Source organism: Triturus cristatus, chromosome 3_1, assembly GCF_964204655.1.
Source record: "Triturus cristatus chromosome 3_1, aTriCri1.1, whole genome shotgun sequence".
In the NCBI taxonomy this organism is placed as follows: Eukaryota; Metazoa; Chordata; class Amphibia; order Caudata; family Salamandridae; genus Triturus; species Triturus cristatus.
In genome coordinates this window covers 786,382-1,074,739 of record NC_140583.1, presented here as the reverse complement: position 1 = coordinate 1,074,739, position 288,358 = coordinate 786,382, and the positions used below count along the sequence as shown (strand labels likewise).

The following is a 288,358-nucleotide window of genomic DNA, read 5'->3' as shown; positions in this document are numbered from 1 at the left end:
TGAGGCAGACTCTGAGGCTGTTGGGACTCATGGCCTCCTGCCTAATACTTGTGACACATGCCCAAGGGCATATGCCTTCGCAGCAATTGAACTTGAAGTTTAAATGAGCCCAGAATCAGGGGAACCTCTCTGACATGGTCTAGATATCAGAGAGAACTGCAAAGGACCTGCAGAGGTGGATTATGCACGTCGATTGGGTCAGCAGCAGACCCCTTTCCCTTTACCAGAGGATCTGACAGTAGTGACAGATGTATAACTCCTGGGCAGAGGTGGCCATCTAGGAGAGGTAGATATCAGAGGACTATGGTCTACATCTGTAGTGTAGTTTCCACCAATTAGTAGGAACTACACTTTTGGGTGCGACATAATTGTAGGGTGGTGCCAGACTCATTTCATGTAGGGTATGTTGTCCCTTGGACCAGCTAGCTCGCATTGCCACTGGTTGCCCCCAAACCTAAACAGGGAGTGGACAGTTCTGAAAACCACTGAACATGACAACTTTGTTCCCCCAGGAACCGTGGTGACAGACTTTAAACCTTTGCTCAGTCACTCGTTCCTTCCTTTGCTCAGAGAAGTAAACAGAAAATACACGCAGGGGGGTTTTCTTGCATAGAAAATGTGGGCTGTGATGATTAATAGACAGAAGCAGCCCACAACTTCAGACTATGGATCGACGACTGTGTCAACACCCTTGCTTCAATCAGGAGCCATCTGGTTCAACGACGACATCCAGAACTCCAAGCATACCTGCAGAAAACTCGAGAAGCAATGGCGCAAGGACCAGACACCAGACAACCACGCAGCCCTCATGAACGCCAGACGCAGACACCACCAGCTCATCAGATCCGCCAAAAGAACCTCCTTTAAGGAACGCATAGACAACAACGCACACAACAGCAAAGAGCTCTTCAACATCGTGAAAGAACTCGCCACCCCCAGCTCCAGCTCCAACGAGTCAAATGCAATAGCATTGAAACCCTTTCATGAAGCTTTTGAATTTGACTCGTGTCGACTTGTGAGGGACATCTAGTAACGACGAATGGTACTGCAGCTTGATGTAACAATAATTTTAATGCTTTTACATTTGACTCGTGAGGGACATGTAGTAACGACTAGTTGAACTGCAGCTCTTTGTAGAATTATTTTGATATTGGATACTATAATATTCACTGCCCACTGCTAATCTTGTTCCATAATGCTTTGCACGGCCTTTGGTTGGGATTGTATTTTTGCCAATAACTGTGCTTGGGGTGGTCCTCAGAGGATGGGACCACCGCCAAATCGTTCAAGAAGATGTGCTTTTTGTTTTCAAGGCATCTGCTTGGTTCTCTCCCTAGGTTAGGGAGGATCCCAAAATCATCACCTCTCTCACTGCTTGCTAATTTATTATTTTCACTTTTGTGAAATGACTATATGCAATTTAGCATATAAGGACAGAAATGCTTATTTTATCATAACTTGCAGTGTGCAAGATGCTGTTTGCAATTATTGCTCAGTGCAGAGAAACACACTGTGCTACTAGCTACGCACTAAGCAGTTTGAGGAGTAGCTGATCGTAGATCAAAGTGTACTCTGTGTAGTGCTACTACGCAAACTACGCCCAGGCTTATTCCACACACCTTCTGGAAGGTACTGACCAAACCAGAGCCTATGCTTCTAAAAAAGCCTACAATTCCAGTCTTATTAGACATATTAAAAATATGATGGTCCAGCTCCCCAAAATGTTGTGGGAAGTTTGTACGGAGAAGCGCCTGTATCCCTGAAGAGGAACTCGCCACCTAAAGATCAAGCATCATCTTTTTGAAACAATAAGGGTTTCAGTTTGCTCAGAGTGTTAAAGCGCACGCTGGACAGATTATTAGAAGGCCACAGCGTATCCTCCCAAACTAAACGAGCAGGCAGAAACGTGACTTGTGTGCAACATGTTACAATGGAAGAGACGGTTGCCACTTATGCAGCCCCTGGTTTCATTCCTCAGCAGCCTTGATCATTTAGCATCAGGCAACGTCCATTCGAGTGAAATCTGAAAGCCGGACTGATCATGGCTGCAATAGACTCTTTTAAGTAGCAAGACAGGTTTGCTACCGGTGCATTGTATGCCTCGTGCAACGAAACGTCGTTGCCCACCAGGAACCAACTAAAAGTATTCTCACAGTCTAAACCGCTCAGAAAAACTTTATTCCTACACTGGAATGTTAAAGTAAGCTTACATTGTTCATGAATGAACCCTTTGCCTAACACTTCATATCTGCCCACTTGAAGTGTAATGTATCCATGGATTATCAATCCGAGGGTGCTATCCTTGCAATGGTACATGGTTATCTGTCTAGCTTTTCAATGTGTAACATAGTGTACTTAGCATCTTTCCATGCAATAGCTATCTGTTGATCTGAAAGATGGTAGTTAGAAAACAGATTCGTGGTGTTAATGCATCGCCAAGGCACTTGGCCTGAACTCAGTGTTTGCAGTGTTCACATTAACAATAGAACCAATCTAAATTGGGGCTGCCCCTGTTGTAATGCGGGTAAATCTTGCTGAAGTACGTCTATTGTTGACGAGAAAATGTTACCCAGAGAATAAATCCTAGATGATAAAGTAGTCATACCCTTATCCACTACTGCAAGAGCCTGTTCTAAATTGTCCTTGTGAATCTCACGCAGTCTTTCAGCAGTTTCATGTTGAGATATTTTCTATATCTCATTATAGACAGCATACAGAAAGTGCTTTTGATGTGGTTTCCAAGGAGCTAAAAAGAAGTCTTGTAATTCCAAGTCATCCTATAAAAGGGAAAAGTACTGTTGTACCTGGGACAATGTCGAGGATTTTAGCCAATCAAGGCACAACTTCCCAACACTGTAAGTTGTTACCGCCCTCGAGTGTTCTCTTTGTACATATTGCATGTCAGGCCGATGTGCTGTGAATCCCTTGATATGAACTAGGAATCTATCCTGACACTTGTCATTGTCTAATGACCATATTAACCATTTCTTCCAATTGGGATCTGAAGAATTATGCCTGCTCTTACCCAGCATGGAGTCTATAGTTGTTTCACCATATTGTGTTACATGTTTCCAGTTGTCAAATCGTGTAAGAGCTGGAACCCGTGGCGTGTTCAAATCTTTACTCTTTGCTAAGCCAAGACATGTTATCAGTTGCACAGTTTTGTTCAGGGAAATCATCTGTTGTGTTATTTAACATGCCCTAAATAAAGCCTCAGTTCCCTGAACCTGCAAATCTATTTTCCCCAGATAGATTTTGCATCTATTGTGTCCCCCCAAAAGTCGAAACCCTCTGTAGAGAGCTGGGAAAGGAAAGAAGCAGAGTATATCAGCTTCATATCTGTTGACATATTATTCTTTGCAGGTGATGGTGTAAGCCTGTAATAAAATGAGGCTAGGTCATATGTGGCATAACCAGAAATATATAGTCAAACTTCTGTGCAAATGCCATTAAACTACCCTTTGGTGGTGTAGGGCAATATTTCCATTGTGTAAAGTTAAACACTTTACGTGGGGTACTAGCCTTGTGTAAAGAATTATCACCATAATGTTGACAACAGAACATCTCATCAAAGTTGGCTGTACCATCATAAAACTCATCAGAAGAAAACACAGTTGAATGTTCTAGATCTTCTAACATTTCCTGTACAGTATCAATGCCCCAATCGTCAGAAATGGTACTAAGAGTGATAATGTCATTCAATGAAATTTTAAACATATGATGGTTCTGTAAAAGTCCAGTGGGACCATACACACTAAATGATATCTTATCCCATACAATACCATTCTGAACTGGAACAGCTGAAATGTATACCAGGAATAAGTCTCTTTGCTCACGGTGCGATGATGTGTGTGGTGTCAAGACCAAGTTCACAGTCTGACCTGCAGTGTGCTCCTGGACAAAATGTCTGTTTAAGAGAAAGAAGAACACAGTCACAAAACCAGCCCGAACAAGGAAAAGTGATGCAATTGTAATCCAAAGTTATAGCCATGGAGTAACAAAAAATGTTCCTTTCAGCCTACAATAGAAAACATACATCTTCAATTCGAGCATCAAGGGCAGTGGAGGCAGTGGAGGTGCTGGAGCTTCCGATGCATTCCTAGAGAAGTCATCAAAATCGATGAGGTATCCACACGCTGTTCGGTCTATCCTTATCAGCTCAGCAGGTTGTGTTCAACTTGATGCAGACTCGGACTGTTGTGTATTGACATGGACCTTATTTATTTCTGGCTTCAAAATAGAAATCTGCCCCACTCTGCTTGCACTATCGAGATCTGGGACCCACATCTTAGTCCCAAACAGGATTTCATAGATAGTACAACCACCCAGGGATTTTCTTGGCATGTTATTCAATGCCCTCTGGACCCTATATAGGTGAAGGACCCAACTGCAATCAGAGCCTAGTACCCGTGCCGTTAAAGCCCCGTTTTTCCTCTCTGTGACCCAGTTTCCCTCGAGATGGTATGGAAATGAGAACTGCAGGGTCACACCCAAATTTTCAATGGCCTCTTTGTAAGCTGGAGAATTAAACACCGGGCCTCGGTCCGAATGTAATGTGCAAACTGCGTATGTCACGAAAAAGACTTGCAGATCCTTTATAACAGCTCGGGTGCCAGCCGACCGCTGTGGCCATACCCACAGGAATCGAGAGCTGGAATCCAATTCCACCAAAATATACTTGTAAGCCCCATCAGATGACAAGGAGCTTCAGTGGTCCAGATATACACAAGCCAGAGGCTTGTTTGAAATCAAAAGAGGTGTCTGGGGTGGACGTGCTATGGTGGATCCTTTAATCTGCTGACAGAGGCACATATCAGGACAAAGTCGTTGGTCTGTTTGTGAAGACCTGCCACGAATAGCGTTGCTGAAATGGTGAAATTTGTGCCTCCACCCCAGGGTATGTGGAAGCCAGCCATGTGCAGTCAGTAGTAATCCTAGTCTGTGATCATTGTTTGGTATTACTCTGTCCCCCACTCCTGGAATCTGAGCGTACAGTATGTTTTATGCATCTAGCTTGTACGAGTACTTGAGTGAAAAGCCGCTTAGCAGGTGTACATCATTGCGGGCAGCGTTGACAGCCACTGTAATATCTCTAGCCATCCTCATACTTGAACGAGTTATTGCAGAAACGGCAGCAGTGTGAACTGTCACTTTTGCAGGTTTGTCAGCCAATGAATTTCCTGCAACATGCATGCCAACGTGTTGATGACTCAATGTATGAATGAAATAAGCCTGTGGCAAGCATTCTTTCAGCTTCACCACCTGATCCCAAAGCTTCTCGTGATTCACTGTGCTTCCTTTCGAGTCCCTAAATTCATTCTGACTCCTATAATGAAGATATTCATTATAAAACTGCACACAATAATACGAATCACACACAATGACTGTGGGAAATCCAGGATCTGTATTCTGTAGAACCAGTATTAGATCCTTAAGTTCTGTCAACTGTGCGATGCAGTCACTGAACGACTGCTTGTATGTTTTTTCAGGATGGAAGGTCCCATTATGCCTACAGACTTTTACAACTGCGCATGTCCCTACATCTTGTTTGGCAGAACCATCAGTGTAAATGATATAGCCATAGCGATCTTGAGACATTATTTCATTAGGTAGAGGACATTCTGGCTCATGCTGGAGAAATGCTTGTGTTTGTAATGTAGAATCAAATCTGTAATGCCCACCTGTTACAGTGAGTGAATTTGCTCATTGTATCCATCTTGGATGCAGAGCTTTTCCGTTTGGTACACTAGCTCTCGTTACTGCCTCTGGGGTTGGTACCGGGGTCACAATAATAATTTATTTCCCTTGTGCTAGGGCACATTCTCTTACTACAGCAGCCAATATTTTTACAGTATGTGCAAAACGCATCTCAGCATATGTATAGAGATGCAATTTATATGCAATCGGTACTCTGCCATCTTCATTGAACATGACATATGTGTCACCTGATTACCCTGATGTGAGAAGGTGGCCTGATATATGCTGTCCACTAGTTCTATTGGGCACCTTGTATCAGTCCAAACAACCCCTTATGGTGATAGGTTAAAGACAACCTTTATTGAAAGCTATCCTAGTGGTAGCTATGGAGAGCAGCCGTCAGGCTAAATCTTGAAGGAATGTAAAGCAGCTTGTTTTACCAGTCTATAATCTCTTGAATGATCAAATGAAAGGACACCTACACCAGGTATATATTCACAATATTTGTATTTAGGATAAAACACACCCCTCTAGTCTCTTTATGAGACTGGAGTTCGAAGTACTTAATTTACAAGTTAGCAATCAACAGTAATCGCACAAATACACGTTTGAGCCCTAGTGGCGTACCAAACCATATACCAAAAAAGTGGTATAAGAACCACTACTGAACTAGACACAAGGCCTAGAGCCTGTAGAATCGCTGGTATCCCAAGGAACCACCCAAGGTAGTGACACAGGGGACCCACGTGGGCCGTGTGCAGTGTGTAAACACAACTGCGGGTTCCCGGTAGCTTCTATGGGCAATGTCGCATTTGGAAATGTAAAGATTAGGGACACTTCTAATCGAGTCAGCAAAAAACAGAGTTAGTATATGTAGATTATCCCAACATGAAAGACCAATTTATAGAACATGAAAATGTGTTGAATCTCACAAAACAATCACAAATTTACATCATAAAAATTCAAACATTTCCTTATCGATGTTAATTCCCGGTTCTACCGCCCTCAGATTGATAATCCATTTGCTTTCCATTTGGCGTAATCTGTTGATTCTGTTTCCCCCTCTTTTATTGGCAGGTACTGATTCCAAACCATGAAAGCCTAGCTTCATCATTTCTGTCTGATTGTGCATTGTATCGAAATGTGATGCCAGAGGATACTGAATGTTGTTATTGCGTATCGCCCTGATATGTTCTTGTACTCTTTCCTTTAGTGTTCTTATAGTACTGCCTATATAGATCTTGTTGCAGATACATTTGATACAGTAAATCACATACTTTGTATTATAGTTTATGAATTCATTCACTGTATATGTTCTCCCTGTGTTGTATTTGAAGGTTTTAGTTTTGTTTATTGCAAAGCAGCAAACACAACAGGAGCCACATTTATAGAAACCTTTCGGTTTGGTAGATAGCCAGGTATTATTTGTATTTACTGGAATGAAGCTAGGATATAGTGTTTGTCTTAGAGTTCTTCCTCTTTCAAACGTAATATTTGGTTTACGTCCAATTACTTCTAATATGTCTTTATCATCCGTAAGCAACTGCCAATGTTTGTTTAGTATTTTGAAAAGATCCGTACTAACTGTCGAGTATGGTGTAATGAATCTAATTTTTCTACTAATATGTGTTTTGTTTTTTTTATTTGAATTTCCTTTTAAAAGATCTTTTCTATCAATTTTATTGATTTTGTTGCGTACCCTTTTAATGTCTGTATTGCTGTAACCTCTACTCATAAATCTCTTTTCTACAGCATTTAATTCTTCAGACAGTTTCTTTGTGTCACTGCAAATTCTTTTGATTCTTATCATTTCCCCCATTGGAATAGATTTAATTTGTGAGGGAGGATGTGCACTTGCCGCATGAAGTGTTGCATTACATGCCGTCTTTTTTCTAAAAGGTACTGACTGTAATTTGTCCTTATCCACTACTATTGTAATGTCTAAGAAATTATTCCAAGAGGTACTCTGTTTTTTTGTGAAAGTTAAATTAAATGGGTTATCATTGATGTAACAAAAGAACTCTTCCAATGCTTCCCTCGTTCCAGCCCAGAACATTAGGATGTCATCAATATAACGTCCTAGATAGAGTACATTTTCCATAAGGGTACTGGGGCCCTTTCTCCAAAGGTGCGTGAGTTCAAAAAGACCCATATAGAGGTTGGCATATGAAGGCGAAAATGTTGCCCCCATTGCCACACCTCTGGTTTGACGGTACCAATTACCATTGTGTACAAAGATATTGTTGTTTAGAACCATCTCAATAAGTTCTAAAAGCATTGTGGTATGTTCATACAATTGAATTGGTCGAGTCTCTAGAAAGTGTTGTGCAGCTTTAAGTCCCAGATCACCTGGTATGCTCTTATAAAGGGACATACATCGAGAGTTACCAAGTAGTGACCCTCTATCCATTCTACATCTGAGATGATATTTAACACCTCTGTGGTGCCTTTGATAAAAGAAGGTAAATTGATCACCAATGGTTGTAAAAAGGTTTCAATGTATGCAGAAATCCTTTCAGTAGGAGATCCGATACCCGAAATAATCGGTCTCCCAGGAGGGAATTTACACTCTTTGTGTATTTTTGGTAAACAATATATACAAGGGATGGTCGGGATGTCATTATATAGATATTTAAATTCCAAATCTGAGATTAAACATCTATCCCTCCAGAATTTTAATTCATTATATATTGTTAGCTTTGTTACATCTAATGGAAACTGATCCAGGTAGTTGTATCAGCTAGTTGTCTATCTATCTCAGCCATATAATCCACTTTGTCCATCACAACTACATTACCTCCCATGTCAGCCTCACGGATGACAAGGGAGTCATCATTTTTTAGACCTGTCAGTGCCTTTCTTTCTTCTATGGAAATGTTTTGTCTCCAGCGGAAATTGTTTTTAATGCAATTTTTGTCCTCTACTTCATATAAATCACGATAGACATTACGTTGAAATTTGTCAATGAGATTGAAACCTGTGATCTGAGGAGTAAATCTTGACTTTGGTCTAAGACCACTATCAATACTCATGGATGTCTCTAAATTAAGATCCGCCGCTGTAGTTTGTACTGTGGAAACATCCTCTAGATCCTCCAATGATAACAATGAATGAACATCTTTTATATCTCTAATTGAGAAAATAGTTTCCATATTCTTATCCCATTCACCACAGGGTTTGACCTTTTGTTTGTCACTAAAGAATTTTAACAATTTTATCTTTCCGACAAATTTGAAACAGTTTATATGCAAAGACATAAAATTAGGAGTGACACTAGGACAGAAACTTAATCCCTTGCTTAGCACATTTATTTCACATTTGTTCAAAACACGACTTGATAGATTGACAACATTGATATTATCTGGTGGTAAACATCATTTATACAAGTCAATTCTTCTGATTGCGTGCAATTGATCTGGTCATTACACCTATTTTTTCCTTTTCGCCTGGATCTAAATTTTCCCCTCCTTGTCTTCTTGAATCCATATCTCTCTTGAATGCCTGTTTGTTCCCTTTTCTGAATCGTTGTAATTCTAATATATCTGAAGTGCTGGTCATGTCTGTTGTATGGGAAATACGTTCTAGAATTTCTGTATTATTGCCAGCCCTGATTTTATCATATTTTTTGGCAAATGTATATACTCTGCCACTTTGATAGTCTCTCTCATCTCTCCTGATTTTCTGGGACTTCTTGTCTTTTAAGTAGAATTGGTGCTTGCGTAGCTCTTCCTTCAAAATCACCCAATTGCGTTCTGCCACAGCTGGCAAATTTAAATCCAATATTTCCTTCTCTAGACTTGCTATTTCTTCTAGTATTTTACTGCGTTTTAGTTCTGCATCCCTAATCAGGATGTCCATCATTCCTATTGATGAATTCAATAGTAATTTTTCCCATTCCTTGAGGTGACCTTTATCCAAATCCTCAAAGGATGGGAAAATTAAGATCCGTAATCCCCCAGGGACTTGGCCTTTTTCTATGTACTTGCGAAGGACTGTTGCGTCCCAAAATCGTGAGAGTTCTTGTCGTTTCAGTCTTTCCAATCTGATGAATTTTAATCTCATACCTTCCTTGTTTGATGGTCTAATGTTACTTGGTGTACGTGTCGTGTCTGAGTTGAACAAATCCTCTATTAGAGCATCTCGATTATCGTCAAAATTTGCCATGTTCACAGTAATTTTTGAAAACATACGTTATCAACAATAGTCAAATCAAATCAAATCAAATAATCCTTTATTCGGTTACCAAATAAAAAATAACCATAAAAGTAAATATTAAGAAACAATTTAAAAGGTTTTACATTTCATAGAGTTAAAAAAACAGCAATTATAAAAGGAATTAAACATTTTCAGTATTTCAAGATAATAGATTATTTGAAAAAAGCATTTAAAAATCCAACAGTTTGAGCTTTAAAAACAGCTGGTTATGAAGGCCATCAAGTTTGTCATACAGAGATTCAGCCCAGATTAGATCTATGTCTTACGGTATACTTTAAAAATCTGGTCAAGGCTATCGCAATATACTCTTCTTCTAGTAGTTGTAAAAACAGGAAGGCAGGGCGACAAGTACGAAAACCCAGTGATTTTAGAATTGGAATGATCCAGCGTTTTCGGGGCTCATTATAAAATTTACAAAAGAGGACAGTATGCAAGGTTGTCTGGTTGGACTGGTCATCACAAGGACAAACAGGTGGTTCTTTTGACCAGTCATTTAGCTCTGGAAAGGAATCCAACCGATGAAATATGTTGAGCCTAAACCTTGTCAATAATAATCTGTCATAAGTAGTTAAACAGAAGGTTAGGTAGGGTTGAATTTTCCAAGTTGTTTGTACTCTCATGGATTGTTGCACAGATCTCATGTCCGCCACCTTAGACAAACGCAATTCCTCTAAATGAGTAAAACACACCTTTTTAAAGTCTTTCCTTGAAATTTCCGCAATAAGAGTCGGTGAGTAATAATATTTCTCTAAGCCAAGATCGGTAAAAAAACGCTTGATATACTCTAACCAGCCGATTTTGCGGGAGTTATCAAGGGTAAGGCAGTCTCGTATAAGCCTCTGACACAAACCAGCTTTTTCTGAAACCCATATGCGATACCACAATAAAAGGGGTTGGATTTTTAGAATGTCCGTTAAATATGGCAAGCCAAGTTCTATGTGGCACGAATAGGTTGATGTACTTTGGGGGACGGCAAGGAGAAATCTTTAAAAACTATTCTCTACAATTTGTAGTTTGTCTACTAGGTCGTACCCCCATACCCCAGCCCCGTATGTTGCTACACTAATACATTTTGCACAATATATTTTAATATATTCCTCTGGTGGCCTTTTTCCCAGTCTACGTGCAAAGTTTGCTAGTGCCGTTGTGGCCCTAATGAAGAGCAGTTTTGTAGCTTCAATAGCCGGTTTCCAGGATAATTTATAGTGGATTAAAATGCCAAGATACAGGTAGGTGTTTGTACTCTCCAACTTTGTGTCCTCGATCGCTATGGGCATGGTCTTCTTCAACTTACGGCTAACAGTCATAACAAAAGTCTTTTTGGAGATTAATTTTCAGATCCAAATTTGCCATAAAAGCGTTATATCTCAGAATAGCACGTTGAAGTTCTAGGGGGGTTCTAGCTAGGATAACTGCGTCGTCGGCATACAGGAGGGTGGGAATAGGGCGATTATTTATAGATGGTAAGTCCTTGGCACCCTCCAACATCTCCTTTTCCAGAGCGTTGGTATACAGTGTAAAAAGATAAGGTGCAAGGACGTAGCCCTGCCTAACCCCTCTCTGTACCCTAAATGGCGCAGTTAGTTCCTCCCTATTGCCAAACCTTACCCTAGCAGTGGCGTCTGTGTAGAGTTCACGCAGGAAGTTTACTATTTGGACATCTACCCCCATCTCCATTAGAATTTGCCATAATTGTGAATGGTTGACGCAGTCAAATGCTGCAGAGAGGTCCACATACGCCATGTAGAGGGCCCCTCCCTTAGCATTTACATACTTCCTGTTAGACCTGTCAGCCCTTTGGCAGTTCCCTCCTCATTTTATTATTTTTATCCCTTGTCCCCTTCTCATTTTTTCTGTCTACCAAACTTTTTGGGGTGCTGATGTAGAGGTTCTGGGCGCCTTTTCCTCCTCACATGAGGAAAAGGCGCAAGGTGCTCCTCTGAGGAAAATAGGTGAGGAAGGTGAGATAAACAAAATGGTGGCCCCAACTGTCACTTCAGCACCTGGGCCATGACTGCCATGAGAGGTTCCGGAACCTTCTGGGCCCTTCTGGCAAGTCAGGCCCAAGGTGATAAATAGAGGTGGCAGGAGGGCAGCCATTTTAGGATAGGGTGGACTGCGTGGCAAACAGGAGGAAGGCGCCTGTGTGAGGAGGTGGTTGTGCTGGAAAAGGAACGGTCAGGTTTAAGGGCCTGCATAGATTTCCACTCCTGGTGACATCACCCCTAACCGTGCGACCGGGCCCTGAACGCAGTCGGAGATCTGGTGATCAGCGTTATCTGGAGATCCAGTGGCCAGACTCCTTGAAAGAGGTCCAGGAGCAGTCTGTGACCGACTCCCTATCCTCATCCTCCGCTAGAGGGGCGATGTCCATCCCCAGGAAATGAGAGAGTTCTGAACTCTAATCTAGCTGCACAGAAGAATTCCTGGCACCCTTAATTTGCCCCCCCCCCTTTTTCTTCCTCTCCACGAGACCCTACCTGTAACGTTCACCGCCGTCACCCCGAGATCGGAGGGCTCCTGTTGTCCTCTGGAGGTGGCTCGCTGCTGAAGGGAGTTTGTGAGAGGCTTCCTGTGAGGAGCGGGTGAGGAGTTTCGCCTGAGAGAAGAGAGGTACGCGACAGGCTTGGAGGCCGGCATCCTCAGATCACGTGTGAAGGGCCGTAGCGCCGCCCCTCTCTGCTGCCGGTAGCTAAGGAAGGCCGCGCCCCGTTTGACACGCTGTTTCTGGAGGCAGCAGGCGCCTCCCACAACTGAGTCCGGATCGACCCGGGGCCCGGCCGGATGGCCAAGCCCCCCAGGAAGTGAGGCCCATAGCTGTGGAAAGCGTCAAGGAAAAGCCAGCGACAACGGAGGACACCCGCCGAAGAGTAAGCGTTGTTAGATGCACTTCGGTGGGGGTGCCTAGTGTGACGCCCTCTGACTCTATGTCAGGATTTCCCCATCGGGTGCCATGAGTTCAGTCACCCTGGAACAGGACCCTTCAGTGCCGGATTCAGCGCTACTACTGAGGGGACAACCAGCGCGATCACAGTAAGCGGGGCACTAGAAGGTGGGGGGTGGAAAGAGAGTCCCCGGAGGGCACCTGGGAGTACGCCGCAGCGGGCAGGTGTTGTCCTGATATCCATTAGGTTCAGGTACTGGGGAACACAGGCTCTTGGCAAATAGTACGGGGAAAGGGACTTGAGTTAACACGAGACTGACCATTGGGGAATACAGTCCTCCCACACGGTGTAAAGGAGAAGCCACCTCCCATCCAGTGACAGCTTGAGTTTGAATACCATGTTAATGTGAATGTTATGAGTTGTTGGTTAGGAAATAAGCAGAGTTCTGTAGACCGTCTAGAATGAACCAATGAGTTGCCAGCCACAGTGAATGTCCAAGGTAGTGCCTAATAGGCAGAGATTGGATAGGATTGGCAGTATAAGAGTCAGGTGGTATAGTTGGGAGGGGAACCATCGGATCGAATGTTTAGAGGGGACTAAATGCTCTTTTGAAATGTGATTTGAAGCTCAAAGGGTGTTTTTGAGACTACCTTATGAAATGTATTGTTGGATTAATTCTGTCATTTTAAAAGTAAGTGTAATGCATATTTCTGTCATGTGGAACTGAGAATTTCCGTAAAAGAAGTAAATTGGAAGGATTCGAGTAAACGTTAAAATATATTCAGTGTGGTGTCCTTTTTGAGTGGTGTCGCGCTGGATTGCGGACTGAGGAGGATGCAAGCACGAAACGCCATGTTGAGAGGAACGCCTGTTAATGGAAGTCATGCTACCCCTAGGACATAGGTCCAACAAATTGGTGCTCAGCGGTGGGATTGCTTATTCAGTGCTTGCATCTGCTTAGTGGCAGTTTAGCGTGCATCACCACCTACACTGGATTGTTTTGACTGGAGTTTTCTCCAGATTGTTTTCTAATTGGAGGATTTTTGAAATTGTCCTGTGTATATTCCCTTTCTTGAGTAAAGTTCTTGTTAACTGTGTTGGGGTCCCATCTGGCAGGATGGAATTCGAATTGGGTAGGCTGGGGGAGTATACAGTGGCCCAATTGAAGGAGTTCTGCCAGGAACGGGGGGTATTCTTTAAGCAGGGGGCGAAGAAGACAGAGCTCCAGGCAAGCTTAAGAGCCTGGGTTATGGCCCACCCTAGCGGGAAACGGGAGGAAGAACCAGCACTAGATCTCCTAGAAGAACCGGAAGTCCTTCTTCCCCCTGGGAGCGGTAATATGGACGTTGGGTCCAGGGCCCCATCAAGAGTGGGAAGTAGCGCCTCAGGGGGGAGCCTGTCCTCTGCTGACCTAGTTGATCGGAGGGAAGAGAGACAGCTTAGAATGGATCTGGCCCGGTTGGAAAAGGAGAGGGAGGAGAGGAGGTTCCTCCATGAGCTTCACTTAAAAGAGTTAGAGCTCAAAGCCCTTCAACTTGGAACCCCCAGCAGTCCTAATGGTGGCAGCATACCGAGAGAAGTCCCGAGAGAGTCCAGGCCCTACCTGCCCAAAGATGTGGTTGCTAGCTATGGTATAGGGGATGATATTGTAAAATGGCTGGCTGCCTATGAGGTCTCTCTAAGAGCCCATGGGGTCCCCGAAGCCCAGTGGGGGGGTGGCCTGTATAGGTATATGCCTCCGGTGGGGAGGGATGCCTTGTTAGCGCTAGAACAGCCAGACCAGACCCGGTACCCCGTTATGAAGATAGCCCTAGTGAGGAAATTTGGGCTGACCCCTGAAAAATTCAGGCAGAGGTTCCGGGGCAGTCAGAAGTTGTCCACTCAGAATTGGGTGGACTTCTTGGACTATGCCAGGAAGGCCTTAGAGGGCTGGGTGCAGGGTAGTGAAGTCAAGGACTATGAGGGACTGTACAATTTAATCTTAAAGGAGCATCTCCTCGAGAAAAGTTTTCCAGAGCTGCGTCAGCACCTAGTAGACAGCAAGCTCACTAATCCCAGGAAGCTTGCAGAGGAGGCAGATATCTGGGCCAGTACCCGGGTATCCTCAAAAGGGACTGGAGGGAATTTCCAAGGGGCTGGTCAGGGCGCCCCCCAGAAGAAAGAGGGGGGAGACAAAAAGAGGGAGTTCTCTAAAGGCCCCCAAAAGAGTTCACCAGGGAAGGGAGTAGGATTCCCTCCTAAAGTTGGCCCCACAAACCCCCTTATCCTGACCGTGGTCAGCAGCCTAGGGTTGTCCGATGTTATGAGTGTGGTGAGGTTGGGCACTATAAGGGGGATGCCAAGTGTCCCAAGAGACCACACCCTCCCATTGGAGGAAAGACCCCTGGGGTGGCGAGTGTAGTGCTCGGGGAGGAGTTGCCCCTAGATAAGGGAGGTGAGTGGGCAGGGCTAACCCTAGTGTCCTTAGGGGATTGTGAGATGGTTCCTAAGACCCAGATGCCCTCGAATACTACTAAGTACAGGCAATGGGTCACCATCAATGCCCAGAGGGTGGAGGCTCTGAGGGACACAGGAGCCAGCATGACTATGGTGAGGAGTCAGCTGGTGTCCCCAGAGCAGGTGGTTCCCAATGTAGTCCACCCGGTTGTGATGGCTGACAACCGAGAGGGTCACTATCCGGTGGCCCAGGTTCCTTTTGAGTGGGGAGGGGTTGCGGGTCCTCTACGAGTTGCGATCAGCCCTGCCATGCCGGTCGACTGCCTGTTGGGAAACGACCTTGAACACTCGGCGTGGAAGGAGGTTGAGTTCAGGGCCCACATGGAGATGTTGGGGACCCCTGAGTGGACGTGTGCCCACACTCGGTCCGTGACCACCCGAAGAGGGGATTCACAGAGGTTGGAGCCTGGGACAAAGGCCCAACCAGCTGCCGGAAAGGGTAGACGGGGATGGGGAAAGCCTGCCCCGGCATCTGACCCTCCAAAGGTGGATGGGGCAACTAAGGTGGTCCCGGAGTCTACGGAGGGGGATGTAACGTCCCTGGAGGGCTTGCCTACCCCTGCAGACTGGCAGGTGGAGGGAGGACCTACTAGGGAAGAGTTTTGTCGGGCCCAGAAGGAGTGCCCTACCCTTGAGGGTTTACTGCGGCAGGCCGAAGCCCAGGCAGCGGGTAACGATTCGGGGAACTTCCACATATACTGGGAAGATGGACTCCTGTATAGCGAACCCAAGGCTCCGGTGCATGGTTCGTCCCGGGCCTTGGTAGTTCCCCAGCGTTACCGAGCCTTCCTATTAGGACTGGCTCACGAAATACCCTTTGTAGGACACCTGGCACAAGACAAGACCTTTGCTCGACTTGTCCCTCATTTCTACTGGCCTCAGATGAGGATTGCGTCTGATACTTTTTGTAGGACGTGTGTAACCTGCCAAGCTAGTGGGAAAACAGGGGTGAAGCTGAAAGCTCCCCTGGAACCACTGCCTGTCGTTGGTACCCCCTTTGAAAGGGTGGGCATCGACATTGTCGGGCCATTGGATCCACCAACGTCGGCCGGTCACAGGTTTATCCTGGTTCTGGTGGATCATGCCACACGGTACCCAGAGGCTATCCCTCTGAGGACCATTACTGCACCTGCGGTGGCACGGGCCCTTATGGGAATTTTTACCCGGATGGGATTCCCCAAGGAAGTGGTGTCGGACAGAGGTACCAACTTCATGTCGGCCTACATGCGGGCCATGTGGAAAGAGTGTGGAGTTACCTACCGGTTCTCCACTCCTTATCACCCCCAGACTAATGGTCTGGTGGAAAGGTTTAACAAAACCTTAAAGGGCATGATCCGGAGTCTGCCCGAGAGCCTGCGGAGGAAATGGGACGTCCTCCTACCTTGTTTGCTGTTTTCGTACAGGGAGGTACCACAGAAGGGAGTGGGCTTCAGCCCCTTCGAGTTGTTGTACGGGCACCCTGTGCGTGGACCCCTCAGCCTGGTGAAGGATGGATGGGAAAAGACTCCCAGAAAACTTCCCCCGGATGTGGTGAGCTACATGCTGGCCTTTCGTAGCCAAATGGCTAGGTTGTGGAAGCAAGCTTCTGAAAACCTAGAAGCCAGCCAAACGGTCATGAAGGAATGGTATGACCGAAACGCTCACCCGGTGGAGCTGGAGCCTGGCCAGAAGGTGTGGGTGATGGAACCTGGAGAGCTTAGCGCCCTCCAGGATCGCTGGTCAGGTCCCTTTGAGGTGGTTGAGAAAAAGGGCAAGGTTACCTACGTGGTAGATCTTAAGACCCCCAGGCAGCCCCATCGGGTGCTCCATGTCAACCGCCTCAAGCCTCACCAAGAGAGACCCGAGGTCACGTTAATGATGGTGACTGATGGGTCAGAGGAAGAGGAAAGTGAACCTCTTCCCGATCTGTTTGCGTCCCAAGAGAAGGATGGATCGGTGGAGGGAGTGATCCTTTCACCGTCACTAACTCCTGAACAACGGAAGGACTGTCGCCAGGTACTGGAGCAGTTTGTTTCCTTGTTCTCCCTTATTCCGGGAAGGACTCATCTGTGTACCCATGATGTGGACACAGGGGACAGCCCACCTGTGAAGTCCAAGTCCTACCGACTGTCGGATAAGGTGAAGGCTAGCATCCATGAGAAAGTTACCAAGATGCTGGAGCTAGGAGTAATTGAGCCTTCAGGAAGTCCCTGGTCCAGTCCGGTGGTTCTGGTACCCAAAGCTGCCCCACCGGGCACTACCCCAGAACTCCGGTTCTGTGTGGATTACAGGGGACTGAATTCAGTGACAAAGACAGATGCTCATCCTATCCCGAGAGCGGATGAGCTCATTGACCGGTTGGGAGCTGCCCAATATCTCAGTACCTTTGACCTTACATCCGGGTACTGGCAGATCTCCTTGACGGATGGAGCGAAGGAAAGGTCAACCTTCTCCACACCCGAGGGTCAATACCAGTTCTGTGTGATGCCCTTTGGGCTCAAGAACGCCCCTGCTACGTTCCAGCGATTGGTGAACCAGGTCCTCTCTGGAATGGAAGCCTTTTCAGTTGCGTGCCTGGATGACATTGCTGTCTTCAGCCGCAGCTGGGACGACCATCTGAGTCACCTTCAGGCCGTTCTTCAGGCTTTGCGGCAGGCAGGTCTGACGATCAAAGCCAGTAAGTGCCAGATCGGGCAGGGGTCGGTAGTGTACCTCGGTCACTTGGTGGGTCGGGGTAAGGTGCAACCCCTCCAGGCCAAGATCGAAACCATCATGGCCTGGGAGCCCCCCAAGACACAGACGGAGGTCCGGGCCTTCTTGGGCCTCACTGGTTACTACCGACGCTTTGTCAAGGGATACGGTACCATTGTGGCCCCCTTGACTGAGCTCACTTCCAAAAAGCACCTTCGACGGGTGATCTGGACCGAGGGATGTCAACAAGCTTTTGACGCCTTGAAAAAGGCCATGTGTGCGGCACCTGTTCTCAGGGCCCCTGACTTCGCTAAGGAGTTCATCGTCCAGACAGATGTGTCGGAGCATGGTATTGGGGCAGTGCTGTCGCAACTCAATGATGAGGGTCTAGACCAACCGGTGGTTTTCCTATCTAGGAGACTACTCCCCCGGGAACAGAGGTGGAGTGCAATTGAGAGGGAAGCTTTTGCGGTGGTGTGGGCTCTGAAGAAGCTGCGGCCATACTTGTTTGGCTCGCACTTCCTGGTTCAGACCGACCACCGGCCCCTCAGGTGGCTGATGCAAATGAGGGGCGAAAATCCCAAGCTGTTGAGGTGGTCCATTTCCCTACAGGGGATGGACTTTAGGGTGGAACATCGCCCAGGAGTGGACCACGCCAATGCTGACGGTCCCTCCAGGTATTTCCGCCTTAGTGAAGAGGACTCCCAAGGGGTTGGGTAGCTCTCCCCACTTTCAGCTGGGGGGGACGCGTGTTAGACCTGTCAGCCCTTTGGCAGTTCCCTCCTCATTTTATTATTTTTATCCCTTGTCCCCTTCTCATTTTTTCTGTCTACCAAACTTTTTGGGGTGCTGATGTAGAGGTTCTGGGCGCCTTTTCCTCCTCACATGAGGAAAAGGCGCAAGGTGCTCCTCTGAGGAAAATAGGTGAGGAAGGTGAGATGCACAAAATGGTGGCTCCAACTGTCACTTCAGCACCTGGGCCATGACTGCCATGAGAGGTTCCGGAACCTTCTGGGCCCTTCTGGCAAGTCAGGCCCAAGGTGATAAATAGAGGTGGCAGGAGGGCAGCCATTTTAGGATAGGGTGGACTGCGTGGCAAACAGGAGGAAGGCGCCTGTGTGAGGAGGTGGTTGTGCTGGAAAAGGAACGGACAGGTTTAAGGGCCTGCATAGATTTCCACTCCTGGTGACATCACCCCTAACCGTGCGACCGGGCCTGAACGCAGTCGGAGATCTGGTGATCAGCGTTATTTGGAGATCCAGTGGCCAGACTCCTTGAAAGAGGTCCAGGAGCAGTCTGTGACCGACTCCCTATCCTCATCCTCCGCTAGAGGGGCGATGTCCATCCCCAGGAAATGAGAGAGTTCTTGACTCTAATCTAGCTGCACAGAAGAATTCCTGGCACCCTTAATTTGCCCCCCCCCCCTTTTTCTTCCTCTCCACGAGACCCTACCTGTAACGATCACCGCCGCCACCCCGAGATCGGAGGGCTCCTGTTGTCCTCTGGAGGTGGCTCGCTGCTGAAGGGAGTTTGTGAGAGGCTTCCTGTGAGGAGCGGGTGAGGAGTTTCGCCTGAGAGAAGAGAGGGATGCGACAGGCTTGGAGGCCGGCATCCTCAGATCACGTGTGAAAGGCAGTAGCGCCGCCCCTCTCTGCTGCCGGTAGCTAAGGAAGGCCGCGCTTCGTTTGACACGCTGTTTCTGGAGGCAGCGGGCGCCTCCCACAACTGAGTCCGGATCGACCCGGGGCCCGGCCGGATGGCCAAGCCCCCCAGGAAGTGAGGCCCATAGCTGTGGAAAGCGTCAAGGAAAAGCCAGCGACAACGGAGGACACCCGCCGAAGAGTAAGCGTTGTTAGATGCACTTCGGTGGGGGTGCCTAGTGTGACGCCCTCTGACTCTATGTCAGGATTTCCCCATCGGGTGCCATGAGTTCAGTCACCCTGGAACAGGACCCTTCAGTGCCGGATTCAGCGCTACTACTGAGGGGACAACCAGCGCGATCACAGTAAGCGGGGCACTAGAAGGTGGGGGGTGGAAAGAGAGTCCCCGGAGGGCACCTGGGAGTACGCCGCAGCGGGCAGGTGTTGTCCTGATATCCATTAGGTTCCGTTACTGGGGAACACAGGCTCTTGGCAAATAGTACGGGGAAAGGGACTTGAGTTAACACAAGACTGACCATTGGGGAATACAGTCCTCCCACACGGTGTAAAGGAGAAGCCACCTCCCATCCAGTGACAGCTTGAGTTCGAATACCATGTTAATGTGAATGTTATGAGTTGTTGGTTAGGAAATAAGCAGAGTTCTGTAGACCGTCTAGAATGAACCAATGAGTTGCCAGCCACAGTGAATGTCCAAGGTAGCGCCTAATAGGCAGAGATTGGATAGGATTGGCAGTATAAGAGTCAGGTGGTATAGTTGGGAGGGGAACCATCGGATCGAATGTTTAGAGGGGACTAAATGCTCTTTTGAAATGTGATTTGAAGCTCAAAGGGTGTTTTTGAGACTACCTTATGAAATGTATTGTTGGATTAATTCTGTCATTTTAAAAGTAAGTGTAATGCATATTTCTGTCATGTGGAACTGAGAATTTTCGTAAAAGAAGTCAATTGGAAGGATTCGAGTAAACGTTAAAATATATTCAGTGTGGTGTCCTTTTTGAGTGGTGTCTCGCTGGATTGCGGACTGAGGAGGATGCAAGCACGAAACGCCATGTTGAGAGGAACGCCTGTTAATGGAAGTCATGCTACCCCTAGGACATAGGTCCAACAAATTGGTGCTCAGCGGTGGGATTGCTTATTCAGTGCTTGCATCCGCTTAGTGGCAGTTTAGCGTGCATCACCACCTACACTGGATTGTTTTGACTGGAGTTTTCTCCAGATTGTTTTCTAATTGGAGGATTTTTGAAATTGTCCTGTGTATATTCCCTTTCTTGAGTAAAGTTCTTGTTAACTGTGTTGGGGTCCCATCTGGCAGGGTGGAATTCGAATTGGGTAGGCTCGGGGAGTATACAGTGGCCCAATTGAAGGAGTTCTGCCAGGAACGGGGGGTATTCTTTAAGCAGGGGGCGAAGAAGACAGAGCTCCAGGCAAGCTTAAGAGCCTGGGTTATGGCCCACCCTAGCGGGAAACGGGAGGAAGAACCAGGACTAGATCTCCTAGAAGAACCGGAAGTCCTTCTTCCCCCTGGGAGCGGTAATATGGACGTTGGGTCCAGGGCCCCATCAAGAGTGGGAAGTAGCGCCTCAGGGGGGAGCCTGTCCTCTGCTGACCTAGTTGATCGGAGGGAAGAGAGACAGCTTAGAATGGATCTGGCCCGGTTGGAAAAGGAGAGGGAGGAGAGGAGGTTCCTCCATGAGCTTCACTTAAAAGAGTTAGAGCTCAAAGCCCTTCAACTTGGAACCCCCAGCAGTCCTAATGGTGGCAGCATACCGAGAGAAGTCCCGAGAGAGTCCAGGCCCTACCTGCCCAAAGATGTGGTTGCTAGCTATGGTATAGGGGATGATATTGTAAAATGGCTGGCTGCCTATGAGGTCTCTCTAAGAGCCCATGGGGTCCCCGAAGCCCAGTGGGGGGGTGGCCTGTATGTGTATATGCCTCCGGTGGGGAGGGATGCCTTGTTAGCGCTAGAACAGCCAGACCAGACCCGGTACCCCGTTATGAAGATAGCCCTAGTGAGGAAATTTGGGCTGACCCCTGAAAAATTCAGGCAGAGGTTCCGGGGCAGTCAGAAGTTGTCCACTCAGAATTGGGTGGACTTCTTGGACTATGCCAGGAAGGCCTTAGAGGGCTGGGTGCAGGGTAGTGAAGTCAAGGACTATGAGGGACTGTACAATTTAATCTTAAAGGAGCATCTCCTCGAGAAAAGTTTTCCAGAGCTGCGTCAGCACCTAGTAGACAGCAAGCTCACTAATCCCAGGAAGCTTGCAGAGGAGGCAGATATCTGGGCCAGTACCCGGGTATCCTCAAAAGGGACTGGAGGGAATTTCCAAGGGGCTGGTCAGGGCGCCCCCCAGAAGAAAGAGGGGGGAGACAAAAAGAGGGAGTTCTCTAAAGGCCCCCAAAAGAGTTCACCAGGGAAGGGAGTAGGATTCCCTCCTAAGGTTGGCCCCCACAAACCCCCTTATCCTGACCGTGGTCAGCAGCCTAGGGTTGTCCGATGTTATGAGTGTGGTGAGGTTGGGCACTATAAGGGGGATGCCAAGTGTCCCAAGAGACCACACCCTCCCATTGGAGGAAAGACAACTGGGGTGGCGAGTGTAGTGCTCGGGGAGGAGTTGCCCCTAGAAAAGGGAGGTGAGTGGGCAGGGCTAACCCTAGTGTCCTTAGGGGATTGTGAGATGGTTCCTAAGACCCAGATGCCCTCGAATACTACTAAGTACAGGCAATGGGTCACCATCAATGCCCAGAGGGTGGAGGCTCTGAGGGACACAGGAGCCAGCATGACTATGGTGAGGAGTCAGCTGGTGTCCCCAGAGCAGGTGGTTCCCAATGTAGTCCACCCGGTTGTGATGGCTGACAACCGAGAGGGTCACTATCCGGTGGCCCATGTTCCCTTTGAGTGGGGAGGGGTTGCGGGTCCTCTACGAGTTGCGATCAGCCCTGCCATGCCGGTCGACTGCCTGTTGGGAAACGACCTTGAACACTCGGCGTGGAAGGAGGTTGAGTTCAGGGCCCACATGGAGATGTTGGGGACCCCTGAGTGGACGTGTGCCCACACTCGGTCCGTGACCACCCGAAGAGGGGATTCACAGAGGTTGGAGTCTGGGACAAAGGCCCTACCAGCTGCCGGAAAGGGTAGACGGGGATGGGGAAAGCCTGCCCCGGCATCTGACCCTCCAAAGGTGGATGGGGCAACTAAGGTGGTCCCGGAGTCTACGGAGGGGGATGTAACGTCCCTGGAGGACTTGCCTACCCCTGCAGACTGGCAGGTGGAGGGAGGACCTACTAGGGAAGAGTTTTGTCGGGCCCAGAAGGAGTGCCCTACCCTTGAGGGTTTAAGGCGGCAGGCCGAAGCCCAGGCAGCGGGTAACGATTCGGGGAACTTCCACATATACTGGGAAGATGGACTCCCGTATAGCGAACCCAAGGCTCCGGTGCATGGTTCATCCCGGGCCTTGGTAGTTCCCCAGCGTTACCGAGCCTTCCTATTAGGACTGGCTCACGAAATACCCTTTGTAGGACACCTGGCACAAGACAAGACCTTTGCTCGACTTGTCCCTCATTTCTACTGGCCTCAGATGAGGATTGCGTCCGATACTTTTTGTAGGACGTGTGTAACCTGCCAAGCTAGTGGGAAAACAGGGGTGAAGCTGAAAGCTCCCCTGGAACCACTGCCTGTCGTTGGTACCCCCTTTGAAAGGGTGGGCATCGACATTGTCGGGCCATTGGATCCACCAACGTCGGCCGGTCACAGGTTTATCCTGGTTCTGGTGGATCATGCCACACGGTACCCAGAGGCTATCCCTCTGAGGACCATTACTGCACCTGCGGTGGCACGGGCCCTTATGGGAATTTTTACCCGGATGGGATTCCCCAAGGAAGTGGTGTCGGACAGAGGTACCAACTTCATGTCGGCCTACATGCGGGCCATGTGGAAAGAGTGTGGAGTTACCTACTGGTTATCCACTCCTTATCACCCCCAGACTAATGGTCTGGTGGAAAGGTTTAACAAAACCTTAAAGGGCATGATCCGGAGTCTGCCCGAGAGCCTGCGGAGGAAATGGGACGTCCTCCTACCTTGTTTGCTGTTTTCGTACAGGGAGGTACCACAGAAGGGAGTGGGCTTCAGCCCCTTCGAGTTGTTGTACGGGCACCCTGTGCGTGGACCCCTCAGCCTGGTGAAGGATGGATGGGAAAAGACTCCCAGAAAACTTCCCCCGGATGTGGTGAGCTACATGCTGGCCTTTCGTAGCCAAATGGCTAGGTTGTGGAAGCAAGCTTCTGAAAACCTAGAAGCCAGCCAAACGGTCATGAAGGAATGGTATGACCGAAACGCTCACCCGGTGGAGCTGGAGCCTGGCCAGAAGGTGTGGGTGATGGAACCTGGAGAGCTTAGCGCCCTCCAGGATCGCTGGTCAGGTCCCTTTGAGGTGGTTGAGAAAAAGGGCAAGGTTACCTACGTGGTAGATCTTAAGACCCCCAGGCAGCCCCATCGGGTGCTCCATGTCAACCGCCTCAAGCCTCACCAAGAGAGACCCGAGGTCACGTTAATGATGGTGACTGATGGGTCAGAGGAAGAGGAAAGTGAACCTCTTCCCGATCTGTTTGCGTCCCAAGAGAAGGATGGATCGGTGGAGGGAGTGATCCTTTCACCGTCACTAACTCCTGAACAACGGAAGGACTGTCGCCAGGTACTGGAGCAGTTTGCTTCCTTGTTCTCCCTTATTCCGGGAAGGACTCATCTGTGTACCCATGATGTGGACACAGGGGACAGCCCACCTGTGAAGTCCAAGTCCTACCGACTGTCGGATAAGGTGAAGGCTAGCATCCATGAGGAAGTTACCAAGATGCTAGAGCTAGGAGTAATTGAGCCTTCAGGAAGTCCCTGGTCCAGTCCGGTGGTTCTGGTACCCAAAGCTGCCCCACCGGGCACTACCCCAGAACTCCGGTTCTGTGTGGATTACAGGGGACTGAATTCAGTGACAAAGACAGATGCTCATCCTATCCCGAGAGCGGATGAGCTTATTGACCGGTTGGGAGCTGCCCAATATCTCAGTACCTTTGACCTTACATCCGGGTACTGGCAGATCTCCTTGACGGATGGAGCGAAGGAAAGGTCAGCCTTCTCCACACCCGAGGGTCACTACCAGTTCTGTGTGATGCCCTTTGGGCTCAAGAACGCCCCTGCTACGTTCCAGCGATTGGTGAACCAGGTCCTCTCTGGAATGGAAGCCTTTTCAGTTGCGTACCTGGATGACATTGCTGTCTTCAGCCGCAGCTGGGACGACCATCTGAGTCACCTTCAGGCCGTTCTTCAGGCTTTGCGGCAGGCAGGTCTGACGATCAAAGCCAGTAAGTGCCAGATCGGGCAGGGGTCGGTAGTGTACCTCGGTCACTTGGTGGGTCGGGGTAAGGTGCAACCCCTCCAGGCCAAGATCGAAACCATCATGGCCTGGGAGCCCCCCAAGACACAGACGGAGGTCCGGGCCTTCTTGGGCCTCACTGGTTACTACCGACGCTTTGTCAAGGGATACGGTACCATCGTGGCCCCCTTGACTGAGCTCACTTCCAAAAAGCACCCTCGATGGGTGATATGGACCGAGGGATGTCAACAAGCTTTTGACGCCTTGAAAAAGGCCATGTGTGCGGCACCTGTTCTCAGGGCCCCTGACTTCGCTAAGGAGTTCATCGTCCAGACAGATGCGTCGGAGCACGGTATTGGGGCAATGCTGTCGCAACTCAATGATGAGGGTCTAGACCAACCGGTGGTTTTCCTATCTAGGAGACTACTCCCCCGGGAACAGAGGTGGAGTGCAATTGAGAAGGAAGCTTTTGCGGTGGTGTGGGCTCTGAAGAAGCTGCGGCCATACTTGTTTGGCTCGCACTTCCTGGTTCAGACCGACCACCGGCCCCTCAGGTGGCTGATGCAAATGAGGGGCGAAAATCCCAAGCTGTTGAGGTGGTCCATTTCCCTACAGGGGATGGACTTTAGGGTGGAACATCGCCCAGGAGTGGACCACGCCAATGCTGACGGTCCCTCCAGGTATTTCCGCCTTAGTGAAGAGGACTCCCAAGGGGTTGGGTAGCTCTCCCCACTTTCAGCTGGGGGGGACGCGTGTTAGACCTGTCAGCCCTTTGGCAGTTCCCTCCTCATTTTATTATTTTTATCCCTTGTCCCCTTCTCATTTTTTCTGTCTACCAAACTTTTTGGGGTGCTGATGTAGAGGTTCTGGGCGCCTTTTCCTCCTCACATGAGGAAAAGGCGCAAGGTGCTCCTCTGAGGAAAATAGGTGAGGAAGGTGAGATGCACAAAATGGTGGCTCCAACTGTCACTTCAGCACCTGGGCCATGACTGCCATGAGAGGTTCCGGAACCTTCTGGGCCCTTGTGGCAAGTCAGGCCCAAGGTGATAAATAGAGGTGGCAGGAGGGCAGCCATTTTAGGATAGGGTGGACTGCGTGGCAAACAGGAGGAAGGCGCCTGTGTGAGGAGGTGGTTGTGCTGGAAAAGGAACAGACAGGTTTAAGGGCCTGCATAGATTTCCACTCCTGGTGACATCACCCCTAACCGTGCGACCGGGCCTGAACGCAGTCGGAGATCTGGTGATCAGCATTATCTGGAGATCCAGTGGCCAGACTCCTTGAAAGAGGTCCAGGAGCAGTCTGTGACCGACTCCCTATCCTCATCCTCCGCTAGAGGGGCGATGTCCATCCCCAGGAAATGAGAGAGTTCTGGACTCTAATCTAGCTGCACAGAAGAATTCCTGGCACCCTTAATTTGCCCCCCCCCCCTTTTTCTTCCTCTCCACGAGACCCTACCTGTAACGATCACCACCGCCACCCCGAGATCGGAGGGCTCCTGTTGTCCTCTGGAGGTGGCACGCTGCTGAAGGGAGTTTGTGAGAGGCTTCCTGTGAGGAGCGGGTGAGGAGTTTCGCCTGAGAGAAGAGAGGGACGCGACAGGCTTGGAGGCCGGCATCCTCAGATCACGTGTGAAGGGCCGTAGCGCCGCCCCTCTCTGCTGCCGGTAGCTAAGGAAGGCCGCGCCCCGTTTGACACGCTGTTTCTGGAGGCAGCGGGCGCCTCCCACAACTGAGTCCGGATCGACCCGGGGCCCGGCCGGATGGCCAAGCCCCCCAGGAAGTGAGGCCCATAGCTGTGGAAAGCGTCAAGGAAAAGCCAGCGACAACGGAGGACACCCGCCGAAGAGTAAGCGTTGTTAGATGCACTTCGGTGGGGGTGCCTAGTGTGACGCCCTCTGACTCTATGTCAGGATTTCCCCATCGGGTGCCATGAGTTCAGTCACCCTGGAACAGGACCCTTCAGTGCCGGATTCAGCGCTACTACTGAGGGGACAACCAGCGCGATCACAGTAAGCGGGGCACTAGAAGGTGGGGGGTGGAAAGAGAGTCCCCGGAGGGCACCTGGGAGTACGCCGCAGCGGGCAGGTGTTGTCCTGATATCCATTAGGTTCAGTTACTGGGGAACACAGGCTCTTGGCAAATAGTACGGGGAAAGGGACTTGAGTTAACACGAGACTGACCATTGGGGAATACAGTCCTCCCACACGGTGTAAAGGAGAAGCCACCTCCCATCCAGTGACAGCTTGAGTTCGAATACCATGTTAATGTGAATGTTATGAGTTGTTGGTTAGGAAATAAGCAGAGTTCTGTAGACCGTCTAGAATGAACCAATGAGTTGCCAGCCACAGTGAATGTCCAAGGTAGCGCCTAATAGGCAGAGATTGGATAGGATTGGCAGTATAAGAGTCAGGTGGTATAGTTGGGAGGGGAACCATCGGATCGAATGTTTAGAGGGGACTAAATGCTCTTTTGAAATGTGATTTGAAGCTCAAAGGGTGTTTTTGAGACTACCTTATGAAATGTATTGTTGGATTAATTCTGTCATTTTAAAAGTAAGTGTAATGCATATTTCTGTCATGTGGAACTGAGAATTTCCGTAAAAGAAGTAAATTGGAAGGATTCGAGTAAACGTTAAAATATATTCAGTGTGGTGTCCTTTTTGAGTGGTGTCACGCTGGATTGCGGACTGAGGAGGATGCAAGCACGAAACGCCATGTTGAGAGGAACGCCTGTTAATGGAAGTCATGCTACCCCTAGGACATAGGTCCAACACTTCCCTATTAGTAGTGTCAGGTTGAGGACTTGCTCTATCGTCCCCAAACCTTCACGGAAACCGAATTGGAGATCAGACATTATATTGTTATCGGTTTGCCAATTTTGGAGGCGGGTGAGGATAACACGGCCTGCAACCTTCCCCAGAGAGTCCAGTAATGATATTGGACGATAACAGGTTGGGGATTGGCGATCTCCCTTTTTGAATATAGGGACCAGAATAGAACTCGACCAAGATTCTGCCAACCCAACGGCGCATGACGCCCTCAAAACCTTTGTCAATATTGGTAGCCACAGATCAAGATTATATTTAAAGAAATCGACCGGGACCCCATCCGGACCCGGCGCTTTCCCATTTTTGCTTGCTAAGATGGCCCGCTCAACCTCCTCCTGAGGAAAACCAAGGGCTATCGGATAGGGTGTTTCTACCTCCTCTAAAATTAGGGGTAGGGGAGAACTAGGACCTTCTCGGACAGCCAATGTTGGCGCAAATATCTGGCCATAATGCTCAAGGCACTTACTCTCATCTATTGCCACTGCCAATTTAGGGGAGTCTATGGGATCTGAGAGAAAGGGGGATCTTATTAGTGCCCAAAAGGTAGTACTATCTTTTGTGGCACAGCTTTTACGTAGTCCCTCCCATAGTTCTTGTTTTAGGTCCTCCTTCCTTACTTTAATGGCTAAGGTGTATTCCTTCCTCAGTGAGATGATTTCATCCTTGTTTCTTGGTTTCTTCCGGAGGGCTAGTTTTAGGTTAGAATATGCTTGAGTGCAGGATTTGTTAAACCAGCCCTTTTGTTTTGACGCAGGATTTTTTAATTTTAAGGAGATGGATTCTTTTATGGTCCTTACAATGGTTGTAAAATGTATCATTACTTCTTTGTTTGAGGCAGTATCCTCTAAGCATTTTTCAATTGCGGCCAATGATTTCTTTACAACCCTTGTAGTTATCTCTAATGGATCGACTTTCTGCCATTTTAGTGTGCCCCCATCTGACCCGCCCAGCCGAACCGCTGCTTTTGCCAAATATCCCACAGGTTTAGACAATTTTGATTTTCCAAGCAGTGTCACCGTAATACTAGTCGGATAATGGTCGCTGGTTGCATTATCATGTGTTCTAAAATTGATCAGTCGGGACCCTACGTTAGTCGAAACAAGTATAAAATCTATAATCGATCCGCAACCTCTCCCGTTAAAAGTAGCTGTAAGGGGAACCGGAGGAGTTGTTAACTCATTGGCCAGTCCCATTTCAAGACTGAAAATTTTTTCATTTAGAAGGTCCCCTGTTAATGAGTGCGGAAAGTGAGTTAGGAGAAACTCGTTCTCATCGCTAAGGCCACAAAGGTTTTTCTCCCCTTTTTTACAGAGATTAATGTTAAAATCGCCACCCCATATAATTACTAGTTCCCTGGTCCGCTCATTTCTTTTTAACTCTGAGAGGATAGAAAATATCACCTTTAATGTCGTTAATAATTCGAGTTGAGGGAGATTATTATAGAAATTAACTAGGACAAACTTATCCGGGCTGGTCACAGTAAGGCAGATTATCTGGAAGTTTGGATCCATCTTAACAGGTACTATTTGGTCGATGGCCATCAAATTTGATACAAAAATAGTGAGGCCTCCTTTTGGTCTGCCTGAAGTTGAAAAAAGAGCCGGAGTGAAATAGGTCTTAAAACCCTCCATATGTATAGGAGCAGTAGACCATGTTTCTTGTAGGCAGAGAATTTCAAAGTTTCCGGCAAATGAACACCAAATTTCATTCAGTATCTTACTTGCCAGACCCGCTACATTCCAGTATAGTATTTTGGCGCTAGAATTACTGTAAATACTGCTCTGTATTACCCGCGTTGTTCACAGGGACAAGGGAGCTATTACCTTCATCTAAGATAGATGAAGCGCAAACATGGACTGTATTTGAAGAAATAGAACCCTGGATAGATAAGTTTAATGAATGAGACTCATTGATACAGGCGAGTTGTTGACCGTGGTGACTATTATCAGTTTTGAGATGGCCATGTGGAGGGATGAGTGTTCCTTGTTCGGGGACTGTTACAGAATTGACCTGGGTCTTCCTTTCCAAAGTAAGTCAATCTAGATCGTCAAGGCCTGAGAGGGGGGCAAATCTGTTATAGGTGGGTATGTTGTTATGGTAATTCCCGCGAAACCAGCTTTGAGATACGTTGTTCAGGCCAACTTGTGTTAGGGGTTTATTCTGGTGGGGATAGAAAAAATCAAGCGGAAGTATATTTATCATACCTGTCTCAAAAAAGTGATTACCTGCCTCGTAGAGAATTCGCCTCATGAGCCAGGGGGATCTAAAGGTGAGAACAAGACAGTCTCCCTGAGGGAATTTACCTCGAGTACCCACCCTTTCAACCCTTCTAGGCATTTTAAATTCGCTGAACAATGAGTCAGTCATACCTGTTTTCCAACCTAGCCAATGAAGAGATTTATTCCTGAGAGATTCCCAGCCCTCCTTTTCAAATTGTGATTTTTTTGGAACATTGGCCAGGACAATAATGTAAGGAGTGGCCGCCGGTGGAAGGTCTAGGTGTTCATCATAAGGTGAGGGGTCGTTATTTGTATCTATAATGAGCTGACCTGAGTATAGAGAATGCTGGGAAGGGTCAGTATCATGGATATGTTGGGACTGTCTAATATCCTCTTGGGTTATAGCTAGACTCTTTTTTTATTAGTTATATTTGGTCTTGCATCCCTTTGGGCTTTTGATGAGTTAAGAGGGGAGATTTTATGCTGAACAGTCTGTTGTATTACCTTGTTATGAGGATGCTTATCAGGTATGAGTAATGGTTGGTTTTCTAATGTGGGCAAAGCAATTAATACCTCTGGGTGCAAGTGGGTATGAACTGTGGCATCGTTTCCCAATGGATTTAATCCAAACACACGTTTTTCAACTAAGGTTAGTCTTGAGACTATTTGATCTAACCTAACCCTCATGAATCGATCTAATCGTTCAACTGTAGTTATTAAATTTGTTAGGTCTTCAGTTTTGAAAGAGACATTCTTAGTTGTTACTGATTTTGGTTTCAGTGGAGTTTTACCGGGACCCCGCTTTTTTTTAGTTTGGTGACTGGACTTAAGTCTCAGGGGTGTACTTCCGGTTACACTAAGAGCCTCTTTTTTGCTGGGGGACGTATTCCTCACTAATGCCTTTGTTGTCCTAGGGTTCAAGGTCTTCTGTTGTTCCGGAATTAGGAGATCCTGAGATATGTCGTGGATAGTAATGCCTACGCTGTTAATTGATCTGGTAGTTTTGTCAGTTTGTACTGTACTAGCCCCTGGAGCTGACTCACTCGCTACGGAGGGATTTTTTTGCTTTTTTTGTGGAGGTTGTAATACTGAATCTAACTCACTAACAGTAATTTCATCTGATATGTCAAGGATACAGCCATTGGAAGAGGTAGGTGGAGCACCATTGCTTATCGTAGCCGTAGGACCCAGCGGATCCTGATCAATGTTTAGCCTTAAAGAGCTGAATTCTAATGATTCTTGAACTGATGTAATTTCTTTGTCTAAAGCTCCCATTGCACCCGTCAAAAAGCCTAGTATCGTTTGCTGGGACTCTGATATATATTTTTTCCCTGTTGCGCTATTTGGACTGTGATTTTTTCTTTTCACCATAGTTACAAGTTTACGAAGTACTAGGGAACACTGTACAAGTACTTACTAACAATTTAGTTGAGCTATGGACAGTCTTGTAACCCGTTCGATGTTTGTGGTCACCATCAGTCATTTTAGTTGCTATATCGAAAAGAAAATACCTTGTAACAGAAAAAGGAGAGATTAAGCCCGGCCCGGTCTCAGTCGGTCACTGACGGGCAAGGACGGGCCCGCCCTTGGCCGGGCTTCGCCCGGGCACGGCCTGCGCGCGTCCCGCTTCGCGCTGGGGTCTTCCCGCTTTTATGGACCCAGATACAGGTGAGAGCCCGGTTCACGCGAGAGCGCACTGCCTTCTGGGGGTTGTAGTGCCCCGGCAGTCCGCGGTCTCCTCGCTCACCAGGATGCTGAAGGACAGGGTGATTCCCCTTCTGCAGGATACTTGTGGCCCAGCAGGCGTGATTTGGAGTCTTGGCAAAAGCAAAGGCAAAGGCTGTGGCGATTTCAAGCGCGTCCCGCTTCGCGCTGGGGTCTTCCCGCTTTTATGGACCCGGATACAGGTGAGAGCCCGGTTCACACGAGAGCGCACTGCCTTCTGGGGGTTGTAGTGCCCCGGCAGTCCGCGGTCTCCTCGCTCACCAGGATGCTGAAGGACAGGGTGATTCCCCTTCTGCAGGATACTTGTGGCCCAGCAGGCGTGATTTGGAGTCTTGGCAAAAGCAAAGGCAAAGGCTGTGGCGATTTCAAGGGCGTCCCGCTTCGCGCTGGGGTCTTCCCGCTTTTATGGACCCGGATACAGGTGAGAGCCCGGTTCACGCGAGACCGCACTGCCATCTGGGGGTTGTAGTGCCCCGGCAGTCCGCGGTCTCCTCGCTCACCAGGATGCTGAAGGACAGGGTGATTCCCCTTCTGCAGGATACTTGTGGCCCAGCAGGCGTGATTTGGAGTCTTGGCAAAAGCAAAGGCAAAGGCTGTGGCGATTTCAAGCGCGTCAACAATAGTCAAATTATATAAGTCAAAAATAGTCTCTATTGGATGAGTGCCACGTCAGCAAATAGATACTATATACAAAAACACAGTGGATATGCTATATTGACCTGCACATCATCCTAAGTTCAAAAACATAATTCAGCACAAATGATATGAAAAATATATAGGGTGTATACAGTATTTGATACTGATCCACCACAAGTATCCCAAATATTGAGATCACAATTAAATCTCAATAGTCAATACCAAAACCAAAGACACTGTAGCACACCACACCAGATTGTTGATCTAGTATCATCAAGTTCATTTGATTCACGTTGAATTGTTATTGATTGACTTTTATTCCAAATTCATATAAAAACAGCCATTTCCAATTCACAGCCAGCCGACGCGCGTTTCGCCCAACGGGCTTCCTCAAGGCTGTAAAAATCATATAAAACAATCAACACTTCGTACTTCAAATATAATAAATATCAATAGAGAATCATTAATTATTTAACAATTTTTTCTGTACATGTGCGTATAAGACAAATTGTTACAGAAGATTGTGGAAGAAAACATCCGTGTCCGTAATCACAATCACAGAATATAACAACAATGTACAGTATACAAAGGACTCAAAGAAGGAATAAACAAGATATCATTATCTCATTGTACAGAGATTAGACCTTCACCAGAAAAAATTAAATAAACCAATCACGTGAACCCAAATTGTACAAACTGTTTGAATATTTATAAATCACCCGTGAATAGTGAATGAAAGTTGAGTTGTCCGCTATGTAAATCACCCTTTTCGTTAGTCCTGCCATGGAAGTGTGTGTAGAAAATATACACTGTAAATGTGAGACAAAATGCATCTCACCTCCAGCACGAGATAATTCTACATCTATTGTCTCTCATCAAATATCCAAATCCTGGTTAATTAATCGTGATAATTCTGCAAAAAGATCCAAGGAGTATTTAGATGAGAATTACCCATAAAGCCCTCCATATGGGAAAGTTTAAATCACAGGCACAAGTCTAGAAAATTCAAAAACGATCGGTACCTTGTCAATTCTGGATATTTAGTTCCATCTGTTGTCCAGTTTATGATATGCATGTGAGATTGAGAAGAATTATTTTGTCATAATTGAAGTGTGGACATAATTCTTAGGACCATGATACGTCCAAACTGTTGAGAGAAACAAATATATCTCTATTTCTCAGAACCATTGTATGACCTCCTCGAAATTGATGATTAAATGCCAATAGGTAGTGAGGCACAAAATTGCCATTGCACGCTAGTATCACCTTTCTTATAAAATTGAGGCAAAACTGTCCTGACCATTTTATTTAAAACATGCAACACTTACAGAGAGAAACAAATATAGTTCTATTTTCAAAATCATTGCGTGACCGCCTCGAAATTAATGACTATGTGTCAGTAAATAGTAAAGAACATTGCCACTAAATGCTAGTATCATCCTACTGATAACATGGTAGCAAAATTGTCCTGACCCTTATATTCATTAAATAGTTTCCCAATGCTAGGGCATCTAGCACTAGCTCGACTCATCCTCTTGGGACATTGAGTAAACGAGTACAGCGTATTACATCTCAAAGTTTTGTTTGGTGTACATAAGAGATCCGTGTCTGATACTAAAGCCTAGTTATAGTACCCGTGCTAAATATAGGAATCACACTTGATCAAATAGTTAGGCAATGATTCTCCTACCCGTTGTACAAAGTAACGACCGTATAGCGTCCGGGTTTGCAAAAGTTGGCGTTCTCACCTCGCGCCATTTTCAAGATTAAAAACACTCCCAGAGTTCATGAAAATAAAAAAGAGACTTAGGAAGTAGTTTAGAAACAATGGGGCAGATCTATATCGGAGATGCGCCACTTTTACGCCGCCGTTGCGTCACTTTTGTGACGCAGCGGCGGTGTAAACCCTGCGCCACGTTGCGCCATATTTACATCGTGACGCATCTATGGAGATGCGTCACGGTGTAAAGCCCTGCGCCACGTAAAACCTGCGTCAGGTTTCACGTGGGCGTGTCGACAGAGGGGGGGGGCGTTCCGTCGCAGGAACGCCCCTGAAAAGTGACTCAGTCAAATCTATAAGATTTGACTGAGTCACTTTCCCAACGCTGATGCGCCAAAACCCTGCGCCTGCTTGAAGCAGGCGTAAGGCTTGACGCACCATGTTAGGGATAGGGTAGGTTGGAGCAGTGCTGGAGTTGCGTCACGCTTGCGACGCAACTGAAGCACTGCGCCAACCTTACGCCATCGGATGCGTCACGCATCTGTTTATTCCTGCGCCATGATGCGCCGCATTGTAAATGCGGCGCATCATGTGTGGCGCAAGGGTAAACTTGCGTGACGCATCATTCCTGGCGCATCCTTGCTGATTTGCAGGGATGCGCCAGGCAACATAAATCTGCCCCAATGTTCGTGTTTGGCGGCCATCTTATCAGGTGCAATAGCGTCAGTCCCATTGCGTGTACACATAGTATACATTAGAAATACGAGCTCCTACGACTATTACATATAATATAAAACAAACCTAATTAGAGGGCTCAGGTTCCATACAATCTGGAACATAAAAAGATCGCAAAGATGTAACGATGGAACCAAATCCACGTGTCTGAAAATACGAAAAAATGTTGTTACTGAATAATAATGTTCATATTACACAACCATATTATGGGGTGTAATAGTTGAAATTCAATTTATATTTTAAACATATGTACTTGTCCCATGGACTGAAAAGATCATTAATTAAAATGCCAATATAACGTGTTTGGGTAACATTTGCTCAATATATTTGTTGAGCAAAAAGGCGATGTAAGTGCAAAATGCAATCGTATTTGCTTATTTAACGAAAATGCGCAAATCTCGTGGTCATATTTTGGTATATACAGATACATGCTCCAATTGCCTAGTACTGAATAAAAGGTTTTTCTTATATATCATACGAGAATAGTGTTCTAAATGGAATCCAAACGTCCATATGCTGGTTAATATTACCAAAATAGCTATTCATATGATTGGATGTGCCTCATATTAAGCACCTTAGTTATTATATACTCCAATTTTACATTACTTGGAGATTTTAATCTCCATCCAGAATCACAGACCACCCCTGGAGCCAAAAACGTTTTAGAAATCATAGATACCTTGAGCCTGGATCAATTAATAAAGGGCCCGACACACTGTGCTGGCCACACCCTATATAAAATGTGCTCAAACTTCATCAAACTAAAAGTCGATCCCCCAGTCATGCTAACCTGGTTGGACCACAAATGTATTCCCTTTTCAATAGGACGTCATAGCTCAGATATCCCTGAGGTTCCCTCACAAAATGCCCACCAAACCGTGTGAAGGAATAATAAAATATTAGCCAATCCGAACCTTCATACCGAAGCAGCGGTAGGTAGGCCCACCCTGACAGGAGATCCTTCACTAGACACCCACCACTTCAACTCTTGGATGGCCTCACTTAGCAACATTTTTGTTCCGCCTGCCCCGCTGAGCAGGAAGACTACCAATAAAGTCCCCGCCCCTGGTTCACCCCAAATTTGAGAGAACTACAAGAGCTCTGTAGAAGGTTTGAACACAGATGGAGAGGTAGTTATAAACTAGAAGAGCTTACACTTTTTAAATCTGCTCTCAATACTTACCATCAAGAAATTAAAACACTAAAGAAATCCTTCATCACTAATCTAACTAGGCAAGCAGACTCTGATCAAAAAACTATTTTTTATATTGTGAAATCCTTTACACACCTTAAAATACTTGAACACAAGATTCCACAATCACAGATTCTATCTGATCAATTTGCGGACAATTTTAACAGAAAATCCAAAGCCCAAAAAAGGATTTCAAGTCAAGTCCCTCTCCGGACACTGAGGCACATGACTTTGATGAATGGCCGGCCGTCAAATTCTTTAAGGAGATTAGTCTAGAAAAGTTACAACAAGGTATCCACGCCTACAGGCCAGGCTCCCCTTTAATCCGTGCCCTCCCAAGGTACTACCTGCAATTATTGATATCATTAATCGAACCATCAATAAGATCATAAAACTCATCACTCAAGAGAGCAGAAGTACCATCTACCTGGAAAACTGCAGCAGTCAAGCTCCTTAAAAAACACAACCAGCTGACCCTAAGATCCTCTCGAACCTGGATCCCATCTCCCTTCTACCCTGCCTCAGTAAAATTACCGAAAAATGTGTTAACACCTAATTGACTTCCTTCTTCTTGGAAGAGGCTACTATTCTGCATTCAAGCCAATCTGGTTTTAGGCCCATGCACTCCACAGAATCAGCATTACTACAGACCACTGGAACGCTTAAATTTGCCTTAGACCAAGGGAGAAACGCAGTGTTGATTCTGTCAGATCTATCGGCCACATTTGACACGGTCTCCCATGACATCAAATCATATGGCATTTCCCACATGGCCCTTGCTTGGCTGAAATCTTTTCTATCCAATAGAAAACAAACAGTCACCCTCGGCCATTATCAATCATCAGAGAAACCCTTGATCTCTGGGGAGTGGCAGGGCTCTGCTTTAAGCCCAACATTGTTTAACATCTACATGGTCCCCCTGATAAATCTGATATCATCGTTCAATATTGAAACCCTCTCCTACGCTGATGATGCTCAGTTAATCCTAGCATTAGACAAAGATTCCACCAATGCAGAAGAGAATTTCCAACTCTGATTTACAGCCGTCTTTCACTTGATGCAATCCAACCATCTGAAATTCAACACTCAAAAAACTGATATCATGCTGCTTGGTAAATCTGTCTTTCCATCAAGAAGCTCTCTCTGTGGCCGGCTCATGCTTCCATCTGATAAAGTCCCTCAACATGTTTTTTGATCTACTGCATTGGTGTGGGATTAAAGGCAGTTGCAGTGGCTCTGATCATGCCTAGACTAGACTATTGTAACAGCTTATACACAGGGGCCAACAAGCCTGTCCTGAAGAAACTCCAGATGGTTCAACATACAGCAGCCTGCCTTGTCCTAAAACTACCTTGAGGCTCCTCAGCAGCCTTAAAATCTTTACACTGGCTACCCATACATAAAATAATTCTCTTCAAGATTCAGGTTGTCATCTAAAGAGCTTTTGGGTCATCAGGACCCAAGTACCTCAGGTCCAGAGTCAAACCATATGTGGCGCAGTGCCTCCTAAGATTCCCATCTGCAAATATCCTTACGCCACCTAGCTTCATCTCGTTTCTAAATGGGGCAAATCAGTGGCAGTCCTAGGGACCAAAGCCTGGAATTCTATAACCACACATCTACGATTCTCTCAGACATAATCTATCTTCAGAAAATCCTTGAAAACTTTGATCTTTGGAGCTTCAGACACATTAGTTCTCTCACTCATCTGATCTCACAGAATATCCTGCTGCTCTGCTCCTCTCTTCATTCCGTCATAGCGCCATTATGTTTCCTAGAGTGACAGCTGCGCTCTATGTCTTTGTCATAGCATATCATATAACCCTGCTCTCGGCCGAATATGGTACGCTCCTGAGAATCTGCTGGTGGAACATTGGGCCTGGCCTTGCTACCTACTTAAATTCCGAAGGTGAACCTTGAAATCCAACTGTGTGATTTTATGTGCATATTTATTTTTTCTCACAGTGACTTCAATCGTGCATAATAGCACACAAAAGTAATTCGTTTTGAGAACTTGAAAAATTCATAGCTTAAAAAGTACTTACTGTTGAACAAAGTTTTTTGGTCTGAAAAATTACATGAAAATCTGTGTTATTTTCATAAATTGGTCTTGGGTGTATTCTTGAATGTGTGTCTCATTTATTGCCTCTGTGAGTACAACAAATGATTATCACTACCCTCTTATAAGCGTAACTACACACTCACACTACCACAAATAGAGCGTTAGTATTCTCTACTTTTGCCTCGGTAAACCAATCTGGGTCTCACTGGACTTTCTGCACAGTGTACTTCATTTTAGTGCACTATATAGAGAGCCAGTGTCCTACAACCTGTGTCTCTGGACATGGCTGTAACAGCAGGGCATTTCGCTGGGGGCTCAGTGGTTCAACACCAGGCAAGTTCATTGAACATTAGGATGGATGACGGATGTACTCAGTCGTCAATGCCTAGCGGATCACAAATGGGGTCTCCATCCAGAGCTGGCACAAGTTCTCTTTCAGCAGTGGGGAAAGCCTTGGTTTGATCTCTTCACCTCTGTCAAGAACGCAGTGTCAGCAGTTTTCCTCGTTGTAGTTTCCAAGGCGGCTCTCGCTCGGAGACGCTTTATGTCTTGAGTGGAGCTCAGGCCTCCTGTACGCCGTTCCGCCCATACCACTCCTGCACAGAGTTCTCATGACGGGCAGGACCGTTCCGGGTCCGAGTCACCCTTGCGGCTCTAGACTGGGAGCCGAGAGTCTCGTATCCTGAACGTCTGAGCATTATGATCGATCCTCTAATCAGGCTGCCTCTTCAGGAGGATCTTCTGTTGTATCAGCAGGGGACGGTCTTCCACCCGAACCTTTCCACTCTCCGCCTTCTTGCATGGAGATTGAGCGGTGGCAGTTGACAGCTTTCCTCCTGAAGTCTCTAATGTCATTCTAGCAGCCAGGCATTCCTCAACCCTGATTGCAGCACTACACCTTGGGTGTGATCCGAGTAAAACAAGGCTCCTAGCCCGCCATTTGCAGGCTGGAAGAGCAGTTTACACTTCTAGCCTGACTTTGCCATTCAAAGTAACAGCAAAGAAGCCTTCTCCCTGGTGTAGGTGTAAGTCACCCCAGTGACCGGCCTATTGATGCTAAGGTAGGGTGCCACATCAAGTCATTCTACACGTTCTGATAGTAACAACATTAAACTGTTGTTTTACTGTGGAAAAGCGTGGTTGCCCAAACACGCTGACCCCACAGATGTGCGAACTCTGGAATGGAGTGACCACCGTGGGTCAAGCCCCACTTGATTCTCAGGTTGTAACATAAAGTTGCCTCTTTGTTGCCTTTAGTCCCCTGTACCCTTACTGGTTGTACATGGGGCCCTGTCCCCGAGACAGATTTCTGCGCTCCTGGGGAGACGTGCTAGCGACTCCCAGGAAAGGATACAAAGGGGGCCTGCACTGGAAAAAAGTGTCACTTCCCTCCTGCAGGAAGCCAGATGGGCTTTGGCCCAAAAGTGATCTTCAAAGGAGAAGCCACATTTGAAGAACAAATGGGTAAGACTTAGGAGAGGAACTGCTACATTGTTCAGGCAGATGTGTGAACTAGGGATGGGAGGGGGAAACCAGTTGGAAAACAGTTTTTTCAGGGGAGTGTCGCCCCCTTGGTAGCCACACCTGTGGGTTGGGCCAAGGAGCCCCACATGCAGAGAGAGTGGTGGTGCCATATTGGAAGTGGGCAGAATAGAGAATTATAGGATGCCCAGAAGCCAAGCTTTGCAGGAAGGGGTCTTCAAGCCAGGGGAAACCTGAGGGTATTTTCTGGACAAAAGTAGGATGCTTCTCTAGTACTCGATTAAGGTAGCGTAGGCGTGAGTTATCTCTGCAGGAAGTGATGATATGATGGATTTCTGCAGGAAGTGAGGGAATAATGGATAACTGCAGGAAGAGATGTTATGACTGGTCTCTGCAGGAAGTGAGGGTATGGCGGATATCTGCAGGAAGTGATGGTATGATGGATCTCTGAGGGAGGTGATGGTATGACTGATCTGGTTAGGAAGTGATGATATTATGAATCTCTGCAGGAAGTGAGGGTATGATGGATCTCTGTGGGAAGAGATGGTATGACAGATTTCTGCACGAAGTGATGGTATGACAGATCTCGGTAGGAAGTGAGGGTATGGCGGATGTTTGCGGGAAGTGAGGGAATAATGGATCCCTGCGGGAAGTGAGGGTATAACAGATCTCTGCAGGAAGTGATGGTATGATGGATCCCTGTGGGAAGTGATGGTATAATGGATCTCAGCAGGAAGTGATGGTATGACGGATCTCGGTAGGAAGTGAGGGTATGACAGATCTCTGCAGGAAGTGAGGGTATGACAGATCTCTGCACGAAGTGAGGGTATGATGGATCTCTGCAGGAAGTGATGGTATGACAGATCTCGGCAGGAAGTGAGGGTATGGCGGATGTTTGCGGGAAGTGAGGGAATAATGGATCCCTGCGGGAAGTGAGGGTATAACAGATCTCTGCAGGAAGTGATGGTATGATGGATCCCTGTGGGAAGTGATGGTATAATGGATCTCAGCAGGAAGTGATGGTATGACAGATCTCGGTAGGAAGTGAGGGTATGGCGGATGTTTGCGGGAAGTGAGGGAATAATGGATCCCTGCGGGAAGTGAGGGTATAACAGATCTCTGCAGGAAGTGATGGTATGATGGATCCCTGTGGGAAGTGATGGTATAATGGATCTCAGCAGGAAGTGATGGTATGACGGATCTCGGTAGGAAGTGAGGGTATGACAGATCTCTGCAGGAAGTGAGGGTATGACAGATCTCTGCACGAAGTGAGGGTATGATGGATCTCTGCAGGAAGTGATGGTATGACAGATCTCGGCAGGAAGTGAGGGTATGGCGGATGTTTGCGGGAAGTGAGGGAATAATGGATCCCTGCGGGAAGTGAGGGTATAACAGATCTCTGCAGGAAGTGATGGTATGATGGATCCCTGTGGGAAGTGATGGTATAATGGATCTCAGCAGGAAGTGATGGTATGACGGATCTCGGTAGGAAGTGAGGGTATGACAGATCTCTGCAGGAAGTGAGGGTATGACAGATCTCTGCACGAAGTGAGGGTATGATGGATCTCTGCATGAAGTGATAGTATTATGAATCTCTGCAGGAAGTGATGGTATAACGGATCTCTGCATGAAGTGATGGTACGATGGATCTCTGCGGGAAATGATGGTATTATGAATCTCTTCAGGAAGTGATGGTATGACGGATCTCTGCAGGAACTGATAGTATGACGGCTTCTTGCAGGAAGTGATGTTATGACCGGTCTCTGCAGGAAGCGAGGGTATCTAAGATCTTTGCAGAAAGTGTGGGTATGACTGGTATCTGCATGAAGTAAGAGTTAGGCGGATCTCTGCAGGAAGTGAAGGCGTGAGGGATCTCTGTGGAAAGAGATGATATAACAGATTTCTGCAGGAAGTGATGGTATGACGGATCTCTGCACAAAATGATGGTATGAAGGATCTCTGCAGGAAGTGATGGTATGAGGGATCTCTGCAGGAAGTGATGGTCAATCAATCAATCAATCAAAGACATTTCTAGAGCGCACTACATACCCGTAGGGTCTCAAGGCGCTGGGGGTAGGGGGGGTGCCGCTACTGCTCGAACAGCCAGGTCTTCAGCTTCTTCCTGAAGGAGAGGTGGTCTTGGGTCAGGCGCAGGTCGGTCGGGAGGGAGTTCCAGGTCTTGGCGGCCAGGTAGGAGAAGGACCTTCCTCCTGTAGTCGCTCTTCGGATGCGGGGGACCGCTGCGAGGGCGTGGTTGGCTGAACGGAGGTGGCGTTTGGGAGCGTAGAAGTTGATTCGGCTGTTGAGGTAGCTCGGGCCTTGGTCGTGTAGGGCTTTGTGTGCGTGGGTGAGGAGGCGGAAGGTGATTCTTTTGTTGACGGGGAGCCAGTGTAGGTCTCTCAGATGTCCGGAGATGTGGCTGGTTCGTGGGATGTCGAGGATGAGTCTGGCTGAGGCGTTCTGGATCCGCTGGAGTCTCTTCTGGAGCTTGGCGGTGGTACCGGCGTAGAGGGCGTTGCCGTAGTCCAGTCGGCTAGTGACGAGGGCCTGGGTGACGGTCTTCCTGGTCTCGGTGGGGATCCACCAGAAGATCTTCCGTAGCATGCGTAGGATGTTGAAGCACGCCGAGGAGACGTTGTTGACTTGTCTGGTCATGGAGAGGGAGGAGTCCAGGATGAAGCCCAGGTTGCGTGCATGGTCTGTCGGTTTGGGTGCGGTGCCCAGGGCGGGAGGCCACCAGGAGTCATCCCAGGCGGAGGGTGAAGAGCCCAGGATGAGGACCTCCGTCTTGTCTGAGTTCAGTTTCAGGCGGCTGGTCGTCATCCACTCGGCTACCTCTTTCATCCCTTCGTGCAGGTTGGCTCTTGCGGCGGCGGGGTCGTTGGTCAGGGAGAGGATCAGCTGGGTGTCGTCGGTGTAGGAGATTATGCTGAGGTTGTGTTGGCGTGTGATGGCCGCGAGGGGGCTCATGTAGACGTTGAAGAGGGTGGGGCTCAGCGAGGATCCTTGGGGGACGCCGCAGATGACTTCGGTGGCCTCTGACTTGTACGGTGGTAGGCGGACTCTCTGTGTTCTTCCGTCGAGGAAGGAGATGATCCATTCCAGAGCCTTGTCCTGGATTCCGACGTTGCTGAGGCGCTGTACTAGGGTGCGGTGGCAGACAGTGTCGAATGCCGCGGAGAGGTCTAGGAGGATGAGGGCCGCTGTTTCTCCGTTGTCCATCAGGGCTCGGATGTCATCGGTGGCGGCGATGAGGGCGGTCTCGGTGCTGTGGTTGGCTCGGAAGCCAGACTGTGAGGGGTCGAGGGATCCATTCGTCTCGAGGAAGGCGGCCAGCTGCTTGTTGACGGTCTTCTCGATGACTTTGGCTGGAAACGGGAGGAGCGAGATGGGGCGGTAGTTCTTGAGTTCGGTGGGGTCCGCTGTGGGTTTCTTGAGTAGAGCGCTGAGTTCGGCGTGCTTCCAGCTCTCGGGGAAGGTGGCGGTGTCGAAGGATGTGTTGATGATGTCTCGCAGGTGGGGTGCGATGACAGCGTCGGCCTTGTTGAAGACGTGGTGAGGGCAGGGGTCGGTCGGTGATCCGGAGTGGATGGAGTTCATCGTGCGGATGGTGTCTTCGGTGCTGATCGGGGTCCAGGCGTGGAGGGTGGTGGTGGGGGGTGGTTGTTCGGTCGTGGTGTGCGTTGGTTGGTTGTTGAAGCTGTTGTGTATGTCCGCGATCTTGTTGTGGAAGTATGAGGCGAGGGAGTTGCAGAGGTCTTGCGATGGGGTGATGTCGTTGTTTCCTGCGCTGGGGTTGGATAGCTCTTTCACGATGTTGAAGAGTTCCTTGCAGTTGTGTGCGTTGTTGTCCAGCCGGTCCTTGAATGCAGTTTTCTTGGCGGCGCGGATCAGCTGGTGGTGCTTCCGGGTGGCAAGCTTGAAGGAGGTCCTGTTGTCCGGTGTAGGTTCCCTTCTCCAGACTTTCTCGAGGGCTCGGCAGTTCTTCTTGGAGCTCTTGAGTTCGTCGGTGAACCATGGGGCTTTCTTGCTGCCGGGTCTGCTGGGCGGGGTCCTCAGCGGGGCGAGCTCGTCCGCGCAGTTGCTGATCCACTTCGTGAGGTTGTCGGCGGCCTGGCTGGGGTTCGCTGAGCTGGCAGGAGGGTGCTGGCTCAGGGAGGTGGCGAGCTGGTCGGCTGTGATCTTGTTCCAGCTTCTGCGGGCAGCCTGTTGCTGGTGGTGGTGGGTCGTCGTTCTTTTGAAGGTGAAGTGGACGCAGCTGTGGTCCGTCCATTGAAGCTCTGTGGCGTGGCTGAAGTCGATGTCTGTGCAGGAAGAGAAGACTGCGTCGAGTGTGTGTCCGGCGAGGTGGGTGGGGGTGGACACCAGCTGCTTGAGTCCAAGATTGGTGAGGTTGTCGAGCAGGGTGCTGGTGTTGCGGTCGTTGTTGTTCTCCAGGTGGAAGTTGAGGTCCCCCAGGAGGATGTAGTCAGCGGAGGGGAGGGCATGCGGGCTGACGAAGTCGGCGATGTCCTCGCTGAATTGGGTGCGTGGTCCCGGAGGTCGGTAGATCAGGGTGCCTCTGAGGGTGGTCTTCGGGTCGGTGTGGATCTGGAAATGCAGGTGTTCGGCAGTGGTCAGGGTGTTGTCGGTGCTGGTCGTGAGACGGATGGTGTTCCTGTGGATGATGGCGATGCCTCCTCCCATCTGGTTGGCGGTGCGATCCCTCCGGGTGATCTTGTAGCCCTCTGGGATGGCGATGGCGATGTCGGGAGCTGAAGAGGCGTTCATCCAAGTCTCCGTGAGGAAGGCAACGTCCGGGGCTGTGGCGTCTAGGAGGTTCCAGAGTTCGATGGCGTGTCTGTGGACGGTATGACAGATCTCTGCAGGAAGTGAGGGTATGGCAGATGTTTGCAGGAAGTGAGGGAATGATGGATCCCTGCAGGAAGTGAGGGTATGACAGATCTCTGCAGGAAGTGATGGTATGAAGGATCTCTGCAGGAAGTGATGGTATGACAGATCTCTGCAGGAAGTGATGGTATGAAGGATCTCTGCAGGAAGTGATGGTATGACGGATCTCTGCAAGAAGTGTTGGTATGATGGATCTCTGCAGGAAGTGATGGTATGACAGGTCTCTTCAGGAAGTGAGGGTATGGCAGATGTTTGCAGGAAGTGAGGTAATGATGGATCCCAGCGGGAAGTGAGGGTATGACAGATCTCTGCAGGAAGTGATGGTATGAAGGATCTCTGCAGGAAGTGATGGTATGAAGGATTCTTGCGGGAAGTGATGTTATGACTGGTCTCTGCAGGAAATGAAGGTGTGATGGATCTCTGTGGGAAGTAAGGGTGTGAGGGATCTCTGTGGGAAGAGATAGCATGACAGATTTCTGCAGGAAGTGAGGGTGTGATGGATCTCTGTAGGAAGTGAAGGTGTGATGGATCTCTGCAAGAAGTGAGGGTATATCGGATCTCTATAGAATGATAGTATGACGGATCCGGGCCGGTACATCACACAAGGGTTTTCAGCAGGACAAAGAAAGTGTGCGGGAAAACTGTATACTGTGCAGAGAGCTGGACAGATAGATGCATATACACAGGGCCTCTTTTATGGCATTTTGGGGTAGGGCAGCGCAGCGAGGCATCTTGCTGCGCTGTCCTAACCCAAAGTGAAAGATCAGGAATTAAGCGTATTTAAGCAATACGCGCCGTTTCGGCAGCCTAGCGCCAACGAACTCACCATGGGGCAAGGGTGCCTCCGCTGCAGGCAGGATTGTTTTTGCGCAGGGAAGACGCCCCACAATGTGTAATGCACCTCTGAAGGTACACTCATTTAAAAGAGAGGTCGAGAGGCCTGACTGACTGTGATTAACTGACTGACTGACTGAGATGCCTTTGTGACTCCTTTGTCCAGGATACAGGATGGTGGTGGTACCTCTCTCCCATAAAATTCTTGCATTGTTGGGCGAGATAGAGGTCATAAAATTCAGGGGGGGGGGGGAGTGCTGAAGCCACGAGGTGCCTGAGGACATTACATGGGTGTTGAGTGAATCACAGGTCAGGTGAACATGTAACTGAAACATTAACAATCCCATTAGAGTATCTAGCAGGACTCTTGTTTACATTGTTGTCTCACTGTATGAACTACTGTTGTCTAATCGTGTTCCTCTCTTTCCATCTCTCTAGGCTCCTCTGGTAACTCCATCTTCCTGTCTTTAACGAGTTGACCTTAGCTACTCTCCGGTAACATCTGCACAATGCATTCTTGTGGCGTAAATGCAGTTTAGCTTGAGTTGTTTTGCTAATGTTGAGCCCTGTACAGTTCCCTCATAGGTATTACGATGATCACAAGAGAGACATCTCCAGAGTGCAGATCAGAAGCTTTCCTGTGGATCTCAGACTCTAGAGAAGTGCAGTGGCAGCTCACAGGCACAGGGCTTCAAGGAGCCTTAGGGACTCCTGGCTAATTCAATGGGCAGCATCGCCCACCCACTCCCTGCTGCATCCGGTGCCGTTTTGTGCCCACGCCTCAGAAAGCGATGGGAATACCAGAGCAAGCGAATTCCAGTCGGCAACAATTTATTGATCAGCAGATTCTTTGCCTATTTCTATGCAGCTGCGCAGTGGACTTGAGCCTAAGAGGCTCTGTCAGCCCTGATGAAGGCCTCACTTAACTCTCTCCGGTCTACTGAGGTCGAAACAAACAGCTTACAAATAAAGCTGAAAAAACAAAAGCTCAGGCCGTTCCAGGAGCACCTTACTTAGGACAATGAGCAAATGGAATCAAATGTGAGTAAAGGTTTCACCACCCTCAGAAATGGATCGAGTTTTATGACAGATCCCAGGAGGAGGAGTCCTCTTTTCACATGGACATCTTTAAAAAAATAACATATTTAATGTTTTTTATAATATTTTCTCTGTGCAACTTATGTAGATGTCGAAGAGGAAATGCTTATCTGCTGGATTGTAAAAGTAATTGCACTAAATGATGTAAAGGGTTTTGATCACTTAAAGGGAGTGACGTGTTAATTTACACATATGCAAGTTAAAAATACTTGTAGATGACCGAAGAGCACAATTTTGAGAATAACAACCTGTGATGTAAATGTTTAAGATCACTATTAATATTAATGTTATTAGTTTTAAAAATAGAATAGAACTGACATTAGAAAGTGTTTTTACATTAGAACTGGTTGAAAAGATAAAACAATGTGTGGCAGATTGAGGAATTGCTGTCTACACGTCATTGTTACTAATTGAAAAAACTAGCAGGGAGGGTCAGGGGGACTAATAGGTCCAGCATATGTGCCTCAGTCGTAAACTAAAGACAAAATGTATGCTGTTCCTAGGGGGCCAGAGGGGGGAAGGGAGGAGTCAAGCCACGTCAGTAATGACAGTTGTTAGTAGGTGCTAGAGAGAGCAGGGAAGTTAGTGCTCGTCCAGGGATAGCTCCAATAAGGAACAAGGGCCTTCGCACACCCAGAGGGGTGTCATGCTTCATCATAGGGCAGCTCCTCGTTGGGCTGGTACTGCAATGTCCAATGGGCCCCGCAGCGGGGCTCTTTGCTGGAGGTCTTCTCGGTTTTGTCGTTGTGTAGCTAGATGGTATTGTGTGAGGGCGAACCTGTGTAAAGTGAGTAAAGGTGGGACTATGTGAGTGTGATTTTAAAATGGCTCCTGGGTTCTCCAAAGTTAATTTATTCAAGGAGTTCCTGGGCTATGGGTAAAAACAGATTGAAAGAGCCGTGAACTGAGAGGGGGAAATTAAACCCGGGTCAGTTCTGGTGAGTTGTGCAAAAGGTCAAGATGTTTCTTACCTATTAAAATGTCCAACAGGATCTCGGCAATTTGTTAGGACCTATAATCCTCATCTACTCTAAAAGGGAACAACAAGTTGTGTGAGCCAGAGGTCAAAGTCATGTCCCTTTATGTCAGGAGTCCCTAGTTGTCCTAGTGTGTGTGAAAAAAACAAATCGTAAGTGAGGTACAAAAATATCTTCCGGAAATGGGTGCACCAGAAGAGTATGGTAGTAATATGCCAACAGGAACAAGCCGGTGGACTCGCTCAAGTAACGCGAGAGACCGATTTGTATCCACGAGGTACCCAGTGCAGGACCTAACCTTAGCCAGCTGTCCCTTGGTTACTAGTTCACATAACCCCACAGCGCCGGTAGGGGTTGAGATGCAGGGTGGCTTCCTCTTTTTTGATTTTCCAAAGAACCACTGCCTACTCTTAAAATATGAAACTTAAACGTTTAATATTTTTTGTAAACACATCCTATTTTCCTTTAACGAAAATAGGCTGTGTTTAACCTCTTCAGTGCCCATGACGAGATAGTCTCGTCATGGAGCACGGTTGCGCTGTGCCCATGACGAGACTATCTCGTCATGAACCCCACCCACTAAGGAAACGCCCGACACAGGAGGGGGAAAGGGCGTGGCACAGAAGGGGTTAAAAAACCAATTGCTTTATTTAAAATCAATCGCAGACATGGTGTTGTGCTGACCCCAGCACGCCACCATCCCTGTGATGGCAGCAAATGGTAATGGGTCACGGATTGCGGCCTACCTCATTAATATTCATGAGATAGTTATGTTTGTGATCCACTACAAATTATTAAATGGCGCTCAATGAGTTTCATACATTAGAAATTGCGATTTGCAAAAATCACAATTAGGAAACCGCTGTTCTATTCCACATACGCCTTGCCCAACCTTCTCTCGCTCTCTGTGTGCAGTCACCGCGTTCATGCTAAGACTGACTATGTCAATGCTCACTGGAGGAGAATAGCCAAAGTAACTGGATATAACCACTCAGCGCCCATGAGCCCATCATGCACTGATTCACGTTATCAATGATCCTTTCAGACGAGATGATGTGTCCGAAGCACAAATGCAGCTTCACTGCTCCTGTGCTGAGCCTGAGTGCGGTTTGAATAGATCTTCCTGGTATGTACTTGGCACGTATATCACATAAACTGCGTTCACTTTACGTCGAACATAAAAAGCTTTCCTACATGGATGGTGATTATTATTATAAGAGAAGCTGCCTGCACGGACCTCTGAGGATCTTTTAAAGAAATCACTGTTCTAGAGAAGATGATGTTTTCATACTTTACAAATAAAGTAATAACCAAGAATAGCATTACTAATGCTTTCTCATCTATGACATTTACCAAAGTCTTGCACCCTGTAACTGTACATACATTGACGCCCTACCAGGTGCTGGCAGGCTCAGTGCTGTCATCGAAGACTTGTGGGCACCTTTGGATCCAGTTGCCTTAATCCCTATTAATACTCTATGGCTGAACTGGAGTAGGGGCGGGCGATAAACTCCGCTCCACCGGCAGAGTTCGCAGGTTTTTGGCAACTCCGAGTTATGGACATATTAATCTCACTGCCTTAGGTGTGCAATGAAGGGAGAGTCGCCATCACATCTCACACTGAGTTCACTGCATTAGGTGTGTAATGAAGGGAGAGTCGCCATCACACCTCACACTGAGCTCACTGCCATAGGTGTGTAATGAAGGGAGAGTCACCATCACATCTCACACTGAGCTCACTGCCTTAGGTGTGTAATGAAGGGAGAGTCACCATCACACCTCACACTGAGCTCGCTGCCATAGGCATGTAATTGGGGGGGGGGGAGTTGCCATCACATCTCACACTGAGCTCACTGCCATAGTTGTGTAATCGGGGAAGAGTTACCGTCATATCTCACACTGAGCTCAGGGCAATAGGTGTGTACACGGGGGAGAGTTACAATCACATCTCACACTGAGGTCAGTGCCATAGGTGTGTTATCATGGGAGAGTTACCATCACATCTCACACTGATCTCAGGGCAATAGTTGTGTAATCATGGGAGAGTTACCATCACATCTCACGCTGAGCTCACTGCCTTAGGTATGAAATGAAAGGAGAGATGCCATCACTTCTCATACTAAGGTCAGTGCAATAGTTGTATAATTAGGGGAGAGTTACCATCACATCTCACACTAAGCTCACTGCCATAGGTTTGTAATCAGGGATGAGTTACCATCACATCTTACACTAGGCTCACTGGCATAGGTGTGTAATCAAGGGAGAGTTACCATCGCATCTCACACTGAGCTCACTGCCTTAGGTATGAAATGAAAGGAGAGATGCCATCACATCTCATACTGAGGTCAGTGCAATAGTTGTATAATTAAGGGAGAGTTACCATCACATCTGACACTAGGCTCACTGGCATAGGTGTGTAATCAAGGGAGAGTTACCATCGCATCTCCCACTGAGCTCAGGGCAATAGGTGTGTAATCAGGGGAGAGTTACCATCACATCTCACACTGAGCTCACTGCCTTAGGTATGAAATGAAAGGAGAGATGCCATTGCATCTCACACTGAGGTCAGTGCAATAGTTGTATAATTAGGGGAGAGTTACCATCACATCTCACACTAGGTTCACTGGCATAGGTGTGCAATCAGGGGAGAGTTACCATAACATCTCCCACTGAGCTCAGGGCAATAGGTGTGCAATCAGGGGAGAGTTACCATCGCATCTCCCACTGAGCTCAGGGCAATAGGTGTGCAATCAGGGGAGAGTTACCATCGCATCTCCCACTGAGCTCAGGGCAATAGGTGTGTAATCAGGGGAGAGTTACCATAACATCTCCCACTGAGCTCAGGGCAATAGGTGTGTTATCAGGGGAGAGTTACCATCGCATCTCCCACTGAGCTCAGGGCAATAGGTGTGTAATCAGGGGAGAGCTCCAAGGGAATCATTGACCTGGGCGAATGGCAGGAGGAAGTGCTTGTAGGTGGTTCAATTTATTTATAGTACAGATAGAGATTTTCAGGTCAAGTGAGGATATAATTAATTTGAGGGCTTGGTATAAGCGAGAATGATTAAATAAGACAATAATTGGGAAGCAGGAATGAAAGTGAATATTACAACCGTCACCTGCACCCAGATCTTTAATCTTTCAAGCTCTAAGAACGAGTGTAAAAGCATTGCAACAGAAAACAATACAACACAAATTAATTTTACAACCATTTTCAGATGTGTATCTTCTGACCATGTCTTGATGCTGTGTAAACGTCTTGACAATGGTCTGCAGGATCCTGGTACTGGTTTGTATGTATATTAACACCTCGCCCTGTGACTGGCCCCACCCTCCAAGGGCAAAGCCATCATGAATTATCGTGGGCTCCTAATGTGACGCAGATCTGTCCTTCTTCCGGTGGAGGGGTGTCATCCCAAGAAGGCAACCCCCTAGCTCATGATCCTCAGACCAGCCACTAGAGAGCACCTCTATAATAACTGGGGCCGCTCACATAGGGGCATCTTTATGAGCTCATTGGGAGACGGGGACTCTCTTGTGATTACGTCTCTCAAAGTGAGGTCAGTGTGAGATGGGATCGCTTCAGGAGCGAGCGGCCCTTGCAGGTAAGGGTGGTAGGGCCGGGTGGGGGAGACTCGACATATGACGACAGATGATGATGAGGGAGAATTAAATAAATATTACATTTTCCCTCGCCGGTGTCTGTAAAATCGCCCACACCCCGTCCCACCGCTCTGGAACTCTCTCGTGATTACACACCTATGGCACTGAGCTCAGTGCGAGATGGGAACTCTCACCAGATGGGAACTCTTTTCTGATTACACACCTTTGGCACTGAGCCCAATGAGACATGGGAACTATTGCACACCTATGGCAGTAGCTCAGTGTGAGATGGGAACTCTCTCGTGATTGCACACCTATTGCACTGAGATCAGTGTGAGATGGTAGCTCTCTCCTCATTGCACACCTATTACACTGAACTCAGTGTGAGATAGAAACTCTCTTGTGATTACACAGCTATTGCAGTGAGGTCAGTGTGAGATGGGAACTCCCTCATGATTTCGTCTCTTATAGGGAGCTCAGAGTGAGAGGGAAACCCTCTCCTGATTACACAGGCATGGCAGTGAGCTCAGTGTGAGATTGGAACTCTCTTATGATTGCACACCTACGGAACTGAGCTCAGTGTGAGAATGGAACTCTCTCCTCTTTACACACCTATGGGAGTTAGCTCAGTGTGAGATGGGAACTCTCTCCTCTTTACACACCTATGGGAGTTAGCTCAGTGTGAGATGGAACTCTCTCCTGTTTGCACACCTATGGGAGTTAGCTCAGTGTGAGATGGAACTCTCTCCTCTTTACACACCTATGGGAGTTAGCTCAGTGTGAGATGGGAACTCTCTCCTCTTTACACACCTATGGGAGTTAGCTCAGTGTGAGATGGGAACTCTCTCCTCTTTACACACCTATGGGAGTTAGCTCAGTGTGAGATGGAACTCTCTCCTGTTTGCACACCTATGGGAGTTAGCTCAGTGTGAGATGGAACTCTCTCCTCTTTACACACCTATGGGAGTTAGCTCAGTGTGAGATGGGAATTCTCCTGATTACACACCTATGGGAGTTAGCTCAGTGTGAGATGGAACTCTCTCCTCTTTACACACCTATGGGAGTTAGCTCAGTGTGAGATGGAACTCTCTCCTCTTTGCACACCTATGGGAGTTAGCTCAGTGTGAGATGGGAACTCTCTCCTCTTTCCACACCTATGGGAGTTAGCTCAGTGTGAGATGGGAACTCTCTCCTCTTTACACACCAATGGGAGTTAGCTCAGTGTGAGATGGAACTCTCTCCTGTTTGCACACCTATGGGAGTTAGCTCAGTGTGAGATGGAACTCTCTCCTCTTTACACACCTATGGGAGTTAGCTCAGTGTGAGATGGGAACTTTCTCCTCTTTACACACCTATGGGAGTTAGCTCAGTGTGAGATGGGAACTCTCTCCTCTTTACACACCTATGGGAGTTAGCTCAGTGTGAGATGGAACTCTCTCCTGTTTGCACACCTATGGGAGTTAGCTCAGTGTGAGATGGAACTCACTCCTCTTTACACACCTATGGGAGTTAGCTCAGCATGAGATGGGAACTCTCTCCTCATTACACACCTATGGGAGTTAGCTCAGTGTGAGATGGGAACTCTCTCCTCTTTACACACCTATGGGAGTTAGCTCAGTGTGAGATGGAACTCTCTCCTCTTTACACACCTATGGGAGTTAGCTCAGTGTGAGATGAGAACTCTCTCCTGATTACACACCTATGGGAGTTAGCTATGCATGAGATGGGAATTCTCTCGTGATTACACACCCATGACAGTGAGCGCAGTGTGAGATGGGAACTCTCTTGTGAATGCACGCCTATGGCACTGAGCCCAGTGTGAGATGGGAGCTCACTCCTCTTTACACACCTATGGGAGTTAGCTCAGTGTGAGATGGAACTCTCTCCTCTTTACACACCTATTGGAGTTAGCTCTGCATGAGATGGAACTCTCTCCTCTTTACACACCTATTGGAGTTAGCTCTGCATGAGATGGAACTCTCTCCTCTTTACACACCTATGGGAGTTAGCTCAGTGTGAGATGGAACTCTCTCCTCTTTACACACCTATGGGAGTTAGCTCAGTGTGAGATGGAACTCTCTCCTCTTTACACACCTTTTGGAGTTAGCTCAGCATGAGATGGGAATTATCTCGTGATTACACACCCATGGCTGTGAGCCTGGTGTGAGATGAGAGCTTTTGTGATTACACACCTATGGCTGTGAGCTCAGTGTGAGATGGGAACTCTCTCCTGATTACACACCTATGGTTGTTAGTTTAGTGTGAGATGGGAATTCTCTACTCATTACCACACTCATCACCGTGAGCTCTTTGTGTTGTGTCAAGTCTCTTCTAATTGTGCAGATGTCACAGTGGCTCAGTGTGTGAAAGGTAGTTTTTATAATGCTCAACCCAGCTCATTGATCTCGTGTGTGACAGGAGACTCTTCTAGACCTACGCAATGTGCACAACTTAGTGTGTTTTACATTTGTTCAGGTGTATAAGTATTGTTCATGTTATAGATAGTTATCAAGCAGCAGGTTCTGCTCTGTGCATAGAAGGGTTATAGATTGCAGAATACATGAGTGTGACCTGCTGTGGTTCCCTTGTGGCCGAGGCCACTGGTGTTATTCCCTTCAGGAGCATTTGTGTATCACTGAGTTTATATTATAAATTCTCTAACCTGCACCTCCTCTGCTTCTCTTTCAGAATAAGATTGCGGTAAGTGCACCTTTTGTCTTAGCAGAGCAGTTAGTGGCAAAAGAACCTGATGAAGTGAGTGTGGCGCGTACGTGTCATTGTTGGTAATTGTGGAAAGGCTTAAAACACCTCACTCCTGAGCCTGAAGCTCCAAGCATGAGAGTACCTCTGAGGGTGGAGTTTGTTAAAACCTCACCTGCTGCCAGTGATGGGTGAAGATGTGAAGGACCTCCTAGGTGAAGGTGAATCCACCAATAGGATCTCCAGGATAGTACCATTAGAGATGTCTCAAAGGGGTGAGATATTGAATAAACATCTTCACAAACAATTAATGAAACCTAGAAAATAACCTTCAAGGGAAGACTGTCATTTTCCATTGTCATTGAAAAAGTCAGTGCGGGAAAAGGGGAGCATTCGGGTCCAAGGATAACATGTGCAAACATTAGGTGTAATCACTGTTCATACGGACTAATTAAACAGTCTAGAGAATCAAATGTCAGGATAGTGAGCAAGGAATACCCAGCGCCCAGATACATGTACATGAAAACAAACACAGCTGACAAGCGTCCCGATAGAGTGATTATGAAATCAAACACAACTAGCCAGTGCACAGATACCATGTATATTGAACCAAAGATAACCAACCAGTGCCCAGATAGAGTGATTATGAAATCAAACACAACTAGCCAGTGCCAAGATAGAGTGATTATGAAATCAAACACAACTAGCCAGTGCCCAGACAGAGTGATTATGAAATCAAACACAACTAGCCAGTGCACAGATACCATGTATATTGAACCAAAGAAAACCAACCAGTGCCCAGACAGAGTGATTATGAAATCAAACACAACTAGCCAGTGCCCAGACAGAGTGATTATGAAATCAAACACAACTAGCCAGTGCCCAGACAGAGTGATTATGAAATCAAACACAACTAGCCAGTGCCCAGACAGAGTGATTATGAAATCAAACACAACTAGCCAGTGTCCAGATACCATGTATATTGAACCAAAGAAAACCAACCAGTGCCCAGACAGAGTGATTATGAAATCAAACACAACTAGCCAGTGCCCAGACAGAGTGATTATGAAATCAAACACAACTAGCCAGTGCCCAGACAGAGTGATTATGAAATCAAACACAACTAGCCAGTGCACAGATAGAGTGATTATGAAATCAAACACAACTAGCCAGTGCCCAGGCAGAGTGATTATGAAATCAAACACAACTAGCCAGTGCCCAGATTGAGTGATTATGAAATCAAACACAACTAGCCAGTGCCCAGGCAGAGTGATTATGAAATCAAACACAACTAGCCAGTGCCCAGATTGAGTGATTATGAAATCAAACACAACTAGCCAGTGCCCAGGCAGAGTGATTATGAAATCAAACATAACTAGCCAGTGCCCAGACACCATGTATATTGAACCAAAGATAACCAACCAGTGCCCAGATAGAGTGATTATGAAATCAACCACAACTAGCCAGTGCCCAGGCAGAGTGATTATGAAATCAAACATAACTAGCCAGTGCCCAGCTACCGTGTATATTAAACCAAAGATAACTACCCAGCGCGCTGAACACAGGGGTCAGCTGACTAACCCTTGGAATCACTTCTTTGGTCCAGGGCTCGGAAACATCTTGTCCATGAGTCAAGAGCCACAGGCGCCGTCCTCTCTTCACTAGCCCAAGATGCGGCAGGAGCAGTCCTCTCTTCACTAGCTCAAGGTGCTGCAGGCGCAGTCCTCTCTTCACTAGCTCAAGGTGCTGCAGGTGCAGTCCTCTCTTCACTAGCCCAAGGTGCTGCAGGTGCAGTCCTCTCTTCACTAGCCCAAGGTGCTGCAGGTTCAGTCCTCTCTTCACTAGCCCAAGGTGCTGCAGGTGCAGTCCTCTCTTTACTAGCCCAAGGTGCTGCAGGTGCAGTCCTCTCTTCACTAGCTCAAGGTGCTGCAGGTGCAGTCCTCTCTTCACACAGCACAAGGGGCTGCAGATTCAGTCATCTCTTCACTAGCCCAAGGTTCTGCAGGTGCAGTCCTCTCTTCACTAGCCCAAGATGCGGCAGGAGCAGTCCTCTCTTCACTAGCCCAAGGTGCTGCAGGTGCAGTCCTCTCTTCACTAGCCCAAGGTGCTGCAGGTGCAGTCCTCTCTTCACTAGCCCAAGGTGCGGCAGGTGCAGACCTCTCTTCACTAGCCCAAGGTGCGGCAGGTGCAGTCCTCTCTTCACTAGCCCAAGGTGCGGCAGGTGCTGTCCACTCTTCACTAGCCCAAGGTGCGGCAGGTGCAGTCCTCTCTTCACTAGCCCAAGGTGCGGCAGGTGCAGTCCTCTCTTCACTAGCCCAAGGTGCTGCAGGTGCAGTCCTCTCTTTACTAGCCCATGGTGCTGCAGTCGCAGTCCTCTCTTTACTAGCCCAAGGTGCTGCAGGCGCAGTCCTCTCTTCACTAGCTCAAGGTGCTGCAGGTGCAGTCCTCTCTTCACACAGCACAAGGTGCTGCAGGTGCAGTCCTCTCTTCACTAGCCCAAGATGCGGCAGGAGCAGTCCTCTCTTCACTAGCCCAAGGTGCTGCAGGTGCAGTCCTCTCTTCACTAGCCCAAGGTGCTGCAGGTGCAGTCCTCTCTTCACTAGCCCAAGGTGCTGCAGATTCAGTCCTCTCTTCACTAGCCCAAGGTGTGGCAGGAGCAGTCCTCTCTTCACTAGCCCAAGGTGCTGCAGGTGCAGTCCTCTCTTCACTAGCCCAAGGTGCTGCAGATTCAGTCCTCTCTTCACTAGCCCAAGGTGTGGCAGGAGCAGTCTTCTCTTCACTAGCCCAAGATGCAGCAGGAGCAGTCCTCTCTTCACTAGCCCAAGGTGTGGCAGGAGCAGTCCTCTCTTCACTAGCCCAAGGTGCTGCAGGTGCAGTCCTCTCTTCACTAGCCCAAGGTGCTGCAGGTTCAGTCCTCTCTTCACTAGCCTAAGGTGCTGCATGCGCAGTCCTCTCTTCACTAGCCCAAGGTGCGGCAGGTGCAGTCCACTCTTCACATAGCCCTAGGTGCGGCAGGTGCAGTCCTCTCTTCACTAGCCCAAGGTGCAGCAGGTGCAGTCCTCTCTTCACTAGCCCAAGGTGCTACAGGCGCAGTCCTCTCTTCACTAGCCCAAGGTGCTGCAGGTGCAGTCCTCTCTTCACTAGCCCAAGGTGCTGCAGGTGCAGTCCTCTCTTCACTAGCCCAAGGTGCTGCAGATTCAGTCCTCTCTTCACTAGCCCAAGGTGCTACAGGCGCAGTCCTCTCTTCACTAGCCCAAGGTGCTGCAGGTGCAGTCCTCTCTTTACTAGCCCAAGGTGCTGCAGGCGCAGTCCTCTCTTCACTAGCTCAAGGTGCTGCAGGTGCAGTCCTCTCTTCACACAGCACAAGGTGCTGCAGGTGCAGTCCTCTCTTCACTAGCCCAAGATGCGGCAGGAGCAGTCCTCTCTTCACTAGCCCAAGGTGCTGCAGGTGCAGTCCTCTCTTCACTAGCCCAAGGTGCTGCAGGTGCAGTCCTCTCTTCACTAGCCCAAGGTTCTGCAGGTGCAGTCCTCTCTTCACTAGCCCAAGATGCGGCAGGAGCAGTCCTCTCCTCACTAGCCGAAGATGCGGCAGGAGCAGTCCTCTCTTCACTAGCCCAAGGTGCTACAGGCGCAGTCCTCTCTTCACTAGCTCAAGGTGCTGCAGGTGCAGTCCTCTCTTCACTAGCCCAAGGTGCTGCAGGTGCAGTCCTCTCTTCACTAGCCCAAGATGCGGCAGGAGCAGTCCTCTCTTCACTAGCCCAAGGTGTGGCAGGAGCAGTCCTCTCTTCACTAGCCCAAGGTGCTGCAGGTGCAGTCCTCTCTTCACTAGCCCAAGGTGCTGCAGGTTCAGTCCTCTCTTCACTAGCCTAAGGTGCTGCAGGCGCAGTCCTCTCTTCACTAGCCCAAGGTGCGGCAGGTGCAGTCCTCTCTTCACATAGCCCTAGGTGCGGCAGGTGCAGTCCTCTCTTCACTAGCCCAAGGTGCTGCAGGTGCAGTCCTCTCTTCACTAGCCCAAGATGCGGCAGGAGCAGTCCTCTCTTCACTAGCCCAAGGTGTGGCAGGAGCAGTCCTCTATTCACTAGCCCAAGGTGCTGCAGGTGCAGTCCTCTCTTCACTAGCCTAAGGTGCTGCAGGCGCAGTCCTCTCTTCACTAGCCCAAGGTGCGGCAGGTGCAGTCCTCTCTTCACATAGCCCTAGGTGCGGCAGGTGCAGTCCTCTCTTCACTAGCCCAAGGTGCTGCAGGTGCAGTCCTCTCTTCACTAGCCCATGGTGCTGCAGTCGCAGTCCTCTCTTCACAGCCCAAGGTCCTGCAGGCGCAGTCCTCTCTTCACTAGCTCAAGGTGCTGCAGGCGCAGTCCTCTCTTCACTAGCTCAAGGTGCTGCAGTCGCAGTCCTCTCTTCACAGCCCAAGGTCCTGCAGGTGCAGTCCTCTCTTCACTAGCTCAAGGTGCTGCAGGCGCAGTCCTCTCTTCACTAGCTCAAGGTGCTGCAGGCGCAGTCCTCTCTTCACAGCCCAAGGTGCTGCAGTAGCAGTCCTCTCTTCACTAGCCCAAGGTGCTGCAGGTGCAGTCCTCTCTTCACTAGCCCAAGGTGCTGCAGGTGCAGTCCTCTCTTCACTAGCCCAAGGTGCTGCAGGTGCAGTCCTCTCTTCACTAGCCCAAGGTGCTGCAGGTTCAGTCCTCTCTTCACTAGCCTAAGGTGCTGCAGGCGCAGTCCTCTCTTCACTAGCCCAAGGTGCGGCAGGTGCAGTCCTCTCTTCACATAGCCCTAGGTGCGGCAGGTGCAGTCCTCTCTTCACTAGCCCAAGGTGCGGCAGGTGCAGTCCTCTCTTCACATAGCCCTAGGTGCGGCAGGTGCAGTCCTCTCTTCACATAGCCCAAGGTGCGGCAGGTGCAGTCCTCTCTTCACATAGCCCTAGGTGCGGCAGGTGCAGTCCTCTCTTCACTAGCCCAAGGTGCTGCAGGTGCAGTCCTCTCTTCACTAGCCCAAGGTGCTGCAGGCGCAGTCCTCTCTTCACTAGCCCAAGGTGCGGCAGGTGCAGTCCTCTCTTCACATAGCCCTAGGTGCGGCAGGTGCAGTCCTCTCTTCACTAGCCCAAGGTGCTGCAGGTGCAGTCCTCTCTTCACTAGCCCAAGGTGCTGCAGGTGCAGTCCTCTCTTCACTAGCCCAAGGTGCTGCAGGCGCAGTCCTCTCTTCACTAGCTCAAGGTGCTGCAGGTGCAGTCCTCTCTTCACTAGCCCAAGGTGCTGCAGGTTCAGTCCTCTCTTCACACAGCACAAGGTGCTGCAGGTGCAGTCCTCTCTTCACTAGCCCAAGGTGTGGCAGGAGCAGTCCTCTCTTCACTAGCCCAAGGTGCTGCAGGTGCAGTTCTCTCTTCACTAGCCCAAGGTGCTGCAGGTTCAGTCCTCTCTTCACTAGCCTAAGGTGCTGCAGGCGCAGTCCTCTCTTCACAGCCCAAGGTGCTGCAGTAGCAGTCCTCTCTTCACTAGCCCAAGGTGCTGCAGGTGCAGTCCTCTCTTCACTAGCCCAAGGTGCTGCAGGTGCAGTCCTCTCTTCACTAGCCCAAGGTGCTGCAGGTGCAGTCCTCTCTTCACTAGCCCAAGGTGCTGCAGGTTCAGTCCTCTCTTCACTAGCCTAAGGTGCTGCAGGCGCAGTCCTCTCTTCACTAGCCCAAGGTGCGGCAGGTGCAGTCCTCTCTTCACATAGCCCTAGGTGCGGCAGGTGCAGTCCTCTCTTCACTAGCCCAAGGTGCGGCAGGTGCAGTCCTCTCTTCACATAGCCCTAGGTGCGGCAGGTGCAGTCCTCTCTTCACATAGCCCAAGGTGCGGCAGGTGCAGTCCTCTCTTCACATAGCCCTAGGTGCGGCAGGTGCAGTCCTCTCTTCACTAGCCCAAGGTGCTGCAGGTGCAGTCCTCTCTTCACTAGCCCAAGGTGCTGCAGGCGCAGTCCTCTCTTCACTAGCCCAAGGTGCGGCAGGTGCAGTCCTCTCTTCACATAGCCCTAGGTGCGGCAGGTGCAGTCCTCTCTTCACTAGCCCAAGGTGCTGCAGGTGCAGTCCTCTCTTCACTAGCCCAAGGTGCTGCAGGTGCAGTCCTCTCTTCACTAGCCCAAGGTGCTGCAGGCGCAGTCCTCTCTTCACTAGCTCAAGGTGCTGCAGGTGCAGTCCTCTCTTCACTAGCCCAAGGTGCTGCAGGTTCAGTCCTCTCTTCACACAGCACAAGGTGCTGCAGGTGCAGTCCTCTCTTCACTAGCCCAAGGTGTGGCAGGAGCAGTCCTCTCTTCACTAGCCCAAGGTGCTGCAGGTGCAGTTCTCTCTTCACTAGCCCAAGGTGCTGCAGGTTCAGTCCTCTCTTCACTAGCCTAAGGTGCTGCAGGCGCAGTCCTCTCTTCACTAGCCCAAGGTGCGGCAGGTGCAGTCCTCTCTTCACTAGCCCAAGGTGCTGCAGGTGCAGTCCTCTCTTCACTAGCCCAAGGTGCTGCAGTCGCAGTCCTCTCTTCACAGCCCAAGGTCCTGCAGGCGCAGTCCTCTCTTCACTAGCCCAAGGTCCTGCAGGCGCAGTCCTCTCTTCACAGCCCAAGGTCCTGCAGGCGCAGTCCTCTCTTCACTAGCTCAAGGTGCTGCAGGTGCAGTCCTCTCTTCACTAGCTCAAGGTGCTGCAGGCGCAGTCCTCTCTTCACTAGCCCAAGGTGCTGCAGGCGCAGTCCTCTCTTCACTAGCTCAAGGTGCTGCAGGCGCAGTCCTCTCTTCACAGCCCAAGGTCCTGCAGGCGCAGTCCTCTCTTCACTAGCTCAAGGTGCTGCAGGCGCAGTCCTCTCTTCACTAGCTCAAGGTGCGGCAGGTGCAGTCCTCTCTTCACTAGCCCAAGGTGCTGCAGGCGCAGTCCTCTCTTCACTAGCCCAAGGTTCTGCAGGTGCAGTCCTGTCTTCACTAGCCCAAGATGCGGCAGGTGCAGTCCTCTCTTCACTAGCCTAAGCTGCTGCAGGCGCAGTCCTCTCTTCACTAGCCCAAGGTGCTGCAGGCGCAGTCCTCTCTTCACTAGCCTAAGCTGCTGCAGGTTCAGTCCTCTCTTCACTAGCCCAAGGTTCAGCAGGTGCAGTCCTCTCTTCACATAGCCCTAGGTGCGGCAGGTGCAGTCCTCTCTTCACTAGCCCAAGGTGCTGCAGTCACAGTCCTCTCTTCACTAGCTCAAGGTGCTGCAGGCGCAGTCCTCTCTTCACTAGCCCAAGGTGCTGCAGGTGCAATTCAGCAGTCGGTGCAGCCTCTCTTGCCAGGTCATGGAGTCAGCAGGGCACTCCTTCTACGGTCCTTTCTCAGTTCTGTTGTGATCTGAGGTTCAGGTGCCAGGTGGGCCATGTTTATGCCCAGGAAGTGCCCTTTGGGGGTGATGTGATCACTAGCCATGGGGCTATCAGGTTCCCTCCTACTGTGTGGCAATTTCCAGCTGTGTTTGGCATCTAGCACTCCAGGGTGCACTATTCTGCCCACTCTCAAGATGTCTGAAACCCTCTTTGGCTGTGAGGAGTGTGGTAAAAAAAACAAGGAGCTGTGAGTATTTATGGACTTGAATGTTGAAAATTTTAAAATTTGCACAGAAAAAGGGGGTTTGCTATTTAAGGGAAACTTGTTTTTATTATTGACTTTGAAGAATTGTAGGGGAGAATTTTAAGTATTTACCGATATTTCTTGTTGATTTTTTACCGGCACGCTCGATGGACGAAATGTTCGGTACATCAGAAGTGAGTGGTCGTGCTGGTTTTAGGTGAGGAACAGGAAGGGGTTATATAGGAGGCAAGCTGGAGCGTCTGCCACGGCACGCCAAACGCAAGCGTGTCTGCGCCCGTCAGCATTCCGGTAGTGACCAGCGCCGTCTATGCTGCCGGATTTAAGCCATAAAACTCGATGCATCCCCTAAAATTAGTTTATTCCGGTAAGGAATTAAGAGAAGTGAACCCTCATGCTGATTATGCAGATACGGATATAATTGCATCAAGTTATCAGACCAGGGATTCCAGAAGAGAGATGCGATCCCAGGACATCTGGACTGAAGATAGAACCCTCCAGTGTGGTCTTATTAATGCACGCTCGCTGGTAAAGCACGCACAAGAGCTATACCTCTTACTTGAGACTATCGAATGGGATGTGATGTTTGTAATCGAGACCTGGATTCCTAAGGTAGAAGTGGACCTAGGATTCACCCGCCCTTCAGGATACAAATCGATAAATCAGCCTAGAGTTTATTAAAGGGGCGGGGTGTAGCAATCATCTTCAAACATAGATGGGAAATGGTAATACTCCCTGTTGAGGAAATTCATGGCATGGAAATATTGGGATTCTCTCTAAAAAGAAAAGGAGGAGTAGCCATGTCAGGAATTCTCTGTTATAGACCTCCAGGGAACACACTAACGAGGCTCCGACCCTCTTAAACCTGATATCAAATTTAGCTCCGACTCATTCTAATCTAATGGTATTAGGAAATTTCAACATTTAGGCCGAAAATGAGTCCCACGCCAAAAATCATGACTTTCTCATCTCCTGCGAAAATCTAGGCCTAGAACAATTAGTTAAGATGCCCAGACATCAAGGGGGACACACTCTGGATCTTGCACTTGCTCCTCAAAAGTTGGTGGCAAAAGAGGACGTGACCCCTGTAAGCTGGTCGGATAATCACTTAATCACCTTTAAACTAATAGGATTTAATCATAAAGGTTACCCAAAAACTACTAAGGTAAGGTTACAGGGAAGAGCCTGGGCTGAGTTAAGAGAGTTGGAAGGTAGGAGACTATTTAATACTTCACACTGTTTTCAGGAAGAAAAGGCGGTAGAGGCAAACTACGACCACTTACAGAGCGCAGTCACAGAGACACTAGACAAACTAATACCAATCAAACTGCGAACACCAAAACAATAACCCTCAGCCCCATGGCATAATGAAGCCTTAAAGGATACAAAAACTGAATGTCGAAAGAGGGAAAAACAATGGCGAAAAATGTACTCATACAAAGGTAAGCTGCTAGTAAAAAAAGCAAAAAACATTCTAAAAATGAAATTCAAGCGGCCAAAGAACAGTGGGGCATATCAACAAGGGCTTTATCTCTGCTTTTTTGGCTTTAAAAGCCAAAAAAGCAGAGATAAAACTAGCACCCTATCAACAACAGGGTGCTAACATGCAAATGTGCATGTTAGCACCCTTTTACTCTACGCTTCCCCTTGCATCTCTAATGAAATGCAAAGGGGGCGTTCCAGAGTAAAATAATAGGAGAAATGTCGCTGAGCGACATTTCTCCTATTATCAAGAATCACAAACAATTAATGAAACCTAGAAAATAACCTTCAAGGGAAGACTGTCATTTTCCATTGTCATTGAAAACCAGTGCCCAGATAGGTGCTGCAGGTTCAGTCCTCTCTTCACTAGCCCAAGATGCGGCAGGAGCAGTCCTCTCTTCACTAGCCCAAGGTGCAGCAGGTGCAGTCCTCTCTTCACTAGCCTAAGGTGCTGCAGGCGCAGTCCTCTCTTCACTAGCCTAAGGTGCTGCAGGCGCAGTCCTCTCTTCACTAGCTCAAGGTGCTGCAGGTGCAGTCCTCTCTTCACTAGCCCAAGGTGTGGCAGGAGCAGTCCTCTCTTCACTAGCCCAAGGTGCGGCAGGTGCAGTCCTCTCTTCACTAGCCCAAGGTGCTGCAGGTGCAGTCCTCTCTTCACTAGCCCAAGATGCGGCAGGAGCAGTCCTCTCTTCACTAGCCCAAGGTGCTGCAGGCGCAGTCCTTTCTTTACTAGCCCAAGGTGCGGCAGGTGCAGTCCTCTCTTCACTAGCCCAAGGTGCTGCAGGCGCAGTCCTCTCTTCACTAGCCCAAGGTGCTGCAGGTGCAGTCCTCTCTTCCCTAGCCCAAGGTGCTGCAGGCGCAGTCCTCTCTTCACATAGCACAAAATGCTGCAGGTGCAGTCCTCTCTTTACTAGCCCAAGGTGCGGCAGGTGCAGTCCTCTCTTCACTAGCCCAAGATGCGGCAGGAGCAGTCCTCTCTTCACTAGCCCAAGGTGCTGCAGGCGCAGTCCTCTCTTCACATAGCACAAGGTGCTGCAGGTGCAGTCCTCTCTTCACTAGCCCAAGGTGCGGCAGGAGCAGTCCTCTCTTCACTAGCCCAAGGTGCGGCAGGTGCGGTCCTCTCTTCACTAGCCCAAGGTGCTGCAGGTGCAGTCCTCTCTTCACAGCCCAAGGTGCTGCAGTCACAGTCCTCTCTTCACTAGCTCAAGGTGCTGCAGGCGCAGTCCTCTCTTCACCAGCCCAAGGTGCTGCAGGCGCAGTCCTCTCTTCACTAGCCTAAGCTGCTGCAGGCGCAGTCCTCTCTTCACAGCCCAAGGTCCTGCAGGCGCAGTCCTCTCTTCACTAGCCCAAGGTGCTGCAGGTGCAGTCCTCTCTTCACTAGCTCAAGGTGCTGCAGGTGCAGTCCTCTCTTCACTAGCCTAAGCTGCTGCAGGCGCAGTCCTCTCTTCACTAGCTCAAGGTGCTGCAGGCGCAGTCCTCTCTTCACTAGCTCAAGGTGCGGCAGGTGCGGTCCTCTCTTCACTAGCCTAAGGTGCTGCAGGCGCAGTCCTCTCTTCACATAGCCCTAGGTGCGGCAGGTGCAGTCCTCTCTTCACTAGCCCAAGGTGCTGCAGGTGCAGTCCTCTCTTCACTAGCCCAAGGTGCTGCAGGTGCAGTCCTCTCTTCACTAGCCCAAGGTGCGGCAGGCGCAGTCCTCTCTTCACTAGCCCAAGGTGCTGCAGGCGCAGTCCTCTCTTCACTAGCCTAAGCTGCTGCAGGCGCAGTCCTCTCTTCACTAGCCCAAGGTGCTGCAGGCGCAGTCCTCTCTTCACTAGCCCTAGGTGCTGCAGGTGCAGTCCTCTCTTCACTAGCCTAAGCTGCTGCAGGCGCAGTCCTCTCTTCACTAGCCCAAGGTGCTGCAGGTGCAGTCCTCTCTTCACTAGCCCAAGGTGCTGCAGGTTCAGTCCTCTCTTCACTAGCCCTAGGTGCGGCAGGTGCAGTCCTCTCTTCACACAGCACAAGGTGCTGCAGGTGCAGTCCTCTCTTCACTAGCCCAAGGTGCTGCAGGTGCAGTCCTCTCTTCACTAGCCCAAGGTGCTGCAGGCGCAGTCCTCTCTTCACTAGCCTAAGCTGCTGCAGGCGCAGTCCTCTCTTCACTAGCCCAAGGTGCTGCAGGTTCAGTCCTCTCTTCACTAGCCCTAGGTGCGGCAGGTGCAGTCCTCTCTTCACATAGCCCTAGGTGCTGCAGGTTCAGTCCTCTCTTCACTAGCCCAAGGTGTGGCAGGAGCAGTCCTCTCTTCACAGCCCAAGGTGCTGCAGTCACAGTCCTCTCTTCACTAGCTCAAGGTGCTGCAGGCGCAGTCCTCTCTTCACTAGCTCAAGGTGCGGCAGGTGCGGTCCTCTCTTCACTAGCCTAAGGTGCTGCAGGCGCAGTCCTCTCTTCACATAGCCCTAGGTGCGGCAGGTGCAGTCCTCTCTTCACTAGCCCAAGGTTCTGCAGGTGCAGTCCTCTCTTCACAGCCCAAGGTGCTGCAGTCACAGTCCTCTCTTCACTAGCCCAAGGTGCTGCAGGTGCAGTCCTCTCTTCACTAGCCCAAGGTGCTGCAGGTGCAGTCCTCTCTTCACTAGCCCAAGGTTCTGCAGGTGCAGTCCTCTCTTCACAGCCCAAGGTGCTGCAGTCACAGTCCTCTCTTCACTAGCTCAAGGTCCAGCAGGTGCAGTCCTCTCTTCACTAGCCCAAGGTGCGGCAGGTGCAGTCCTCTCTTCACTAGCCCAAGGTGCTGCAGGCGCAGTCCTCTCTTCACTAGCCTAAGGTGCTGCAGGCGCAGTCCTCTCTTCACTAGCCCAAGGTGCGGCAGGCGCAGTCCTCTCTTCACTAGCCCAAGGTGCTGCAGGCGCAGTCCTCTCTTCACTAGCCTAAGCTGCTGCAGGCGCAGTCCTCTCTTCACTAGCCCAAGGTGCTGCAGGTTCAGTCCTCTCTTCACTAGCCCTAGGTGCGGCAGGTGCAGTCCTCTCTTCACATAGCCCTAGGTGCGGCAGGTGCAGTCCTCTCTTCACTAGCCCAAGGTGCTGCAGGTGCCGTCCTCTCTTCACTAGCCCAAGGTGCTGCAGGCGCAGTCCTCTCTTCACTAGCTCAAGGTGCTGCAGGCGCAGTCCTCTCTTCACTAGCCCAAGGTGCTGCAGGTGCAATTCAGCAGTCGGTGCAGCCTCTCTTGCCAGGTCATGGAGTCAGCAGGGCACTCCTTCTACGGTCCTTTCTCAGTTCTGTTGTGATCTGAGGTTCAGGTGCCAGGTGTGCCATGTTTATGCCCAGAAAGTGCCCTTTGGGGGTGATGTGATCACTAGCCATGGGGCTACCATGGGGCTACCAGGTTCCCTCCTACTGTGTGGCAATTTCCAGCTGTGTTTGGCATCTAGCAACCCAGGGTGCACTATTCTGCCCACTCTCAAGATGTCTGAAACCCTCTTTGGCTGTGAGGAGTGTTGTAAAAAAAACAAGGAGCTGTGAGTATTTATGGACTTGAATGTTGAAAATTTTAAAATTTGCACAGAAAAAGGGGGTTTGCTATTTAAGGGAAACTTGTTTTTATTATTGACTTTGAAGAATTGTAGGGGGGAATTTTAAGTATTTACCGATATTTCTTGTTGATTTTTTACCGGCACGCTCGATGGACGAAATGTTCGGTACATCAGAAGTGAGTGGTCGTGCTGGTTTTAGGTGAGGAACAGGAAGGGGTTATATAGGAGGCAAGCTGGAGCGTCTGCCACGGCACGCCAAACGCAAGCGTGTCTGCGCCCGTCAGCATCCCGGTAGTGACCAGCGCCGTCTATGCTGCCGGATTTAAGCCATAAAACTCGATGCATCCCCTAAGATTAGTTTATTCCGGTAAGGAATTAAGAGAAGTGAACCCTCATGCTGATTATGCAGATACGGATATAATTGCATCAAGTTATCAGACCAGGGATTCCAGAAGAGAGATGCGATCCCAGGACATCTGGACTGAAGATAGAACCCTCCAGTGTGGTCTTATTAATGCACGCTCGCTGGTAAAGCACGCACAAGAGCTATACCTCTTACTTGAGACTATCGAATGGGATGTGATGTTTGTAATCGAGACCTGGATTCCTAAGGTAGAAGTGGACCTAGGATTCACCTGCCCTTCAGGATACAAATCGATAAATCAGCCTAGAGTTTATTAAAGGGGCGGGGTGTAAATCATCTTCAAACAAAGATGGGAAATGGTAATACTCCCAGTTGAGGAAATTCATGGCATGGAAATATTGGGATTCGCTCTAAAAAGAAAAGGAGGAGTAGCCATGTCAGGAATTCTCTGTTATAGACCTCCAGGGAATACACTAACGAGGCTCCGACCCTCTTAAACCTGATATCAAATTTAGCTCCGACTCATTCTAATCTAATGGTATTAGGAAATTTCAACATTTAGGCCGAAAATGAGTCCCACGCCAAAAATCATGACTTTCTCATCTCCTGCGAAAATCTAGGCCTAGAACAATTAGTTAAGATGCCCAGACATCAAGGGGGACACACTCTGGATCTTGCACTTGCTCCTCAAAAGTTGGTGGCAAAAGAGGACGTGACCCCTGTAAGCTGGTCGGATAATCACTTAATCACCTTTAAACTAATAGGATTTAATCATAAAGGTTACCCAAAAACTACTAAGGTAAGGTTACAGGGAAGATCCTGGGCTGAGTTAAGAGAGTTGGAAGGTAGGAGACTATTTAATACTTCACACTGTTTTCAGGAAGAAAAGGCGGTAGAGGCAAACTACGACCACTTACAGAGCGCAGTCACAGAGACACTAGACAAACTAATACCAATCAAACTGCGAACACCAAAACAATAACCCTCAGCCCCATGGCATAATGAAGCCTTAAAGGATACAAAAACTGAATGTCGAAAGAGGGAAAAACAATGGCGAAAAATGTACTCATACAAAGGTAAGCTGCTAGTAAAAAAAGCAAAAAACATTCTAAAAATGAAATTCAAGCGGCCAAAGAACAGTGGGGCATATCAACAAGGGCTTTATCTCTGCTTTTTTGGCTTTAAAAGCCAAAAAAGCAGAGATAAAACTAGCACCCTATCAACAACAGGGTGCTAACATGCAAATTTGCATGTTAGCACCCTTTTACTCTACGCTTCCCCTTGCATCTCTAATGAAATGCAAAGGGGGCGTTCCAGAGTAAAATAATAGGAGAAATGTCGCTGAGCGACATTTCTCCTATTATCAAGAATATCGCTAACCCTGTTAGAGACAAAAAAAGCAGCGCTAACCGTGGTTAACGCTGCTTTTTTGCGTCTGGTATTTTTCTGACTTAGCCATGATATCCTATGGAAGGAGGATATCATGGCTAAATTTGTCTGTCCCTATCAACAAGCTAACGTGAGATTATCGCTGGGTTTCCAGCGATAATCTCACGTTGGCCACTTAGCGTGAGGATTTTTATCGCTATTGAGATAAGCATTGCTAATAGCACGCTATCTCAGCGATAAAAATCAACGCTAGCCGGCGATAATTATCCTAGCGCTAAGTGCGCTTAGCGATAATTATCGCCGGTTGTTGTTGATATGCCCCAGTATTTTTCGACAATCTTTACTAATGCATCTAAGAAAACAAAAAAAAGCCTGTGAAATTGTAAAAGAGCTTGTCCACCCCGATTGAACAAAATGTGCAACAGCACTGTCACAGGAACAGTGCAACAAGTTATCAGACTTCTTCTATAATAAAGTGGAGGTAATTTTAAATGATATTAGCAGAGAGAATTTAAACGGACAAGGGAAAACCCTATAACTTTGGTTTCACCTGGGAATGGCTCCTGCAGCCCCACAGAGACATCTCAGAAAGTAGGGCTCGGCGAGAGGCTGGCCAAAACAGAACCCCTAAATGAAGCAGAATTCAACACGACAGCTATGTCAAGCTCCTCCTGGTCACTTCTAGACTTTGTACTGCATAGGATCTGGAAAGAAAGAGGGAATTAACTATTCCCAGATCCTCAAAATATCTGCAACCAATCCCTGGCTGCAGAGTCACTGCCATCGGCCTGGAAGAAAGCACTGGTTACACCCTTACTGAAGAAACTTCCAGCGGACTTCCGGAACATAGTACCAGCATTGGTAACCTTCCCCACCCCTCCAACGTAACATGCATGCTAATAAATAAACACACAACACATTTCTTGTTTGGGTAAAATTGCTGCAGGTTTATTACATACACCGTTATGTAATATGGTGGGTTATCTTATGGGCGATCCAAGGTCAGGCAACCTTCTGGGACGCCTGCCCGCCTGATGAGCCAAGCAGCACTGGGGCGAATCCCATCTGTGCTGCCACTTCTGGTGATCCTCTTCCCAGATCACTTGACATATGGTCCCTTATTACTCACGACCCTTTCAGGGCGGAGCGTAGCATAGCAAACCCCCTGTTGTTCAGGCCCAACACCGCCCGAAGGACTACCGGGGCACCAACACGGTTTCCCAGGAACCTCCCATGAGGCTCCTAGGATCTGGCTCTGGCACCCCCTATGGTGCCCCGCAGAGGTACGCTTCTGTACCCCTTTGCTTCCAGATCGCCCTGTAACTCCACCTGCAACGGAAAAAAAAGACAACATTATTACATTCTCTCCATCTTGCCTGCCACGAACCACGCCGGGTAAGCGGTAGGGTGGGAGACGGCTTGTCCGGCGCGCGAAAGAGGACGACAAGATGGTGGGGGAGGCCTATATACCTCTTCCCCTGTCCTCGTGTCCAGGAAGTGACGCTCGCATAGTGCGCCGCGACAAGGATGGGGGGATTCCTCCGTGAGTCCCTGCCCCTAAGGGGGTGTGGGGTGCCAAGATGGTACTAGAGGGCTGCCCTCTTCAGTGGCCCCCTGCGAGGGCATCGGACAGCCGCATAGTACCACCATTGGCAGCCTTCCCCACCCCTCCAACGTAACATGCATGCTAATAAATAAACACACAACACATTTCTTGTTTAGGGAAAAATTGCTGCAGGTTTATTACATACACCGTTATGTAATATGGTGGGTTATCTTACGGGCGATCCAAGGGCAGGCAACCATCTGGGCCGCCTGCCCGCCTGATGAGCCATGCAGCACTGGGCGAACCCCATCTGTGCTGCCACTTCTTGTGATCCTCTTCCCGGATCACGTGACACATGGTCCCTTATTACTCACGCCCCTTTCAGGGCGGAGTGTAGCATAGCAAACCCCCGGTTGGTCAGGCCTACAACCGCCCGAAGGACTAACTGGGCACCGACACGGTTTTCAAGGAACCTCCCATGAGGCTCCTAGGATTTGGCTCTGGCGCCCACTATGATGCCGCGCAGAGTTACCCTTCTGTACCCCTTTGCTTCCAGATCGCCCTGTAACTCCACCACAGCTCTGGAGGTGGCTACCGTCGCCGCCAGAGCCCCCCACCAAACAGCTATTGTTTTACCCGCAACCTCTCCTGTTTAGAGCCTCCTGCAAATCTAGATGGAAGACAACCGTCCCTACTGATTATAGCTGACCCCATCTATATCCCAATAGCCCTTGACGTTAGCCTGGTTCAGCTACTTGCCTTTTTGGCCTGTGAAATTGTGCCAAGAACTATTCACCCCATGGGGGAAAGTTCCACTGTGTCACATGACTCAGCCCCGCTCCAACTCTGGGCGAGATGGTTTCAGACACGCTGGCTCACACTGCCCCATTTATTTGCTGCTCTTACCTAGCTGCCGTCCTTCTAGCACGGTGTGTGCCTGAACAGCTGTGTCCCACATCTATGGGACCGCAGCACACCTGTTGAGTGACCACTCCCATAACCCACCTACCTACATTGGTATTAGGGCGAGAAGGGTTTTGGTGATGGTCCCTCGAGGGGTGAAAGGTCAGGGCATTATCCCCGCAGCTCGTCCATCCAGAATTCTACCGAAAATCTACAGCTGTGCTTTCTAAAGCTGTTCCTGGTTCCCTATTAATTATGGTCGATATGCTCTACGAGGTTTGAACATACATCTTAGCTAATCGTACGCCTGCCTAATTACCGGGGCTGACTGGTTTAATGCTTTACCAATTAATTGCCCAACCAACTGAGGCCTTGCATTGAAACTCTACTGGGTTGTTTCAACTTTCTTTCCAAAGCTAGAAAAGCCCACCCGGTGTACATGGTACCTGTTTCTATATGGCGCCAGCGGATGTTCCTCCTAAAGGCCCTTGTAGCCAATTGCACAATGCAGTCTCAACAACATTTCGCAGCGCCTCTCTTTGCATTGTAATTGCCCAGAGTAAGTGTAAACTTATTCTATCCACCATTGGGCTGGTAACCGGTGGCAAAGGCAGACGGAACCTGTGATAAGTTCCCAGTTTCCTAGAGTAAAACAATAATTATCTCTTGCCATTATCTCAGGCAGTGAGTGTGCCCAGTGAGACACCCCCCAGTTCTGTGTGACACAAGCCCTAGCACACCGTGTGCCAGATTGTGCATATCATTCTGGGGTGACTAAGCCCTGATGGGCCCCCTTCCCTGGATGATTCCCACCCCCAGTGCCCCAGGGAGTCAAGAAAGCTTGCGGCCTGAATGAAATCAACTCTCCCCCCCTCCGGACACCCAAACCCGAAGCATTAGCTCGCCAGGGCTGAGCCCGTGAACACACAGCAGGAGAGGAGCAGGGCACAATGCGGCATGAGTGCAGCGCTCGGTTCAGCGCACATTTGCAACCAGCGGCCCCTCAGGGCCTGTGCATGGCTGGGTGCAGGTGGTTATCCCGAGGCGACCCCATGCACACTTCAGGCCCCACCCTCATATTGCTTAGTCATTCGAGCTCACAGGAGGGGCAGCAAGGTCATGTCTGTAGAGAAGACAAACCAGTTTATAAACTTACCCCTGGTTGCATGCATCAATTAAAGACACTCCAAACATTACATTAGGATGCAAGAGCTATGACCTCTCACCCCTTCCATATTGCAAAATTTAGCCGTTGAAACCTAACCTACGGTCTTTCAAGGACCAGGATGGCTTAGATAAAGTGGCGAGCCTTGCTCTCTGTCAACAACATCATTGTTTGCTTCACCAGCTTTCTAAATTCAGCGGAACGGGCAGTGTTTATTTCCGCTCTAAGGGGCAGATTTACAAGCCCCTTGCGAGTCATTTACGCTGCCGTTGCGTCACTTCTGTGACGCAGCGGCGGCGTAAACCATGCACCATGTTGCGCCTTATTTAGAACGTGATGCATGTAGGGAGATGCGTCATGTTGTAAAGCCCTGCGCTACATTAAACCTGCGTCAGGTTTAATGTATGCAGGGTGGGCGTTCCGTTGGAAAAAGCCTCGGAAAAATGACCCAGTGAAATCTACAAGATTTCACGGAGTCACTTTTCCGACACTGCTGCGTCAAAACCCTGTGCCTGCTTGAAGCAGGCATAAGGCATGACGCAGCATGTTAGGTATGGGCAGCCCCTGAGCATTGCTGGAGTTGCGTTGTGCTTGCGATACGACTCCAGCAATGCGCCGCCCTTACGCCATCGGATGCGTCACGCATCTGTTTATTCCTGCGCCACGATGCGCTGCATTGTAAATGCGCCGCATCTGTGGTGGCGCAAGGGTAAACTTGCGTGACGCATCTTTCCTCGCGCATCCCTGCTGATTTGCAGGGATACGCCAGGAAACATAAATCTGCCCCTAAGACTTTCCTCGTCTTCTTTGCCTTTAGGCTCCGCCCCCATCCTGCACCCATCGCAGCCAGCCCCCAGGATAAGAGCACACGGACTCGGAGCTCATTCCTCCTTAACCCTTTAAGCGCTCCCTTTCGGACTGCAGGATTCACCTGAGGGCCGGAGCAGGAACATCCAATTTAACATATTCCAGCGTCGTATGACCAAGAAGGGGTCGAATTTTTTAATTTTCGAAACCACGAGTGAAAATAACGATGACATCCCTGGAAATATTTTCACATGAACTTATGTCAACACATAAAAACGCAAGGCGCGAACCTCAGATCAAAGGACATGGCCACTTAGTTTTAAACAAAGGTGACAATATGCAAAAAAAAAGGCATATTTGTAAGCATCACTTCTGGTAACATTCATTCCTGCACTGAAGACTGGCTATGGTTTTGAAAACTCCATACCCGTTTTCAATGTTAAAGTATTCACAGCCTCCGAGTGTAAATACTTACTCGTCTGCTAATCTCTCTTCCACCTTCTCCACCTCATTCCTCCTCAGCCATAGCCCGCCTCACGCAGCTCTGCCTTCCGATGCTTCGAGTCAAAGAGTAGCAAACAATAAACGGACATTTCAGCACAGTCACAAGTGGAGGAAAGTCACGAAGCGCAGGAAGTAAGTTACAGAGAAGCAAGGGCCGAAGAGAATAAGAAGCCACTTAACAACCATCGGACTAATTAAGTCACAGAGCGTTCAAAAATGGATTGCAAAGAGGCATTTGGGGGAAGACTGGAATAACCAAAGATCGGGGGACTCTCAAACCACAAACTGCGCCCTAAAGCACCGGGTGAGCTCAGTCTCCCCCACTTCCGATATGGCATAATTTACCGTTCCCTCCTCGTGGCGGCCAAAAGGTATGAACAATCCAAACAGCAACCCTGAAATCAGACCTGCCCACACTGGCCACACTGGCCACACTGGCCACACTGCCCACACTGGCCACACTGGCCAGACAACTCACCAGACGGACCATGCTCAAACTTGCCCCCCCTTCTGCGACCCTCAGATACATGCACATGGCAGCCAGCAGTCACCTCCCGGCCTCCCCTCAGGCACTCCGTACCATCTGCCCCGTGTGGAGGCGTAGGAACCATACCTGACACACCCCTTCCTGGGGCCCGGGCACAGCGAGACAGCCCCCACTAAATAGCACCAAGGGCAACTTGCCCCCCGTGACCTGAATTTAACGAACAGGGACTCCCGACACAGTAGTGGGGCACCTCCCCCCATCAGTACTGAGGGCCATTGACCGTGCTGCTCAATTGTTCCCCACCGCATTAGAAGGGCCAGGCTGGAGGCCGGTACACCGGCGCCAATGGGAAGGGGTGACGAGCCTTAATAAACTCACCACGACTAACCCGACGCCTGCGGTTCCACTAGGCCCCTTATCTGTGACGAGCTAGAAATCGAGATGTTCAAAATAATCCGTCCAGAGAAACATGTCAACGTGCATGATAACCACGCAGAACCTCTCCCAGACTGCCCACTTAAATAAGACATTACACCGAGAATGTTCAATTCATCTATACAGGGCTAATAATAACAAGCATTTGCAATGCAACAGGTCTCGCATTTGTGAGAGTTCAAGCTATTGGCATTGTAAACGAAAAGGCCTTTTATTTATCTGTTTTGAAAACCAACATGTAAATAAAAGGCATCGCCATTTACAATGCCAATAGCTCAATCTTTTGCAAATGCGAGACCAATTGCATTGCATATACTTGTTTTTATTTAGCACTGTTTCTTATCTCTCCAATCTATCTCTATTCACTGGCTCCTCATCCGCCCCTTTATGCTTCCTCCCTCTCCCTCCACCGCTCCCACTTTTAAGAACCCATAAATGTTGTCGTTTACTTTGTCTGGTATATATTTTCTTTCATTATTATTTCTTAGGATCCCTGCCAATGGTTAATTGCAAAATGAAACATAAAGGCGCATTTCATGTCTGCAGGGAGGGTATCGCCTTAAAAAGATACATCCACTCATGATGAGCCAATGCCGAAATCCGAGAAGGAAAATACAGCCATTAATGAGTCACTGGCTACTAGCTCCCACGAGGGAGACTTCCTCCTTCACTGAGAAGAGCAGCCCTGCAACCCAGCCCACGATCCCACCCCCTCAGAGGTTAAACATTTCCCCACTAACCCACACGCACTAGTGCCATGTGTGTACATCAGATTGACCCACACTGTCTTTTGAGGCTGTGCATACGTTCTCCAGGGTAGCACAATACTGTAATGCATACATGTATGGACTCAGCTGCAAACCAGCTAGGGCTTAGAATGCTACCTTCTGTAGGGCTATGACAGCCTGGATTAGCCTGAGAATCCTCATCTACTGACCATAAAATTGCTATGTAACCTCCCTTCGAGCATCTTTGCCCCTCACTGCACCACACTAGCACCAACAGGGCAAATAGTGTCTGTAGTTGTTGACAGTTTTAGACAGGTTTTTTTCTTTCTGAAGACGGGCTTAGATTCTAAGTAGACCCATGTATGATGTTGTGCTTTTTCCAGTTTTGTTATTTGTAACCAACAAGAGTAGGCCTTGTCTGTTCACTTTTCTTCTTATAAGATTGGCACTACTGGTCCCAGTGTGCTATGTGTTGTTGGAGTGGGTGAGCATGTGAGTGGGGATAATATGCTGCACGGTTAAACACTTATAAGGTCCCAAAGGCAAGACCTATTGGCTATGCCAATGCTTGTTTTTTACATGTTAAACACTGTGTGGAACAAAGTTTAATCTCATTAGTCCCAGCTTAAAACTACAGCAATAAGCAACGGTAAGATGACCAGGGTCCCTTTGCTAAGGACCTTCCACTGCGCTGCAATGTGCCGCTGCATTCTTAGTAACTTTGGATACCTTTAAGATGGCTTTTTGTTAAAATGTGCCAATTATTCATCAGTCGATGGTTTATGTGGCAAATCCATAATACACATAAAACACTACGTCTGCAGAATTGCATAATTATATTGCCCCCGACTATAGTCTATTTCTGTCTAGTTCTGTAACAAAATGAGAGAATTTGTTGGGAGAGAATAAATGCCCAATTTTTCATTGGTTTAAGATGACTTTTTGTTAAAATCTGCCAATTATGTAGCAGATGATGGCTTATGTGGTGCACCTAAAGGATCGCATAACTATAGAGGTCCTGACTATAATCCATTTCTATTTAGAGAATGTGTTGGGAGAGAGTCAATGCACAGTCAATGGCACAGAAAAGTGGGGTGTCTGTTCGTTAAGATCCTTCTAATTATATTATCGAGCTCCACCAGCTGCGAGAACCTCGCGAGATTGAGTGGAGGCCGGACAGCAGCAGCACGTTGCCCGTGCTGCCATGGAACTGTTGCCATGTATTTTCTTTGTATAATAGACACATGCACTGCTCCTTATCATTCTGAAGCTGTGTTGTATTAGTGAAACTTGATAAGTCTTCACTTAAGACTCAAAATGTTGCCATTATCAGTGTTTTTTTCTTAGCATAGTGCCATGAACAGGCCAAAGGAATTCTGTGGCTGCAGCGTATTCCACATAATTTTGGGTTTGCCACATTTGTCACATAATACATCATCTGCTGTTTCATTTGCATATTTTAACAAAACAAACTGTTGCTTCCAGTTCAAACAGATTGAAAGTTACAAAAAATGCATCAACATGTGGTGCTGCACTGTGAAAGGCCCTTAGCAAAAGTTGACTGGTCACCTTTTAGTTGCCATTTCTGCATTTCGGTGTTAAAATGGTAAGAATGGGGTATAAACTTTTACAAGACCATGTTAACCTGTAAAAATAAATGAAGAAATACTACCATAAAATGTGCCATATTATGGCAAGCAATTTGCCTTTTTTGCCAGATAATTTGGTTTTCCCCAGTGACAATAATTCTAGAGGCCCTGGCCATAGATTAGGAATGTCACAGCGGAAAGAAAATATAATGAGGAACTGAAATATATATATATATATTCTGAGCGTAAGCTCATATTCACTTACCTCCCTTGTAATGGCAAAATCCTTGACACTCTCTCTCTGCCATAAAACTTTTTTAATCTCTTGATTACTGTGTGAGGGAACTTGCGTTGTTGATATAGTAGGAGTGTTTCAGGACCCCTTTCTATTTATTTGTGCACAATAATACCAACCATCCCCTTTGACCTCACCCTTTCCCCAGGTACTTTAAGTTGCCCAAGGCATTGGCGTTATAGATGAAACTTGCCCAATTACACTTTGATCGTCTGCTGGCATTTATTACTTTTTCATTAAGAAAAAAATAGGAGATCATAGTTTTCTCGTTGTGAATGGGCCTTAGGTGGGCCATGGGGCTACCTACGACTGAACCCTTTTTTTTTGCTACTTTTCTGAGGAGGCATTGTTGGCACGGGGACAAAAATCACGACTAAGGCGCCAAAGGAAAGAGGGTTCTCCTGGCTCCAGCTTAGGCGGATTTCAATCACAAGCACTCGGCCTGAGTTACTGACTGTAGTGCAGCCTGGCCTGACATAGCAGTCGCTGCGCAGTTTGCGAATATCACAGGTGGGTATGCAGTTAGATACGTTTGAGAAGCATGGGAGCTCGTGTGCCCTTAGAACGCAAGTATCCAGTAGTCACGGCATCACACGGTATGACTCGGAAAAGCAAAGCAAATGCTCTAGGTGCCAAAGGACACCACAAGCAGCTGCTGTGGGGCGAAGTCCAACTGTACACGACGTAAGGGCTCCTTGACTGTGAGATTCTAACCTGCATTAAGCCCCATGTGTTCCAGGAATTTCAGAGCTCGGCTCCAGCATTCTGAAATACAGCCACTTTAACCCAGTGAAACTAACCCGACAAAACACGTGTGACACAAGCTGTGTAAAAATACAAGCTCTCGTGCAAATTCCTGGGCAAATCAAAAGCCTTTCTAAGGTGTGCAGACCTAACATCCAATTAGCGATAAGGACTCGCCCAGCCAATCCATGACAAGAAGTTGAAGTTGAAAATATTTGTAGAGCGCGCTGTGACCAAGCGGTTTCCTGGCGCTGAGTGATTACAAGTGGCGGAAAGGAAAACATTGGTGATCAGTGAGAGGGAAATGCTTGGGCAAACAAGTGAGTCTTGAGCGCCTTGCGGAAGTGCAGATAAACAGTGATAGATCTAATAGTAAGTAGAAGACTGTTCCAAAAGCGAGGGGCAAGAGTGGAAAACCTAGTGCCACCTGCTCTGCACTTGCGGAAGCGGGGAACAGTGAGAAGAGCCTGGCTAGAGGAACGGAGATTGCGACTTGGGAGGTAATGGGTGACCATCAAATTAATGAAGAGAGGGGCCGTACGTGCGCGGGCCATGAAGACTATACATCCCATTTTGAAAAGGGTTTGGTGCAGAATAGGGAGCCAGTGAAGGGACTTAAGAAGGGGAGAAGTGTGGTGAAATTTAGGGAGCCGGTGGATAAGGCGAGCAGCCTGATTCTGAATGGTCTGGAGACACCGCAGCTCGTAGGCGGGAACGCCCACATACAAGCAGTTCCCGTTGTCCAGGCGGGAAAGAACCATGGCTAAAATGATAATTTTAAGGGCGTCGAGGGAAAAAAACGGGAGATCTTACGAATAAACCGGAGAGACAGAAAACAGGATGAGACAACGGTGCTGATCTGAGGGCGCATGGAGAGGTCCTGGCTGATTTTAATGCCGAGGGTTCTAACTGAGGCAGAGGGGACCGGGGGGGGACCAAAGCTGGAAGGCCTGAAGGCAGAAGTCCAGGGGCTGGAGGAACCACCAGTCAGGACCAGCTCAGTTTTGTCCGGGTTAAGTTTGAGGTGGTTTGAGCTCACCCAATCAGAAATAAAAACAAGTGTGGTTTGAAATTTAAGAAGGGAATCAGTAGAAGAAGAAAGATAAAAAATTAGCTGAAGGTCGTCGGCGTAGTTATACACGGAGACCTCCATTCTGAGCAAGGAAACAATGAGAGGATAAATGTAAAGGTTGAAAAGAAGAGGGGAAAGGGAAGAACCCTGGGGGACCCCACAGGACACCGGGCGAGACGGGGCAGAGAAACCGGAGAGCCGGACAGCCTGCGACCGGCCTTGGAGAAATGACGCGAGCCAAGAGAGAGCGGTGCCCTGGATGCCCGCTGCCCTGACACGGCCGAGAAGGATGGAATGGTCGACCATGTCAAAGGCAGCGGACAAATCGAGGAGCACCAAGGCTTGAGGACAGTTGGAATCCGCCTTGCTCTTTAGCTCGTCCAGGACAAAGAGGACCACCGTTTCGGTCGAGTGAACCGGGCGGAAGCCCGCTTGATGGGAAGCCAAAAGACGGTTGTCCTCAATGTGGGTCGACAGGCAGGAAGTGATATGGCTCTCTAGGATCTTGCCTAAATACGGAAGCAAAGAGATGGGCCTAAAATTAACAGGGAGGGTTGGATCAGAACCAGGTTTTTTTAAAATAGGGATGACAATGGCCGATTTAAATTGGGGCGGAACTGTTCCCTGAGAGATAGATGAGTTGAGGAGGAACAAGGGGGGATCGGGGCAGCCAGCAAATAGCTCCCTTAAGATGCGGGCCGGTCCACAATCGGCAGGGGAACCGGACTTGACCTTCCTAAGCAAAGCAAGAAAAGATTCTTTCGAAATGGGGGGGGAAGTGAGTAAGAGATGAAAACAAAGGGGGAAGAGAAAAAGGAGGAAGGGGGGAAGATGGTGGGGAGATGTTCCGTTTGATATTGACAATCTTCTCAAAGAAATAATCATTAAGGGAAAGACAGAGGGCTTGAGAAGGGATAGGGTTGAGGTTGACTCTATCGGATGCGGCCAGATTATGGACGATAGAGAACATCTCCTTAGATTTATTAGCCGCTGATAAGATTTTGCCAGAGAAATATTCTAATTTGGCCGAAAGAATAGCTCTCTTGTAGTTGTTTAAGAGAGACCTATATTGATCTCTCAGAAGGGGGCAATAGTTGCGCCTCCACTGACGCTCTGACTGACGGAGAGCCAGTTTGAGGGCTTTAAGATCGCTAGAAAACCATTTATTGGCTTCATGGAGACGACAGGCTTTAACCGTCCTAAGGGGAGCGACCAGGTCGCAGGAAGTAGATAGCCAGGTGTTAATGGCGTCCACTTGATGGTCGAGGGGGAGGGCCGATAAATCCGGGGAGGAGGTCGCCAGAGAAGAGTGAAGAATATTGAGATCCACCCGATTCCAGTTCCGTGCAAGGACGTTCTTGGGCAGGGGGGGCTTGTCTATGGCTGCCAAATCAATGGAGAAGGAAATGAGCGAATGGTCAGACCAAGTACAGGGAAGAATGGTGGTCGAAGAAATGACCCGACTGGCCGACCAAATCTGGTCAAGAGAGTGACCATGAACGTGGGTGGGGGCGTGAATGTGGGGAGTAAAGTTGAAACAGCAAAGAGTGTCAGAAAAGTCTTTAGAGGCCTGATCTTCCCTGGGGTCACCAGGCCAATAATTGAAATCACCCATTAAAAGAACTGACGAGTTATTGATCACAAGAGTGGCCAGTAGTTCTTGCAAAGCGGGTAGAAAGTAAGGCATTGTTTGAGGAGGGCGATATACAAGGACTACAGTGAGGGGGGCAGAGAGATTCACCGAGCGGGCCACTAAGACGTCAACTCTAGGTATGGGAGGGAAGGACAGGGGTTGAAACTGAAGAGTGGACCGAATGATCAATGCCACACCCCCGCCAACTTTCCCATCAGGACGATCGGCCCGAAGGATGTAGTACGAGTCGGGGAGTGCAGATAGAACAACAGGCTGAGAATCTGCGGAAAACCAGGTTTCCGTCAGAAACAACAGATCAGGAAACTCTGTGTCGAGGAGGTTGTAAAGTTCCAACTGATGCCTGCCCGCTGAGCGGGTATTAAGAAGGTAGGCAGAGGCCACCGTCGGAGGACAGGGGGGGGGAAAGGGGAGGGTACACGGGAGGAACGGTAAGCTGCTGACTAGACGAGGAAACGGCGGGGGAGGGTAGGGAAGGGGCGGCAATGTTCAGGGCATGAATGCGTTTAAGCGTGAAAGGGCAGAGGGGCCAAGTACCTTGATATGTGTGGAGCTGCTCGGAGGTGTACATTAAAACAGAGGCAGGGTTTGTGGCCCCGGGTCCCGACCGATCGCGAACGGGGGCAGACGGGATTTCCTTTGGCGCGCCTTCGGCGCGCCGCTGGCGCGCCCGCTACACCATCGAGGAGCAGTGTTCATTTTATAGGAGGAGAGAAGGGCGGGAGGCAGCCGCGACTAGAGCGCTACCCCTGCCTTCTCCCAAAATGGCGTCCACCCTCGGCTCGACCCAGCACCAAATCTGCCGAGCGAGGGATGAAGCTGAGGTCGGAGCAGGACGATGAGCAGAGATTTTTAAAAGTACAAAGAATATTCACTTTTAAAAGAGGAAGGCGATCGTGCACAAATTAAAGAGTAACACAGCGCACAGCGCTAATAAAATAAAATCAAGCGTCTACACACTCAAGAGTTCTCCCAACGAATCCAACGAATCCAACGTTATCACGTTCGCCCACCACGTAAGAAGTGTTGTTTCCTACGACGTGATTGGCTTTGAGGAGCTGAGTAAGTGCCCTTTAATGCTTGTCCTGATTGCTGCTAGCCTTAAATTATGGTATGATTAATATCCGTCGAGAGAATGATAGCAGAAAACGTTTTAACAAGCTACTGCCACACAGAGGAAACAAAAGCAGACAGTGAGGAACTGACGGAGCCCAGGAATTGTGCCGTTTTTAGTATGATAAGGCTACGTACACTGGGCTTCCTTAACTCATGGTCTTCCCTCACTGATGATCGCGGTCTAACAAAGGCCTCCTTTACCTGACCCATATCCAGCTTGCTGCTCGATTCCGCATTAAGACAAGCACTCGCCAGACACGCAGGCATCCGCTGTTTATTTTTGCATTGCTCTTTCAAAAGTGAAAGCGAGATGCAAAAATAAACACGCGCGCCCTGACTGCTTTTTTGTCTGGCCCAATCAAAGAGCCAGACTGGCGCGTGCAAGGTAGCGTGACGAAGCTTCTGATAAGAAACTTCGTCACAACAGCTGTAATGCACGTGAGCCAGTCCGGGTGGGCCGGTCATAAAAGGGAAAAGGAGGCACCCTGGAAAGCTTATTCCCAATGGCGGCGCACCGTTTAACATAAATGGTGACGCGTGCCAATGGGAATAAGGGCCGGGGCTTCCAGCCCTTTACAGAAACTACTCATATGCATTAAATCTTGCCGAGCGACTGCGCATGTGCGCAGCAACGCTAGGCGAGACCTAAAACACAGGAGAAAACCCATTAAATGGTAATGAAAAAATGCTGGCGTGTACTGAGAAACCGTAAAACCGAGGGACAGTGCCACCCGGTGGCCTAAATACCTCACTGCGCCCAGAGTATGTACCCGGACGAGCAATAGGTGTTAGTGCTCTTGGGAAACTTTCTTTACCACGATTTTTACCGTCCTCCTCACCCTGCGAGGGGCCGGTCCCACAACTTTGTGTTCGTGAGCCTCCCGGTGTTGGCCTCCATAACCAGCCGCCCGTTATGCAACCCGCACTAAACCAAGATTTCACTGCACCTTCAACGGCAAACGGGCAAAGGAAACCCTGCAAGAGTTCCCCTCATTGACCCCGAATCCCGATATTAGACAGTAGCAAAGACTGGGGTTCAGTGAGCGCCGGTCCCTCTACTCAAATGGTGACTCCAATGCTCCACTCGCCGCTGCAGCCCTCATTAACGCTGCACCTCTGCCCGCAAAGTTGGTTGCACCAACTGCAGCGTCTACCAGTGCCCCCACGCACCGGTTCGGCACAGCGAGCTTGACCCTCAAAGAGTTCCTACCGGCGGTCAACATCTTACACACAGAAGAGCAGAGGCTACAACACCAATTAAAAGACGCAAGAACCGAAAAACACCAAGACTGCTCACCTCACTCAACCAGACTGTAACATGCTGCCTCTGCTCATCTCGCAGCGTGCCACACGGTGACAAGGGTAGTGGCCCAGAGAGACGGCGTGTCCGGCGTGCCAAAGAGGACGACAAGATGGTGGGGGAGGCCTATATACCCCTCCCCCTAACCTCACGCCCACTAATTGACGCTTGCCTAGCGCACCTCTGCAAGGCTGGGGGGACTCCTCCCTGTGTCCCTGCCCCTAAGTGGGTGTGGGGTGCCCAGATGGTACTAGAGGGCTGCCCTCTTCAATGGCCCCCTGTGGGGGCCTCGGACAGCCGCAATCTCCCAGCTTCCATATCCGGTTAAGATTGTAGAAAAACAAACTTCTCGAATATGGGCAGAGGGGCTTTAGGCCTGCCCATGGAATAGAATCAGCCCTATTTCTGGCAACAGATGAGTTGGTGATGGGGGTTGACGATGGACAGACGGTTTCCCTGATTCTGTTAGACCTGTCAGCAGCGTTCAACACTGTCAACCACCAAATCCTACAAAATAAGTTAAATTCGACAGGTGTGAAAGGTTTGTTCCTGAAGTGGATTGAATCCTACCTATAACAAGCAATCTCTCTCCCACCTTTTAAATCAAATTTTAAAGAAACCATGCACGGAGTGCCACAGGGCTCTGCGTTAAGCCGCATTCTTTTCAATGGATACCTACGCCCCTTATTAACAATGATAAAGTCATTTGGATTGTCTTTCATTAACTATGCGGATGACACCCAATTGATAATATCACTAGACAACGATGACCCCAACCCGCTGGATGAATTCCATGCCTGCCTAATAGAGATAGCAAACTGGCTTAGTAATAACACGGAAGCAAACGCAGTTCCTGTGCTGCCCGCCCCGCAAGGTACCAGGTCAACTTCCAAATGATGTTTGGCCGTGGACGAAAGACACGGATCTGATTAGAGCCCACTCAGTACGAAAGTGACTAGTAAAGATCGATAATAATCTTTCCATGGAAGCTCAGGTCAGTAGGACAGCGGCCCAATGCCGTGGACTCATGGGAACCTCGAGGAAGACTGTACCTCTGCTTCCACGGCCAGCAAGAAAGTTGGTTGTACAGAGCACAATATTAAGTGGGAGTGATTTCTATAATGCCCTCCTACTGGCAAATCCAGACAATCTGCTTCAAAGACTGTATAGAGTACAGGTGCTGGCGCAGAGCTAGCACTCAACAAAACAAGGTTTGACTCCGCAAAAAATACCTTACAAGAACTCCACTGGCTACCAGTAAAGGAAAGAGGCGTCCTCAAGACGATGTTCATAGTCCACAAAGCCTTTAATGTGGTTTAGCAACTGGTTTCACCCTCTCTATTCCCTCCGCCATCCTATCTATCTGAACAAAGGGGTGACCCTTCAGCAGTGTGATCGCCACTTTCCCATCAAAGACAGCGTCCCCTTTGCAGCTCGCCTTTTCGGCTAACACCCCGAGTGGCTCCATGCAAGGGGGAGGTGACACCTCCCTCAGTAGACGGCCTCTAGTGTTCCTAAGCCGTTCACACTACTCCCCAGGAGGGCAGAAGGCTGTCTGGGGCCAGCATCTGTGAGCAGCCACCGGAAATCATGGCCAGCAGAGGAGCAACCTTCCACAGGTGGCCTTTCTTTAATAGTGACATTAAATTCGACTGGGGTATCAAGTCAGATTTAATGCCATAATTAATGTCAAACTGTGGGGTTTCCAATTCTGTGGTTCCAAATCAGACGGCAGCGCAGCTGAGGCGTCCGTGTGTAACTCTGCGCTAGCCAATAGGGCACCAGCGTTTTCACAATAAAAGCATCCGTTTGGGGTTTTTACTGTTAGGACATATGAAACTACATGTCCTGCCTAATGATATGCAGCTGCCGACCTTCAGGCTACAACGGCCATCCCCAGTGGGAACATATTCATCATTAAGGGAGTTGGAGCTGCGCCGTAGGGTGAATGTCAAAGGTGAATCCTCGGTCTTCAAGAGATTTTATCATTTCCTTTGTTGCTCGAAAGCGTTGTGCAGCTTCTCTTTCATCTCAGTCACTTAATTTACAAATAAAAAATTTGGAACACCGTTATTATATAACAAAAAGCCAGTCTACCTTAGAGGAGCTTATTAAGGCCAAGCTTTCCTTTAATAAACTTTCGACTGAATCTGCAAATTTATATTTACTTAAATCTAGCGCTAAATTTTATAGTGCACAGAATAAGTCTGGTAATCTCCTTGCTAATTATCTTAAAATCAAAAAGGAGCGTACTAAAATTGAGTCTATTATATCCTCATCTAATTCCGTTCTCCATAAAGACGAAGACATTCTTTTAGAATTCTCCAATTTTTACAAAACACTATGGGGCAGATCTATATTGGAGATGCGCCACTTTTACGCCGCCGTTGCGTCACTTTTGTGACGCAGCGGTGGTGTAAACCCTGCGCCATGTTGAGCCATATTTACATCGTGATGCATCTATGGAGATGCGTCACGATGTAAAGCCCTGCGCCACGTAAAACCTGCGTCAGGTTTCACGTGGGCGTGTCGACGGAGGGGGGGCGTTCCGTCGCAGGAACGCCCCTGAAAAGTGACTCAGTCAAATCTATAAGATTTGACTGAGTCACTTTCCCAACGCTGATGCGCCAAAACCCTGCGCCTGCTTGAAGCAGGCGTAAGGCTTGACGCACCATGTTAGGGATAGGGTAGGATGGAACAGTGCTGGAGTTGCGTCGCGCTTGCGACGCAACTGAAGCACTGCGCCAACCTTACGCCATTGGATGCGTCACGCATCTGTTTATTCCTGCGCCATGATGCGCCGCATTGTAAATGCGGCGCATCATGTGTGGCGCAAGGGTAAACTTGCGTGACGCATCATTCCTGGCGCATCCTTGCTGATTTGCAGGGATGCGCCAGGAAACATAAATCTGCCCCGAAATACTCCAGAATCTCCACCCCTCTCATCTGATATTGATCAATATTTGGCTTCTATCCCTCCACCGTCTTCTTTAGATGTGGACTTCTCCTCTCTAGAATCTGATACTCACACTAAAGACATCCTCCGAGCTATTCAGTCCCTTAAAAAGGGGAAAGCTCCGGGGCCTGACGGTTTTACTATAGAATTTTATACCCACTTCTCCAAGCTACTTGTTCCCAAATTACTTAATTTATTCTTGTTCTTTATAACTTCTCAGAGATCTGGTGGGTCTTTTCAAGAAGCTCTGATTTGTCTCCTTCCTAAAGAAGGTAAAGATCATTCACTATGCAAAAATTACAGACCTATCTCATTAATCAATTTGGACTATAAAATGTTTGCGAAGATTTATGCACTTCGTCTAGATAATATTCTGCCTCAACTAATCGGTAAAGAGCAATGTGGTTTCATTAAAGGTCGCCATCTCTCTAATAACACCCGTCTCTTTTTCAACGTACTTAGTAAATCTCATTCTCATAAATCTTCGTTAGCAGCTGTGGCTTTAGATGCTGAGAAAGCCTTTGATAGGGTTAATTGGCAGTTTATCTTTTCGACTCTTACTTGGTTTGGTTTTGGTCCTAAATTTCTTTCATATATTTCGTTACTTTACTCTTTTCCACGCTCATTTATTTTAGCTAATGGACTTGTTTCTTCTTCTTTCCCACTGCTCAGGGGTGTCAGGCAAGGTTGTCCTCTTTCTCCCCTTCTATTTATTTTGTCTCTAGAACCTTTTTTAACTAAAATCCGGATGAACAAAACTATTACTGGTTTTCCTTATGGCGATACACATCTAAAACTCTCGGCTTATGCCGATGATATTCTTTTATTTATATCTAATCCTCAAACCTCTTTACCGGCCTTTCTTTCAGAAGTTTCCACCTTTTCTTCAGTCTCAGAATACAAACTCAATGTAGATAAATGTGAAATTCTTCCATTAAATAAATATTGTTACCATTCTGATTTTGTATCTTCTTCTTTTCACTGGAGCCCTACTAAGATTAAATACTTAGGTTTATGGTTCACTCCTTCCATTAAGGAGACTATATCACTTAATCTTAAGAACCTTCAGTCAACTTTAACCAATTCCACAGCGCGATGGCACCCCTTGTTTTTATCTTGGTGGGGTAGACTAGACTCTGTAAAAATGATGTTGGTCCCTATAATCTTATTCTTCTTATCTAATCTTCCTGTTAACATCCCTAAATCCTGGTACAAAAAAATATATACTATTTTATCAAAATTTTTGTGGCAGAACAAAAAAGCTAGGATGTCTTTTTCCAAACTTAAACAACCTAAAAATTTAGGTGGAGTTAATTTCCCTGATTTTGCGTCGTACCATACTTCCTTCTTTCTTAAGAATTCCGCTTCATTACTATCTCAGAATGCGAATGATTTGTTATCCTTACCTTTATGGGTAGATCTTGAATCTTCCTTCATTTATCCACTCTCCTTTGATGAATTTTTCTCCATGTCTAGCACTCCCCAAAGATTTTCTCTTCCCATCCTTAAACATACTCGTAAAACTTTTCATCCTCTTATGCTCGATGGTTTGGATGACCGAAATCGTTTCTTGCAGTCTCCAATTTGGTATAACAATCATATTAAGATCAAGAACCGGATTCTTTTTTGGAAGGACTGATTCAATTCTGGTCTTAAATGGACTCATCAACTGTTTCTAGGTGATACCTGCATACCTTTTCCCATATTACAAAAGCGTTATTTCCTTCCCTCTTCATTTCATTCTAAATATATATTCAATGAAAAAACCAAAGGTTTCACACACGTTATAGTTAGCTGGACATTTTACTCGTAAAAAACCATTGAAATTCCCCCGTTATAGTTAGTTAAGCTAACTATAACTCGCGCGCCCGCAATGCACTGCTGATGACGTCACATATTACATCACTCATGACATGGTCAATGACATCACTCATGACATCACTGATGACATCTCAAATGACATCACTGATGACATCACTGATGACATCATCCAGTGAATGTGTGTTTTTCTGAAAATTAAATATGTTTTATATATGTATATCTCAAGGTCGATGGAAGAATAAATGGGTATATAAGTGTCTAAATGGATGATTTGTTTTTGAAAAATTGATTGTGTAACTGACTGATTAGGTGTATCATAGTGAATACATGGCTTAGTGAGTAATGTTTAAATATGTATATATCTGTATCAGTCTTTCACTTTGTGTATAAGTGGCTGCATGGGTTGGTGAGCAGCTACATGAGTGTTTATATAGGTTATTAGTTGGTTTTTTGGGTATCAGTATAAGTGTCTGATGTCTTTATGGTTCGATGGGGGGTATTACGTAGTGCATAGGTGCATGAATGAGTGACTTACTGTTTGTATGTGTTGAAGATAGTATGTGTGCAGGACTGCATGGGTGGATGAGTGTGTGTATGGGTGTGTTAGTGAGTGAATGACTGTCTCTACAGTGTTTTTATGAGTAACTACATATGTTTTAAACTAGTATATGTGACTATTGGTGTATATAAGTGAGTATATGTGAGAGTGAGAGATTGAAAGAGTTCCTGTATGAATAAGTATGTGTTTCTATAAGTGATTGTTTAAAAGACTAAGTATGTGTAAGTTTTTGTAGAAGTAAGTGTGGTGGTGTGTGTATAACTGTATATGCAAGTAAATGGATGTTTGATTCTTTATTAGCATGAGTGACTATGTGTGTGAGTAACTCTACGGATGAGTGGCATTGTGTAACAGGATGTATAGGTGTATGAGTACATATGATGAGTGAGTACATGTATGAGTGACTGTATAGGACTGTTGGTGAATGAGTGGATGTGTATGTGGATCTTAGAATTACTGAAGAGGTTGTTGTAACTGGTATTGGTATGTCCATTGTTTTGAAAAGTTTAGTCTCTATTTATGAATGTGTGTATCAAAGGTTATATTAGGGTGAGAGGAGGTCTGCCACTCTATCACAAGGATGATGTCATTAGTGATGTCATCAGTGATGTCATTTGAGATGTCATCAGTGATGTCATGAGTGATGTCACTGACCATGTCATGAGTGATGTAATATGTGACGTCATCAGCAGTGCATTGCGGGCGCGCGAGTTATAGTTAGCTTAACTAACTATAACGGGGGAATTTCAATGGTTTTTTACGAGTAAAATGTCCAGCTAACTATAACGTGTGTGAAACCTTTGGTTTTTTCATTGAATTTCTAAGGTTTTTTAAATGCTAATTCCTAACTATAACGTGTGTGAAACCTATGGTTTTTTCATTGAATTAGCAAGGTTTTTTAAATGCAAATTCCTAACTATAACGTGTGTGAAACCTATGGTTTTTTCAGTGAATTTGTACGGTTTTTTAAATGCTAAGTTATGTATTTTTTTTTTTTTCATATTTTTTTAAAAATTTTCTATCCTTTTTTTAAGACTGTGGTTAAATTTTTAAAATTCTATAATATGTTTTTTAAAAAAAATTTTATAATACAAAAAGGTAAAATTTATTAGCAATACATTTTTTCCTTTTTTTTTATTTTTTTTTTAGTATGCGTACCGTAAGCTTACGGTAAGCGTACGGTTTACGCAACGCCCGTAATTTTTCTACTCTGTTTGCGTATAGTTACGCAATTTGCGTAGCCGCGCGTACTCCGCGTGGGATGCGTACGCGTGTATGCTACACGCGCACGTTACGCGGAAGTGTCGGGTAGTGACTGTTATGCGCATGCGCGCAAGCGCGTGTCTTTTTTACGCGCATGCGCACTTTTGCCGTAAGCGCACCGTAAGCGTACCGTAAGCGTACGGTAGGTCATGTGATCATGAAACACAACTTTTGATTGGTTGAAACTACTTTCAGTTCTAGAACTCTCCTACACCACACCTATTCCCCTCATTTCTGCTTGTGATCCCTTAGGAGAAGGAGCTGGGTTGTCTTTGTGATACGATGGCAGACCAGCAGAGCTCTTCTGAGAGTGAGGCTAGCACTAGCAGCACTACCTTGAGGCAGAGAGCGAGGAAACAAAAGACCTCTTATGTATGGGATTATTTTACTTTTCCTGAAGGCCAGAAAAAGGTAAATGCACCCTTGGTAACTTGCAAGCTGTGTAAGCGTGTACTTTCAAGAGGTAATCCTGACAGGAAGTATTCCTTTGGGAATCATACCATGAAGAGACACCTCAAGGATGTACACAGAAGGACACATGCTCGACTTTTTGGAGGTAACCCTTCAGAAAGTCAACCAAGCACATCCACAGCAGCTCAGCCTGGACCATCATCTGCAGGGCTGACTCCTTCTTCTGCAGGTCAGGTGAGCCCTTCATCTGTGGGGGGAGCATCTCCTTTTGCTGGCCCTCTGGAAATTAACCCTCGATTTCTGAGGGTTGATATTCGATGTGCCTCTTGTCATGATCTAATTTGTCATAGGGAGACCAGTGTTTCCCTAGTGGACCTCAAAATAGATCAGCACACTTGTCACAGAGACTAATTTTCCCATTCTTTCTTTCCTCTTTCCCTGCATGAACACAACGGCTCTTTTAAGAGCCAACCTTATCTTTCATCTTTTTTTTATAGATATTTTTAAAAACTTTTTTTTTTTTTTTTTACCGTACGCGTACGGTGCGCGTAATTTTTTTTTTTTTTTTTTTTAAAAAAACACTAAAAATCAATAATCACATTACAAGGACTTTGAAACACTACAATTATTATTATTGACTTACCATACCCACTCAAAAAAATATTTATTCATTTGTTTTTTTAAAAAAAAAATTCCTTTAAAAATGGGTCTAGTTTTCGAAAATTTTCTATATCAATCTGAAAAAAAAGAAAAAAGTATTAATATTTTTTAAACATTTTAAAATACAGTACTCGTATTTACATATTTAAAAAAAAAAATTTTTGCCTTATTTTTGCTGTTTTCAGAATATATTGCATTTCACTTTAAATTGTGAAAGCAATTGCATTCATCATTTAACAGCGGGCAAAAAAAAAATAACAATCTCAAAGATTGTATTAAAAAAGCCCAGAATCTCTTCTCACTTAAACTTAACATTACAGAAATGCATAATATTCTAAAAAAATATCATCAAAAAACAATACTTATTTCTTTAAAATACCGTCTGATATTTTTGTTTCAGAAGTATAATCACAATATTATATCTCAAATAATTCCACAATACATCTGATTCCATTTCCTTTAGGCAAAATAGTAATTTTAAAAAAATTTTTGGATTACATTTCCAACGGTAATCCAATAAAATTCTAAAGTTTAATTTTTCCAGATCTCACCGATTCTCTGTAACATTTTGGTCCAAGAATTTTTTTTAAATAATTTAATAAGTCCACAATAGAATTGGTTACTTTTCCGCATGGCCAAATAGTAATTTTTAAAATCATTTTTGAAAAAATTTCCAATGGCACTCCAATAACATTCCAAAATTTAAATTGTGCAGATGTTACCGATTATCTCTAAATTATTGGTTTTTGAAAGTTTCATTAAAAATTAAAAAAGTCAACATTACAATTGGTTATCTTTCCATTAGGCCAAATGATAATTTAAAAAATCTTTTTTTTAGAAATTTCCAATGGTAATCCAGTAAAATGGAAAAATTATTTTGTCCAGATCTTGCCAAGTTTCTCTAAAATTTAGGTTTCAGGAAGATTAGATAGGAATTTGCTAAATCAAAAGGCAAACGTTGTTTGAAAATCAATTGGGAATCATTACACAGTGTCCAGCCTTTTTCACATTTAAGATAAACTGTGTAATGTCCAGAAGTAACAGTAGGTCCATCATGGAAAATTATTGCAACAGTTACAAAAGTTTTTCCTGAAATTGTTAATTGCTGTCCTGTAAACTTCTTTATTAAAGTATCCAATTTTGAACCATCAGCTCTACATCGTTGCATCATTAAAATTACATACTTTCCGTATTCGTTTAAAATTAATGTTGAAAACATGTCAGATTTACACTCAGCGCATTTCATGCTATGATTAGCATCTTTAACTAATTTTGCAAAAGTGACTGTTTTACTGTCTGGCAATGTCAAATAAATAAACCTTTCATTACCAACATTAGAGCCACATATATTATAACAGTTTTCACAACTATGTTCCCATTTATAAGAGAGACCAAATACATTTTCAATGGGAACCCCTTCTTCTTCCAGTACCTGAAGAAAATACATCAAGAATTCCTGTGCATCTTGCTGTACATTTTGAGAAAACTGTGTTCGTCCTGAACATATATCTAAAAGTTTTCTAATTTCAGTAGCACTTTCTATTTGAGTTTTATCTTTACTCAGCTTTTGAAAAAGGAGACTCAGCTCAGAACAGAATCTTTTTCCCTGATTTACTATTATCTGCTCTTGCAAACTTTCCAGATAAAATGCAACATTCAGCACTACATTTGCGTAGCAGTTGACACCAGAGCTATTTTCAAAATGACATCCTACAACCTGTTCTTCATTTTCCTTTTTCTTTTTGCTTGCAATTACATCACTCCTCTTTTTTTTCCTCTTCTCTACATCTTCATTACAGATATTCTCATTTTTTCTTTTACGAGAAACTACACGTTTCTCCAACACAGGATACTGACCTAAATGAGGAGCATAGCTTCTTCTTAATCTATTATACTCCTTTACACAGTTTGTATCAGCACTAACTTTTGAATCATCAAAGTCTATCATGAATAAACCTGATAATGTTTTCACTCGTGACTAAGCAACATATGCCATACCTTCTTTGAATACAGTTGAACCAATGTTCACAAATGCACAATCTACAGTCAATCCTTGAGACTTGTGAATAGTTACAGCATATGCTAGAGAAAACGGAAACTGCTTTCTACGTACATATAAGTCTTTCACAAGCATGAAACGAACTGTACAACGACAAATATCTTTAACTTCTTCTATCTGATCAAATTTAATTTTTAAACATTCAATTCCATCTTTTTTCTGATAATTAATAAAACCCACAACTCTTCCCATAGCTCCATTAACTAAACCTTTTTCAACATCCAAATTTCTTCTTAAAAATACTCTACAGTTCATGCAAACATATAGATTTTTTTCTAATCCAGCTGTTTTTGAGATGTTCTTCTCTAGTGAGTCCAATTTATTTTTCAGTTTGCCTGTTACTGTGACAGTAATTCTTCCATCCTCAATTTTGTCCACTGCTTCCAATTTCCTGATCTCTTCCTTTTCCAATTTCAAAAGCTCCTCATTAAATATTGAGCATTCACGTAGAGTTGGCATTAAGCAGATGACACTTTTGTTTTCTGCAATGTTCTTGTATATCTTCTCTGCAACTATTTCTTCCTTTGGAAATAAATTATGTAGCAGCCGACTCTGTAATGCTTTTTTGCCAACTTCTGTGAGTAGTCCAATTCTGATATCTTTCAGAATACTTCCATATTCTTCATCGCTTGCTTGCCTCATATTAGTAGTAAGTTCCTTGTACTCAAAGAAGGACCAAATATTTGTATTTCCGATGCTTCCCAATGACTTCTTCGTGTCTTCATGTGTGACAGTACTAAACACTGGTTGTCCTTTAACTGGAGTAAGTTGCAAAAGATCTCCTAAAACTATGACGTGTTTTCCACCAAATAACATGTCATAGTCTGTCTTCAAAATTTGCTGCATTCTTAAATGCACAAAGGCAAGCATTAAGTTTGATACCATGCTCACCTCATCAATAATGAGAACTTGCATCTTCTTCAATACTCTTGAAACTTCCAAGGATGCTTCTCCAGTTAGCTTGTTGTATTGTATTTTGTTCTCATGCTCCACTGGTAACATTAGCAAACGATGTAAAGTGATTCCTTTTATGTTATATGCTGCTAACCCAGTTGGAGCAGTAACCACACAAGACAAAGTAGAATCTGTTTTTTGCTGTAGGTAGCTTCTGATGACTTTTATAAGGAAACTTTTTCCAGTTCCAGCTTGTCCGCTTACATACATCCTGATTGGATGAAATGATGTGCATGAGCACTCTTTTTTTTCATGTAGAAATCCGTGTTCAATTTTGCTTCTGATCTCTTCATAAATTTGTTGCTGCTCTTGATTCAGTTGTCTTTCCAAATTTTCTAAGTCTATAAATTCTTCTTGAGCTTGATTCATAGCCGTTTCCACTTCATTCATGGCTATTGATGCTTCATTTTCAACGATTGGTTGTCCTAGGGGATCTTGACTGAGTGTTCCTGAACTTTGGCTGTCCTGAGAACTGTCTCTAGCTATTTCTGCTGCAATTGTAGTTTCCTGTTCAATTTCTTCATTTAACATTTGCAGATAACTTGAGAATGTACTGCATTGTATGCTGTCTTTGCAAACATTAAAAGAATCTTCATAGCTTTGAAATTCTCCCAGTAGTTCATCCTCTGTACGCCATGGTTTAAACAACTGTAAAAGAGCCAAGTAGTAAAATTCCTTCTTGTCAGTAGTGTCGCAACTCAGCTTCCTGTGATTTATCAAACTTCCTTTTGTTTGCTTCACCAAACATCCTTCCTCACCAACGACTTTATATTTTCCATTGTTGATGTCTTCTGCGGCTTTCCGTGAATAAATGTAGTTCTGCTGCACTTCATAGAGACACATGTTCTCAAGATGTTGACTTCTCTTGGGATAATATGTGTCCAACATGTTTGATTTCAAAATATCTGTACTTTCTGGGTCATTCTCGGCCAAATATTCAATTTCTCCAACAGATTTCAGTACCCGATTTCTCATTGCTGCAAGGCCTAAACTTGCCCAAATTATTCTTCTTGACTTCGAGTAGAGACTTGCAGAAGATAACCTATCTGAACATTCGTAGGATCCAATTTCTCGATGCGATAACATCTTCAAACTGAAACTGTACAGCTTCTTACTGACAGTCTTCTCGTGAGAAATCTCTTCCCACATTTCCTTCAATTCTGTTTTTTCTGATTTCGTAATGTAAGACGTTACATATCGAGTAACAGCAATGGAATTGTCAGCTACATACTGTATATCCATGTTAGCGTTCCACATGGATAAAATGACTGGGTTGTAGTCATTTATATTTTTGGATTCTTCTTTTCTTTTTAGGTTGTAGGTATTCTTAGGTGATTTCCTTGTGATAGTATGTCTCACAGCTGACATAAAACTGTTGACTCTTCCATTTGAAAGAACAGGTCTAGGAAATCCAAATCGACATTTAGTGTAGTATTTATCTTTGCTCTTGTATTTCCGTCGACAGTATTTTCCACACCGATGACTTTGGAAACGTAAAACTTGCTCCTTTAACTTTTTCTCTTCTGTGCTTTTTGGTATAGCACATGTTGCATATTCTTCAATGAAAGATAACACTGCTTCATCAGTATCTGTTCCAAACTTTGGGGCATCCTTGATCCACAACAGCATATGAATATGAGGAGCACCTCTTGCCTGGTACTCTTTTCTCCAAAAGAAATCTACTACTTCTCCAAGAGGTGGATTTTTTTTATTGCAGATGAAGGACATCATAGCCTCAAATCTATGATTGAAATATCTGCAAACATTAACCGGATCCAATGAGCACAGTTCTCCTGCTGTCTTGTATTCAATGTTTTTAATGTTTGAATTTGCCTCTCGTAGTAAATCATCCCAAGCGTACTCCGCACAGCTTAGGGTAACGAACCATGTTGGTGTTCCTAAATTCCGTAACATGCATTTTAGTTCACCATGGCGTCGGTACCAATATTCATTTGTCCCACGCTGACAAGCCATCAGATTGATCAGTTGTGTTTCCAAATGATCATCTCGGTGCTGCACTTTCTCCATAAAATCCTTAGCAGACACATTTTGTAAATGTACTCCACTTTTTAAAATGTGATTTACTGCATAAGACAGTGCAGCCAAGTCGCTTTCAAATAAAAGATGGAACAAATAAGGAATACTTTGTCGAAATCTGGGATCTTCAGCATATAGTCTTGTAGTCCGATACTCAGAAGCTGGAATCTGTTCTGGACGTTCATCGTATCGTCCTCCTTTTCCTTTAGGAAACAGCTGGGGAAAACATCGAGCTTCCAAGCTCTCCTCCCATACACTCAAGGGAGTTCCTTTTGCTTTCTTCATCTGAAAGAGATCAATATTATCTCCCATAACTTCTTTTGAATGAAGAGGATGTATGCTAAAATGTTCATAAATTTCTTCTTCCTTTGACTTGTCCACTTTTTCAATTTGTCCAGTTGGTGTTTCTGTGTCTTCTTGTAAATCTTCTTCTTCTTCTTCTTCTATATAAATTGATTCATACCATTTGTTATTCCTTTTCAAATACAAATTTGCTCTTTGTACTTTCCGCACATCTACCAGCTCCTGCCAAATCTTCTTATTCTTTGTAGGTACACCATTAACCAGAATAATTAATGGTTCAGTTTCCAAAGTATCCGCATCAATAGTTTCCATATTTTTTTTCAAATCCAAGGGCAAATACACCACTCTTCCTTTTAAACCTCTCAGTAAATCAGAAGGAGGCAATTTACCAGTTTTGGGCTCCATACGTACTATGGTCTGGAACGGATGAACACATTGAATGAGTATAGACTCATATGTATTTAATTCAGAAAGTTCAGCAGGAATAGCATCCAATTCTAAATTATTATGTACAGCTCTGGTCGGCATTCTATTTTCCTCTAACTTGTTGTAACAGTATTCACCCAAATCAAAACAATTTTCTAGAAATATATATGTGGCAAAATCCTTCCACTTATAATTATCTTCATTTTCACTCTTTCTGTAGAGATCAACATTCCTAGTTTGTTTTCTATAATGAGTTCTGCGGCAACAAATACAAGTAAAATTTGGTCTTTCATTAGAGACTATTGCAAATTTTGTTATATGATCATTAAATGTGTTACTTACAGAGGGTTCTACATTCTCTTCCACTTCTTCCTCATTTACTGTGTCCTTCTCTGCACTGTTTTGTTCAGGACCAAAGTAACAAAACTGAATTTCATCCACAACCTTCTCTACATCTGATACCGTTCCTCGGAACAGAGCCCTATTCAATTCATTTAACTTTATTGCTGGACTTTTGGCAAAATACAACCGTCTCACAAACTTTCTCATTTCAGTATGATGAACAGCCAGCATCCTAAAATGATGGAAAACACTATTGCACACTTTTCTAGATAGACAAGCCAGAGAATGACCCTGCAAACCAGTATTCTCTCTCACTCTGCATGGATCCAGACTTTGAAGCACCTTAATCTTCTGTTTTATACTTTTTTTACTATATTCTCTTAGAAACTCTCGAAATTTGTCAATAGATTCCTGACGCACAGTGCAAATACTACTACAATTCCAAGTGTACACTGGGGCTTTAGGACGTCTCCCCATAGCCTCATCTGCCATCACTTGTACCTCATCTCTTGGAACCATTATCTCCTTCTCCATTATGCAACCATTTTTTACTTCGTAAGAACGACCTCTGGTGTCAACTGCATGCAGCAAACTATTACTTTGAAAATAGCTCTCTTCATGAAAAAAAGGTTCACTACTTGAACTATGCATCCACTTTCCTAAAAACACTTTACAAAAGTTTGTTCTGTTCACTACTCTTTTCCTTTTGCTATGTGATTTCAGTACATTAACCATTTTGTCTAATGTACGCATCCTATTCAAAATTAAAATGAATAGTTTCCTTTTTAATTCTAATGCCTTTGCTGCAATGGCTTCTATTTCTTTTTTTCTTTTATAAAACTTTGTCTTTTTCTTATATTTCTTCACATCCTTCATCAAATTGGACATAACTCTTCTCTGAAACATTTTTCTACGTATCTCTTTAAACGCTGTTTTTCTATTTATATAAATCTTTTCAGTTGCTGAAGGTTTATTTGCATTAACTAAATTTTCAATTTTTTCCTCTCCTTTTTTGTTCAAAACATCCTTCGAGTACAGACATTTTGTACATTTTTCATTCTTTTGAATATTTTTTTTAGAAATTCTTTTTTCTGCTTACCAGAAGATTTTTTCTTTTTCCCAACATGAGCATCTTCTACTAACTTTGGTCCTCTAGTTGTCTTCAAATATAGTTTTTTTTTGTGCGTTTTTTGAACTCTGGATTTTGTAGGCATCTTAAATTTTGTCCACTGCTCTTCAGCAATACCTGAAAAAAACTAAAAAAAAAAATCCTTTATGTTATTTAAATATATTACTACATTTCTTTTCACAATAGTCACAAAACGTAATTTCTTTGCCAATTTGAATGCACACTTACTGCTCTTTTTTTTGGGCAAGTTAAAATCACTTTTACAGACTGACACATTATGAAACCACTTTTCAGTTTTTTAAAAAAGCCCATGTCCAGACTGCTTTTTCAGACCACCACCATGTGTATCCTCGGTGACTACCTACACTCCAGCAAGAGCAACCAGCCTTAGTGATGCTGAATGTATTTGCATTACAGACTGAAACCTGAAAACCCCACTCGCTTCTAAATACTGTGCATGATTATACATGGAAAGGAGCTGGGTGTGTGCTAAGAGTCTGCTTCTTCCCCCAAAAAATTGCTCCCCCTTTTTCCTACTAATGCAACTGTGAAATCACCAGAGCAAAACGCAATAAATCTCTGCCTGTAATTCCTATTTCCACACAGAGTCATGTTTTCACATTAGTCCCAAAACGAAATTGCTTTGCCAATTTGAAAGCAAACTTACTGCTCTTTTTTTTTGGCAAGTGAAAATCACTTTTACAGACTGACACATTATGAAACCACTTTTTAGATTTTTTAAATTGCACATGTCCAGACTGCTTTTTCAGACCACCACCATGTGTATCCTCGGTGACTGCCTACACTCCAGCAAGGGCAACCAGCCTTAGTGATGCTGAATGTATTTGCATTACAGACTGAAACCTGAAAACCCCACTCGCTTGTAAATACTGTGCATGATTATACATGGACAGGAGCTGGGTGTGTGCTAAGAGTCTGCTTCTTCCCCCAAAAAATCGCTCCCCCTTTTTCCTACTAATGCAACTGTGAAATCACCAGAGCAAAACGCAATAAATCTCTGCCTGTAATTCCTATTTGCACACAGAGTCATGTTTTCACATTAGTCCCAAAACGAAATTTCTTTGCCAATTTGAATGCACACTTACTGCTCTTTTTTTTGGCAAGTGAAAATCACTTTTACAGACTGACACATTATGAAACCACTTTTCAGATTTTTTTTAAAAAGCCCATGTCCAGACTGCTTTTTCAGACCACCACCATGTGTATCCTCGGTGACTGCCTACACTCCAGCAAGGGCAACCAGCCTTAGTGATCCTGATTGTATTTGCATTACAGACTGAAACCTCAAAACCCCACTCGCTTCTAAATACTGTGCATGATTCCACATGGTAAGCAGCTGGGTGTGTGCTAAGAGTCTGCTTCTTCCCCCAAAAAATCGCTCCCCCTTTTTCCTACTAATGCAACTGTGAAATCACCAGAGCAAAACGCAATAAATCTCTGCCTGTAATTCCTATTTGCACACAGAGTCATGTTTTCACATTAGTCCCAAAACGAAATTTCTTTGCCAATTTGAATGCACACTTACTGCTCTTTTTTTTTGGCAAGTGAAAATCACTTTTACAGACTGACACATTATGAAACCACTTTTCATTTTTTTTTAAATTGCACATGTCCAGACTGCTTTTTCAGACCACCACCATGTGTATCCTCGGTGACTGCCTACACTCCAGCAAGGGCAACCAGCCTTAGTGATGCAGAATGTATTTGCATTACAGACTGAAACCTGAAAACCCCACTCGCTTGTAAATACTGTGCATGATTATACATGGACAGGAGCTGGGTGTGTGCTAAGAGTCTGCTTCTTCCCCCAAAAAATCGCTCCCCCTTTTTCCTACTAATGCAACTGTGAAATCACCAGAACAAAACGCAATAAATCTCTGCCTGTAATTCCTATTTGCACACAGAGTCATGTTTTCACATTAGTCCCAAAACGAAATTTCTTTGCCAATTTGAATGCACACTTACTGCTCTTTTTTTTTGGCAAATGAAAATCACTTTTACAGACTGACACATTATGAAACCACTTTTCAGATTTTTTTAAATTGCACATGTCCAGACTGCTTTTTCAGACCACCACCATGTGTATCCTCGGTGACTGCCTACACTCCAGCAAGGGCAACCAGCCTTAGTGATGCTGAATGTATTTGCATTACAGACTGAAACCTGAAAACCCCACTCGCTTCTAAATACTGTGCATGATTATACATGGACAGGAGCTGGGTGTGTGCTAAGAGTCTGCTTCTTCCCCCAAAAAAATCGCTCCCCCTTTTACCGACTAATGCAACTGTGAAATCACCAGAACAAAACGCAATAAATCTCTGCCTGTAATTCCTATTTGCACACAGAGTCATGTTTTCACATTAGTCCCAAAACGAAATTTCTTTGCCAATTTGAATGCACACTTACTGCTCTTTTTTTTTGGCAAGTGAAAATCACTTTTACAGACTGACACATTATGAAACCACTTTTCAGATTTTTTTAAATTGCACATGTCCAGACTGCTTTTTCAGACCACCACCATGTGTATCCTCGGTGACTGCCTACACTCCAGCAAGGGCAACCAGCCTTAGTGATGCTGAATGTATTTGCATTACAGACTGAAACCTGAAAACCCCACTCGCTTGTAAATACTGTGCATGATTATACATGGACAGGAGCTGGGTGTGTGCTAAGAGTCTGCTTCTTCCCCCAAAAAATCGCTCCCCCTTTTTCCTACTAATGCAACTGTGAAATCACCAGAACAAAACGCAATAAATCTCTGCCTGTAATTCCTATTTGCACACAGAGTCATGCTTTCACATTAGTCCCAAAACGAAATTTCTTTGCCAATTTGAATGCACACTTACTGCTCTTTTTTTTTGGCAAGTGAAAATCACTTTTACAGACTGACACATTATGAAACCACTTTTCAGATTTTTTTAAATTGCACATGTCCAGACTGCTTTTTCAGACCACCACCATGTGTATCCTCGGTGACTGCCTACACTCCAGCAAGGGCAACCAGCCTTAGTGATGCTGAATGTATTTGCATTACAGACTGAAACCTGAAAACCCCACTCGCTTGTAAATACTGTGCATGATTATACATGGACAGGAGCTGGGTGTGTGCTAAGAGTCTGCTTCTGCACCAAAAAATCGCTCCCCCTTTCCATCTAATGCAACTGTGAAATCACCAGAGCAATACGCAATAAATCTCTGCCTGTAATTCCTATTTGCACACAGAGTCATGTTTTCACATTAGTCACAAAACGAAATTTCTTTGCCAATTTAAATGCACACTTACTGCTCTTTTTTTTTGGCAAGTGAAAATCACTTTTACAGACTGACACATTATGAATCCACTTTTTAGATTTTCTTAAAAAGCCCATGTCCAAACTGCTTTTTCAGACCACCACCATGTGTATCCTCGGTGACTGCCTACACTCCAGCAAGGGCAACCAGCCTTAGTGATGCTGAATGTATTTGCATTACTGACTGCAACCTCAAACCCTTAAAGTATTCCTTATTTTTACCAGTACACCTTAATTTATCATGAAAAAATTGTCCATATTATTTTACATGTTCCTCACATTTAAATTTCTCCCAAAACAGAAAATAATAAACACAACTTCTACAAAAGGAATTCCAATTCTATTATTCATTTCTTAATTTACCATATACATCCCCTCTCAAACTCTAAACTCACCTTTAAAATTAGTTAGTTGTGAAAGAAATGTGACACTCAAACAGCAGATTATCAGAGCCAGGATCTCTGTTCTCTACACCTCTCTCCTCTCAGCAGAACCAGATAATGGCAAACTTTCCCTCTATTTTTCCACACATATACATGTAAGTTTCAAATCTCAGTGCTTCCCCCTTTTTTTCAAATGTAATCACACATTTCTATTGGTTGAAAACCAACCCTTTTCCAAAAGTACCCTTCCCCCAACTTGACTTCTGCCTAGTACCCTTCCCCCAACTTGACTTCTGCCTGCTACCATAGCAACAGCTCATGGAACACTGCTGTGTGGAGTTAGGTCAGAAGTTCGCCACACAATGTTTCAATTCCACAGAGCAAGAGTGCTTGACTTTTCAAACCTAACAGCAAATCCATAGTACTGTTCTTTGGTAACACATTTTTTTGTACCAATACAAAACATGCTTCTATTAATTTACACATACAGCCTAGTTTTTATTCTAGAATGGTATGAAACAGCCAATCAGTTCTTTTTGTTTTGAAAAACATATGTATGCCTCCATTTCCAAACTGTCTTTCTTTTCTTATTGCCATTCTACTGAAAGACACCTCCTGAGTGCATCCAGTTCTCCTTTGAAGATGTTCACAGTGTGGATTGTAGGGCACAGCTATGTCTTCTGGAGTGAAAAGTTTGCAGAGAAAACAGGTATGGTGAGAGACCTTGCTTTGCCAAATGTAGACATTAAATGGATTGGTCAGAGAGGGTTAAAGTGGCACCAATTGATGCCATTGGTGAAATCCTTCATGCAAATCCAACACCCTGACCTCATAATAGTGCACTGTGGTGGCAATGACCTAGGCACTTTGACTGGGGTAGGTCTGGAAATGCTTATGAAGGACACCTTTGCACAACTGTTTTCACTTTTCCCTAAAACTGCCTTTGTGTTTTCCAACATATGCCAAAGGCAAAAATGGAACTGGTCCAATCATTTCTGTCCTCAAATTGACAAAGCAAGAAAGCACGTCAACAAATCTGTTTCTGCTTTCCTCCGTGACTATGGTATGGGTGCCATTTACCACAACAACTTGCGTTATGACATGCAAGACATTTATAGAGGAGATGGTGTGCACTTCAATGATGAAGGGAACAGAGTCTTCCTCTTCAACCTTAGACTCTGCATCGGTACTTACTTGTAGGTACCACTTAAAAAATCACTTCATAAACACAACGGCTCTTTTTAGAGCCCCCTAATATCTAAACTCTTAAATCTGCATTTCATTTCTTTTATTTTATTTTTTTTCTACCGTACGCGTACGTTGAGCTTACCGTACGCGTACCCCGCGATTTTTTTTAAAATCAATAAATGTTTTCTTTGTACTTTTCTGTCCTTCTTTCACCCCCTCACAAATGTAAGGGGGTCTGTAACTCTCCTCCTTGCCCCCTTTTCTTGTTTTCACTCTTTTTTTTCTGAGTGAAACACACAAAATGGCGGCCGCCGCTTCCTGGTTTCGGCCGATTCGAATATTTACTAAGATCTAACAGCCAATCAGAATCGCGCTCGCGCACGCCACCGTACGCGTACGGTAAGCTTACGGTAAGCGTACCGTAAGCTGGCTCAGATATATATATTGATTTAAATGCTATTTTCTCAGGACCTACTGAACAGATTTACACCAAACCTACAAAAGGCACTTCCTTGACCTAGGGACTACCTCTCTGCCAAATTTCTAGTAATTCTATTCAGCCGTTCGGGCTGTAGCCCTGTCTAAAGGTCCTATGGAAAAATGCATGGGAAAAACGCGTTTTGGGACCCCCCTTTTTTCTCAGCCCCCGCTTGACGAATCCCCCCGAGACTTTCAGGGTAGGAGCGGAGCGTAGCGCCCCACCTATTTTGAGAAATTCGCGAGGATTCGTCGACTGGCGCCAAAGTTTTTCAAAATAGAATGTTGCGGATTTCCTATGGAAAAGGGGTCCTAACTATAACTACCTACTGGCGACCGCCAGTAGGTAATTATTGACTCTGGCTGCTCAAAGTTCTTATGATAATCTCACGACTTCTTCCACACAAAACACTCCTTCTCAGGTCCAGGTTTTGTTTCTAACTTTGAACACTTCAGCCTCTCAAATTTACAATAAATTGAGACTTGTTGGTCAAACTCGGGATAAATCTGCAGTTGAGTCTAGTTGGGAATCTGATTTGAACACTTCCTTTTCCACTTTAATATGGGATAAAGTTTGGAATAAACTGAGGAAATCCTCTAGGGCGGCAAACACTACGCAAACTCTATTTTTTATATATAATAGACTTTTAATTACCCCAGCCAAACTGCATCAGATTAATCCTCTCTCTCCCTCTACCTGTTGGTCATGTCCAGCTCCTGTTGCAGATCTTAATCATATGTTGTTTCAATGTCCAGTTATTCATCAATTTTAGACTAAAGTTTGGCACCAAATTAACAAAATATTTCACACACATGTCCCCTTTTCCCTTTCTCATATTTTTCTAGGTAGTGTTGCGGACATTTGGTCCTCTTCCACCTCCCTCAATACCCTCATCATTGACTTACTTATAGCTGTTGCTTTTCAACAAATCACTAAATCGTGGAAAAATGCTTCAAATGTTTCTTTTCAAGCCTGGTGGTATGGTGTCTGTTATAATTACAGATTGGATAGAGCTTATGTTCACCCGATTACGCTAGCCATTAAACGTGACTTATTATGGCTGCCCGTTACCAATTTTCTAGATATGTCTGCTCAATCATTACCGTCTCATATTCCAGCCATAGAAGAAGTTTCCAAGCCTCCCTAAATTTAGGTTAATTAGTTAGTATTATTATACTCTGTGTTTCTTCTCAATATATACTTAAGTCTGTAGTAGTGAGATTAGTATGTTGTACATGTTATATTTTTGAATAATATTTTCAATTGTATCACTATAGTTTATATTTATCTTTCTGCTCCCTCTCTTCCCCTCCTTTTCTCTCTTTCCCTCCTATTTCTTATTTCTTTATTATATACAGCATATTTTTCATTTTATTATTGCTATATACTATGTTATATTACTGTTGTGCTTTATAATTGTACCCAATAAACTCTTTCTAAACCTAAAAAAAAAAAAAAAAAGGTGAATCCTCTAGTTTAAACTGCTCTTCCGTCTGCTGGGAGCCATGTTGTCGTTTCCACACTCAGGGTGGCACAAACAGACACTGTCACTTACAAGCCTTGGTGCCATGCACCAGGGGCTTATGAGGACGTTACCTTATGCCAGTTTGGGACATGAGCCACTGAGGGCTGGCTGGCAGGCCTCAGTGCGCCTCAGAGCCAAAACCCCCAGAAACATCAGTCCTAAACTTTGGAGCTGACCATATAAAGAGGCACTTCCTTACAGGCATGTCGAAAATTAATATCCGGGTACCACATGTCTAATATAGTTTTCTTCAGTAGAGGCACCTCTGTAAATACAATTTAAAATCGCATTCTCCTTTTTATGAGTCACTTGAAGTACTATTGACGTCGTCTTTAAAATGTCTCCAAACTGTTAAGTGACAGCCTCATTGTGGCCTCATTGTGGACTCATTGTGGACTCCCTGTGGACTCCCTGTGGGCTTCCTAGCGGTCACTTCCTTCCAAACATATGCATGAATAAATGACTGCGTTGCATTGCTGTGCTACTAGCTATCTTTACTGTCTGTAAAACGAACCCTCCAAAGTCGAATAATAATAAAACAAAATTCAATCCAATAGTTGTGCCACAAATTCATAATTGAGCTCTTAGAAATCTAGCTCCACCACAACCCTCGGCACACAGTCTTGCTGGTCTGGGATGCTGTCACACCAGTTATATAGATTGTTTTAAAAAATACCAACTGTTAGCAAGATGATTGCTTTTTCAAAGGTCAAATTTTCTAGTCTTAAATAAAAACAGTAATGGCTTTCCAAATTGATAGAATTTTCCAAATGAGTTTTTGTAAAGTATAGTGAACGAATTTTGCAATGGGGCAAATATTGTAATCATTATTGTTCTTAAAGGTGCCACTTTAGAGTCTTTAAGAATATTAGGTAAAAAATATAAAATAAGCTAATGAAAATATTTTTCAAGTGAAATTTCTTTCGGATTATCATTCCTTGATCTCTTGGGAGACTTTTGGATTCAACTTCGATGCATATCTCCACAGTACGTTTATGCACCAATCCCTCGGAGCCTTTTCACCGTCCGCATTGTGTAGGACTGCGATATTACTACAAAGGTGCTATAACATGCTATTCACAAACATATGCGGAGGTTCCACTTCCACCTGTCCTATCTTTTACTGTGCTGCAAAATGTGGAATACCTACTTCTAAAGGGGAGGGGTTTAGGTAGGAGTAAGGAGGGGTTCAACGATGGCTAGGCAGGGGTATGAGAAGTCATGTGTACCAAAAGAGTATGGGCATGGTGCATTCTGCAGCACACATAGAAAGTGGGAAAAATGAGGAGAAATAAAATAATTTCTCCTCGTTGTGCCACTCCTACGCCTCCCCTCGGGGAGGCGTAGGATTCTGATGCTTTCCCAGCTTTACAAAACATTGTAAATCTGGTAATGTGTCAGGTTCCGTGGATGCTCCATGTTGCATGTGCCCTGTTCACGCAGAGTAATGTGTGCGAGGGGCCCATATGTACACGTCCATGGAAGGTCACGCAGGTGACTTCACGTGGCCTTCTAAAGCGGGGCTGGCCCTTTGAGGTCCTGGTGCGGCAGAAAAGAATGCCGCACCAACGGCGCAACAGGCTTGTACATGAGGCCCAAAGCGCCTAACCGGGAACCTGTGTTAGCTCAACGCCCAGCGCAAGATGCCGCTGGTGTTTGCTTACCTTGACAGGTCCCACATGAGTATTTACTTCCAGCAGGAGCTACACTCGAACAAGGCAAAGCCCCCGCTCCATGCGGGAGGCTGGCAGAGGCGCACGCTGCCACTCCCTCCAACTAGGCATGTGTGTCGCCATTCTTCTTACCTGCCTTAGTGCACGCAGCAGGCGTTCTGTGACGAAGAGGGCAGACTGGCCATCCTACACGGCACACTGCGCCGCCTTCTTGTCACACTGGCCCATGTGCATGGTCCAAACATGAACAGCCCTGACTTCTTCTCAGAGGTCTGGCGTTTGATTACTAGTGAGGGGTGTGCACTGAGTTAAGTCCTAGTTAATGCCCTGTGTCAGTGTGCACTGATGATTGAATGTTTCATTGTGCAGCGAGTTAAGTCCTGGTTAATGCCCTGTGTCAGTGTGCACTGAGGGTTGAATGTTTTATTGTGCAGCGAGTTAAGTCCTGGTTAATGCCCTGTGTCAGTGTGCACTGAGGGTTGAATGTTTTATTGTGCAGTGAGTTAAGTCCTGCTTAATGCCCTGTGTCAGTGTGCACTGATGGTTGAATGTTTCATTGTGCAGCGAGTTAAGTCCTGCTTAATGCCCTGTGTCAGTGTGCACTGATGGTTGAATGTTTCATTGTGCAGCGAGTTAAGTCCTGCTTAATGCCCTGTGTCAGTGTGCGCTGACGGTTGAATGTTTCATTGTGCAGCGAGTTTAGTCCTGGTTAATGCCCTGTGTCAGTGTGCACTGAGGGTTGAATGTTTCATTGTGAAGCAAGTTAAGCCCTGGTTATTGCCCTGTCAGTGTGCACTGAGGGTTGAATGTTTCATTGTGCAGTGAGGTAAATCCTGGTTAATGCCTTGTGTCAGTGTGCACTGATGGTTGAATGTTTCATTGTGCAGCGAGTTAAGTCCTGCTTAATGCCCTGTGTCAGTGTGCACTGAGGGTTGAATGTTTCATTGTGCAGTGAAGTAAGTCCTGGTTAATGCCCTGTGTCAGTGTGCGCTGATGGTTGAATGTTTCATTGTGCAGCGAGTTTAGTCCTGGTTAATGCCCTGTGTCAGTGTGCACTGAGGGTTGAATGTTTCATTGTGGAGCAAGTTAAGCCCTGGTTATTGCCCTGTTAGTGTGCACTGAGGGTTGAATGTTTCATTGTGCAGTGAGGTAAGTCCTGCTTAATGCCCTGTGTCAGTGAGCACTGAGTGTTGAATGTTTCATTGTGCAGCGAGTTAAGTCCTGCTTAATGCCCTGTGTCAGTGAGCACTGAGGGTTGAATGTTTCATTGTGCACTGAGGTAAGTCCTGGTTAATGCCCTGTGTCAGTGAGCACTGAGGGTTGAATGTTTCATTGTGCAGTGAGGTAAGTCCTGGTTAATGCCTTGTGTCAGTGTGCACTGATGATTGAATGTTTCATTGTGCAGCGAGTTAAGTCCTGGTTAATGCCATGTGTCAGTGTGCACTGAGGGTTGAATGTTTTATTGTGCAGCGAGTTAAGTCCTGGTGAATGCCCTGTGTCAGTGTGCACTGATGGTTGAATGTTTCATTGTGCAGCGAGTTAAGTCCTGCTTAATGCCCTGTGTCAGTGTGCACTGAGGGTTGAATGTTTCATTGTGAAGCAAGTTAAGCCCTGGTTAATGCCCTACCAGTGTGCACTGAGGGTTGAATGTTTCATTGTGCAGTGAGGTAAGTCCTGGTTAATGCCCTGTGTCAGTGTGCACTGATGGTTGAATGTTTCATTGTGCAGCGAGTTTAGTCCTGGTTAATGCCCTGTGTCAGTGTGCACTGAGGGTTGAATGTTTCATTGTGGAGCAAGTTAAGTCCTGGTTAATGCCCTGTCAGTGTGCACTGAGGGTTGAATGTTTCATTGAGCAGTGAGGTAAGTCCTGGTTAATGCCTTGTGTCAGTGTGCACTGATGGTTGAATGTTTAATTGTGCAGCGAGTTAAGTCCTGGTTAATGCCCTGTGTCAGTGTGCACTGATGGTTGAATGTTTCATTGTGCAGTGAAGTAAGTCCTGGTTAATGCCCTGTGTCAGTGTGCACTGAGGGTTGAATGTTTCATTGTGCAGCGAGTTAAGTCCTGGTTAATGCCCTGTGTCAGTGTGCACTGAGGGTTGAATGTTTCACTGTGCAGTGAGTTGAGTCCTGGTTAATACCCTGGTTTAAGTGTGCCTTGAAGGTTGAATGTGCAGGTTTGATTGTTCAGTGAGTGAAGTCCTGGTTAATGCCCTGTGTCAGTGTGCACTGAGGGTTGAATGTTTCATTGTGCAGTGAGGGAAGTCCCGGTTAATGCCCTGTGTCAGTGTGCACTGAGGGTTGAATGTTTCATTGTGCAGTGAGGTAAGTCCCGGTTAATGCCCTGTGTCAGTGTGCACTGATGGTTGAATGTTTCATTGTGCAGTGACTTGAGTCCTGGTTAATACCCTGGTTTAAGTGTGCCTTGAGGGTTGAATGTGCAGGTTTGATTGTTCAGTGAGTGAAGTCCTGGTTAATGCCCTGTGTCAGTGTGCACTGAGGGTTGAATGTTTCACTGTTCAGTGAGTTGAGTCCTGGTTAATACCCTGGTTTAAGTGTGCACTGAGGGTTGAATTTTTCATTGTGCAGCGAGTTAAGTCCTGGTTAATGCCCTGTGTCAGTGTGCACTGAGGGTTGAATGTTTCACTGTGCAGTGAGTTGAGTCCTGGTTAATACCCTGTTTTAAGTGTGCCTTGAGGGTTGAATGTGCAGGTTTGATTGCTCAGTGAGTTAGTTCCTGGTTAATGCCCTGTGTCAGTGAGCACTGAGGGTTGTGAGTTGAGATATTGTAATGTCCAGCTGTCGGTGTTTGTGTTTTACATGTCGGGGGATATTCAGCCTGTTGAAGCCTCAGTCTAACTGTATAAGGAATAAAGTCGCACAACAAGATGCGGGGAATTATTTCCTACATTTTTGGAACAGACGGATGTGATGTCATGGATGAAACGTCTGCGTCTGAGTATTTCATGATTCTTTTCAACTTCTCATCTAATAAATTCCGATTCTCTTTCCTAGGAGGTGGTGCCGTCTCTGGTAAGTTGAACATTTTATCTTGATGCACCGCTGGAGGGTGACAGGGCAGGGAGCAGGAGGGACATATGAGATGAAGGTGAGCGAGCAGGGAAGACACATATGACATGAGAGTGAAAGAGGAGGGAACGGGGGGCATATGAGATGAGGGTAGGATAGCAGGGAGGGCACATGAGATGAGGGTGAGAGAGCAGGGAGGGCACATACGAGATGAGGGTAGGATAGCAGGGAGGGCACATATGAGATGAGGGTGAGGGAGCAGGGAGGACACATATGAGATGAGTGTGAGTGATCAGGGAGGGCACTTATGAGATGAGGGTGAGAGAGCAGTGAGGGCACATATGAGATGAGGGTGAGAGAGCAGGGAGGGCACATATGAGATGAGGGTGAGAGAGGAGAGAGCAGGGAGGGCACATATGAGATGAGGGTGAGAGAGCAGGGAGGACACATATGAGAGAGGGTGAGAGAGCAGGGAGTGCACATATGAGATGAGGGTGAGAGAGCAGGGAGGGCACATATGAGATGAGGGTGGGAAAGCAGGAAGGGCACATATGAGATGAGGGTGAGAGAGCAGGGAGTGCACATATGAGATGAGGGTAGGAGAGCAGGGAGTGCACATGAGATGAGGGTGAGAAAGCAGGGAGGGCACATATGAGATGAGGGTGAGAGCAAGGAGGGCACATATGAGATGAGGGTGAGAGCAGGGAGGGCACATATGAGATGAGGGTAGGAGAGCAGGGAGGGCACATGAGATGAGGGTGAGAGAGCAGTGAGGTCACATATGAAATGAGGGTGGGAGAGCAGGGAGGGCACATATGAGATGAGGGTGAGGGAGCAGGGAGGGCACATATAAGATGCGGGTGAGAGAGAAGGGAGGGAACATATGAAATGAGGTTGCAAAAGCAGGGGGGGAACATAGGAGATGAGGGAGGGAGAGCACATATGAGATGAGGGTAGGATAGCAGGGAGGGCACATGAGATGAGGGTGAGAGAGCAGGTAGGGCACATATGAGATGAGGGTGGGAGAACAGGGAGGGCACATATGTGATGAGGGTGGGGGAGCAGGGAGCGTACATATGAGATGAGGGTGGGGGAGCAGGGAGCGTACATATGAGATGAGGATGCCAGAGCAGGGAAGGCACATATGAGATGAGGGTGAGAGAGCAGGGAGGGCACATATGAGATGAGGGTGAGAGAGCAGGGAGGGCACATATGAGATGAGGGTAGGAGAGCAGGGAGGGCACACTTGATGAGAGTGAGAGCAGGGAGGGCACATATGAGATGAGGGTGAGAGAGCAGGGAGGGCACATATGAGATGAGGGTGAGAGAGCAGGGAGGGCACATATGAGATGAGGGTGGGGGAGCAGGGAGCGTACATATGAGATGAGGGTGGGGGAGCAGGGAGCGTACATATGAGATGAGGATGCCAGAGCAGGGAAGGCACATATGAGATGAGGATGAGAGAGCAGGGAGGGCACATATGAGATGAGGGTGAGAGAGCAGGGAGGGCACATATGAGATGAGGGTAGGAGAGCAGGGAGGGCACACTTGATGAGAGTGAGAGCAGGGAGGGCACATATGAGATGAGGGTGAGAGAGCAGGGAGGGCACATATGAGATGAGGGTGAGAGAGCAGGGAGGGCACATATGAGATGAGGGTGGGGGAGCAGGGAGCGTACATATGAGATGAGGGTGAGAGAGGAGAGAGCAGGGATGGCAGATTTGAGATGAGGTGAGAGTGGGGCATGGAATACCATGAAATCATGAACAGGAAACACCAACAATGACCTTCATGATAAAATATCCGAGGACATTGTGTTTTGCTTTGTAGAAAGCTCCCTGAGCAATGGAATGGGGACAATGCCAACGTGACATGGAGGTCCAAACAGACTTTCATTTTCTCTAGAATTCTCCTACCACACCGCGCGTGCACTTTCACCCAAAATTCCCTTTCGATACAGCTCAGAGCCTGAAACATAGAGGCATATTTACAAGCCCTCAGCGCCTCCAGAGCCCCACTTTGTTTGACGCCTTGGTGGCGCTGTACCATTCTACCGCCGTCCTCTGCAATGGGTGTTGCTTTGGGCGTTCCACCACAAGAGCCATTGCTTTTTGACGCTGCCCCTGATTTACAAGACTGAGGCAGCGCTAAAAACAAATGCCATGGAATACCAAGTGTTAGAATGGCACAACGAGGAGAAATTAGTAATTTCTCCTCATTTTTTTTGCTCTTTCCATGTGTGCTGTAGAAATTTCTACAGCACACATAGACTGTGCAAATCACCATTATTGATTGTTTATGTGCTGGAAGGTGTCCCTTCCTGCACATAAAGAATCGTCTCTGCAGCGCAGGCATCCTTGCAACACGGCAGCAGGGTGCCTGCGCTGGGCAACTTTATTCGCATCAGCACTAGGGAAAACACAGGGGTGCGCCGTATAGGTGTGAATATGGCGCATCCCTGCATTCTGAACATGTAGGTGCGCAGCACTGTCAGGTGTGGTGCAGTTCCGCACTACGACATTTCCTTGTGAATATGCCCCATAGTTAGAGTACTGGCAGAGATGGGCAGTCACCACCGCAGCAATGTCCTAAATCTAGCTTATATGTTGGCCTTAGGTATGAAATATAAAATATGTTTTTATTGGATGGCCTTGAATTAATGGGGAGGTGAGACAGAGTCAATTGAGTCAAATTTGTAGTCTTTTTGTTTATTTGTTAATTTCCAGCGCAGTTTCACTCCACGCATCCACAAAAGAACCATTCACTCTTACGCTTGAACATCCTGAAGGAAGATTATGGTCGTATTTATCAAATGATCGCGCAGCGCAGAATGCTTCCCTGCGGCACTGCGTGATAGGGAAAGAGCAGGATTGCTCCGTATTTGACATTATACGGCACATTTTTGCCATTTCCAAGCGCTGGCGCGCAATGTACGGCCGAACGCCAGTGCAGCAACCGTTGCACCATGGTGCAAGAGTGCCTGCGTTGTAAGCTGGATTGTTTTTGTACAGGAAGGAGCTGGGAGGATAAAATGGACCTCCACCACCATAGAACCACTGTAGCAAGATGCCGAAAATCACTGAAAACAGACTTGGAGCAATAGGTACTCCTCTAGCAAAAGCAGGGATTCCATCACAGACCCTCTCAACAAACAACATGCTACAAAAGTAAAAGCAAACACAGCCCACCAAACCGCAAGACACAGCCTGCCAGGCCAAAGCCAGTGCAGGAACAGAGAAATAAATTCACTGAAGGACGTCAACAATGCCATGCAAGCAGTGCGGGGGTGTCCTCTCGATGAAGCCCTTTCAGCCATCTAAGGCTCCTCAAGAAAAGTGAGTACCAAAGGGCCCTCTGGAGGGAGAGGAGAAAAAAACCCAGAAACGTTCTGGGCTATATTCATCTGGGACATTAAACATCATAACTCCAGTGCATTTCGGCAAACAGTCAATGCCCCAAAAAGTAGACCACAGCCACGCCAGGAATCACAACGTCTAAAGAAGCCTGCGCCACCTTCGAACATTAGTTCAGCGTATATTTCAGAACATATAGAGGAGGTGGGAGCTGAAGGGCACGGAACATCAGCAGCCATGCCCATTTGCTTCGCTGATGTGCAAAACCTAGATGAAGCTGCATTCCAAAGACAGATAATCAAAGCCAGAACCCCGGGAGCCCCGGGCCCGTATGGGACCCCTCAGGCTATCTATGTGACCAATCTGCCAAGATGGCAGGGTGTGTGGCCCCTTATTCAAGCATGCTTTAGCACGAGCCACAATACCAGCATCCTGGAAAGGCTCCATCATGCCACCCGTCTTCAAGGGAGGCGACAAATCAAAAGATGGGTTCTATCGGCTGATAGCTCTTATTGACAACAAGGCAAAGTATCATGCAGGCATCCTGCTGCAGCAGCTTCTCGATCGGGCGACACAAACTCCATTATCCTGAAAAATCAGACGGAGTTTTTATTGGATGGCCTGGACCATGACTAACATCATGGCCCCCCTCTTTCCGCTTTGGCTCCTCTAAAGCCACCAAGCTGCCCCTTTATCTCAGTTATAAAGCCGCCTTTGATTGTGTCAATTAAAACAGGCCCTGGAGCAAACTAAGAGACGGATCTGTACCCCCCGGGCTCTTAAGAGCAATTGAAAACCTATACTGCAACGCCTGGCTCCGGATTAAGCTGGGAAGTGAGCCAATCTTTCAAAGGCTATCCAAACTAGGGTGCTCCTTGGAGCTCCATTCTGCCGGCGGAGTTAGTGGATTTTTTGCTCCAATGGGAGGCAGAGTTCAGCAAAAAACTCTGAGCCTCCCTAGCAGGGTTGGCTGCCCACCAGCGTTGCATTATTAGCCCTGGGTAGTAGAATGTGCACACTTTCAAGAAAGCCACAGGTTAATTCTAACCTTTTGTCCTTCAACTAAATCCATGGCTTATCCCACCCCTCCCATTCTCCCAGGCCCTTCTGTGTGGAGGGAGGATGTGATGTCACTGTTTGAGCCCCGCCACTGCTGTAGGGCTGGCTGCTTTGAACCAGCAGCTGCGGTGGCACACCTAACCTACGGGCACCAGTAGCCGGAAGAGCCCATTGCCAGCCATACATTGGTAGCATGAGCTTCCTGGCTGTGGCTACAGTCCAGGTGCAGAGAGGAGGTGACCCACCGCTCCCAGTGCCAGCAGCAGTACCTGGGAGATGATGGGCCGCGCCACAGAGAGAGGGCAGTCCCAGACACCCTCCCACTCCACAGACCTCGGGATGCGACTGTAACGGAGCTGTAGCAACTTTGGACTCGGAGTAATGCCGTTAAGCACAGCAACCTCCAATTACTTTTATGTCAGGGGTGGGGTCTTTATTGTTTAGGCTGTTTGATGGTGCTTATGGTGTTTCACTTTCATGTCACCTGACCTAATTTCCTTAATTTTGGTCACATGCTCCAAGTGCTTTGCGCAATGTTTCATGCCTCCTTAGTGGGTACGCGCTAAGTCCCAACAGGGAGCTGTGGTGCTGAGATGGGTGGTGATTCAAAGGCGTATCCGCCCCTCGGTGCTGAGATGGGTGGTGATTCAAAGGCGTATCCGCCCCTGTTGTCTCTGACACCTAAGTGAGCTTGGCACTTTACATCAGGTTTGCTCCTATGCCCGGCGCAGAACTCCGTGGAATTCGGTAATGTTTTTTGGTCACTCCGCTGAATTCCCGGGAGTGGATCTCCATGAACACCTCCTGGCCTAATCCAAATATCCTGAGGACTGAAACAAGGGTGTATTTTGGCCCCATCCACTTCAATCTATTCCTGGCCAACCTTCCTCTAGTCCTGTCTTCCGTCAACTCCCACGCCCCAGAGCTTGGTTACATCCTTCATTCAAACCTCCTCTACACCAATGACCTGGTGCAAATCAGCCAGACAAAGTTCGGGCTGCAACATCTGCAGAATGCCACCCAAAAATGCTCAACAGCAAACAGTCTGACTATCAACATCAAAAAAACTAAATTATGAACTGCTTAAGAAAAACTAGAGGTAAACTCAACTGGTTTCTAGGCTCCACCAAGTTGGACAAAGTCAACAAATATAAATACCTCAGACTTATTTTTGACAACAACGGAAACTTCAAGCCCTAAAGAGAGGAGTCAAAAAGGAAGGGGATTGCACTGGCAGCAGGGTTAAGGGCTTTGTTTAGAAATCTGAATGGGCTGTCTTAGCCCCATCTTAGAACCCCAAGGGCAAAGGTGGTGTCTGCCCTGGCATATGAAAGTGAAGCCCTACGGGGCAGAAACTCAACAATCCTGGACATAACCACTGTAAGAATCTACAGTGAAATGTTGTATCTTCCCAGACACACTTCAACTACTCAAATCAGGCCTGGAAATTGGACTGGTTAAACAGGAAGCTGCCAGGAGTGCTGTGTTCATCAATATATGCTGCAGGTGCAAGTCCGCCAACAAGAACTCCATAAACTACATTGACTGTCTAGAAATAACCAACAAATCCTACTCAGTGGCCTGGAACACAACACAACATCCTGGACCCCTCTCAATCTGGAATCTGAAACAGCCACAGCACCGAGATCGCCCTAGTCGCAGCCACCGATGACACAGGGGCCATCCTAGACCGCAGCAAAAAGGCAGCCCTCATCCTCCTGGACCGGCCAGCCGCCTTCCACACCGTCTTCCATCGCCTCTTGATAAACAGACTCCACCACATCAGATTCCAAGGAGACGCCCTCAAATGAATTGCCTCGCACCTCACCGGAAGGACCCAGAGAATCAGTCTCCTATTGTTCACCTGGAACCCAAGAAAATCATCTGCAGCGGCCCCCAAGGATCATCCTTCAGCCCCACCCTCTTCAGCATGTGAAGGACCCCCTTGACCAACACCGTCAGAATGCACGGACTCCACATAATTTCCTACGCTGACGACACCCAGCTCATCCTCTCGCTTTCAGAAGACCCCTCCACCACCAGAGTCAACTACAGCAGATTTATGATGAATGTGACCAACTCGATGAGGGATAAATGTCTCAAGCTGAAGACAGACATGACGGGAGTCCTCATCTTTGGGTACAACATCTCTCCATGGAATGATGCATGTTGTCATACTGAACTCGGACCATCCCCGCAGGTCATGTCCGCAACCTCGTCATCATCCTGGATCAAAAGCTATCCATGGGAAAAAGTCACTACATCTCATCCGCCTGCTTCCACAACCTATGCATGCTTTGCAAGATCTTCAGGTGTCTCCCAGTCAACACCAGAAGGACCGTCACACAGGCCCTCGTCACCAGCAGCCTGAACTACAGGAACACACTCTATGTAGGAATCAACGCACGCCTCCTGAAGAGACTCCAAACAATACAAAAGTCAGAGACTACACTCATCCTCGACCTCCCCAGACAAACCCACATCACACCCTACCTCAAGAAGCTACACAGGCTCCCGATCCAGAAGAGATGCCAGTTCTAGATATTGACACTCACATACAAAGCCCTGCACAAGGAAGGACCAGCATACATCAACAAACGCATGACCTTCCACCAACCAACCAGCACCTACAATCTACCTTCCTTTTCCATGCAGACACCCCCCAGATCTGCTTTAGCATCAGCGTAAGGCACTCCTTCTCACTACTGGTGGCGGAAGCTTGGGACGACCTTCCCCTGCCCCTCGGGAGCACCTAAGTGCTCCAGCAATTCAGGAAAGGACTCAAGACCTGGCTGATCAAATGAACAGATCATGATGAAGCATCGAGCAACCCTAGCGTCTTGTGACCCTCATGGTGATTTACAGCGCCTCACAAATTGATTGGTTGATCAGCCAGAGACTACCTCAAAAGATCAATTATTTCACGTGGGCTAGTACAACTGTGGTCCACCTCGCCCAGCCTTGAAGGCTTCAAAAACTTTCTCAATAAAGCATCAAAGTTAGCATCATGCCTAGAAGACTGGGCATAGGTTGAGAAGCCTGCTCATGCTTGGATGATGCTAAACACTTATATCTCATTAAAGCTGCAGCAATACCTGGGCGAGGCTTTCCGCTGCAGGATAAAAGGCAACTTTTTGAAACATCGGCTTGGCATCCTCCTTTCACTCACACATGCGGCCCCATGGCTAAGGGCAGAAAGAGGGGCGGCCTATAGGCTGTGAGCTCACCCAAAGGAGAACGCAATCCATACTTTCTGCCTTTGCAGGTCTTCATTAATCCTCTTATTGTATTTACTCATCTCATATGTTTTATATTGTAATGAATTTAATTAATCAAATAAAGTATTTCTCTCTCTCACTCAGATCTAGTGTAGGGAACTAAGGGCCTGGTTTGCAAAGGTAAACTCATACTTTTGTGCACATTTACGATTGCTTGCTATTCACAAAGAAATTTACGAGAAGTTTCACGTGCAGAAGTTACCTTTGTAAATCAGACCCTGAGAGCTTATTCAGGCAAATGTTCCACTTTCAAAGTTGTGAAAATCAAACTCATTTGCAATGTAATCGTCAAGTTCAGCTCAGACCTCCGAGGAGTCTCTAAACCACGTTGGATGATTAAGAGCAATGAGCAGGAGAAAAGAGTTAAGGTTAAAAGAGTAAGGCTGTTAATGTGAGATTTCTCTTCTGCTCATCATGTGCCGGACAGTGTAGGCAAGTCCCACTGAGCACCAGGAGCCCACTTAGGCAGCCGCGGAAGCTGATTAAGGTGATGTTCACTGGCTCCGGCTCACACTGCTGTGATTACTCTCAAGACAGATCGTTGCTGACCGGGGTATGGACAGAAGACATGAACCTAGTGTACTGTATATTTCATGTACATGCTGCGTAGGGAATGTTGCATTTGAACTGTGGCTCTGTTTGTTCTTCAGAATGCCCATGGAACATATCAGAGGGTCCTTCAAGTTTGTTTCTTTGTCAGGTCAATGTGGAGGTCAAAGGGCCCTTCTTACCTATTCTTGAAACCCATGTAAACATTCAGGGAGTCTTTATCATGAGAATAGGCTTGGAGTCTCATTTAGATGTGGGCAGAAAGTGAGTTCTGTGGAATATCCCTGCTGCCAACCTGAAGGTCCCGCCACCTCATTTAGAGTCGGTAGATCTTTAGTTTGTAGCAGGTATAAACTGCTCCATCTCTGCGGCCTACACGCACCTCCCGTCCGGCGGAGTAAGGGCGTTTGGAGGTTTGGCCAGGTTTACGCCCAGTTCCTGGAAATGCAAGGGATGTCCACAGAGATGTCCACAGGGGCAGCAGATGCCTCTAAATGTGGCAAGCAGAGTACCATTGCCATGGCAGGAGTAAAGTGCTCCACCATGGTGGCATTAATTACTCCGTCCGCCAAGATACAAGTCAGCCCCTTCCTCCTTGTGATATACATATGAAGCTTTGAGCTGCAACCTTCACCAAATGCCAGGTCACTTGGATTCATCCTGGACGCCAACCTCAGCCTCAAGGAACACACTGCCATGAAAACAAAGACGACCTGGTACCAGCTCTCACTTCTGAAGAAACTGAGACCATTTCATCCTGAAAAGAACTTGAGAACTGCTGTTCAAGCCCTTGTTCGTTTGCATCTGGATGTTGGTAACTCTCTGTTCCTTGGACTCCCAGAGGCCACACTAGCTCCCCTTAAGGGCATCCTATATACCCCAGCACATCTCATCCAGGGCCTGAAGAAATAGGATCATATCACCCCCATCCTGATGTGAATCATTATTATTATTATAGTTCTTTTTCGATTTGAGATAAATCATAAAAGCATTCACAATGTTTAAAACAGAATTAAACATATCAAAATTTCTTCCCTATATTGATGTCTCCGCTAACGTTATAGTCCACGTCCTAGGTTAAAAGGCATTACATACACATTTTAGAATAACAAAAACTCTAAAAACACCATAAAAATTGTCAAAAATCACATGTGACAACACACTCGGTTCTAATTATTACAAATCCCTCTCGAGGTTCTTAATTTAAATGCAATCTTTAAAAAATTTACAACACAATGGAGGGTAAAAACATCTGAGGACATTTTTAAAAATAACAAAGCAACACAAATCTGCTTAATACCAGTATTCCTGAGTAAAGTCTTTAAAAACCTTCTTCTTGGGTGAGTATAATATGAGCAGATAAAAAGAAAATGAGAGGTATCCTGTGGAGACAGGTCGTCGCAGCCACAGGGCCCTCTCTCTTCTACATTTCTCATAAAACCCCCTGGAGATCCCAGGATTTGGTCTATCAAGTTTAATCTTAAGCGAGTTATTAAGAACCTCTCATGGGGACTGGTCAAAAGGATTAGATAGGGTGCTATAGTCGGGGTAGACTTCACTAAAATATAATTTCTGACAGACTCCTTTTCTAATTCGGTAGTCTCCCGTTGTGACTGACTGAACTTTAAGTACAGTGTTTTAATGTCCGTCTTGTCTTTCTGGCTTATAGTGACTATATCGGAGAACAGGGCTGAGCGACTCAAGTTATGAAAACCATCCCTCACATATTTTAACCAAGGGATTTTCATAGCGTGGTCCAGTGTGAGACAGTCCTGGACCACCATCCTTGTCAGTCCAAGCTCTTCGCTTAGCCAAATTTTTAACCAGAATACTAGGGGTTTAACTGCTATATTATCCGAGATGTACCCGGCCCCCAGTTCTTCGTGCGCTATAAAAGCAGGGGTGCTGCTCGGTATCTTCAACAAGCGCCTCATGTATTTATTTTCCACCCTTTGTAGATTGTTGGGCTTTACAAATCCCCAGACCTCACTTCCGTACAAAACCTTGGCACAGCAGATTGAATTGTACAATTTTAAAATCACGTCCGGGGTCCAATACCCTAGTCTTTGGCCATAGTTCATAATTGCACCTGTAGATTTAATCAGAGACAGGGCTTTATTGTCGAATAAATGCTTAAAGTTTAATCGGCCGTCAAATATTATTCCTAAATAGGAAAATGCTGGGACTTTACCTAGTATGTGTGACCCAATAGAGAAATTTTACGATTTCCCTTTCTTGTTCCCCATTTCCATCACGTATGATTTTGTTAGGTTCGGGGACATGTCCAGACTCTCCATAAACCTCACGAAAGCCATCGATTAGCGACTGCAACCCATGGGGGGTACGGGCAAGTAACACAGCGTCATCTGCATAGAGCAGAACAGGAACTGCTCTTTCCCCTATCCTCGGCAGGTCTGTCTTAATATCACACAGGGCGGCATCCAACCAGTTAATATACAACGTAAACAAGAAAGGTGCCAGTATGCACCCCTGCCTGACCCCACTGGAGCATACAAATGTATCTGTGATGTCCCCCTCCTGAGTGTACCTTACCGCGGCGGAGGTATTATGATGCAGAGACTGCAGGATGCTAATTATAGCTATGTCTACACCCTGACTAGCCATCAGGGACCACAGTTTCCTCCGGTTCACGTGGTCAAATGCCTAAGGGTGGGCGTAGTTCGCGAAGTAGCACTTCGCGAAGCTACGCAAAGTGAAGTTCGCACTACGCGAGCTACGCGTAGCACTTCGCGAACTGCGTAGTAACATGTTCGCACTGTGCAAGATGTTGTTTTCAATGATTGCACAGTGCGGACAAGCAACCGGCACTGTGCAATCATTGAAAATGGCATCTTGCACAGTGCGAGCTGTAGTTTTCTGCTGCTCGAGTAGATTTTTACTCGAGCGGCAGCTTTCTCAACGCGAACTGGTAGTTTCTCATCGCGAGCGGTCGCGAGCATACGCGACCCCTCGCAATGAGAAACCTGACCTCCTCGCGTTGGGAATCTCGCCGGGAGGTTTATTTTCCATGCTCGCGATCGCCAACTTGATGTTGCTGATCACGAACAAGGAAAAAGTCTCGCCGGGATGTCATTTTGCTTGCTCGCGGTCGCCAACTTGACGTTGAGGACCGCGAGCAAGCAAAAAATGACCGCAGCACTACGCAACACTACGCTACGCGTGTTCGCACTGTGCTACGTGCAGTTCGCGTAGTGCGAAGTAGCGCGAACTTCGCAAACTACGCGAGCGTAGCGTAGTGCTTTGCCCAGGCTTACAAATGCCGCCGTGAGGTCCATAAATGCAAGATAGAAGAAACCCTCCTTTGCTAATGTATATTTGGCCGTGATGATGTAACTCCATTGACTCCCCTTGCCAACCCGAACTATCAGCAAAATCAGATGTATCATTTACAAATGCCATCACTTATTTTGCAGACAAGCTTATCACCTCTGGTGGTTTTTGGCAGCCAGGACACATCAAACCACAAATTAAACGTAAAATAAAGAAAACACAAGGCAGCAGGCCTCGTTCTATGCAACAACATCCCAGTATTCAGCAGGTCTGCCCCAATTGTGCTCCAATTTAGGAAAGAGTTGAAGATGTACTTCTTTAAAGAACACTGCGCCTGTCACAATGCATTAAACATCCACAAGCCAGCTCCCTCCCCTCTTACTCGTTGACTGTATACCTATCCTCGCTCTGCTGCATCGTGGCTAGGTTTGCATTATAGAAATACCTTAACATACATATATGTACATCCACACCTTTTTCCCTCAACATTGCAGGCCCACTTTACATATATTATAGGGATGAGATTTTGGAAGGAATTTATTAGCTACGAAGAAGAAGATTTGGGAAAACAGAAGCCAGAAGGATAATGTGCCCTTCGAGGAGACTAAGGGCCTCATGTAGGTAGCTAAATACCGGTCGGTAACGGCCGATATTCGGTAAATATCCCATTACCGACCGGTATTTAGGCATGTGAGATGTAGGAGGCATGAATTAAGGATTCGGTAATTTACCTAATCGGTAATGGATCGGTAAAATACCGATTAGGTAAAATACAGATTCGGTAAATTACCGAATCCTTAATTCATATGTAGGGAGCACTAAAGTGAGTGAATTTCAGTAGTAAGGATTCGGTATTTATCACCAAATACAGGTTGATGATAAATAACAAATACCTTTAAAAAAGCACAATTTGGCTGATTTAAAAGTGCCATGTGGCAAATATACATGCCCTTAGGGCATGTATGTGCGCCATATGTGCAAACATGCACGAATCAGGGGTGCAACAGGGTGTCAATGTGACACCCTGCCACCCATGAATTTGCTTCCCCTATTTATTTACCGAATCGGTAATAGTAAATAGCTTCCCTTTCATTCCTATGGGCCTCCAGGCCCATAGGAATGAATGGGAAGGGATGCATTATTACCGATTCGGTAAATACCTATTCATAAATACCGATATTTACCGAATCGGTAATAATTACCGATTGTTTACCTACATACTATTTACCGATTCATAAATACCGAATCGCTAAACTTCGGTATTTATGAATCGGTAAATGGTATGTTACCTACATATGGCCCTAAGTGTGGGCTCCATTTGTGCAGGGTCATTAACAAGTCCAAGTTGCCACATCCTCAGTTAGATGACAGTGTAATGAGGGATTATGTATGAGATAGATACATATTGTATTATCGCTGACTTGGTGCAACAGACATTTATTGGACAAAAGACTTCCATTTATTTTTTTCTACTCCATTTAATTATTCATGTAATAAATTCTATCTCAAAAATGTTGCTTTTTGTATGTGAAATACACCACTCTAATTTCAGTTTTTTGGATTCCTACAGACCCAACTTGCAGGTTAAGAAATTCTGCTAAAGAATCCTGAGTAATACTTACATTGCAAGTAAGTGGTGTTTAATTCTTCTGAATGTCAAAATGTCATTTTCACTTGCCATAATTATACTGACAGCACATCAGTTCATCGTGGCTGCCACAAAAGGAGGAATGGATGTCCTTGTCCTATCTTACATTTTCTAAAATACTGAAATGCCAGCACAATGTTATGGCAATAAAGGGTAAGCATGACATTCTCTAACCTCCATCATGGTACATATTGAAATCACATGGACGCAAATGTCCAAAACAATAGAAAGTTCCTGCATAGACTCACTGATCACTTCTCACTTCCATGTCAGATCACAGACCTCATTCTACTCCGCGCTTCCATATGTTACTCTCCGAGCATCACAGAACCCTCTCTTTTGACAGCATATGGCCCACAACCTAGTTTTCTCCAACCCCTGTCATGCATCAGCTTTCCTCCAATCGTCAAGAGCCAAAGTGAAGTTTTCACAACTTGCTTACCTTACATCTGGATGTAATATATATTAGCCTGCCTACCATTTTTTTCTTTACTCCTTTAGCTTCTTCAGTAGTGTGGAAGTTTCTAAAATATCTGCTTGTCTGTGGGATGGGATGCTACATAATCTATTTGCTCTGTACAAAAATCCACTTGTCCCTTTTGGTGCCATTATTCTCATTATATCAGAGTTTTGACAATAGTCTCTCTGATTACGCAAGGGCTCATATTCCGCAATTCTACACACTAGGGCTTGAAGTATGATATGCTATGTCAATTTGTATAGCGCACTAATCCCTCGAGAGGGTATTTAGGTGCTTGGGCAGGTGTGTAGGTGTGCGGTCTCCAAGGTTCTTATACAAAGAGCTAGTACTTCAGCTTCTCTCGGAGCTTGAGAAGTGAGGAGGAGGCTATGATGTGTTAAGGGAGGTTGTTCCAAGTCTTGGGTGTGATTTACAAGAATGAGCGACTTCTAGTTTTGCTTTCGTGGATGTGGGGCATGTGTGCAAGTGAGAGTGAGGTAGATCGCAGGTGTCTGGTGGGTTAGTGAAAGTGTATGTGGCTGTTCGGGCATTCTGGTTCTATCTTGTGTAGGGCTTTGAAATTATGCATGAGGAGTGTGAATTGGCTCTGCTTGTGAATAGCGAGCCAGTGAAGCTTCCTGAGTTGTGGTATAATGTGGGTGTGATGTGAGAGGTCAAATATGAGTCTTGTGGTGGTGTTCTGGATGATTTGTAGTTTGTGTAGGAGTTGTTCGGAGATTCAGACATTTAGAGTATTGCTGTAGTCCAGCCTGTTGATAATGAATGCTTGCATAACGGTCCGCAACCATTTGAAGATCTTTTGCAGCATGCATAGGATGTGGAAGCAGGAGGTGCTCACTGCATTGACTTGACCGCCATGTTGAGCTCCTTGCCTAGATAGATCTCTAGATTTCTTGTGTGGTCTGTGGGAGCTGGTCTTAGCTTTGATGGCCACCAGGTGGAATCCTATGGGGAGGTTGTAGTATCCTGGTCTGGTATGGTTTCAGATGTGCCAGTGGAATGCTGACAGTATGATGCTAGATGGAATGTTGGGAGTGGGAATGGACAGTTGGAGAAGGGCTGAGCACCTGGAAGGCTGCTCCTGGTGAGGCTTAACTCTGGCTTATAACTGGCTGTATTTCTGATCTTGTAACCAACCTCAATAAATCTACATGAAACTACTTCCTGGATCCTGGATCCTGGCTTGATTACTACAATTTTATGGTGACGATTTGAACTAAAGAACCTGCGTCTGTTACCTCTGTAACCTTCAACTTCAAGTCCACCTCAAGTCTGCAGTATCTACTCTCAAGCTAAAGCAACTCATGTAACTACAGCTGCGATTTCTCAACTAACTGGCACACCATAGCCCCACCAGTGACCTCTTCATCGGTCGCCCTCTACGCTTCGGTGCCAGTTCCTGTCTCAACTGCAGCTCAAGTCTCTGTTTGCTGTCAACAGAGGGTAAGCCTCTGCTGTGCCCTCAGAAGAGGGTAAGCTCAACGCTTTTGTCAAGTGCTGTGCCCTCTGCTGTGTCCTCAAGTGAGGGTAAGCTCAACGCCTTTGTTAAGTGCTGTGCCCTCTGCTGTGCCCTCAGGAGAGGGTAAGCCCAACGCCTTGGTCAAGTTCTGTGCCCTCTGCTGTGCCCTCAAGTGAGAGTAAGCCCGACGCCTTTGTTTAGTGCTGTGCCCTCAAGACAGGGTAAGCCTGTGCTGTGCCCTCAGAAGAGGGTAAGCTTGACACTTTACTTCGTCCTGTGTTGTGCTGTGCCCTCAAGAGAGAGTAAGCCTATGCTGTGCCCTCAGGTGAGGGTAAGCCTGACTCTCTGCTGTGCCCTCAGGGGAGGGTAAGCCTGACTCTCTGCTGTGCCCTCAGGAGAGGGTAAGCCTGACTCTCTGCTGTGCCCTCAGGAGAGGGTAATCCTGACTTTCTACTACGTGCAAAAACGGTTTTTAGGCAACAAGTTTAAGGTGTTGTTTTTGCAGCGTCTCGGACGTGCCAGCTCTTTCAACAGACAGCTGACAGGCGGCAGGCGGTCGTCGTTCATTCAAGCCTCTTTTTCAACAGACATGTGACAAGTGTAGTTAAGGAGGAAGCATTCTTTAATCTACAGGGGAAGTTCCTGTATATTTTCTCTCTATGCGCAGAGTTTTGTACGCATGGTCCGTGTTGTGGGTGTTTGGTTTTTAAAGTGACATCTATTCAAGTCTCAGTTTCACATGTGGCTTCGGGGTAAGTTAATTTTTATTCCTAAGTGGGCCCCAGATGCACCCTCAACATGTGGCGGTTTAACTGTCATGGTGAATTCAAAGTTTGTGCGCACGAGCCATGCAACGCACGCGCCTACCTGTGCACTCATGTCGTCCCGCGCTGTTTTGTCACAGTCTCCACGTCACCTCCAACTCGGATCCTTTATGCTTCAGGGTGTAGTTTTGGTGCACACTGAGGCCGGGAGCCACCCGGTACAGCGCGAAAAAACGTGCCGCCATCTTGGAGTTTGAGATTGTCTACAAGATTTCCTCCTGCACGGAGTGTCATTTTGCCAACCATGTTTTGCCAAACACGTTTGCCAACCACGTTTTAAATAAAGTTATTTCAATCACAATGTCAGCGGCGCCGTCGTGGGAGCATCATTTTTACGCTGTCTTTGTTTTGTTTCCTGCTCATGGATTTTCACTAAACTGCAACACGAAGGTTACGAGCACAGGTGACTTTCATTTGACAACAAGGATCTGTTTGAATTGGAGGTGAAATTCATTCCTTTGGAGCGGTGTACGTTTGTTTAAAAAAAATGGTGAAAACTTGTTTTGCTATATTTTTTCACTGCCTTGGCTTACGGTCATCATTCAATGTGTGGTCAATAACATTAGTCTAAATGCATTTCTGTTAAAATGTTTAGTTTTATTTACGGATTGCAATGTTTAACCCTATTTCTTATTATGCACAATGTTCGCTGTCCTCTCCGTGAGGTGTTTCTATTGGTTTATTTTGTGCATACACATTGTCCCCCAGTAGAGGTGCAATTTCCTAAGTTTTTTTTATAGGGTTCATGATTATATTTGGACTACTGTCCCACTCGCACATGCTGATCTAAGGACCTCTCCGCGAGGTGTGTTAGGGTTATGTCCCTAGTTCATGTGCATATTAGTTGACCTCTAGTAGAGGTGCGTCGCGTGGACGTGTGTCCCGTGTTTTCTATGCACAATCTGTTGACCTCTCCGGAGGTGTGTTGTGGGGCTTTTCCCCGTCACTCGGTGCATATCAATTGTTACCTCCAGTCGAGGTGCGTCCGTAAGTGGACATCACATTATTTGTCTATTGCCTCCGCGGCAGTGCACACTTTACCTTTCTTAGTTGCCTAAGGTTGGACATGTTTTTTTTTTAAAGTGCACATATCTATACTTCCACTCGAGGTTGCCCATGCATAAGTTAATGTCTTTACCCTACGTGGGTGTGCGCTGTAAGTTGCCATAGTGCATGGGTTACGTTACTCTGGGCGTTTCAATTGTCTTAGTTTTGTATTGCACGCAGTAGCCCAGTTGTATTCTATATTTGTAATCTCTTTTTCTTGCTGTCGATGGGGAAGTGTGAGTACTTGGATTCCTCTTCTTCTCTGTCGTCTTGTTTTCTCCTGTTGTGAGCTGCCTTCCTGTATTTCTGCCTGGCAGTGGGTTTGCAGAGGACAGCCATTAATGGATTTTCTTCTTCTTCTATTTCTTCCTATCCTTGGAAGGGAAGATGGGTTTGGTTTATGATATTCTCTCTCATCTCCTGTTTTTATGTTTTACCCCGCTCTCTTTGGTGTTTTTGTTAGGTTCCTGTCCTTAGAAGGGAAGATGGGTTTGGTTTTTGTTAGTCTCTCTCATCTCCTTTTGTTATGTTTTCCCTGTACTCTTTTACGTGTTTTCCGGTTTTCTCCTTCCTGTAGCCTGTGTCTAGCTTCCGTTCTTTTTCTCTCCTGTCATTCTAGATTTTGGCGTTTCTTTTTGTTTTTGTTGGAACAAAGAAGGATATGTAGTATCCTGGTCTGGTATGGTTTCAGATGTGCCAGTGGAATGCTGACAGTATGATGCTAGATGGAATGTTGGGAGTGGGAATGGACAGTTGGAGAAGGGCTGAGCACCTGGAAGGCTGCTCCTGGTGGGGCTTAACTCTGGCTTATAACTGGCTGTATTTCTGATCTTGTAACCAACCTCAATAAATCTACATGAAACTACTTCCTGGATCCTGGCTTGATTACTACAGAGGTCTTGTTGTCTAAAACCAGCACTTTCGTCATGATAGAGTTGTGCTCCAAGCAGTTGGTTCACATCCAGTCTACTCCCATGCTCATGCAGTTTGTGAAGTTGGTTCTGGTGGTGGTTGTCTTGTTTGTCAGGGAGAGGTTGAGATGGATGTCATCAGTGTTGGTCTTGTGATCGGATGATGTTGGTGAGCAGTGTCATGTATATATTGAAAAGGATGGGGCTGAGGGAGGAACCTTGTGGGATTCCGAGTTTTTGTTTCTTGGTCTATGATGTGAAAGGTGGCAGCCTGACCCTTTGGGTTCTTCCTGTGAGGAAAGAACAGATCCATTTCAATGTGGAACCTTGTATGCCAATCTCCTGGAGTCTCCTGATGAGGGTGTTGTGGGAGACAGTGTTGAAGGCTGTGGAGAGGCCGAAAAGGCCACGGTTTTTCCTCTGTAATTAAAAACCATAGAAATTCCAACGTTATAGTTAGTTCTACTAACTATAACTCGCGCGCCCGCAATGCACTGCTGATGATGTCACATATTGCATCATTCATGACATGGTCAGTGACATCACTGATGACATCTCAAATGACATCACTGACAACATCACTAATGACATCACTGATGACATCTTCCAGTGAATGTGGTTTAGTTTGAAATTTAAATATGTATTATATATATACCAATCTGTATAGAAGATTGAGTGGATATATAACTGTCTGGATGGAGGATTTAGTAGCTGTCTGACTGTCTGTTTAAGTGAGTAATTAAAAGTGTGTCACTTAATACATGGATTAGTAACTAAAGTATGTGAATGTGTGCATCACTGTCTCTGTTGTTGTATAACATGCTGCATCAGTTGGTCACTAACACCTTGGTTTACCGCGGCTTTAAAAGCCGATAAACAGCAAAGACGGGCCGCCGAACGCCAGTGGAGAAAATCCAAAACTGATGAACATCGCAGGAAATATAAGTGCCTTCATTCAACTTACATAAATAATATCAAATTCGCAAAAAAGGCCTACCTTACTCAGCGCATTAATAATGCTGCACATTCGAGTAAAGAATTGTACAAGATATTGAAGGAATTCACTGCTCCCCAGGTTGAACAGTCTTCCTTTGCGCCTACACAAGAGTGGGTTGACTCTATTTCTCTGTTTTTTGATAATAAAATCAAAACAATATACGCCTCATTTCCTTCTCAGGCTGATGATTATGGCTGTCATATCACTAATGTGAGTGAACCCATTCCCCCGTTAGAATTAGACATGGCCCCCTCACTAACTGAGTTTGAACCTATAACAAAAACTGAAGTTATTGAAAGTTTAGGAAGGATTAAATCTGGCTCTCCAGCCGACCTCTTTCCCCCCGCTCCTGTGCTAAAATTTTACCACTGTTTGTGGATGTTCTAACCACTGTTTTTAACCTGTCATTGAACCAAGCCACGGTCCCACGGAGATGGAAACTCGCACAGGTTAAGCCCATCCTTAAAAAACCCCTAGCCGACCCTAGCGTGCCCGCAAATTACCGCCCTATCTCGTTGCTTCCCTATTTTGGGAAGGTACTGGACTTCCTAGTTAACAAACGTTTCACTGCCCATTTTGAGACTCATAGGCTCCTCGATCCCTCCCAATCCGGCTTCCGTGCTGCTCATAGCATGGAGACCGCAGTTATTGAACTAGTGGACAACATCAGGCAAGCTTTGGACCATCAAGAAGCTGCAATTTTGGTCGTTTTGGATCTGTCTGCAGCATTCGACACCATCTCCCACAATATTCTCAAACATCGTTTGTGGGAGGTGAGCATTAGAGGGAAGGCCTTGGACTGGTTCGAGAGTTATCTGGCAGATCGTTTCACTACGGTTTCTGTGGATGGGATTGTATCCTGCACGTATCCAGTAACAGTCGGGGTTCCGCAGGGCTCTATTCTTAGCCCTATGCTGTTCAACGTTTATTTAACACCTCATCAGGTCTTATGGCTTTGAAACATTATCTTATGCCGATGACACTCAGCTGCTAGTTACTTGTGACTCTGACCAAGTTGACGTTCAAGCCCGTTTTAAGAGCTGTATGATTCGGAGCAATGACTGGATGAACCTAAATATGCTTCAATTGAACGGCGGTAAGACGGAGGTTATTCTATTTGGGACAGCTTTGGACATGTGACTGGTGGCCATTAGAGCTGGGCACCTGCCCCTCGCCCAAGCTAGCAGTTCGCAATTTCGGCATTACAATTGACAACTCTTTGTCCTTGAAGACTCATATAAACCAAGTGCTTGGGACTTGTTTTGGGATTATGTGCATGCTACGAAAGATCTTTAAATGGTTACCCATGGAAGCAAGGAAACCTTTGGTCCAGGGTCTCATTATCAGTGGCCTGGACTATGGTAATGCCCTGTTCACTGCACTTAACCAAGATCTACTTTCCAGGCTCCAGATCCTCCAGAACACGGCCGCCAGACTTGTTCTCAATCTCCCTTCCCGTTCTCCTTCTGCCCCTACTCTTAAAACTCTGCATTGGATAATGCATGGAGCTGGTCCACTATATCTGGCAAAAAAACTTCAATGGTATGTTCCAGGACGTTCTTTGCGATCCGGCACCAGATTTCTTCTTGCTCAACCTCGCAATCGGACGGTCTACAATGGGGGCTGATCTTTTTCATATTTGGCCCCCCTGCTTTGGAATAAACTTCCACTGAAGCTGCTATCCATAACAGACCATCTTCTCTTTCGCAGAAAGCTGAAGACTTGGCTTTTCTCCCAATAAATCTAGGTACTTGAGCATTTTCAGTCACTGTCCGTCTTCTTTGTCTTGGTTGCTAGCGCCCTGAGACCTTTTGGTGATTTATTGCGCTTTACAATAGTATTTGACATTGACATTGACAGTGTGTATATTAGTTATTGATTAGTTGGGTGAATATTTGTATGGGACACTGAGTTTGTGTGCGGTTGGATGGGGTGTGTGTAACTCTATGCATAGATGTGTGAATGGTTGATTGACTAGGTGTATAGGTTTAAGAGTGCATGTGGAAACAGTTGTTTGGGTGTCTGAGTGTATTTATTTGCGTGTTGGTGAGCGAATATATGTTTTAGTTGTACATCTTCAACAAAGATAAAAAAGGCATTCTATGTGAGAGTTGGTGTATATAAATAAGTATGTGTAAGAGTCAGCGATTGTGAGAGCAACTATATGAATGAGTGTATAATTGTAATGGTGATTTCTTAAGATATTAACTATGATTTACTATGTGTTTGAATAAATGAGGTGTTGTTGGATAATTGTGTAAGTGAGTAAATGTAAGTGTGATTAATTTTTTTCATGAGTGAGTAGGATGACTGCATAACCGACTAAGATGACTGCTGATGTGTCAATGTCTATATATGTGTATAAGTGCATTTGATAGTGTTCTATTAATTAGTGACTGCATGTATAAATGACTCTGTTGTTGAATGCGTAGTTGTGTGTGTAGACAGGAATCAGTGAGTGGGTATGTAGTAACTGGTATTGGTGTGTCAATGGTTTCAAATATGGTACTCTGTATTTTACAGTGATGAAAGGTTATACTAGTGTATGATGAGGTGTATCAGAATGTCACGTGGATGATGTAATCAGTGATGTCATCAGTGATGTCATTTGAAATGTCATCAGTGATATCATCAGTGATGTCACTGACCATGTCATGAATGATGCAATATGTGACATCATCAGCAGTGCATTGCAGGCTTGCGAGTTATAGTTAGCAGAACTAACTATAACAGAGGAATTTCTATGGTTTTGTACAAGTGAAATGGCCAGCTAACTATAACACCCCTGAAACCTATGGTTTTTTCTATTAATTTCTACGTTTTTTTAAATGCTAATTTCTAACTATAACGTCTTTGAAACCTATGTTTTTTTCAATGAATTTCAAAGCTTTCTTAAATGCTAATTTCTAACTATAACGTCTCTGAAACCTATGGGTTTTTTTTCAGTGAATTTCAAAGTGTGATAGTAGTTATACCTATTTTTTTGTACTGATTTTCTACAGTTTTTTAACTGTTTATTTATAAATATTTTATTCATTAAATAACATTATATATTTTTCTGAAAATTGTAACAAAACATTTTTATTTATAATTAAAACTGAAATATTGATTCCAATTTTTTTTCGGAATCGCGCACTCAAAGCGTACGCGTCATGGTGGGTGCACGGATCCTAGCCGCCATTTTAGAAAAGTCGTGAAGGATCCGCGTACAGTGTGCGATGGCTGCATGTTTTTCAGTTACATAATATACATTTACTATTACGTGATGTGCGCGATTGGTATGCGAACAGTCCGCGACAAATGCGCATTACGGTACAAGATGCTTGCGCGGTGGCGGGTCCCATGTGATGTCATATACGTGCTGGGGCGCGCCGGGTGCGCGACTCCCTCAAAAAAAATTATGTTCCAAAATGATATGTATGTGTCTTTAATATACATATTAGGTTACAACAAAATGGTCGCACACTGCTGACCTACCTGCGTGTTACCCCAAAGAACTGTGGTCCCTGTAGTTAGCGTCGGCGGATACACCTATGCTTGTGTCGTGAGTGCAAGTGTGAATAGCATTAGCCATCCCTGGACACGTGTTTCGAGGTAATTGCCTCTCGTCAGCAGGGAGTAGGAAAGAGTGTAGGATTGCAATGTAAGCTGCTAAAATCATTATCAGGTCTAGTACCTCTCGTAGCAACGCAGGTGCGTAACCTGAGTCCGTCGACTCCCCGGCTCAGAGAGCCACTAAATAGTTACAACAAAATGGTCGCACACTGCTGACCTACCTGCGTGTTACCCCAAAGAACTGTGGTCCCTGTAGTTAGCGTCGGCGGATACACCTATGCTTGTGTCGTGAGTGCAAGTGTGAATAGCATTAGCCATCCCTGGACACGTGTTTCGAGGTAATTGCCTCTCATCAGCAGGGAGTAGGAAAGAGTGTAGGGTTGCAATGTAAGCTGCTAAAATCATTATCAGGTCTAGTACCTCTCGTAGCAACGCAGGTGCGTAACCTGAGTCCGTCGACTCCCCGGCTCAGAGAGCCACTAAATAGTTACAACAAAATGGTCGCACACTGCTGACCTACCTGCGTGTTACCCCAAAGAACTGTGGTCCCTGTAGTTAGCGTCGGCGGATACACCTATGCTTGTGTCGTGAGTGCAAGTGTGAATAGCATTAGCCATCCTTGGACACGTGTTTCGAGGTAATTGCCTCTCGTCAGCAGAGAGTAGGAAAGAGTGTAGGGTTGCAATGTTATGTGATATGTATGTGTCTTTAATATACATATTAGGGCAAGAGATTATCGAAGATATTCATAAAAATAATATATTTGTACTTATAATAAACTTATGTTATTTTTAAATATATTTTCGCGAAGTCGGGTGCATGCATCGTGAGTGCAGAGAACCAGGTCAGCAGAGCTGCTCTAGAGCCTAAGAAGCAGGTCAGCAGAACTCCTCTAGAACCAGAGACCCAGATCAGCAGAGCTGCTCTAGAGCCAGAGAGCCAGGTCAGCAGAGCTCTTTAGCGCCAGAGAACCAGGTCAGCAGAGCTGCTTTAGAGCCATAGAACCAGGTCAGCCGAGCTGCTCTTGAGCCAGAGAACCAGGTCAGCAGAGCTGCTCTAGAGGCAGAGAACCAGGTCAGCAGAGCTGCTTTAGAGGGAGGGAACCAGGTCAGCAGAGCTGCTTTAGAGCCAGAGAACCAGGTCAGCAGAGCTGCTCTAGAGCCAGAGAGAACCAGGTCAGCAGATCTGCTTTAGAGCCAGAGAACCAGGTCAGCAGAGCTGCTCTAGAGCCAGAGACCCAGGGCAGCAGAGCTGCTTTAGAGCCATAGAACCAGGTCAGCAGAGCTCCTCTAGAGGCAGAGAACCAGGTCAGCAGAGCTGCTTTAGAGCCAGAGAACCAAGTCAGCAGAGCTGCTCTAGAGACAGAGAGATCCAGGTCAGCAGATCTGCATTAGAGCCAGAGAACCAGGTCAACAGAGCTGCTCTAGAGTCAGAGAACCAGGTCAGCAGAGCTGCTTTAGAGCCATAGAACCAGGTCAGCAGAGCTGCTCTAGAGGCAGAGAACCAGGCCAGCAGAACTGCTTTAGAGCCAGAGAACCAGGTCAGCAGAGCTCTTTAGAGGGAGAGAACCAGGTCAGCAGAGCTGCTTTAGCGCCAGAGAACCAGGTCAGCAGAGCTGCTTTAGAGCCATGGAACCAGGTCAGCCGAATTGCTCTTGAGCCAGAGAACCAGGTCAGCAGAGCTGCTCAAGAGCCAGAGAACCAGGTCAGCAGAGCTGCTCTAGAGACAGAGAGAAGCAGGTCAGCAGATCTGCATTAGAGCCAGAGAACCAGGTCAACAGAGCTGCTCTAGAGCCAGAGAACCAGGTCAGCAGAGCTGCTTTAGAGCCATGGAACCAGGTCAGCTGAGCTGCTCTTGAGCCAGAGAACCAGGTCAGCAGAGCTGCTCTAGAGGCAGAGAGAAGCAGGTCAGCAGATATGCATTAGAGCCAGAGAACCAGGTCAGCAGAGCTGCTTTACAGCCATAGAACCAGGTCAGCAGAGCTGCTCTAGAGGCAGAGAACCAGGTCAGCAGAGCTGAATTAGAGAGAGAGAACCAGGTCAGCAGAGCTGCTTTAGAGACAGAGAACCAGGTCAGCAGAGCTGCTCTAGAGCCAGAGAACAAGGTCAGCAGAGTTGCTTTACAGCCAGAGAGCCAGGTCAGCAGAGCTGCTTTAGAGGCAGAGAACCAGGTCAACAGAGCTGCTCTAGAGCCAGAGAACCAGGTCAGCAGAGCTGCTTTACAGCCATAGAACCAGGTCAGCAGAGCTGCTCTAGAGGCAGAGAACCAGGTCAGCAGAGCTGATTTAGAGAGAGAGAACCAGGTCAGCAGAGCTGCATTAGAGACAGAGAACCAGGTCAGCAGAGCTGCTCTAGAGCCAGAGAACCAGGTCAGCAGAGTTGCTTTGGAGCTAGAGATCCAGGTCAGCAGAGCTGCTCAAGAGGCAGAGAACCAGTTCAGCAGAACTGCTTTAGAGCCAGAGAGCCAGGTCAGCAGAGCTCTTTAGAGGGAGAGAACCAGGTCAGCAGAGCTGCTTTAGAGCCAGAGAACCAGGTCAGCAGAGCTGGTCTAGAGCCAGAGAATCAGGTCAGCAGAGCTGCTTTAGAGCCATAAAACAAGGTCAGCAGATCTGCTTTAGAGCCAGAGAACCAGGTCAGCAGAGCTGCTCTAGAGCAAGAGAACCAGATCAGCAGAGCTGCTTTACAGCCATAGAACCAGGTCAGCAGAGCTGCTCTAGAGGCAGAGAACCAGGTTAGCAGAGCTGATTTAGAGGGAGAGAACCAGGTCAGCAGAGCTGTTCTAGAGCCAGAGAACCAGGTCAGCAGAGCTGCTCTAGAGCCTAAGAACTGAGTCAGCAGAGCTGCTGTAGAGCCAGAGAAACCAGGTCAGCAGAGCTGCTTTAGAGGTAGAGAACCAGGTCAGCAGAGTTGCTGTAGAGCCAGAGAAACCAGGTCAGCAGAGCTGCTTTAGAGGGAGAGAACTAGGTCAGAAGAGCTGCTTTACAGCCAGAGAACCAGGCCAGCAGAGCTGCTATAGAGCCAGACAACCAGGTCAGCAGAGCTGCTTGAGAGCCAGAGACCCACATCAGCAGAGCTGCTCTAGAGACTAAGAACCAGGTCAGCAGAGCTGCTCTAGAGCCAGAGAACCAGGTCAGCAGAGCTGCTGTATAGCCAGAGAAACCAGGCAAGTAGAGTTGCTTTAGAGGGAGAGAACCAGGTCAACAGAGCAGCAATAGAGCCAGAGAACCAGGTCAGCAGAGATGGTTTAGAGCCATAGAACCAGGTCAGCAGAGCTGCTTTAGAACCAGAGAACCAGGTCCGCAGAGCTGCTCTAGAGCCAGAGACCCAGGGCAGCAGAGCTGCTTTAGAGCCATAGAACCAGGTCAGCAGAGCTCCTCTAGAGGCCGAGAACCAGGTCAGCAGAGCTGCTTTAGAGCCAGAGAACCAAGTCAGCAGAGCTGCTCTAGAGACAGAGAGATCCAGGTCAGCAGATCTGCATTAGAGCCAGAGAACCAGGTCAACAGCGCTGCTCTAGAGTCAGAGAACCAGGTCAGCAGAGCTGCCTTAGAGCCATAGAACCAGGTCAGCAGAGCTCTTTAGAGGGAGAGAACCAGGTCAGCAGAGCTGCTTTAGTGCCAGAGAACCAGGTCAGCAGAGCTGCTTTAGAGCCATGGAACCAGGTCAGCTGAACTGCTCTTGAGCCAGAGAACCAGGTCAGCAGAGCTGCTCTAGAGGCAGAGAACCAGGTCAGCAGAGCTGCTTTAGAGAAAGAGAGACCCAGGTCAGCAGATCTGCATTAGAGCCAGAGAACCAGGTCAACAGAGCTGGTCTAGAGCCAGAGAACCAGGTCAGCAGAGCTGCTTTACAGCCAGAGAACCAGGTCAGCAGAGCTGCTCTAGAGGCAGAGAACCAGGTCAGCAGAGCTGCTCTAGAGACAGAGAGAAGCAGGTCAGCAGATCTGCATTAGAGCCAGAGAACCAGGTCAACAGAGCTGCTCTAGAGCCAGAGAACCAGGTCAGCAGAGCTGCTTTACAGCCATAGAACCAGGTCAGCAGAGCTGCTCTAGAGGCAGAGAACCAGGTCAGCAGAGCTGATTTAGAGAGAGAGAACCAGGTCAGCAGAGCTGCTTTAGAGACAGAGAACCAGGTCAGCAGAGCTGTTCTAGAGCCAGAGACCCAGGTCAGCAGAGTTGCTTTGGAGCCAGAGATCCAGGTCAGCAGAGCTGCTCAAGAGGCAGAGAACCAGTTCAGCAGAACTGCTTTAGAGCCAGCGAACCAGGTCAGCAGAGCTCTTTAGAGGGAGAGAACCAGGTCAGCAGAGCTGCTTTAGAGCCAGAGAACCAGGTCAGCAGTGCTGGTCTAGAGCCAGAGAATCAGGTCAGCAGAGCTGCTTTAGAGCCATAGAACAGTGTCAGCAGAGCTGTTCTAGAGCCAGAGAAGCAGGTCAGTAAAGCTGCTCTAGAGGCAGAGAACCAGGTCAGCAGAGCTTCTTTAGAGGGAGAGAACCAGGTCAGCAGAGCTGTTCTAGAGCCAGAGAACTAGGTCAGCAGAGCTGCTCTAGAGCCTAAGAACTGAGTCAGCAGAGCTGCTCTAGAGCCAGAGAACCAGGTCAGCAGAGCTGCTGTAGAGCCGGAGAAACCAGGCAAGTAGAGCTGCTTTAGAGGGAGAGAACCAGGTCAGCAGAGCAGCAATAGAGCCAGAGAACCAGGTCAGCAGAGATGCTTTAGAGCCATAGAACCAGGTCAGCAGAGCTGCTTTAGAACCAGAGAACCAGGTCAGCAGATCTGCTCTAGAGCCAGAGACCCAGGGCAGCAGAGCTGCTTTAGAGCCATAGAACCAGGTCAGCAGAGCTCCTCCAGAGGCAGAGAACCAGGTCAGCAGAGCTGCTTTAGAGCCAGAGAACCAAGTCAGCAGAGCCGCTCTAGAGACAGAGAGATCCAGGTCAGCAGATCTGCATTAGAGCCAGAGAACCAGGTCAACAGAGCTGCTCTAGAGTCAGAGAACCAGGTCAGCAGAGCTGCTTTAGAGCCATAGAACCAGGTCAGCAGAGCTGCTCTAGAGACAGAGAGATCCAGGTCAGCAGAGCTGCTTTAGAGCCATAGAACCAGGTCAGCAGAGCTGCTCTAGAGCCAGAGAACCAGGTCAGCAGAGTTGCTGTAGAGCCAGAGAAACCAGGTCAGCAGAGCTGCTTTAGAGGGAGAGAACCAGGTCAGCAGAGTTGCTGTAGAGCCAGAGAAACCAGGTCAGCAGAGCTGCTTTAGAGGGAGAGAACTAGGTCAGCAGAGCTGCTTTACAGCCAGAGAACCAGGCCAGCAGAGCTGCTTTAGAGTCAGACAACCAGGTCAGCAGAGCTGCTTGAGAGCCAGAGACCCACGCCAGCAGAGCTGCTCTAGAGCCAGAGAACCATGTCAGCAGTGCTGCTTTAGAGCCATAGACCCAGGTCAGCAGAGATGCTTTACAGCCAGAGAACCAGGTCAGCAAAGCTCCTCTAGAGCCTAAGAACCAGGTCAGCAGAGCTGCTCTAGAGCCACAGAACCAGGTCAGCAGAGCTGCTGTAGAGCCGGAGAAACCAGGCAAGTAGAGCTGCTTTAGAGGGAGAGAACCAGGTCAGCAGAGCAGCAATAGAGCCAGAGAACCAGGTCAGCAGAGATGCTTTAGAGCCATAGAACCCGGCCAGTAGAGCTGCTTTAGAGCCAGAGAACCAGGTCAGCAGAGCTGCTCTAGAGCCAGAGAACTAGGTCAGTAGAGCTGCTTTAGAGCCATAGAACCAGGTCTGCAGAGCTGCTCTTGAGCCAGAGAGAACCAGGTCAGCAGATCTGCTTTAGAGCCAGAGAACCAGGTCAGCAGAGCTGCTCTAGAGCCAGAGACCCAGGGCAGCAGGGCTGCTTTAGAGCCATAGAACCAGGTCAGCAGAGCTCCTCTAGAGGCAGAGAAGCAGGTCAGCAGAGCTGCTTTAGAGCCAGAAAACCAAGTCAGCAGAGCTGCTTTAGAGCCATAGAACCAGGTCAGCAGAGCTGCTTTAGAACCAGAAAACCAGGTCCGCAGAGCTGCTCTAGAGCCAGAGACCCAGGGCAGCAGAGCTGCTTTAGAGCCATAGAACCAGGTCAGCAGAGCTCCTCTAGAGGCCGAGAACCAGGTCAGCAGAGCTGCTTTAGAGCCAGAGAACCAAGTCAGCAGAGCTGCTCTAGAGACAGAGAGATCCAGGTCAGCAGATCTGCATTAGAGCCAGAGAACCAGGTCAACAGAGCTGCTCTAGAGTCAGAGAACCAGGTCAGCAGAGCTGCTTTAGAGCCATAGAACCAGGTCAGCAGAGCTGCTCTAGAGGCAGAGAACCAGGTCAGCAGAACTGCTTTAGAGCCAGAGAACCAGGTCAGCAGAGCTCTTTGGAGGGAGAGAACCAGGTCAGCAGAGCTGCTTTAGCGCCAGAGAACCAGGTCAGCAGAGCTGCTTTAGAGCCATGGAACCAGGTCAGCCGAATTGCTCTTGAGCCAGAGAACCAGGTCAGCAGAGCTGCTCAAGAGCCAGAGAACCAGGTCAGCAGAGCTGCTCTAGAGACAGAGAGAAGTAGGTCAGCAGATCTGCATTAGAGCCAGAGAACCAGGTCAACAGAGCTGCTCTAGAGCCAGAGAACCAGGTCAGCAGAGCTGCTTTACAGCCAGAGAACCAGGTCAGCAGAGCTGCTCTAGAGGCAGAGAGAAGCAGGTCAGCAGATATGCATTAGAGCCCGAGAAACCAGGTCAGTAGAGCTGCTTCAGAGCGAGAGAACCAGGTCAGCAGAACTGCTTTAGAGGGAGAGAACCAGGTCAGCAGAGCTGCTTTAGAGCCAAGGGACCAGGTCAGCAGAGCTGCTCTAGAGCCAGAGAACCAGGTCAGCAGAACTGCTTTAGAGCCATAGAACCGGCTCAGCAGATCTGCTTTAGATCCAGAGAACCTGGTCAGCAGAGCTGTTCTAGAGCCAGAGAACCAGGTCAGCAGAGCTGCTCTAGAGCCTAAGAACTGAGTCAGCAGAGCTGCTGTAGAGCCAGAGAAACCAGGTCAGCAGAGCTGCTTTAGAGGGACAGAACCAGGTCAGCAGAGTTGCTGTAGAGCCAGAGAAACCAGGTCAGCAGAGCTGCTTTAGAGGGAGAGAACTAGGTCAGCAGAGCTGCTTTACAGCCAGAGAACCAGGCCAGCAGAGCTACTATAGAGCCAGACAACCAGGTCAGCAGAGCTGCTTGAGAGCCAGAGACCCACATCAGCAGAGCTGCTCTAGAGCCAGAGAACCATGTCAGCAGTGCTGCTTTAGAGCCATAGACCCAGGTCAGCAGAGCTGCTTTACAGCCAGAGAACCAGGTCAGCAAAGCTGCTCTAGAGACTAAGAACCAGGTCAGCAGAGCTGCTCTAGAGCCAGAGAACCAGGTCAGCAGAGCTGCTGTATAGCCAGAGAAACCAGGCAAGTAGAGCTGCTTTAGAGGGAGAGAACCAGGTCAACAGAGCAGCAATAGAGCCAGAGAACCAGGTCAGCAGAGATGCTTTAGAGCCATAGAACCAGGTCAGCAGAGCTGCTTTAGAACCAGAGAACCAGGTCCGCAGAGCTGCTCTAGAGCCAGAGACCCAGGGCAGCAGAGCTGCTTTAGAGCCATAGAACCAGGTCAGCAGAGCTCCTCTAGAGGCAGAGAACCAGGTCAGCAGAGCTGCTTTAGAGCCAGAGAACCAAGTCAGCAGAGCTGCTCTAGAGACAGAGAGATCCAGGTCAGCAGATCTGCATTAGAGCCAGAGAACCAGGTCAACAGAGCTGCTCTAGAGTCAGAGAACCAGGTCAGCAGAGCTGCTTTAGAGCCATAGAACCAGGTCAGCAGAGCTGCTCTAGAGGCAGAGAACCAGGCCAGCAGAACTGCTTTAGAGCCAGAGAACCAGGTCAGCAGAGCTCTTTAGAGGGAGAGAACCAGGTCAGCAGAGCTGCTTTAGCGCCAGAGAACCAGGTCAGCAGAGCTGCTTTAGAGCCATGGAACCAGGTCAGCTGAACTGCTCTTGAGCCAGAGAACCAGGTCAGCAGAGCTGCTCTAGAGGCAGAGAACCAGGTCAGCAGAGCTGCTTTAGAGAAAGAGAGACCCAGGTCAGCAGATCTGCATTAGAGCCAGAGAACCAGGTCAACAGAGCTGGTCTAGAGCCAGAGAACCAGGTCAGCAGAGCTGCTTTACAGCCAGAGAACCAGGTCAGCAGAGCTGCTCTAGAGGCAGAGAACCAGGTCAGCAGAGCTGCTCTAGAGACAGAGAGAAGCAGGTCAGCAGATCTGCATTAGAGCCAGAGAACCAGGTCAACAGAGCTGCTCTAGAGCCAGAGAACCAGGTCAGCAGAGCTGCTTTACAGCCATAGAACCAGGTCAGCAGAGCTGCTCTAGAGGCAGAGAACCAGGTCAGCAGAGCTGCTCTAGAGACAGAGAGAAGCAGGTCAGCAGATCTGCATTAGAGCCAGAGAACCAGGTCAACAGAGCTGCTCTAGAGCCAGAGAACCAGGTCAGCAGAGCTGCTTTACAGCCATAGAACCAGGTCAGCAGAGCTGCTCTAAAGGCAGAGAACCAGGTCAGCAGAGCTGATTTAGAGAGAGAGAGAACCAGGTCAGCAGAGCTGCTTTAGAGACAGAGAACCAGGTCAGCAGAGCTGCTTTAGAGGGAGAGAACTAGGTCAGCAGAGCTGCTTTACAGCCAGAGAACCAGGCCAGCAGAGCTACTATAGAGCCAGACAACCAGGTCAGCAGAGCTGCTTGAGAGCCGGAGACCCACATCAGCAGAGCTGCTCTAGAGCCAGAGAACCATGTCAGCAGTGCTGCTTTAGAGCCATAGACCCAGGTCAGCAGAGCTGCTTTACAGCCAGAGAACCAGGTCAGCAAAGCTGCTCTAGAGACTAAGAACCAGGTCAGCAGAGCTGCTCTAGAGCCAGAGAACCAGGTCAGCAGAGCTGCTGTATAGCCAGAGAAACCAGGCAAGTAGAGCTGCTTTAGAGGGAGAGAACCAGGTCAACAGAGCAGCAATAGAGCCAGAGAACCAGGTCAGCAGAGATGCTTTAGAGCCATAGAACCAGGTCAGCAGAGCTGCTTTAGAACCAGAGAACCAGGTCCGCAGAGCTGCTCTAGAGCCAGAGACCCAGGGCAGCAGAGCTGCTTTAGAGCCATAGAACCAGGTCAGCAGAGCTCCTCTAGAGGCAGAGAACCAGGTCAGCAGAGCGGCTTTAGAGCCAGAGAACCAAGTCAGCAGAGCTGCTCTAGAGACAGAGAGATCCAGGTCAGCAGATCTGCATTAGAGCCAGAGAACCAGGTCAACAGAGCTGCTCTAGAGTCAGAGAACCAGGTCAGCAGAGCTGCTTTAGAGCCATAGAACCAGGTCAGCAGAGCTGCTCTAGAGGCAGAGAACCAGGCCAGCAGAACTGCTTTAGAGCCAGAGAACCAGGTCAGCAGAGCTCTTTAGAGGGAGAGAACCAGGTCAGCAGAGCTGGTTTAGCGCCAGAGAACCAGGTCAGCAGAGCTGCTTTAGAGCCATGGAACCAGGTCAGCTGAACTGCTCTTGAGCCAGAGAACCAGGTCAGCAGAGCTGCTCTAGAGGCAGAGAACCAGGTCAGCAGAGCTGCTTTAGAGAAAGAGAGACCCAGGTCAGCAGATCTGCATTAGAGCCAGAGAACCAGGTCAACAGAGCTGGTCTAGAGCCAGAGAACCAGGTCAGCAGAGCTGCTTTACAGCCAGAGAACCAGGTCAGCAGAGCTGCTCTAGAGGCAGAGAACCAGGTCAGCAGAGCTGCTCTAGAGACAGAGAGAAGCAGGTCAGCAGATCTGCATTAGAGCCAGAGAACCAGGTCAACAGAGCTGCTCTAGAGCCAGAGAACCAGGTCAGCAGAGCTGCTTTACAGCCATAGAACCAGGTCAGCAGAGCTGCTCTAAAGGCAGAGAACCAGGTCAGCAGAGCTGATTTAGAGAGAGAGAGAACCAGGTCAGCAGAGCTGCTTTAGAGACAGAGAACCAGGTCAGCAGAGCTGCTCTAGAGCCAGAGAACCAGGTCAGCAGAATTGCTTTGGAGCCAGAGATCCAGGTCAGCAGAGCTGCTCAAGAGGCAGAGAACCAGTTCAGCAGAACTGCTTTAGAGCCAGCGAACCAGGTCAGCAGAGCTCTTTAGAGGGAGAGAACCAGGTCAGCAGAGCTGCTTTAGAGCCAGAGAACCAGGTCAGCAGTGCTGGTCCAGAGCCAGAGAATCAGGTCAGCAGAGCTGCTTTAGAGCCATAGAACAGTGTCAGCAGAGCTGTTCTAGAGCCAGAGAAGCAGGTCAGCAAAGCTGCTCTAGAGGCAGAGAACCAGGTCAGCAGAGCTTCTTTAGAGGGAGAGAACCAGGTCAGCAGAGCTGTTCTAGAGCCAGAGAACTAGGTCAGCAGAGCTGCTCTAGAGCCTAAGAACTGAGTCAGCAGAGCTGCTCTAGAGTCAGAGAACCAGGTCAGCAGAGCTGCTCTAGAGCCAGAGACCCAGGGCAGCAGAGCTGCTTTAGAGCCATAGAACCAGGTCAGCAGAGCTCCTCCAGAGGCAGAGAACCAGGTCAGCAGAGCTGCTTTAGAGCCAGAGAACCAAGTCAGCAGAGCCGCTCTAGAGACAGAGAGATCCAGGTCAGCAGATCTGCATTAGAGCCAGAGAACCAGGTCAACAGAGCTGCTCTAGAGTCAGAGAACCAGGTCAGCAGAGCTGCTTTAGAGCCATAGAACCAGGTCAGCAGAGCTGCTCTAGAGACAGAGAGATCCAGGTCAGCAGAGCTGCTTTAGAGCCATAGAACCAGGTCAGCAGAGCTGCTCTAGAGCCAGAGAACCAGGTCAGCAGAGTTGCTGTAGAGCCAGAGAAACCAGGTCAGCAGAGCTGCTTTAGAGGGAGAGAACCAGGTCAGCAGAGTTGCTGTAGAGCCAGAGAAACCAGGTCAGCAGAGCTGCTTTAGAGGGAGAGAACTAGGTCAGCAGAGCTGCTTTACAGCCAGAGAACCAGGCCAGCAGAGCTGCTTTAGAGCCAGACAACCAGGTCAGCAGAGCTGCTTGAGAGCCAGAGACCCACGCCAGCAGAGCTGCTCTAGAGCCAGAGAACCATGTCAGCAGTGCTGCTTTAGAGCCATAGACCCAGGTCAGCAGAGCTGCTTTACAGCCAGAGAACCAGGTCAGCAAAGCTCCTTTAGAGCCTAAGAACCAGGTCAGCAGAGCTGCTCTAGAGCCACAGAACCAGGTCAGCAGAGCTGCTGTAGAGCCGGAGAAACCAGGCAAGTAGAGCTGCTTTAGAGGGAGAGAACCAGGTCAGCAGAGCAGCAATAGAGCCAGAGAACCAGGTCAGCAGAGATGCTTTAGAGCCATAGAACCAGGTCAGCAGAGCTGCTTTAGAACCAGAGAACCAGGTCAGCAGAGCTGCTCTAGAGCCAGAGACCCAGGGCAGCAGAGCTGCTTTAGAGCCATAGAACCAGGTCAGCAGAGCTCCTCTAGAGGCAGAGAACCAGGTCAGCAGAGCTGCTTTAGAGCCAGAGAACCAAGTCAGCAGAGCCGCTCTAGAGACAGAGAGATCCAGGTCAGCAGATCTGCATTAGAGCCAGAGAACCAGGTCAACAGAGCTGCTCTAGAGTCAGAGAACCAGGTCAGCAGAGCTGCTTTAGAGCCATAGAACCAGGTCAGCAGAGCTGCTCTAGAGACAGAGAGATCCAGGTCAGCAGAGCTGCTTTAGAGCCATAGAACCAGGTAAGCAGAGCTGCTCTAGAGCCAGAGAACCAAGTCAGCAGAGTTGCTGTAGAGCCAGAGAAACCAGGCCAGCAGAGCTGCTTTAGAGGGAGAGAACCAGGTCAGCAGAGTTGCTGTAGAGCCAGAGAAACCAGGTCAGCAGAGCTGCTTTAGAGGGAGAGAACTAGGTCAGCAGAGCTGCTTTACAGCCAGAGAACCAGGCCAGCAGAGCTGCTTTAGAGCCAGACAACCAGGTCAGCAGAGCTGCTCTAGAGACAGAGAGAAGCAGGTCAGCAGATCTGCATTAGAGCCAGAGAACCAGGTCAACAGAGCTGCTCTAGAGCCAGAGAACCAGGTCAGCAGAGCTGCTTTACAGCCATAGAACCAGGTCAGCAGAGCTGCTCTAAAGGCAGAGAACCAGGTCAGCAGAGCTGATTTAGAGAGAGAGAGAACCAGGTCAGCAGAGCTGCTTTAGAGACAGAGAACCAGGTCAGCAGAGCTGCTTTAGAGGGAGAGAACTAGGTCAGCAGAGCTGCTTTACAGCCAGAGAACCAGGCCAGCAGAGCTACTATAGAGCCAGACAACCAGGTCAGCAGAGCTGCTTGAGAGCCGGAGACCCACATCAGCAGAGCTGCTCTAGAGCCAGAGAACCATGTCAGCAGTGCTGCTTTAGAGCCATAGACCCAGGTCAGCAGAGCTGCTTTACAGCCAGAGAACCAGGTCAGCAAAGCTGCTCTAGAGACTAAGAACCAGGTCAGCAGAGCTGCTCTAGAGCCAGAGAACCAGGTCAGCAGAGCTGCTGTATAGCCAGAGAAACCAGGCAAGTAGAGCTGCTTTAGAGGGAGAGAACCAGGTCAACAGAGCAGCAATAGAGCCAGAGAACCAGGTCAGCAGAGATGCTTTAGAGCCATAGAACCAGGTCAGCAGAGCTGCTTTAGAACCAGAGAACCAGGTCCGCAGAGCTGCTCTAGAGCCAGAGACCCAGGGCAGCAGAGCTGCTTTAGAGCCATAGAACCAGGTCAGCAGAGCTCCTCTAGAGGCAGAGAACCAGGTCAGCAGAGCGGCTTTAGAGCCAGAGAACCAAGTCAGCAGAGCTGCTCTAGAGACAGAGAGATCCAGGTCAGCAGATCTGCATTAGAGCCAGAGAACCAGGTCAACAGAGCTGCTCTAGAGTCAGAGAACCAGGTCAGCAGAGCTGCTTTAGAGCCATAGAACCAGGTCAGCAGAGCTGCTCTAGAGGCAGAGAACCAGGCCAGCAGAACTGCTTTAGAGCCAGAGAACCAGGTCAGCAGAGCTCTTTAGAGGGAGAGAACCAGGTCAGCAGAGCTGGTTTAGCGCCAGAGAACCAGGTCAGCAGAGCTGCTTTAGAGCCATGGAACCAGGTCAGCTGAACTGCTCTTGAGCCAGAGAACCAGGTCAGCAGAGCTGCTCTAGAGGCAGAGAACCAGGTCAGCAGAGCTGCTTTAGAGAAAGAGAGACCCAGGTCAGCAGATCTGCATTAGAGCCAGAGAACCAGGTCAACAGAGCTGGTCTAGAGCCAGAGAACCAGGTCAGCAGAGCTGCTTTACAGCCAGAGAACCAGGTCAGCAGAGCTGCTCTAGAGGCAGAGAACCAGGTCAGCAGAGCTGCTCTAGAGACAGAGAGAAGCAGGTCAGCAGATCTGCATTAGAGCCAGAGAACCAGGTCAACAGAGCTGCTCTAGAGCCAGAGAACCAGGTCAGCAGAGCTGCTTTACAGCCATAGAACCAGGTCAGCAGAGCTGCTCTAAAGGCAGAGAACCAGGTCAGCAGAGCTGATTTAGAGAGAGAGAGAACCAGGTCAGCAGAGCTGCTTTAGAGACAGAGAACCAGGTCAGCAGAGCTGCTCTAGAGCCAGAGAACCAGGTCAGCAGAATTGCTTTGGAGCCAGAGATCCAGGTCAGCAGAGCTGCTCAAGAGGCAGAGAACCAGTTCAGCAGAACTGCTTTAGAGCCAGCGAACCAGGTCAGCAGAGCTCTTTAGAGGGAGAGAACCAGGTCAGCAGAGCTGCTTTAGAGCCAGAGAACCAGGTCAGCAGTGCTGGTCCAGAGCCAGAGAATCAGGTCAGCAGAGCTGCTTTAGAGCCATAGAACAGTGTCAGCAGAGCTGTTCTAGAGCCAGAGAAGCAGGTCAGCAAAGCTGCTCTAGAGGCAGAGAACCAGGTCAGCAGAGCTTCTTTAGAGGGAGAGAACCAGGTCAGCAGAGCTGTTCTAGAGCCAGAGAACTAGGTCAGCAGAGCTGCTCTAGAGCCTAAGAACTGAGTCAGCAGAGCTGCTCTAGAGTCAGAGAACCAGGTCAGCAGAGCTGCTCTAGAGCCAGAGACCCAGGGCAGCAGAGCTGCTTTAGAGCCATAGAACCAGGTCAGCAGAGCTCCTCCAGAGGCAGAGAACCAGGTCAGCAGAGCTGCTTTAGAGCCAGAGAACCAAGTCAGCAGAGCCGCTCTAGAGACAGAGAGATCCAGGTCAGCAGATCTGCATTAGAGCCAGAGAACCAGGTCAACAGAGCTGCTCTAGAGTCAGAGAACCAGGTCAGCAGAGCTGCTTTAGAGCCATAGAACCAGGTCAGCAGAGCTGCTCTAGAGACAGAGAGATCCAGGTCAGCAGAGCTGCTTTAGAGCCATAGAACCAGGTCAGCAGAGCTGCTCTAGAGCCAGAGAACCAGGTCAGCAGAGTTGCTGTAGAGCCAGAGAAACCAGGTCAGCAGAGCTGCTTTAGAGGGAGAGAACCAGGTCAGCAGAGTTGCTGTAGAGCCAGAGAAACCAGGTCAGCAGAGCTGCTTTAGAGGGAGAGAACTAGGTCAGCAGAGCTGCTTTACAGCCAGAGAACCAGGCCAGCAGAGCTGCTTTAGAGCCAGACAACCAGGTCAGCAGAGCTGCTTGAGAGCCAGAGACCCACGCCAGCAGAGCTGCTCTAGAGCCAGAGAACCATGTCAGCAGTGCTGCTTTAGAGCCATAGACCCAGGTCAGCAGAGCTGCTTTACAGCCAGAGAACCAGGTCAGCAAAGCTCCTTTAGAGCCTAAGAACCAGGTCAGCAGAGCTGCTCTAGAGCCACAGAACCAGGTCAGCAGAGCTGCTGTAGAGCCGGAGAAACCAGGCAAGTAGAGCTGCTTTAGAGGGAGAGAACCAGGTCAGCAGAGCAGCAATAGAGCCAGAGAACCAGGTCAGCAGAGATGCTTTAGAGCCATAGAACCCGGCCAGCAGAGCTGCTTTAGAGCCAGAGAATCAGGTCAGCAGAGCTGCTCTAGAGCCAGAGAACTAGGTCAGTAGAGCTGCTTTAGAGCCATAGAACCAGGTCAGCAGAGCTGCTCTTGAGCCAGAGAGAACCAGGTCAGCAGATCTGCTTTAGAGCCAGAGAACCAGGTCAGCAGAGCTGCTCTAGAGCCAGAGACCCAGGGCAGCAGGGCTGCTTTAGAGCCATAGAACCAGGTCAGCAGAGCTCCCCTAGAGGCAGAGAACCAGGTCAGCAGAGCTGCTTTAGAGCCAGAGAACCAAGTCAGCAGAGCTGCTTTAGAGCCATAGAACCAGGTCAGCAGAGCTGCTTTAGAACCAGAGAACCAGGTCCGCAGAGCTGCTCTAGAGCCAGAGACCCAGGGCAGCAGAGCTGCTTTAGAGCCATAGAACCAGGTCAGCAGAGCTCCTCTAGAGGCCGAGAACCAGGTCAGCAGAGCTGCTTTAGAGCCAGAGAACCAAGTCAGCAGAGCTGCTCTAGAGACAGAGAGATCCAGGTCAGCAGATCTGCATTAGAGCCAGAGAACCAGGTCAACAGAGCTGCTCTAGAGTCAGAGAACCAGGTCAGCGGAGCTGCTTTAGAGCCATAGAACCAGGTCAGCAGAGCTGCTCTAGAGGCAGAGAACCAGGCCAGCAGAACTGCTTTAGAGCCAGAGTACCAGGTCAGCAGAGCTCTTTAGAGGGAGAGAACCAGGTCAGCAGAGCTGCTTTAGCGCCAGAGAACCAGGTCAGCAGAGCTGCTTTAGAGCCATGGAACCAGGTCAGCCGAACTGCTCTTGAGCCAGAGAACCAGGTCAGCAGAGCTGCTCTAGAGGCAGAGAACCAGGTCAGCAGAGCTGCTTTAGAGAAAGAGATACCCAGGTCAGCAGATCTGCATTAGAGCCAGAGAACCAGGTCAACAGAGCTGGTCTAGAGCCAGAGAACCAGGTCAGCAGAGCTGCTTTACAGCCAGAGAACCAGGTCAGCAGAGCCGCTCTAGAGGCAGAGAACCAGGTCAGCAGAGCTGCTCTAGAGACAGAGAGAAGCAGGTCAGCAGATCTGCATTAGAGCCAGAGAACCAGGTCAACAGAGCTGCTCTAGAGCCAGAGAACCAGGTCAGCAGAGCTACTTTACAGCCATAGAACCAAGTCAGCAGAGCTGCTCTAGAGGCAGAGAATCAGGTCAGCAGAGCTGATTTAGAGAGAGAGAACCAGGTCAGCAGAGCTGCTTTAGAGACAGAGAACCAGGTCAGCAGAGCTGCTCTAGAGCCAGAGAACCAGGTCAGCAGAGTTGCTTTGGAGCCAGAGATCCAGGTCAGCAGAGCTGCTCAAGAGGCAGAGAACCAGTTCAGCAGAACTGCTTTAGAGCCAGCGAACCAGGTCAGCAGAGCTCTTTAGAGGGAGAGAACCAGGTCAGCAGAGCTGCTTTAGAGCCAGAGAACCAGGTCAGCAGTGCTGGTCTAGAGCCAGAGAATCAGGTCAGCATAGCTGCTTTAGAGCCATAGAACAAGGTCAGCAGAGCTGTTCTAGAGCCAGAGAAGCAGGTCAGCAAAGCTGCTCTAGAGGCAGAGAACCAGGTCAGCAGAGCTTCTTTAGAGGGAGAGAACCAGGTCAGCAGAGCTGTTCTAGAGCCAGAGAACCAGGTCAGCAGAGCTGCTCTAGAGCCTAAGAACTGAGTCAGCAGAGCTGCTCTAGAGCCAGAGAACCAGGTCAGCAGAGCTGCTGTAGAGCCGGAGAAACCAGGCAAGTAGAGCTGCTTTAGAGGGAGATAACCAGGTCAGCAGAGCAGCAATAGAGCCAGAGAACCAGGTCAGCAGAGATGCTTTAGAGCCATAGAACCAGGTCAGCAGAGCTGCTTTAGAACCAGAGAACCAGGTCAGCAGAGCTGCTCTAGAGCCAGAGACCCAGGGCAGCAGAGCTGCTTTAGAGCCATAGAACCAGGTCAGCAGAGCTCCTCTAGAGGCAGAGAACCAGGTCAGCAGAGCTGCTTTAGAGCCAGAGAACCAAGTCAGCAGAGCCGCTCTAGAGACAGAGAGATCCAGGTCAGCAGATCTGCATTAGAGCAAGAGAACCAGGTCAACAGAGCTGCTCTAGAGTCAGAGAACCAGGTCAGCAGAGCTGCTTTAGAGCCATAGAACCAGGTCAGCAGAGCTGCTCTAGAGACAGAGAGATCCAGGTCAGCAGAGCTGCTTTAGAGCCATAGAACCAGGTAAGCAGAGCTGCTCTAGAGCCAGAGAACCAGGTCAGCAGAGTTGCTGTAGAGCCAGAGAAACCAGGTCAGCAGAGCTGCTTTAGAGGGAGAGAACCAGGTCAGCAGAGTTGCTGTAGAGCCAGAGAAACCAGGTCAGCAGAGCTGCTTTAGAGGGAGAGAACTAGGTCAGCAGAGCTGCTTTACAGCCAGAGAACCAGGCCAGCAGAACTAGAGCCAGACAACCAGGTCAGCAGAGCTGCTTGAGAGCCAGAGACCCACGCCAGCAGAGCTGTTCGAGAGCCAGAGAACCATGTCAGCAGTGCTGCTTTAGAGCCATAGTCCCAGATCAGCAGAGCTGCTTTACAGCCAGAGAACCAGGTCAGCAAAGCTCCTCTAGAGCCTAAGAACCAGGTCAGCAGAGCTGCTCTAGAGCCAGAGAACCAGGTCAGCAGAGCTGCTGTAGAGCCGGAGAAACCAGGCAAGTCGAGCTTCTTTAGAGGGAGAGAACCAGGTCAGCAGAGCAGCAATAGAGCCAGAGAACCAGGTCAGCAGAGATGCTTTAGAGCCATAGAACCCGGCCAGCAGAGCTGCTTTAGAGCCAGAGAACCAGGTCAGCAGAGCTGCTCTAGAGCCAGAGAACTAGGTCAGTAGAGCTGCTTTAGAGCCATAGAACCAGGTCAGCAGAGCTGCTCTTGAGCCAGAGAGAACCAGGTCAGCAGATCTGCTTTAGAGCCAGAGAACCAGGTCAGCAGAGCTGCTCTAGAGCCAGAGACCCAGGGCAGCAGAGCTGCTTTAGAGCCATAGAACCAGGTCAGCAGAGCTCCTCTAGAGGCAGAGAACTAGGTCAGCAGAGCTGCTTTAGAGCCAGAGAACCAAGTCAGCAGAGCTGCTCTAGAGACAGAGAGATCCAGGTCAGCAGATCTGCATTAGAGCCAGAGAACAAGGCCAACAGAGCTGCTCTAGAAACAGAGAACAGGTCAGCAGAGCTGCTTTAGAGCCATAGAACCAGGTCAGCAGATCTGCTCTAGAGGCAGAGAACCAGGCCAGCAGAACTGCTTTAGAGCCAGAGAACCAGGTCAGCAGAGCTCTTTAGAGGGAGAGAACCAGGTCAGCAGAGCTGCTTTAGCGCCAGAGAACCAGGTCAGCAGAGCTGCTTTAGAGCCATGGAACCAGGTCAGCCGAACTGCTCTTGAGCCAGAGAACCAGGTCAGCAGAGCTGCTCTAGAGGCAGAGAACCAGGTCAGCAGAGCTGCTTTAGAGACAGAGAGAACCAGGTCAGCAGATCTGCATTAGAGCCAGAGAACCAGGTCAACAGAGCTGCTCTAGAGCCAGAGAACCAGGTCAGCAGAGCTGCTTTACAGCCAGAGAACCAGGTCAGCAGAGCTGCTTTACAGCCATGGAACCAGGTCAGCCGAGCTGCTCTTGAGCCAGAGAACCAGGTCAGCAGAGCTGCTCTAGAGGCAGAGAACCAGGTCAGCAGAGCTGCTCTAGAGACAGAGAGAAGCAGGTCAGCAGATCTGCATTAGAGCCAGAGAACCAGGTCAACAGAGCTGCTCTAGAGCCAGAGAACCAGGTCAGCAGAGCTGCTTTACAGCCATAGAACCAGGTCAGCAGAGCTGCTCTAGAGGCAGAGAACCAGGTCAGCAGGGCTGATTTAGAGAGAGAGAACCAGGTCAGCAGAGCTGCTTTAGAGACAGAGAACTAGGTCAGCAGAGCTGCTCTAGAGCCAGAGAACCAGGTCAGCAGAGTTGCTTTGGAGCCAGAGATCCAGGTCAGCAGAGCTGCTCAAGAGGCAGAGAACCAGTTCAGCAGAACCGCTTTAGAGCCAGAGAACCAGGTCAGCAGAGCTGCTCTAGAGGCAGAGAACCAGGTCAGCAGAGCTGCTTTAGAGAAAGAGAGACCCAGGTCAGCAGATCTGCATTAGAGCCAGAGAACCAGGTCAACAGAGCTGGTCTAGAGCCAGAGAACCAGGCCAGCAGAGCTGCTTTACAGCCAGAGAACCAGGTCAGCAGAGCTGCTCTAGAGGCAGAGAACCAGGTCAGCAGAGCTGCTCTAGAGACAGAGAGAAGCAGGTCAGCAGATCTGCATTAGAGCCAGAGAACCAGGTCAACAGAGCTGCTCTAGAGCCAGAGAACCAGGTCAGCAGAGCTGCTTTACAGCCATAGAACCAGGTCAGCAGAGCTGCTCTAGAGGCAGAGAACCAGGTCAGCAGAGCTGATTTAGAGAGAGAGAACCAGGTCAGCAGAGCTGCTTTGGAGACAGAGAACCAGGTCAGCAGAGCTGCTCTAGAGCCAGAGAACCAGGTCAGCAGAGTTGCTTTGGAGCCAGAGATCCAGGTCAGCAGAGCTGCTCAAGAGGCAGAGAACCAGTTCAGCAGAACTGCTTTAGAGCCAGCGAACCAGGTCAGCAGAGCTCTTTAGAGGGAGAGAACCAGGTCAGCAGAGCTGCTTTAGAGCCAGAGAACCAGGTCAGCAGTGCTGGTCTAGAGCCAGAGAATCAGGTCAGCATAGCTGCTTTAGAGCCATAGAACAAGGTCAGCAGAGCTGTTCTAGAGCCAGAGAAGCAGGTCAGCAAAGCTGCTCTAGAGGCAGAGAACCAGGTCAGCAGAGCTTCTTTAGAGGGAGAGAACCAGGTCAGCAGAGCTGTTCTAGAGCCAGAGAACCAGGTCAGCAGAGCTGCTCTAGAGCCTAAGAACTGAGTCAGCAGAGCTGCTCTAGAGCCAGAGAACCAGGTCAGCAGAGCTGCTGTAGAGCCGGAGAAACCAGGCAAGTAGAGCTGCTTTAGAGGGAGAGAACCAGGTCAGCAGAGCAGCAATAGAGCCAGAGAACCAGGTCAGCAGAGATGCTTTAGAGCCATAGAACCAGGTCAGCAGAGCTGCTTTAGAACCAGAGAACCAGGTCAGCAGAGCTGCTCTAGAGCCAGAGACCCAGGGCAGCAGAGCTGCTTTAGAGCCATAGAACCAGGTCAGCAGAGCTCCTCTAGAGGCAGAGAACCAGGTCAGCAGAGCTGCTTTAGAGCCAGAGAACCAAGTCAGCAGAGCCGCTCTAGAGACAGAGAGATCCAGGTCAGCAGATCTGCATTAGAGCCAGAGAACCAGGTCAACAGAGCTGCTCTAGAGTCAGAGAACCAGGTCAGCAGAGCTGCTTTAGAGCCATAGAACCAGGTCAGCAGAGCTGCTCTAGAGACAGAGAGATCCAGGTCAGCAGAGCTGCTTTAGAGCCATAGAACCAGGTAAGCAGAGCTGCTCTAGAGCCAGAGAACCAAGTCAGCAGAGTTGCTGTAGAGCCAGAGAAACCAGGCCAGCAGAGCTGCTTTAGAGGGAGAGAACCAGGTCAGCAGAGTTGCTGTAGAGCCAGAGAAACCAGGTCAGCAGAGCTGCTTTAGAGGGAGAGAACTAGGTCAGCAGAGCTGCTTTACAGCCAGAGAACCAGGCCAGCAGAGCTAGAGCCAGACAACCAGGTCAGCAGAGCTGCTTGAGAGCCAGAGACCCACGCCAGCAGAGCTGCTCTATAGCCAGAGAACCATGTCAGCAGTGCTGCTTTAGAGCCATAGACCCAGGTCAGCAGAGCTGCTTTACAGCCAGAGAACCAGGTCAGCAAAGCTCCTCTAGAGCCTAAGAACCAGGTCAGCAGAGCTGCTCTAGAGCCAGAGAACCAGGTCAGCAGAGCTGCTGTAGAGCCGGAGAAACCAGGCAAGTAGAGCTGCTTTAGAGGGAGAGAACCAGGTCAGCAGAGCAGCAATAGAGCCAGAGAACCAGGTCAGCAGAGATGCTTTAGAGCCATAGAACCCGGCCAGCAGAGCTGCTTTATAGCCAGAGAACCAGGTCAGCAGAGCTGCTCTAGAGCCAGAGAACTAGGTCAGTAGAGCTGCTTTAGAGCCATAGAACCAGGTCAGCAGAGCTGCTCTTGAGCCAGAGAGAACCAGGTCAGCAGATTTGCTTTAGAGCCAGAGAACCAGGTCAGCAGAGCTGCTCTAGAGCCAGAGACCCAGGGCAGCAGAGCTGCTTTAGAGCCATAGAACCAGGTCAGCAGAGCTCCTCTAGAGGCAGAGAACCAGGTCAGCAGAGCTGCTTTAGAGCCAGAGAACCAAGTCAGCAGAGCTGCTCTAGAGACAGAGAGATCCAGGTCAGCAGATCTGCATTAGAGCCAGAGAACCAGGCCAACAGAGCTGCTCTAGAGTCAGAGAACAGGTCAGCAGAGCTGCTTTAGAGCCATAGAACCAGGTCAGCAGAGCTGCTCTAGAGGCAGAGAACCAGGCCAGCAGAACTGCTTTAGAGCCAGAGAACCAGGTCAGCAGAGCTCTTTAGAGGGAGAGAACCAAGTCAGCAGAGCTGCTTTAGCGCCAGAGAACCAGGTCAGCAGAGCTGCTTTAGAGCCATGGAACCAGGTCAGCCGAACTGCTCTTGAGCCAGAGAACCAGGTCAGCAGAGCTGCTCTAGAGGCAGAGAACCAGGTCAGCAGAGCTGCTTTAGAGACAGAGAGAACCAGGTCAGCAGATCTGCATTAGAGCCAGAGAACCAGGTCAACAGAGCTGCTCTAGAGCCAGAGAACCAGGTCAGCAGAGCTGCTTTACAGCCAGAGAACCAGGTCAGCAGAGCTGCTTTACAGCCATGGAACCAGGTCAGCCGAGCTGCTCTTGAGCCAGAGAACCAGGTCAGCAGAGCTGCTCTAGAGGCAGAGAACCAGGTCAGCAGAGCTGCTCTAGAGACAGAGAGAAGCAGGTCAGCAGATCTGCATTAGAGCCAGAGAACCAGGTCAACAGAGCTGCTCTAGAGCCAGAGAACCAGGTCAGCAGAGCTGCTTTACAGCCATAGAACCAGGTCAGCAGAGCTGCTCTAGAGGCAGAGAACCAGGTCAGCAGAGATGATTTAGAGAGAGAGAACCAGGTCAGCAGAGCTGCTTTAGAGACAGAGAACTAGGTCAGCAGAGCTGCTCTAGAGCCAGAGAACCAGGTCAGCAGAGTTGCTTTGGAGCCAGAGATCCAGGTCAGCAGAGATGCTCAAGAGGCAGAGAACCAGTTTAGCAGAACCGCTTTAGAGCCAGAGAACCAGGTCAGCAGAGCTCTTTAGAGGGAGAGAACCAGGTCAGCAGAGCTGCTTTAGAGCCAGAGAACCAGGTCAGCAGAGCTGGTCTAGAGCCAGAGAATCAGGTCAGCAGAGCTGCTTTAGAGCCATAGAACAAGGTCAGCAGAGCTGTTCTGGAGCCAGAGAAGCAGGTCAGCAAAGCTGCTCTTGAGGCAGAGAACCAGGTCAGCAGAGCTGCTTTAGAGGGAGAGAACCAGGTCAGCAGAGCTGCTTTGGACCCAGAGAACCAGGTCAGCAGAGCTGCTCTAGAACCAGAGAGAACCAGGTCAGCAGAGCTACTTTAGAGCCAGAGAACCAGGTCAGCAGAGCTGCTCTAGAGCCAGAGAACCAGATCAGCAGAGCTGCTTTACAGCCATATAACCAGGTCAGCAGAGCTGCTCTAGAGGCAGAGAACCAGGTTAGCAGAGCTGATTTAGAGGGAGAGAACCAGGTCAGCAGAGCTGCTTTATAGCCAGAGAACCAGGTCAGCAGAGCTGCTCTAGAGTCAGAGAACTAGGTCAGCAGAGCTGCTGTAGAGCCAGAGAAACCAGGTCAGTAGAGCTGCTTCAGAGCGAGAGAACCAGGTCAGCAGAACTGCTTTAGAGGGAGAGAACCAGGTCAGCAGAGCTGCTTTAGAGCCAAGGGACCAGGTCAGCAGAGCTGCTCTAGAGCCAGAGAACCAGGTCAGCAGAACTGCTTTAGAGCCATAGAACCGGCTCAGCAGAGCTGCTTTAGATCCAGAGAACAAGGTCAGCAGAGCTGTTCTAGAGCCAGAGAACCAGGTCAGCAGAGCTGCTCTAGAGCCTAAGAACTGAGTCAGCAGAGCTGCTCTAGAGCCAGAGAACCAGGTCAGCAGAGTTGCTGTAGAGCCAGAGAAACCAGGTCAGCAGAGCTGCTTTAGAGGGAGAGAACCAGGTCAGCAGAGTTGCTGTTGAGCCAGAGAAACCAGGTCAGCAGAGCTGCTTTAGAGGGAGAGAACTAGGTCAGCAGAGCTGCTTTACAGCCAGAGAACCAGGACAGCAGAGCTGCTTTAGAGCCAGACAACCAGGTCAGCAGAGCTGCTTGAGAGCCAGAGACCCACGTCAGCAGAGCTGCTCTAGAGCCAGAGAACCATGTCAGCAGTGCTGCTTTAGAGCCATAGACGCAGGTCAGCAGAGCTGCTTTACAGGCAGAGAACCAGGTCAGCAAAGCTGCTCTAGAGCCTAAGAATCAGGTCAGCAGAGCTGCTCTAGAGCCAGAGAACCAGGTCAGCAGAGCTGCTGTAGAGCCAGAGAAACCAGGCAAGTAGAGCTGCTTTAGAGGGAGAGAACCAGGTCAGCAGAGCAGCAATAGAGCCAGAGAACCAGGTCAGCAGAGATGCTTTAGAGCCATAGAACCCGGCCAGCAGAGCCGCTTTAGAACCAGCGAACCAGGTCAGCAGAGCTGCTCTAGAGCCAGAGAACTAGGTCAGTAGAGCTGCTTTAGAGCCATAGATCCAGGTCAGCAGAGCTGCTCTTGAGCCACAGAGAACCACGTCAGCAGATCTGCTTTAGAGCCAGAGAACCAGGTCAGCAGAGCTGCTCTAGAGCCAGAGACCCAGGGCAGCAGAGCTGCTTTAGAGCCATAGAACCAGGTCAGCAGAGCTCCTCTAGAGGCGGAGAACCAGGTCAGCAGAGCTGCTTTAGAGCCAGAGAACCAAGTCAGCAGAGCTGCTCTAGAGACAGAGAGATCCAGGTCAGCAGATCTGCATTAGAGCCAGAGAACCAGGTCAACAGAGCTGCTCTAGAGTCAGAGAACCAGGTCAGCAGAGCTGCTTTAGAGCCATAGAACCAGGTCAGCAGAGCTGCTCTAGAGGCAGAGAACCAGGCCAGCAGAACTGCTTTAGAGCCAGAGAACCAGGTCAGTAGAGCTCTTTAGAGGGAGAGAACCAGGTCAGCAGAGCTGCTTTAGCGCCAGAGAACCAGGTCAGCAGAGCTGCTTTAGAGCCATGGAACCAGGTCAGCCGAACTGCTCTTGAGCCAGAGAACCAGGTCAGCAGAACTGCTTTAGAGGGAGAGAACCAGGTCAGCAGAGCTGCTTTAGAGCCAAGGGACCAGGTCAGCAGAGCTGCTCTAGAGCCAGAGAACCAGGTCAGCAGAACTGCTTTAGTGCCATAGAACCGGCTCAGCAGAGCTGCTTTAGATCCAGAGAACAAGGTCAGCAGAGCTGTTCTAGAGCCAGAGAACCAGGTCAGCAGAGCTGCTCTAGAGCCTAAGAACTGAGTCAGCAGAGCTGCTCTAGAGCCAGAGAACCAGGTCAGCAGAGTTGCTGTAGAGCCAGAGAAACCAGGTCAGCAGAGCTGCTTTAGAGGGAGAGAACCAGGTCAGCAGAGTTGCTGTTGAGCCAGAGAAACCAGGTCAGCAGAGCTGCTTTAGAGGGAGAGAACTAGGTCAGCAGAGCTGCTTTACAGCCAGAGAACCAGGACAGGAGAGCTGCTTTAGAGCCAGACAACCAGGTCAGCAAAGCTGCTTGAGAGCCAGAGACCCACGTCAGCAGAGCTGCTCTAGAGCCAGAGAACCATGTCAGCAGTGCTGCTTTAGAGCCATAGACCCAGGTCAGCAGAGCTGCTTTACAGGCAGAGAACCAGGTCAGCAAAGCTGCTCTAGAGCCTAAGAATCAGGTCAGCAGAGCTGCTCTAGAGCCAGAGAACCAGGTCAGCAGAACTGCTGTAGAGCCAGAGAAACCAGGCAAGTAGAGCTGCTTTAGAGGGAGAGAACCAGGTTAGCAGAGCAGCAATAGAGCCAGAGAACCAGGTCAGCAGAGATGCTTTAGTGCCATAGAACCCGGCCAGCAGAGCCGCTTTAGAGCCAGCGAACCAGGTCAGCAGAGCTGCTCTAGAGCCAGAGAACTAGGTCAGTAGAGCTGCTTTAGAGCCATAGAACCAGGTCAGCAGAGCTGCTCTTGAGCCAGAGAGAACCACGTCAGCAGATCTGCTTTAGAGCCAGAGAACCAGGTCAGCAGAGCTGCTCTAGAGCCAGAGACCCAGGGCAGCAGAGCTGCTTTAGAGCCATAGAACCAGGTCAGCAGAGCTCCTCTAGAGGCGGAGAACCAGGTCAGCAGAGCTGCTTTAGAGCCAGAGAACCAAGTCAGCAGAGCTGCTCTAGAGACAGAGAGATCCAGGTCAGCAGATCTGCATTAGAGCCAGAGAACCAGGTCAACAGAGCTGCTCTAGAGTCAGAGAACCAGGTCAGCAGAGCTGCTTTAGAGCCATAGAACCAGGTCAGCAGAGCTGCTCTAGAGGCAGAGAACCAGGCCAGCAGAACTGCTTTAGAGCCAGAGAACCAGGTCAGTAGAGCTCTTTAGAGGGAGAGAACCAGGTCAGCAGAGCTGCTTTAGCGCCAGAGAACCAGGTCAGCAGAGCTGCTTTAGAGCCATGGAACCAGGTCAGCCGAACTGCTCTTGAGCCAGAGAACCAGGTCAGCAGAGCTGCTCTAGAGGCAGAGAACCAGGTCAGCAGAGCTGCTTTAGAGACAGAGAGAACCAGGTCAGCAGATCTGCATTAGAGCCAGAGAACCAGGTCAACAGAGCTGCTCTAGAGCCAGAGAACCAGGTCAGCAGAGCTGCTTTACAGCCAGAGAACCAGGTCAGCAGAGCTGCTTTACAGCCATGGAACCAGGTCAGCCGAGCTGCTCTTGAGCCAGAGAACCAGGTCAGTAGAGCTGCTCTAGAGGCAGAGAACCAGGTCAGCAGAGCTGCTCTATAGACAGAGTGAACCAGGTCAGCAGAGCTGCTCTAGAGGCAGAGAACCAGGTCAGCAGAGCTGATTTAGAGAGAGAGAACCAGGTCAGCAGAGCTGCTTTAGAGACAGAGAACCAGGTCAGCAGAGCTGCTCTAGAGCCAGAGAACCAGGTCAGCAGAGTTGCTTTGGAGCCAGAGATCCAGGTCAGCAGAGCTGCTCAAGAGGCAGAGAACCAGTTCAGCAGAACCGCTTTAGAGCCAGAGAACCAGGTCAGCAGAGCTCTTTAGAGGGAGAGAACCAGGTCAGCAGAGCTGCTTTATAGCCAGAGAACCAGGTCAGCAGAGCTGGTCTGGAGCCAGAGAATCAGGTCAGCAGAGCTGCTTTAGAGCCATAGAACAAGGTCAGCAGAGCTGTTCTAGAGCCAGAGAAGCAGGTCAGCAAAGCTGCTCTAGAGGCAGAGAACCAGGTCAGCAGAGCTGCTTTAGAGGGAGAGAACCAGGTCAGCAGAGCTGCTTTGGACCCAGAGAACCAGGTCAGCAGAGCTGCTCTAGAACCAGAGAGAACCAGGTCAGCAGAGCTGCTTTAGAGCCAGAGAACCAGGTCAGCAGAGCTGCTCTAGAGCCAGAGAACCAGATCAGCAGAGCTGCTTTACAGCCATATAACCAGGTCAGCAGAGCTGCTCTAGAGGCAGAGAACCAGGTTAGCAGAGCTGATTTAGAGGGAGAGAACCAGGTCTGCAGAGCTGCTTTATAGCCAGAGAAACCAGGTCAGTAGAGCTGCTTCAGAGCGAGAGAACCAGGTCAGCAGAACTGCTTTAGAGGGAGAGAACCAGGTCAGCAGAGCTGCTTTAGAGCCAAGGGAACAGGTCAGCAGAGCTGCTCTAGAGCCAGAGAACTAGGTCAGCAGAACTGCTTTAGAGCCATAGAGAACCAGGTCATCATAGCTGCTTGAGAGCCAGAGAAGCAGGTCAGCAGAGCTGCTCTAGAGCCAGAGAACCAGGTCAGCAGAGCTGCTGTAGAGCCATAGAACCAGGTCAGCAGAGCTGCTCTAGAGGCAGAGAACAAGGTTAGCAGAGCTGATTTAGAGGGAGAGAAGCAGGTCAGCAGAGCTGCTTTAGAGCCAGAGAAACAGGTCAGCAGAGCTGCTCTAGAGCCAGAGAACCAGGTCAGCAGAGCTGCTTTAGAGCCATAGAACCAGGTCAACAGAGCTGCTTTAGAGCCAGAGAACCAGGTCAGCAGAGCTGCTCTAGAGCCTAAGAACCAGGTCATCAGAGGGATCACTGACATAATATCGACCACCAAAATATAGACTTACAAAAATATCGATGCCAAAATATAGAATGCCAAAATATCGAATCCCTATCTCCAAACAGGAAAGTACAAAAATATAGAATCCAAAATATCGTTGTTAAAAATATAGTTAGTCAAAATATTGAATTTTTAAAATGTTTTAAAAGTAATGTAAAATTAATCAAATAATACATATAATTAACTGACACATACTTAAAAATACTTAAGTAACATTAAAATTAATAAATAATTAATGTAAGTTAAAAAAAAATGAATACATATATATTAACGTAATATTTATTAAAAATATTCAATATTTTCTGCGTAGGATAGCGGGCGGGTAAAATTTACTATTACCACTCCAGTAAGTGCAATAGTAAGGAAAGCGTTGGATAGCAGGAGGGTAAAAATTACTATTCCCACTCCAGAGAATGCAACAGTAGGGAAAGCGTTGGATAGCGGGAGGGTAAAATTTACTATTCCCACTCCAGTGAGTACAACAGTAGGGAAAGCGTTGGATAGCGTAGGGGTAAAATTTACTATTCCCACTCCAGTGAGTACAATAGTAGGGAAAGCATTGGATAGCGTAGGGGTAAAAATTACTATTCCCACTCCAGAGAGTGCAACAGTAGGGAAAGCATTGGATAGCGTAGGGGTAAAAATTACTATTCCCACTCCAGAGAGTGCAACAGTAGGGAAAGCGTTGGATAGCGGGAGGGTCAAATTTACTATTCCCACTCCAGTGAGTGCAACAGTAGGGAAAGCGTTGATTAGCGGGAGGGTAAAAATTACTATTCCCACTCCAGAGAATGCAACAGTAGGGAAAGCGTTGGATAGCGGGAGGGTAAAAATTACTATTCCCACTCCAGAGAGTGCAACAGTAGGGAAAGCGTTGGATAGCGGGAGGGTAAAATTTACTATTCCCACTCCAGTGAGTGCAACAGTAGGGAAAGCGTTGGGTAGCGTAGAGGTAAAAATTACTATTTCCACTCCAGTGAGTGCAACAGTAGGGAAAGCATTGGATAGCATAGGGGTAAAAATTACTATTCCCACTCCAGAGAGTGCAACAGTAAGGAAAGCGTTGGATAGCGGGAGGGTAAAAATCACTATTCCCACTCCAAAGAGTGCAACAGTAGGGAAAGCATTGGATAGAGTAGGGCTAAAAATTACTAATCCCACTCCAGAGAGTGCAACAGTAGGGAAAGCGTTGGATAGCGTAGGGGTAAAAATTACTATTCCCACTCCAGAGAGTGCAACAGTAGGGAAAGCGTTGGATAGCGGGAGGGCAAAATTTACTATTCCCACTCCAGTGATTACAACAGTAGAGAAAATGTCAAATGGCGTAGGGGTAAAAATTACTATTCCCACTCCAAAGAGTGCAACAGTAGGGAAAGCGTTGGATAGCGTAGGGGTAAAAATTACTATTCCCACTCCAGTAAGTGCAATAGTAGGGAAAATAATAAATTAATTTTTTATTAAAAATAAATAAATTATTAATACCAAAAAAAGTATTAAAATGAATTACCAATCACACAATATTTAATAATTAATTAATTATAAATACCAATACATTTTTGTTTAATTAATTACCTATTAATAATTAATTAACAACCAATTATTTTTCAATACCAAACATTAATAAATGCAAATAATACCAATTAATAATTAATTAATAATATATGAATTAACAATATACGCAAATTATTTAAATAATTAATTTTTTACAATTATATTACTTCCCACCATATTCCCCTATAAACACACTACCCGCTACAAATATTAAATGAATACAATTAACATAATTATCAATTAAACAATTAATACAAATTAATTACCAATTAATACAAATTATTTACCAATTAATAATTAATCAACAACCAATTAATTTTCATTACCAATTAATAATTAACTAATAACAATTAAATTACTTCCCACCCTATTCCCCTATAAACCCACAACCCGCTACAGAAGTTAAACGCAAAATTAAATTAAAAATAATTAATAATTCCTATCAAATTATTATTTAATGTACTATAATTAAATTACTTCCCACCCTACTCCCCTATAAACCCACAACCCGCTACGGAATTAAATTACTCAAAAATGAAATAACATAAAATTCATTACTTTAAAAATATTCTAACATACATTCCAATATTAATACATACTTTTAACACATATACTAACACTTAAAATACTATAAAAAATTCGATATTTTTAACAACTATATTATGACTGTCGATATTACTTACTTCTATATTATTTCAATCGATATTTCTTACCTGATTTTCGATATTCTTCACCACTATATTTTGGCAACTCGATATTCTGTCCATTCGATATTAAAAACTCGATATTCTGTCCACTCGATATTTTTTTTCGATATTATGTCTGTTTACCCATCAGAGCTGCTTTAGAGCCATAGAACCAGGTCAGCAGAGCTGCTTTAGAGACAGGGAACCAGGTCAGCAGAGTTGCTGTAGAGCCAGAGAAACCAGGTCAGTAGAGCTGCTTTAGAGCGAGAGAACCAGGTCAGCAGAGCTGCTTTCGAGGGACAGAACCAGGTCAGCAGGGCTGCTTTAGAGCCAAGGGACCAGGTCAGCAGAGCTGCTCTAGAGCCAGAGAACCAGGTCAACAGAACTGCTTTAGAGCCATAGAACCGGCTCAGCAGAGCTGCTTTAGAGCCAGAGAACCAGGTCAGCAGAGCTGTTGTAGAGCCAGAGAACCAGGTCAACAGAGCTGGACATAGGTCATTAAATAGAGGGTAGTGCTTCTGGTAGAAATCAGAGACGTCAAGTAAGGTTCTATTTGGAATAACTTTGGCGCCGTTTGATGAATCTTCGTGAAATTTTCAAAACTGGTGGGGCACTCCGGTCCGCTCCTATTCTGAAAGTCTCAGGGTGATTCGTCAAGCGGGGGCAGAGAAAAAAGGGGGGTCCCAAAACGTGTTTTCCCCATGCAGTTTTCCAAAGGAACCTTTAATTGCAGCTACAGCCCGAACTGCTGAACGGAATTACACCAAATTTGGCAAAAAGGTAGCCCTTGGCTCACACTCGTGCCTTTAGGTTAAATGGTGTAAATCCGTTCAGTAGTTCCTGAGAAAATCAAAAGTAAAATCATAGATATATCTGCGCGGAGCCTAACCACACATCTCATCGTGAGATCTGATTGGCTGTCAGCACTTCATCCAAGAAGTTTTGGCAGCCATCTTGTGGCCAATATAGATGATAGCACCTTGTTAAATAGCATTGCAGTTAATAGAAGGTTTTAAGATTTTAGTTACATTATAAATCATTTGTTGATGGTACGATACTCATTTTAGCAATTGTGGTGTGTTCTTAGGTGATTTTACCATGTGAAAAAGCCTTTTGCTGGGATATCATGAATAATGTTTGAGAGAAAACCATTTTCTCATGCTTTTCCCACAAAGGTTTGGAAGGTGATCTATAAGCTAAACTGAGAGCATATTTTCTGTAAATTCACATTATCTTTCTCAGTCATGTGAGAATGAAGTCTGACATTCTCAGTAAAACATGTACATCCAACAAAGGCAGTGACTGTCAGTTGATTCCTTTGTGTTCTACTGCAGCTTCCCAGAGTGTTCTAAAGAACAACTAGAGCGCTAACAGTCTTACTTATGACAAAAGCATGGCACACCTGAAGCCATCTTGATTGGAATAAAGTGGTAACACTTAAAAAATTTAATTTGCAAACGAACAAAATGAGGGGGTTCATTTTGCCATAGAAATTATGATTAGTGCTTCAGAAAGATAAATTAGGGCACATTTGACTTCTCAAATCCTCTTCTATTTCATTACAAAATTCTGACATGCAGACTGAAACATGCACTTTGAATACCAGCAGCAGACTACCCTGGTGAGCAGTAGCTTTACTACAGTGATCTAATGAGCAACTAGAGCACTAACATTCAGAATTTATGGCAAATGTGTGACACATCGGAATGCCTTCTTGATGGAACCAAAGTAAACAAGCATTGAAAATGCAATAGGTCTCGCCCTGGTTTAAGTTAAAGCAATTCTCTTTGTAATTAGGTGGCTTTTTAGCTTTGCTTTCAATAGTGGTTTTCAAACTTTCATGTACATAACATGAATATGTATGCATATATGTGTATGTATACATGCATTTATATGTGTATTTATATAGATATGCAGATTATATATATGTTTATATATGTATGTATATATATATACACATACATATATATAAATGCATATGCATATATATGCATATATATATGTGCATATGTGTACGTGTAGAAAGAAGTAGAGAGAGGTAGAGAGGTAGAGGTGTAGAGGTAGAGAGGTAGAGGTAGAGAGGTAGAGGTAGAGAGGTAGAGAGTAGTAGAGAGAGAGGTAGAGAGTAGAGGATGAGTAATAGAGAGTAGAGACTGAGTAGTAGAGAGTAGTACAGAGTAGTAGAGAGAGTAGCAGAGAGTGAGTAGTAGAGAGTAGCAGAGTGAGTAGTGTGGAGTGAGTAGTAGAGAGTGAGTAGTAGAGAGTGAGTTGTAGAGGGTTGTAGAGTGGGTAATAGAGTGAGTAGTAGAGAGTAGTAGAGAGGAGTAGAGAGTGAGTAGTAGAGTGAGTAGTAGAGAGTAGTAGAGAGTGAGTAGTAGAGAGTAGTAGAGAGTGAGTAGTAGCGAGTGAGTAGTAGAGAGTGAGTAGCAAAGAGAGAGTAGTAGAGTGTAGTAGAGAGTGAGTAGTAGAGAGTAGCAGAGAGAGAGTAGTAGAGAGTGAGTAGTAGATAGTAGTAGAGAGTGAATGGTAGAGAGTGAGTAGTAGAGTGAGTAGTAGAGTGAGTAGTAGAGAGTAGTAGAGAGAGAGTAGTAGAGAGTGAGTAGTGGAGAGTGAGTAGTAGGGGGTGAGTAGCAGAGAGAGAGTAGTAGAGTGTAGTAGAGAGCGAGTAGTAGAGAGTAGTAGAGAGCAGCTCTGCTGACCTGGTTCTCTCCCTCTGAAGCAGCTCTGCTGACCTGGTTCTATTGCTCTAAAGCAGCTCTGCTGACCTGGTTCTCTGGCTCTAGAGCCGCTCTGCTGACCTGGTTCTCTGGCTCTAAAGCAGCTCTGCTGATCTTGTTCTCTGGCTCTAAAGCAACTCTGCTGACCTGATTCTTAGGCTCTAAAGCAGTTCTGCTGACCTGGTTCTCTGGCTCTAGAGCAGCTCAGCTGGCCTGGTCCCTTGACTCAAAGCAGCTCTGCTGACCTGGTTCTCTGGCTCTAAAGCCGCTCTGCTGACCTGGTTCTCTGGCTCCAGAGCAGCTCTGCTGACCTGGTTCTCTCCCTCTAAAGAGCTCTGTTGACCTGGTTCTCTGGCTCTAAAGCAGTTCTGCTGACCTGGTTCTCTGCCTCTAGAGCATCTCTGCTGACCTGGTTCTATGGCTCTAATGCAGCTCTTCTGACCTGGTTCTCTGGCTCTAGAGCAGCTCTGCTGACCTGGTTCTCTGGCTCTAAAGCACTTCTGCTGACCTGGTTCTCTCCCTCTAATGCAGCTCTGCTGACCTGATTCTCTCCCTCTAAAGCAGCTCTACTGACCTGGTTCTCTGCCTCTAGAGCAGCACTGCTGACCTGGTTCTATGGCTCTAAAGCAGCTCTGCTGACCTGGTTGTCTGGCTCTAGAGCAGCTCTGCTGACCTGGTTCTCTCCCTCTAAAGAGCTCTGCTGACCTGGTTCTCTACCTCTAAAGCAGTTCTGCTGATCTGGTTCTCTGGCTCTACAGCAGCTCTGCTGACCTGGTTCTCGGCCTCTAGAGTAGCTCTGCTGACCTGGGTCTCTGGCTCTAGAGCAGCTCTGCTGATCTGGGTCTCTGGTTCTAGAGCAGCTCTGCTGACCTGCTTTTTAGGCTCTAGAGCAGCTCTGCTGACCTGGTTCTCTGGCTCTACAACGGCTCTGCTGACCTGGTTTCTCTGGCTCTACAGCAGCTCTGCTGACCTGGTTCTCTGCACTCACGATGCATGCACCCGACTTTGCGAGTTTATTATAAGTACAAATATAATATTTTTATGAATATCTTCGATAATCTCTTGCCCATATATGTATATTAAAGACACATACATATCATTTTGTAACATAATTTTTTTTTGCGGGAGTCGCGCACCCAGCGCCCCCGAGCACGTATATGACTTCTCACGGGACCCACCATCACGCAAGTATCTCGTACCGTAATGTGCATGTGTCACGAATGCGCGGAAGCCGCGGACTGATCGCATACCAATTGCGCACATCACGGAATATTAAATGAATATGATGTAACTGAAAAACACGCAGCCGTTGCACACCATACGCGGATCCTTCACGACTTTTCTAAAATGACGGCAAGAACTCCGCGCACCCACCGTGAGGTGTACGCTTTGAGTGTGCAACTCCGTAAAAAAATTGGACATTTTTTAAAAAATAAGAAAATAATATAAATATATTAAAATTAAAAATTAAAACAAAAAAAGTAATCAATATTTCAGTTTGAATTTTTTAGAATTTTTCTTTGGTGCAATTTTCAGAAAAATATATAATGTTATTTAATGAATAAAATATTTGTAAATAAACAGTTAAAAAACTGTAGAAAATCAGTACAAAAAAATAGGTATAACTACTATCACACTTAGAAATTAGCATTTAAAAAAGCTTTGAAATTAACTGAAAAAACCATAGGTTTCAGAGACGTTATTGTTAGAAATTAGCATTTAAAAAACCTTAGAAATTAATAGAAAAAACTATAGGTTTCGGGGTGTTATATTTAGCTGGCCATTTCACTCGTACAAAACCATAGAAATTCCTCCGTTAGTTAGTTCTGCTAACTATAACTCGCGCGCCCGCAATGCACTGCTGATGATGTCACATATTGCATCATTCATGACCTGGTCAGTGACATCACTGATGACATCTCAAATGACATCACTGATGACATCACTGATGACATCATCCATGTGACAATCATCATACACTAGTATAACCTTTCATCACTCACTGTAAAATACAGAGTACCATATTTGAAACCATTGACACACCAATACCAGTTACTACATACCCACTCACTGATTCCTATGTCTACACACACAACTACCCATTCAACAACAGAGTCATTTATACATGCAGTCACTAATTAATAGAACACTATCAAATGCACTTATACACATATATAGACATTAACACATCAGCAGTCATCTTAGTCGGTTATTCAGTCATCCTACTCACTCATGAAAAAAATTAATCCCACTTACATTTACTCACTTACACAATTATCCAACAACACCTCATTTATTCAAACACACAGTAAATCATAGTTAATATCTTAAGAAATCACCATTACAATTATACACTCATTCATATAGTTACTCCTACAATCACTGACTCTTACACATACTGATTTATATACACAAACTCTCACATACAATGCCTTTTATATTTTTTACTTTTGTTGAAGATGTACAACTAAAACATATATTCGCTCACCAACACACAAATAAATACACCCTGTCACCCAAACAACTGTTACTACATGCACTCTTAAACCTATACACCTAGTCAATCAACCATTCACTCATCTATGCATTGAGTTACACCCACCCCTTCCAACCACACACAAACTCAGTGTCCCATACAAATACTCACCCAACTAATCAATAACTAATTTACACACTCATGTAGTTAGTGACCAACTGATGCAGCATGTTATACAACAACAGAGACAGTGATGCACACATTCACAGTTTAGTTACTAATCCATGTATTAAGTGAGACACTTTTAATTACTCACTTAAACAGACAGTCAGACAGCTACTAAATCCGCCATCCAGACAGTTATATATCCACTCAATCTTCTATACAGATTGGTTTATATATAATACATATTTAAATGTCAAACTAAACCACATTCACTGGATGATGTCATCAGTGATGTCATTTGAGGTGTCATTAGTGATGTCACTGACCATGTCATAAATGATGCAATATGTGACATCATCAGCAGTGCATTGCGGGTGCGCAAGTTATAGTTAGCAGAACTAACTATAACAGAGGAATTTCTATGGTTTTGTACGAGGGAAATGGCAAGCTAACTATAACACCCCTGAAACCTATGTTTTTTTCTGTGAATATAAAATACCTACGGGCAGTCGCAAGTAGGTAGTTATAGTTAGGACCTATTTTTCATAGGAAATCCGCAACATTCTATTTGGAATAACGTTGGTGCCGATTGACGAATCTTGGCGAAATATTCCAAACTTTTGGCCAGCTCAGGTCCGCTCCTATCCTGAAAATTTCACAGTGATTCGTCAAGCGGGGGCCGAGAAAAAAGGGGGGTCCCAAAACACATTTTCCCCATGCATTTTCGCATAGGACCTGTTGACGTAGCTACAGCCCGAACTGCTGAACGGAATTACATCAAATTTGGCAAAAAGGTAGTCCTCAGTTCAGACTCGTGCCTTTTGCTTAAATGGTGTAAATCCGTTCAGTAGTTCCTGAGAAGATTAGAGTTAAAAAGATAGATATATCTGGGCGGAGCCTAACCACACATCTCATCGTGAGATCTGATTGGCTGTCAGTACTTCATCCAAGAAGTGGTGGCAGCCATCTTGGGACCGATATACATGATAGCACCTTATTAAAAAGCATTGCAGTTAATAGAAGTTTTAAAGACTTTAGTTACATTATACCATACTCATTTTAGGAATTATGGTGTGTTCTAAGGTGATTTTACCATGTGAAAAAGCCTTCTGCTGTGATATTAGGAATCATGTTTGAGAGAAAACTATTTTCTCATGCTTTTCCCACAGAGGTTTGGAAGGTGATCTATAAGCTAAACTGAGAGCATATTTTCTTTAAATTCACATTATCTTTCTCAGTCATGTGAGAATGATGTCTGACATTCTCAGTAAAACATGTACATCCAACAAAGGCAGAGACTGTCAGTTGATTCCTTTGTGTTCTACTGCAGCTTCCCAGAGTGTTCTAAAGAACAACTAGAGCACTAACAGTCCTACTTATGACAAACATGTTGCACACCTGAAGCCATCTTGATTGGAATAAAGTGGTAACTCTTAAAACATTTAATTTAAAAAGGAACAAAATGAGGGGGTTCATTTTGCCATAGAAAGTATGATTAGTGCTACAGAAAGAAAAATGAGGGCACATTTTGAGTGACTTCTCAAATCCTCTTCTATTTCATTAAAAAATTCTGACATGCAGACTGAAACATGCACTTTCAATACCAGCAGCAGACTTCCCTGGTGAGCAGTAGCTTTACTACAGTGATCTAATAAGCAACTAGAGTGCTAACATTCTGAATTTATGGCAAATGTGTGATACATCTAAATGCCTTCTTGATGGAATCAAAATAAAAAACTGAAAGTATTTCCTACTGAGGAGACTGTAGTAAAGGAGGACATTAGGAAACCTCATAACAAATTAGTCTCCCAAAATGGCCACCAGAGACAAAAGAGCCCAAATGTAGCACAAATATCACCCAGATGTAGCCCAAGTATTGCCCAATGACAGAATGTCCCAGAGTGTTCTAACGAACAACTAGAGCGCTAACAGTCTTACTTATGACAAAAGTATGGCACACCTGAAGCCATCTTGATTGGAATAAAGTGGTAACACTTAAAACATGTAATTTACAAAGGAACAAAATGAGGGGGTTCATTTTGCTATAGAAATTATGATTAGTGCTGGAGAAAGAAAAATTAGGGCACATTTTGACTTCTCAAATCCTCTTCTATTTCATAAAAAAATTCTGACATGCAGACTGAAACATGCACTTTGAATACCAACAGCAGACTTCCCTGGTGAGCAGTAGCTTTACTACAGTGATCTAATGAGCAACTAGAGTGCTAACATTCAGAATTTATGGCAAATGTGTGACACATCTGAATGCCTTCTTGATGGAACCAAAGTAAAAAAACTGAAAGTATTTCCTACTGGGGAGACTGCAGTAAATGAGAAAATTAGGAAACTTCATAACAAATAAATCTTCCAAGATGGCCACCAGAGACAAAAGAGCACAAATGTAGCCTAAATATCACCCAGATGTAGCCCAAGTATAGCCCGATGACAGAATGTCCCAGAGTGTTCTAACGGACAACTAGAGCGCTAACAGTCTAACTTATGACAAAAGTATGGCACACCTGAAGCCATCTTGATTGGAATAAAGTGGTAACACCTAAAGCATTTCAATTGCAAAGGAACAAAATGAGGAGGTTCATTTTGCCATAGAAATTATGATTAGTGCTGCAGAAAGAACAATTAGGGCACATTTTGACTTCTCAAATCCTCTTCTATTTCATAAAAAAATTCTGACATGCAGACTGAAACATGCACTTTGAATACCAGCAGCAGACTTCCCTGGTGAGCAGTAGCTTTACTACAGTGATCTAATGAGCAACTAGAGTGCTAACATTCAGAATTTATGGCAAATGTGTGACACATCTGAATGCCTTCTTGATGGGACCAAAGTAAGAAACTGAAAGTATTTCCTGCTGAGGAGACTGCAGTAAATGAGGAAATTAGGAAACTTTATCACAAATAAATCTCCCAAGATGGCCACCAGAGACAAAAGAGCCCAAATGTAGCCCAAATATCACCCAGATGTAGCCCAAGTATAGCCCAACAACAGAATGTCCCAGAGTGTTCTTAAGAACAACTAGAGTGCTTACTGACTTACTTATGACAAAAGTATGTCACCCCTGAAGCCATCTTTATTGGAATAAACTGGTAACACTTAAAACATTTAATTTAAAAAGGAACACAATGAGGGGGTTCATTTTGTCATAGAAATTATGATTAGTGCTGAAGAAAGAAAAATTAGGGCACATTTTGAGTGACTTCTCAAATCCTCTTCTATTTCATTAAAAAATTGTGATATGCAGACTGAAACATGCACTTTTAATACCAGCAGCAGACTTCCGTGGTGAGCAGTAGCTTTATTACAGTGATCTAATGAGCAACTAGAGTGCTAACATTCAGAATTTATGGCAAATGTGTGACATATCTGAATACCTTCTTGATGGAATCAAAGTAAAACACTGAAAGCATTTCCTTCTGAGGAGACTGCAGTAAATGAGGAAATTAGGAAACTTCATAACAAATAAATCTCCCAAGATGGCCACCAGAGACAAAAGAGCCTAAATGCTGCACAAATATCACCCAGATGTAGCCCACATGTAGCCCAATGACAGAAGTCTGCAAAACACTTATTTTCTGTGTATTTGCAGTTTTATATAGTGCAGACTTGTCAGGTATTGGAGTGCTTTACATGAGCATTGGTTGCATCACACAAGATCAAATTAATTTTGTTTGTAGACATGGGGAGATTAAGTGATTTGACCAGAATCACAGAATGTTGAGCTGAAGCAGAAACTCCAACCTGGTTCCCCATTTGCAAAGTCTGCAGCCCTGGAAGTAACACCACATCCTCTCCCCTGGGTGCAACATTTAATCAAGTGGTTAACTGGATAAAAAAACATAAAGATTTCAAAGAATTTAAAAGTTCTTTGTCGCTATTTGAAAACTCAGAAAATATGTCCTCATTTTAGTTTTTTAGAGCACTAACCATAATTTTGATGCAAACAAGACCCTCTCATATATGTAATTTCTAAAGGAAATGCTCTACGTATTACAGTTTTGATTACATCAAGATGACGTCAGGCTTTCCACACTTTTGTAATAAATATAGGGGCAGATTTATGTTGCCTGGCGCATCCCTGCAAATCAGCAAGGATGCGCCAGGAATGATGCGTCACGCAAGTTTACCCTTGCGCCAAACATGATGCGCCGCATTTATAATGCGGCGCATCATGGCGCAGGAATAAACAGATGCGTGACGCATCCAATGGCGTAAGGTTGGCGCAGTGCTTCAGTTGCGTCGCAAGCGCGACGCAACTCCAGCACTGTTCCAACCAACCCTATCCCTAACATGGTGCGTCAAGCCTTACGCCTGCTTCAAGCAGGCGCAGGGTTTTGGCGCATCAGCGTTGGGAAAGTGACTCAGTCAAATCTTATAGATTTGACTGAGTCACTTTTCAGGGGCGTTCCTGCGACGGAACGCCCCCCCCTATGTCGACACGCCCACGTGAAACCTGACGCAGGTTTTACGTGGCGCAGGGCTTTACATCGTGACGCATCTCCATAGATGCGTCACGATGTAAATATGGCGCAACGTGGCGCAGGGTTTACACCGCCGCTGCGTCACAAAAGTGACGCAACGGCGGCGTAAAAGTGGCGCATCTCCGACATAGATCTGCCCCATAGAATGTTAGCAATCTAGTTGTTCATTGGGATACTGTTGAGAGGCAGGGGCCAGGGGCACGGACTCTGAAAATTGAAGGCAGGTAGGAGAGTGCAGAGGCAACAATTTGACCACACTGGGCAGGCAGGAAGGGCAGTGGCAGCACAACAGACTATGGAGGGCAGTGGAAAGGGGGCAGGGTTAACAGACCAACAATACAGGACTGGCAAGAGAGGCTGTGGCAATATAATAGACCATTGTGGGCAGAAGGAAGAGGCAGTGGTAGTACAACCATACAACCATACATGCCAACAGACCCGTTTTTTCAAAATCTCCCTCTTACCAAGTTCAAAATGTTCGCAAGTATGGTACATTGGATCATGGTAGGCAGGAGGAATTGGGGTAGGGACATGGACTCGGATAACAGAGGACAGGAGGGACATGGAGAGGTGCACCAAACTGACCCTACAGGGCAGGCATCAGGGTTTACAGCAGCACAATAAACCACACAGGGCATGCGGGACGGGAGTGCAGCACAACAATCCATAGAAAGCAACAGGGAGGGGACAGGACCATGCACATGGACAACAGAGAACAGAGGGGAAAGAGGATATGGTAGCTAGCTGACCATAAAGGACAGACAGGAGAGAAAGCTGCAGCATAACAGACCATAAAGGGCAGAAGGGACGGATCAGGGGCATTACAATGGAACAGACAAGTCAGGAGGGAGGGAATAGGGGTCTGCACATGGAAACAGAGGGCTGGGGGCAAGGGGGCAGGGCAGGAGCAGCAAGATGACCATGGCGGTCAGGCAGGATGGGCACTAGAAACAAGACACACCATGGAGAGCAACAGTGAGACTATGATGGCATACACACAGACCATGGAGGGAAGGTGGGAGGGGGTCAGGGGCAGCTATCTGACCACACAGGGAAGGTGGGAGGGGCCATGGCAGCACAGAAGACCATTGCATGGCAAGCGGGAGGGTTAGTGGCAGCACAATGGCTATGATGGGCATGAACGAGGGTGCAAGGGCATGCACAAAGGACCATGGAGGATAGAAGGAAGGGTCAGGACCTGGGCACAGACAAGAGAGTTCATGGGAAGGGGCCTCACAACACACCACGCGGGGCAGGCAGGAGGAGCAGTTGCAGCACAACAGACCAGGGAGGGCAGAAGGGTGTGGCAGTAAAATGGACCATGGAGGACGGGGGAAGGGGATAGGGGCATGGCATGTGGACAGGCAGGGTGGAGGTGGCAGGGACAGGTTACAGTCATCTGACAATGCTAGGCAGGTGGGAGGGGAGTGGCAGCTCAATAGAATGATCAGAGTAGATAGGAGTGGCAGGTCCATGGAACATGGTGGGCAAAAAGGATGGAGCAGGGGCATGCACAAAGACATCGGAGGGCAGGGGGAAGGAGAATAGGGGCAGCACGCTAAGCACAGAGGCTAAGCAGAAGGTCAATGATGGGCCATAGAATTGGGCAATGGAGGGCAGGAGGAGTGGACTGGTACATCATGCTAAATGGAGGGCAGTGGCAGCACATTAGACCATGCATGGCAGGAGGGAGGAGGCTACCCCATGGATTCAGACAACAGAGGATAGGGAGGAGGTGGATGGGGCAGCAAGCTAACTGTTCAGAGAAGGTGGGTATTAGGAACTTTATTGTTTTTTAAATGTTTGTCTGTGCGAACTACTTAAAATATAAACAAGTATGCAGCATAATCTCACTTTTATTCAGGAAGAAGAGGACATTTGTGACTGTGACTCTGGGCTCACTTGGCAGAAACACCCCCTGATCCTTCACCCCCCCATCGCAAAATGTAATGCCCGTGAAAAGGGTAGGTGGACGCAGTGTTATATAGAACATAGTCCTGAGAGCACGATTGAAAATGAAAACTAGATATAGTATATGGTATAAACTATGCACCAAAAAGTGTGATATAAGATGAATCAGGGTGTGAAATATAATATGCAATACATTGTGCGCAATGACAGTTTCATTGGAGAGTGCGAGATAGCACAGGCACTAGCGCGTGCTATGCGATATGCGCCTTGGAGTGTAATGTGTACAGGGCAGTGTTGTGTAACCTAACTAGTCTCTAAAGTTGTAATATAAAATATGTGCTGGGGAGTGTAACGTTGCATATGAACTGTGACAAAGATATGGATCCCAGATTGTAATATGTATGGCATAGCGCTGTGCGTTATAACATAGGCATCGAGGAAGGCACGTTAGATGGGGCAATATAACCCGTGCGAAGGCAAGTGTGGCATGACATATTCACAGGGTGGTGTTACAGTGCACATGGGCTAGAGAGTATCATAGCATACGCACTAGCTGGTGGAATACAACACAGAGGTGTGTGGCACTCGGCGGGCACTGGTGGGTGTAAAACAGCATTGGTCTCAGCCAGGAGCACGCTGTGACTCTCAAGTGAGGTTTGTCTCCTTTCCAGAGAGTAAAATAAAAACCATTACACATCCGGCGGTGGATGTGTGTTTTATTAACCGTGAGGTGGGTTTCTTGCATAGTTTGGTCGAATTTTTGTCGAATCCCCTTTGAATGGCTTGGTGTGCGTGTGTACTAAATGTGCCCGTCAATAGCTACCCATGTTTGTATAAATAAACGTCAAGGGTGTCTACTTGGAGAGTACTCACCGGCGGGGGCACCGGGATTAGGCACGGTAGGGCGTCAGACACGTCAGAGCTTCACTAGCGGTGTAAATACATTCCACGTGGATTCATTGTATGCATAGTCGCCTTTTAATAAATATCACGCAAATCGCCATGGTGATAGGCACATACGGTTTGTCCTGCATGTCCTAGGTGTTTCTATAAATATATGTTAAAAAAAATAAAAAATAAACAAAGGCCGGCCCCGGGGGATGGGGTCCCCGTGGCCATAAGTGACCTGAGGAGGGGGGCAACGCAGCCCCCCTCCTAAAGAATAAAAAAAAAAAAGGCCATGACCCGGGCGTTGGGATCCCGGGGGCCGATTAAGGCCTTGGGAGGGCCAAATTAATTTTTTTCAACAAAAAAAATGAGGGTACAGGCCCTGGGGGATGGGGTCCCCAGGGCCAATAAATTAGAAAAAGAGGGGGGCCACACAGCTCTCCTTCTTAAAAAAATAAAATAAATAAAAGACCGGCATCGCGCCGGAGGCCACGCCCCCTCCTTGCAGCACTCTGCAAACGCGCCCCATGGCAAGTTGTAAGTTGGGGAATTAATTCCCCTTCAATACTGAGGGTCCCTGAGGGCAAACTAGCCCAACAGGTATCTCCAGTATGCGCCAGGGAGCTGCGTTGCAGACAGGTGTTCTGAGGTGTTAGAATTGGGAATCTCTGGTTGACACAGGTAGGGACTTGTGCCAAGCAGGGATCCTCTCTTCTAGTCAGGGTAAGGGGTTGCACTCCAACAATAACCCCTGCTCACCCTCTAGGTAGCTTGGCGCAAGCAGACAAGGCTTATCTCAGGGCGCAATGGTTGAGCATTTGTGACCACATACAGTAATTCAATGATACCCCCACAAATGGACTCCACACTGTGTTTATCAAAAATAGTTATCTTTATATAATAGGACTTAGCACAAGACCCAATAACGTTAAACGGGCCCCCAATACTTATTGGCATCAAGCAGTTTTGGTTTCAAGCGTATTTTAATAGTTCTGTGCGCTCCGCTCTCTTCGTACGGTTCGTACGGGGCTGGAAAGATGCTTACGAGCGGCTCACAAGCGTTGCAGGCACTCCGGGGCGAAGCGTACACCCTGCGGTGCTCACAAGCGGGGCTCACAAGCGTTGCAGACGCTCCGGACGATGCATACACCCTGCGGTGCTCATGAGCGGGGCTCACAAAGTGTGCTGCAGGCGCTCCGGTGCGGAGCGTACACCTTACGGTGCGAAGCGGGCACAGTACCTTTCCTTCTGTTGCCTTTTTGTGCATCTTATGCCTTCTTTCCTCAACCATATTCAAAAATTTCTTTTCTTCTTTCTGCAAACTGCATGTCAAATTATATTTAAACACAGCTTCTAATGTTAGTTCACTAGTCTCTAGGAAAAATTCACCTAAAACCTTTGCAGGTCTTACCTTATTCAACTTATTGTTAGCAGGTACTAATGCAAAAATGTTATCTACATCTGAAAAATAATGCTCTAATTTCCCAATCTCATAAAACAAACTAGCTATTACACTACATGTTATTCCATAAGTAGCTGGAAGGTGATGATAAGTCACTCCCTCTGCCACAGAAGCAGGTAACTGCATGCAGACGTAGCAGTCCCTTACATCCATAGTCTTTACATATTCATACAATAATTTTGAAAATACATTATTAGAGAAATCGTTAATAGACCTATCTTTATGCAAATGAATGTTTGTTTCTACAGTTGGTATTACCTTTGAAATTTTACCTATGTTAGTTTTGTTTTGACCATTTCCTTCTATTGTGACTTTAAATGATATTACAAGAGCTAGGATGCTCTATAAAAGCATTAATAATCCTGTACAACAGCAACATGTTTTACACCATCTCTTCATGAATGTACATCTACTTTTACTACCATCTGTGTTAGCCATTTTTTACTAAAATAGACCGTGTCTTTTGATTTAGCCTCTTCTACTTTGTGACCAGTTTCTACCCCAAAGCTTCTAAGCTTCTACTTGGTTCTACTAGTTTTCTACTTCTTCTCCCCACATCAACAGCTTCTTTGATTAATCAGTTTGGCATCTCATCGTCATTTGCCTCCTTCTCCCAATCAGGATACAGAATTTCCTGAATCTCCGCTTCTTCTCCAATGTCGGACAAGAGAACTCTCAGGATTTCTGATTCTTTTTCTTCTTTAACCACTTTCAGTAAAGCCTCCTCTGGATTTCCTTGACTATCTGCCTCTTGGGATTCTTCAGGCAGGGCCACATACGTCCATTCCGGCGACTTATACTTCTGGTTAGGTTTTCTGGTTCTTCCGGATTCTTTTGTTACAACTGTTTCTTTCTCCTTTGATTTTTCCTGACTCGTGACTTCATTCACCTGTTCAGCTCTTGGTGATTTCACTCGAGACAGTCGATATCTTAGTCTTTTTATTTTGTTCGGCCAAACTTCTGGTTTTACAGTTTTTCTCAATTTACTTTCTTTGACATTCTTTTCATTCTTTTCTTCTCTCCATGCTCTCTTTCTCAGAACTCGACCTTCAGTTATTTCGTTTCCACTCTCTTCTGATTCTGTCCCAACTTGCTTTTCCTTTTCACCAGTTTCTTTATCCACCACTTGTTCTGGTTTCCCTACTTCTTTCCCTCCTCGGATCTCCGGCACGCAATCTTCCTGCTGACTACTTGTCCCTTCACCTAGCTGGATGTTGCAGTTCCTTACACCTCCTCGGGGGTCTTCCCCAATCTGTCCCTCCCTCTCTGTAACTGTTCCTTCTTCATTCGAATCTATTAGTTCAGGTGGAATTTCTCTCAAAATTTCATCTGGGATCTGTTCTCTTTGACTTTCTTTTACTGCTTCTTCTTTGTCTTTTCCTTCTTTCTTTTTAGGTTCTTTATTGGGACCTTTCTTTCTCTGCTCGTCTTCAGAATCTGAGCTTTCAGAAATCTGCAGTTTTCTTCTCAGAGAGACACTTCTGGGGACCAGAATCTGCTTTGGTTCGTTTTCCCCCTTTCAGGATCTTCACGTGTTTTTGGTTCTTTGTGATCTGATTCAGTACTTGACTCTGATTCGTCATAGTATTCTTTCTCCTTGCAATCCACCGGATTTGGTATTCTCAAGGTATGGCTGGCATGGATCCAGTTTTTCAGTCCAGCACACTTCTCAGCTGTCGTCGTGGTCAGAATGACTTGTCTTGGTTTTCCCCACCTGGGAACCAAACAGTTTCTTCTTCTGTGGACCTTTATCCTCACCTAATCTCCTGGGCTTAAATCAGGGGCTTTCTTCTTTTCAAGGGTGGTGGCATCCGCTCCAACCTGATGAAACACAGAATGAACTGCGTCAGCCAGGCCTTTACAGTACTCCAACACCATATCATCAGAAATTGTCATTAGCTTGTTGACTGGTATGTAAGCATGCCTCATCGCGCGTCCCATGATTATTTCATGAGGATTTAGCCCTGTAGTTCTATCTGGGGTTGCACGTATGGTCATCAAAACTAGAGGCAAGACATCAGGCCATTTCATTCCTGTGGCTAAACACATTTTCCCAATTCTGTTCTTGATTGTACCATTCATTTGCTCAACCACACCAGAAGCATCTAATCGGTAGGCACAGTGCAGTTTCTGTTGTACGTTTAATGCTTCACTGACCAATTTCACAATCTCATTATAGAAATGCCCTCCTCTGTCTGATTCAAGGGTCACTGGGAACCCGAACCTGGGGATGAATTCTCTCAAAAGCAGCTTTGCTACTGTCAATCCATCATTTCTCCTTGTCGGGTATGCTTCTACCCACCTGGAGAATAGGCAGACTATGACCAGAATGTACCTCATGTTGGCATCTCAATGAAATCTATTTGCATTCTGGTAAAAGGCCCTCCTTCTCCGCCTATAGTTCCCAGACTCACCACTGTCTTTCTCCCAGGATTGTACTGCTGACAAATTAAACATCTCTGACATAGGCTCTCTGATATGATTCTGAATTTTGGGTTGTACCAGGTCTGCTTAAATGACCTGATCATAGCATCTCTCCCTATGTGTCCCTGGCCATGATACATCCGTGCCATGGTAGACAACATGCTATCAGGCATGACTGGTCTTCTTTCTCGATAGACCCACACATGATCCTTTTCCCTTGGTGCACATCCTGCTTTTACCCACTGCCTTGTTTCCTCATCTCCTGCTTCTTCCTGCAATTGTCTTACTTCTTCCCATGTCCCTACAACGTTAGTAAACATTAAGGAATAGCAAGTAATTTCTTTCTCCTTTGCCCGATTGACTGAATAATGATTTCTGGCACAGTACTGTGCCATATCATTGGCATAACGGTTGCCAACGGTAACATAATCCTCCCCTTGGTTATGCGCAGCACATTTCACCACAGCCAATTGTTTAGGCAGCTGTATCGCCTCAATCAACTTTCCAACCACTTCAGCATTCTTTATAGGAGTTCCACTTGAGGTCAAGAAACCTCTTTTCAGCCATAACTGGCCAAAATCGTGGACAACTCCTCAGCCATACTGGCTGTCAGTTATCACAGTCACTCTCACACCTTTCCCAATTTTGCATGCTCAAGTCAGAGCCACTAACTCTGCTACTTGTGCAGATTTTACTCCTTTCAGATAGGATGCTTCCATCACTGTGGAAACCGTACACACTGCATATGCTGCACTCAACACTCCTTCTTCTGTTCTCAAACATGACCCATCAACAAACATTACATACTCATTTTCGGCCAAAGGTACATTTTTTATGTCTGGTCGTGGTTTCGTACAATACTCAAGCACATCCAAACAATCATGATCTGCTTCATCTCTCACTTCCACATTCTCACCATCAGGTAACAATGTTGCTGGATTCACATTCAAACATCTTGCAAGGCTCACATTCGTTGGGTGGTTAGCCAAAATATCGAGTTTTTAATATCGACCTACAATAATATCAAGTTGTTAATATCGTAGGGACAGAATATCGAAATCAAGAATATCGATGGACAGAATATCGATCCCAAGGTAAGTAATATCGTAAGCAAAAATATAGATGTCAATAGATGTCAATAATATCGATATTTATATGTATTTCATTTGTATGTTAAAGATTATTGTATTTTAATACATTTAAAAATAAATGTTTAGAGATTAATAATTATTTTAAAGTAAATTTAGCGTTTTAGTATCAGAGCGGGTTGTGGGTTTATAGGGGAATAGGGTGGGAAGTAATTTAATTATAATTAATGAATTAATATGTTTTGTTTAATTTGTATTTATGGTTAATCAATTGTTAATTAATTATTAATTGTAAATTAATTTTATTAAGTGGTTAATTATATTAGTTATAAATAGTTTATTATTAATATTTATTTCTTGTGATTGTTAATATATTTATTGTTAATTAATAATTAATTGGTGATTTATTTTTATTAAGTGATTAATTGATAATTAAATTAATTATGTGAATTTATATGTGTTGTGGGTTGTGGGTTTATAGGGGAATAGGGTGGGAAGTAATTTAATTATAATTAATGAATTAATATGTTTTGTTTAATTGGTATTTAGGATTAATTAATTATTAATTGTCAAATAATTTTATTAATTGGTTAATTAAATTAGTTATAATTAGTTTATTATTAATATTTATTTATGATAATTGTTAATATATTTATTGTTAATGAATAATTAATTGGTGATTTATTTTTATTAAGTGATTAATTGATAATTAAATTAATTATGTGAATTTATATGTGTAGTGGGTTGTGGGTTTATAGGGGAATTGGGTGGGATGTAATTAAATTTAAATAATTAATTATATTGTTTTTTTATTTGTATTTATTATTAATTAATTGTTAATTAATTATTAATTGGTAATTATTTGTTATTAGTTAGTTAAATATAGTTAATATGAATAATTTATTCTTTCATTTTATTTGTTGTTATTGTTAATTAATGTATTGTTAAATAATAAATAATTTTTGATTAATTGTAATTTGGTAGTTAATATGTATTAACTAGTAAATTAATAACTATATTAATGATAAAGAATGTGTTATTCATTGTAAATAATAGATACATTGATAGTTAAATTTATTGTGTTTTTTGTATGTGTAGTGTGTTGTGTGTTAAAGGGGGAATTGTGTGGAATGTAATTGAATGTTATTTATTAAAATATTTAGTTTAAATTATTTGTATTTATTAATAATTATTTTGTAAAGTAATTATTAATATGCAATTTTGTAATAACAAATTATTTAATTGGTTATTATGTTTATTGAACCCCTACACTATCCAGTGCTTTCCCAACTGTTTCACTATCTGGAAGGAGAATAGTAATTTGTACCCCTTCGCTATCCAGCGCTTTCCCTACTGTTGCACTCTCTGGAGTGGGAATACTAATTTTTACCCCTACGCTATCCAGCGCTTTCCCTACTGTTTCACTTACTGGAGTGGGGATAGTAATTTGTACCCCTACGCTATCCAGCGCTTTCCCTACTGTTGCACTCTCTGGAGTGGGAATAGTAATTTTTACCCCTACGCTATGCAATGCTTTCCCTACTGTTGCACTCACTGGAGTGGGAATAGTAATTTTTACTCCTACGCTATCCAGCGTTTTCCCTACTGTTGCAGTCACTGGAGTGGGAATAGTAATTTTTACCCTACGCTATCCAACGCTTTCCCTACTGTTGGACTCACTGGAGTGGGAATATTAATTTTTACCCCTATGCTATCCAGCGCTTTCCCTACTGTTGCATTCTCTGGAGTTGGAATAGTAATTTTTTCCCCTACGCTATCCAATGCTTTCCCTACTGTTGCCCTCTCTGGAGTGGGAATAGTAATTTTTACCCTTACGCTATCCAACACTTTCCCTACTGTTGCACTCTTTGGAGTTGGAATAGTAATTTTTACCCCTACGCTATCCAACGCTTTCCCTACTGTTGCACTCTCTGGAGTTGGAATAGTAATTTTTACCCCTACGCTATCCAACGCTTTCCCTACTGTTGCACTCTTTGGAGTTGGAATAGTAATTTTTACCCCTACGCTATCCAACGCTTTCCCTACTGTTGCACTCTCTGGAGTTGGAATAGTAATTTTTACCCCTACGCTACCCAACGCTTTCCTTACTGTTTTTTTTGTTGGAGTTGGAGTAGTAGTTTTACTTTCTCTGATATTTAATATGTTTTATATTATTTCAGCTAATGTAATATATCATTAATAATAAAAAATATTCAAATTAAAATTATTATTTTTTATTTGCTATATGTAATTATTTAATATTTATTAATGTTATTGTTTTATGTGTATAGATGTATTGGTAATTGTTTTACAAAATGAATAATCTATACGTTACTAAAATAATAATTAAAACTAATTATTAAGTAAGTATATACTATATATTATATGTATATGTTTAATTAATGATTTTATTAAATTATATATATATTAATTATTAATTTTAAATATTATAAAATACATTTAATTATGTTTATTTTATTTATAAGTATTATTTGGTTTATTTTACATATATTTTTAAACTAAAAAAAAAAACGATATTTTTTACTAACGATATTTTTGACATCGATATTTAATTATCGATATTTTTGTACTTACCATGTTGTAGATAGGATGTCGATATTCTTGACATCGATATTTTTGTTCCGATATTTTTGTAGGTCGATATTTAGAGAATCGATATTTAGTCAGTGATCCCATTCGTTGCACCTAATATGACTTTCTCATACTTAGACAGCCGTGTGTCATATACTGAGTACGACTCCTTGTTAAAAGAATCGCCACATCATGAGGTACAAACACTTTCATAGGATATCCCATCACGATTCCTTCACTCTGCTCCAAACTTCGACATTTTGCAGCCACTGCTTTCAGACATCCAGGCAAGCCTACAGCTACTGGGTCAAGCATCGATGAGTAATATGCAATCGGTCTCCTCAATCTTCCATGCTTCTGGATTAACACAGAAGGTGCACATCCATTTCCTTCACTGCAATATAACTCAAATTATTTTTCATAATCAGGCATACCCAATGCTGGGGCTTCACACAATCCATCTTTCAATCGTTTGAATGCTGCCAATTCTTCCTTGTTCAATTCAAGGGGATCTTTTACATCACTCCTTGTTAGCCGTACCAGAGGTCTTGCAATCAGCGAAAAGTTGCTGATCCACTGGCGGCGGTACCCTACCATTCCCAGAAACATTCTCACTTCTCTTTGAGTCATGGGGGCTCTCATTCCTTTTATGATTCTGATTCTATCTATTGTTATTTTCCTCAATCCTTTTTCAATGTTATGTCCCAAATACTGTACTTCCTTTCTACAATATTGCAGTTTGGCTGGGGACACTTTTAGTCCTCCATCTGCCAGGTGATTTAGTAATGCTATAGTGTCTACTTCACAAGCTTCACAAATTTTCGACGCCACAAGTAGGTCATCGATATACTGCACTAGTACTGAACTCTCGGGCATTTGCAGACTCTCCAATGACTTTTTCAACAATTGATTAAATATTGAGGGGCTTTCTGTATACCCCTGTGGGATTCAGCACCATGCCAAAATACGGTCTCCAAACTGAAATGCAAACATTTGCTGACTCTCGTGATGCAATGGAATGGAAAAGAACGCATGGCACAAATCAATTACTGTGTACCATTCTGCATCATGGGGAATCTGATGCAAAATCACTGATGGATTTGGCACAATGGGGCAGCATGGTACAACGATTTTGTTTTCCTTTCTCAGGTCTTGCACTATTCTGAATTTCCCATTTGGCTTTTTCAGGCCCATTATGGGTGAATTACATGGACTGCTCAATATTTCTCTCAGAATTCCTTGCTTTATCATTTTCTCAATTATTGGAGTTACTCCTTCAATTAATTCAGGTGTCAATCTATACTGAGGAATGTTTGGATAACTAACTCCATCTTTAACAGTAATTTTTACTGGGTCCACGTTTCTCATTAGCCCTACAACTTCTCCGGTAAAATCCCAAACCTCTGCTTTTACAGACAGTTTCAATTCTCTGGGCAATTCATCTGGATTAAATACTGCATATGTTCCAATAGTTTCACATTCTCTGTTAGCTATGGTCATTTTGTACAATACATCCTCATCTGGTGTTTCAAAAGCTATTCCATCTGGAGTACAAAATATAGTGCAGTTCATCATGCACAGCAAGTTCCTACCTAGCAAATTCACAGGACTGGTGTCACACACCACAAATCGGTGCATGTCAGAAAATTTCCCTATACTAACCTTTACAGGTTCTGTAAGGAACGTTTTCAACTGTTGGTTAGATACACCAACTACTTGGATTGTTTCATCCGAAAGAGGAAGGTTCTTAACATCTGCTGATCTAACAGTAGATCGAGTAGCGCCAGTGTCCACTAGGAAAATAATGTTATCATCATTAATCTTCCCATCTACAAATGGTCCTGTCTGGTCTACTTCTAGAGTTGCGCCAAGTACGCACTCTTCTTCCTCCCTTCGGCACCGTCAATAATCCATTTCTGAATCACTCTCATCATGTTGCAGCCAATACTGCGAAACAGTGCTAGCATGTGATGGTTTATTTACCTGTTCTTCATTGTAGAATCCCGATTCTTTACTATACTTCTGTGAGTTTCTGTTCTGTGGTAAAGGTGGTTTTGGCACCTGGTTCTGGGAAGTAACCACCTGCTGCTGTTGCTGCAGTTGGCCACCCACCTCTTTCCACACCTGTGGATTCAACGATCGATTTTCAATATTAGTATTTGGAGGGTTCTTACACTCGGATTTCCAATGCCCTAACTCACCGCAATTGTGACATGGGAATTTCTTTTTGGCTTCTTCTATATTACCTTTCCCTTTCCCTGTACCAAATCGGGGTCTTACACCTGGATAGTTCGCTTGTTCTACCAATTGAGCTTCCTGTCGTTCGGCTACCTTCACTTGTGCCCACATCGCCTTTTCTTTCAGTTTTCATTGTTTTGCCTCAATCTCATCACTGAAATATTTTGCATGTCTCAAAACTTCATTTATTTTCTTATTTTGCCAATCAACTGTATGCTGCTTTATCATATCACCAATTTCTGGGCGTAAACTATATACAAACCTGTATACGAAATGGCTTAAGTCTTTATCACTCAGGTTCTCATCTCCACTGAACTGTTTAAAAGCCTGAATTAGTCTCTCATAATATGCATGTACTGACTCCTTGCTTTCCTGTTGGGTCCTGTCAATTTTTACCCAATCGGTTTCTTTGGGGGCACTTTATTTTTCAGAAATGCCATAACCTGCTCATATTTCTTCATTACCTCTGGATCGGGAGTTCCTGTCTTAGGATCCCTGGGATACTCTTGAGTGGGCCAATTTATCATCAGCTTGCACTCTGTCCACAAATCTGCGGGTACTATTATATCAAATAGACTATTCAAATCTATCCATAATACCTTTGCCAATTTTACAAATCTGTCTACCTGCCGGTACCACTCGACGGGCTTTTCACGTAGTCGAGGGAAATCATTTGTGAAAGACAAAATGTCCTGCCTTGTCCATGGAACATGGACATACCCTCCCCCTGGAATCTCTCTCATGGGGTATTCTGTCGTTACCTTTTCTTTCTCTCTAACGGGAAATGCTGAAACTGTCCTTTCTGTGATATTATCACGTCTTCTACACCACTTGCTTCTCTACCTGTCAACATCTCCCCATTTTCTCAACAAACCAATTATGTCCCTAATTTGACTTATCCTTCCTGTGGTATTCATGTTCTCTATATCCTTCTCAGTGAAATCAACTAGATAGGATTTTTGCAGTGCTTTTACTTTGTCAAAATCTATTCCCATCTCATTTGCAATTTCCTCTAATCTTTCATGCAGGTTTTTCGCTCTCCAGGGTGCACTCTTGCAAAGAAACAACAATTCCTCACCCTGGTAATTTTTCAATTTTTCAGTAAGGATGGTTCCTACTATTAATTCTTCCAATACCATTCGTAAATTTGCCACATCTATTGACTGGGATTCTTGATCCTTTTTCTGTAACTCTCTGATCCATTCATTTAACTCATCTACAGAAGGTCCCACTGAATTATTTACATTATTTTGTTCTGGGGCCTTTTGTGGTTCTAATAATGTTTCCATTGTCATTCTGCTCTTTTCAGCGTAAATCTGATTTACAAATGGATTAGTTGAAACATTCGGTTCAAACATATTCATTGTCGGTCCCCACGGATTGTCAATTTGACTCCGTTCAGTATTCTCAATTGTATTTTGGCCTCTGTATGGCACTGTCAAACAATGTTCAGTATCTTTTTGTTTCTCAAATATGGGCATTACTGGACCTATCGTTACTGGAACTGTCACAGCTTCTAGATTCTTGGTCAATTCTCTTATTTTCTCAGTTAATTCTAGGGTAGTTTTGGCCAGTTCTACTGAATTCTCATCATTTACCCTACTTCGGTGCCGATTCCGATCCTGGAAAAACCGGGTACGAACCGTCGGTCGGAGTGTTTTCTCCGTCCGACTCGTACCCGGGGAAAAAAAATTACAAACATGCAAGTACGATTCGCACGGAAACACCATTTCCGTATGAACCGTAAAAAACACCGACCGACGAAAATATCCATACAAATGTGATCCGGGAAAGCGCCGACGTGACGTTGGGACGCATTCCGGCTGCGTTTCACGAACCAGGAAGTACGATTCGAACCGACAGCAGTCCGGACGGCAATATTTTTCCGGCACCCAAAAAGTGCCGGAAAAGCTAAGTACGCCGCGTTGCCAGCGGAATAGGGGGCCCGGTACGCGCCGAACCCCCCCCCAGCCCCCACATGTATGCGCCGAACCCCCCCCAGCCCCTGCATGTACGCGCCGAACCCCCCCAGCCCCCGCATGTACGCGCCAAACCCCCCCAGCCCCCGCATGTACGCGCCGAACCCCCCGTGTATGTACACCAGTGTATGTACGCACCGTACCCCCACCCGTGTATGTACACCCGTGTACGTACGGACCGTACCCCCACCCATGTATGTACACCCGTGTACGTACGCACCGTACCCCCACCCGTGTATGTACACCCGTGTACGTACGCACCGTACCCCCCCGTGTATGTACACCCGTGTAGGTACATACACGGGTGGGGGTAGGGTCCGTACCTACACTGGTGTACATACAAGGGTGGGGGTACGGTGCGTACGTACACGGGTGTACGTACGCGTACAGGCGGGGGCTGGGGGGGGTTCGGCGCATACATGCGGGGGCTGGGGGGGTTCGGCGCGTACATGCGGGGGCTGGGGGGGGTTCGGCGCGTATGCGGGCACATGTCTTCATGGTTGCTATGGGACTTCGGTCCGGACGGTGTTTCTTCCATACGGTTGTGAAATCGAAAGGACCGGAATGATCGTACTTGCGCGGTCGGACTTCATTTTTCCGATTCGTGCGGTAAATTGTCCGGGGATGTGTCGGACACTTTTTCGGACCCGAGGACGTGTGGGGGAATTTTCCCAATGCGATTCGTATGAACTTTTTCCCATGCGAATCGTACTTGCCAGTTTGTACGGTACTTGTACGATTCGTACAGAAAAAAATCCGGATACGATTCGGACGGGGAACATTTTTCCAGGATCGGAATCGGCACCTGACTGTCTGTTTTTCTGTCTCTCTTGCAGAGTTACTTTTCCCTAGTTCTGGTGACATGGTCTCTGTTTTAATTATTCATAACGTTTCTCTCATTGGGGCACTTGGTGTCAATGCCTCTGGTTCTGGTTGATACGGTGGTGGGTTTTTGTAAAACACTTCATCAAGAACATCATCTTATGATTCATTAACTTCATACCCACTCGAATCCGTATTCCGCCTTTTCTCAGTGCATTTTCTCCCTTCATTCTCTCCTATAATTCTCACGGGATACATACCATCAGTCATACTTGCATTCCGCCACCTTTTCATCCTGTCTTCATGTGTCTCATGTCCCTATGATCTACCGAACATATATCTGTAACCCCTACCACTTCTCTGTTTTTCACGTTCATGCATTTCGTCTTCCCATTCCGTCAATGCCTCAAACTGCGTCGGTCTAGGTCTTGGTTCTAAGTTCATCATCTTGTCTCAGAGGTTTCTCAAGACAGCCAAATTAAAGGAACCATTTTCTGGAAACGCCAAGACTCCATCATCCTTGGTGTATTTTACCCAATTATCTAACCAAATACAAGTATGATACCCATATTTCGCAATCATTGTAGATGCAGGGGTTTTCGGTGGAGGAAGTAACTGTCCTTCCCTAGTCTCAACTACTTTATCTTTCTTGAACCATCTTTTAATTTTCCCAAACCACGATTTCTTCTTTTCCGGTGGTTGGTAAAACATTTTCTCGTTTTCCGTATACCGTTTAGTCCTCTTACAATGGTACCGCTATTCTGTCCACTCACAGCGCGACTATTACTAACGCACCAATCAGGAGTGTCTACGTCACTATCACAATCCTCCAGTCTCAGCGCGACTCACACTAACGCACCAATCAGGGAGCGTTTACGTCACTCTGTTTTCTTCCACTCCTAGCGGGGCTTTACACTAACGCACCAATCCGGAGTGTTTTACGCCTTTAACCTACTATCCAATCCCAGTGCGGTCGTTCTGACGTCAGCAGCCGCTGCGCCAACTCGCTCTGCTCTGCTCTCATCTACCCCTCCTTTACAAGACCGCTCCGTGAACTCTTACTGTAACTTTTTACAATTCGATTAGTAACAACACTAAAACTTCTCCATTGTCTGCTTCGCTAACCAAAGAACAGCAAAGGACCTTTCTCACAGAATTCCGTCTGTCCCGAGAGCAGCGCTTACCTCTGCCCTACTACGGAATCGTTATTTCCATTGATAAAGTAGCACATCCCTCTACTTCACCCTTCTAGCAAGCATTAGCTAATTGTTTCTCTGGTATTTTAGAAATAACCTAGAGTTTCGCAATCAACCCGAATGCCTTTACATTCACACTCGTTCATACAAGAAAATGTAGTACATACGCACAGAATCTTGTCTTTCCCGAGAACAGCGAACAGTCTGTCCTAATACAGAATTATAACACTTGTTAACAAAGCAGCGCTTCCCTCTACTTTGTCCTTCTAACAAGCTCAGAGAACACCTGCTACCCTTTCAGTGATAAGCGTTATCGGTATGCCAATTGGTTTCCTGGTACTTAAAGACTAAAATTTTCACAGGTAACCTTCGCTATCATACACACTTCTCTCACACAGAAAATGTCTCTATTGGCAACACACGACGATGTCACCGAATCGAACCCAGACAATGCGCCGTGCAACTTCACTTGTCACACATTTTCCCTGTGTACCTACAGGACTACAACAATCCCGTCTTTCCCGAGAGCAGCATCTGCCTCTGCTCTACTACGGAACTGTTTAACTTCCGACTCCCTACATCCCAGAAGCCGTGCAAACAACATATAACTCAACGCAACTCAACATAGAGTGTTAGTACATAAATCAATACCAATCAATAATCAATAAGCTATTTACAAGCAATTGTCACTAAACCCAAAACAATAGATAACCATCATTCTGCTACCAGTTAAACTGCTCCAGCGCTGAACTCTACAAATCCCCTCACTACAGACCAGACCACAAATCATTCACTCATTCACTGGTGGGGCCCATAACACCAATCATTCATTCTACTTTCAGATCAATGGTCCTCAAGAGAGGGGAGTTCTTTCCTTTATTCCATGCGCTGGAAGTGGGAGGAAGAGTGCGCCAATCACCTGATGAGTAAAGACAAGTTTACCTATACCTCCCTACCTCACCAGGATCTCAATACATTATAAACTAGCAGTTCCTCCCATACTTTTGGCCATGGATCAGCTAGTTGCTGGGAATAGCAACACTTATTCTTCTAAACAATATACATTGAAATACTTCAAATAATAACCCGACACAGGGGCATATCAACAACAACCGGCGATAATTATCGCTCAGCGCTCTTAGCGTGAGGATAATTATCGCCGGCTAGCGTGAATTTTTATCGCTGAGATAGCGTGCTATTAGCAACGCTTATCTCAATAGCGATAAAAATCTACACGCTAACAGGCTAACGTGAGATTATCGCTGGAAACCCAGCGATAATCACACGTTACCTTGTTGATAGGGACAGGCAAACTTAGCCATGATATCCTCCTTCCATAGGATATCATGGCTAAGTCTGAAAATTAGCAGACGTAAAAAAGCAGCGTTAACCACGGTTAGCGCTGCTTTTTTTGTCTCTAACCGGGTTAGCGACATTCTTGATAATAGGAGAAATGTCGATTAGCGACATTTCTCCTATTATTTTACTCTGGAACGCCCCCTTTGCATCTCATTAGAGATGCAAGGGGAAGCATAGAGTAAAAGGGTGCTAACATGCAAGTTTGCGTGTTAGCACCCTGTTGTTGATAGGGTGCTAGTTTTATCTCTGCTTTTTTGGCTTTTAAAGCCAAAAAAGCAGAGATAAAGCCCTTGTTGATATGCCCCGATGTTCTTTAAATGCAATAATATGTTTATCTAATTAAAGCATAAGGAAATCATATAGCATTCAATATTTTAGTTCGCATATTTACCTAATCTGGCTAAATGGCGTCCTCTATGTCAAGTTCAGATCTTTCGTCTCTATGCCCATAAATCAAAGAATCAGTTCGTAAATTAATTGGGCATCAGATCAGTCCATCAGAGTCTCTGGTAAGCAGCTGTCCAGCAGGGTCACCGTCCTCTCCGTCAGCATAACGTCGGGCAATCTGGTAAAGTGATGGTGTGCAAAGGAATAATGTCCTACCCTCTCTAGTCTACTTTTATAGTAAACTTTATCAACAAAATGTTTCAATACATGTTTTAGAACAATTCTAATTGGTTAACCAGGATCATTCTTCCTGCTTCTCATGCATTAAATGTTGCATTAGATGCAGCTTCTCAATTTGTAAATAAATTAGCAACAGTTTCTAGTCCATTCAGGGCATGTTGATTCCCATGCGGGGTTGTGTCTTTAGTGTCATCAATTATAACAGTTCATAGTTTAAGAAAGTCCTTTGTTTGATGCTTGGCGCTCCTCCCAGGATGTCCTTCACGGGTACAGTCTGCCTGGGGTCAGGACGAGGTTATTGTTGCTCATCTTTTAGCGCAGGCGCACTTCACTCAGTGACTTCTGTGTCATGTTGGGGCGTCAAAATAGGGATGGCAGCCATTTTGTGGCCACTCCAGAAAGGTCAACTTAAGCAAAGAAACATAAAGCGTAATTAATACATGGAAATGACTATTAAAATGTTATTCCCTCACTAACCCCTCTATGTGTGTGTATTTATCTAGCAAAAGCAACACGTATTGCAGTTTATACTCACAATTTAAAGCACGATTCACAAATCACATCACAAAAGCAACATATAACATGCAAGTTCTAAATATCTGACGTTAGTATGCGTATGAAAATTAGTTTACATATCAATCAGGCCATGCAGATGCGATTCCCACGTGTATTTTCTAATGTTGATTAAATAAACACAGCAAACAATTAATACTATTAATATTAATCAATTATTCATGTTAATTCAAAATGATGAAATGGAGGAGGTATACAATTCTTAGGGAAAACCTCGCTCCAGCAGAGGTACCTAGTGGGCTAGTTGGACCCTAGGGACCCTCAGGATTCAAATGAACTTAATTTCCTAACTAAAAATGGCCACAGGGCGTGTTTACACAGTGGTGAAGGGAGGGGACGGGGCCTGAATTAACGTGTGCAAACACTCCCTGTGGCGCATTTTAAGTTGGGGAAATAATTCCCCTTCAATCCTGAGGGACCCTGAGGGCCAACTAGCCCACAAGGTGCTTCCAGTAAGCGCCGCTGCGTTGCAGAGAGGTTGTCTAGGCCGTGCCCCTTTTTACATCACTATGCAACGCAGCTTTGTGGCGCTTACTGGAGGTACCTAGTGGTCTAGTTGGACCCTAGAGACCCTCAGGATTCAAGGGGACTTAATCTCCCAACTTAAAACAGCCACAGGGCGTGTTTACACAGTGGGGAAGGGAGGGGACGCGGCCTGAGGTGACGTGTGCAAACACGCCCTGTGGCGCGTTTTAAGAGGTAGTTTTAATCCCCTGCCCTATTATATACTAGGGGCTTACAGAGGAGGTCATGCTAATCACAGGGGGACCCCAACGCATAGTGTTCCCTAGTGTATGTAGGTGTTTTCACTGTATTCTGAGTGTCTTTTAACATAGCACTGGCTCTAGGACTGGTTAGTCAGACTCAGTTACCACCAGTATCAGCTTCTTTCTGCTCTTCTGTTTGTTCTTTCTGCACGTTATTCTTCTTCCTGCACTTTTCTTCGTCTTTGAGGACATCTGTTGCTTCTTTCTGCATTTTTTTTTTCTTTCTGTGCGTTTTTTCTTCTTTCTTCACATGTCCTATCTCTGTAGGCATAGTTAGAAATTAGCATTTAAAAAACCTTTGAAATTAACTGAAAAAAACATAGGTTTCAGGCACGTTATAGTAAGGAATTAGCATTTAAATAACCTTAGAAATTCACTGAAAAAACCATAGGTTTCAGGGGCGTTATAGTTAGCTGGACTTTTCACTCGTGCAAAACCATTGAAATTCCCCCGTTATAGTTAGTTCAGCTAACTATAACTCACGCGCCCGCAATGCACTGTTGATGACATCACATATTACATCACTCATGACATGGTCAGTGACATCACTCATGACATCACTCATGACATCTCAAATGACATCACTGATGACATCATCCAGTGAATGCGTGTTTTTCTGAAAATTACATATGTTTTATATATGTATATCTCAAGGTCGATGGAAGAATAAATGGGTATATAAGTGTCTAAATGGATGATTTGTTTTTGAAAAATTGATTGTATAACTGACTGATTAAGTGGACATTTGACTCATATAAAACCAGAGAAATTCGCCTGTGATAGCTAGTTGAGCTAACTATAACTCGTGCGCCCACAATGCACTGCTGATGATGTCACATATTACATCACTCATGACATGGTCAGTGACATCACTGATGACATCTCAAATGACTTCACTGATGACATCACTGATGACATCATCCAGTGAATGTGTGTTTCTGTAAAGTATAAATATTTTTCATATATATCTATGCCAAGGTGTATTGAAGAATGAATGCATTTACAACTGCCTGAAGGGATTATTTAGTAGGTGTGTGACTGACTGTATAAGTGAGTGATTGAATGTGTCTTACTGAATGCGTGAGTTAGTGACTACACTGTGTGAAAGCCTGTATTAGTCTCTCAGTTGGTGTGTAAGCAACTGCATTGGTTGCTGAATAGCTACATGAGTATCTATATGGGTTATTGATTTGCTGTCTGAGTATCTGTATGCGTCCCTGAGTGTCTGTGTGGGTGGGTGGGGGGGTGTATGCCTCTGTGCATAGATGTCTGAGTGCGTGATTCACTGGTTGTATGGATTCAAAAGCGCATCTGGGAAGGCCTGTATGGATGAGTCACTGTGTGTATGGGTGTGTTGGTGAGTGAATGAATGTCTCAGTGGTATATGTGTGACTAACTACATATGTTTTAAGGCACTATATGTGAGTGTTGGAGTATATAAATGACTATACATGAGAGTAAGTTATTTGAAGAGTTCGTGTATAAATGAGCGTCTGCTTGTATCAGTAATTGTATAAGACAGTAAATATGTGTTAGTATCTCTAAATAAGTGATATGGTGTGTCTATAAATAACGGACTTGGTGTGTATAACTGTATACATGAGTAAATGGATATGTGATTGATTCTTTGCATTACTGATTAGGTGTGTGAGTAACTCTATGGATGAGTGGCGGAGTGTGACTGCATGTATAGATGTATGAGTGCATATTATACTACTGTATTGATGAGTAACTACATGTATAAGTGACTGGATGTGTGTGTAGACCTAGGAAACAGTGAGTGGTATGTAGTATATGGCATTGTTGTGTGTATAGTTTCAAAAATTGTAGTCTGCATTTTAGAATGGGTGTATCAAAGTTTATATTAGGGCATCAGTATGTGCATCAGATTATCACGTGGATGATGTCATCAGTGATGTCATCAGTGATGTCATTTGAGAGGTCATCAGTGATGTCATCAGTGATGTCACTGACCATGTCATGAGTGATGTAATATGTGACATCATCAGCAGTGCATTGCGGGCGCACAAGTTATAGTTAGCTCAACTAACTATAACATGCGAATTTCCATGGTTTTATATGAGTCAAATGTCCAACTAACTATAACGTCCCTGAAACCTATGTTTTTTTAGTGAATATATATATATATATATATATATATATATATATATTCATACATATATATATATTATCTACTGGCGGTCGCCAGTAGATAGTTATAGTTAGGACCGTGTTTCCATAGGAAATCCGCAACATTCTATTTGGAATAACTTTGGCGTCGGTTGACGAATCCTCGCAAAATTTTCAAAATAGGTGGGGCGCTCCGCTCCGCTCCTACCCTCAAAGTCTCGGGGTGATTTAGAGAAAGTAGGTCGCACACCGCTCGTCACACCAGCAAGTTGCCCAAAGGACTGTGGGAAATGTAGTGGCGACGGCGGGTACGCCTATGCCACAAAAAGTCAATAGAACAGTATGTGTATGCGTTAGCCATCCCTGGACACGTGTTTCGAGGTAGTTGCCTCTCGTCAGCAGGGAGCAGGTCAGTGTAAAGGGGTGCCGCGTGGACTGCCAAATGTAATTAAAAGCAGGTCAAGTACCTCTCCTGGCGCGCAGGTGCAGACTCAAGGCTCGTCAGCCCGCCGGCCGAAGCCGTTTAAATTGAGAGAAAGTAGGTCGCACACCGCTCATCACACCAGCAAGTTGCCCCAAAGGACTGTGGGAAATGTAGTGGCGACGGCGGGTACGCCTATGCCACAAAAAGTCAATAGAACAGTATGTGTATGCGTTAGCCATCCCTGGACACGTGTTTCGAGGTAGTTGCCTCTCGTCAGCAGGGAGCAGGTCAGTGTAAAGGGGTGCCGCGTGGACTGCCAAATGTAATTAAAAGCAGGTCAAGTACCTCTCCTGGCGCGCAGGTGCAGACTCAAGGCTCGTCAGCCCGCCGGCCGAAGCCGTTTAAATTGAGAGAAAGTAGGTCGCACACCGCTCGTCACACCAGCAAGTTGCCCCAAAGGACTGTGGGAAATGTAGTGGCGACGGCGGGTACGCCTATGCCACAAAAAGTCAATAGAACAGTATGTGTATGCGTTAGCCATCCCTGGACACGTGTTTCGAGGTAGTTGCCTCTCGTCAGCAGGGAGCAGGTCAGTGTAAAGGGGTGCCGCGTGGACTGCCAAATGTAATTAAAAGCAGGTCAAGTACCTCTCCTGGCGCGCAGGTGCAGACTCAAGGCTCGTCAGCCCGCCGGCCGAAGCCGTTTAAATTGAGAGAAAGTAGGTCGCACACCGCTCGTCACACCAGCAAGTTGCCCCAAAGGACTGTGGGAAATGTAGTGGCGACGGCGGGTACGCCTATGCCACAAAAAGTCAATAGAACAGTATGTGTATGCGTTAGCCATCCCTGGACACGTGTTTCGAGGTAGTTGCCTCTCGTCAGCAGGGAGCAGGTCAGTGTAAAGGGGTGCCGCGTGGACTGCCAAATGTAATTAAAAGCAGGTCAAGTACCTCTCCTGGCGCGCAGGTGCAGACTCAAGGCTCGTCAGCCCGCCGGCCGAAGCCGTTTAAATTGAGAGAAAGTAGGTCGCACACCGCTCGTCACACCAGCAAGTTGCCCCAAAGGACTGTGGGAAATGTAGTGGCGACGGCGGGTACGCCTATGCCACAAAAAGTCAATAGAACAGTATGTGTATGCGTTAGCCATCACTGGACACGTGTTTCGAGGTAGTTGCCTCTCGTCAGCAGGGAGCAGGTCAGTGTAAAGGGGTGCCGCGTGGACTGCCAAATGTAATTAAAAGCAGGTCAAGTACCTCTCCTGGCGCGCAGGTGCAGACTCAAGGCTCGTCAGCCCGCCGGCCGAAGCCGTTTAAATTGAGAGAAAGTAGGTCGCACACCGCTCGTCACACCAGCAAGTTGCCCCAAAGGACTGTGGGAAATGTAGTGGCGACGGCGGGTACGCCTATGCCACAAAAAGTCAATAGAACAGTATGTGTATGCGTTAGCCATCCCTGGACACGTGTTTCGAGGTAGTTGCCTCTCGTCAGCAGGGAGCAGGTCAGTGTAAAGGGGTGCCGCGTGGACTGCCAAATGTAATTAAAAGCAGGTCAAGTACCTCTCCTGGCGCGCAGGTGCAGACTCAAGGCTCGTCAGCCCGCCGGCCGAAGCCGTTTAAATTGAGAGAAAGTAGGTCGCACACCGCTCGTCACACCAGCAAGTTGCCCCAAAGGACTGTGGGAAATGTAGTGGCGACGGCGGGTACGCCTATGCCACAAAAAGTCAATAGAACAGTATGTGTATGCGTTAGCCATCCCTGGACACGTGTTTCGAGGTAGTTGCCTCTCGTCAGCAGGGAGCAGGTCAGTGTAAAGGGGTGCCGCGTGGACTGCCAAATGTAATTAAAAGCAGGTCAAGTACCTCTCCTGGCGCGCAGGTGCAGACTCAAGGCTCGTCAGCCCGCCGGCCGAAGCCGTTTAAATTGAGAGAAAGTAGGTCGCACACCGCTCGTCACACCAGCAAGTTGCCCCAAAGGACTGTGGGAAATGTAGTGGCGACGGCGGGTACGCCTATGCCACAAAAAGTCAATAGAACAGTATGTGTATGCGTTAGCCATCCCTGGACACGTGTTTCGAGGTAGTTGCCTCTCGTCAGCAGGGAGCAGGTCAGTGTAAAGGGGTGCCGCGTGGACTGCCAAATGTAATTAAAAGCAGGTCAAGTACCTCTCCTGGCGCGCAGATGCAGACTCAAGGCTCGTCAGCCCGCCGGCCGAAGCCGTTTAAATTGAGAGAAAGTAGGTGGCACACCGCTCGTCACACCAGCAAGTTGCCCCAAAGGACTGTGGGAAATGTAGTGGCGACGGCGGGTACGCCTATGCCACAAAAAGTCAATAGAACAGTATGTGTATGCGTTAGCCATCCCTGGACACGTGTTTCGAGGTAGTTGCCTCTCGTCAGCAGGGAGCAGGTCAGTGTAAAGGGGTGCCGCGTGGACTGCCAAATGTAATTAAAAGCAGGTCAAGTACCTCTCCTGGCGCGCAGGTGCAGACTCAAGGCTCGTCAGCCCGCCGGCCGAAGCCGTTTAAATTGAGAGAAAGTAGGTCGCACACCGCTCGTCACACCAGCAAGTTGCCCCAAAGGACTGTGGGAAATGTAGTGGCGACGGCGGGTACGCCTATGCCACAAAAAGTCAATAGAACAGTATGTGTATGCGTTAGCCATCCCTGGACACGTGTTTCGAGGTAGTTGCCTCTTGTCAGCAGGGAGCAGGTCAGTGTAAAGGGGTGCCGCGTGGACTGCCAAATGTAATTAAAAGCAGGTCAAGTACCTCTCCTGGCGCGCAGGTGCAGACTCAAGGCTCGTCAGCCCGCCGGCCGAAGCCGTTTAAATTGAGAGAAAGTAGGTCGCACACCGCTCGTCACACCAGCAAGTTGCCCCAAAGGACTGTGGGAAATGTAGTGGCGACGGCGGGTACGCCTATGCCACAAAAAGTCAATAGAACAGTATGTGTATGCGTTAGCCATCCCTGGACACGTGTTTCGAGGTAGTTGCCTCTCGTCAGCAGGGAGCAGGTCAGTGTAAAGGGGTGCCGCGTGGACTGCCAAATGTAATTAAAAGCAGGTCAAGTACCTCTCCTGGCGCGCAGGTGCAGACTCAAGGCTCGTCAGCCCGCCGGCCGAAGCCGTTTAAATTGAGAGAAAGTAGGTCGCACACCGCTCGTCACACCAGCAAGTTGCCCCAAAGGACTGTGGGAAATGTAGTGGCGACGGCGGGTACGCCTATGCCACAAAAAGTCAATAGAACAGTATGTGTATGCGTTAGCCATCCCTGGACACGTGTTTCGAGGTAGTTGCCTCTCGTCAGCAGGGAGCAGGTCAGTGTAAAGGGGTGCCGCGTGGACTGCCAAATGTAATTAAAAGCAGGTCAAGTACCTCTCCTGGCGCGCAGGTGCAGACTCAAGGCTCGTCAGCCCGCCGGCCGAAGCCGTTTAAATTGAGAGAAAGTAGGTCGCACACCGCTCGTCACACCAGCAAGTTGCCCCAAAGGACTGTGGGAAATGTAGTGGCGACGGCGGGTACGCCTATGCCACAAAAAGTCAATAGAACAGTATGTGTATGCGTTAGCCATCCCTGGACACGTGTTTCGAGGTAGTTGCCTCTCGTCAGCAGGGAGCAGGTCAGTGTAAAGGGGTGCCGCGTGGACTGCCAAATGTAATTAAAAGCAGGTCAAGTACCTCTCCTGGCGCGCAGGTGCAGACTCAAGGCTCGTCAGCCCGCCGGCCGAAGCCGTTTAAATTTAGAGAAAGTGGGTCGCACACCGCTCGTCACACCAGCAAGTTGCCCCAAAGGACTGTGGGAAATGTAGTGGCGACGGCGGGTACGCCTATGCCACAAAAAGTCAATAGAACAGTATGTGTATGCGTTAGCCATCCCTGGACACGTGTTTCGAGGTAGTTGCCTCTCGTCAGCAGGGAGCAGGTCAGTGTAAAGGGGTGCCGCGTGGACTGCCAAATGTAATTAAAAGCAGGTCAAGTACCTCTCCTGGCGCGCAGGTGCAGACTCAAGGCTCGTCAGCCCGCCGGCCGAAGCCGTTTAAATTGAGTGAAAGTAGGTCGCACACCGCTCGTCACACCAGAAAGTTGCCCCAAAGGACTGTGGGAAATGTAGTGGCGACGGGGTGATTTGTCAAGCGGGGGCCGAGAAAAAAGGGGGGTCCCAAAACGCATTTTCCCCATGCATTCTTCCATAGGACCTTTAGTCGAAGGTACAGCCCGAACGGCTGAACAGAATTACTTGAAATATGGCAGAGAGGTAGTCCTCAGGTCAGGGAAGTGCCTTTTGCAGGTCTGGTGTCAATCTGTTCAGTAGTTCCTGAGAAAATCAAAAGTAAAATCATATATATATGTGGGCGGAGCCTAACCACACATCTCATCCTGAGATCTGATTGGCTGTCAGCACTTCATCCAAGAAGTGTTGGCAGCCATCTTGGGACCAATATACATGATAGCACCTCATTAAAAAGCATTGCAGTTAATGGAAGGTTTTAAGACTTTAGTTACATTATAAATCATTTGTTGATGGTACCATACTCATTTTAGGAATTGTGGTATGTTCTAAGGTGATTTCACCATGTGAAAAAGCCTTCTGCTGGGATATCATGATTGAGAGAAAAAAATTTTCTCATGCTTTTCCCACAGAGGTTTGGAAGGTGATCTATAAGCTAAACTGAGAGCTTATTTTCTGTAAATTCACATTATCTTTCTCAGTCATGTGGGAATGAAGTCTGACATTCTCAGTAAAACATGTACATCCAACAAGGGCAGAGACTGTCAGTTGATTCCTTTGTGTTCTACTGCAGCTTCCCAGAGTGTTCCAAAGAACAACTAGAGCGCTAACAGTCCTACTTATGATAAACGTATGGCACACCTGAAGCCATCTTGCTTGGATTAAAGTGGTAACTCTTAAAACATTTAATTTAAAAAGGAACGAAATGAGGGGGTTCATTTTTCCATAAAAAGTATGATTAGTGCTGCAGAAAGAAAAATTAGGGCACATTTTGAGCGACTTCTCAAATCCTCTTCTATTTCATTAAAAACTTCTGACATGCAGACTGAAACATGCACTTTCAATACCAGCAGCAGTTTTCCCTGGTGAGCAGTAGCTTTACTACAGTGATCTAATGAGCAAAAAGAGTGCTAACATTCTGAATTTATGGCAAATGTGTGACACATCTGAATGCCTTCTTGATGGAATCAAAGTAAAAAACTGAAAGTATTTCCTACTGAGGAGACTGCAGTAAATGAGGAAATTAGGAAACTTCATAACAAATAAGTCTCCCAAGATGGCCACCAGAGACAAAAGAGCCCAAATGTAGCCCAAATCACCCAGATGTAGCCCAAGTATAGCCCAATGACAAAATGTCCCAGAGTGTTCTTAAAAACAACTAGAGTGCTTACTGTCTTCATTATGACAAAAGTATGGCACACCTGAAGCCATCTTGATTGGAATAAACTGGTAACACTTAAAACATTTAATTTAAAAAGGAACACAATGAGGGGGTTCATTTTGCCATAGAAATTATGGTTAATGCTGAAGAAAGAAAATGAGGGCACATTTTGAGTGACTTCTCAAATCCTCTTCTATTTCATTAAAACATTCTGACATGCAGACTGAAACATGCACTTTTAATACCAGGAGCAGACTTCCATGGTGAACAGTACTTTTACTACAGTGATCTAATGAGCAACTAGAGTGCTAACATTCAGAATTTATGGCAAATGTGTGACATATCTGAATACCTTCATGATGGAATCAAAGTAAAAAACTGAAAGCATTTCCTACTGAGGAGACTGCAGTACATGAGGAAATTAGGAAACTTCATAACAAATAAATCTCCCAAGATGGCCACCGGAGACAAAAGAGCCCAAATGTAGCCCAAAATCACCCCGATGTAGCCCAAATATTTCCCAATGACAGAAGTGTGCAAAACACTTATTATTTTGTGTTTTTGCAGTGTTATTTAGTGCAGACTTGTCAGGTATTGGAGTGCTTTACATGAGCATTGGTTACATCACACAAGAACAAATTCATTTTGGTTGTAGACATGGGGAGACTGAGGGGCAGATTTATGAGCCCCTTGCGCCACTTTTGCGTCATTTTTAACATGGGAAAAGTGACGCAAAAGTGGCGCAAGGGGCTCATAAATCTGCCCCTAAGTGATTTGACCAGAATCACAGAATGTCGAGCTGAAGCAGAAACTCCAACCTGGTTCCCCAGTTGCAAAGTCTGCAGTTCTGGAAGTAACACCACATCCTCTCCCCTAAGTGCAACATTTAATCAAGTGGTCAACTGGATAAAAAAACATAAAGATAACAAATAATTTAAAAGTGCTTTGTCGCTATTTGAAAACTCAGAAAATTTGTCCTCATTTTAGTCTTTTAGAGCACTAACCATAATTTTGATGCCAATAAGACCCTCTCATATATGTAATTTCTAAAGGAAATGCTCTAGGTATTACAGTTTTGATTACATCAAGATGACGTCAGGCGTTCCACACTTTTGTAATAATATAGAATGTTAGCAATCTAGTTGTTCATTAGGATACTGTTGAGAGGCAGAGGCCAGGGGCACGGACTCTGAAAATTGAAGGCAGGTAGGAGGGTGCAAAGGCAACAATTTAACCACACTGAGCAGTCAGGAAGGGCCGTGGCAGCACAACAGACTATGGAGGGCAGTGGAAAGGGGGGCAGGGGCAACAAACCAACAATACAGGACTCGCAAGAGAGGCTGTGGCAATGTAATAGACCATTATGGGCAGAAGGAAGAGGCAATAGTAGTACAACCATACATGCCAACAGACCCGATTCAGCCAGGAAACGTCCAATGTGTTTAAGCTCAAATGGGCTTTATTTGATCTGTCTCCTGTCTACCATCTCCTCTTTTTCAATGTAACTCAAAGGGGAAAATCAATACCCCAGTTTTTTTTCAAAATCTCCCTCTTACCAAGTTCAAAATGTTCGCAAGTATGGTACATTGGATCATGGAAGGAAATGGGGTAGGGACATGGACTTGGATAACAGAGGACAGGAGGGACATGGAGAGGTGCACCAAACTGACCCTGCAGGGCAGGCATCAGGGTTTGCAGCAGAACAATACACCACACAGGGCATGCGGGACGGGAGTGCAGCACAACAATCCACAGAAAGCAAGAGGGAGGGGACAGGACCATGCACATGGACAACAGAGAACAGAGGGTAAAGAGGCAATGGTAGCTAGCTGACCATAATGGACAGACAGGAGAGAAAGCTGCAGCATAACAGACCATAAAGGGCAGGAGGGACGGATCAGGGGCATTACAATGGAACAGACAAGCCAGGAGGGAAGGAGTAGGGGTCTGCACATGTAAACAGAGGGCTGGGGGCAAGGGGGCAGGGCAGGAGCAGCAAGATAGCCATGGAGGTCAGGCAGGATGGGCACTAGAAGCAAGACACACCATGAAGAGCAACAGTGAGACTGTGATGGCATACACACAGACCATGGAGGGAAGGTGGGAGGGGGTCAGGGGCAGCTAGCCGACCACACAGGGAAGGTGGGAGGGGCCATGGCAGCACAGAAGACCATGCATGGCAAGTGGGAGGGTTAGTGGCAGCACAATGGCTATGATGGGCAAGAAGGAGGGTGCACGGGCATGCACAAAGGACAATGGAGGATAGAAGGGAGGGTCAGGACCTGTGCACAGACAAGAAAGTTCAGGGGAAGGGGCCTCACAACAGACCGCACAGGGCAGGCAGGAGGAGCAGTTGCAGCACAACAGACCAGGGAGGGCAGAAGGGTGTGGCAGTACAATGGACCATGTAGGACAGGAGGAAGAGGATAGGGGCATGGCATGTGGACAGGCAGGGTGGAGGTGGCAGGGACAGGTTACAGTCATCTGACAATGCTAGGCAGGTGGGAGGGGAGTGGCAGCTCAACAGAACACTCAGAGTAGATAGGAGTGGCAGGTCCATGGAACATGGTGGGCAAAAAGGATGGAGCAGGGGCATGCACAAAGACATCGGAGGGCAGGGGGAAGGAGAATAGGGGCAGCAAGCTAAGCACAGAGTTTAAGCAGGAGGTCAATGATGGGGCATAGAATTGGGCAATGGAGGGCAGGAGGAGTGGACTGGTACATCATACTAAATTGAGGGCAGTGGCAGCACATCAGACCATGCATGGCAGGAGGGAGGAGGCTAGTCCATGGATTCACACAACAGAGGATAGGGAGGAGGGGAATGGGGCAGCAAGCTAACTGTTCAGAGAAGGCGGGTATTAGGAACTTTATTGTTTTTAAAACGTGTGTCTGTGCGAACTACTTAAAATATGAACAAGTATGCAGCATAATCTCACTTTTATTCAGGACGTTTGTGACTCTGACTCCGGGCTCACTTTGCAGAAACACCCCCTGACCCTCCACCCCCTATCGCAAAATGTAATGCCCGTGAAAAGGGTAGGTGAACACAGTGTTATATAGAACATAGTCCTGAGAGCACGTTTGAAAATGAAAACTAGATATAGTGTATGGTATAAACTATGCACCAAAAAGTGTGATATAAGATGAACCGCGCGTGAAATATAATATGCAATACATTGTGCGCAATGACAGATTCATTGGAGAGTGCGAGATACCACAGGCACTAGCGCGTGCTATGCGATATGCGCCTTGGAGTGTAATATGCACAGGGCAGTGTTGTGTAACCTAACTAGTCTCTAAAGTTGTAATATAAAATATGTGCTGGAGAATGTAACGTTGCATATGCACTGTGACAAAGATATGGATCCCAGATTGTAATATGTATGGCATAGCACTGTGCGTTATAACATAGGCATCGAGGAAGGCACGTTAGATGGGGCAATATAACCCGTGCGAAGACAAGTGTGGCATGACATATTCACTGGGTGATGTTACAGTGCACATGGGCTAGAGAGTGTCATAGCATATGCACTAGCTAGTGGAATACAACACAGAGGTGTGTGGCACTCAGCAGGCAATGGTGGGTGTAACACAGCATTGGGCTCTGCCAGGAGCGCGCTGTGTCTCTCAAGTGATGTTCGTCCCCTTTCCAGAGAGTAAAATAAAAAGTATTACACATCCGGCAGTGGATGTGTGTTTTATTAACCGTGAGGGGGGTTTCTTGCATAGTTTTGGTCGAATTTTTGTCGAATCCCCTTTGAATGGCTTGGTGTGCATGTGTATTAAATGTGCCCGTCAATAGCTACCCATGTTTGTATAAATAAACGACAAGGGTGTCTACCGGGATTAGGCACGGTAGGGCATCAGACATGACAGAGCTTCACTAGTGGTGTAAATACATTCCACGTGGATTCATTGTATGCCTAGTCACCTTTTAATGAATATCACACAAATCGTCATGGTGATAGGTACATACGGTTTGTCCAGCATGTCCTAGGTGTGTCTATAAATATATATTTTTTAAAAATAATAAAAAACAGTGGCCGGCCCTGGGGATTGGAGTCAAAAAAATATAATTAGGAGACAGGCCCTGGGGGATGGGGTCATCAGGGCCAATAAATTAGAATAAGAAGGGGAACCACACAGCCCCCCTTCTTAAAAAATTAAAATAAATAAAAGACTGGCATCGTGCCGGAGGCCACGCCTCCTCCTTGCAGCACTCTGCAAACGCGCCCCCTGGTGAGTTGTAAGTTGGGGAATTAATTCCTCTTCAATACTGAGGGTCCCTGAGGGCCAACTAGCCCAACAGGCATCTCCAGTATGCGCCAGGGAGCTGCGCTGCAGACAGGTGTTCTGAGGCCAAGCCCCTTTTTACACCTCTCTGCAACGCAGCTCTGTGGCGCTTACTGGAGGTACCTAGTGGTCTAGTTTGACCCTAGGGACCCTTAGGATTCAAGGGGACTTAATCTCTCAACTTAGAACAGCCACAGGGCGCGTTTACACAGTGGTGAAGGGAGGGGACGGGGCCTGAGGTGACGTGTGCAAACACGCACTATGGCACGTTTTAAATTGGGGATATAATTTCCCTTCAATACTGAGGGCCCCTGGGGGCTAACTAGCCCACCAAGTACTTCCAGTAAGCGCCACTGAGCTGCATTGCAGAGAGGTGGTCCAGGCCGTGCCACTTTTTACACCTCTCTGCAACGCAGCTCTGTGGCACTTACTGGAGGTACCTAGTGGGCTAGTTGGACCCTAGGGACCCTCAGGATTCAAATGAACTTAATCTCCCAACTAAAAACGGACACAGGGCGTGTTTACACAGTGGTGAAGGGAGGGGACGGGGCCTGAGTTAACATGTGCAAAAACGCCCTGTGGCCTGTTTTAAGAGGTAGTTTTAATCCCCCTGCCCTATTATATACTAGGGGTTTACAGAGGACGTCATGCTAATCACAGGGGGACCCCAACGCATAATGTTCCCTAGTGTATGTAGGTGTTTTCACTGTATTCTAAGTGTCTTTTAACATAGCACTGGCTCTAGGACTGGTTAGTCAGACTCAGTTACCACCAGTATCCGTCTGAAAAAGTTGAGGGTACAGGATGATTTTGCAACAAGGCTTCTTTCTGCTCTTCTTTTTGTTCTTTCTGTACGTTATCCTTCTTCCTGCACTTTTCTTCGTCTTTGAGGACTTCTGTTGCTTCTTTCTGCACTTCTTTTTTTTCTTTCTGTGCATTTTTTCTTCTTTCTTCACATGTCCTATCTCTGTAGGCATAGTTAGAAATTAGCATTTAAAAAACCTTTGAAATTCACAGAAAAAACCATAGGTTTCAGGCACGTTATAGTTAGGAATTAGCATTTAAAAAACCTCAGAAATTCACTGAAAAAAACATAGGTTTCAGGGGTGTTATAGTTAGCTGGACTTTTCACTTGTACAAAACCATTGAAATTCCCCCATTATAGTTAGTTCAGCTAACTATAACTCGCGCGCCCGCAATGCACTGCTGATGACGTCACATATTACATCACTAATGACATGGTCAGTGACATCACTCATGACATCACTGATGACATCTCAAAATTTTGGGCCAGCTCCGGCCCGCTCCTATTCTGGAAGTCTCGGGATGATTTGTGTAGTGGGGGCTGAGAAAAAAGGGGGGACCCAAAACGTGTTTTCCCCATGCAATTTCCCATAGGACCTTTAGCCGCAGCTACAGCCCGAACTGCTGAATGGAATTACACCAAATTTGGCAAAGAGGTAGTCCTCAGTTCAGACTCGTGCCTTTTGCTTAAATGGTGTCAATCTGTTCAGTAGTTCCTGAGAAAATCAAAATCAAAATCCCATATATATCTGGGCGGAGCCTAACCACACATCTCATCGTGAGATCTGATTGGCTGTCAGCACTTCATCCAAGAAGTGTTGGCAGCCATCTTGGGACCAATGTACAATAGAAGGTTTTAAGACTTTAGTTACATTATAAGTCATTTGTTGATGGTATCATACTCATTTTAGGAATTCTGGTGTGTTCCAAGGTGATTTTACCATGTGAAAAAGCCTTCTGCTGGGATATGAATCATGTTTGAGAGAAAAATATTTTCTCATGCTTTTCCCACAGAGGTTTGGCAGGTGATCTATAAGCTAACGTGAGTGCATATTTTCTGTAAATTCACGTTATCTTTCTCAGTCATGTAAGAATGAAGTCTGACATTCTCAGTAAAACATGTACATCGAACAAGGGCAGAGACTGTCAGTTGATTCCTTTGTGTTCTACTGCAGCTTCCCAGGGTGTTCTAAAGAACAAGTAGAGCGCTAACAGTCCCACTTATGACAAACGTATGGCACACCAGAAGCCATCTTGATTGGAATAAAGTGGTAACACTTAAAACATTTAATTTATAAAGGAACAAAATGAAGGGGTTAATTGTGCCATAGAAAGTATGATTAGTGCTGCAGAAAGAAAAATTAAGGCACATTTTGAGTGACTTCTCAAATCCTCTTCTATTTCATTAGAAAATTCTGACATGCAGACTGAAACATGCACTTTGAATACCAGCAGCAGACTTCCCTGGTGAGCAGTAGCTTTACTACAGTGATCTAATGAGCAACTAGAGTGCTAACATTCTGAATTTATGGCAAATGTGTGACACATCTGAATGCCTTCTTGATGGAATCAAAGTAACTAACTGAAAGTATTCCTACTGAGGAGACTGTAGTAAATGAGGAAATTAGGAAACTTCATAACAAATAAGTCTCCCAATATTGCCACCAGAGACAAAAGAGCCCAAATGTAGCACAAATATCACCCAGATGTAGCCCAAGAATAGCGCAATGACAGAATGTCCCAGAGTGTTCTAAAGAACAACTAGAGCGCTAACAGTCTTACTTATTACAAAAGTATGGCACACCTGAAACCATCTTGATTGGAATAAAGTGGTAACACTTAAAACATTTGATTTGCAAAGGAACAAAATGAGGGGGTTCATTTTGCCATAGAAATATGATTAGTGCTGCAGAAAGAAAAATTAGGGCACATTTTGACTTCTCAAATCCTCTTCTATTTCATTACAAAATTCTGACATGCAGACTGAAACATGCACTTTGAATACCAGCAGCACACTTTCCTGGTGAGCAGTAGCTTTACTACAGTGATCTAATGAGCAACTAGAGTGCTACCATTCAGAATTTATGGCAAATGTGTGACACATCTGAATGCCTTCTGATGGAACCAAAGTAAACAAGCATTGAAAATGCAATAGGTGTCGCCCTGGGTTAAGTTAAAACAATTCTGTTTGTAATGAGGTGGCTTTTTAGCTTTGCTTTTATTAGTGTTTTTCAAACTTTCATGTACATAACATGCATATGTATGCATATATGTCTATGTATATGTATGCATGCATTTATATTTGTATTTATATAGATATGCAGATTATATATATGTTTATATATGTATGTATGTATATATATATATATTCACTGAAGAAAACCATAGGTTTCAGGGGCGTTATAGTTAGCTGGACATTTCCCTCGTACAAAACCCTAGAAACTCCCCCGTTATAGTTAGTTCAGCTAACTATAACTCGCGCCCCCGCAATGCACTGCTGATGACGTCACCTATTACATCACTCATGACATGGTCAGTGACATCAATGATTACATCACTGATGACATCTCAAATGACATCACTGATGACATCACTGATGATGTCATCCATGTGATAAATTAGTGCATCTTCTCACACCCTAATATAAGCTTTGATACACCGACGGCCATTTTGAAAACCATAGATACTCCAATACCAATAACTACATACCCACTCATTGACTCTTAGGTCTACATACATCTCCACTCACTCACCTGTACAGTCACTCATACTTACAGTCACTCCGTAGAGGACTATCATATGCATTTATACACCTACATAGACACTCACACACCGCCAATCATCCATTGAGGTACTGACACACCTAGTCAGTCATGCAAATAATTAATCACAGTCCAATTTACACACCTATACAGTTAAACACACTCAAGTTCACTTACTCATAAAAATACTAACAAATTCTGACGCTCTTATACAATTACTGATACAAGCACACACTTATCCATACAGCCACTCCCGCAATCACACACTCTCACATATAGATAGTTATATACTCTTACACACATATACACTGCGTTTCACATATGTAGTTACTGACACATGTACAACTGAGATATACATTCAATCACTAACACACCCATACATACACTCACCCAATCATACAGTCCATCACAGTTGCACTCTTAAAACCATGCACCCATAGAAACACCCACTCACACATCTATGCAAAGAGTCACACACACCCTACCCACACAAACACTCAGGCACCCATACAGATACTTAGACAACCAATCAATAACCCATATAGACACTCATATAGCTATTCACAAAACCATGCAGCCACTTATACACCAACACACAGACACATACAGACATTCACACAGTTTAGTCACTATTCTGCAGTAAGATACATTTAATGACTCACTTATAGAGTCAGTTACGCACCTTGAAAATCATCCATTCACACACTTGTACACCCACTCATTCTTCAGCAGGCCTTTCCCTAAATATATTAAACATATTAAAACTTTACAGAAACACAGACTCACTGGATGACCTCATCGGTGATGTCATCAGTGATGTCACTGACCATGTCATGAGTGATGTAATATGTGACGTCATCAGCAGTGCATTGCGGGGGCGCGAGTTATAGTTAGCTGAACTAACTATAACGGAGGAATTTCTAGGGTTTTGTACGAGGGAAATGTCCAGCTAACTATAACGCCCCTGAAACCTATGGTTTTTCAGTGAATTTCTAAAGTTTTTTAAATGCCAATTCCTAACTATATCAGGCCTGAAACCTATGGTTTTTTCAGTGAATTTCAAAGGTTTTGTAAATGACAATTCTTAATGTATTAATTGTTATACTGATTTTTTTTTATACTGATTTACTACATTTTTAAAACTATTTAATTTTAGATATATTTTTGTTATTACATTATAATTACATTATACATTACAATACAAAATATACTTTCTCAGAATGAATTACTTTAGTTTAAATACTTGGCAAATAGGCAACAGACTTTTAAGTACAGTAGTTACAGTTTTTGCAATGGGCAACACAATTTCAAACACAAAGCAACATTGAGCTCAATGTGAATTTCTAATTAAATGCAATTAGTTACTTTATGGATTACTTTTCTAACCACAGGACTGGATCCTAGATTCAGTCCTTGGACATCTCCTGTAAAAAGTTGAGTAAAAGCGCTTTGGTTACAGTAGTAATTTTTAAGGAATATTATTGTATTTTAAAAGTTGACACTTAGAAACTTTTTCCCATAGAATCACCAATGTTATCGTATGGCAGAAAATTCACTTAGCAGGTAAGTAGTGTTATCGTAACTTTTTCTTACTCAGTGGTGGATCCTGGATCCAGCACTGGCCAACCTCCTGTAAACAGTTGAAAGAATGTGTTTAAGTCATACAGATGATTTTTTAGGAATATTTTTAGTTTGTGAAAATAGACACTTAGAAACTTTTCTGGTGAAAACCACACAATGGATTCCTATGGAAGGGAATACAAGTTACTGGTAAGTACGCTTAGAATTACTTTTCAGGGTCAGTGCTGGGCTAAAAGATGCAGCCCTGGGTTCTCTCCTGATAACAGGTGAATAAATCGGAATTCGTAGTTTGGCTGGTTTTAGAGGAATATTTGTACGTTTCAAAAATGGACACAGAAAATGTTCTGGTGAAAACCACACAATGGATTCCTATGGAAGGAAATACAAGTTACTGGTAAGTACGCTTAGAATTACTTTTCAGGGTCAGTGCTGGGCTAAAAGATGCAGCCCTGGGTTCTCTCCTGATAACAGGTGAGTAAATCGGAATTCGTAGTTCGGCTGATTTTAGAGGAATATTTTTAGTTTGTGAAAATGGACACTTAGAAACATTTCTGGTGAAAACCACACAATGGATTCCTATGGAAGGAAATACAAGTTACTGGTAAGTACGCTTAGAATTACTTTGCAGGGTCAGTGCTGGGCTAAAAGATGCAGCACTGGGTTCTCTCCTGATTACAGGTGAGTAAGTCGGAATTCGTAGTTCGGCTGATTTTAGAGGAATATTTGTACGTTTCAAAAATGGACACTTAGAAACTTTTCTGCTGAAAACCACACAATGGATTCCTATGGAAGGAAATACAAGTTACTGGTAAGTACGCTTAGAATTACTTTTCAGAGTCAGTGCTGGGCTAAAAGATGCAGCCCTGGGTTCTCTCCTGATAACAGGTGAGTAAATCGGAATTCGTAGTTCAGCTGATTTTACAGGAATATTTGTACAATGGTGAAGGAAGGGGGCGGGGCCTGAGGTGACGTATGCAAACACGCCCTGTGGCGCGTTTTAAGTTGGGGAATTAATTCCTCTTCAATCCTGAATATGTGCTCCTTGTGCGCATGCGTACGTGCTCCCTGTGCGCATGCGTACGTCGTGCGTGCTCCGTGCGCGCGTGCTCTTTACACGCATGCGCGCCTGCTCCGTACGCGCATGCGCGCGTGCCCCGTACGCCCATGCGCGCGTGCTCCATACGCGCGTGCTCCGTACGCGCATGCGTGCGTGCTCCGTGCGCGCACGGTGCGCGCACGGCAAGTCATGTTATTACGAAACAACACTTTTCATTGGTTCATAGTAGTTTCAGTTCCAGAATCTTCCAACACCACACCCACTCCCCTCATTATTTCTTCTGATTCCCTGGGAGAAGGAGCTGAGCAGCTTTTTCAGTACTCCAGTACTTGAAAATGGCAGAGCAGCAGTCATCTTCTGGGAGTGAGGAGGAGAGCTTTGTGCCACCAAGACAGAGGAAACAAAAAGATTCATTTATTTGGAAATATTTTACTTTTCCAGAGGGCCAGAAGAAGGTGAATGCTCCTAAAGTCACCTGCACTGTTTGTGGAGTGGTCTTATCAAGAGGAGATCCTAAAAAAAAATACTCTTTTAGTATCTACTCTATGTTAAGGCACTTTAGTGGAGTACATCCTGTGGCTTATGCTCGGGAGTGTACTCGAGCTGCAAGAGACAACCCTCCAGCAGCTCAGCCAGCAGCTCAGCCGAGCACTTCATCTGCGGCCGCAGCTTCACCTTCTTCTCAACCTCTGGATATCCACCCTCTGTTCCAGAGGGTTCATATACGGTGCAATATGTGCAATGCTGTTCTCTCTTATGGTGACACCAGCATTAACCTGATAGAGACCAAGATACAGCAGCACACATGCCCCACCCCATCATGTTTGGGTTTTTTTTGTTCCTCTGTTCCTCAATTAACACAACGGCTCTTTTTAGAGCCAACCAACATGCACTTGATTTTTAAATCTATTTTTTTTAATGATTTTTTTCTGCCGTGCGCGCACCGTGCGCGCACCGTGCGCACACCTCGCGATTTTTTGAAAACAAAAAAAATGTTTTTTTCACCCTTCGGGGTCCTTCAGGGACCCCCTGACAAAGGCTAGGGGGTCAGGAACTCTCTACCCTGCCTCCTTTTCACATTCTCCACCTTTCTTTTTCCCTGTCACACACACAACACACAAAATGGCGGCCGACACTTCCTGATTTCGACCGATTCGAATGTTGACTGACATGTAACCACCAATCAGAATTACACTCGCGCACGGCACCGTGCGCGGCTATAGATATTTATGTACTTTTAACTGCAATTTTCTCAGGAACTACTGAACAGATTGACACCATATATGCAAAAGGCACATGCCTGACCTGAGGACTACCTCTTTGCTGTACCTTCGACTAAAGGTCCTATGGGAAAATGCATGGGGAAAACGCATTTTGGGACCCCCCTTTTTTCTCAGCCCCCGCTTGACGAATCACCCCGAGACTTTTATGGTAGGAGCTGAGTGGAGTGCCCCATTAGTTTTGAAAATTTCGCGAGGATTCGTCAACCGGCACCAAAGTTATTCAAAATAGAATTTTGAGATTTCCTATGGAAACTCGGTCCTAACTATAACTATCTACTGGCGACCGCCAGTAGATAATATATATATATATATATATATTATATTCACTGAAAAAACCATAGGTTTCACACATGTTATAGTTAGCTGGACATTTTACTGATAAAAAAACATTGAAATTCCCCCGTTATAGTTAGTGCAGGCAACTATAACTCACGCGACCGCAATCCTCTGCTGATGCTAATACTGTATTTAGACACTTATTTGCCCATGTCTTCTTCCATTAAATTTTAGCTATACATATATTACAAATATTTTTTTTTCATAAAGACACATATGTCATCAGCAGAGGATTGCGGTCGCGTGAGTTATAGTTGCCTGCACTAACTATAACGGGGGAATTTCAATGGTTTTTTATCAGTAAAATGTCCAGCTAACTATAACATGTGTGAAACCTATGGTTTTTTCAGTGAATTTGCAAAGTTTTTTAAATGCTAATTCCTAACTATAACGTGTGTGAAACCTATGGTTTTTTCAGTGAATTTGTACGTTTTTTTAAATGCTAAGTTACTTTACGCCATTCGTGGCTTGCGCGCCCACTTAACGTAGTTCGTTCCGTGCGCGCACCGTGTGCGCACCGTGCGCGCACAGTGAGCACGCGGTGCGCTTAGCGCACCGCGCGCCCACTTTACGCAGTTAGTGCCGTGCACGCACGGTGGGCACGCGGTGCGCGTAGCGCACCGCGTGCCCACGTTACGCTAGATGGGCCATGTACGCACGATGCGCTTCGCGCACCGTGTGCACATGGAGGACATATTATGCGCTTCGTTGAGAAAGGTAATCGTTTATATTTTCGAGACAAACATGTGCAATGCAAAAATGGTGCCCTCCGGGCACCATTTGCACACGGGGTGGGGAGAGTATGGATAATTTTATTTTTAAAAAAAATAATTTACCGTACGCGTACAGTAAGCGTAATCGGCGAATTTTTCGAACAAAAATAAATTGACTTTTTGGCCTTGGGGGATCTTTGGGGACACCTTGATCAAGGCTAGGTGGTTAGGAGCTGTCTAAACAGCCCCTTTACATGTTTTTTGCCTTTCTTTTTCCACCCCCCATCAGAGTGCGAGAGAGAAAATGGCGGCCGCCGCTTCCTGGTTTCGACTGATTCGAATGTTTACTAAGATCTAACAGCCAATCAGATTCGCGCTCGCGCACGGCTCCGTACGCGTACGGTAAGCTTACCGTAAGCGCACGGTAAGCGCACCGTAAGCTGCCACAGATATATATATTGATTTAAATGCTATTTTCTCAGGAACTACTGAACAGATTTACACCAGACCTACAAAAGGCACTTCCTTGACCTGAGGACTATGCATATATATATGTGCATATGTGTGCGTGTAGAGAGACGTAGAGGCGTAGAGGTAGAGGTAGAGAGTAGAAGAGTGAGTAGTAGAGAGTGGGTAGTAGAGAGTGAGTAGTAGAGAGGAGTAGAGAGGAGTAGAGAGTGAGTAGTAGAGAGTAGTAGAGAGTGAGTAGTAGAGAGGAGTAGAGAGTGAGTAGCAGAGAGAGAGTAGTAGAGAGTGAGTAGTAGAGTGAGTAGTAGAGTGAGTAGTAGAGAGTAGTAGAGAGTGAGTAGTAGAGTGAGTAGTAGAGAGTAGTAGAGAGTAGTAGAGAGTAGTAGAGAGTAGTAGAGAAAGAGTAGTAGAGAGTGAGTAGTAGAGAGAGAGAAGTAGAGAGTGAGTAGTAGAGAGTGAGTAGTAGAGAGAGAGTAGTAGGAAGTAGTGGAGAGTGAGTAGTAGAGAGTGAGTAGTAGAGGGTAGTGGAGTAGTGGAGAGTGAGTAGTAGAGAGTAGTATATAGTGTGTAGTAGAGTGAGTAGTAGGGCGTAGTAGAGAGTGAGTAGTAGAGAGAATGTAGTAGAGAGTGAGTAGTAGAGAGTGAGTAGTAGAGAGTAGTAGAGAGTGAGTAGTAGAAAGAGAGTAGTAGGGAGTAGTAGAGTATTAGAGAGTGAGTAGTAGAGAGTGAGTAGTAGAGGGTAGTGGAGTAGTGTAGACTGAGTAGTAGAGAGTAGTAGTGAGTGAGTAGTTGAGTGAGTAGTAGGGAGTAGTAGAGAGTGAGTAGTAGAGTGACTAGTAGAGAGTAGTAGAGAGCGAGAAGTAGAAAGCAAGTAGTAGAGAGTAGTAGAGAGTGAGTAGTAGAAGGGAGTATAGAGAGTGAGTAGTAGAGAGCGAGTAGCAGAGGGTAGTGGAGTAGTGGAGACTGAGTAGTAGAGAGTAGTAGAGAGTGAGTAGTAGAGAGTAGTAGATAGTGAGTAGTAAAGAGAGTAGTAGAGAGTGAGTAGTAGAGAGAGTAGAGAGTAGTAGAGTAGTAGAGACTGAGTAGTGGAGAGTGAGTAGTAGAGAGTAGTAGAGAGCGAGTAGTAGAGAAAGAGTAGTAGAGAGTGAGTAGTAGAGAGTAGTAGAGTGAGTAGTAGAGAGTGAGTAGTAGAGCGAGAGTAGTAGAGAGTAGTAGAGAGTGAGTAGTAGAGTAGTAGAGGGTGAGTGGTAGAGAGTAGGAGAGAGTAGTAGAGTGAGTAGTAGAGAGAAGTAGAGAGTAGTAGAGAGTGAGTAGTAGAGACTGAGTAGTAGAGAGTCAATAGTTTAATTTAAAAGGAACACAATGAGGTGGTTATGATTATTGCTGACAAAAGATAAATTAGGGCACATTTTGATTGACTTCTCAAATCCTCTTCTATTTCATTAAAAAATTCTGACATGCTGACTGAAACATGCACTTTGAATACCAGCAGCAGACTTCCCTGGTGAGCAGTAGCTTTACTACAGTGATCTAATGAGCAACTAGAGTGCTAACATTCAGAATTTATGGCAAATATGTGACACATCTGAATGCCATCTTGATGGAACCAAAGTAAACAAGCATTGAACATGCAATAGGTCTCACCCTCTGTTAAGTTAAAGCAATTCTGTTTGTAATTAGGTGGCTATTTAGCTTTGCTTTTATTAGTGTTCTTCAAACTTTCATGTACATATCATGCATATGTATGCATATATGTATATGTATGCATGCATTTATATTTGTATTTATATAGATATGCAGATTATATATATGTTTATATATGTATGTATGTATATTATCTACTGGCGGTCGCCAGTAGATAGTTATAGTTAGGACCGTGTTTCCATAGGAAATCCGCAACATTCTATTTGGAATAACTTTGGCGCCGGTTGACGAATCCTCGCGAAATTTTCAAAATAGGTGGGGCGCTCCGCTCCGACCCTGAAAGTCTCGGGGGGATTCGTCAAGCGGGGGCTGAGAAAAAAGGGGGGTCCCAAAACGCGTTTTCCCCATGCAATTTTCCATAGGGACCTTTAGTCCAAGGTACAGCCCGAACGGCAGAACAGAATTACTTGAAATTTGGCAGAGAGGTAGTCCTCAGCTCAGGGATGTGCCGTTTGCAGGTCTGGTGTCAATCTGTTCAGTAGTTCCTGAGAAAATCAAAAGTAAAATCATATATATATGTGGGCGGAGCCTAACCACACATCTCATCCTGAGATCTGATTGGCTGTCAGCACTTCATCCAAGAAGTGTTGGCAGCCATCTTGGGACCAATATACATGATAGCACCTCATTAAAAAGCATTGCAGTTAATAGACGGTTTTAAGACTTTAGTTACATTATAAATCATTTGTTGATGGTACCATACTCATTTTAGGAATTGTGGTATATTCTAAGGTGATTTCACCATGTGAAAAAGCCTTCTGCTGGGATATCATGATTGAGAGAAAAATATTTTCTCATGCTTTTTCCACAGAGGTTTGGAAGGTGATCTATAAGTTAAACTGAGAGCATATTTTCTGTAAATTCACATTATCTTTCTCAGTCATGTGAGAATGAAGTCTGACATTCTCAGTAAAACATGTACATCCAACAAGGGCAGAGACTGTCAGTTGATTCCTTTGTGTTCTACTGCAGCTTCCCAGAGTGTTCCAAAGAACAACTAGAGCGCTAACAGTCCTACTTATGATAAACATATGGCACACCTGAAGCCATCTTGCTTGGATTAAAGTGGTAACTCTTAAAACATTTAATTTAAAAAGGAACAAAATGAGGGGGTTCATTTTTCCATAAAAAGTATGATTAGTGCTGCAGAAAGAAAAATTAGGGCACATTTTGAGTGACTTCTCAAATCCTCTTCTATTTCATTAAAAAATTCTGACATGCAGACTGAAACATGCACTTTCAATACCAGCAGCAGTTTTCCCTGGTGAGCAGTAGCTTTACTACAGTGATCTAATGAGCAAAAAGAGTGCTAACATTCTGAATTTATGGCAAATGTGTGACATATCTGAATACCTTCATGATGGAATCAAAGTAAAAAAACTGAAAGCATTTCCTACTGAGGAGAATGCAGTACATGAGTTAATTAGGAAACTTCATAACAAATAAATCTCCCAAGATGGCCACCGGAGACAAAAGAGCCCAAATGTAGCCCAAAATCACCCAGATGTAGCCCATCTATAGCCCAATGACAGAATGTCCCAGAGTGTTCTTAAAAACAACTAGAGCGCTTACTGTCTTCATTATGACAAAAGTATGGCACACCTGAAGCCATCTTGATTGGAATAAACTGGTAACACTTAAAACATTTAATTTAAAAAGAAACACAATGAGGGGGTTCATTTTGCCTTAGAAATTATGATTAATGCTGAAGAAAGAAAATGAGAGCACATTTTGAGTGACTTCTCAAATCCTCTTCTATTTCATTAAAAAATTCTGACATGCAGACTGAAACATGCCCTTTTAATACCAGGAGCAGACTTCCATGGTGAACAGTAGTTTTACTACAGTGATCTAATGAGCAACTAGAGTGCTAACATTCAGAATTTATGGCAAATGTGTGACATATCTGAATACCTTCATGATGGAATCAAAGTAAAAAACTGAAAGCATTTCCTACTGAGGAGACTGCAGTACATGAGGAAATTAGGAAACTTCATAACAAATAAATCTCCCAAGATGGCCACCGGAGACAAAAGAGCCCAAATGTAGCCCAAAATCACCCAGATGTAGCCCAAATATAGCCCAATGACAGAAGTGTGCAAAACACTTATTATTTTGTGTTTTTGCAGTGTTATATAGTGCAGACTTGTCAGGTATTGGAGTGCTTTACATGAGCATTGGTTACATCACACAAGAACAAATTAATTTTGGTTGTAGACATGGGGAGACCAGGGGGCATATGTATCAACATCACCATTTGCGATTCTCAAATAGCGATTTTTAAAGAATCGCTATTTGAGAATTGCAAAACGTGATGTATTTAAAAAATTGCAAAACTTTTGCGATTTCTTAAAATTCCTTAATTGCGATTAGCAAATTGCGAAATCGCAATTAAGGAATACCTGCCCATTCATTTCTATAGGCCAGGAGACCCATAGGAATGAATGGGAAGTAATTCTCAAATAGCGAATCACAATTTGATAATCGCAATTTGAGAATAATTTCAAAGGTGCAAGGGTGTCATGATGACACCCTGATGCACCCCTGAAATGAGCATGTGTGTGCATATGGCGCACAGACATGCCCTAAGGGCATGTATGAGCGCCACGTGGCACTTTGTAAAATTCTAAAAAGTGCATTTTGAAAGGAAATCGCAAATTACCACCAACTGGAAGTTGGTGGTAATTTGCGATTTCTTAAGGATAATTTGCACATCTTGGGTGCTTCTTACATATCATTTCAGAAATCGCAAGTTGCAATTTCTTAAATGCTTACGCAAAATTAAGAAATCGCTAAATTAGCAATTCCTTAATTTTGCGATGGGATTTGGCTCATACATCCCGATTTCCGATTTTTTAATCGCAAACGCTGTTATTTTGCAAACCGCAGCGTTTGCGAGTAAAAAATCGTTTGATACATATGCCCCTAAGTGATTTGACCAGAATCACAGAATGTCAAGCTGAAGCAGAAACTCCAACCTGGTTCCCCAGTTGCAAAGTCTGCAGTTCTGGAAGTAACACCACATCCTGTCCCCTAAGTGCAACATTTAATCAAGTGGTCAACTGGATAAAAAAAACATAAAGATAGCAAATAATTTAAAAGTGCTTTGTCGCTATTTGAAAACTCAGAAAATATGTCCTTATTTTAGTCTTTTAGAGCACTAACCATCATTTTGATGCAAATAAGACCCACTCATATATGTAATTTCTAAAGGAAATGCTCTAGGTATTACAGTTTTGATTACATCAAGATTACGTCAGGCGTTCCACACTTTTGTAATAAATATAGAATGTTAGCAATCTAGTTGTTCATTAGGATACTGTTGAGAGGCAGAGGCCAGGGGCACGGACTCTGAAAATTGAAGGCAGGTAGGAGGGTGCAAAGGCAACAATTTAACCACACTGAGCAGGCAGGAAGGGCCGTGGCAGCACAACAGACTATGGAGGGCAGTGGAAAGGGGGGCAGGGGCAACAAACCAACAATACAGGACTTGCAAGAGAGGCTGTGGCAATGTAATAGACCATTGTGGGCAGAAGGAAGCGGCAATGGTAGTACAACCATACATGCCAACAGACCCGATTCAGCCAGGAAACGTCCAATGTTTTTAATCTCAAATGGGCTGAATTTGATCTGTCTCCTGTCTACAATCTCCTCTTTTTCAATGTAACTCAAAGGGGAAAATCAATACCCCAGTTTTTTTTCAAAATCTCCCTCTTACCAAGTTCAAAATGTTCGCAAGTATGGTACATTGGATCATGGAAGGAAATGGGGTAGGGACATGGACTTGGATAACAGAGGACAGGAGGGACATGAGAGGTGCACCAAACTGACCCTGCAGGGCAGGCATCAGGGTTTACAGCAGCACAATACACCACACAGGGCATGCGGGACGGGAGTGCAGCACAACAATCCATAGAAAGCAAGAAGGAGGGGACAGGACCATGCACATGGACAACAGAGAACAGAGGGGCAAGAGGCAATGGTAGCTAGCTGAACATAATGGACAGACCGGAGAGAAAGCTGCAGCATAACAGACCATAAAGGGCAGGAGGGACAGATCAGGGGCATTACAATGGAACAGACAAGCCAGGAGGGAGGGAGTAGGGGTCTGCACATGTAAACAGAGGGCTGGGGGCAAGGGGGCAGGGCAGGAGTAGCAAGATAGCCATGGAGGTCAGGCAGGATGGGCACTAGAAGCAAGACACACCATGAAGAGCAACAGTGAGACTGTGATGGCATACACACAGACCATGGAGGGAAGGTGGAAGGGGGTCAGGGGCAGCTAACTGACCACACAGGGAAGGTGGGAGGGGCCATGGCAGCACAGAAGACCATGCATGGCAAGTGGGAGGGTTAGTGGCAGCACAATGGCTATGATGGGCAAGAAGGAGGGTGCAGGGGCATGCACAAAGGACGATGGAGGATAGAAGGGAGGGTCAGGACCTGTGCACAGACAAGAAAGTTCAGGGGAAGGGGCCTCACAACAGACCGCACGGGGCAGGCAGGAGGAGCAGTTGCAGCACAACAGACCAGGGAGGGCAGAAGGGTGTGGCAGTACAATGGACCATGTAGGACAGGAGGAAGAGGATAGGGGCATGCCATGTGGACAGGCAGGGTGGAGGTGGCAGGGACAGGTTACAGTCATCTGACAATGCTAGGCAGGTGGGAGGGGAGTGGCAGCTCAACAGAACACTCAGAGTAGATAGGAGTGGCAGGTCCATGGAACATGGTGGGCAAAAATGATGGAGGAGGGGCATGCACAAAGACATCGGAGGGCAGGGGGAAGGAGAATAGGGGCAGCAAGCTAAGCACACAGTTTAAGCAGGAGGTCAATGATGGGGCATAGAATTGGGCAATGGAGGGCAGGAGGAGTGGACTGGTACATCATACTAAATTGAGGGCAGTGGCAGCACATCAGACCATGCATTGCAGGAGGGAGGAGGCTAGTCCATGGATTCACACAACAGAGGATAGGGAGGAGGGGGATGGGGCAGCAAGCTTACTGTTCAGAGTAGGCGGGTATTAGGAACTTTATTGTTTTTAAAACGTGTGTCTGTGCGAACTACTTAAAATATGTACAAGTATGCAGCATAATCTCACTTTTATTCAGGAAGAAGAGGACATTTGTGACTGTGACTCCGGGCTCACTTGGCAGAAACACCCTCTGACCCTCCACCCCCTATCGCAAAATGTAATGCCCGTGAAAAGTGTATGTGAACACAGTGTTATATAGAACATAGTCCTGAGAGCACGATTGAAAATGAAAACTAGATATAGTATATGGTATAAACTATGCACCAAAAAGTGTGATATAAGATGAACCGGGCGTGAAATATAATATGCAATACATTGTGCGCAATGACAGATTCATTGGAGAGCGCGAGATAGCACAGGCACTAGCGCATGCTATGCGATATGCGCCTTGGAGTGTAATATGCACAGGGCAGTGTTGTGTAACCTAGCTAGTCTCTAAAGTTGTAATATAAAATATGTGCTGGGGAGTGTAACGTTGCATATGCACTGTGACAAAGATATGGATCCCAGATTGTAATATGTATGGCATAGCACTCTGCGTTATAACATAGGTATCGAGGAAGGCACGTTAGATGGGGCAATATTTCCCGTGCGAAGACAAGTGTGGCATGACATATTCACTGGGTGATGTTACAGTGCACATGGGCTAGAGAGTGTCATAGCATATGCACTAGCTAGTGGAATACAACACAGAGGTGTGTGGCACTCAGCAGGCAATGGTGGGTGTAACACAGCATTGGGCTCTGCCAGGAGCGCGCTGTGACTCTCAAGTGATGTTCGTCCCCTTTCCAGAGAGTAAAATAAAAATTATTACACATCCGGCAGTGGATGTGTGTTTTATTAACCGTGAGGGGGATTCTTGCATAGTTTTGGTCAGTTTAAGCAGGAGGTCAATGATGGGGCATAGTTTTGGTCGAATTTTTGTCGAATCCCCTTTAAATGGCTTGGTGTGCATGTGTATTAAATGTGCCCGTCAGAGATTCACTAGTGGTGTAAATACATTCCACGTGGATTCATTGTATGCATAGTCGCCTTTTAATGAATATCACGCAAATCGTCATGGTGATAGGTACGTATGGTTTGTCCAGCATGTCCTAGGTGTGTCTATAAATATATATTTTTTAAAAATAATAAAAAACAGTGGCCGGCCCTGGGGATTGGGGTCAAAAAAATATAATTAGTTGACAGGCCCTGGGGGATGGGGTCATCAGGGCCAATAAATTAGAATAAGAAGGGGAACCACACAGCCCCCCTTCTTAAAAAATTAAAATAAATAAAAGACTGGCATCGTGCCGGAGGCCACGCCCCCTTCTTGCAGCACTCTGCAAACGCGCCCCCTGGCGAGTTGTAAGTTGGGGAATTAATTCCTCTTCAATACTGAGGGTCCCTGAGAATATGTAAATATCTGTATCAGTCTCTCACTTTGTGTGTAAGTGGCTGCATGGGTTGGTGAGTAGCTACATGAGTGTCTATATAGGTTATTAGTTGTTTTTTTGAGTATCAGTATGAGTGTCTGTATGGTTCGGTGGGGTATTATGTAGTGCATAGGTGCATGAATGAGTGACTCACTGTTTGTATGTGTTGAAGACAGCATGTGTGCAGGACTGTATGGGTGGATGAGTGTGTGCATGGGTGTGTTAGTGAGTGAATGACTATCTCAATAGTGTCTTTATGAGTAACTACATATGTTTAAAACTAGTATATGTGACTATTGGTGTATATAAGTGAGTATATGTGAGAGTGAGAGATTGAAAGAGTTCCTGTATGAATAAGTATGTGTTTCTATAAGTGAGTGTTTAAAAGACTAAGTATGTGTAAGTTTCTGTAGAAGTAAGTGTGGTGGTGTGTGTATAACTGTACATGCAAGTAAATGGATGTTTGATTCTTTATTAGCATGAGTGACTATGTGTGTGAGTAACTCTATGGATGAGTGGCGTTGTGTAACAGGATGTATAGGTGTATGAGTACATATGATGAGTGAGTACATGTATGAGTGACTGTATAGGACTGTTGGTGAATGAGTGGATGTGTATGTGGATCTTAGAATTACTGAATAGGTTGTTGTAACTGGTATTGGTATGTACATTGTTTTGAAAATGTTAGTTTCTATTTTTGAATGTGTGTATCAAAGGTTATATTAGGGGGAGAGGAGGTCTGCCACTCTATCACAAGGATGATGTCATGAGTGATGTCATTTGAGATGTCATCAGTGATGTCATGAGTGATGTCCCTGACCATGTCATGAGTGATGTAATATGTGACGTCATCAGCAGTGCATTGCGGGCGCGCGAGATATAGTTAGCTGAACTAACTATAACGGGGGAATTTCAATGGTTTTGTACGAGTGAAAAGTCCAGCTAACTATAACACCCCTGAACCAATGGTTTTTTCAGTGAATTTCTAAGGTTTTTTAAATGCTAATTCCTAACTATAACATGCCTGAAACCTATGGTTTTTTCAGTGAATTTCAAAGGTTTTTTAAATGCTAATTTCTAACTATGCCTACAGAGATAGGACATGTGAAGAAAGAAGAAAAAATGCACAGAAAGAAAAAAAAGAAATGCAGAAAGAAGCAACAGAAGTCCTCAAAAACGAAGAAAAGTGCAGGAAGCAGGATAACATGCAGAAAGAACAAACAGAAGAGCAGAAAGAAGCCTTGTTGCAAAATTATCCTGTACCCTCAACTTTTTCAGACGGATACTGGTGAAAACACCTACATACACTAAGGAACACTATGCGTTGGGGTCCCCCTGTGATTAGCATGACCTCCTCTGTAAGCCCCTAGTATATAAAAGGGCAGGGGATTAAAACTACCTCTTAAAACGCGCCACAGGGCGTGTTTGCAAACATCACCTCAGGCCCCGTCCCCTCCCTTGCCCACTGTGTAAACACGCCCTGTGGCCATTTTAAGTTGGGAGATTAAGTCCCCTTGAATCCTGAGGGTCCCTAGGGTCCAACTAGACCACTAGGTATCTCCAGTAAGTGCCACAGAGCTGCGTTGCAGAGAGATGTAAAAAGGGGCACGGCCTAGACCACCTCTCTGCAACGCAGCGCAGTGGCACTTACTGGAAGCACCTGGTGGGCTAGTTGGCCCCCAGGGTCCCTCAGGATAGAAGGGGAATTATTTCCCCAACTTAAAACTCACGACAGGGCGTGTTTGCACACGTTAACTCAGGCCCCGTCCCCTCCCTTCACCACTGTGTAAACACGCTCTGTGGCCGTTTTTAGTTGGGAGATTAAGTTCATTTGAATCCTGAGGGTCCCTAGGGTCCAACTAGCCCACTAGGTACCTCCAGTAAGCGCCACAGAGCTGCGTTGCAGAGGGGTGTAAAAAGTGGCACGGCCTGGACCACCTCTCTGCAACGCAGCTCAGTGGTGCTTACTGGAAGCACCTGGTGGGCTAGTTAACCCCCAGGGGCCCTCAGGATTGAAGGGGCATTATTTCCCCAACTTAAAACGCGCCATAGTGCGTCTTTGCACACGTCACCTCAGGCCCCGTCCCCTCCCTTCCCCACTGTGTAAACACGCCCTGTGTCCGTTTTTTAAGTTGGGAGATTAAGTTCCCTTGAATCCTGAGGGTCCCTAGGGGCAACATAGCCCACTAGGTACGTCCACTAAGCGCCATTGCAGAGAGGTGTAAAAAGGGGCATGGCCTGCACCACCTCTCTGCAACGCAGAGCAGTGGCGCTTACTGGAAGCACCTGGTGGGCTAGTTGGACCCCAGGGTCCCTCAGTATTGAAAGGGAATTATTTCACCAATTTAAAACGCACCTCAGGGCGTGTTTGCACACGTCATCTCAGGCCCCTTCCCCTCCCTTCACCACTGTGTAAACGCGCCCTGTAGCCGTTCTAAGTTGAGAGATTAAGTCCCCTTGAATTCTAAGGGTCCCTAGGGTCAAACTAGCCCACTAGGTACCTCCAGTAAGCGCCACAGAGCTGCGTTGCATAGAGGTGTAAAAAGGGGCGTGGCCTCAGAACACCTGTCTGCAACGCAGCTCCCTGGCGCATACTGGAGATACCTGTTGCGCTAGTTGGCCCTCAGGGACCCTCAGTATTGAAGGGGAATTAATTCCCCAACTTACAACTGGCCAGCGGTCGCGTTTGCAGAGTGCTGCAAGGAAGGGGCGTGGCCTCCGGCGCGATGCCGGTCTTTTATTTATTTAATTTTTTAAAGAAGGATGGCTGTGTGGCCCCCCTTCTTTTTCTAGTTTATTGGCCCTGGGGACCCCATCCCCCAGGGCCTGTACCCTAATTTTTTTTCTTGAAAAAAATAAATTTGGCCCTCCCAAGGCCTTAATCGGCCCGGGAACCCCAACCCCCGGGTCATGGCCTTTTTTAAAAAAATTCGTTAGGAGGGGGCTGCGTTGCCCCCTCCTCAGGCCACTTATGGCCCCGGGGACCCCATCCCCCGGGGCTGGCCTTTGTTTTTTATTATTTAAAAAATATATATATTTATAGAAACACCTAGGACATGCTGGACAAACCGTATGTACCTATCACCATGACGATTTGCATGATATTCATTAAAAGGCGACTATGCATACAATGAATCCACGTGGAATGTATTTACACCGCTAGTGAAGCTCTGACGTGTCTGACGCCCTACCGTGCCTAATCCCGGCGCCCCTGCCGGTGGGTACTCTCCAAGTAGACACCCTTGTCGTTTATACAAAAATGGGTAGCTATTGACGGGCACATTTAATACACGCGCACACCAAGCCATTCAAAGGGGATTCGACAAAAATTCGACCAAACTATGCAAGAAACCCCCCTCACGGTTAATAAAACACACATCCACCGCCGGATGTGTAATAGTTTTTATTTTACTCTCTAGAAAGGAAACAAACCTCACTTGAGAGTCACAGTGTGCTCCTGGCTGAGCCCAATGCTGTGTTACACCCACCAGTGCCCACCGAGCACCCACACCTCTGTGTTGTATTCCTCCAGCTAGTGCGTATGCTATGACACTCTCTAGCCCAGTGGTTCCCAAACTTTTAAATCCTGAGGACCCCTATTGAGTCACTATTGGAAGCCAAGGACCCCCAAACAATTTGTACGATTTAAATTTCAAACATTTAAACAGTAGTTTGAAAAAAGTAAACATACACTTGTGCACACCAAACAAATACTCGAATCACTAAAGATTTTAATATTTTATTTAGAAAGAATTAGCAAAATCGAAAAATTAGAATGGGATGGTTAGTGCTGCATCTCGGCAACTAACTTTTCAATATTTGGTTCTATTTTGCAGTATGAGGCACCTGCCAGGGCAGACTTGAAACCCAAAGCAGCCCTGGCAAATGTTGTCAGACGGTAAACAACGTTTACCGCGAGACTTTGTCCCCGCAGGGAATCACAACGCGGTCGTTACAACGACCGCGTTGTGATTCCACATACCATTACTCAGCAAGTCGGAACAACGACTTGCGGAGGGGGGGGAGGGGGGAAGGTGTTGGATTTAAAATCCAACACCTTCCCTAGTGTCCGCACAGACTGGAGTTGGAATAATAAATTATACTATTCCAACATACAGCGCCCCCCTCTGCAAGTCGTTGTTCCGACTTGCGGAGTAATGGTATACGGAATCATAACGCGGTCGTTTTAAAGACTGCGGGATGACGAGATAGATTGTTGTCAGACCAGTCCCAGTACTAAGTGTAGTGAGTGAGCCTGGCCACTGCAAAGCAAACTTAGGGGGGGCTCTCCCACCAAGGAAATTTGGGAACAAATGGTGCATTCTGCAACACATTTGTCATTATATATTGAATTGAATTTGCTTTTAAAGCATAGTAAATGAAGACATTACTATGCACCAGTACAACAATCTTTTTTGGGGCTCTTTTATGAATCCTTCACTATCACTCTTCAACAGTGCCTCTCTTCTCTCTATAGCCCTGTCACGTGTATTTAATTTGTTTTATAGCATCTCTCATACAAGTGTAGGGTGTCAGAGCACTTTACATCACACACATACAGAGACAATGAATCGTATGTGTGTAAATCAGTGTATAGAACATTTTATGTTATATAAGGCAAAGGGGACTTCATGGTGTAGGATTCACATGTCATCCATACTGGGGAGCATTTTTTATGAGTGCTTGGTCTGGGGAAGCATAAAATCTTGATACAGAATGTAACATAGGGGTTAGCTTTGACTTTAATTATAACAGTTTAATTATACCCAAACAAACCTTTTTGCCAATATGAGGATTATGAAAGACTGGGGAAAAAAAGATAGCACACTAACTTGTACCATGCAGTTTGCATGCAGCTGTTTGATGGCAGGTCATAGCTTAAGGTGCTAGATTATGATTGTAACTCATAAACTTTACAATAACAAAATAATCTCTGTGACAAAAGCAATAACCCACTGAGCTATGTACTTAAACTACTGTTTTTTTTTTTAATGCATGGTACACATTCTTTGCAGCAGGCAAATTAACCCTCTGCGCTACCTTAGATGAGTCAAACCTACTACTGAACAAAACACACATTTCTCTCCAGGAGGTACATTTATCACTGGATGTTATCTTGACACTTTTATAGTTGCCCGAAAACTACAGATTATTCAAGGAACTTTGAAGTGCTTTTAAAACTGTTGCTTGCGGACCCCCTGGGAATATGTTACGGACCCCTGGGGTTCCGCGGACCACAGTTTGGGAAACACTGCTCTAGCCCATGTGCACTGTAACACCACCCCGTGAATATGTCATGCCACACTTGCCTTCGCACAGGTTATATTGCCCCATCTAACGTGCCTTCCTCGATGCCTATGTTATAACGCACAGCGCTATGCCATACATATTACAATCTGGGATCCATATCTTTGTCAAAGTGCATATGCAACGTTACACTCCCCAGCACATATTTTACGTTACAACTTTAGAGACTAGTTAGGTTACACAACACTGCCCTGTGCATATTACACTCCAAGGTGCATATCGCAAAGCACGCACTAGTGCCTGTGCTATCTCGTGCTCTCCAATGAATCTGTCATTGCGCACAATGTATTGCATATTATATTTCACGCCCCGGTTCATCTTATATCACACTTTTTGGTACATAGTTTATACCATATACTATATCTAGTTTTCATTTTCAATCGTGCTCTCAGGACTATGTTCTATATAACACTGCGTCCACCTACCCTTTTCACGGGCATTACATTTTGCGATGGGGGGTGGAGGGTCAAGGGGGGATGTATGATGATACAACGTGTACCATCACAACGTGGTATGTTACATCGATGTAACGACTTGCGTTGGAGGGCGCTGGATTTAGGAATAGTGTGAATTACTATTCCAACTCCAGTCTACGTACAGTAGGGAAGGTGTTGGAATAGTAATTCACACTATTCCTTAGTCTAGAGCGCCCTCCAGTGCAAGTCGGTGTAACGACTTTCGTTGTAAAAACCACGATGTAACCATACCGCGTTGTAATGGTTGCGTGGTAAAGGATGTTTCCCGTCAAGGGGTGTTTCTGCCAAGTGAGCCCGGAGTCACAGTCACAAACGTCCTCATCTTCCTGAATAAAAGTGAGATTATGCTGCATACTTGTTCATATTTTAAGTAGTTCGCACAGACACACATTTTAAAAACAATAAAGTTCCGAATACACACCTTCTCTGAACAGTTAGCTTGCTGCCCCATCCACCTCCTCCCTATCCTCTGTTGTCTGAATCCATGGACTAGCCTCCTCCCTCCTGCCATGCATGGTCTGATTTGCTGCCACTGCCCTCCATTTAGCATGATGTACCAGTCCACTCCTCCTGCCCTCCATTGCCCAATTCTATGGCCCATCGTTGACCTCCTGCTTAGCCTCTGTGCTTAGCTTGCTGCCCATTTTCTCCTTCCCCCTGCCCTCTGATGTCTTTGTGCATGCCCCTGCTCCATCCTTTTTGCCCACCATGTTCCATGGACCTGCCACTCCTATCTACTCTGAGTGTTCTGTTGAGCTGCCACTCCCCTCCCACCTGCCTAGCATTGTCAGATGACTGTAACCTGTCCCTGTCACCTCCACCCTGCCTGTCCACATGCCGTGCCCCTATCCCCTTCTTCCTGTCCTCCATGGTCCATTTTACTGCCACACCCTTCTGCCCTACCTGGTCTGTTGTGCTGCAACTGCTCCTCCTGCCTGCCCCACGCGGTCTGTTGTGAGGCCCCTTCCCTAAACTCTCTTTTCTGTGCCCAGGTCCTGACCCTCCCTGCTATCCTCCATGGTCCTTTGTGCATGCCCCTGCACCCTCCTTCTTGCCCATCATAGCCATTGTGCTGCCACTAACCCTCCCGATTGCCATGCATGGTCTTCTGTGCTGCCATGGCCCCTCCCACCTTCCCTGTCTGGTCAGCTAGCTACCCCTGACCCCTCCCACCTTCCCTCCATGGTCTGTGTGTATGCCATCATAGTCTCACTGTTGCTCTCCATGGTGTGTCTTGTTTCTAGCCCCCATCCTGCCTGACCTCCATGGTCATCTTGCTGCTCCTGCCCTGCCCCCTTGCCCCCAGCCCTCTGTTTCCATGTGCAGACCCCTATTCCCTCCCTCCTGGCTTGTCTGTTCCATTGTAATGCCCCTGATCCGTCCCTCCTGCCCTTTATGGTCTGTTATGATGCAGCTTTCTCTCCTGTCTGTCCGTTATGGTCCGCTAGCTACCATTGCCTCTTTCTCCTCTGTTCTCTGTTGTCCATGTGCATGGTCCTGTCCCCTCCCTGTTGCTTTCTATGGATTGTTGTGCTGCACTCCCGTCCCGCATGCCCTGTGTGGTGTATTGTGCTGCTGAAAACCTTGATGCCTGCCCTGTAGGGTCAGTTTGGTGCACCTCTCCATGTCCCTCCTGTCCTCTGTTTTCCGAGTCCATGTCCCTACCCAAATTCCTCCTGCCTTCCATGATCCAATGTACCATACTTGCGAACATTTGGAACTTGGTAAGAGGGAGATTTTGAAAAAAAACTGGGGTATTGATTTTTCCCTTTGAGTTACATTGAAAAAGAAGAGATTGTAGACAGGAGACAGATCAAATAAAGCCCATTTGATCTTAAAAACATTGGACGTTTCCTGGCTGAAACGGGTCTGTTGGCATGTATGGTTGTACTACCACTGCCTCTTCCTTCTGCCCACAATGGTCTATTATATTGCCACAGCCTCTCTTGCCAGTCCTGTATTGTTGGTTTGTTGCCCCTGCCCCCCTTTCCACTGCCCTCCATAGTCTGTTGTGCTGCCACTGCCCTTCGTGCCTGCCCAGTGTGGTCAAATTGTTGCCTCTGCACTCTCCTACCTGCCTTCCATTTTCAGAGTCCATGCCCCTGGCCTCTGCCTCTCAACAGTATCCCAATGAAAAACTAGATTGCTAACATTCTATATCGATTACAAAAGTGTGGAACGCCTGACGTCATCTTGATGTAATCAAAACTGTAATACCTAGAGCATTTCCTTTAGAAATTACATATATGAGAGGGTCTTATTTGCATCAAAATTATGGTTAGTGCTCTAAAAAACTAAAATGAGGACATATTTTCTGAGTTTTCAAATAGCGACAAAGAACTTTTAAATTATATGTAATCTTTATGTTTTTTTATCCCGTTGACCACTTGATTAAATGTTGCACCTAGGGGAGAGGATGTGGTGTTACTTCCAGAGCTGCAGACTTTGCAACTGGGGAACCAGGTTGGAGTTTCTGCTTCAGCTCAACATTCTGTGATTCTGGTCAAATCACTTCATCTCCCCATGTCTACAACCAAAATGAATTTGATCTTGTGTGATGTAACCAATGCTCATGTAAAGCACTCCAGTACCTGACAAGTCTGCACTATATAAAACTGCAAATACACAAAAAATAAGTGTTTTGCAGACTTCTGTCATTGGGCTACATGTGGGCTACACTGGGCCGAGCCCCGGGGCACCTCGCGGAGGTTCTGGCCGCCCTCCAGAGAGCCGGACTCACAATAAAGGCCAGCAAATGCCAGATAGGCCTATCTGGGTAATCAAGTGGGGAGCGGCCAGGTGGCTCCCCTCCAGCCAAAAGTTGATGCCATCAAGGCCTGGGAGCCCCCTGCCACCCAAACCGCTGTCCGGGCCTTCCTGGGCCTCACGGGCTATTACCGACGGTTCATCCAAAACTATGGGAGCATTGTGGGACCCCTCACGGAGCTTACGTCCAAGAAGCAACCTGAAAAGGTGAACTGGACGCCCCGCTGCCAGGTGGCCTTCGAGACCCTCAAGACAGCAATTTGTAACGCTCCTGTGCTGCAAGCCCCCGACTACAGCAAGGAATTCATAGTACAGACCGATGCCTCGGAGTACGGAGTTGAGGCGGTCCTGTCCCAAGTAAATTCGGAAGGCCTTGACAGACCAGTGGCCTTCATCAGCCGGCGACTGCTGCCCCGAGAGCAGAGATGGAGCACCATCGAGCGAGAGGCCTTCGCCGTGGTATGGGCCCTCAAAAAGCTCCGGCCCTACCTCTTCGGCACCCACTTCCGGGTCCAAACCGACCACCGGCCCTTGCGGTGGTTAATGCAAATGAGAGGAGAGAACCCGAAGTTGTTGCGATGGTCCATCTCTCTGCAAGGGATGGACTTCACAGTGGAACACCGGCCCGGCAACAACCACGCCAATGCCGACGGCCTGTCCTGTTTCTTCCGCCTTGGCGAGGAGAACCCCCAAGGAGATGGGTGACTCTCCCTGCCTTCGGCTGGGGGGACACCTGTTGGACCCGGCCTCGTGGCGTGGTCCTGGCCCCCTTTTCAGGCCGACCGGGGACCTCTTCCCCCTTCGGGGCAACGTGACCCGGCCCTCCCGGCGGCGGCCCCAGCGAAACCCCGACATCGCGGCACCAAGATCCGGCCAGGGGGCACCACGTGGCCAATCCCCCGATCCCGGAGGAGGGGAGTTTCGATGGGACCCCCAACCGTCCCCCAACGCCTGGGTGCGATCGCTCTCCGGCCTCCCTGGGCACTGGCGCCTCTCCCGCTGGGCGTCTGGCCTCTCCCAGCCCGGCCTCTCCGCCCCCCGGACGCAAGGGTCTGGACATCAAAGGGTTCCAGACATATATCTGGGGCGAACCCGCACCAGGACAGCAGTTGTATCCTGGAGTCGAGAGCCCTGCTGATCGGATCGCGGCTGACCCTACAGAGAAAAGACTCTTGCCTGGAACTGTACCTCAAGCCCTGCTGACTGCGTCGCGGCTCCACCTTGCTGAGAATAAGATCCTCACGGAAACCTCGGGGCCCTGCTGACGCCGTCACGGCCCAACCTCGCTGAACTACCATCGGAGCCCTGCTGACCTCGTCGCGGCTCGACCTAGCGGAACTACCATCGGAGCCCTGCTGACTTCGTCGCGGCTCGAGCTAGCTGAACTGACCCTCCAAGCCCTGCTGACTCCGTCGCGGCTCGACCTCTTCGGGCCGCCCTTGTGTCCGGCACCCGACGCTCCGACTTCCGGAGTCCCTCCCAGCTTGAGGCTTAATACCTGGACGCAGGGTACCCCCGTACCAGGCTGATACTGAGACTGTCCCGCTACCCCTTCCCCACAAAGACATTGAGACTCTTTTCGGATCCCTCGATCCACCTGTACATATTGCCAAAGATACCTACGATAATTACCGATAAAAATATATGAGAACTGATACCAGTGTCGAGTCCTGTGTGGTGGTTTTACTGGGCTAGTACGATTATAGGGGAAGGACCTCTCCTAGGAGGCTTCTCAGCGGCGCTCGGCTCCTTCCTTGCAGTATGGAGGGCCACTGGGTGGTCCCGCCGACTCCCCAGAGGTCCGCCTTCCAACATTTGGTGGCCAGCGACGGGATCTGAGCCGGACGCAAATCGTACAGCAAGTAACTCACCCGCTACCTAACCAGACGCAGAATAACCATGAGCAGCCAGGAGACCACCACGACTGCGGGGTTCCAACAAGAACGGTTGGAGGAATATACCCACAAAGAACTCAAACAGTTCTGTAAAGACAAAGGCATTTCGACCACCGGATTAGGCTCAAAAGAGGACATGCAGAAAGCCCTAAGAGCCTGGGTAGAATCCGAAGTAGCGTCGCCCCAAAGCAAAGGAACGTCAGAACTAAACGTAGCCTTACAGCCAACCACGGCCCCGGCAAATGGGGGGAGAAACAGCATGGAAGCCGGCCTATCCCTAGAAGAGATACGGGAGCGGGAGAGGGTCCGGACCCATGAGTTAGAACTCGCACGACTCCGGCTGGACGGAGAACTCCTGCTGGCGGAAAAGAAGTTGGCCCTAGAGCAACTACGGTTGCAAGAAGAGATTGAGGGAAAAAACGGCACAGAGAACTGGAGGAGAAAAGGCTAACCCTCGAGCACGAGCGGAGCCTCAAGGAGCTTGAACTTAAGTCCAAAAAGGGGGAGACCGGCACCCCCGGAAACAAAGACACTCCTCCGCCGACAGAGGCGAAGGTACATATCCCCAAGGATGTCGTCAAAGAATACTACAAGAACGACGACATCCAACAATGGTTCAAAGCCTACGAAGTGGCCATGACCTCCCATTGGGTACCCCGGAAGGATTGGGGTGCCGGCCTATGGGGACGATTCCTCAGCAAGGGTCGAGACACCCTGCTACAGCTCCCGGACGACGTGATGACCTTGTACGATCACATGAAGGAGGCCCTGCTCACCCGCTATGGCCTCACCGCAGAAATGTACCGCCAGCGCTTCCGAGACTGCAAGAAACTCCCCGGTACCACTTGGGTGGAGTACGTCGACTTTTTTAGCAGAGCCCTGGAAGGGTGGGTCAAGGGCAGCAAAGTCACCTCCTACGAGCAGCTGTTCGACCTCATTGTCTGGGAGCATCTCTCCAACAACTGTTTCGAAGAACTAAGACAGCACCTCCTCGACAGCAAACTGACCGAGCCGCGCAAGCTCGCCGCCGAGGCCGATCGGTGGGTGAACACCCGGGTCCCCCGGAACTCGATGGGGGAGTACCAGCGGAACGCCACAGGACCCCCCCGCCAGCGTGGCGGAGGAGGAGGGTCAAACCGGAACCGAGACTTTACAGCAGGGCCGCCCCGGAGTCCTCCTCGGGGCCCGCCCTCGAACCGCACGTCCCCGACCCTAGCACGAAGGGGGACAACCCCAGCCCGGCCAGGACCTCGGCCAACGGTAACCTGCTACAGCTGCCAACAACCAGGGCACTATGAAAGTGACCCAACCTGCCCCATGAACCGACGAAGCGGGACCACCGGGCCCCCGCCCCGACAGCTGGCGGCCGCCGCCCTGGGGGAAGGGGAGGAGGAGGAAGAGAACACCGACGCCGGGTCCACCGAGTGGGAGCCGGCCGCCATGTCCCTCGTATGCCTGGGCAGCCGAGAAATGGTGCCCCAAACCCCCATCCCGAGCAACACCCAGAAATACCAGCAGTGGGTCACCATTAATGGACGCCGGGCCGAAGCCCTCCGTGACACTGGAGCCAGCGTGACCGCTGTCCGCTGCCACCTGGTGACCTCCGAACAGATCCTGCCTCATGTACTGTGCCCCGTCTGGACGGCCGACAACACCGAGTGCATGTGCCGGATGGCCCGGATTCCATTCGAGTGGGGAGGAGTGTCAGGCCTGCTGAAAGTGACCGTCCGCGACGACGCCCCGGTGGACTGCCTCCTGGGGAACGACCTGGAAAGTTCCCCCTGGGCCCAGGTTGAGCGCCGGGAGCATCTAGGGATGCTGGGACTGCCCGAATGGGCCTGCGCCACCACCCGGTCCATGACCGCTCAGGCCCACCGACCAACCGTAGTGGCGGCCCCCGACGAGCCCGAGGGGCCCGAACCACCACCTCCCTCTGTCGAGGAGGAACCCGACTTGGATGCCGGGCCGTCCGAACTTCCCCAGAACGAGATCGCCTCCCTCGGCGAACTCCCTGAACTTGCACAATGGCGCCACGACGGGGGCCCCACAAGGGAACAGTTCCAGCAAGAACAGAAAACCTGCCCCTCCCTCGAGGGGACCCGACAGCAGGCAGCCGCCCAGGCCGCCGGTGACCAAACGGGAACTCACTGGGTCTATTGGGACAATGACCTGCTCTACAGCGAGCAGAAGATCGCAGAACTAGGGGCCGGTCGAGTGCTGGTGGTCCCCCTCCGATTCCGAGGTTTCCTCCTCAATCTGGCACATGATGTGCCCCTCGCCGGGCACCTGGGGCAAGACAAAACATACAGCCGCCTGTTGACCCACTTCTACTGGCCCCGAATGCGTAAGGACGTGGACAATCACTGCCGAACCTGCCAGACCTGCCAAGCCAGCGGGAAGACTGGGGGACGGGTCAAAGCCCCTCTCCAGCCCTTCCCAGCAGTCAACACCCCGTTCGAGCGAGTAGGGATCGACATAGTGGGGCCCCTGGACCCCCGAACCGCCCTGGGTCACCGCTTCATCCTCGTTCTAGTCGACCACGCCACCCGATACCCTGAGGCCATCCCTCTCCGAACTGTGACAGCCCCCGTGGTGGGCCGGGCCTTGATGGGAATCTTCTCGAGAGTGGGGTTCCCCCGGGAAGTGGTGAGCGACCGAGGTACGAACTTTATATCAAAATACATGCGGTCCCTATGGCAACAAGGCGGGGTCACCTACAAGTTCACCACCCCGTACCACCCCCAGGGGAACGGACTAGTCGAACGTTTTAACAGAACACTGAAAGGGATGATCAAGGGCCTGGAAGAGCCCCTGAGGCGGAAATGGGACGTCCTGCTGCCCTGCCTCCTATTTGCCTATCGGGAGGTCCCGCAGAAGTCTCTGGGGTTCAGCCCCTTCGAACTCTTGTACGGACACCCTGTCCGAGGTCCCCTCAGCCTCGTCAAGGAAGGCTGGGAGACGAACCTCCGAAATGCCCCTCCCGACGTCTACCGGTACCTCCTGACCCTGCGGAACCAAACCCGGAGGTTCCGGGCACTGGCCAAGGCCAACCTCGAGGCCAGCCAAGAGGACATGAAACGCTGGTATGACCAGAACGCCTCCTCCATTGAGTTCGAGCCAGGCCAGCAAGTCTGGGTCATGTCGCCCGTGGACCCCTGTGCCCTCCAGGACAAATGGACCGGGCCCTTCAAGGTGGTGGAGAAGAAGAGCCCTGTCACCTACCTAGTCGACCTGGAGTCCCCCAGGAACCCCCTCCGGGTTCTACACACAAACCGGCTCAAACCCCACTTTGCCCGAACGGAACTAAGCCTGCTGCTAGCTACCGACGATGGGGGCGAAGGTGACTCCGAGCCCCTGCCCGACCTCCTGAGGACCTCCGACCAAGACGGCTCCATAGAGGGCGTCAAACTCTCCACCACCCTGACCTCGGAACAGCGCCACGACTGTCAACAGATGCTGCAACCCTTCGCTGCCCTCTTCTCCCTCACTCCCGGGGTCACTCCCTGGTGCGTCCACGACGTCGACACTGGGGACAGCCCCCCCGTGCGACACCGAGCCTACAGGGTGCCCGACCGAGTGCGCGCCTGCATCCAAGTCGAGGTCGCCAAGATGCTAGCCCTCGGGGTCATCGAACCTTCCGACAGTCCCTGGGCCAGCCCAGTGGTCCTGGTGCCGAAGGGCACCGCCCCAGGCACCACCCCGGAACTCAGATTTTGCGTGGACTACCGAGGGTTGAATGCCGTCACCAAGACCGATGCCCATCCCATTCCTCGGGCAGACGAACTAATCGACCGCCTAGGAGCAGCCCGCTACCTAAGCACCTTCGACCTCACTGCCGGATACTGGCTGATCAGGCTCACCCCCGGCGCCCGTGAGCGATCCGCCTTCTCCACTCCCGATGGGCACTACCACTTTCGGGTGATGCCCTTCGGCATGGAGAATGCCCCGGCAACCTTCCAAAGACTAGTGAACAAGGTCCTGGCCGGGCTGGAAGCGTTCAGCGTCGCCTACCAGGACAATATTGCCGTATTCAGCAGCCACTGGGCCAAGCACCTGGGGCACCTCGGGGAGGTTCTGGCCGCCCTCCAGAGAGCCGGACTCACGATAAAGGCCAGCAAATGCCAGATAGGCCAGGGATCGGTGACCTATCTGGGTCATCAAGTGGGGAGCGGCCAGGTGGCTCCCCTCCAGCCAAAAGTTGACGCCATCAAGGCCTGGGAGCCCCCTGCCACCCAAACCGCTGTCCGGGCCTTCCTGGCCTCACGGGCTATTACCGACGGTTCATCCAAAACTATGGGAGCATTGTGGGACCTCTCACGGAGCTTACGTCCAAGAAGCAACCCAAAAAGGTGAACTGGACGCCCCGCTGCCAGGCGGCCTTCGAGACCCTCAAGACAGCAATTTGTACCGCTCCTGTGCTGCAAGCCCCCGACTACAGCAAGGAATTCATAGTACAGACCGATGCCTCGGAGTACGGAGTTGGGGCAGTCCTGTCCCAAGTAAATTCGGAAGGCCTTGACAGACCAGTGGCCTTCATCAGCCGGCGACTGCTGCCCCGAGAGCAGAGATGGAGCACCATCGAGCGAGAGGCCTTCGCCGTGGTATGGGCCCTCAAAAAGCTCCGGCCCTACCTCTTCGGCACCCACTTCCAGGTCCAAACCGACCACCGGCCCTTGCGGTGGTTAATGCAAATGAGAGGAGAGAACCCAAAGTTGTTGCGATGGTCCATCTCTCTGCAAGGGATGGACTTCACAGTGGAACACCGGCCCGGCAACGACCACGCCAATGCCGACGGCCTGGCACGTTTCTTCTGCCTTGGCGAGGAGAACCCCCAAGGAGATGGGTGACTCTCCCTGCCTTCGGCTGGGGGGGACGCCTGTTGGACCCGGCCTCGTGGCGTGGTCCTGGCCCCCTTTTCAGGCCAACCGGGGACCTCTTCCCCCTTCGGGGTCCCCCCTGGATTGTACACATCTACCCGCACCAGCCAACGTGACCCGGCCCTCCCAGCCGCGGCCCCAGCGAAACCCCGACATCGAGGCACCAAGATCCGGCCAGGGGGAACCACGTGGCCAATCCCCCGATCCCGGAGGAGGGGAGTTTCGATGGGACCCCCAACCGTCCCCCAACGCCTGGGTGCGATCGCTCTCCGGCCTCCCTGGGCACTGGCGCCTCTCCCGCTGGGCGTCTGGCCTCTCCCAGCCCGGCCTCTCCACCCCCCGGACGCAAGGGTCCGGACATCAAAGGGCTCCAGACATATATCTGGGGCGAACCCGCACCAGGACAGCAGTTGTAACCTGGAGTCGAGAGCCCTGCTGATCGGATCGCGGCTGACCCTACAGAGAAAAGACTCTTGCCTGGAACTGTACCTCGAGCCCTGCTGACTGCGTCGCGGCTCCACCTTGCTGAGAATAAGATCCTCACGAAAACCTCGGGGCCCTGCTGACGCCGTCACGGCCCAACCTCGCTGAACTACCATCGGAGCCCTGCTGACCTCGTCGCGGCTCGACCTAGCGGAACTACCATCGGAGCCCTGCTGACTTAGTCGCGGCTCGAGCTAGCTGTACTGACCCTCCGAGCCCTGCTGACTCCGTCGCGGCTCGACCTCTTCGGGCCGCCCTTGTGTCCGGCACCCGACGCTCCGACTTCCGGAGTCCCTCCCAGCTTGAGGCTTAATACCTGGGCGCAGGGTACCCCCGTACCAGGCTGATACTGAGACTGTCCCGCTACCCCTTCCCCACAAAGACATTGAGACTCTTTTCGGATCCCTCGATCCACCTGTACATATTGCCAAAGAAACCTACGATAATTACCGATAAAAATATATGAGAACTGATACCAGTGTCGAGTCCTGTGTTGTGGTGTTACTGGGCTAGTACGATTATAGGGGAAGGACCTGTAAGAAGTTGGCCTGATGTATGATGTCACTAGTTCTAGTGTACACCTTATATCAGTCCAAACAATCCTTATGGTGATTGGTTGTAAAGTCAACCTTATAGACCAGCTATCCTAGTGGTAGCATGGACAAGAGCAGTCTTAGGCTAAACTCTGAATGGCATGTGAAGCCAGCTGTGATACCATATATAATCCCTTGAATACCAAATGAAAGGACACCACAACAGATATATATATATAAAATAAAGTGTATTTTTTCTAGTCAAACCCTCAGCACTCTTTATGAGATTAGAGGTAAGTACAACACAGTCTTATTTAAACATACATTAAGTCACACAGGTAAGTAATACAGTTAGGCCCTAGGGGCCACGCAAACCATATACTAAAGTAGTGGTATAAGGACCACTGTCACGGAAATAGGATAGGCCTAGGCCTAGGGAATCGCTGGGGCTACACTACACTAGCAACAGTTAGGAAGTGGGAGGCCCACGGGATTCAGGTGCAGAGTGGAAACACTCACGCGTAATGCGTAAAAGTCGATAGAATTACTAGCAGTTAGAAATTAACAGTTTAAGGACACTTCTGAAGCAGCTAGAGAGTTGAGACTCGGAAACTAGACCCTAGGATAGTCACTACCCTTGTGAGCACCGAAGTACCCAAGTTACCTAGCCCACGGACTGCGGGTGCATAGGTGTGAACTTGCGTCGGGTTTCGTCGTATGGACAGGCAGTGAAGAGTGTCCGGTGGATCCCAAGGCTGGGATCAAGAAGAGAGGATACCTGCAAGCAGAAGGGACAGAGTCAAGGTCACTAGCCAGTGACCACGTGGAACCAGGAAGGAACCAGGTGATGTCGTGAAGATTGCAGGTGAAGGTGAAGCTTGTCGCTGCAGCCACGGGGGCCAGGAAACGTCGAGGATGACCAGGAGGCGAGCTGTCCCACGAAGGCTCTTGCTGTCGGCGGCGTCGAAGTCGAACTAGGACTCACCAAGCCTTGGCAAGCGGAACCCACGAAGAACGGAGGACTTGCTTCTGGTGCAGACCAGGAAGGTCTGGGGTGCTTTTCCTTTGCAAGGAAGCGGGAGCCAGTCTGGAGGAGCCAAACCAGCAGTGAAGATTTCTGGATGCGTCGTCACAAAGGCCACCAGCCAACGGGCAAGCAACCGGACAGACGCGGCAAGCAGGAAAATGCAGAAGGGCCCCGCGCAGGACTCGTGGAGTGTGGGGGGCTGATCTTTGGTGCAGATGGTGCTTGGGGTTGGGGCTTCTCAATCCCCGGTCCACAACTTCGAGGGTGCCTCAGAAGCTGCGCTGGAAGATACTAGCCACTTTTCCCAGGTAGCCGGTCCCACGTCTCTCGTCGCCTCCACGGATCTCAGCTCGGCTGTGGATGTCAGGGTCGGAGAAGTCTGGAAGTCAAGGCTCTGGTCGGGCTCTGCAGTCGGTCCCTCGTAGAACTTCAGCAAAGCAAAGGGTAGTCTCTTGATGGTGCCTGTTTGCACAGGGTAGCCACTCCTTGGCCACAAGGGAGATTCTTCAGTCTTCTTCTTTCGTCGAATGTCGAAGGTCCAGAGTTTCTGTTCAAGTTGCAGGTTCAGGATAATCTAATCTCCTGGGGCCCAGCTACCACTCTTATCCAAATCTGGGGGGCTGGGTTACCTGCTAGGTCACGCCTTATGGGTGGGACCTGGGAGGGGGGTGGTTACACCCCCTTCCCTTTGTCCAGTTTCGTGCCAGGACTGGGGCTGGAGTGCCCCAGCACCGGTTTGAACTGGACTATGCACGGGACACCTTGTGTGCCCCAGGCATGTCTCATTCTTTTCATCCCTCCCTGCCCCAATACACTAAGGCCTGTCTGGGGTGGTGCTCGCACCTCCCAAGGCAGGAAACCTATTGTCCAAGCCTCCCTTTCCGGGATCACTCCCAGCAGCAGGAGGTCAGACTCGTGTCTGTGGCAGCAGCATCCATTTTGTGATGCTGGGGCTCTGGTTAACTTTAACCGGGTAAGTAGGTTACAACATGTCTTCTCCCTCTAGAAGGGAGGGATAATATCCTCATCCCCAGAAATGGGATGGGGGTATTATTCCAAAGTGTTAGACACCTTACACGACATGTTTTGATAAAGCCAAACCAGAGTTACCATAACCGTTTAAGATTATAAGGCACTTTAAGAGTATATGGTAGGCTATATCATAGAACAGCTATAAGGACATGGTTCCGAAAGCTGCAGACGGGCTCAGCTCATGCTAGAGCACCATCTCACATGTTATCAAGCACTCTGTCTCCAGGACTGTCAAGGCCTGCCATAGGAGTGGCTGATAGGTACACATGTGTCTATATGTAAGTTAGGTATAGGAATACTACACCTAAGCAAGGGGTGATTACACGACCTTGCCCCATCTGAGTGATCAGCCAGTTGTGTCATAATGGAAGGCCAGGCCAGGGGTGGCATAATACATGCTGCAGCCCCTGGTAGGGCTAGGGTACACCTATGCCCTGGGTACCTAAGGTACACTGTACAGGGGCCAATAAGGTGACCCTATCCAAATGGGTTATGCACCTAAAGTACATAGTATCAATTTAGAGAGAGAACAGCAGGGCTGTGGGTCTGATTAGCAGGCCCACAGCCACATCTAAGTCGAAAACCAGTAAAGCAAAAGCAAAAAGTGGGGGTGAACATAGAAAGCAGACCCTACTCTCCTACACAACCCCCCCCCAAACTTAGGGACATTAAACTAACCTTGACCAGTTGAGTCTTCATGTTCTAAGTGGAAATATCTGGAGAGTCCATCTGCATTGGCATGGTCAGTCCCAGGTCTATGTTCCACTGTGAAGTCCATCCCCTGTAGGGAAATGGACCACCTAAGAAGTTTGGGATTTTCACCCTTCATCTGATTTAGCCACAAGAGGGGCTTATGGTCTGTCTGAATCTTGAAGTGAGTGCCAAACAAGCCTCAGCTTCTTCAGGGCCCAAACCACAGCAAAGGCCTCCCTCTCAATAGCTGACCAACGTTTCTCTCTAGGGGTCATCCTTCTACTTATAAAAGCAATGGGCTGGTCTTGACCATCTATATTCAGTTGTGAAAGAACAGCTCCCACACCTAACTCAGAAGCATCTGTCTGGACAATGAACTCTTTGGAGTAGTCTGGACTTTTCAGAATAGGTGCACTGCACATGACCTGCTTCAGGTCATCAAATGCTTTTTGACAGCTTACTGTCCACTGAACTTTCTTTGGCATTTTCTTGGAGGTCAAGTCATTAAGTGGTGTCACAATGGACCCATAGTTCTTAACAAACTTTCTGTAGTACCCAGTCAGGCCCAAGAAAGCTCTGACCTGAGTCTGGGTAGTTGAAGGAGTCCAGTCCTTTATGGTCTGGATCTTGCTCTCCAGTGGTTGAACCTGACCCCCACCAACTAGGTGGCCCAGGTATCCAACCTTGCTCTGCCCTATCTGGCACTTAGTGGCCTTGATAGTGAGGCCTGCCTTTTGCAGGGCCTCTAAAACATTCCTCAGGTGGACCAGGTGATCCTCCCAGGTGGAGCTAAAGACAGCAATATCATCAAGAAAAGCTGCACAATAATCATACAACCCAGTAAGGACTTGATTCACCAACCTTTGGAAAGTGGCAGGTGCATTCTTCAAACCAAAGGGCATTACCACAAATTGATAATGTCCTCCTGGTGTCGAGAAAGCAGTTTTGGCCTTTGCATTCTCAGCTAGTCTGATTTGCCAGTAGCCTGCTGTTAGGTCAAATGTGCTCAAAAACTTAGCAGCTGCCAGTCTGTCAATGAGCTCATCTGCCCTAGGTATTGGGTGGGCATCTGTCCTAGTGACAGCATTGAGACCTCTGTAATCCACACAAAACCTCATCTCTCTCTTACCATCTTGGGTGTGAGGCTTTGGCACAAGGACTACAGGACTAGCCCAAGGGCTCTCTGAAGGTTCAATGACTCCCAGCTCCAACATCTTTTGTACCTCAACTTTTATGCAGTCCCTGACATGGTCAGGTTGCCTGTAGATTTTACTCTTCACAGGCAGACTGTCACCAGTGTCCACCTCATGGGTGCACCAGTTTGTCTGACTTGGGGTCAGAGAGAACATATGTCTGTAGGATTGCAGAACCTGTCTGCAGTCCTGTTGCTGATGGACAGTGAGGCTGTCAGAAAAGACCACACCATCAACTGAGCCATCATCAGGGTTCTGAGTCAACAGGTCTGGGAGAGGGTCACTCTCTTCCTCCTGCCCCTCATCTGTAGCCATGAGTAAGCCCATGTCTGCCCTGTCAACATATGCCTTCAATCTGTTGACATGAAGCACCCTGTGGGGGCTTCTGGGAGTCCCAAGGTCCACCAAGTAGGTGACTTCTCCCTTTTTCTCAACAATAGTGTGGGGTCCAGACCATTTGTCTTGGAGTGCTGCTAGGGCCACTGGCTCCAACACCCACACTTTCTGCCCTGGCTGGTAAACAGTCAGCACAGCCTTTTGGTCATGCCAAGCTTTTTGGAGTTCTTGGCTTGCCTCAAGGTTTTTAGAAGCCTTCTTCATATACTCTGCCATCCTGGAGCGGAGACCAAGTACTTAATCCACTATGTCAAGTTTGGGTTGTCTGAGAGGTCTCTCCCATCCTTCCCTCACTAAACATAGGGGTCCTCTTACAGGATGCCCAAACAAAAGCTCAAAAGGGCTGTAGCCAACCCCCTTTTGTGGGACCTCTCTGTAAGCAAACAGAAGGCAGGGTAAAAGGATGTCCCATCTTCGCCTAAGCTTGTCTGGTAAACCTTTAATCATTCCCTTTAGGGTCTTGTTGAATCTCTCAACAAGCCCATTGCACTGTGGGTGATAGGGTGTGGTGAACTTGAAGTTCACACCACACTCCTTCCACATTGCAGTCAAGTATCCTGACATGAAGTTGGCACCTCTGTCAGAAATGACCTCCTTTGGAAAGCCCACTCTGGAGAATACTCCAAGCAGGGCCCTTGCCACAACAGGAGCTGTTGTGGTCCTCAGGGGAATACCTTCTGGATACCTGGTGGCATGGTCCACTATCACCAGTATGAATCTGTGCCCAGATGCTGTTTGTGGGTCCATTGGTCCCACAATATCTATGCCCACTCTTTCAAAGGGAACCCCCACCACAGGTAGTGGTATGAGGGGGGCCTTTGTGGTGCCACCTGATTTGCCACTGGCTTGGCAGGTGACACAGGAGCGACAAAACTCCTTAGTATCTTCTGACATATGGGGCCAGTGAAAGTGAGGGACAAGCCTGTCCCAAGTCTTGTTCTGGCCTAAATGTCCTGCAAGGGGAATATCATGGGCCAAGGTAAGAAGGAAGCCTCTGAACTTCAGTGGTATGACCAACCTCCTGGACGCACCAGGCTTGGGGTCTCTAGCCTCTGAATACAGTAGCCCTTCATCCCAATACACTCTATGGGTACCTTGAGCACTCCCTGCAGCCTCAGCAGCAGCCTGCTGTCTGAGAGGTTCAAGAGAGGGGCAGTCTAATTGAGCCTGCCTCAGATCTGCCCTTGAAGGTCCCCCTGTCCCAAGAAACTCAACCTGATCAGGTTCAAGTTCTTCTAGGACAGTTCCTTCAGGGCTCTCAGAATCATTCTCCTGGGAGGGCTGATCCACCAACTGAGGCAGGGGGAAGGCACAGCCTTAACCCTACTGCTCTTTCTCTTGGGTTGTGACTGGTCCATAGTTTCAGGATCCATCACTTGTTCAGTGGTGCACTTTTTGGCCTGTGACCTGGTCACAGCAAGGACATGTGCATCTATCCCCAGCATTTCTGCATGGGTCCTATACTCCACTTCAGACCAAACTGAAGTTTCAAGATCATTGCCCAGTAAACACTCTACAGGAAGGTCTGAACTAACAACAACTTTCTTGAGGCCAGTTACCCCTCCCCAGGAGAAGTTGACAATAGCCACACTATGGGAGGTAGTGGCATTGCTAGCGTTGGTCACTAGGTAATTCTCACCTAGTATGATCTGTCCAGGGTCCACAAAGGCAGGTGTCACCATTGTGACACTAGCCCCAGTGTCCCTGTAGGCCTGAGCCATTCTTTGGTTGATAAAAGGAGTCTGTCTGTACTTGCCCAGGTTACTGGGGCCTACAGTAGAGGACAAAGCTAAGTCCCCATCACAGATCAGAACAGCCTGAGTAGGTATTCTGACTAGGCCAGAATCCTCCTCAGTTCCCAGGGTTAACCCTACTACGCCCTTTTGCTGGGAACCACCACTTACAGCTGGACTAGGGGGTACAGTTGCCTTAGGGGCAATGGTGGCTGGGGGCTTATCCTTTTTGGTGCACTCACTAAACCAATGTGAGTTGGACTTACAATAGTTGCACCATGGTTTCTTTTGGCCATCTTTCTTTTTATCCTTTTTGGGACCACCCTCCCCCTGAGCCTTTTGGGGGCCCGGTGAAGACTTCTGGTCTTTTTGTTTCTGATCATTACCCTTCTGGGCTGCCTTTTTCTGATCACCGCCCTGGTTCTGGTTTTTCTGCTTAACTCTTGTCCTGACCCATCTATCTGCCTTCTTTCCCAATTCTTGGGGAGAAGTCAGATCAGAATCAATCAGGTGTTGATGCAGTAGCTGGTTTTGACAGTTGTTAAGGATTTGTTCTCTCATGATCAAATTATACAATCCTGTATAGTCCTTAACCTTACTTCCCACTAGCCAGCCTTCCAGAGCCTTAGTGGCACAATCTACAAAGTCAGTCCAGTCCTGAGTCTGTGTCTTCTGGGTATCCCTGAACAACAACCTGTATTTTTCAGTGGTTAGGCCAAACCCATCAATCAGAGCACTCTTCAGGACAGTGTAATTGTCTGCATCCTCATCACTAACTGTGAGGAACTTGTCTCTACCTTTCTCAGAGAAGGAGAGCCACAAGATAGCTGCCCACTGACTTTGGGGTACCTGCTGTACTTTGCAAGCTCTCTCCAAAGCAGTTATCCATTTGTGGATGTCATCCCCACACTTGTGGGGAGGGACAATCTTGCTCAGGTTTCTATTATCATAGTGCCTGTCTCTATCCTTAGGGATATTGCTGCCACCAGTGGGTTCTGACCCACTTAACCTTTGCTCTCTAGCCAGAGCAAGCTTCTCCTTGGCAAGGGCAAGTTCTTCCCTCTGAATCCTCAGATTAGCTTCCCTCATTCTGGCTTCATGCTCCTTTCTCTCAGGGGAAGTCATTTCCCTGTGAGAGGAAGCATTAGAGATGCTAGAGACATGGGAGTGGATGGATTCCCTTGAAGGGGATCTGTCCCTCCTGCTTCTCTGTGTAAGCCTACTTGGGGTTCTGTATGGGGGGACCCCATGCAAACTCCCATGTTAGCTTAGGTTAGCCTGGCTAAGTCTTCCTACTTGGCCCTGGCTGTCTACCTCTTCATCTGAAGTCCCATCTGACACATCTGTGGTGGGTAGACCCTCCTTTGTACCTAGGGTACTGGCCTGTGAGGCCCTAAGAGCATCATACTCCTCTAGGAGTTGTACTAGCTGAAGGAGGATAGGGTTTGCACCCTGTTATAACTTTCTGGAGGTACACAATTGTCTCATCTCCTGAAAAGTTAGGGTATCATATCTAGAGGGGGTCTTCTTCAGACCTGCCCCTCCTGAGAGAGCATCTACTTGATCTCCTCCCAGAGACATGATCTAGTGAGGGTGTGGTGTGTGCACCTACCTACACTAGTTGTTTCTACTAAACCTCTCTGGTAGTTGTAGTCAGGGTGTGTTACTCCCTTCAAGCTACAACCACTAAGTCCAGTAGGACTTAAGTATTATAATCTATGTTATATGTACCTAAACAATATCTGTGTGATCTTTCAATTTAGTATCTCAAGATTACAATGGTATTACAACAGCAAGCTCAGATCCCACCGCTGCCACCAATGTGAGAAGTTGGCCTGATGTATGATGTCACTAGTTCTAGTGTACACCTTATATCAGTCCAAACAACCCTTATGGTGATTGGTTGTAAAGTCAACCTTATAGACCAGCTATCCTAGTGGTAGCATGGACAAGAGCAGTCTTAGGCTAAACTCTGAATGGCATGTGAAGCCAGCTGTGATACCATATATAATCCCTTGAATACCAAATGAAAGGACACCACAACAGATATATATATAAAATAACGTGTATTTATTCTAGTCAAACGCTCAGCACTCTTTATGAGATTAGAGGTAAGTACAACACAGTCTTATTTAAACATACATTAAGTCACACAGGTAAGTAATACAGTTAGGCCCTAGGGGCCACGCAAACCATATACTAAAGAAGTGGTATAAGGACCACTGTCATGGAAATAGGATAGGCCTAGGCCTAGGGAATCGCTGGGGCTACACTACACTAGCAACAGTTAGGAAGTGGGAGGCCCACGGGATTCAGGTGCAGAGTGGAAACACTCACGCGTAATGCGTAAAAGTCGATAGAATTACTAGCAGTTAGAAATTAACAGTTTAAGGACACTTCTGAAGCAGCTAGAGAGTCGAGACTCGGAAACTAGACCCTAGGATAGTCACTACCCTTGTGAGCACCAAAGTACCCAAGTTACCTAGCCCACGGACTGCAGGTGCATAGGTGTGAACTTGTGTCGGGTTTCGTCGTGGACTTCTATGGATGCCTGAAGGAAAGTTGCTGACAGGCAGTCAGTGAAGAGTGTCCGGTGGATCCCAAGGCTGGGATCAAGAAGAGAGGATACCTGCAAGCAGAAGGGACAGAGTCAAGGTCACTAGCCAGTGACCACGTGGAACCAGGAAGGAACCAGGCGATGTTGTGAAGATTGCAGGTGAAGGTGAAGCTTGTCGCTGCAGCCACGGGGGTTAGGAAACGTCGAGGACACCCAGGACCAGGAGGCGAGCTGTCCCACGAAAGCTCTTGCTGTCGGCGGCGTCGAAGTCGAACTAGGACTCACCAAGCCTTGGCAAGCGGAACCCACGAAGAACGGAGGACTTGCTTCTGGTGCAGACCAGGAAGGTCTGGGGTGCTTCTCTTTTGCAAGGAAGCGGGAGCCAGTCTGGAGGAGCCAAACCAGCAGTGAAGATTTCTGGATGCGTCGTCACAAAGGCCACTAGCCAACGGGCAAGCAACCGGACAGACGCGGCAAGCAGGAAAATGCAGAAGGGCCCCGCGCAGGACTCGTGGAGTGTGGGGGGCTGATCTTCGGTGCAGATGGTGCTTGGGGTTGGGGCTTCTCAATCCCGGTGCACAACTTCGAGGGTGCCTCAGAAGCTGCTCTGGAAGATACTAGCCACTTTTCCCAGGTAGCCGGTCCCACGTCTCTCGTCGCCTCCACGGATCTCAGCTCGGCTGTGGATGTGGATCAGGGTCGGAGAAGTCTGGAAGTCAAGGCTCTGGTCGGGCTCTGCAGTCGGTCCCTCGTAGAACTTCAGCAAAGCAAAGGGTAGTCTCTTGATGGTGCCTGTTTGCACAGGGTAGCCACTCCTTGGCCACAAGGGAGATTCTTCAGTCTTCTTCTTTCATCGAATGTCGAAGGTCCAGAGTTTCTGTTCAAGTTGCAGGTTCAGGATAATCTAATCTCCTGGGGCCCAGCTACCACTCTTATCCAAATCTGGGGGGCTGGGTTACCTGCTAGGTCACGCCTTATGGGTGGGATCTGGGAGGGGGGTGGTTACACCCCCTTCCCTTTGTCCAGTTTCGCGCCAGGACTGGGGCTGGAGTGCCCCAGCACCGGTTTGAACTGGACTATGCACGGGACACCTTGTGTGCCCCAGGCATGTCTCATTCTTTTCATCCCTCCCTGCCCCAATACACTAAGGCCTGTCTGGGGTGGTGCTCGCACCTCCCAAGGCAGGAAACCTATTGTCCAAGCCTCCCTTGCCGGGATCACTCCCAGCAGCAGGAGGTCAGACTCGTGTCTGTGGCAGCAGCATCCATTTTGTGATGCTGGGGCTCTGGTTAACTTTAACCGGGTAAGTAGGTTACAACATGTCTTCTCCCTCTAGAAGGGAGGGATAATATCCTCATCCCCAGAAATGGGATGGGGGTATTATTCCAAAGTGTTAGACACCTTACACGACATGTTTTGATAAAGCCAAACCATAGTTACCATAACCGTTTAAGATTATAAGGCACTTTAAGAGTATATGGTAGGCTATATCATAGAACAGCTATAAGGACATGGTTCCGAAAGCTGCAGACGGGCTCAGCTCATGCTAGAGCACCATCTCACATGTTACCAAGCACTCTGCCTCCAGGACTGTCAAGGCCTGCCATAGGAGTGGCTGATAGGTACACATGTGTCTATATGTAAGTTAGGTATAGGAATACTACACCTAAGCAAGGGGTGATTACACGACCTTGCCCCAGCTGAGTGATCAGCCAGTTGTGTCATAATGGAAGGCCAGACCAGGGGTGGCATAATACATGCTGCAGCCCCTGGTAGGCCTAGGGTACACCTATGCCCTGGGTACCTAAGGTACACTGTGCAGGGGCCAATAAAGTGACCCTATCCAAATGGGTTATGCACCTAAAGTACATAGTATCAATTTAGAGAGAGAACAGCAGGGCTGTGGGTCTGATTAGCAGGCCCACAGCCACATCTAAGTCGAAAACCAGTAAAGCAAAAGCAAAAAGTGGGGGTGAACATAGAAAGCAGACCCTACTCTCCTACAGGACCTCTCCTAGGAGGCTTCTCAGCGGCGCTCGGCTACTTCCTTGCAGTAAGGAGGGCCACTGGGTGGTCCCGCCGACTCCCCAGAGGTCCACCTTCCAACACCTTACCTTCTAGGAATTAAAGGTAATCATGATCGCTTCCTATTGACTAGATTTCGGTGTGATCTTTTTCATTATCTTCTGGCCCAACTGCGTGGCGCACATACAAGACCGTGTCTAATATCCTGTGGCTGCGACGGTCAGTCTCCACAGGATATGATGCACTTTTTAATGTTTTGTAATTTTTATGTGGGTCCCAGAAAGTCTTTTATCATTTGAATTCTTAAAAAAGATGGCTTCAAGACGAATAGACCCGCTTTTATTTTTTTACTTCTCTCAAGTGATTCTGTACTCCACGTGCTTAGCTTTTTAAGGCCTGCCATTAGGCTTAGGTCCGGCTGTGATTAAATCTGACAGTGGTACCAATTTCTTCTTACTTCTGTAATTAAGGTTTTAGAACGATTTTACTGTATCGGTTTTTTTTTATGCGCATTTTGCAGTTTTATGATGTATGTTTGACTGTTATAGTTTTGCCTGATAAACCGAAAGTATAAATTGATTAATTGATTAATGTGAGTTGGTTGGTTCGGGGTTCTGAGTTTTACACACTCCTGGACCAGAGACTATTTTCATTATGATGTTGCAGCTGGTTTTAGGTATTTATTTATTTATTTGGCGGGAATACTATGACGCCAACAGGTACTGGTTCACGTGCTCAAGACTTGGGAAATATCAGAACTTTTATGGTTTACAACACACATGCCTTTTCTCCATCGGGACAAATTACCCCACTTGGCGTTGTGGTTTTAATCTTTTTCTGATTCTAATAATGCTAATCGAGGTTATGTGATGAAACATTTGTTTTTATATTTAATTAAGGAAAATATCTGCCATCATTCTCATGTTTCTGTGGCACTGGCGGTGAACTCCTGATCCGTGTGGAAACCTAGAAAAAGCAACAGTTGTTTTATTTCTCTTTAATTTCTTTTTTTATTATTCAGTAATAGCTAACTGTAGAGGAACACATCCTTATCTGACAAATCTGTAGATCTTAGGAAAATCGGTCTTTATGAATCGAGATCCCCAGCTCTCGAGTCAGCAGCTCTGGCCACTGCACCATATCCGCTCTACACTCATGATACTTGTAAGGGACCTCCTTCCTTCATCCCGGACGGTGATTGATAGAAACAGCTTATTATTCATTCCATTGGCTAGACCAATGCCTTACCGGGGCTTGTTTAAGTAGTACTTGCGTTTACAGAGTGGTGGAGAAAGGTAGTGAAGCCTCTGACTAGCTCTCAGGAATTCTGCTGTGTAGGACTTACAGGAGGTACCTGGAGGGCTTCTTGGCACCCAAGGTCCCTCAGAAGTAAAGTGGACTGCATCCTCCAACCAGTACTGTGCCAGGAGTCTAGACTGTAGAGTGGTGGAGAAAGGGGGTGTGGCCTCCCAAGACCTCTAAGCAATCCCGCTGTGTGTAACTTACTAAAGAGAACAGGAGGCATTTTTGGCCACCAAGGATGTACTTGGGGGGGGGGGGCATAAACCACTCCTGGTACCTCCAGTAATTCCCACACACCAGAATTGCTGAGACCTGGTAGGAGGCCACGCCCCCTTTCTCCACCACTCTGCAAATGCGCCTCTTGGCTACCCCTTGGCTACTGAGGGTCCTTGTTAGACAACTACCCCTCCTGTTACCTCCAGCAAGTCACACACAGTGGGTTTGCTGAGAGGTTTTTGGTGGCCAAGTCCTCTTACTCCACCACTATGCAAATGCACCTCCTGGCCTACTGCTTGTTGGGGCAAGAAGTCACCTTGCATTCTGATGGCCCTTGGGAGCACAAAAACCCCCCTGTTACCTCCAAAGAGCGGGATTGCTGAGAGCTGCAAACACGACTACTAGTTAAAAACCTATAGAAATTCACTGAAAAAAACTAAGATTACAGGGATGTTATAGTTCAGAATTAGCATTTGAAAAGCATTTAAAAAAATCACTGAAAGAAACAAAAGGTAACAGGGATGTTGTAGTTAGGCTCAGGTTTCACTCGTACAAAACAAGTGAAATTCAGTAGTTATAGATACCTGAGCTAAATATAACTGGTGCCCTCGCAATGCACTGCTTATGACCTCATATATTACATCAATCATGACACGGTCAGTGACATCACTGATGACATCTCAAATTATATTATTTTGCCTCTTTCTGCTTGTTCCTGACATTTATTTTGCATCATTCTGCTACTTTATCAACTTTTTTTGCCTCTTTCTGATCGTTGTTTAACTTTATTCAACCTCTTTCTGTTTGTTGCTCAGCCACCCCGTTGGATGCTGGGAGTAGTTGAGGGCCTAGAACCCCTCCTGTTACCACTACTAAGTAACACTCAGCGGGATTGCTGAATCCTCATCAAAGGCCCCACCTCCTGTCTCAACCACTCACCTTCTGCTGGTATCACACCTTCTGCTGGTATCACCCCTGTTGATACTTTCCCCATGCTTATACCTTCTGCTTGTATCATACCCCCACTCACACTATCCCCAGACTTACACCTTCTGCTGGTATCACCCCCCTCACTCATACTATCATAGACTTACACTTTCTGCTGATATCCCCCCACTCATATTATCACAGTCTTACACCTTCTTCTGATATCACCTCTCACATATTCAAGGTATCGCTGAGATATACCTTCTGCTGGTATCGTACTCTCACTCATTCTATCACAGACTTACACCTTCTGCTAGTATCACCTCCCACATGTTAAAGGTATCACTGACTTACACTTTCTGCTGGTATCACACCTCCACTCATACTATCAAAGACTTACACCTCCTGCTGGTATCACCCCCACACTACTATTATCAAAGACTTACACCTTCTGCTGATATCATCTCCCACATGTTAAAGGTGTTGCTAACTTACACCTTCTGCTAGTATCACCCCCATTTATACTACCACAGGCTTACACCTTCTGCTGGTGTAACCTCCCAATCATACTATCACAGATGTACATCTCCTGCTGGTATCACCCTCCCCTCATACTATTAAAGACTTACACCTTCTGCTGGTATAACCCCCTACTCATACTATAACAGACTTGCACCTTTTGCTAATATCACCCCCACCCTCATATTATGGCAGACCTATACCTTCTGCTGGTGTCTCCCCATCCAATTATACTATCACAGACTTACACCTTCTGCTGGTATCACCCCCACACTCATACTATCACATACGTATACGTTCTGCTGGTATCACCCCCACTCATAATATCGCAGACTTATACCTTCTGCTGGTATAACTCCCATTTATGCTATCACAGAGTTACACCTTCTGCTAGTATCATCTCCCCACTCATACTATCAAAGACTTGCACCTTCTGCTGGAATCACCCCCACACATAAAATCCCAGACTTACATCTTCCTGCTAGTATCACCCCCACTCATACTATCACAAACATATACCTTCTGCTGGTATCACCACCCATTTATACTACCACAGGCTTACACCTTCTGCTGCTATCACCCACCGTCATACTACCACAGGCTTACACCTTCTGCTAGTATCACCCCCTCATGCTATCACAGACGTACACCTTCTGCTGGTATCACCCCCCATTCATACTACCACAGGCTTACACCTTCTGCTAGTACCACCTCCTTCATGCTATCACACACATATATCTTCTGCTGGAATTACACCCCACTCATACTATCACAGACTTACACCTTCTGCTGGTATCACCTGCCTGCTCATACTATCACGGACTTCCACAGTCTGCTGGAATTACCCCCTCTCATACTATCACATACTTACATATTCTGCTGGTATCACCCCCTGCACATACTATCACAGACTTACACCTTCTGCTGGAATTACCCCCCACTCATACTATCATAGATTTTCATCTTCTGCTGGTATCACCCCCACTCATACTATTACAGACTTACACCTTCTGCTGGTATCACTCACTCATACTATCACATTCATACACCTTCTGCTGGTATCACCCCTCATTTATACTACCACAGGCTTACACCTGCTGGTATCACCCCCATCCATACTACCACAGGCTTACACCTTCTGCTAGTATCACCTCCTTCATGCTATCACAGACGTATACCTTCTGCTGGAATTACACCCCACTCATAATATCACAGACTTACACCTTCTGCTGGTTTCACCCTCACTCATATTATCACATTCATACAACTTCCACTGATATCAACACCCACTCATACTATCACATACATACACCTTCTGCTGGTATCACCTCCCCACTCATACTATCACAGATTTTACACATTCTGCTGGAATTACCCCCACTCAGATTATCACAGATTTACACCTTCTGCTGGAATTACGCCCCACTCATACTATCACAGATTTACACCTTCTGCCGGTATCACCCCACTCATATTATCACATACATACACCTTCCACTGGTATCAACACCCACTCATACTATCATATACATACACGTTCTGCTGGTATCACCTCCCCACTCGTACTATCACAGATTTACACATTCTGCTGAAATTACCTCCACTCATACTATCACATACTTACACATTCTGCTGGTATCACTGCCTGCACATACTATCACAGATTTACACCTTCTGCTGGAATTACCTCCACTCATACTATCACATACTTACACATTCTGCTGGTATCACTGCCTGTACATACTATCACAGATTTACACCTTCTGCTGGTATCACTCATACTATCATAAACGTACACCTTCTGCTGGGAATTACCCCCACTCATACTATTACATACTTACACCTTCTGCTGATATCATGCCCCACTCATACTATCAAAGGCTTAGACCTTGTGCTGGTGTCACCCCCCCACTCATACTATCACCTTCTGCTGTTATCACCTCCCCACTCATACTATCCCTAGACTTACAGCTTCTACTGGTATCTCGCCCTCACACTATCACAGACTTACACCTTCCACATGTTAAAGGTATCACCGACTTTCACCTTCTTGTGTTATCAACCCCACTTATATTATCACAGACTAATACCTAGTGCCGATATCACCACCCCACTCACACTATCACTGACTTACACCTTCTGCTGTTATCATCAAACACTCATCCTGTGATACAGTTACACGTTGTGCTGGTGTCACCCCATTCATACTATCACAGACATACACATTCTGCTGGTATCACCACCCCCTCTCATATTATCACAGACTAACACCGTCTGCTGGTATCAACCCCCACTCATACTATCACAGACTTACACCTTCTGCTGGTATCACCCCCACTCATACTATCACAGACTTACACCTTCTACTAGCATCACCTCCCCACTCATACTATCACACACTTACACCTTCTGCTAGTATCACCCCCCATTAATACTATCACAGACTTACACCTTCTACTAGCATCACCTCCCCACTCATACTATCACACACTTACAACCTTCTGCTGGTATCACTCCCCACTCATACTATCACAGACATACACATTCTGCTGGTATCACCACCCCCTCTCATATTATCACAGACTAACACCGTCTGCTGGTATCAACCCCCACTCATACTATCACAGACTTACACCTTCTGCTGGTATCACCCCCCACTCATACTATCATAGACTTACACCTTCTACTAGCATCACTTCCCCACTCATACTATCACACACTTACACCTTCTGCTGGTATCACCCCCCCTTAATACTATCACAGACTTACACCTTCTACTAGCACCACCTCCCCACTCATACTATCACACACTTACACCTTCTGCTGGTATCACTCTCCACTCATACTATCACAGACTTACACCTTCTACTAGCATCACCTCCCCACTCATACTATCACACACTTACACCTTCTGCTGGTATCACCCCCATTAATACTATCACAGACTTACACCTTCTACTAGCATCACCTCCCCACTCATACTATCACACACTTACACCTTCTGCTGGTATCACTCCCCACTCATACTATCACAGACTTACACCTTCTACTAGCATCACCTCCCTACTCATACTATCACACACTTACACCTTCTGCTGGTATTACTCCCCACTCATACTATCACACACTTACACCTTCTACTAGCATCACCTCCCCACTCATACTATCACACACTTACACCTTCTGCTGGTATCACCCCCATTAATACTATCACAGACTTACACCTTCTACTAGCATCACCTCCCCACTCATACTATCACACACTTACACCTTCTGCTGGTATCACTCCCCACTCATACTATCACAGACTTACACATTCTACTAGCATCACCTCCCCACTCATACTATCACACACTTACACCTTCTGCTGGTATCATCTTCCCCATGTGAAAGGTGTCACTGACTTACACCTATGTCTAGTCTTGATTCTGGTTAGAATCTGCTTGTAATTGCAGTTGTGGTAATATATCTTTGGAGTGCTCTGTTGATTGTGAATTAATAATGTATTGAAAAAAGGACCTGGCCACAGACAGAGAAACAACATTTGTAATGCAGACCAAAGTGTGGGAATTGGTAAACAAAGTATCTAACACAGAATAGACACTACTGGAACCTCTGTGATGCTGCTCCCCAGTATCTTCCCATCCCTTATCCAGTCATTAGGGGTCCTATTTACAATCATATCAAGAAGCACAGTGCGGGCCGTGAGGTTGCTGTGCTGCATTGTGTGAAAGGGAGAGCTCAGTTCAGCCATTGTTTTCACAGAAATGGCGCAGTTTTGACTTTTCCCTGCACTGTAACCCGTTGGGGTACCTAGTGCTAAAGCAGACACCCTCGCGCCATAGTGCAAGGGTGCCTGCGTTATGGGCAGGACAGTTTTTGTGAAGGAAGGGGCCTTTCCTTCATAATAACTATCTTTGGAGACTTTTCCTCTGTGTGTGCTGCAGAATGCAGGACACTTACACAGAGGAAATAATGAGTGGAAATAAAGATATATCTTCTATCACGCCAGCTTTAGGCAGGTGCACCATTCTGACACATCCCCATGTCGGCAACTCTTTGTAGACATCGGTTTGCATCAAAATCCATAGGTGGATGCACAGGAACGCCCATGCGCCACTCTTGGAACCATTCCCTGACGCAAAGTAACACTTTGTACAAATGCACTGCATTTGTACAAAGCAACGCAAATGAACATTTGTGTTGTTTGCTAAATACCAAAATGGATTTTGAGTCAGGTCTATATCAGGAAAGTGACGGCAACAGACAGAAAACCTTTGCCTCTGTGTTTAGGAGAAATATTTAAATGATCATATAGAAATTCTAAAAAGTGTACATCAGCTGAAATGTCTGCTCAGGCAATGTGTTTGTGAGTCCCAGTCACTCCAACAGGTCAATGAGGTGTCCATGTGCTTCTCTCCTAGGGACTGATGCCGTGAAGCATCTCTGCGAGGGACGTTTCCGGATTCCTGCATCTTCGTCTTTTAGAACATAAGGGATCCTCAGTAATTTCTGAAAACTCAAAATCATGTGGAAGCTGCTCTGATTCTGCTTTCTCTTGTGCCACTTCAATAATAAAGTAGCAAATGCATCACTATTCGAGGCTCGTCTGTTTACATTTCAAGGGATGAGAAAGACTCATCTTTGTTATAGGCTCATGTTTTACCATCTAAGAGGTGACAAACCTCTCACATAAATCTAGACATATTTCTGTTAGTATCCAAGGTGTGGGGAACATCCATCACTAGTCCTATGATCTTTGTTTTGGGATTTTTGAAAAGCACTGCTGTCCACCCAACAACCACCCAACGTGCACCCAACATTAGCCTCAGAGATCTGTGGGGTTCGGGCAGATATATCCTTAGTGAGATAATGGACAGTCCTTTTCAAGAGCCTTTTGTAGAACGGTCAGTGGCCTGTCCAACGAGGTTGAGGCTTGGCAAGGGCACCTGCCGCTTACTATGACCCACAAGAAGATACAACTGGAGACGGCAACAAGAGCATCAAGGTTGAAGGTGTCTTGCTGGACGTAGCTGATCACCGCCCAGGATTTTGAAGACCATCTGCAGAGGAACGTCTTGAGCAAGATGGCATTAGCCCCATTTCATGGGAAGAGATGAGTTTCTCAGAAGTTTCTGAATCTGACAAAGTGCCGTTCAACTCTCAAAGGTAGCGGAAGGGACTTTGAGATGCACAAGCCTTATGACATGCCTTCTAGCCTATGTTTCTGGTCTTCTTTCTGTTGTTCTTTGCTTTTCCTCCCATTTTCCTTCCCAGTTCCAGTTCCTTCTTCATAACAGGTAGTGCCACAAGACCAGCTTGTGTAGGTTGACTTTGTGTGTTTTTATGTTTCCATAATTGTTTGGCCACCAAATTTTCTTGTGAGAATAGGTAAGGGACATGCGTTATCAGACTTTAGCCTCCTGGGCAGTAGGTAAAGTGTGAACAGATATATTGGGTACTTTGGTGAATGACTGTCAGAAAGTGAATTATTAACTGTGGTGGATGGTAGTCCCCAAAAGTAAAATGGTCCCTATCTTATAAGGTCCAGCAAAGGTTTCAGTAATCTAAACCTGAGCTCACTCCCTTAAAAATATGGCACAGAGCAGACTGCCTTAACTTTAAAAAATTGGAAAGCATTTAGAAGTACCATACCAGCAGGGGCGTAACACAGGCCCCTGCAGCCCCCGTGGTGCGGGGGGGGGGCGGCGAAGCTCCAGGAGATCCCCTCAGCACTGCACTCCGGCCAGAGAGCTCCTGATTGAGCATGGAGGGGGCCCCTCTTCGTACCATGCAGAGAGGCCCCCTAAATTTTCGTTACACCAGTGCATACCAGTTTGAGAGCCACAACACAACAATAAAAAACCCACTTCAGTTTACTATGTGGAGTAACATTTAATAAACAGGATGACAACAAAAATTTGATAAGCGGAGCCAGATATGTGATTTTTTAAAAGTTTTAAATAAAAATTGCGCCAAAAAGCACTGAGCACCAATGTGCATCAACTGGTCTCAGTAGACTGGGACATACATGCGATTTCAGGGGGAAACGGCATTTACAACTCAGGCTTAACCACACTGTTTCAACGCAAGCTGAACAATACTTGTCTTAATCTCACATATGTGGGGTTAAGGCAGTCAGAGCTCTAGATGCAGAGCGGATGGGTGGGGAGAGGAACAGGAAGGATTGGGACAGAAATGACTGGGAAGCGCCTTGGTAAGTAGGGCTAGCGCCGTGGTGGGGGGTCTGGTAGTTTTTAGAGCTGGGGGTGTGGGGCTGGGGTCGTTTTATGGCTGGAGCCAAGTTTTAGGGCAGGGGAAGGGGACGTTTTCTGGGCTAGGTGCCAGTTTTCGGGCTGATGGCGGGGGTTTGGGGCCGTAGTTGTTTTTTGGGCTGAAGGGCTAGGTTTTAGGGTTCAAAGTACATGGGGGCAGATTTATGAGCCCCTTGCGCCACTTTTGCGTCACTTTTCCCATGTTAAAAGTGACGCAAAAGTGGCGCAAGGGGCTCATAAATCTGCCCCATGGTTGGGAGTAGTTTTTAGGGCTGGAGCAGGTAGATTTCAGGGCTGGGAGCTGGGTTTTAGGGCTCAAGCCTGGGGGAGGACTGGAGTGTGATCTTTACCACGCATTTACCTTTACCAATCATGCCTTTACAACAAAATTGTTGTAAAGGCATGCGTAGTGAAGGCGTAACTGATAAAGACGCGGTCATTGTTAAGATCACTTTGTTAAGGAATGCACGGTTTAGGGAGTCGTTGTTCCATCATACAACCCATTTCAGGCCAAGCACAATGGAGCACGAGCTGAATCCACCAACCTGGTTAGACCTGGTCAGAGGTGAAATAGATCTCCTACTTGCTAGGCTTTCACTTGCAGTAATACATGCCCACTCATACAAACACTGAAACACACAGTCGAGACACACATACATTCAGCGACAGTCACACACACACATATGCAGTCCCTTGAAATCAGACAAACACACACTAATTCAAAGTGGCTCATCTGAAAACAAAAGATACCAGAGTTGGTCCTCTAACTTCAGCATAAGCTGGCATATTCTGCTGGGCACACAATTCTAGCAGCATTCCCCGGTCAGGTCCTGGAGCTTTAGTCACTCATAGTGCCATTATTGGCAACTTACCCCCACCCACAGTCTGACCATGCATGAATAAATAAATACACAAGGCAACTTTTGTTCTGGGAAAATATTGCTGCAGGTTTATTCCATACAAAGTATGCAATATGGTGGGTTATCTTATAGGTGATCCAAGGGCAGGCAGCTGTACCAACCTATGCTGCCCCAACCCGCCTGATGAGCCAGCACTGTGGGACACCCAGACAGTGCTACACCTTTGGTGATCCTTTTCCGGATCACGTGACACGTTGGTCTCTTATTACTCACGCCCTTTTTGGGGCGGAGCGTAGCAGGGCAAACCCCCAGTTGGTCAGGCCCCCAACCGCCCGAAGGACTAACGGGGCGCCGTCGCGGTTTTCCAGTAACCTGCCCTGAGTTCCTGGTCTTTGGCTTTGGCACTCTTACTGTGCCGTGCAGAGGTACCCTTACTGTACTCGTCTGCCGCAAAGGTACTCTTACTGTACCCGTCTGCTACCAGATCGCCCTGTAAGTCCGCCTGCAACAAAATAAGAAAACATTACAATGTTCTACGTAATTGCCTGCCAACCCCAGGCCGGGTAAGCAGTAGGGTGGGAGACGGCATGTCTGGCGCAAAGAGGACGCCAGAGAGGAGTCCCCCATCTATGGGTCAGAAGCCCACTTGTTAGGTAACCGCTCCCACCCCCGCCTGCCTACTTGGCTAATCGGGCGAGGAGGAATATCCTTAACCTTTGCACAGTCCCTTTGCTTTCTAAATCATGATGCACAGGAATGTTCATGACTAGAAGTATGTGCCAATGAGCAAGGGTGCCCTCCTGCCCTTGCCATGCATTCCTTATTCCTTATGGGAATTCCGCCAGCTCAGCTCCCTCTGTGGTGAAACCCCCGACGCATACCAGCTAAGAGAATCTGTCTGATTTGCTGCAGTGCACACTGAGCAATATGGTGCCTAACATTAAGGATTGACTAAGTCCTACCTAACCCCACTACTAGAATATTCCCGAAAAGGGGGGCAGGGGCGTTCACACTGCCCACCCTTGGGCAACCACATGGATGGAAAATTACCTGCTCCATAAAATTTTAATCATTGTTGATCACTGGATGTGCCAAATGTTCTTTTACATAGTACCCTTTGTGCTGGACACCTTGTTTCCCCATTTCTTGGGACAGCAGCAGACTATGTTGGCTGACAGCGTCACCACCCAGCGAGGCTACCATAGCTAACCGGGAGGGCATTTGAGCCTAACTGCAGGAACATGTCACCTACCCTTGGTTCTGAGGTGCACTTACTTCCCCCGTTGACCAGACGGTTGCACAAACCCCTTTGCTTGCTAAACCTTGGTGAACACCTTGATGGTATCAAAGCTGGTTTGAAACAAGATATGTCTTGTGCCCACTACTGGAGACACCTCACCCTTTCGTGCATAAACACTTACACAGCGCACCCCACTTGCCTAACTGGCGTCGGATCACATCTGCACAGTACCTACTGTCCATCTCCGACCCTGGATGCTTTAAACCTGCCAAAGTGACGGAAACCAAGATTCCCAGTACCCTGTTTAGCTGCAGTACACCTTCAGTGGGTCCTCTAGGAGATACCACAAACCGCATTGGTCATGCAAACCTTAAATACACAATTTTCACCTGAGCGTACCCCTAAATGAGCCAGGCTCCACACAGATGTAAGGCCAGTGACACACATATATGTATTGTGCCCACTATTAGAGACAAGTCACCCAACAGACAAGTTGGCCCTGACTACCTTGTGTTCTGGTGCTAGATTTGGAAAGAGCCTTGCCTCCACCTGCTGCCCCCTGGGAAACACCCAATGCCTGTGCTCTGGCCGCAACGAGGCGATGCCCTCGTGCAGCATAGAACCCCTGTTCAACTAAGTTTGCCACTCCAACTACTTAAACCTACACCTTGACCATGGATGGAGTCTAGCTCTCCCCAAACTTCTGCTGGTGTAAACCACGGACACGCCTCCTGTTCAGTTCAATTTAGTAATTCATAGCACTGACTGTCAGGACCGAGCAAGACAAGCCATGTAGTACTCTTAGATCCAGTCAGTTGGGTAAAGTGGAATAGAGGAGGTACCGATTTAAACCTCGCAGAGTAATATCTCTGCGAGTGATGACCAGATTATTTCATAATCTTTTTTATTCAATTCGGAGGAATTCCAAGATGGCAGCCGGTAACGCCAGTTCAGAAGTTACAAGTTGCCGCTCTAGTGGTTCTATGGAGATTCCTCTTCAGCTGACTTTGCGCGCGCTCGCGCTGAGCTCATCGCACTTCAACGGTGAATTCTGAGGAAACGGTCGCGTATTAAATTCGCGGCAGGTTTCTCCGCTTCTGAGGGAGACTTTCGGTGTACCATTCAGTGTGCTTCCAGAGAGTGAAACCGAGTTCATTGCCCAAGTGGTCACAGTAGGTACACTGTGACGTAAGGTCAGTCTCTTCGCGGAATTTACGCGAAAGGAACTTCTGGTATATTTTGGGGCTATGAATATTAGCTGAACAACTTGAGCCAAGTCAGAGATATTTGTAATAGGACTAAAGACTTTAGTTTGCAGCGTCATTTAGACTACAGGAGAGTCACAAATTAGTTAGTGGAGTGGCTACAGAACATTTTGGAGAACATTGACTTAAAGACATTTGCTAAGCAATTGAAGAAGAAGAAGGAATAGAAGGCTGTGGCAGTCCTAGCCTTTGTGAGTGTACAAAGGAAAGTACAGAGCAGAGAATAAAACTGGAAGGAGTAACAGCGAGAAACCAGCAGTAGATATGGTTATATATATATTATCTACTAGCGGTCGCCAGTAGATAGTTATAGTTAGGACCGAGTGCCCATAGGAAATCTGAAAATTCTATTTTGAATAACTTTGGCGCCGGTTGACTTATCTTCGTGAAATTTTCAAAACTAATGGGGCGTCCGCTCAGCTCCTACCCTGAAAGTCTCGGGGTGATTCGTCAAGAGGGGGCTGAGAAAAAGGGGGGTCCCAAAACGCATTTTCCCCATGCATTTTCCCATAGGACCTTTAGTCGAAGGTACAGCCCGAACGGCTGAACAGAATTACTTGAAATGTGGCAAAGAGGTAGTCCTCAGGTCAGGCATGTGCCTTTTGCTTAAATGGTGTAAATCCATTCAGTAGTTCCTGAGAAAATCAAAAGTAAAATCACATATATATCTGGGCGGAGCCTAGCCACACATCTCATGGTGAGATCTGATTGGCTGTCAACACTTCATCCAAGAAGTGTTGGCAGCCATCTTGGGACCAATATACATGATAGCACCTCATTAAAAAGCATTGCAGTTAATAGAAGGTTTTAAGACTTTAGTTACATTATAAGTCATTTGTTGATGGTATCATACTCATTTTAGGAATTCTGGTGTGTTCTAAGGTGATTTTACCATGTGAAAAAGCCTTCTGCTGTGATATCATGAATCATGTTTGAGAGAAAACTATTTTCTCATGCTTTTCCCACAGAGGTTTGGAAGGTGATCTATAAGCTAACTGAGAGCATATTTTCTGTAAATTCACATTATCTTTCTCAGTCATGTGAGAATGAAGTCGGACATTCTCAGTAAAACATGTACATCCAACAAGGGCAGTGACTGTCAGTTGATTCCTTTGTGTTCTACTGCAGCTTCCCAGAGTGTTCTAAAGAACAACTAGAGCGCTAACAGTCCTACTTATGACAAACGTATGGCACACCTGAAGCCATCTTGGTTGTAATAAAGAGGTAATTCTTAAAACATTTAATTTAAAAAGGAACAAAATGAGGGGGTTCATTTTGCCATAGAAAGTATGATTAGTGCTGCAGAAAGAAAAATTAGGGCACATTTTGAGTGACTTCTCCTATCCTCTTCTATTTCATTAAAAAATTCTGACATGCAGACTGAAACATGCACTTTCAATACCAGCAGCAGACTTCCCTGGTGAGCAGTAGCTTTACTACAGTGATCTAATAAGCAACTAGAGTGCTAACATTCTGAATTTATGGCAAATTTGTGACACATCTGAATGCCTTCTTGATGGAATCAAAGTAAAAAACTGAAAGTATTTCCTACTGAGGAGACTGTAGTAAATGAGGAAATTAGGAAACATCATAACAAATAAGTCTCCCAAAATGGCCACCAGAGGCAAAAGAGCCCAAATGTAGCCCAAATATCACCCAGATGTAGCCCAAGTATAGCCCAATGACAGAATGTCCCAGAGTGTTCTAACGAACAACTAGAGCGCTAACAGTCTTACTTATGACAAAAGTATGGCACACCTGAAGCCATCTTGAATGGAATAAAGTGGTAACACTTAAAACATTTCATTTACAAAGGAACACAATGAGGGGATTCATTTTGCCATAGAAATTATGATTAGCGCTGCAGAAAGAAAAATTAGGGCACATTTTGACTTCTCAAATCCTCTTCTATGTCATAAAAAAATTCTGACATGCAGACTGAAACATGCACTTTGAATACCAGCAACAGACTTCCCTGGTGAGCAGTAGCTTTACTACAGTGATCTAATGAGCAACTAGAGTGCTAACATTCAGAATTTATGGCAAATGTGTGACACATCTGAATGCCTTCTTGATGGAACCAAGTAAAAAACTGAAAGTATTTCCTACTGAGGAGACTGCAGTAAATGAGGAAATTAGGAAACTTCATAACAAATAAATCTCCCAAGATGGCCACCAGAGACAAAAGAGCCCAAATGTAGCCCAAATATCACCCAGATGTAGCCCAAGTATAGCCCAATGACAGAATGTCCCAGAGTGGTCTAACGAACAACTAGAGCGCTAACAGTCTTACTTATGACAAAAGTATGGCACACCTGAAGCCATCTTGATTGGAATAAAGTGGTAACACTTAAAACATTTAATTTACAAAGGAACAAAATGAGGGGGCTCATTTTGCCATAGAAATTATGATTAGTTCTGCAGAAAGAAAAATTAGGGCACATTTTGACTTCCCAAATCCTCTTCTATTTCATAAACAAATTCTGACATGCAGACTGAAACATGCACTTTGAATACCAGCAGCAGACTTCCCTGGTGAGCAGTAGTTTTACTACAGTGATCTAATGAGCAACTAGAGTGCTAACATTCAGAATTTATGGCAAATGTGTGACACATCTGAATGCCTTCTTGATGGAACCAAAATAAAAAACTGAAAGTATTCCCACTGAGGAGACTGCAGTAAATGAGGAAATTAGGAAACTTCATAACAAATAAATCTCCCAAGATGGCCACCAGAGACAAAAGAGCCCAAATGTAGCCCAAATATCACCCAGATGTAGCCCAAGTATAGCCTAACGACAGAATGTCCCCGAGTGTTCTTAAGAACAACTAGAGCGCTTACTCTCTTACTTATGGCAAAAGTATGGCACACCTGAAGCCATCTTGATTGGAATAAACTGGTAACACTTAAAACATTTAATTTAAAAAGGAACACAATGAGGGAGTTCATTTTGCCATAAAAATTATGATTAGTGCTGAAGAAAGAAAAATTAGGGCACATTTTGAGTGACTTCTCTAATCCACTTCTATTTCATTAAAAAATTCTGATATGCAGACTGAAACATGCACTTTTAATACCAGCAGCAGACTTCCGTGGTGAGCAGTAGCTTTACTACAGTGATCTAATGAGCAACTAGAGTGCTAACATTCAGAATTTATGGCACATGTGTGACACATCTGAATACCTTCTTGATGGAATCAAAGTAAAAAACTGAAAGCATTTCCTACTGAGGAGACTGCAGTAAATGAGGAAATTAGGAAACTTCATAACAAATAAATCTCCCAAGATGGCCACCAGACACAAAAGAGCCTAAATGCAGCACAAATATCACCCAGATGTAGCCCACATGTAGCCCAATGACAGAAGTGTGCAAAACACTTATTTTTTGTGTATTTGCAGTTTTATATAGTGCAGACTTGTCAGGTATTGGAATGCTTTACATGAGCATTGGTTACATCACACAAGATCAAATTCATTTTGGTTGTAGACATGGGGAGATTAAGTGATTTGACCACAATCACAGAATGTTGAGCTGAAGCAGAAACTCCAACCTGGTTCCCCAGTTGCAAAGTCTGCAGCTCTGGAAGTAACACCACATCCTCTCGCCAAGGTCCAACATTTAATCAAGTGGTCAACTGGATAAAAAAACATAAAGATTACAAATAATTTAAAAGTTCTTTGTCGCTATTTGAAAACTCAGAAAATATGTCCTCATTTTAGTTTTTTAGAGCACTAACCATAATTTTGATGCAAATAAGACCCTCTCATATATGTAATTTCTAAAGAAAATACTCTAGGTATTACAGTTTTGATTACATCAAGATGACGTCAGGCGTTCCACACTTTTGTAATAAATATAGAATGTAAGCAATCTAGTTGTTCATTGGGATACTGTTGAGAGGCAGAGGCCAGGGGCACGGACTCTGAAAATTGAAGGCAGGTAGGAGAGTGCAGAGGCAACAATTTGACCACACTGGGCAGGCAGGAAGGGCAGTGGCAGCACAACAGACTATGGAGGGCAGTGGAAAGGGGGGCAGGGGCAACAAACCAACAATACAGGACTGGCAAGAGAGGCTGTGGCAATATAATAGACCATTGTGGGCAGAAGGTAGAGGCAGTGGTAGTACAACCATACATGCCAACAGACCCGTTTCAGCCAGGAAACGTCCAATGTTTTTAAGCTCAAATGGGCTTTATTTGATCTGTCTCCTGTCTACAATCTCCTCTTTTTCAATGTAACTCAAAGGGGAAAATCAATACCCCAGTTTTTTTTCAAAATCTCCCTCTTACCAAGTTCAAAATGTTCGCAAGTATGGTACATTGAATCATGGTAGGCAGGAGGAATTGGGGTAGGGACATGGACTCGGATAACAGAGGACAGGAGGGACATGGAGAGGTGCACCAAACTGAGCCTACAGGGCAGGCATCAGGGTTTGCAGCAGCACAATACACCATACAGCGCATGCGGGATAGGAGTTCAGCACAACAATCCATAGAAAGCAATAGGGAGGTGACAGGACCATTCACATGGACAACAGAGAACAGATGGGAAAGAGGAAATGGTAGCTAGCTGACCATAATGGACAGACAGGAGAGAAAGCTGCAGCATAACAGACCATAAAGGGCAGGAGGGACGGATCAGGAGCATTACAATGGAACAGATAAGCCAGGAGGGAGGGAATAGGGGGTCTGCACATGGAAACAGAGGGCTGGGGGCAAGTTGGCAGGGAAGGAGCAGCAAGATGACCATGGAGGTCAGGCAGGATGGGCACTAGAAACAAGACACACCATGGAAAGCAACAATGAGACTATGGTGGCATACACACAGACCATGGATGGAAGGTGGGAGGGGGTCAGGGGCAGCTAGCTGACCACACAGGGAAGGTGGGAGGGGCCATGGCAGCACAGAAGACCATGCATGGCAAGCGGGAGGGTTAGTGGCAGCACAATGGCTATGATGGGCAAGAAGGAGGGTGCAGGGGCATGCACAAAGGCCCATGGAGTATAGAAGGGAGGGTCAGGACCTGGGCACAGACAAGAGAGTTCAGGGGAAGGGGCCTCACAACAGACAGCGCGGGGCAGGCAGGAGGAGCATTTGCAGCACAAAAGATCAGGGAGGGCAGAAGGGTGTGGCAGTAAAATGGACCATGGAGGACAGGAGGAAGGGGATAGGGGCATGGCATGTGGACAGGCAGGGTGGCAGGGACAGGTTACATTCATCTGACAATGCTAGGCAGGTGGGAGGGGAGTGGCAGCTCAACAGAACACTCAGAGTAGATAGGAGTGGCAGGTCCATGGAACATAGTGGGCAAAAAGGATGGAGCAGGGGCATGCACAAAGACATCGGAGGGCAGGGGGAAGGAGAATAGGGGCAGCAAGCTAAGCACAGAGGCTAAGCAGGAGGTCAATGATGGGCCATAGAATTGGGCAATGGAGAGGAGGAGGAGTGGACTGGTACATCATGCTAAATGGAGGGCAGTGGCAGCACATCAGACCATGCATGGCAGGAGGGAGGAGGCTAGTCCATGGATTCAGACAACAGAGGATAGGGAGGAGGTGGATGGGGCAGCAAGCTAACTGTTCAGAGAAGGTGGGTATTAGGAACTTTATTGTTTTTAAAATGTGTGTCTGTGCGAACTACTTAAAATATGAACAAGTATGCAGCATAATCTCACTTTTATTCAGGAAGAAGAGGACGTTTGTGACTGTGACTCCGGGCTCACTTGGCAGAAACACCCCCTGACCCTCCACCCCCATCGCAAAATGTAATGCCCGTGAAAAGGGTAGGTGGACGCAGTGTTATATAGAACATAGTCCTGAGAGCACGATTGAAAATGAAAACTAGATGTAGTATATGGTATGAACTATGCACCAAAAAGTGTGATATAAGATGAACCGGGGCGTGAAATATAATATGCAATACATTGTGCGCAATGACAGATTCATTGGAGAGTGCGAGATAGCACAGGCACTATCGCGTGCTATGCGATATGCGCCTTGGAGTGTAATATGCACAGGGCAGTGTTGTGTAACATAACTAGTCTCTAAGTTGTAATATAAAATATGTGCTGGGGAGTGTAACGTTGCATATGCACTGTGACAAAGATATGGATCCCAGATTGTAATACGTATGGCATAGCGCTGTGCGTTATAACATACACATCGAGGAAGGCACATTAGATGGGGCGATATAACCCGTGCGAAGGCAAGTGTGGCATGACATATTCACGGGGTGGTGTTACAGTGCATATGGGCTAGAGAGTGTCATAGCATACGCACTAGCTGGTGGAATACAACACAGAGGTGTGTGGCACTCGGCGGGCACTGGTGGGTGTAACACAGCATTGGGCTCAGCCAGGAGCACGCTGTGACTCTCAAGTGAGGTTCGTCTCCTTTCCAGAGAGTAAAATAAAAAGTATTACACATCCGGCGGTGGATGTGTTTTTTATTAACCGTGAGGGGGGTTTCTTGCATAGTTTGGTCGAATTTTTGTCGAATACCCTTTGAATGCCTTGGTGTGCGTGTATATTAAATGTGACCGTCAATAGCTACCCATGTTTGTATAAATAAACGACAAGGGTGTCTACTTGGAGAGTACCCACCGGCGGGGGCGCCGGGATTAGGCACGGTAGTGCGTTAGACACGTCAGAGCTTCACTAGCGGTGTAAATACATTCCATGTGGATTCATTCTATGCATAGTCGCCTTTTAATGAATATCACGCAAATCGTCATGGTGATAGCTACATACGGTTTGTCCAGCATGTCCTAGGTGTTTCTATAAATATATATATTTTTAAAATAATAAAAAACAAAGGCCGGCCCCGGGGGATGGGGTCACTGGAGCCATAAGTGGCCTGAGGAGGGGGGCAACGCAGCCCCCTCCTAATGAATTAAAATGAAAAAAAGGCCATGACCCGGGGGTTGGGGTCCCCGGGGCTGATTAAGGCCTTGGGAGGGCCAAATGTATTTTTTTCAACAAAAAAAATTAGGGTGCAGGCCCTGGGGGATGGGGTCCCCAGGGCCAGTAAATTAGAAAAAGAAGGGGGGCCACACAGCTCTCCTTCTTAAAAAAATTAAATAAATAAAAGACCGGCATCGCGCTGGAGGCCACGCCCCCTCCTTGCAGCACTCTGCAAACGCGTCCCCTGGCCAGTTGTAAGTTGGGGAATTAATTCCCCTTCAATACTGAGGGTCCCTGAGGGCCAACTAGCCCAACAGGTATCTCCAGTGTGCGCCAGGGAGCTGCGTTGCAGACAGGTGTTCTGAGGCCACGCCCCTTTTTACACCTCCATGCAACGCAGCTCTGTGGCGCACTGGAGGTACCTAGTGGGCTGGTTGGACCCTAGGGACCCTCAGGATTCAAATTAACTTAATCTCCCAACTAAAAACGGCCACAGGGCGTGTTTACACAGTGGTGAAGTGAGGGGACGGGGCCTGAGGTGACGTGTGCAAACAATCCCTGTGGCACGTTTTAAGTTGGGGAAATAATTCCCCTTCAATCCTGAGGGCCCCTGGGGGCTAACTAGCCCACCAGGTGCTTCCAGTATGCGCCACTGAGCTGCGTTGCAGTGAGGTGGTCCAGGCCGTGCCACTTTTTACACCTCTCTGCAACGCAGCTCTGTGGCGCATACTGGAGGTACCTAGTGGGCTAGTTGGACCCTAGGGACCCTCAGGATTCAAATGAACTTAATCTCCCAAATAAAAATGGCCACAGGGCGTGTTTACACAGTTGTGAAGGGAGGGGACGGGGCCTGAGTTAACGTGTGCAAACAAGCCCTGTGGCGCGTTTTAAGTTGGGGAAATAATTCCCCTTCAATCCTGAGGGACCCTGGGGGCCAACTAGCCCACCATGTGCTTCCAGTAAGCGCCGCTGCGTTGCAGAGAGGTGGTCTAGGTAATGCCCCTTTTTACATCTCTCTGCAACGCAGCTCTGTGGCGCTTACTGGAGGTACCTAGTGGTCTAGTTGGACCCTAGGGACCCTCAGGATTCAAGGGGACTTAATCTCCCAACTTAAAACGGCCACAGGGCATTTACACAGTGGGGAAGTGAGGTGACGTGTGCAAACACGCCCTGTGGCGCGTTTTAAGAGGTAGTTTTAATCTCCTGCCCTATTATATACTAGGGGCTTACAGAGGAGGTCATGCTGATCACAGGGGGACCCCAACGCATAGTGTTCCCTAGTGTATGTAGGTGTTTTCACTGTATTCTGAGTGTCTTTTAACATTGCACTGGCTCTAGGACTGGTTAGTCAGACTCAGTTACCACCAGTATCCGTCTGAAAAAGTTGAGGGTACAGGATGATTTTGCAACAAGGCTTCTTTCTGCTCTTCTTTTTGTTCTTTCTGCACGTTATCCTTCTTCCTGCACTTTTCTTCGTCTTTGAGGACTTCTGTTGCTTCTTTCTGCATTTCTTTTTTTTCTTTCTGTGCGTTTTTTCATCTTTCTTCACATGTCCTATCTCTGTAGGCATAGTTAGAAATCAGCATTTAAAAAACCTTTGAAATTCACTGAAAAAACCATAGGTTTTAGGCACGTTATAGTTAGGAATTAGCATTTAAAAAACCTTAGAAATTCACTGAAAAAACCATAGGTTTCAGGGGCGTTATAGTTAGCTGGACTTTTCACTCATACAAAACCATTGAAATTTCCCCGTTATAGTTAGTTCAGCTAACTATAACTCGCGCGCCCGCAATGCACTGCTGATGACGTCACATATTACATCACTCATGACATGGTCAGTGACATCACTCATGACATCACTGATGACATCTCAAATGACATCACTAATGACATCACTGATGACATCATCCTTGTGATAGAGTGGCAGACCTCCTCTTCCCCTAATATGACCTTTGATACACACATTCAAAAATAGAAACTACAATGTTCAAAACAATGGACATACCAATACCAGTTACAACAACCTATTCAGTAATTCTAAGATCCACATACACATCCACTCATTCACCAACAGTCCTATACAGTCACTCATACATGTACTCACTCATCATATGTACTTATACACCTATACATCCTGTTACACAACGCCACTCATCCATAGAGTTACTCACACACATAGTCACTCATGCTAATAAAGAATCAAACATCCATTTACTTGCATATACAGTTATACACACACCACCACACTTACTTCTACAGAAACTTACACATACTTAGTCTTTTAAACAATCACTTATAGAAACACATACTTATTCATACAAGAACTCTTTCAATCTCTCACTCCCACATATACTCACTTGTATACACCAATAGTCACATATACTAGTTTAAAACATATGTAGTTACTCATAAAGACACTATTGAGACAGTCTATCACTCACTAACAGACCCATGCACACACTCATCCACCCATACAGTCCTGCACACATGCTGTCTTCAACACATATAAACAGTGAGTCACTCATTCATGCACCTATGCACTACGTAATACCCCCACCGAACCATACAGACACCCAGACACTCATACTGATACTCAAAAAACCAACTAATAACCTATATAGACACTCATGTAGCTACTCACCAACCCATGCAGCCACTTATACACAAAGTGAGAGACTGATACAGATATTTACACATTTAAACATTACTCACTAAGCCATGTATTCACTAAGATACACTTAATCAGTCAGTTATACAATCAAATTTTCAAAAACAAATCATCCATTTAGACACTTATATACCCATTTATTCTTCCATCGACCTTGAGATATACATATATAAACATATGTAATTTTCAGAAAAACACACATTCACTGGATGATGTCATCAGTGATGTTATTTGAGATGTCATCAGTGATGTCATGAGTGATGTCACTGACCATGTCATGAGTGATGTAATATGTGACGTCATCAGCAGTGCATTGCGGGCGCGCAAGTTATAGTTAGCTGAACGAACTATAACGGGGGAATTTCAATGGTTTTGTACGAGTGAAAAGTCCAGCTAACTATAACGCCCCTGAAACCTATGGTTTTTTCAGTGAATATATATATATAAGTATACTTACCAACTACTCTACTAAGTACAGCATCCTTATTCCTGCACCATTCCAGAAAAGAAGAGGGTTAATATTTAAAGAATACTAGTGGAAGTTAAGGTAACATTACTGAGTAGAAAAGAAAACACACTATTCCTACATTTCGTTGGAGAGAGTTTAATAAGATTTCTTTTCCTCAGAATTCTATTAGGAAAGACTGTCTAATAAGAATACATAGAATTCCAGCCCACGGTAGAAACACAAGAGAGAGGCAAGCCAATTGAGAAGGACAGGTATTTAAGTTAGTTTCTGGGTTGGAGAGGGAAATGTAGAAAAGGATAATTGTTACATAACCCGTTTATCTTTTAGGAGACAGAAGAAGTCAAACAAGACTCCAGTCCAACAGAAGCAGAAGCAGTCTTTGGCAGCCTCTCTTTGTCATCCCAATTCCCCTTTCCCCCTCTTTGCTAGTTGTGAACTTAGTTTGCGGTAGAGGAGTAGGGGATTGAGGATCACTCACCTGTTCCTGCGGAATCTCAAGTTCTGGATCAGGTACTTGACAGATTCAAGTGCCAGCCCAAAACTTCCGCCCGAGCAGTATGGCTGAAGGAATTGATCTTAAGGCTTTAGCGTCAGTTTTGGATGGAATACAGAAACAACTTAGTGAAACTATGGTTGAGAATAAATCCTTGAGGGAAGAAATTAGAAAATCTAGTCATGAGACCCAATTTTTGCGTCAGCAGTTTGAAGCAATTTCTGCTGGTGCTATAGAAGGTTCTAAGGAAAATAAGTCACAAACGTTCACTCCAGCCCCATCTGCTGCTGAGTTGACCACTCAGGTTATTCATGCAATTTCCCCTACCATACCACTAGCGGCCCCAGAAAGATTCACAGGTGATCCACAAAAGGCACAGATATTCCTCACCCAATGCTCTCTTCATTTTCTTTGCCGGCCCATATTTTTTTAAGGAGGATCAGTCCAAGGTGGCTTTCATATTGTCCTACCTGAGTGGAGATGCAGCTGCCTGGTCTATGCCGTTGGTAAATAACAATGATCACATTCTGTATACTTTTGAGGAGTTTAAGAAAGAATTCTTACGCATTTTTTATCGAAGGTCCATCTCTCAGACTACAGATAATGAATTACTCGATTTAAAGCAAGGCAATCGGGATTTGGTCGCCTATCTGGCTCAATTCAATAAGTTAATTGTTGAAACTAATTGGCCCGAAGCCAAGAGAGCTGCAATCTTTTATAGAGGTCTCAAGGATGAATTAAAGGATGTATTAGCACAGATTCCCAAAAGACCAACTGATATTTCGGAGCTCATTGATCTAGTTCTACAGATAGATCAGCGTCAAGATGAAAGGAAAAGTGAACGCCGAAAAGATTTGAAATACTTCCCTCCCCGTTATGATCGAGTCAAGTCAGAAAATTCCAAGAAAGGAGATGCATCAACAGAGGAAGAACCCATGCAGATCAGTTCGGTGCATGGACCCTTATCCAAGGAAGAAAGGGAGAAGAGACGTACGGGAAAACTCTGCATGTATTGTGGGAACTCTGGACATTTTGTTAGGGATTGTACTAAGAAGCCCAAGAATAACACCTGGGTAAAAGACAAGCTCCACCAGTAGAAGGAGTTGCTCTGGTGGAAGCTAATAATAAGTCAACTCCGAATACACAGTTAATCGCCAACACCTTACAATCTGCAGCCCCTCATTTAATTGTGTCTGGTCTGATTAAGTTTGGAGAAGCAGAAGTAGATGAGATTTCAGTAATGATTGATTCAGGAGCTATGGGCAATTTTTGTGACCTAAGATTCGCCAAAGCTTTAGGAATTCAATTTATCAGAAAGGAAAGGCCTGAAGCAGTGCGGGCAGTAGATGGAACCAATTGTCATCTGGGCCCATAGTGTTTGAGACAGAGGATATTTTACTGAGGGGACCTAAAAGTCATTGGAGTCGGTTAAGATTCAGCCTCATTGATGCCCCCCAATTTCAGTTAATTCTGGGCCTGCCTTGGCTGACTGAACATAATCCGAGAATAGATTGGGCCAAGAGATCAATTGAGATGGACTCTGAGTTTTGTAAGCTGCATTGTCGAGAGTTAAATGACAAGGTCTCTTTGGTTTCTCCACCTTTGTTGTTGGCCAGCCAGTCAAGATCTATTTGTGTCTTGGAGACAAAGGAAATTCCACCAGAGTATCAGGATTTGGCCTTGGTTTTTGACGAAAGAGAAGCTAATCAATTGCCTCCTCATCGTGATTATGATTGCAGGATTGAATTAGAGGCTGGTGCTTCGCTACCGTGCAGCAGAATTTATGCCCTTTCAGAAAAAGAGAACCAACATCTTAAAGAGTACATCGATCAGTACTTGGCAAATGGCTTCATTTGGCCCTCACAGTCCCCTGTCTCCTCCCCGCTGTTCTTCATTCCTAAAAAAGGATGGAAAATTGAGGACGTGCATTGATTATAGGGCTTTGAATCTCATCACCAAGAAGAACAGATATCCGTTGCCCTTAATCTCTGAATTGATGGACCAAGTTAAAGGAGCAAAAGTGTACACAAAATTAGATTTAAGAGGAGCTTACCATCTAGTACGCATGGCAGAAGGAGAAGAGTGGAAGACGGCGTTTCGAACCAGGTTTGGGTTACCAAGTCATGCCCTTTGGCTTGTGTAATGCTCCCGCAGCCTTTCAACATTTTGTTAACGACATTTTGAGAGGATTCTTGGATCGATTTGCGGTGGTATACATCGATGACCTTCTTATTTTTTTCTGCCAGCTTGAAGGAACATATCCAGCATGTGCGATTAATTTTGAAGAAGTTGCTTGAGAATCAGCTCTTTGTGAAATTGGAGAAATGTGTCTTTCATTCGATGCAGGTGGAATTCTTGGGTTTCGTCCTGTCTCCTGATGGAGTGGCGATGGATGATGCCAAGGTGAAGGTCATTCGAGATTGGCCATCTCCACATAATGTGAAGGAGGTCCAAAGCTTTATTGGCTTCGCCAATTTCTACAGGCGATTCATTCCAGGTTTTTCAGAGAAGGTTTCTCCCCTTACTCGTTTTTTGAAGAAAGGAGCAAGATTTGAGTGGTCTGCAGAGATCGAGACAGCCTTTCGAGGACTAAAAAGAATCTTTATTACCGCTCCTGTTCTTCTGCATCCAAATCCAGCAGAGCCATTTTTTGTTGAGGCAGACGCTTCCAATTTAGCCATAGGAGGAATCCTCTCACAAAGGGATAAGAACATGGGTCAGCTCCATCCAGTAGCCTTTCGTTCTCGGAAATTGACACCTGCCGAAATAAACTACTCCATTGCAGACAAAGAGTTACTAGCTGTGAAGGATGCCTTTCAAGAATGGAGACATTATTTGTTAGGTGCTCGGCATGAGGTGACCGTGTTTACAGATCAACGGAACCTTCAATTTTTTTAAATCTGCACGTACCCTTACTCCTAGGCAGTTGAGGTGGTCTTTGTTTTTTGCAGATTTCAATTTTGTTTTAACTTATAAGCCGGGCTCCGCAAATGGTAAGGCGGATGCTCTCTCCCGATTGGATTTGGGCGATACAGCCACAGAATTTGAGAAGGTTTTGATTATTCCGAAAGAAAAAATCATTGGCATAATCCATTTCCCTGAATTTGAAGAAAGACTCAATAACTCTATTGCTGATATGAAACTAGATGAATGGGTCAATGAAGGAGAAGCACGAGAAATTAGAGATGGGAAACCTTATTTTAAAGGAAAGATTTTTGTGCCAGATGGGGAACTCCAAATCATGATGATCCGACATTTTCATGATGAACTAATGGCAGGACACAAGGGAGTCAAAAAAGACGTTGGAGTTGGTTCAAAGAGAATTTTGGTGGCCAGGCATGGAAACTCAGGTGGGACAGTATGTTGCCTCTTGTGAGCAGTGCATCAAGGGGAAAGTGGTTAGACAGGCGCCACAAGGTCTATTGATGCCCATACCGCCAGCCCCTTATCCGTGGCATACTATTTCCATGGATTTTGTTGTGGAACTCCCTTCTAGTCAGGGCTTCACTACTATTTGGGTGGTGGTGGATCATTTGACCAAAATGAGTCATTTTGTCCCATTAAAGTCTATGCCGACCTCAACTCAGTTGTCTGTCCTTTTTACTCAACATGTGGTTAAGGCGCATGGGATTCCCAAGAATGTGATTTCCGATCGAGTTCCTCAGTTTATTTCCCATTTTTGGAGGGCTTTTCTTAAAAGATTGAATGTGGACTCTCGTCTGTCCACTAGTTTCCATCCAGAAACTGATGGACAGACAGAAAGAGTTAATCAGGAATTGGAGCAATATCTGCGTTTATTCTTGATAGAAAATGAGGGTGAATGGCCAAATTTAATTTGGGCTGCTAAATTTGCATACAATAATGCTAAACACTCCTCCACAGGGTTCTCTCCCTTTTACCTAAATTCTGGTAGACACCCTAATACCTTTGTGGGAAAACAAGAAAGTGAGGTTCCAGCAGTTGAGGAGGTGATTCAAGAGTTAAAGAAGGCTTATCAGTTAGCTACTAGCAATTTAATGAAGGCCAAGATATCCTACAAGAGACAGGCAGACAAGAAAAGACGTCCCAATCCTACCTATGAGTCTGGTGATAGGGTGTGGGTTTCAACACGAAATCTGCGTCTAAAAGGGAATCGAAAGTTTCAGCCTAAATTCATTGGTCCCTTTTTGGTGGAAAGAATGATTAATCCTGTAAGTGTGAAGGTTCGTCTTCCTTCCAGATTAAGAATTCACTCAGTGTTTCATGTTTCCCTCCTAAAAAAGAACCCCCCAGGTTTAAGAGTAAAAGAATCACCTAAACCTGTTTCCATTCAGTCAGGGTAGGAATTTGTGGTAAAGCGAATTGTGGATTCGCGAATAAAGAAGGGCAAGCTGTTTTAGCTCATAGATTGGAAAGGTTTTGGTCCAGAGGAGAGAACTTGGGAACCAATGACTAATCTGCATGCTCCTAGGCTGCCCACCCCCTAGGTGGCTAGGCAGAGACTTTGGCTTATCCCGGAGGCAGTGTAAATTTAATGTGCCAACCGCACTCCCACAGTGGCACACTACAGAAGAGACTCCATACTAGTTTATTTTAATTACTGTTAGACCTGGCACCATTGGCGTGAGTCTCCCTTCCATTTTTCGCTGTGTCTCCTCTGTTTTTGCTGGTTATAGATGCTCTGGGCGCTGTGCCACTGCCATTCAGTGCCACAGCGCGAATGCTCCCTTTGTAAAGTTGACATGTGAATTGGTACATCCATGATTGGCTTATTTGGTTTACCTGTTAGTCCCTAGTAGCGTGGCCTGTGTGTGCCCAGGGCTTGTAAACCGAATGCTGCTGGTGGGCCTGCATCACTGGTTTTCACTACTGTAAGGCTACCTGTTCTCCATAGGCCAAAATGGGAGGTTTTGGCTATTACATTCAATAGTCCTAACTGACCCACAGAACATGGTAGAAAAACGAATTTAGTATGCCTGAGCTCAGAATATTAAAATACATCTTTTAGTAAAGGTTATTTTTATATTCTGTGTTTGAAACTACCACATTTAGAGTATAGGTACTTTCTTGCCTAAGCCTTCCAGTGTGCTCTGCTATTATGTATTATTGGCTGTCTGGTTTTGGAGGGAAAGGGCAGGCTGAGTCAGACCTAGGTTGAATAGAGAGATCTGCCTTGGAGTGAGGGGAGGGGTAGCTCCTGCACTTGAATAGGGCTGTGCCTGACAAGGTGAATGCTGGCTCCACCTCCCACTGTGCTTCTGAAGGCAGACCCCCTCTTTCTGAAAGGAAGGATGCAGCCTGGTAAACAAAGTGCTCCAGGGCTGGGCAAAACTGGTTCTGGCTGGGTTCGGAGACTTGTGACTCCTAAGAACAAAGACTTTGGGGGTATAAATATTTGTGCCCAAACCCCTACAATTGGTATTGCTCCTGGACAACAAGAAGAACCTCTGTCCGTGTAACTACAGGAATCTGCAGGAGAAGGACTGTCCTTGTGCTTGTGTGCTGTTTCTTGGACTGGCCTGCAGTGGTTACTACTGGACTTGGAAGAAGAGCAAAAGGACTTTGAAGGAACTTTTATTTTTACTACAGCAATCACCCAAGGGCTAGAAAAGAGCTAGCCTCCTGCAGGAGTCTCAGGCACATCCGACTCCACCACCAGCCTCCTGTTTCCTCCCAGCGAGGATTTCTATCTGCAGGTGAGGCTCCTGTGAGTTCCAGGGCCTCTAGTTCTACTGCTGAGAAAAGAGTGCTGAAAATCGTCGCTAAGCCCCGTTAGCGAGCCGCTGCAGCTGGAAAGCGTGAGGAAAATCATCGCTCTGCTGCCGCCATTCGCTCGCTACCGGAGATCGTCGCATCACCTGTTGGCGGGCCTGAAAACGCTCGCTAACCCCGAAGATTATCGCATCAACTGTCAGCGGGCCCCAAAACGCCCGCTAACCCAAGTACGTCGCATCACCTGTCTGCGGGCCTGAAAACGCCCGCTATTTCGAAGATCATCGCAGAGCCTGACAGCGGGCCCCAAAACGCCCACTAACCCAAGTACGTCGCATCACCTGTCTGCGGGCCTGAAAACGTCCACTAACCCGAAGATTGTCGCATTGTTTGTTAGCGTGCCACAAAATGCTCGCTAACCAAAAATCATCGCACCAAGTTCATCGCAGCGCGAATGCCGAGCGTTCGCCATTTTCCCCGCATCGCATCAGGATCGTCGCTCCCTCGCGGAGCGCCATTTTCTTCTATTGCAGCAAGATCGCACACGCAACAGGTTCGGTGCATCATCCTCCCTTAGCGGCAAGGATTTCAATGCATCATCGGCTTAGCGTGAAGAAGTTTGTCGCTTTCTCCTGCCCGCAACCTAGCACATCATCCTCCCTTGCGGTAAGGATTCAACGCATCGCTGGTTAGCGTGAGGAAATGTATCGCTACAACTGCTTAGCGACATTTTTGTTGCTTTGCTACAGAATCCAGATACCTTGTGAGTAAAAGGGTCGCAGAGACCACTGCATTGAACTGAACATCACTTTATGCACTGTTGGAAACGGGTAGCGTGGTGCAGAGCGGGTGGGCCAAACTCTGGAGGAAATGTGCAATGCATTCACGCAGTACACACAGGCGACACCCAAGGCACAGTACAAAAAGAGACACTACACCAGTTTAGGTAAAAATAACTTATGTATTGTCAGAACACAGTATATTTGGTAATCTCTACACTGCGCCAACTGGCGCTCAGTTAAAATTTCCAGGGGGGAATTATATACAGGGCAGGGCCAATCGTGCCCCTGCCGGAATCATTGCAACTTAGAAAACAATACAAATAAGTCCATCGGCCTCAACCCTGCAAGAAAAGCATCATGGCACCACATTAAGCAATAGTCCGGGACACCTGTAATAAAAACATCATGGCATTCCCCTATGCATCACCAATATGAGTGACCCCTGAGCCTGAGGCAGAAATTAAGGTAGGCAGTGCCTCAACATCAAAACCTGGCATCTAGACATAGCGCTGCACATAGCAAATCAATAGCGCGTCACATAGAGCCTTTTAACATAGCGCTGCACATAGCACGGCAATAACGCTTTAAAACATGGCATGGGAAATAGCACTGCACATATCAAGGCAATAGCGCTCAGAACATGGCACATAAACATAGCGCTGCATGTAGCAATGCCTTAACGCTCCAAAACATAGCCTTTAACATAGCAGTTGGCACAGCGCTTAAGAACATGACATTTGAATATAGCGCTGCACATATCAGCTCCCTAGCGCTTCAAACATGGCCGAACAGGGGATCCCTAGTTCCATCTACGCCAATGCCCCATGGTGGCAACTGCCCACTGTCCGGCGGGGCAGTTGAGTCTAGGTGACTCAGTCCTGGTCAACTGGGAGCGCGGGGGCCCCTCTTCTGGGACCCGGGGATGGGATTAATGGCCCCCTTCGTTGCAGCCGGAAAGAACGGTAACCAGACCGGGGCACGTTGAGGTTCCACCCTCTGGGGCTCCCAAGTCAGGCAGGCCCCTTCGTTGCAGCTGCCCTCTGTCAGGCGGGGCAGCTGTGCAGGGAACCAATGCGGCACTCCTGGTACCAGGGGCGGGCACCGGTAATGTGCCCCGACACACCCCCCACCAAGCAAGCCCAGGCCCTACTCACCAGGGCTCCTCCGGCGGCCTTCACTGAACTTCACCCGGGCCCCCTCCTGGGACCCGGGACTTCGAGGCAGCCTCCGCGAGGCTGCAGACGTCTCTGGTGGCAGGCACCGCACGAGGGGCTTCCCTCAGCTCCGGGGGAGCCCCGGCCACAGCAGCGCTTCCTCCGGCTTCCCGATGTCTGCGGCCGCACCCGGGCTCTCCTCGGTGCACGGAGAGACCCCCAGGCTGCAGCACCTCTTCCTGGCGCCAGCCCCTGCCCTCGGACCGGCGGGGTGGGCTCCCGCTCCGGTTCCTCTGGGCGGCGCGACCTTCCTGCGGGGCTCTCCTCACCAGACTTCACCCGGGCCCCCTCCTGGGACCCGGGACTTCCAGGCACGGCTCGCGGGGCTCTCCTCACCTCCGGAGAGCCCCTCGCCACGGAGCGACGTCTCCGTCGAGTCTTGGGGGTGATGCCCGCGCGGGGTAGGCTCCCGCCTGGCTCTCGAGCCACTCCTTCCCCTTCCGGGTCACCGCAGGCAGCGCCGCGGCCCGCTCCTCGTCTGCACCCTGGGCGGCGGCGGTGATTCCGGCGGCGACAAAGTGCGGGGTAGGCACCCGCTATGGGCAGCTTGTGGCAGCTCCCAGGTTATGGAACTCCCTGCCAGCATCCATCAAATACAGCCCATCCCTGATGCATTTCCGTAGAAAGATAAAGACCTGGCTGTTTGATCAAGAATAGTTACCGGCTTAACCTCGGGAATACCTTCAAAGTTTCTAGCGCTGAGACGCCTACGGGCAATTGTACGCACTGTACAAATCTCAATAATAAATAAATAAAATAAATAAGAACCGCGGGGTAGGCTCCCGCCGGTTTCAGACAGGAAACAGGCGGCAATACGCGGGGTGGGCACCCGCTATAAGTTTGAAAGGGGAGACGCTTCATTCACTCAGGGGAAGGCTCACCTGTCAGCAGCCGGTAAACCTTGCACCAGGAGGCAGAGGGGCAGTGCGAGTAATGGAGGCCCCGCCCCCTTGACCGGCGACCATTCATCAGCGCCTCGCGCCTCCCGCTTGGCGGGAGACGCTTCGTTCACTCAGGGGAAGGCTCACCTGTCAGCAGCCGGGAAACCTTGCACCAGGAGGCAGAGGGGCAGTGCGAGTAACGGGGCCTCGCCCCCTTGACCGGCGACCATTCATCAGCGCCTCGCGCCTCCCGCTTCGCGGGAGACGCTTCGTTCACTCAGGGGAAGGCTCACCTGTCAGCAGCCGGGAAACCTTGCACCAGGAGGCAGAGGGGCAGTGCAAGTAACGGAGGCCCCGCCCCCTTGACCGGCGACCCTTCATCAGCGCCTCACGCCTCCCGCAACGCGGGACGCGCGCGGGCTAAGCCCGGGCAAAGGGCGAGCCGTCTCTGGCCATCAGGGGCCAGAATAGGCCAGGCCAGACCCACCTTCTAACGTCTTCCCAAGATCATACCAAGGTACAGTTGATACTATAGAGGTGGCAAGCACGTGCTTGGGATTCACTCTTGTTCCATCTGTTCCTCACTGAGGTTTGATTTGTGACCTAATTACTACAAACTCTCAGAATCATGGGTAAGAGAAAGTTGCCAGATGCTACTGGAGGGATCCCCACAAACTCAGGAGGGGCAGCTAAAAGTAAAAAGGCTAAAAAGGCTTCCAAACACTCTTCTACGAGTGCCCCTGGCACAATGGAACGCATAGAGACGCTAGTTGAGGACTGTGAAATAATTTTACAAGTTGCCCCGGCCTCCCTTCCCACTTCTAGCATCGAGCCAGCTACCTTGAAGAAAAATCGACCTGGCACCATGTCTATCCCCCAAATGTTTTGTAAAGTACCCTCTCGCCAACAGGCATTCCAACATGAGGACAAAGAGAGCGACGAACCCCGTCCCTCTTGACCCTACAGTGATTGTGTGCTCTAACCACTATGCGGTACTTACTGATAATACTGATAATTCTGATTTTGTTGCACCTCTTGGCCCGGACTCTGAGCTTCACCAACAAGGCACGGCCACTGGGAAAGAGGGAGGGGAGATCTTATATCGAATGGGTGGGGAGACACCTAACCTAGGTCAAACAGTTGAGTCATTAAGGCAGGAAATCAGCGAAATGAAACTACTAATTTCTGAGCTGATAACTATTATCAAAAAGGCAATTCCGCATCCTGCATCGATTCTATCTGACAAATTCCCCCTGTCCTCGCAACCTATCCTAACCCAGTCTGTATCCTCAAGTCATGCTGATAACCAGAATTTCCCTATCATTTCACCTGGGCTTGAGAGAAACGAACCAAGGGCAACATCTAAAGATGGCCCTATTCCTGGTATTCCTCTTAAAGATTTCCACCTGGTTCCCACATTGACAACCCGCCCTAGCAACGCCATTCCATTGCGTAGAAATCCTGATTCCTGCTCACCCCCATTTGCTAACCAGCCTCAAAAACCCCTAGCTCCTAACAAGCCTACGGTCTACATGGTTGGGGTTCCATCAGCAAAAGGGCGTGAGGATGAAGAATCGCTAAAAAACAAGGTTATCCACTGGATACGCCATGTGAGAGGATGTCGATCCCTAATCAGGGATGACATAACTCGAGCTCAAAGACTCAGATCTGATGACAACCATACTGAAATTGTTGAACTGACCTTGGCTAGTTATCCCCTGGCTGAGGGCCTCTTAGCTCTAGAGTTTAGATCTTCCTCTCCTGACTCATCTTCAATCCAATTTAGGCGATTTCCCTCTGTTATACTGAATAGGAGGAGGGTTGCGGCTCAGGACCCATTAGAGGGGAACCATTCTGTACTCAACAGTGTTGATTGACTAACCCCATATACGAACCCCTCGAACCACATAGGTACTACTATTAATGTTGGTGTGGAATTGGCCCAATCTTATAATACTGTCTCTACGATACATAATATTCAAAGGCGGCACACCCGCGGGGTGGGCTCCCGCTGGGCTCCTAATGAGGCTGGCACGCGGGGTAGGCTCCCGTTATATCTTTCAGCGCCCAGCTCTCCCTGGCCACACGCTCCTCACCTCCTTTGGGCCATGATGTATAGCGCTTTACATGCGCTCGGCGGTCCCACCAGCTTTAGGGGCAAAAGGCAGTGCTCCTCTTTTCCAGGGCGATCAGGACCTCGCGCCGCCTCTGCCAAGCGCTTGTTAGCAGGCAGGATAAAGTTACTCCAGCATAGCGCCCCCCAGATATAGCGCTCACTTTGCGCAGAGCATGCAGTTAGGGTCCCACGAGGCGCTTGCTGGTTCCTGTCCCTTGGTGGAGGGTTTCTTGAGGGGGGGAGTTGCGTTGGTGGCTGAAGGCGGACTAATTAGTCTCTGCCTGTCGTCCCTGGGTTCTCCTCTCGCCGGGCCAGATCAGTGGGTTAGTTCAGGATCCCTCACTCACTTGAAAGGCAGCACCTAAGCCCTGTCACTTTCAGAGGCATAGGTCCCTGACTAAACCCTACCGCCTAAAACTCCTGCGCAGGCTTCTCCAGGTCTGCGTTGCCCCAACTATAGCTTTCCCTCACCCTGGGGACAGTAGAGGGGGGTAGATAGGCTCAGGGCCCAGCACACAGGCCCATGTGGCGGTAACCCCTGGCAGCAGGTCCCCTCTCTCTCAGGTCCACCCTCTGACTGAGCACATGGCAGCCCAGCTCCGCCCTTTATACGCCCCTCACCCCACCTTCCAGACAGTGCCAGAAGCTTCTAGAAGCGTCTGGGGAAATTGGTTCTAACTGGCCTAGGGGGAGGGGTAGAGCACCCTGGGTGCCAGGCTTCCCTCCAAAAGCTGGGGTTGCTGGGAAATAATAACTGGACTGTTAACCCAGCTCAGTCAATTGGCACAACCACACAGCCATGGCATAGGCTTTTAGGTGAATTTTCACTAGGAGTCTTCTGTACAACTAGTAGGTAAGACCCAACAAATTGAGAGACCAATATCAAGCACATTAACAGATAGAGCGGTAATCACCAATGTCATTGTAGTTGCAGACAAACAGCAAATACATCTTACAGAAGAATGAAGAGAGGCACAAGTCACCTAGGAGTCGGGTAGGTGAAAAATGTATAAATAATTCTTAAGTACTAATAGCTTAATAGAAGTTACTTAACCAGATTACCTTTCAGTTCCAAGAAGAAGCAGGTTGGTTCAGAACTAGAAGGCAAGAGAAAAGATAGAAGACCAGAACGGAATCTGAAATCCTGAAGTGGCAGTCTCTTCTCTGTCCCATCCCCTTTCCCCCTGTGGACTCCTTAGCCAGCTGAGTGTTTTCACGAGTTGCAGGAGGCCATAGTGGGGCATTGGGAATTATCGTTTTTCTGCTCCTGTGCAACTGAAGATTCCAGAAGGCCCTTATGACAAGGCGTAAGTGGGACGTCCTCTTGCCATGCCTGTTGTTTGCATACCGTGAGGTGCCACAGAAGTCCTTAGGGTTCAGTCCCTTTGAACTGCTCTATGGCCATCCGGTAAGAGGGCCTCTGAGTCTGGTCAAGGAAGGCTGGGAGCAATCTCCCAGGAAACCTCCCCAGGATGTATTTAGCTACATCCTGGCCTTCAGGAACCAGACTCGGCGTTTCAGAAAATTTGCTGAGGCAAATCTGGAAGCCAGCTAGGAGGAGATGAAACGTTGGCACGACCAGAATGCCACTCTGGTTGAGTTTCAACCTGGTCAGAAGGTTTGGGTACTGGCCACAGTGGAGCCTTGTGTGCTCCAAGATAAGTGGACCGGTCCATGTGAGGTGGTGGAGCGCAAAAGTCCAGTTACCTATTTGGTGGACTTTATATCTCCCAGGAACCCCCTGCGGGTCCTGCATGTGAATCGCCTAAAGCCCTACTTTAAGAGGTCTGAAGTGGGCATGCTTCTTGCCACAGATGCAGGGATGGAGAAGGAGAGTGAGCCTCTTCCTGAACTCCTGTGTGCAGGAGAGAAGGATGGGTCAGTGGAGGGTGTGGTCCTCTCCACCACACTGACCCCTGAGTAGCAGAGAGATTGCCACCAGCTGTTGGGGCAATTTCCTGATTTATTTTCCCTGGTGCCTGGTGTCACTGATTGGTGCGTCCATGAGGTAGACACCGGGGACAGTCCTCCTGTCAAGCACAAGGCTTACAGAGTGACTGACAGGGTAAGGGCCTGCATTAAGGAGGAGGTCTCCAAAATGTTTGCCCTGGGGGTGATTGAGTCCTCTAGCAGCCCTTGGTCCAGCCCCCTGGTCTTGGTACCAAAAGCTGCAGTGCCTGGTGACACTCCAGAACTTAGGTTCTGTGTGGACTATCGAGGTATCAATTCGGTCACGAGGACCGACGCGCACCCTATCCCCAGAGCTGATGAGCTCATAGATCGGTTAGGGGCTGCCCGGTTCCTCAGCACGTTTGATCTAACATCTGGGTACTGGCAGATCGCCTTAACTGATGGGGCAAAGGAGAGGTCAGCATTCTCCACACCAGATGGGCACTACCAGTTCTGTGTGATGCCCTTTGGGATGAAGAATGCCCCTGCCACCTTTCAGAGGTTGGTCAACCAGGTGTTGGCTGGGCTGGAGGATTTCAGTGTTGCGTACCTGGATGACATTGCAGTGTTTAGTTCCTCATGGGAGGACCACTTACACCACCTCTGGGAAGTGTTGATGGCGCTGCGCAGAGCAGGCCTCACAATCAAGGCCAGCAAGTGCCAGATTGGACAGGGTTCTGTGGTGTACTTAGGACACCAGGTAGGGAGTGGCCAGGTGGCACCCCTACAGCCCAAGATTGAAACCGTCCTGGCTTGGGAGCCCCCAAGGACCCAGACCCAGGTGAGGGCCTTCTTAGGACTCACGGGTTATTACAGGAGGTTTGTCAAGGGGTATGGCAACATTGTTGCCCCTTGACTGAGCTGACTTCCAAGAAGCGGCCAAAGACTGTGAACTGGACTGACACCTGTCAGAAAGCTTTTCACGCCCTCAAGACTGCCATGTGTACAGCACCCGTACTCCAGGCGCCCAACTTTGCTAAGGAATTTATTGTCCAGACAGACGCTTCAGAGCATGGGGAGGGGGCTGTTCTGTCACAGATGAATGAGGAGGGACTAGACCAACCTGTAGCCTTCATCAGTAGGAGGCCACTCCCACGGGAACAGAGGTGGAGTGCAATTGAGCGTGAGGCATTTGCTATGGTCTGGGCACTGACGAAGCTGAGACCATACCTGTTTGGGACTCACTTCCGGGTTCAGACAGACCACAGGCCCCTCAGATGGTTGATGCAGATGAGGGGTGAGAATCCCAAGTTGTTAAGGTGGTCCATTTCCCTACAGGGCATGGACTTCACGGTGGAACATCGCCCTGGTACAGAACACGCCAACGCTGATGGTCTGTCCATATTTTTCCGCCTTAGTAATGAGAACTTCCGAAGGGGATGGGTAGTTCTCCCCACATTTCAGCTGGAGGGGACGCGTGTTAGACCTGGCACCATTGGCGTGAGTCTCCCCTCCATTTTTCGCTGTGTCTCCTCTGTTTTTGCTGGTTATAGATGCTCTGGGCGCTGTGCCACTGCCATTCAGTGCCACAGCGCGAATGCTCCCTTTGTAAAGATGACATGTGAATTGGTACATCCATGATTGGCTTATTTGGTTTAACTGTTAGTCCCTAGTAGCGTGGCCTGTGTGTGTCCAGGGCTGGTAAACCGAATGCTGCTGGTGGGCCTGCAGCACTGGTTTGTGCCACCCACAGAAGCAGCTTGTAAAGTGTGTCTCAGACCTGCCCCTGCAGTGTCTGCGTGCAGTCCAGAACTGCCATCTTGGCTGTGAAGTGCACCCACTTCCCAGCCCCTGAACCTTCCCTTGGCATCCTGTAAGCCACCCATATGATAGGGTGCATTGTATGTGTAAGGTAGGACATGCTCTAATGTGTGTAGCATGTCCTAGTAGTGAATTACACCCAATTTCGTTTTTCACTACTGTAAGGCTACCTGTTCTCCATAGGCCAGAATGGGAGGTTTTGGCTATTACATTCTATAGTCCTAACTAACCCACAGAACATGGTAGAAAAACGAATTTAGTATGCCTGAGATTAGAATATTAAAATACATCTTTTAGTAAAGGTTATTTTTATATTCTGTGTTTGAAACTACCACTTTTAGAGTATAGGTACTTTCTTGCCTAAGCCTTCCAGTGTGCTCTGCTATTATGTGTATTGGCTGTGTGGTTTTGGAGGGACAGGGCAGTCTGAGTCAGACCTAGGTTGAATAGAGAGATCTGCCTTGGAGTGAGGGGAGGGGTAGCTCCTGCACTTGAATAGGGCTGTGCCTGACAAGGTGAATGCTGGCTCCACCTCCCACTGTGCGTCTGAAGGCAGACTCCCTCTTTCTGAAAGGAAGGATGCAGCCTGGTAAACAAAGTGCTCCAGGGCTGGGCAGAACTGGTTCTGGCTGGGTTCAGAGACTTGTGACTCCTAAGAACAAAGACTTTGGGGGTATAAATATTTGTGCCCAAACCCCTACAATTGGTATTGCTCCTGGACAACAAGAAGAACCTCTGTCCGTGTAACTACAGGAATCTGCAGGAGAAGGACTGTCCTTGTGCTTGTGTGCTGTTTCTTGGACTGGCCTGCAGTGGTTACTACTGGACTTGGAAGAAGAGGAAAAGGACTTTGAAGGAACTTTTATTTTTGCTACAGCAATTACCCAAGGGATAGAAAAGAGCTTGCCTAATGCAGGAGTCTCAGGCACATCCGACTCCACCACCAACCTTCTGTTTCCTCCCAGCGAGGATTTCTATCTGCAGGTGAGGCTCCTGTGAGTTCTAGGGCCTCTAGTTCTACTGCTGAGAAAAGAGTGCTGAAAATCGTCGCTAAGCCCCGTTAGCGAGCCGCTGCAGCTGGAAAGCGTGAGGAAAATCGTCGCTCTGCTGCTGCTGAGCGCTCGCTACCGGAGATTGTCGCACCACCTGTTAGCGGGCCTAAAAACGCTCGCTAACCCCGAAGATTATAGCATCACCTGTCAGCGGGCCCCAAAACACCCGCTAACCCAAGTACGTTGCATCACCTGTCTGCGGGCCTGAAAACGCCCGCTATCCCGAAGATCATCGCAGAGCCTGTCAGCGGGCCCCAAAACGCCCGCTAACCCAAGTACGTCGCATCACCTGTCTGCGGGCCTGAAAACGCCCACTAACCCGAAGATTGTCGCATTGTTTTTTAGCGTGCCCCAAAACGCTCGCTAACCAAAAATCATCGCACCAAGTTCATCGCAGCGCGGATGCCGAGCGTTCGCCATTTTCCCCGCATCGCATCAGGATCGTCACTCATGCTCGGTGCATCATCCTCCCTTAGCGGCAAGGATTTTATCGCATCACCGGCTTAGCGTGAAGAAGTTTGTCGCTTTCTCCGGCCTGCAACCCAGCGCATCATCCTCCCTTGCGGTAAGGATTCAACGCATCGCTGGTTAACGTGAGGAAATTTATCTCTACAACTCCTTAGCGACATTTTTGTTGCTTTGCTACAGAATCCAGATACCTTGTGAGTAAAAGGGTCGCAGAGACCACTGCATTGAACTGAACATCACTTTATGCACCTTGAACTATTTTTGCAGCATTTTTAAAGTAACCCTATTTTCTTAGTATTGTGGATTTTTACTGTTATTGGTCTTGTGATTAAGTCTATAGAAATATACTTATTTTTTATAACTATCTGAGTGGTGTCCATTTGTAGTGTTCCTCATTGTATTACTGTGTATGGTCATAAATGCTTCACACACTGCCTCTGAGATAAGCCTAGCTGCTCGTGCTACGTTACCACAGGGTTGAGCAGGGGTTATCAAAGGGTGTAGGCTGCTTACTCTGACTTAGGAAGAAGGGTCCCTACTTGGACAGTGGCCAGCCATTGCCAACTAGAGACCCCCATTTCTAACATTGGTGGTCAGCGGTAAGAATCTGGACTTGCATTTATGATTGCATTCAGTAATTATAGTGTACACTACTAGTGAGTGCAGACCATAACATAACCACGTACGTTTTTGAGGTTTTTGTTCTATTTTTGATTGTTATTGCCAGTTATTGCTACAATGGGCAAGCCCAGATCCAAAGCCCCTGAGGATCTCTCCTGGGAAGAGGAGAAAATAGACACCTACACTTCTAAGCAGCTCAGAGTTTTGTGCAAACAATTCACAGTCCCTATCACAGGGCTCACTAAGAGGGAAGAATATTACATGGCGCTGAAGGCCTGGTTAGAAGCCAGGGATGCCCCTAGGAATATGGAAGAGCCTGTGGGGGGGGGGGGAGAGAATGCAGGAGAGCAGCAGGAGGAAGTTGTAGGTTTGGTGGAGGATAAAGCAGTTTCCAGCCCGGGCACTAGTGTGTCCTCAAGGGGCCTGACTCCAGAAGAGATGGAGTACAGGGAGAGAGATAGGCGGCATAATATGGAGATGGCTAAGCTTAAATTGGATGGTCAGAGAGACCTAGAGAATAAGAAGTTAGAATTTGAGATGATGAAAGTGAAACTTGAACATGAGAGAATTTTGAGGGAGTTGGAGATTAAAGCAAAGAGTATAGAGATGTCCCCATCTGGTGGCAGCATACCAGTAGTGCATACTGAGAGTAGAGTGTATATACCTAAAGAGGTTATTAAGGATTTTCATAAAAGTGAAGATATTGGGCAATGGTTTGCCGCTTATGAATTAGCTATGGTGTCCCACCGGGTCCCTGAGAAGGATTGGGGAGCGGGGTTGTGGGGGCGCTTTGTGAGTGAGGGGAGGGATACCTTGTTGGACCTGCCCCCAGAAAGTAGGATGGTTTATGCCCACATGAAGGAAGCTTTGATTACCCGCTATGGTTTGACCCCTGAAATGTACAGGCAGAAATTTAGAACCTGCAAGAAGTTAGAGGGTACCACGTGGGTGGGTTGAATATGTGTCTTTTTTTTGCAGAGTAATGGAACGCTGGGTAAAAGGTAGCAAAGTAAAAACTTTTGAGCAACTGTATGATTTGATTGCATGGGAGCATTTATCTAGTAATTGTTTTCCTGAGCTACGCCAGCATCTGATAGATTGCAAGCTAACTAACCCTAGGAAGCTTGCTGAGGAGGCGGACCGCTGGGTGAGCACCCGGGTTCGCAAGGGTCCAGTGGGAGACTTGGTCAAAGGTGGGCAGTGTCCCCAGCAGTGAGGTGGGGGGACAGGGGTAAACCAAGGGAGTTCCACAAAGGGCCCCAAAGTAATTCCCAAGGGAACCAAGCAGTGGTGTCCCAGCCTCCTCAGGATAAGAAGCCAATGCCCCCAACAGGTAGGCCTGTTCAGAGGGGGCCCCTTACTTGTTTTAAGTGTGGTCAAGTGGGCCACAGGTACTTTGATCCACAGTGTCCTCAGAGGGATGCTCCTGCACCACCCCGTGCACCACCCCCCCAGCTTGCTAGTGTAGCCCTGGGAGGGGAGATGATGGATGCCCAAGGTGGGTGGGACCCCGTAGAATTGACCCTTGTCTCACTAGGAGACTTTGAGATGGTTCCTAAGCCTGCATTGCCTGATAACACTAAAAAGTACAGGCAGTGGGTAACCATCAATGGCCATAGAGTGGAAGCTCTGAGGGACACAGGAGCCAGTGTAACTGCTGTCAGCTCCCGGTTGGTGTCCAAAGAGCAAGTTGTTCCCCATGCATTCTACCCAGTAGTGTCTGCAGACAACACAGAGAGCCAATGTGAGCTGGCTCAGGTTCCCTTTGAGTGGGGGGGTCTCAGGAACTCTTCAGGTGGCTGTGAGGCCCGCTATGCCTGCAGACTGTCTGTTGGGCAATGATTTAGAGAACTCACCGTGGGCT

General features: G+C 46.8%; 1 long non-coding RNA gene across 1 annotated transcript; it reads left to right on the top strand.

Annotated features, from left to right (window-relative positions):
• The first annotated feature begins 108,805 nt into the window (after nt 1-108,805).
• Nucleotides 108,806-254,382, top strand: LOC146859561 (uncharacterized). Its single transcript, XR_014979032.1, has 3 exons — nt 108,806-108,824; nt 121,922-121,980; nt 254,210-254,382. It is a non-coding gene; the product is annotated as an uncharacterized LOC146859561 (long non-coding RNA).
• The last annotated feature ends 33,976 nt before the right edge of the window (nt 254,383-288,358 follow it).